Below are 288,358 nucleotides of genomic sequence, written 5' to 3' on the forward strand. Positions count from 1 at the left end.
GATCATTTTGTTTTTTTTTTACAAACTGCTGGACAACGAATGCTTTCCCATCAGAGAAACCCAAATTCGGCCAAGCGCAGCAACTCTTTAGCTCTTTTGAGTATATTTTCTTTCTGTTGCGGTCTAAGTTCTTGCACTTTTTGGAGTTTCAATGGCTTAACGCCGTGCTCAGTTTTCAAAATTTGCCGAATGGAATATTGCAAGTCGCTTCTTTACTTTTTGAACCATTTCTGCTGATGTTGCTGTTTTCTTCCGTCCACTTCCTTGACGTCGGGCAACGCTACCAGTATCACGGTAACGAGCGATGGTAAGAGACACAAAAGATTTATTCACATTTAAACGCTGGAGTGCGCTTGTATTCCATCACGAATAACTTTTTTCTGAAAAATTCTCACCAAAATGCTTTTGTACGCTTGTAAATAATATAGTGAGCTATCACTGGAATATTTGGCTTAGAAATTTGTGGCTTAGAAATGACAGCAGTCTGAAGTTTTTTCATCTCGCCTTGTAAAAACTGTGGTTTAATTGGACAGATTCCGATGTATTTGGTGAAATCCTTTAAACAGGATAATTCCCTTGGCCAATATGCCTTCCAAGACAATTCTTCCGATCGAACATATACACCAATGGAAAGCTTATGAAAAGTGATATCCATTGGTAAAATAAAACCAGCATGGAAAAGTCAAAAGTAAGGGGGGCCGACTATATGATACCCTACACCACTATGCATATTTGGTAAAGCTCCCGTAAAAAAAAAAAAATTATTTGAAGTACATCATACCACTTATTTGGCCTTAGAGCATTTAAAATTTGGTTTCAGAGGAAACTAATCGCCCCTATTATGGTTGTCGTCGGCGTCGCATAATGAAGTCGACGCGACAATAATGATATTAGGGTTGTCGTTTTTTGTCGATAGCGACAAATGATTGATATTATAATTGTCGATACAACAGTCGACGTGAAGTCGATTTTTAAGAAAATCTGTCACCGTAAAAAATTGTATCGACATTGTATTTTTTAGTCGACGTTGATATTGTAACTTTTTATATTTGATATTTGACCATGAAAATAACAACAGCAAAACAATTTGAAATGTTGGTTTCCAAATTGGATAAAAAAAAACCATGTTTGGCCAAAGGGTTTACCAAAGGCAATTTTCCAGCTAATTTTAAAGTAGATTGGAATCCATTGCTACAAAATTAAATGTAAACGGTCACCGATTAGAGACTGGCAAAAAGTATGTTAAAGTTAAAATTATTATTAGTTAGTTTTCTAAAGTTCTTCTAGGTTTGGAAAGATTTGAAATGAAAAACTAAAAAACAATTGTGCACAATAAGGGTGAAGCCAGCAGCACTGGAGGTGGTATTTTTGTCGCTTTGGGAGGAGTCCTTCGCGAATGGAATGCAGTTTCAAAAGTTACTGAATCCACCAGGTCGTGTACTTGGAGTAAAAAATACGGAAAACATAATTGTAACAGACGTTATAGATAATGAAAATGAGCCAGTGGACAATGCTGATGACGAGACTGATGTAACTACTATCCAAGCTTCTCTATCGCCCAGAAAAAAAACAATGATAAAAAGTCATCAAGGAAAGAAGAAACTATTGAATTCTTGAAAGAGCAGTATAAACTTTTGGAACAACACAATCAAGAGTCAGGCAATGCAAATATGTTTGTTTGCTGCCTTAGCACTCGCCGCTGCACTACTAATACATTCTCGACTTCATCCTCACTTGAACTTAAGATATGTAACGCATTTATAATATCCATTGTTTCACTATATTTTTATACCCTCCACCATACTATGGAGGGTATATTAACTTTGTCATTCCGTTTGTAACTCCTCGAAATACTCATGTCAGACACAACAAAGTATATATATTCTTGATCAGCGTAAAATTCTAAGTGGATTTAGCGATGTCCGTCTGTCTGTCTGTTGTAATCACGCTATCTTTCGAACGAATTGAGATACAAGGCTAAAATTTTGCACACAGGTCTATTTTTACAGTAGCAGGTTCGTAAATGGGCCATGTAGGTCCACGTTTTCATATAGCCCCCATATAACGGTACCTCCCGATATTCGGTATTTCGATGATTTTAGCGACATTATTCAACGGAATTGTTTTAAATTTGGTATTTGAAGTTCGAAATGGATACTACAGCCTAAGACAGAAAATTGTCTGTGCAGGTCCACGTCTTCGTATAGCCCCAATAACGGTACCTCCCGATACTCGGTATTTCGATGATTTTAGCGACATTATTCACCGGAATAGTTTCAAATTTAGTATTTGAGGTTCGAAATATTTTTAGCGAAGAGAAATAAAGTTAGGGCGAATATTAATTAATTAATTTTTTTTGTTTCCTCTCAGATTCATTTATGTCTGGCTCAGCATCGCGTCGACGCAGACGTCGTGAAGCGGCAACTTTAACTGTCAACAAGGAACATTATGCTCGGATTGCAAATCCAAAATCGTATGAATTGTTGGGCGAGGATTTGAAAGGAACCCTTCCGGTCAATCGTACGATAGTCTTCAATTGTAACGATCCCGAGACCACAATATGTGTCCAAGCTGTAATCCCCCTGTACGATTTCAAACCCAATAAGCCGCTAACAGTCACCATGAAATACCACGTGGACCTGAAGGCGGTCAATCAGATTCTAATCGAACCCTGGGAGTTCTTTGTGGTCGTTGTTGGTTTAAATGTACAAAAGACTGGTGACCCCTTGGGCACAACTTTGGCTGTTGCCAAAAATATAGAGTACAATATTATTTCGAAGCATCAGCTGTACGGTACACCCATATGGGTTATAATAGTGTCCGTAATAGGTGGTCTGCTGGTCCTGGCCTTAATAACATATGGCATGTATAGGGCCGGTTTCTTTAAGCGCGCCACCAAGGAAGAGATGGACAAACTAATGCACCAAGCCACTCTGTCAACGGATGGCGTTACGGAGGCATCGAACTTAAATACCGCTGGCAACTAATTTGATATAAGCTACAACGTAGGGTGTGACCCATACAGCTGTGATGTCTAACTCTCGCCATTAATAATTTATTGAATATGTGTGACAATATTTATTGAAGATTTTTTTTGTTATGTTTTTTTTTTTTTTTTTAATTAAATGTTAAAATAGTTGTACATCACAATGTAAATGAAGTTGGAGTTAGCCAACTGAAACATACCAAATTTAATTTGTAAAAGCTGCCATAAGTTTACAGGCATACTTATATGTATTCAAATAGTATATACTTTTTTCTATGTTACCAATAATGTTATTTGTATTTTGTAAAAATGTGTTAAGAAATAAAAACGAATTTTTTAATTGAATAATTGATTGGTAAATTGTCATAAGTCATGTGACAAATGGTCGTTTGTGGAAATACCATTTATTAAAAGGCAAATAATACATTTGTGCGAATTATTAATACCCTCATCATATGGAATATAAACAATCTGTACCGAGATTTAAACTTACTTATAAAATTTTAGCAAGAAGAAAAAATTCCAGTTCCAGGAGCATTTTGTCCGTGAAAAATGTGGAAATACATCTTCCTCCCTGCTCCTGAACATGTCTATGATAATTTATACTATTCACTGTACACCTTTCCGCCTGAGATAAATCCGTTCGATTTAGAAGTTACTTATTGGGTGCTTGGTTGACTTTTAAGGTATACTAACTATGAATTCTTGGTATTTTAATTATGATAAGACGCTGTAATTTGTTATTTAGTGTTGTCAATTTATATCAATGGAAATTCACGACAATTACAGCACAAGGCTATTTTAGGAGTATGGGGGGTCGAACTACATTTTTCAATCTCAACCTTCTCGCATATAACACTGTGCAACACGAAAAACAATTATAGGAAAGTTCCATAAAATTATGGAAATACAGGCTGAGATAAAAAAAAAAAATGCAACAAAGTCAAACGCAATATTTTTTTTTTTTTTTAAATTTTATTGAATGGTAGCAAAAAATTTCGGAAATAGCATCAAATTTTAGAATAAGTTTAGATTTGTTCAAATTAGTCACGGTATTTTGACCCATTCCCCACGAGAAGCACTTGCTTGACCGACACTTTGGTATTTTTCAGTGCCAACTTTGCTTTCCAAAATACTCCAGACACAATGGTCCAACGGATTGGTATCCGTAGATTTTGGTGGCAATTGTGCGCTGGAAATGAAGCGAGGAATCTCATTTTGTAACCATTCTTGGGTGGTGCGTGTTGAGTGCGAATAATATTCGGCATTTATTCTGATGCCACGGTCGATTAATACGAGCGGAGAGAAACCATCAGCCGTTATGGCGGCGCACACCATGGCCGGCGCTTGAGTTCTGGTGGTCATCCGAAGGTGCACATTTTCAGCTGGCCTCATTGGCAAGTAAAAACGATCATTTTGTTTTTTTTTTACAAACTGCTGGACAACGAATGCTTTCCCATCAGAGAAACCCAAATTCGGCCAAGCGCAGCAACTCTTTAGCTCTTTTGAGTATATTTTCTTTCTGTTGCGGTCTAAGTTCTTGCACTTTTTGGAGTTTCAATGGCTTAACGCCGTGCTCAGTTTTCAAAATTTGCCGAATGGAATATTGCAAGTCGCTTCTTTACTTTTTGAACCATTTCTGCTGATGTTGCTGTTTTCTTCCGTCCACTTCCTTGACGTCGGGCAACGCTACCAGTATCACGGTAACGAGCGATGGTAAGAGACACAAAAGATTTATTCACATTTAAACGCTGGAGTGCGCTTGTATTCCATCACGAATAACTTTTTTCTGAAAAATTCTCACCAAAATGCTTTTGTACGCTTGTAAATAATATAGTGAGCTATCACTGGAATATTTGGCTTAGAAATTTGTGGCTTAGAAATGACAGCAGTCTGAAGTTTTTTCATCTCGCCTTGTAAAAACTGTGGTTTAATTGGACAGATTCCGATGTATTTGGTGAAATCCTTTAAACAGGATAATTCCCTTGGCCAATATGCCTTCCAAGACAATTCTTCCGATCGAACATATACACCAATGGAAAGCTTATGAAAAGTGATATCCATTGGTAAAATAAAACCAGCATGGAAAAGTCAAAAGTAAGGGGGGCCGACTATATGATACCCTACACCACTATGCATATTTGGTAAAGCTCCCGTAAAAAAAAAAAAATTATTTGAAGTACATCATACCACTTATTTGGCCTTAGAGCATTTAAAATTTGGTTTCAGAGGAAACTAATCGCCCCTATTATGGTTGTCGTCGGCGTCGCATAATGAAGTCGACGCGACAATAATGATATTAGGGTTGTCGTTTTTTGTCGATAGCGACAAATGATTGATATTATAATTGTCGATACAACAGTCGACGTGAAGTCGATTTTTAAGAAAATCTGTCACCGTAAAAAATTGTATCGACATTGTATTTTTTAGTCGACGTTGATATTGTAACTTTTTATATTTGATATTTGACCATGAAAATAACAACAGCAAAACAATTTGAAATGTTGGTTTCCAAATTGGATAAAAAAAAACCATGTTTGGCCAAAGGGTTTACCAAAGGCAATTTTCCAGCTAATTTTAAAGTAGATTGGAATCCATTGCTACAAAATTAAATGTAAACGGTCACCGATTAGAGACTGGCAAAAAGTATGTTAAAGTTAAAATTATTATTAGTTAGTTTTCTAAAGTTCTTCTAGGTTTGGAAAGATTTGAAATGAAAAACTAAAAAACAATTGTGCACAATAAGGGTGAAGCCAGCAGCACTGGAGGTGGTATTTTTGTCGCTTTGGGAGGAGTCCTTCGCGAATGGAATGCAGTTTCAAAAGTTACTGAATCCACCAGGTCGTGTACTTGGAGTAAAAAATACGGAAAACATAATTGTAACAGACGTTATAGATAATGAAAATGAGCCAGTGGACAATGCTGATGACGAGACTGATGTAACTACTATCCAAGCTTCTCTATCGCCCAGAAAAAAAACAATGATAAAAAGTCATCAAGGAAAGAAGAAACTATTGAATTCTTGAAAGAGCAGTATAAACTTTTGGAACAACACAATCAAGAGTCAGGCAATGCAAATATGTTTGTTTGCTGCCTTAGCACTCGCCGCTGCACTACTAATACATTCTCGACTTCATCCTCACTTGAACTTAAGATATGTAACGCATTTATAATATCCATTGTTTCACTATATTTTTATACCCTCCACCATACTATGGAGGGTATATTAACTTTGTCATTCCGTTTGTAACTCCTCGAAATACTCATGTCAGACACAACAAAGTATATATATTCTTGATCAGCGTAAAATTCTAAGTGGATTTAGCGATGTCCGTCTGTCTGTCTGTTGTAATCACGCTATCTTTCGAACGAATTGAGATACAAGGCTAAAATTTTGCACACAGGTCTATTTTTACAGTAGCAGGTTCGTAAATGGGCCATGTAGGTCCACGTTTTCATATAGCCCCCATATAACGGTACCTCCCGATATTCGGTATTTCGATGATTTTAGCGACATTATTCAACGGAATTGTTTTAAATTTGGTATTTGAAGTTCGAAATGGATACTACAGCCTAAGACAGAAAATTGTCTGTGCAGGTCCACGTCTTCGTATAGCCCCAATAACGGTACCTCCCGATACTCGGTATTTCGATGATTTTAGCGACATTATTCACCGGAATAGTTTCAAATTTAGTATTTGAGGTTCGAAATAGATACTACAGCCTAAGACAGAAAATGGGCCCTGTAGGTCCACGTCTTCGTATAGCCCCATATAACTGTACCTCCCGATATTTAGTATTTTGATGATTTTAGCGACATTATTAATCGGAATTGTTTAAAATTTGGTATTTGAAGTTCGCAATGGATACTACAGCCTAAGACAGAAAATTGTTTGTTCAGGTCCACGTCTTCGTATAGCCCCCATATAACGGTACCTCCATATATTCGGTATTTTGGTGATTTAAGTGTCTTTATTCACCAAATTGTTTCAAATTACGCATTTAGAGTTCGTAAAGGAAACTCCAGTCTGTGAAAGAAAATTGTCTATGCAGGTCCAGGTCTTCGTATAGGCCCCATGCACCAGTACCTCCCTATATTCGGTATTTTGACGAGTTTAGGTACACTACTCACCGAAGTTGTTTGAAATGTCGTATTTGAAGTTCGTAATGGATGCTACAGAATATGACAAAAAAATGTCTACGCAGGTTCAGGTCATCGCACAGCTCCGATATAACGGTACCTCCCTATATTCTATACTTTGATGATTTTAGCTACATTATTCGCGTTTATTTCAAGTTCCAAATTTGAATTTGGTAATGACTCATTACAAATAATGCCTGTGTGGATCCACGTCGTATACGGACCAATATAACGTCAATATTCGGTATTTTTAAAATTTTACCAAAATTTTTTCAGGATTTTATTGCCAAATTCGTTCCAAATGGTGGAGGGTATTCAAAGTTCGGCCCGGACGAACTTCTGCTTTTTAACTTGTTTATTTTTCCGAAAGAGACGAAATTAGATTTCAAAATACAAACAAATTTTTATCTTATTTTGTCAATAACAAGGGAGTATTACCAAAGCTTTTTTAGTTGTTGCCAACTTTTATTTTAAACTGTCGATGTCGCTTCCATGCCTTGCCGTAATACCATTTTTGAATCGAAGCGACAGTGAGGGCGACTTGCACATAAAGTCGACGACGACTATAGAAACGAAAACCGTAATTGGGCTGAATATTTGATGAGGCATATCCAATTCTAAATCGATTTTCAATAAATTTGATGGACACATTTTTATCTTTTATACCAAATGACATTGCTATAGAGTGCTTGATATCACTTCGAGAAGGATTATATTAAAAACATATTACGAATGTGAGGAAATTAAACACCAAATCGGATGCAACATATATATAGGAGCTATTATGAACCGATTTTCACCATATATGATGTATTTGCTTCTAGACTGAATTCGGTCAGATATACCAAAATTCAAGCCATTTGGACTGATATTGGCCATTTGGTGCACAATTAACTCGAAATCGGCTGAAGATATATATTAGAGCTATATTCCAATACAATTGGCAGAGATATTTCGGGCTGTATCTGATGTCTGGCACGAAATGTCATTCTTATGGGGTGCATCTTACCTATGCGAGGGACTCAAACACCAAATCGGGTGAAACATATATATGGGAGCTATATCTGAACTGAATTCGGTCGGATGTACCAAAATTCAAGCCATTTGGACAGATATTGGCCATTTGCTGCGCAATTAACCCGAAATCGGTTGAGGATATATATGGGAGCTATATCTAAATTTGAACCGATTCTCACCAACTTTAGTAGGGTTCGTCCTTGGGCCAAACAAGTATTGTTTAGAAAATTTCATGTCAATCGTATGATAAATGCGACCTGCAGACGTCCGTCCTGCATACATGGACGGACGAACAGACGGACTGACATGCATAAATCGAGCCAGAAAGTGATTCTATGAAGATCCTAGATAACTATGGGTCTATCTCGCTTTTTCACCATGTTACAAACAAATGCACAAATACATAATACCCTTACCACTATATGGTGTAGGGTATAAACAGTAGGTCAATCGGACAAATTCCGAGGCATAGTGTCTTGAAGAAAAAAAAATAATAATTTGAAATTATTTCAAGTTTAGAGACAACAGAAATGAATATTTTCATGTAAAAAAGCATAAACAAAATGTATAATTTTGAGATAAAACAATATTGTCCCTTTATATTGGATTAAATTTTGTGGATAAAACCCAATGTTCCATTCATGTTTTGCAGGTTTTCTCCAATATAGTAATTTCGTGTAAAAAAAAATAAACAAAACCAATGGTTGGTTGCACGTTTTAACAGGCTACTACTAGTTTCCTTGGAGTTGAACAATCTTTCTTATTGAACCATTTATACAATGTCCCAGCTAAAACCCACTACGAACTACAAATACAAAATTGTAGACACATCCGTTAGAAAATGTGGCTTAAATCGTTAAAAAATCGGGAGGTGCCTTTATATGGAGGCTATACCAATTAGTAGACTTCTAGCGAATATTTTTTTTTTTTAAACTTACTTATAAAATTTTAGCAAGAAGAAAAAATTCCAGTTCCAGGAGCATTTTGTCCGTGAAAAATGTGGAAATACATCTTCCTCCCTGCTCCTGAACATGTCTATGATAATTTATACTATTCACTGTACACCTTTCCGCCTGAGATAAATCCGTTCGATTTAGAAGTTACTTATTGGGTGCTTGGTTGACTTTTAAGGTATACTAACTATGAATTCTTGATATTTTAATTATGATAAGACGCTGTAATTTGTTATTTAGTGTTGTCAATTTATATCAATGGAAATTCACGACAATTACAGCACAAGGCTATTTTAGGAGTATGGGGGGTCGAACTACATTTTTCAATCTCAACCTTCTCGCATATAACACTGTGCAACACGAAAAACAATTATAGGAAAGTTCCATAAAATTATGGAAATACAGGCTGAGATAAAAAAAAAATGCAACAAAGTCAAACGCAATATTTTTTTTTTTTAAATTTTATTGAATGGTAGCAAAAAATTTCGGAAATAGCATCAAATTTTAGAATAAGTTTAGATTTGTTCAAATTAGTCACGGTATTTTGACCCATTCCCCACGAGAAGCACTTGCTTGACCGACACTTTGGTATTTTTCAGTGCCAACTTTGCTTTCCAAAATACTCCAGACACAATGGTCCAACGGATTGGTATCCGTAGATTTTGGTGGCAATTGTGCGCTGGAAATGAAGCGAGGAATCTCATTTTGTAACCATTCTTGGGTGGTGCGTGTTGAGTGCGAATAATATTCGGCATTTATTCTGATGCCACGGTCGATTAATACGAGCGGAGAGAAACCATCAGCCGTTATGGCGGCGCACACCATGGCCGGCGCTTGAGTTCTGGTGGTCATCCGAAGGTGCACATTTTCAGCTGGCCTCATTGGCAAGTAAAAACGATCATTTTGTTTTTTTTTTACAAACTGCTGGACAACGAATGCTTTCCCATCAGAGAAACCCAAATTCGGCCAAGCGCAGCAACTCTTTAGCTCTTTTGAGTATATTTTCTTTCTGTTGCGGTCTAAGTTCTTGCACTTTTTGGAGTTTCAATGGCTTAACGCCGTGCTCAGTTTTCAAAATTTGCCGAATGGAATATTGCAAGTCGCTTCTTTACTTTTTGAACCATTTCTGCTGATGTTGCTGTTTTCTTCCGTCCACTTCCTTGACGTCGGGCAACGCTACCAGTATCACGGTAACGAGCGATGGTAAGAGACACAAAAGATTTATTCACATTTAAACGCTGGAGTGCTCTCACGATAGGCACTTTTGGTTTTCCAGCTAAATATAGAGAAATCACAGTATTGCGCTTGTATTCCATCACGAATAACTTTTTTCTGAAAAATTCTCACCAAAATGCTTTTGTACGCTTGTAAATAATATAGTGAGCTATCACTGGAATATTTGGCTTAGAAATTTGTGGCTTAGAAATGACAGCAGTCTGAAGTTTTTTCATCTCGCCTTGTAAAAACTGTGGTTTAATTGGACAGATTCCGATGTATTTGGTGAAATCCTTTAAACAGGATAATTCCCTTGGCCAATATGCCTTCCAAGACAATTCTTCCGATCGAACATATACACCAATGGAAAGCTTATGAAAAGTGATATCCATTGGTAAAATAAAACCAGCATGGAAAAGTCAAAAGTAAGGGGGGCCGACTATATGATACCCTACACCACTATGCATATTTGGTAAAGCTCCCGTAAAAAAAAAAAATTATTTGAAGTACATCATACCACTTATTTGGCCTTAGAGCATTTAAAATTTGGTTTCAGAGGAAACTAATCGCCCCTATTATGGTTGTCGTCGGCGTCGCATAATGAAGTCGACGCGACAATAATGATATTAGGGTTGTCGTTTTTTGTCGATAGCGACAAATGATTGATATTATAATTGTCGATACAACAGTCGACGTGAAGTCGATTTTTAAGAAAATCTGTCACCGTAAAAAATTGTATCGACATTGTATTTTTTAGTCGACGTTGATATTGTAACTTTTTTATATTTGATATTTGACCATGAAAATAACAACAGCAAAACAATTTGAAATGTTGGTTTCCAAATTGGATAAAAAAAAACCATGTTTGGCCAAAGGGTTTACCAAAGGCAATTTTCCAGCTAATTTTAAAGTAGATTGGAATCCATTGCTACAAAATTAAATGTAAACGGTCACCGATTAGAGACTGGCAAAAAGTATGTTAAAGTTAAAATTATTATTAGTTAGTTTTCTAAAGTTCTTCTAGGTTTGGAAAGATTTGAAATGAAAAACTAAAAAACAATTGTGCACAATAAGGGTGAAGCCAGCAGCACTGGAGGTGGTATTTTTGTCGCTTTGGGAGGAGTCCTTCGCGAATGGAATGCAGTTTCAAAAGTTACTGAATCCACCAGGTCGTGTACTTGGAGTAAAAAATACGGAAAACATAATTGTAACAGACGTTATAGATAATGAAAATGAGCCAGTGGACAATGCTGATGACGAGACTGATGTAACTACTATCCAAGCTTCTCTATCGCCCAGAAAAAAAACAATGATAAAAAGTCATCAAGGAAAGAAGAAACTATTGAATTCTTGAAAGAGCAGTATAAACTTTTGGAACAACACAATCAAGAGTCAGGCAATGCAAATATGTTTGTTTGCTGCCTTAGCACTCGCCGCTGCACTACTAATACATTCTCGACTTCATCCTCACTTGAACTTAAGATATGTAACGCATTTATAATATCCATTGTTTCACTATATTTTTATACCCTCCACCATACTATGGAGGGTATATTAACTTTGTCATTCCGTTTGTAACTCCTCGAAATACTCATGTCAGACACAACAAAGTATATATATTCTTGATCAGCGTAAAATTCTAAGTGGATTTAGCGATGTCCGTCTGTCTGTCTGTTGTAATCACGCTATCTTTCGAACGAATTGAGATACAAGGCTAAAATTTTGCACACAGGTCTATTTTTACAGTAGCAGGTTCGTAAATGGGCCATGTAGGTCCACGTTTTCATATAGCCCCCATATAACGGTACCTCCCGATATTCGGTATTTCGATGATTTTAGCGACATTATTCAACGGAATTGTTTTAAATTTGGTATTTGAAGTTCGAAATGGATACTACAGCCTAAGACAGAAAATTGTCTGTGCAGGTCCACGTCTTCGTATAGCCCCAATAACGGTACCTCCCGATACTCGGTATTTCGATGATTTTAGCGACATTATTCACCGGAATAGTTTCAAATTTAGTATTTGAGGTTCGAAATAGATACTACAGCCTAAGACAGAAAATGGGCCCTGTAGGTCCACGTCTTCGTATAGCCCCATATAACTGTACCTCCCGATATTTAGTATTTTGATGATTTTAGCGACATTATTAATCGGAATTGTTTAAAATTTGGTATTTGAAGTTCGCAATGGATACTACAGCCTAAGACAGAAAATTGTTTGTTCAGGTCCACGTCTTCGTATAGCCCCCATATAACGGTACCTCCATATATTCGGTATTTTGGTGATTTAAGTGTCTTTATTCACCAAATTGTTTCAAATTACGCATTTAGAGTTCGTAAAGGAAACTCCAGTCTGTGAAAGAAAATTGTCTATGCAGGTCCAGGTCTTCGTATAGGCCCCATGCACCAGTACCTCCCTATATTCGGTATTTTGACGAGTTTAGGTACACTACTCACCGAAGTTGTTTGAAATGTCGTATTTGAAGTTCGTAATGGATGCTACAGAATATGACAAAAAAATGTCTACGCAGGTTCAGGTCATCGCACAGCTCCGATATAACGGTACCTCCCTATATTCTATACTTTGATGATTTTAGCTACATTATTCGCGTTTATTTCAAGTTCCAAATTTGAATTTGGTAATGACTCATTACAAATAATGCCTGTGTGGATCCACGTCGTATACGGACCAATATAACGTCAATATTCGGTATTTTTAAAATTTTACCAAAATTTTTTCAGGATTTTATTGCCAAATTCGTTCCAAATGGTGGAGGGTATTCAAAGTTCGGCCCGGACGAACTTCTGCTTTTTAACTTGTTTATTTTTCCGAAAGAGACGAAATTAGATTTCAAAATACAAACAAATTTTTATCTTATTTTGTCAATAACAAGGGAGTATTACCAAAGCTTTTTTAGTTGTTGCCAACTTTTATTTTAAACTGTCGATGTCGCTTCCATGCCTTGCCGTAATACCATTTTTGAATCGAAGCGACAGTGAGGGCGACTTGCACATAAAGTCGACGACGACTATAGAAACGAAAACCGTAATTGGGCTGAATATTTGATGAGGCATATCCAATTCTAAATCGATTTTCAATAAATTTGATGGACACATTTTTATCTTTTATACCAAATGACATTGCTATAGAGTGCTTGATATCACTTCGAGAAGGATTATATTAAAAACATATTACGAATGTGAGGAAATTAAACACCAAATCGGATGCAACATATATATAGGAGCTATTATGAACCGATTTTCACCATATATGATGTATTTGATTCTAGACTGAATTCGGTCAGATATACCAAAATTCAAGCCATTTGGACTGATATTGGCCATTTGGTGCACAATTAACTCGAAATCGGCTGAAGATATATATTAGAGCTATATTCCAATACAATTGGCAGAGATATTTCGGGCTGTATCTGATGTCTGGCACGAAATGTCATTCTTATGGGGTGCATCTTACCTATGCGAGGGACTCAAACACCAAATCGGGTGAAACATATATATGGGAGCTATATCTGAACTGAATTCGGTCGGATGTACCAAAATTCAAGCCATTTGGACAGATATTGGCCATTTGCTGCGCAATTGAGGATATATATGGGAGCTATATCTAAATTTGAACCGATTCTCACCAACTTTAGTAGGGTTCGTCCTTGGGCCAAACAAGTATTGTTTAGAAAATTTCATGTCAATCGTATGATAAATGCGACCTGCAGACGTCCGTCCTGCATACATGGACGGACGAACAGACGGACTGACATGCATAAATCGAGCCAGAAAGTGATTCTATGAAGATCCTAGATAACTATGGGTCTATCTCGCTTTTTCACCATGTTACAAACAAATGCACAAATACATAATACCCTTACCACTATATGGTGTAGGGTATAAACAGTAGGTCAATCGGACAAATTCCGAGGCATAGTGTCTTGAAGAAAAAAAAATAATAATTTGAAATTATTTCAAGTTTAGAGACAACAGAAATGAATATTTTCATGTAAAAAAGCATAAACAAAATGTATAATTTTGAGATAAAACAATATTGTCCCTTTATATTGGATTAAATTTTGTGGATTAAACCCAATGTTCCATTCATGTTTTGCAGGTTTTCTCCAATATAGTAATTTCGTGTAAAAAAAAATAAACAAAACCAATGGTTGGTTGCACGTTTTAACAGGCTACTACTAGTTTCCTTGGAGTTGAACAATCTTTCTTATTGAACCATTTATACAATGTCCCAGCTAAAACCCACTACGAACTACAAATACAAAATTGTAGACACATCCGTTAGAAAATGTGGCTTAAATCGTTAAAAAATCGGGAGGTGCCTTTATATGGAGGCTATACCAATTAGTAGACTTCTAGCGAATATTTTTTTCTTTTGGAGAGGACACACCTCCCAAGAACCCCAAATGTAAACTTTCAGCTGATCTTGTTGAAAATTGTCACGGAAATATAAAAAAATACCGAAAATCTAACGTTATATGGAAGCTATATCTAAAAGCGGATATATAATATAGACCATTGTGCCAAATTTTAAGGCTCTAGATTAAAGATTTGGTGGCCATTGTGCGCTGGAAATGAAGCAAGGAACCTCATTTTGTAACCATTCTTGGGTGGCGCGTGTTGAGTGCGATGGGTCTGCGGCCAAAATGTTTGCGTGCCCAAGGCTTTTATACACCCTCGAGAATATTTTTGCGATAATTTCCGGCATTTATTCTGATGCCACGGTCGATTAATACGAGCGGAGAGCGGCTGTTATGGCGGCCCACAACATTCCCTCCCTAGATTTAAAGTATCATCAATGCAATTTAACCGGTTTAAAAGTTTATTCTTTTTATTAAAATCTCAACGAATATAAAGTAACGTACAATAAATGTATTCTTTATGTATAACGACATTTGATTCTTTGTTCTGTTGTTTAACATTAAATATGCAATATTTATACAATTAAATATATATTTTTTATGTATATTATTTTTTTTTAATTTTATATCTATTGTTTTGGTATCCGTTGCTTATGAATGTGACTTGCTTGGTGTTGAAATTATTTAAGAGTTTTGTTTTTCGATTATTTAAAAAATAGATATTCCATTCAAGTTGTTTCGGGTTTATATGAAGTAGTATCCTTTTCGTGTGTGTGTGTGTGTGTGTGTTTGTTTTGTTAAGTTAAAATTACCTAAAAAGTTCTTCAAAAATACATCGATTTTTAATATACATTCATAATACTTTCGCATTAACATTTTAGCTGAGGCGGATATGTTTTTTTTTGTCTAGTAGTAGGGTGTTAAGCAGTTTTTTAGTTGCAATTCTAGGATTACTCTTAATATTAGTTGTAAGGTAGCAAATTCTCAGCTGGAATTCAAAAGATTTTGGTTCACGTTTGGATTATTCTAATTTTAAAGTGAACATGAGACCAACTTTTAAATTTGATTAGCAGGAAATGTGATATTCCTATGTTTTTTTGGAAATACTGAAGGAACTTGATTTATAAAATGTATCTGCCATGACCTTGTTTTGTATTATATACAAGTTTATGTATTTATGAGCAGAAGAAAAGTTTTGAATAACTTTTGAAACTCAGAGTTTTGTAGCATGAGATCCCATTTTGCGTATTAAGTGACTGACTGACAGTTTATCAATGAACCGAAGAGTGTATTTTTGCCTGATGATCTTTTGATTAGCGAAAGGTGAAAGAAATGTGTTCTCGAATAAAGCGTTTTTATTTTTATTGCATTATGGTACATAATATCTAGTTTAGACTTTAGAAAGGGCTAAGAGACACAATTGTTGGTAGGTAGGTTATCGTCAATGTCATGCCCAAGTGTTCCAACGCCATTTACCTGTTTTGATAAAAACACAGTTAGCTTGCCAAAAAGGATTTGAAATATTAAGCATCGATATATCGTTATGATTAAAGAAGCTATATAATTTGTATTAATTCCAAGTGCCAATTCCTCACATTTGATATCGAAGAAAATCCATACGGGATACATTTTATCTTGACTCAGTAGCAAATTTGTTTGGCATCAATTAAAATTTTGGGGCAACCGTTACATGAACGATAGTTAAAATATCGCACACAAGAGAGTATCCGAAACACAAAATTTTAACCAACTCAGTAGGAAAAAAATTTCCAAAACCAGGATCTATATTTTTTTTTATCGAGGATTAAGGTTTAGATCGGTCTCTCCTGATGGAGAATGCGGTTTGGGCCTTCCAACATATACGAATGGCTGAACCCGCTTTTTGAGGCTTATGTCGAAACGTGGTTGTGTATGGAAAAATGTGCGTAATGCGAATTTTATTAGACAAGTATTACGTTTGGGAGTTGTGGCCAAAAGCTTCAATGCACCGAAATTAGAAGGAACCGCTAAGGAACATACTCCTCTGGAACATAAAGGGGCATACTCTTCTGAGAAACTGTTATGAAAAATTGAAGCTGGGTCCTTTGGACTGCCAATTGGACTTTAAAAAAATGATGCTTTATTAAATTCACTCCATTGTAATTTTTTCCAATTGCAAACATTCATCATTCAATCAAAACTTTCATCATTTAATCAATTAATAAATATAAAAAATCGGATGAACAATATATATGGGAGCTCCCTTGCGGTGTAGGATATATAAACGAAACTGTTCAATAGTCAATGTTGAACCAGTTCAACTTTGCAATGCTGTACGCCTAACGTGTTTGGCTAATTCTCATATAAATACATGTGTTTTACTTGTGTAAAGAAGCGAATATTAGGTAACGCTGTAAAATTCCAGACAATCCCATTGACAAATATGGCTTAAGTAAAGTAAAGTACTGAATATCGATTGTACCACTATATGTAGGTTACACACAAGCCGGGATCTATCAATGTAGTATTCGGCCTGTGGAATGAGCACCTATTAAGAACTTAAAATAACGAATTCTATTAAAAAATCGCTCAACCGACAGAAAATACAATTTTCAAGCAAAATTTTCTAAAAGTATCTAAAAACTTACCATCTCGTAGGGGGTCCGAGCCTACTACTCTACTCAGTTTATATGTGAAATATATATAATATTGACATAAATATGTAAAATATGTGCATTTTGTAGTTGTGCAGGGGAGAAAATAATGAATCGATATTTTCCCTTTCCATAATTGCTCCATCATAGCCAAATATATTGCGGGGCGCCAGGTGTTATGAAAATCGGACACTTCACAAAATATATACGAATTCAAAATGTTGAGCTTTCTGCGGAGGAATTTTCGTTCCTGACGGACTGTAGTCATATGACTGAAGGTATTAAAATTAAACATACAAATTATGCAACTTATATATTATACCCTACGTCATATGGCTAACGAGGGTATATATTATTTGATAGGGCCAAAATGTGACACATCGATCCTAGGTCTCTTTAGGCCAAATCCCTTCCACAACATTTTGGGTCGATCTAGAGGCGTCCGTCCGTTCGTTTGTCTGGCTGGTGCGCACGATAATTCTCGAAGGGAATATTATTGTCCGACTTAGATTAAATTCGGATATGGGTTGCATCGGTCCACTCATTCTGGTACCTCGCCCACAGAAGGTAAACATTTTCAATGAAAATAATGTACCATATAGAACATGAAAGTATCATTTGATTTTGAGCATCCAATTATCTTCAAATTTCACATATCCCAATATTTCTACTAACAGAAGATCTTCCATGAGGATGGAATAAATCCGCGCATTTCTAGTGGTACCTCCACCACAAAGGGTTAACATTTTTGAATAGCGAGATGCTCAGAAATAACACATCAAAACAGTTTTGCTTGAGAATCTGGTGTGAAGATGATAGGTATCGGCCCACTCTTTTCTGGTACCTCACCCACAAAGGGTCACAATTTTGAATATCTCAATCAATACTTATATCTCTCACAACTTGCGAAACAAGTCAACGATTCTTTACAACTTGGAATATTTAATTATTTCTCTTAAAGAGAAATCTGATATGAATATGGAAATTGTCGGAATTTTTAATTTCGTATAAAGTTGGAAATAAATGGTTCTTTTTAAATTGTGCCCATCCGAATATCAGAATAGGTTGAAGTGTGAAAATAGAATATTTAGGTCCACTATATCTGGTACCTCACGCACATTTCAACCTTTTCCAAAAATTATCACATATTTTATATGAAGTCCAAACCAGGTACAAAGTAGACAATATTGACCCGCTCTTTCGGAACCTCCTCATATGGCGTCAACAGTTTGAATAATCATAACACAAGTCAAAATATATTTTGTGTGTTCCAGAACTGCAAGAATGTAACACTTTCCACTACGACAAACTATTTTCCCTTAATGATATCGAAAAAATTGCAAAACTAGTAGATTCTTCTTAATATCAGATTTTTTTAAAGACAGTAAAAATAAATAGAGCTAGATTTATACAATTGAAATTTTCTTCAAAATGCCTTAAACTCGTGAAAAAGCAAAATTCTTCTAAGTTAATTTTTCAAAGTTTTTTTTTTTATTTTGAAGACATTTTATTAGTGTAAATCAAGTTTACGATATTGCTCGGCTGTGTTCTATGAATATGAATAGGCTTTATGCTTTCCTCTCGATTTCACACTTAGTGCAAACTATTACTCTATTTTGAGCGATTCGATTCCAAGTGACTCTGTGCTGTGGAATAAAGAGATTTGAAATGGCGTTGATATGCAATAAATTAAAAATGTTGTGGTTATGGCGATTTTTAGCCCTTCGCAACATTTGGCAATTGAAATGAATCTAAACCATCGATCTGGAGCTGCGCATTTTAGTAGGGTCACACATTAGGTGGCCATATTTTTGTAAATCAAGGTTAAACCCAACCTCTGACAATGTTACAAAAATTCAATAGAAAACAAGAATATTGTTGCTTACAGAAAAAAAGTTTATATTGCGAATTTATGTGAAGTAAATTATACCGACTATGAACCAAATAATATCGCTTTATAGTGTATTATATGACTTCGATAGGGACTATATTAAAATATTTTATTTTAGTGGAGCAATAGATATACCGAACTGAGTTTTACCAGATGGTAAAATTCAGTTGAAAATGAAAAAAATCTATTCGATTTGGGCTCATATTAAATATATGGTGAGGGTCTTCAAAATCAAATCGGACGAAACATATATATGGGAGCTATAGCTATATCTGAACCGATTTTCACCAAAATTGGATGCACTTGCCTCTAGGCTGAATTCCGTGGGAAGTTCCAAAATTCAGTCAATTTGGGCTGATATTAGCCATTTGGTGCACAAAAAACCTGTAATCGGATAAAGATACATATGGGAGCTATATCCAAATTTGAACCAGGAATTTCGAAGCTGTATCTGATATCTGGAAGCAGATATAATTTTTGTGGAGTGCACATTACGCATGTAGGGGACCAAACATCAAATCGAATAAAACATATATATGAGAACTATGGCTATATCTTAACCGATTTTCACCAAATTTGAGCTACTTGTTTTTCCGATGCATTTAGTCGCAGTTGTCAAAATGTAGTCTATTTGTGCTGATATTAATCATTTGGTGCACACTACGGATGGACAACACAGTACGGATGGACTAACATGCATAAATCGCCTCAGAAAGTGATTCTATGAAGATAAAAGTAACTATGGGACTATCTCGATTATTTCTCTATGTTAAAAAAAAAAATGCACAATGGTTCAGTTCACAAGTTGTGCCACCAAAATTAGTAATTTGCGTCGAAACGTAAAAACGCTTTATAATTTTCCTCTACAAGTTCCTTACATCACATAATTCAATATATTATAATTAACTATATATTATATAATATAATTACTATACATTTTAAAACTTTTTTATGTGTTAAAAATTGCTTGGAACCTAGCCACTGCGACTAGTTTAATGAATTTTGACAGGGTATTTGTGCGTGGAACTGGATATGCAAATATTTACACATAATACTGAACCGAACCAACCCAAATCGACAAATGATTTGCAAACCTGGTCTAAATCTTAACCACAAACAACGTAGGCTGAAGTGAAACGATTTTAGGTATTGGGATAGCTAAATACATTTTCGTGTAAAACGAAATACTCTCACACGCTACCTTTGCTCTACAAATGTAAATCAAATACTACAAAACAAAAGTTTAATACTCTTTATCATAATTTAATTCTCTTACAAATACAATAAATGGCAATAGAAAGCTTTCGACATAATCATTATTACGATATAGATACATAAATACATACATACACATAATAAGTACAGCAGACATACACATATTACGCACTTAAATTACAAAAAAAAAAAAAAAATTACAGGGATACATTCAGACATGATATTTTAAAACTTGTGTATTACAATTTACACTACATTGCATAAGTATACCTACATACATACACGCATATATTGATATTCACTAAATATAATGGTCTTTTTTCTCATTTCTCAACATGTTTGAATCGATGTGAATCATCTGGGATTTCCAAGATGTGTATGCCGTTAAACGGTATTGAGATTGGCATGTATGCTCCCAGGGATATGGCAAGACTGGGCGCATATCTGGTCATACAAATATGTTGGAACCAGCGAAAATATACATACATACATATATAAGTACTATTTCTTATCTTGTTTGTTCGTATTGTTTATGCACATTATTGGGATTTTTGTACAAAAATAAAAAAACACGAATGAATAATTTATTGTTTTCTTGTTGTAAACAAATGACACGCTTTTACCTAACCTAAAACCTATTTACAATTGATAAAAATTGGTTGCTATTTTGTGACGCAGTTCGGTCCATCGGTGCAGTTGCGGCCGATAACGAAGAAGAAGTAGAAGCCGGAGAATTGGAGTCAGACGATTGGGCCGAGATGCCGAAGACGGAGGAAAGTTTCAATAAAAATCAGCACATTGTCTCGTTGTAGGGAGGATCCTTCTCCGACTCGGTACTGCTCTTGATGTTCGATGATAGCTTAGCGATTTCGTCCTGAACTAGGTCGGTGCTTATTTGGGGAATGACCATGCCAGCGGCAGAGGATGGGCCTGCGGTCGAATCGCCATCTTTTGACTCTTCAGTGCTCGAACTACTCTCCTTGAGAATGTTCATGCCAAGTTTACTGGAAAGCGGTGGTTTCAGCGAGGAAAGCAATTTGGCAGGAACCGTTGTCGGCAATGCAGCACCACCACTGTCACTGCCACTTGTGGTAAGTCTCGGCGGTGTCGGAATGGGCGATGCACTGGTGCTTTCAGTCGTTGGTGTTTCGGCGTGTGATATGCGAGTTGTGGGTGGTATAGGTGGAGGTTGTGGCTGTTTGCCCTGGTCCAAGCTAAACTGTTTCTTCAGCTGCATAGCTCGCGGAGGAGGCTGCACTTGCCCAATTATGGCGGTTGTTCCGAAATCTGTGGAAGTGGATACGTCTTCGCTGGGTCGCTTCATGTCTGAGGCACCCATGGAAGAGGTACGCAACGGCTGATAACGGGCCGAAGTGCCTAATCCGCCTCCTCCGCTGAGGCTAACACCGCTTTCGAGCACTGTCGTTGCATGGGCCGGGGTTTGAATGTCCACAGCATCCAAAGAGGGTTCTGCAGTCAATGAGGGTGTATCTATGTTGTAGGAACCAGTCATTGAGGTGGTGGTTTCATTTGAGCTTTGCTTAATAAAGCGATAGGGATGGGCAGAGTAGTCAGTGTCTGTGCTGGAATTCTTCTGCAAACTTTCGCTGGACTTTTTGAAGAGTCGACCGGCACTCTCATACGGTGGATTGAGGAATTCACTGGTGGCTCGTTGGGGTACAACTGGTGACTGATATGTTTGCTGCTGTTCCATTGACGCATTTCGTTGCCAGTGGCGTTCATTTTTCACTTGAAAGCCGGCAGCTGTTGGTGCGCTAGTATCGCTGCTATCGCCACCAATTACTCCTCCGCCAGCTGGCGGCTTAGATGGTGAAAGTTCCACGGCAGTTTCACGTCGCAGCGGATGCCGGTGACTGTAGTCAACGGAAATGCCAGCCTGTAATAAATTGACGGGTGTTTAAAAAAATGGTATACATATCGATTTAGATTTAGTTAACTTACCTCATATGAATCGTCGGTGTCATCAATGGAGGCGCGTGCCTGAAAGAGACCCTCAAGGATTTGATAGTCACTCTCCTCGCACTCTTTCAAATGTTGTTTTTCGAGTAACGCAGCCACCTCGGCCTTTGACATTTCCGTTTTGGGTCTATCCAGCGATGCTATAAATGGAGGGAGAAAAGAGAATGTAATTAACATATGTGTGTATATCTGTACATGTCATGTATGTATGAACTTTATATAATGGATAAATTGTATATATGTATAAATTGAATTTGGTGTTGTATATAAATTATGGATAACGTAGTTATTTTATCATTTCATAATGGACCTTATTCGATTTAAGTTGTTTTAATATTTTACTGGCTGACTTCATGATACGCTTCGCAACCCCTACAGTACCAACTTTTCGTTGAAACAATATTTGACTCCTATCTAAAATTCAATGATGTGGAAAACCACCGAATACGTTTTGTGTTCATAATCCAATTGAATACAGTTTTGAAAAATGCATCTACTTTTTCTATCCAATCTTCTTTTCTGTTAGATTAATACTCTTTCAAAGGCTTCCGTCACAAGTGTAATATTCAAATACTGATTTTTAATGAAGTGTAAGTATTTAGCAATGCAAATATGGTACTGTCCAAATGTTGAACATTAGGCATTCGTGGATATTAAATCAATGTTTTCATCAAACGTTTATTTGAAGTTTCCGCGTGATTAGGGCTAGTCGTGAGTTACAGAATTTGTCCTCGTTTTTCTATAACATAAATCACGGCCCAGGAATCTAATAGTTTAAATGGACATTTTATTCCAATGGATGGAATATTATCATTTCTATTCAGGTTTTTGGTGTATAATTCTGCGTAGTTGATATATGTCGCAGGTTTATGCCAGCTTTAAAAATTTTTTAATGTTTTTTTTTTATTCGAGCCAAGAGTTGTTTATTACGTATTTCCATAAATTACAACAACTAATCTTTTTGCAATAACAAAATTGTACATATTTTAAGAGTATCCTTTAAAAAGTTATTCAGATTGTATCCGAATGGCCTAATATAGCAATATGACTAAAAACGCTTATCTGCGCTAAATATTTCAATATTATGTACATTTTCGACAGACCCAAATTATTTTACAGAAAAAAGTTGACTGATAATCATATATGCCTTATTAAATATACATTAATTTGTTCGAAGAAATACAAAAAAATCAATCAACATTTCAATATGTGCATCTTTTATTTTGAAATTTATGAAAAATTCATTTAACAATAATAATAAAGATTTAGATATATTTTTCTTTCTTTTTTAATCGCCCTTATTAGATTTTTTCATTTTTTAAAGCATTTTGAAAGCTCTCGAATTTGAATATTTTCTTAACAATTTTTTTATTATTGAAAAATAATAATAATTATTATTAAAAAAGTAAAAAGTTGACATATTAAGCCAATTTCTTGCCATTCGGTATTCTAACTGTCAGTATTGCCATTTGTGAGTTTTTTGGTATCATGTAGGTAAATGTGACGGCGACGTAGACTTGTTTAGGGGTGATTTTGTCGTTGTAGTTTTGATTTTTAATGTCCGATGTAATTTACAACATAAAATAAAAGTGGACAACAAAATATAATTGTGGAAGAATTGGAAAAAAGAAATATAAACAAGTAAAAAAGCAGTAAGGTCGGCCGGGCCGAATTTTGAATACCCCCCACCATTTGGAACGAATTAGAAAATTTTCAAAATACTAAAATACATTAAAAATCTTAAAAATACCAAATATCGGAAAGTGCCGATATATTGGGCGGGTTTAAGATGTTGTGGACCTATATAGACAAATCTATGTCTGGGGGTAAAGTACTCACACAGAACTTCTTGTATAGAATTTCAGACAATTCCGTGAAAAATGTGGGTAAAATCATCAAATTACCGAATATCGGGAGGTACAGTTATATGGGGAATATATGATATCGCGGACCTATATTGATAATTCTCTGCCGAGGTATAAAGTTCCCACAAGAAACTCCTTGTGTGGATTTTCAGATAATTCCGTTAAAAATGTGGGTAAAATCATCAAAGTACCGAATATCGGGGGGTACCGTTATATGGGGATATACGATATCGTGGACCTATATGGACAATTCTCTCTCAGGGGATAAAGTACTCACAAGGAATTACTTGTGTGGATTTTAAGACAATTCCCTTGAAAAATGTGGCTAACATCGTCAAAATACCGAATATCGGGAGGTACAGTTATATGGGGGATATACGATATCCTAGACCTATATAGACAATTCCTTTTTAATGGGATTAAATACTCATAAGGGACTCCTTGTGTGGAATTTCAGACAATTCCGTTGAAAAATGTGGCTAAAATCAGCAAAATACCGAATAACCGTTATAGTTATATAGGGGATATACGATATCGTGCACCTATATAGACAATTCTTTTTCAGGGGGTAAAATGCTCACAAGGGACTCCTTTTGAGGAATTACAGACAATTTCATTGAAAAATGTGGATAAAATCATCAAAATACCAAATATCGGGGGTACCGTTATATGGGGGCTATACGATCTCGCGGACCTATATAGATAATTCTCTGCCGAGGTGTAAAGTACCCACAAGGAATTACTTGTGTGGATTTTCAGACAATTGCATTGAAAAATGTGGCTAACATCATCAAAATACCGAATATCGGGGGTGCCGTTATATGGGGGCTATACGATATCGTGGACCAATATAGCCCATCTTCGAACTTGACCTGCCTGCAGACAAAAGAGAGATCTGTGCAAAATTTTAGCTTCCTATCTTAATTCGTTTAGACTGTAGCGTGATTACAACAGACGGACGGACAGGGCTAAATCGTCTTTAGAATTTAATGCTGATCAAGAATATGTATACTTTGTTGGGTCTAAAATGATTATTTCGATGAGTTACAAACGGAATGACGAACTTAATATACCCTCCATGGAGGGTATAAAAAGTCGACGCCGTTACGGAATGCCAGATTAGTATCGACCTCTACAAAAAGTGATGCCGTACCAGAAGTGACGGCGGACAAGTAGTAAAAGGGTGAAAAAAACTTTACTCTACATCTTTTTGAGTTCTATTTTAATTCAAATTATTTCATTTGTAATGCGAATTTTTGAAAACTTCAGCTCCATCGTTCACCCAAACGCACCATTTAGTACAGATCTTAAACTTAGTGCACATTTCAATAACCACCTCCTTCTGTTATCAAACCTACTTCCCCAACTTAAATCCTATACCAAATGTCAAGATTTTACCTCTATCCGTTTACAAATGGTCTTATCCCTTTTATTACTTCTAGTACACTCATTTTGAATTTCCAAAAATCCTAATTAGTGTCATTCATACACAGATACAAAAGCTTCAAGATTCTAGCTTCAGACGTTCCGTCTGGGCGATGATGAATCAGACAGACATAACAATTTTGAGTTCCCGAACTGAAAACAATTTGCATGTAGTCATAAATTCTAATTCCATACAGAGTGATACAAAAAGTGAAAGTGTCCCAAAAAGTATTTTTCAATGTTACTTCAAATATATTATCCTGCCAGCAATTGATATGTTAGTTTTTACAACAATCTAAAATTGAACATTAAATTAAGCAATTCAAAATAGTTTCTCTCATTGATATACATATTTATGGATACATATATAAACACATTTGTACAATATCGAATACTTACTCTTGTGACTTGGCAATGACACCGTGGGCGAGGCAATCATATGGCAAACACTCTCTAATTCATCCGTAATCGAAGTGTATTCGCTATGCAATTTCAGGAGAATATTTCTCGAAGGCTTTGCATGCAGAACCGATTTTCCTAAATTGCATTTTCATAATTTTTTTTTTTTTGTTTCACAAGAAAACGTTTTCCGTTTCCATTGTGATTGGGAAAAATAAAATTTTAATTTCAAATACATATTTTTACACAAAAAAAATACACAGAAATGTAATCGAAAGTGAAGGAGGGGAAGGAATGATTGAATGAATGAACTGAACTGAACATTGAGGACAACAAAGGAGAGAGAAATAGAGTCAGTCACCACACCGTTACTTTACAACATAAAGCGAGATAGAGACACAGAGTGAACTCAAAGGCAATACCTCTACATCAGGATATTGGTTATTCTCTTATAATTCGAAGAACTAACCAATCTGTGTGGATGGTATTGTCTTCGAATGGTGGGGGGAGGAGAAATACAAATGGAACAAGGGTGTTCAGAAATGAAAAGGCTATACACATACCTGCGGCACCCTCTTTATCACTATCCGGCTCTGAGTGTGTCAGACTCATCTGGCGCCTCGACAGATGCAATTGATTCAGACTTATGTGAGAGCGACTGATGTCGCCTATTATTGAGCATGTCTCAGAATTTCTGCGACATAAAGAAACCGTGCGTTGACGCATAGCTCGATGCCTGGCAGCTGCAAGACATTAATAACATTTACATATGAACAAACCTGAATGTATGCTGGAAGTTACCTTCAAAGTTAATGTCTGGTCCCGTCTCATCGGAAGTTTCACCGACAAGAGTTTGGTCGTCATCATGACCCAGGGGTGTTAGGGTGTCCTTGCTCTCAGTACTCGCACCAGTGTCTTGGCGAACAGTCACATAGGGGGTTCGCTTGACAGTTTCACATGTTGATGGTCGTTGTGAGAGTGGTATATAAATGTCTGAATCGGATTCCGACTGCACCGATACCTTACGCACCACTTGCTCATTGAGAGCTTCTCTAGATTTGACAACCTCGTCTGGCTCTTCAGGTACAGGTACCACTTCAAAGTGGGTTCCATCATCAAAAATGTATGCATCAGGTCGTACCTCGGTGAGCGAACGATTGAAACGTTTTCTATTGGTCACCTATAGAATGGGACATTTCAAAAATTAATTTCTAGATTGTAACGCAATAAATCTATTGACTTGATACCTGAAGACTGTTTTGAGCTGATATAAGACCGCCACCGCCAGAACTGCCGCCACCTCCACCGGTGCCGCCACTACCAGCACCACCGCTACCAGCTTCGTTGTCCGACATTGATACTGTGCGAATCCGCTGCAAATCTCCAGGACCAATATTCATATTGGATGCATTCAAATCCTCTTGGCCCATATGCATCGACATAAAGCGATGAATGACGGCCAAATGACTTAGTATTTGCTCAGAAGACTCTTCCATTTTGCGTATGCGGAATTCAATATTCTAAAAATAAATAAGGAAGTAGAAGAAGAAAATTTATATATTTAATTGAAATCAGATGGGTATAAGGTTAAAAGTTTCTGTCTAAGGAGTAGAGTTGTGAGATTTAATTTAATATTTTTAGATTAAACCTAACGGCATATATTGTTGTTGAATGCGAAATCTAATTATTTTTGGGCTTTTGCAGAATTCGCATTTGTTTCAATAATACATTTAACTAGCAAGTGTCCGGTATTTTGTTAGCAAAACGACCATAGTAGGGACATTTAATAACGGCCTTAATGTCGGCCATTCCGCATTTTCAATATCCTCCAGCATTTAAAAAACTTAAATTATGACAATGCCCTTATCACAACTTGAAAACATTTGGAAATATCCCATGTGACTTGGATCTTTCAAAAAACAATAATTGTGGATGAGGTCTTCTACCAATTAGGATTTAAAAACTCAGATTACTTCCTTTTTGATTGATGCAACGGGTATTGGACAATTTTCGGATGTCAATAAAAACCCACATACATTATATCTATTGAATTAAGTTGAAAATTACAGGGTGAGATGAAAAAACTGCAACCAACTTCAGACTGCTGTCATTTCTAATGATCGTGTTTACTTGCCAAAGAGGTCAGCTGAAAATGTGCACCTTCGCTTGTCCACCAGAACTCAAGCGCCGGCCATGGTGATGGTGTGGGACGGCATAACAGCCGACGGTTGCTTTCCGCTCGTATTAATCGACCGTGGCATCAGAATAAATGCCGAATATTATCGAGAAAATATTCTAGAGGGTGTATTAAAGCCTTGGGCACGCAAACATTTTGGTCGCAGACCTTGGACATTCCAATAGGACTCAGCACCATCGCACTCAGCACGCGTCACCCAAGAATGGTTACAAAATCAGGTTCCTCGCTTCATTTTCAACGCACAATGGCCTCCCAAAATCTCCGGTTACCAATCCGTTGGATGTGTCTGGAGTATTTTGGAAAGCAAGGCTGGCACTAAAAACTACCAAAGTGTCGAACGCTTCGCCGGGAATGGGTCAAAATGCCGCAGAGCAATATCCTGTATTTCCCCGAATATCGTTGTTACGGAGTGCATTTTCTGGGAATGGGGGAAAAATTGAAAAAATCGAATAAACAGTTTATATGGGAGCTATATCTATATCTGAACCGATTTCCACCAAATTCGATATACTTCTTTCTAGGCTCAACTTGTTCGTAAGTGCCAAATTCCACACCATTACACGTTTGGTACACAATAAAAGCCAAATCGGACGCATCTGAAACGATCTCGATAAAATTTAGTAAAGATATTTCTGATCTGTATATGATATATTTACCCAAATATCGTTGTTACATTACAAATGGGATGAATTATATATATATATATATATATATATATATATATATATATATATATATATATATATATATATATATATATATATATATATATATATATATATATATATATATATATATATATATATATATATATATATATATATATATATATATGGGAGCTATAGCTATATCTGAATCGATTTGGTTCAGACTTAATTTGGTCGTACGTGCAAAATGCTATTTGGGCTGTACATAAATCGACTCAGAATGGGATTTTATGCAGATCATCAAAAGAAACTATGGGTCTATCTCGTTTCTTTTGCATGTTACAAACAAACGCACCAAGACATAATACCCTGACCTTGTAGGATATAAAAATTTTCAATAACTATAATCCTAGACATAATACAACATTAAAAAAAGACAAATTATAGACCCGTTAGCGAATTAATATATAATTTAAACATCTCTACATATATAATTCTATTTTTCCGTTCACTTCCAAATGTAATTTTTATTTTTCAATAGAAATATATTCTAATTTTACAAATTGAAAAAGATAACTGTGACAACCTATAACAAAAATAAAAAAAGGAAATTGTCTCCATGCAAATAATATTTTAATATTCCCACATTGTTTTTGTTTAAAATTCATTGACATGTGACTTTTTTCAAGACAAGTAATGATGTAACACTTTTAGTCCTTAGGTCTTAGCACATTTGGAGTTGATATGGGGGTGTCCGTCTATTCGATTTTCTTTAAATTTTGCACATGCCAAGTAAAAATATATTTAAATAAATGGTCATCGGTTTTTAACTTGTTTTTCTTCTTCGAAATAAATATTTTGTTGTATGTATTTTAATAGCTTTGCATGACATTTTTATACAATACTTGCAGTAAAAATAGGAAAATGCATTTTAAAGGTTTTTTTTGTACATTTATTGAAGTCATGACAATATAAGTTTGCAATTCTTGGTTATGGGAAAGTGCAGTGGTGATTTCAGAATTTAATTGTCTTTATGCAAGATCTCAGAATTCTAACTGTGTCCATTTGTTAAAATCTTAGCGCTGCCAATAAGTACCTTCTAATACTTTACCGAATTACCAAATATTCCACCTGCAATTTTTAAAATTGTGGCTCTACCAACAGTTTAATAAGAATGAAGTGAAATGAAGTACCTTATGGTAATTTTCGTACTCTTAAGATACAAATGTTAACAAAATGTTTCCTTAATGTGTCTATTTGCATCGTCAGTAGTACATAAAATGATTCGAATTACAAATTGAATTCTCGAAATGCACAATGCAACAATGTTTCGAGTTACATATGAAAAAGGTGCAGTTTCAGCTTTGTTGTAGCAGTTTGTAACTTTTAATAGTTTTTTACCTTTGAAATGCGTTATACCGATTTGTATGATACACCCATGGTACCTTTTAGTACTTTACGAACATGGCCATTTTTAATACATCCCTCCCTCTGACTAGCGCATTTTATGCCAATAAATACTAATTGTGAGACCTTTTGATAGACAAAAGAACACATATGTTTGGAAACTACATCCTTAATTAAACATATTCAACAAACTCTTGTCAGTGTTCCCCATAATCTTCTTCGTTTGTGTCATTTGATCACAGTGTAGTTAAGTTTTCCTCACCGATGTCTTTATTTTTCTATGTTCATAATTTTAAAGTTTAGATGGAAAACTTACATATTTATGTACGGGAACACATGTGGACATAAATGTGTCTAATTTATATTATTTGTAAATTAATCCGTTTCCACTTTCCGCTTGTCTTTAGGATGAAATTTATAAAGCTTAGCTTAGAGGTGTTATGCCCCCAAATAACATTCAATGTTTAAAGCAACATAGTTCAGGTATTTGAAAGTTTAATATTTCGTTGTGAGAAAAATGATAACATCTATTTTCGGTCGGATATTTGCACAGCCTTAATGCTACACCATTTTGACAGCACCTAACATGCCTAATGTAAAGGTCACAAGAATGAAAAGAGAAATTTGGTTTTCATTCATTCCCATGTCAAGTGGATTGACATCAAACAAACTGACATTCGACAGAGTCATTATCACACAGCGGCAGAGAGACCGCATATCCATGTAACTATATGCGTGTGTGTGCGTGTAAATAATCGCTATACATGTTTATCTCACCTGAACAGTGGCTGTTTGCAAATTTTCCTTTTGGTTAATGTCTTCAATTTTCTGGGTCATCGTCTCTACACGTTCGGTTGTATTTTTGACGCGTTCTTCGGTCGACTGGTTTAGGATTATCTCCTGCTCGTGGAAGAATCCCTCTACGCACTCCTCTTCAAAGTCGTACAGACGTTCCAAGTCATCCTTTTCCAAGAAGAGCTTAAGACCGTTGTCTCGCTGTACTTCCAATCCTGTGTGTGTGAGTGGTTTGATGTGAGCACAGACAAGGTGTTATGGCCAGGACATGTGACGATGGGAGAGAGAGAGAGAGAGATGTGACAAAGGGAATGCATGAATGAGCGAACATTGAAATGGCAATGGAGGGAGCATATATATCCCATAAAACATCAAAAAGAGCGAATATTTCGTTTCAAAAAATTAGCCACAAAGACATCCATTAAAGAAAGAAAAAGAATATCAATTACAATTATTTATATTTACAATGTTAGTAGTTGGTTACATATGAATGTGTGTGTTTATCGTTATATAATATTAAATATATGATTTGTTTTTTTTTTTTTTTTTTGTTATGACATTTCCATAGAGGCGAAATTTTGATTTAAACATTCGAGCGAGAATTTGATTGATTTGAATTCGATGCGAATTTTCCAAAAATCATGTCATCAACATCACCACCACCATTGGTTAGTAAATTTATGTTAATATGATGGCCGATGGATTAATTATTGCCAGATATGCAGCAATCATGACCATCACACGTACAGTGACATACATATGTTCGTGTGTGTGTGTGATGAAATGCAATATCGAACGAATCGTCGCGGAAATGGAGTTAACGAGCGCAACATATCATGGCGATAAGATATTACAGACGAAGGCGACAACAACAATACAACAAGTGCAACAAAATGCAGACACATAAAAAGTAAAAGTGAAAAAAGGAAACATTATTGGTTAAATTTGTTTAGGAGCTGGTAATTAAAACTCACAGGGAATAAAACTTAATTTTCTCATCCCTCTCTCACCTTTGGCTTTGCGTATACAATACTTGAGCAGCGAGTAGAAATGGCAGAAGGCAATAAAGGGTGGCGGTAGGACGGGTTTCTGTTGGTATTCCATGACGACGGTGAAGCGCTGAAACATCCAAACCTGAGGAACGGCAGCCGGAATTAAAATAAATTCAGATTTCATTAGTTCTCCAATGTGGACACTATGCGCTGTTATTGACACTTACCTGATGCGAAACTGAATTGACTTCGTTGAAAATATTGTTGAAAACGGCAATCAGGAGATTGATCAATAGAATATTTGCTATCAACAAATACATTGACATTGTGATGGGTGTTACCCAGTGACCTATGAGAGGAAGAAATAAGGGATTTGTTCTTATCAATATTCCGATAGATAAAATACCAATGCATTGACAATGTATGGCAAATGAAAATATAAATACATATATAAATGGCAAATGAAAATATAAATAGGATTTCGATCAGATTTGATCTTCTGTGTTTTAATAAAAGAAAACAGAGTCAAACGATTATACTCATCCGAGACTATCGTCCCAATTCAACGTTAGTTCGTTAACAAATCACTCATGTGAGATGTTTGATTGCGAACACGGTGCTTCGGTCAATTAATTAATTTATGCTTGCTCACAAATTTTTTTCTCTCGTTTGAGCAATCAATCGTACTCGTTGCAGCTTTCTGGTATGGACTATACAATATGGACCGACTTTGCCCATTTTTTAATCTATTGATTCTTAAAGGAATCCAGAGCTCTCTAAAAACTTCCAAAGCTCTATATTCAATGTTTCCGAAAGCAGTTCAAAACTTTGGGTTCCCTTCGTCAATGATTAGGGCTATAAAAAGGCACTAGCTATTGCACAATCGAATTTTTAGAAAATTTGCATCAAATTCGGAAAAGGTGCTAAATTTGTCGAAAATAAAAAATTAACGATATTTTTATGGTACATATTTAATGTACACATTTCTTTTGCTATTTTTGTAGGAGAATTTCAGCTAAACTCGGAGAAGTACGAGTTCAACCCTTGAAGGTGTTTTTAATTTTTTGTAATTTCTTGGTATTTGTGTAAGATTTAGAGTTTTGATGTAGAATCTTTGATAAAAAATTTTTCGGACTGTTGTGATTTGTTACTATCCAGCTTAAAGGCAGCTCAGATGACTCGCTTGAGGCCTAAAACCGAAAGAATTCTCGTATTGTTATGAGTAATAGCCCTGAGGACACTCTGTACCTAATACGTCGTCGATTTTAAGAAATCTTAATAGGAAAAATGTGGAAGATGTTGGAACTCTCCCCTCTACTAAGATTATTTTTTTGGATGTAAATTTTTACAACGCTTATACAACTCTGATTCCATAATTAACTGTGGCTTTCCTGTGTTTATGAAAAAATTGAATTTAGTCGCTCAGTGTAAAATTATGGTATACCAAGTTTAAATAAAATGGGACTTATTTTTTGATCAAAGAGACATGGAGGCATAATGGAATATCAAATAATTTATACCCTAGTATGAACATATGTCGAAAATATTTCCAAGGTTTGCTTTAATTAATTCTTTTCTTTCTACTTTTTTAACTTCAAATATCAAATACAAAAAGAAATACCCTCGATGTTTGGTTTGCACTTCTCGCACTCTTTTAAACTCCTATGCGTTGCAGTTTAATTAGAATAGTGTTAATATAACGAACCTGTGACACAAGCGGTTTGTCCTGGATTTTCTCCGCATGGTGGATCAATGTCATCCGCAAACACTTCACCATACAACATGAAGTATGGCTGATAGGTGACCTAGAAAAACAATGAAAATATTGTCAATTAAATTAATTAATATATGACACATACACTTGTTGTACACACCGACACACACACATATACACACACCGACATTTATAGGCATACAACATTGAGTATAGGAGTTTGTATGACAAGCAATTAAATTATGTTTTTGTTTTTCTTTGGTATTGTTATTAAAGCCATTGTACAATCCTTTTTTTTTGGTATCTTTGACAGATGGTCTTGACAGCAGTATTTGTACGCATTTCTGTAGGAAGAAGAAGAGCTAAAAGCAGACAGTCTACATATGTATGTATGTATTTTTGGTTGAAAAAAGAAAATAAAAACGAACTTCAATATTCGAGAGTCACAAAAAAATTTGCTTTCGGTTTTGAAACGCATCTAGTATACGATTTCTTCGCTATGGCGTGCATTTGATTTTCTTCCTAGCCATGGTTTATTCGTTGTTGTTGTTGATGTTGTTATTATTATTATTATTTTGAAATAATACAAAGTAGAGTACATACACATTCATTTTACATAAATACATCTATTTATATACAAAGAAATATATTCTTACGAATATATATACAGTCGAACGCGTCTATGGCAAGCCAAAATAAGGGGACTATTAGAAATCATTGCCCTAGTACCGTGTTCGATTGTATATTCATATCTTCATACTTAGATTACGAATAGAGGATTAGTCATGCATTAGATTATCTTTTGTTTCTTTGGGGAAAAGTCTAAATTAGACACTTAAACTAAATGGGATTAAACAAGTATTTAGTTGTCCTTTGAATAGGCAGAAGAGAAGAGAAAGATAAAAAGAAAGAGACGAATAAAAATCAAGGAGTAACTAAAGTGGCGGTGGCTGGTTAGGGAGGGCACAGCTACAATGAGATAACGTTCCAGAAGCTTCAAAAGGAAGAAACTCAAGAAAAACAATGTTATTTCTTCAGCTTTTGTTTTTTAGGAATAGATTATAAGGTAAGACAACTAGTTGCCGCTTAGGACCGAAATTAAGAAGAATACAAAATAGAAAAAGAAAGTGGAAACTGAAGAGGGATAGAGGAGTATCACGATGCTAGCACAACACCAAATATTAGACCAATCTATTGGCGTTCATTCCAAGGAATAAAAGAGAGGAAACTGTAAAGAGGAGTCTTCTTTACATTCGATAATTGTTGGCCGGTGAGGTTGTTCAAGAGTTCAGATCTCTGTAAGATCTGACCCGATGTTGTGGCATGGTGAGTTGTTGATGTCGAATTGGCGTGCAAGTTTGTTGTAGTGGTTGATGTTGCGCCATAATGACCGCGGTGGTAGGATGACGAGTGTCCACTTCCAGTTGGATCTCGGGCGTTGTGTGCGCGACTACCATGACCGATGGCGCCCAAAAATCCTGGTGCCACAATGGAGCCTGCTATTACCTACGTTCGTATATGTACAAGCGTCCGTATGTGTGCGTGCGTGTGAATTTTATTCGATAGTCCATCAAATATCACATTTAAATGTACATCCAACGAAAAAGAGAAACACACAAAATATATATTTTTTTAAATACACCACAAAGAAATTGTTTGTTTTTATTTTTTAATGATTTGTTGTGAATGAAATGAAGTCACGTCGATTAGATACCATGAGATAGGAAAAAGAGAGATATAAAAGATTAAAACAAGTGTTATTAATTAGTTTAAATGCAAATGCAATATCATTTCTAATCACGACGTCAATGCATCCAAATAAAAAAATCTAAAAATAAATGTGTATGTACTCTATTAACTGAATATAATTTTATCACAACTGTAGTTGAGAATTATCATGTCGAACGTAATAAATAGAATATTGTCCCATGATTTAAATCATTTCCCTCTTAAAAACAGACCGATATGTTGTCGCATCAAAATCTCAAGGGTTTAACTTCTACGAAAGTATGTATTGGGGGTATTTTTTAGAGCAGGATTTTTCTAAATTCGATATGAATACACCTTTCATTTAATTACTCTATTTTTATATATATATATGTATGCGAGATTTATAAAAAATGTCCAGTGGCTATATTTCAATAGTCGAAATAATTTTTTGGTGAAGCTTCATAATGAGCCATAATGAAACATATTTTGTTCGGATCAAATTATGTATATTATTTGCTTGTATGTGGTTCATTCATAATAATCTGAATACATTGTACTGAAATGCTAAAGCAAATACAGGGTGAGATGAAAAAACTGCAACCAACTTCAGACTGCTGTCATTTCTAAGCCACTCCGACAGCTTTTAAAATTATTCCAGTGACAGCTCATTATATCGTTTACAAGTGTACAAAAGCATTTTGGTGAGAATTTTCCAGAAAAAAAAAAAAGTTATTCGTGATGGAATTCAAGCGTGGTAGTATGATTTTTTTATATTTGGCTGGAAAACCACAAGTGGCTATCGTTGAGCACTCTAGCATTTAAATGTGAATAAATCTTTTGTGTTTTGTACCATCGCTCGTTACTGTGATACTGGTAGCGTAGCCCGACATCAAGGAAGTGGAAGAAAGAAAACAGGGGCCTAATTACGGCATCCGCTATCGAATACAGAATCGTATCGACATGAATTAAGACTCCATTTCATTGTTTCGATGATTGCATTCGATACAAAAATAGACGCGGGCAAAATAAATAGACGCGGCAAAAACTCTCATGGTTGCATTCGACACTTCAATGTAAAGTACTCAATATCGAATGCCATCATCCAAAATTAAAATTACGATATCGTTACTTCTCGATATCGTATGCGGGAATTAGACCCCAGCAACATCAGCAGAAATGGTTCGTAAAGTAAAGAAGCGACTCGATCAAAACCCGCGTCGCAGTTGCCGAAAAATGGCTCGTGGGCGGAACATATATCAATATTACATTCGGAAAATATTGAAAAATGAGTTCGGGGTAAAGCCATTGAAATTCCAAAAAGTGCATGTACTTACATTGCTACAGAAAGAAAATAGACTGAAAAGAGCTAAAAAGTTGCTTCGCTTGGCCGAAAGTGGTAATCAGGCAATTTGGCTTTCTCCGATGAGAAAACATTCGTTGTCCAGCAGTTTGCAAACAAACAAAATTATTATGTTTACTTGCCAAAGTGGTCAGCTGAAAATGTGCATCGGTTGGCCACCAGAACTCAAGAGCCGGCTATGGTGATGGTATGGGCAGCCATAACAGCCGATGGTCGCTCTCCACTCGTATTAATCGACGGTGGCATCGGAATAAATTCCAAAGATTATTCTGGAGGGTGTATTAAAGCCTTGGGCACGCAAACATTTTGGCCGCAGACCTTGGACATTCCAACAGGACTCAGCACCATGGCCACCAAAATCTGTGGATATCAATCCGTTAGAATATTGCGCCTGAAGTATTTTGGAAAGCATGGTTGGCACTAAAAAATACCAAAGTGTCGATCACCTCAAGCAAGCGCTTCGCCGGAATGGGTCAAAATACCGCAGAGCAACATTCGATCACCGTGTGACGGTTTCTTTGGCCGTTTAAAGGCAATAATTCGTGCCAAAGGTGACCAATTCGAAAAAATCTAAACTTTTCTTAAAATTTGATGCTATTTCCGACATAAAAATTATGGCGTTTGACTTTGTTGCAGTTTTTTATCTCACCCTGTACATGAAATATTCCTGTGGTATTAAATTTGGTACTAATGCATAGTGGCCCAATATGTATTGGAGCGTGATATATATTTTTTTTTTATAATCTGGTTCTTAAGTTGTAATAGGAGGTGAAACTGTGTATTTGACTCGTAAGAAGACATGTCCACGCATTTATGTCTGATTAATGAAAATGTTATATAAAATTATAAAAAATAAAATAATTTGTTCAATTTCATTCTTATTTTTTTACACTACATTCTTGCTCACTGCAGAATATACATATGTCCGGTACGTATGTTATTGGCGTGTGTATTTGTGTTATTTACCAAACCTTATCAAATCAGAATGATGATCAGGTAACACATTCATGTCCAAAAAATATATACATACACACACGCACACACACACACACACACACCTCCTAAAGGATTGTTCAGAGGGTCTTAGAAATTTCATTGAAATCTTACCTCTCGGAATAGACGCCATGTTGGTTCCATGTTTGGAAAGAGTATGGCCTGTCTGCTAACGCCGAAACTCATCAAAACCACAGCCAATAAGACAACAAAATAAATCATGTTCTTGACCATCTTGCCCATCATTGTAACGAGAGGACCTACAGCATGGAAAATCAATTAAAATGTGAACAAAAAAAGATTAACCCATTGCGTACCCAAGTATTTGTTAACACCCAAGATGTTTAGTATTCGTAAATACCAGTAGATGCTGTCGACGCAGTAGATTACTCGCCCAATATCCATTGTGTTCGGTCGAAACCGCAGCGAAAGGCCGATAAAGAAAAGTATTATGGCAGCCCCATCACACGGATTCCACATATTCCAAGCCCATACGGAAAATTTATGTCTGCAAGAAAATTTCAAAAGAGATAAATTATGATTCGCCAAAGAAATGTAAAGCAAAGAGACTTACGTAATGGCAACTGGTTCGGAGGAGACAATTTCACGGATTTTTTCAAAACCTAGGGTAGTAATATAAGCAATGGAATATATTTCTTGCCATCGGGGCATTGGTTCCATTTTCACCAGAACCGTAAATGTGAACATTCCCAGGAAAAACATGTAAGCGATCTGTTAAAAAGATATGAAAGATGTTGGAATTCTTATTACATGAGAATTAATAACGGCAGTATCTGGACCAAACAAGAAAACATTTTCATCATTATGTTGAGAGGCCCTATTTTAGCCCTATAGCTTCTAGCACATTAAATTTTTGATCGTAGACTCATCTTTAAGTTTGCCTATTGTCCCGGCCATTAAAAACTTCGTTAAAAATTCCAGGCAGTAATCGAGGTATTTAAGATATGAAATGGACAAAAAACTGATTTTGCAGTCGCTGTACAGGTCACAACTATGAACCAGATGATTTTACAAAAAATAGAGAGTTTTGGGCAAGGCAGACGTCTACAATTTTGACCGGATATTATTATCCGAAATTCCCGTGAAAAATGTCAACACTTTCACTCCACAGCGAAAATTTTTTTTAAGAAAGAAGTAAACAGTTATCAGACACTTGGCAACATCATACTTTAAGCATTACCAGCTAGCCAAATATAATGACTAAAAGTATTTTTATACCCTCCACCTTGGAAAGAAGGGGATATTAACTTTGTCATTCCGTTTGTAACATGTCTAAATATTCGTCGTAGGCCCCATAATGTATATATTCATAAACAGCATAAAATTCTAAGACGATTTAACGATGTCCGTCTGTTTGTCTGTCTGTCTGTTGAAATCACGATACAGGCCACATTATTTAACGAAGAGCGTCAAAATTTAGCAGAATAATTTGTATTGTGTCTAGGATTGTTGGTATTGAAAATGACATATGTAGGTTCACGTTTTGGTATAGTCCCCATATAACGGTACCTCCCGATATTCGGTATTTTGATGATTTTTGTCGCATTTTTTCATGGGCTTGTCTAAAAATTGGTATTTGTTGGTCATAGTGGGTTCTAGCTACGGTGGCGAAGCAATGCATGTATAGGTTCATGTTTTGGTATAGCCCCAATATAACAGTACCTCCCGATATTTGGTATTTTGATGATTTTAGCCACATTTTTCACGAATATGTGTGAGAATTGGTATTTGTAGGTCATAATGGGTGCTAGTTCGTGTGGCGAAACATTGTATGTATAGGTCCACGCTTTTGTATAACCCCCATATAACGGTACCTTCCAATATTCGGTATTTTGATGATTTTTGCCAAATTTTCCCACGAATATGTCTAAAAATTGGTTTTTGTGGGTCATAATTGGTTCTTATGTTTCCATTACCCTAAGGTGGATGGTATTAAAAGTTCGGCCCGGACGAACTTAATGTTTTTTTACGTGTTATAAGTAGAATTCGTTTCTCCACTATGTGAAAATCGAAAAAAAAAAAAAAAAACACTTTTGTCTACTGTTGATGGAAAATTACAGTACGTTTATATATATGAGGGTTAACCCACTTGATTTGGATTTTAATTGTCATATCCATTACTTTAACTTCAAATAAATCCTCTCAAAGTAGGTTAACCCTACAAAAAGTTCTAACGTAAACATGGCATTAAGTTTGTTTAAATTACCTTGCAATGGGATATTTGACTGCAAGGATTTTGCTGTGAATGATGCTTGACGTCTGAGTTGTAAAATTAAATCATCTATTATTAATTCTAACAAACAAAATAACCGATACATACGAACTTTGATACAGAGCGGCACAGAAAAAAACTTGTTTAATATAATTTGTTATTTTTTTTTCAGTATTTCGCAGAAAATACTTGGACAATTTATAATGGACCAACACACAAGTGAACAACGTGCCCAAAACGTTGAAATTTGCTCTTCAAATCAACGGTACATTGTCCGGACTCAGCGTGTATACCGTCGTCAATTTAATGTGCACCTTTTCAGTCGCCAATAAATTGTCTAGTTGCAAATGTTCGACAAGAAGGGGCAATAAGGAATCTTTCAGGTTTCGGCAGACTTCGAACTGTCCACATGTTTGACAATATTCAAATAGTACAGGTGAGTATCCAGAAACATCAATCAGGAGACGTTCAACACAGCTCTCAAGAGCTTCGCTGCAACGAATGTTGCATACCATAAGAATGTTTCCATATAAATTCAGCAGAAATAGACTCCGACACATAACCAGAAGAAAAACTTGACTATGCAATTTATTTTCAGCAAAAAGCAAAAGAGAATCCTAATTTTATTCGAAACTTAGTTAAGAGCGATAAAACCAATTTCCAATTAAATGAATTCGTTAATAAGCAAAACTGTACGACATGAGCTACGGAAAGCCTGAGAGTACTTCATCAACGACAATTACACCCAGTTAAGTGTACCGTTTGGAGCGGTGTCTTTTCAGAAAGGCTCTTATTTATTGAAAATGAACGAGGTGATCGATGTCGGGTCATGTTGGAAATTTTTATAAGGCCTGTCGTGGTAAACTTTTAAAATACCGCACGCTGCCAGACCACAATGACACTTATACGCAACATCTTTGGTGAAGAAATAATTTCGCGTAGAAGCAATTTTAATTGGCTTTCGCGTTCCCGGGTTTAAACGCTCCAGACTTTTTACTTTGGGGTTATTTATAGGGAATGTTTATCTTAATATGCCTAAGATTATTGAGGAATTAAAAACCAATATTCGAGACGAAATTGGCAGATATTCGATCGCAATATTTAGGGGACAACTCCATACCAGAACTTAATCAGATCATGGTTAATTAAAAAAAAAAAAAAAACAGTTAAGAAATGTTGTTAAGGCAACTGAATTCCAAATATAATAGACTGTAAACTGCGCACAACAAACCTAAACTGGCTTAAGTGCATGTCCACCAGGACTCTTTAATCTAACCCTTCGAGACAAAATTAAAAATATAACACCGGAAGTTTTACAAAAGGTCATGGCAAATATGTAGGAAAGAGCACATTTGATGATGGAAAAATAGCCACCACTTGCGGGATATCATTTTTAATAACTAATCTTAAACGATTCCATATAAATGTACTGCATTAAAAAAAGATAGACAAATATGTCTTAAATAAAAGTTTACCACCTCGATCTTTCTGGACTACCCTGTATTTACAAAGTGTTCCAACTGATCTTCACAATATATTCGGGGACTTCTGTTAGTCAAAAGGGTTTTAGGACCTTACTCTCAGTGAAAATCGATGTAAAATTTTATAAACTACTTACCGAGTCAGCCCAGAATTTCGTTATGGGTGCTGTGTAGAACTCGTAGACCTTCTTCTTTAATCGCAGTGGCTGATGCTGCTTAATTTCGTAGTCGGTGTTGTGAATAAAATCACGAAATTGCGATGGATCGGAGTCTGTCAGAGATACCTGTTTGTTTTAATTGTTTCCGAAGAAAATAACAAAAATAAAAAAATTAAAGTGTTAATAAAAATTAGAAATTAAAAAAAAAATCACTGAGCTCAAGCAGTGGCAAATAGATATGTATATTGACAAATATAATACACTGAAGCAAATATTATTTACAAATTTTATTTAACTATTCGGGCGGACCAATGGAAATTAAATGACCCAATAACCACATAGAATGCTTCGATTGAAAAAAAAAGAACACAGTTGACATTCAAATACATTCATAGATGTATGATGAATATTTCGTTCAATATAAACTTTAAATATTAGAGAGATTTCATTGTTGCATTATACGGCATGCTAAATAACTAAAGTTCGATTGAAAATAACATGAACTGTAGAAAATCTACTCTTGCAAATTAATTATTCAAAAAATTATATATTTTGATAATGAAGTTGAAGTTCCAAGATAATACTTGAAGAATTCAATTGAAATTAAATGGTTATAGTAGATGGCTAAAACATAAGTTATTTGGTATTAATAATTTATCGTATGTGGAGTTTGAATTTAATAAAAAGGCTGAATCATTAATCAGTAAAATTTTCCTCGATATATTCAAGAAGTCTAAAAGGTTATACATAATTTAAAAGTTCTATGTACATGTGTGTGAGAGAGAGGTCAGATCTGAAATCACTTAAATGCATGACTGACGAGAGGGATGAAAGCAAGAATAACCAAGACAAGGACATCCGTCCGGAAGGCTGCAATCTAACATTGTACCAAAATTTAGGGGCTCAAATTAACCCAAAATAAAATTTTCCTGATTTTGTAGTCTATCAACATGAGGAGAGAGTTAGGTACAATCTAATCAAGAATATTTTGGTTATTGGCGTTATCCTTCTGAAACGATTGTTTGTTGGAGAATTTTGCAAAAACTCACTCGCAGTAGGGCTTTAACTCTGAAATGTATTTTAATATTTATGAATTCTTAGAGTTTAGTTAAGATTTAGATTTTTGATGTATAGTAGAACTATATGATTAATAATTTAGTAGAATATTTAGACTTTCTTCGATCCTGTTTATAGGTAGTTTTTAGCTATGTTTTGAAAAAAAAAAAAAATACCAAAAATACTAGTTTGAGAGTTAAGATTTCTGACCGAAATAATCCTGGTATTGATAACAATAATATTTCAAGAAATGTGAAAAAATGAAATTACTTTGCTAAGAAAACTTTCAAAACGACCGAACATGTGTCATCTATTTTTAGTTCTTCTTTCACTAACTCCGATTTCACCCGTAATTATTTGTTGGGTTACACAGAGATATTAGGAAATAACAGAAGATCAATATTGTTGGTGGCCTAATATCACTCTCTTGTCGCTCTCTACTTCTTGGAACCCACGTCATGGGCAAATATTCAAAATGTTTTGCACTTATCTCTCAAAATAATATATAACCTTTAAACCGTATTCCCGTTTTTTACAGTAAAAAATCAAAACGAAAAAACTGAAAAAAAAACCATATCGAGTATTATGTCTTTGTGCATATTTTGTTACAGGCAAAAATAATGAGATAGACCCATAGTTCCTTTTGATGATCTGCATAGAATCACATTCATCTGTTTATGTATTTTTGTAAACAAAGTAAAAGTCGAATTTAATACCCTACCCACATGTAATTCGTTTCACACAAGGACAAGCCCTATTGGAATTAGAGATAATCGATCAAAATTTAGATATAACTCCCATATATATCTTCGTCCGATTTGCCTTTTATTGTGCCCCAAACGACTAAATTGAGCCTAGAAAAAAGTATGTAAAAATTGGTGAAGGTGTGTTCAGATATAGCTATAGCTCCAATATATATTGTTCATCCGATTTGTAATACTTGTTCTCCACAGCCGTAATATATATTCGGAGAAATATATTAAATAGAGCTCAGAATTGGATATATCTCCAAAAAAGTTATTTTTTAGGGAGATTTGAGAGAATTTAAAGTATATTTACATATAAAACATATAATATAATTAAGTGACAAATTTTGTCGGGAAAAAATTGTGGCATCATTTCGAACGTCTTAGTTTTTATGGACAACGATGTATTTTTAAAACGTTTACCAGTCTTCCCGACGAGGTAGTTCTCTCACGAGCGAGTTTAACGATGAATGCACAAATATTACTTTGTTCTCCTCAAGCATTATTTTTGTGAAATATGAGTATAAATTCCGTTTCGAAATTTCTGATTTCGTCACGATGTTTTTTACCACCTCGTAATGCATCATTAGTTCTTCATAATTATATCTCTAAGTTATAGCATCGTTTTGCTCTTGGAAATATAATTATACCCAAGCAGAATAAAACTTTTCTGTGAATCGTATATCTACATTTTTCTCTTATTGCTAAAAATAGGCATTTCCTTCGATATTTTAAATGGCGGTCTCGAAAAAAATAATTTATGTATGGTAAGATGAAAACTAGAATTGATAGCATATTTATGAGGTTATGACAGCAACAACAATTAAAGTACGGCATAAGCAGTTCTACACGTGGCGTAATTTCTAAAGTTTTTTTTTTTTTCATTTTTATATAAATTTTATTTTATCAAGCTGTAAGAAATTTCAATAAAATATTAAAGATTTACGAATATTATTTCGCTTACGAATATTTTCAATTAACAAAACAGATGTCAAAATAATTTACAGATAGATACGAATCTAGCGCTAATGAAATGAATTAAACTAATGAAGAAGTGTTTAAATTGTTTTAAGCCGTGCCGAAAGTTTTGTGCAAACAAGAGATCAGTTTCTAAATCTAAAAGCGTTGACAAAATCTAAAGAGAGAAATAGAAAAGAGTTACATAAACTAACTTTGGAGGGGGGTTCTTCCGCTCCGGCAGTGAGATTAACCTGAAATTAATCAGTTGGGTGATATGAATTCAAATCTAAGTAGGCGTACAGAAAATTCGAAGATATTAATAGAAATAATTGTATTTATAAAAAAAGTTAAATAGATATTAATTCATTCATTATTTGAATACTTTTGATTTATGTGGCAAAATATAGGTTTGTTGCTGTAGTAGTTATTATTTTTCTGTATGTATTAGGTAGCTGTGAATGTGTTAGTAGCTAAAAAAATGACTACATTTCTATGGCTAGAATTTCATTGCTTTACATTTTTAGGTTATGCAGCTAACAATATTTTTGTATATATTTTTATTGAATTTAGATATGTCGATTATTGTTTTCGCCCAAGGAGTCTTACTTTTTTGTCCACAAATGGTTTTTGAGAAATTATACAGGGTTGCCCATATTCGACGGACCTTTGGGCCCTTTGGGCTTATTCCAATCGACGAGGCTTGTCCGCAGGTAACATTCTTTGCGTCAACTCAATTTTGTACGGGGATAAATGCAAATCAATGCGAATAATCCGTTGTAAAGTGGACCGAGCCATGCCCAACTGCTGAGAACGGCGTTTTTGGGATGTTCTTGGGGACCTCTCAACACTGGCGCGAACGGCAGCGATATTCTCGGGCGATCACCTTGGTCGACTTTTATATGGCCTCTTCGGATTAGAAAGAGCCTTACCAGTCGAAAATTTTTCGTATAAATGCTTAATGGTGTTCTTAGAAGGCGCACTTCTCACATTTTTTAATGTTTTAAAACCACGTTGAGTTTTCACAATTGACTTCAATTGACTATTTCAGAGCGCTCGCGTGGCGTGTATTGGTTCATGGTAAGAATCTGCTTGGACTGACGCTTCAAACGCGGTATGTCATTAAGCGATGTGACATCTCTGTCAAAAGTTATGGCGTTGCCAGATGGGTCCGTCGAATATGGGCAACCCTGTATTATTTTTTTAAAGAATTTGTTCTACGCTGAAAAAAAAAAACTGAAATTTCTCCATCACTCTTACAACTTCAACGTTGGAAAAATATATAGATTTTATATCCTTAAGGACAATTAGTCGAAAATAGGATTTTCGTTTCACGAATTTCAATGGCAAACGTCGAGAAGCAAGAAACCAATTGTAGATTAAGGACACTGGGTCACATTGAATCTTAAGGGCCAGTTGACATTATATCAGTAATTCTTAAACATTCGGGCCCAATTATAAAATAGAAAATATCTAGATACCGTGATGGAATTCAAACGTGATAATGTAATTTCTTTATAGTGACTTCTTACAAGTGACTATCGTTAGAGCACTCCAGCATTTAAATGTGAATAAATCGTTTGTGTCTCGTACCATCGCTCCTTACTGTGATACTGGTAGCGTAGCCCGACGTCAAGGAAGTGGACGGAAGAAAACAGCAACATCAGCAGAAATGGATCGAAAAGTAAAGAAGCGAATTGATCGAAACCCGCGTCGCTGTGGCCGAAAAATGGCCATTGAAATTCCAAAAAGTGCAAGAACTTACACCGCAACAGAAAGAAAATATACTCAAAAGAGCTAAAGATATGCTTCGCTTGGTCGAAAGTGGTGAACTGCCGAGTTTGGTTTTCTCCGATGAGAAAACATTCGTTGTCCAGCAGTTTGTAAACAAACAAAATGATCGTGTTTACTTGCCAAAGAGGTCAGATGAACTCTAGCGCCGGCCAGAACCAGAACTCAAGCGCCGGCTATGGTGATGGTGTGTGCCGCCATAACAGCCGATGGTCGGTCTCCGCTCGTTTTAATTGACAGTGGCATCAGAATAAATGCTGAATATTATCGCGAAAATGTTCTGGAGGGTGTATTAAAACCTTGGGCACGCAAACATTCCAACAGAACACAGCACCATCGCACTCAGCACGTTCCACCCAAGAATGGTTACAAAATGAGGTTCTTGGCTTCATTCCCAAAAAACTCGGGATACCAATCCGTTGGACTATTGTGTCTGGAGTATTTTGGAAAGCAAGGTTGGCACTAAAAAATACCAAAGTGTCGATCACCTCAAGCAAGTGCTTCGCCGGGAATGAACCAAAATACCGCAGAGCAACATTCGGGTAGCTTGTGACTGTTTCATTGGCCGTTTGAAGGCCATAATTCGTGCCAAAGGTGACCAATTCGAACAAATCAACAAAATTCAATAAAATTTAAAAAAGATATGTAAAAATTATGGTGTTTGACTTTTTTTATATTTTTTTTTTTAGTTTTTTAATCTTACCCTGTAATTCGGTAACTAGTCTTTGTTGATGTAAATTTAGCAAGATTTCAAACTGATGTTTAATTTTGTGTCCATGAACTACCCAACTAAATAATTTAATGCTCCTTAGTAATATTTTCCATAACGAAATATGCTTATTTCAGCTCACAGCACTCGTTGCTATTTTGAATTGATTTCAATATTTCATCCTTTTTCAATCAAATATTGTTGGCTGTATACACTTCCAAATTCTTTTACCAAGGACGACTACTTCAAAACTTATGTAAATATACTCAATTGTGAAAACCTTCCTAACTACGGGTTTCTACGATTGGTGTAGTACTGGGTACATTTTGCAGAATACATTTTACGGTATTAAATAAGAAGCCAAGTTTAATTACTAATACGATAGTGGAAAGATTGAAAGAAGAGTATTTTCAGTGTGTTCAAAAGAAGTGCTTATTTTGGTGTTCAAGAGATAAAAAGAAAAGATTCGGCCAGAGGTCAAAACAATTATTAAAGAAAAGAGATTGAAATCAAATGAAAATAGAATTGCCAATGCCAGGAAAAAATGTTGGTCTTTAGTTATCTTTCTATATATGTAAATAATGTATGTATGTATGTGACTGGAGTTGTTGTTTTTTCGTTTTGTTTTGTTCATATTCCAAAAACTGTGATAAAATGAAAGATGTAGTGAAATAAAAATGCATTTTACTCACTTTTCCGTTTTCATGAACTTTGGTGTCACGCAATGAATATGTGTCCGCCAAAAGTGCCTGCAAAGGTTTCAATGCGGAGTTTCACGGTATCAATCAAGATTTTTTTAAGAGTTCATTTATTAGGCAAACAATTAATGAGTTAATCAATCAATCTTCATTCACATTTCTATTAACTAATGCAACAAATCAATCCAATAAATCTACTTGCACACGAAATATTTGTTATAGACAGACAAAGGGGATTTTTGCAGACCATTTTCAGATTTTTTGTCAGTTACAATTTTTGAGCGTCTTCGAGTGAAAGAAAAATAATTTTGATTTTAAGGAAATGTGAAACAACATTCGACTGACACAACTATAGAGTTCAACGACATAAACTAAGACTGGAACAAAAAATACATTTTTTTGAAATTAAATAAATGTAAAAATAAAAAAAACGGGGGTAAAATACAATGTACACTTCACTTAAATACTCAAAGAGTGCCATAGTTTACAAAACTCTATGATTCTGTCATCATTTATTTCAGTAATGATGAAATTCAAAAAAAGAGTCTTTTTTTCAGTTATGGCACCAGTTGATTAGCTAAGCAATATTTACTTAATTTTGTTTTTACAAAAAATTTGGAACACACTTTATATATTCACAAACAGATCGAAATTGGTTTACAGATGCGCCTTGGCAAATATCAAGTAATTTGGAATGTTAAATAAAAGACAATTCATAAAAAGACCAGTTACGTATTTGTGAAATGACCTAGGTACTATTTCAATATCATTAGACCGGGAAATTTTATGCATTATCTATAGCTGTTTCGTTCGACGTTAAATTTGGATTCTAGGTGTATTGGTTTTGGCTCCTGATAAAAATGTCATAATAATATATTAATATTCATTAATGTTTCCTAAATTGGACCAAAAACAAAAACATATATGCATTTGCATATATCAACTTAACGTGAAATCATATAAAGTAATATTAACATAAAGTTTTTACATTTTTTTTAAAGAGGCGGTACACATTAATCGTAGTTCCTTCATGCCGAGTTTTGATACCCATGGAAATGAAAACACTAAAAATTATGTTCGAATTAATCGTTCCGAATTATATTAACAAGATAGTTTTTCGATTCCTAACAATAATACATGTGTGTGATGGAAACCATTTCGACTACTAATCCTTTTACTGAACCAATGATTCAATTTTCAAAAAAAAAAAATGTTTTAAAAGAAACTAGACAATTTCCCAACCACGCTACACAAAAAGAATAGTAACTCATTGCGGGCTTGATGTAAGGGTAATTTGAGTATTTGAATATTTGCTGTTCCCCCTGTAACTGAATTGTTAGCTGGGAAAGAAAATTCGATCCAGCTTTCATTATTCTAATTACGGTTCTCATTTCCAATAGGATATTCAACACATTTTTCAACAAAAATCTATAGTAGAGACGTTAAGATAATTGTAGACGGTAGACCATAATGCGATCGACTAAAGTTCGTATACCATTCGATCGCCAATCCTTATACACGGCCCTAACACCTGCGAGCTGAAAGCCACTTCAACAATTTTCCGGTTAACTATCCATCGAACGGGAACTGAACACTCGACGTTCATTCGTCGGAATTCCTGATCATCTTCATATCGTCAATATCGTAACTCCCGATTAACCACAACCTGTTGCAACTCGACAAACATCCATAAGGTCTCGATTTCCTTCTAATCGTCTGCAATCCGAACATTATTCCCGATTACATACTTCGTCTACATCCTAATTTTTTAATATCATGATATCCGACTACCAGCACATCGTCAGCAAACCGATGTCCCTACATCATAGTTTCCGATTAACGTCAACAAACTGAATATGGAATCATTAATTACAACATCCATTTATCTCTGATGTCAATTCGCTTTAGTGGATCCTTATGAAGATCTTGGCTGCGATTGAGTTTTCCTCAGCCAGCGAGAAAACCATGATACAATTTACAAAGAAATTAAGGTTGATTTATTAAAAGCTATAGGAAAGTCGTTAAAAAAAAAATAAATAAATAAAAAACAAATTAAAAGGTATCAGTCGGTTTTGCCAACATATGGTATATCATCGCCCTGAAACTGAAATTTATTATAATATATTTTGATATGTGTTGTGATTATTCACAATGATGACTAATTATGAGCCAGGTACGATGGTACGTACCACGTACCCATATTTATATTACATCTATTGATTTTGAGTTACACGAAGTTTGAAGCAAATAGCTGATTTTTTCGCTTGTTGTGATGCTCATAATTATTCAAAATGTTGTCCCCTTGTGCTATCAGATATCAGAAGGAATCACATATTCACATCTTGTGCTGATAAAAATATTGCGATGTGCCAATTAATGTGGGTTATGGGAATTCAAAATTGTTACCAGGTGTAGGTAATTTGTGAGAGCTATAGGTATTCAAAATGTTTATCCTTTGTGGGGAGGTACCAAAAGAACTGGTCCGATATACACATCTAGAGTTGGTAGAATTATTGAAATGTACCTTTTAAAATAACCGTGCTATTATTATTTCACATTTTATAAGGCTATGATTATTCAAATTTATGACCCTCCGTGAGAGAGGTACTAGAAGGAATGGGCCGATATTTGAACAAAATCTGGTGATTTTTTTCATTTTTATGAGATAAATTATTTTCTTTCAAAAATTTGAACTTTTTGGTTGGGAGGTACCAGAAATAGTTGGCCGATATTGCCCATCTCCGAACTCGATCTGAATTTGATAATAATAAAACAGAGTTACGTGATCATCAGCCAGACAGATAGGCGGACGGACATCGCTAGATCGAAAATGTCCTGAAAAGGTTTCAGTCCAAAGAGACCTGGGGTCTCAAACAGTTATTTCGATGAAACACGTTTTGGACGCAGCAAATGATATATACTCCCTGTAGGCATACGGCTGAGAATACTAACATCACATTAATTCAGAAAAATGAAGAAACTTTTTATTTTTCTTTATAGTACTGTCCATATAATTTAATGATGGAAAGATTATTTTATGCAAATGTTGCCTCCGACTGCGCCACAAATGGTCCATCAGTTAAATAAAATTTTGGCTTTTCAAAATATCGACGAATAAATGCTTCAATGCTGTCTTCCAGAGCGTCAATTGAAGCGATCTTGTCTGCGTAGACATGAGCCTTATAAATCACGCGATCTATAAATGCTCAACGAACTCGCATGCTTTGTGGCTACGTGACACTGTATTTTTGAAACCACATGTCATGCAAGTCAAACTCTTGTGTTTTGGACAAAAAAGGTGTCAACATTCACAATTTCGTTGCATCGCTAAAGAAGTACCACATCATAACTCCCGCCAAACTTTGAATTTTACCTGGATGCATTGGTAGCTTTTGCATTGCTTCTAGCTGATCATCACTCCAAAATCGACAATTTTTTTTACGCACCCATTGAGCGAAAAATGAGCTTCGTCACATAATGGAAGAATCGCCCTTTTTACACCCTTTGTCTCTTTCTCATCAGAAATTAGTAAAATATACCAAATTCTGATTCCTTTCTGCTTCAAGTCGTGAATACTTTATAGAGTATTAATGGATTCTTTTGAAAAATAACTACCGACCAGCTTAATGTACCCTCTGTTACAAAAACCCACAAAGAATAGGAAACAGGAAATAAAAAGTTTTGCAAAATCTGATAAAAAATGAAAACGAAAATTGTGAGTTCCTCTCCTGAAATCTTCAACTTTTGCATATTATTGTTAAATTCTTATTTATCCTCTAAACTTAAAAATATATAAATATTTCAGTATAGTTACATTAAATTCGTTTCCATTCCCATATGGAAGGAAAATAGAAGAAATATTGATTTGTATTTGCGTAACTTTGTATAACTTCCAATAAGATTTCAATATTATTATTAAACACAAAATAAGATTTTATTAAAATGCAATTTTATATCATAAAATTATTTCTAAAAACATATGACCATATTCCACAATCAAATGAATAAACTGAGCAATGGATATGTTGACAATGAAAGCCGTCTAATACACACACAAAAAAAAAATAATTAATTCATTTAATTATGTCAAATTTAATTTAAACTGAACTTACATTGTTGGAATTTGCTAAACTATAATTTGGGGATGGTGATGCCAAATCAAGTTGTAGCAATTTGTACTTTAGTTAGAATGGAATGAAAAGGGGAGGAGAGGGGAACAAATATACAAATCATTTCAGCAGCATATACATGGATATATTTTCATTTCAAAATTACGATTTTCAATGTGTAGGAAAAAAGTATTAAATGAGAGCGTCAATCGTGACAGTGTATATCTATAAGATGATGATCTTTTCCTGAATTTATTGCACATATTCTCTTTTAATAAGTCAAACCAAGTCCTCTCTTAAAGATCAAATCAATTTTTTTTATTTAAAAATAACATTTTGGCGTGTCCTTTAAAAATAGATTCTATGCAAGGATTTATTTATGTCATTAAAAACGAAAAATATTTACATTGACACATCACAGAACCTGTGACATGGGTATAAATGTTAACATTGACTCATCTGTTTATTTTCCCTATCTGATGTACCTCAGCCGGATATGGAATTTTACTATCAGCTTAATTGTAAAGCCAAATATCCATATTAGCACTAATATTAGCAACGCTATGCTCCATCAAAAACAAATTTATATATGGAAAGGAAACCCTAAAATTCAATTTGGATACTGTTTAAATTAACTTATCTGATAATAATAGGCACGGACACATAATCAGGACTACAAACGGGATGTGTTAGCTAATTAGTAAAGTTTTACGTACACAAATAGACAAAATTATATAATTTGATTTGGGTTAAAATCACATATTCACTCACACACACACACACGCACATTCAGTTGTTATTCTATTCATAATACAAATGTGATAGACAATAGGCTACAAATTAGCAACAAAATGTGATTGCCTAGCTGACAAATTCGTATCAAAATAGAGCAAGTCAACGATTTTGTCCTGTTGAAAAGGAGATAAGATCCATAACTGGTTATTTGTTTATTTATTATGCTTATGGATCTGTAATAGCCTTTTGTAATATATATTTTAAAATAGTTGAATGTCCAATCATCATCGCTTTAATTTTTCTTAAGGTTGCATCCAGCACCATAAACTAGAATCTAGACGAATAGCCTCTGCATGCCACCTTCGTTTTTATTATGTCAGTCATTTAACGATTGTGGAAACATAAAACTGATCACAACTCTTTAACATGTTTAGAATAAAGCAATGAGAACTAGCAACATTTAATTGCATATCCAAATCTACCGTTGATTTTCGTTAGTCGTCAAATCCAGATAAAAATGATTTTATTACATCATATTCCCTTTTTGCGCTGGTTCAGAGGTTTTGAACCCGGCAGTGGTGCCCTTGTAACGATAGGCATCGTGATAAAGTAGCGCGGAAGTCGAGTGATCCTGAACGACGACTAGATGTCACGACCTCTATCCGCAACATCCATAAGGTTATTGAAACCTCTCAAGTTCGAAAATGATCGCGATAAAGATTTACTCAAGGAAACTATGGTATTAAGTATTAAGACCCAGCGAATCACAGGTCTTCGCGAGTCCATTCAGTCTCCTCGTATACGGACAATTGCGATGATCATATCTGAGATACTGGCGGACCAGTAGTGGTATTCTCTAATCGTTTTTGCCATTGTCAACAAAAATCTGTAACTTTCAAACCCAAAATTTGCATACAAAAAGTCCATTAAAATTTAACAACAATTAGTCTATCGGTAGGTCTTAGCGACTACTTTGTTTTGGTCGCTAAATTGCCGAAAAATTTCGTTAATTTATTTTTTTCAATTTTTGCCGTTAACTCGATGATTCCTTTCAGAGTTAAGTCAACATGGTTTTGGAGTGGATTGTAGAACATACTTCTATCGTGTCGTATAGCAGTTCATTTGCTGCTAATAGCTTCTCTGTGAACAACATCTTACTTGGGTAGGATAGTGGGTTTGGCGATCCCAGGCGATATTAAGAACATCCTCGACATAACTCCGATAAGGGAAGGAAGTCTAGTTTTGTCTTTTTAACAATTCACTTCACTCGTACCATGGTACAACGCCTTGAAAGTAGGCCATGATTGATTCTTTACTAATGAGAGACTATGATCAGGGCCTATTTCCCTCCTATCGCCGTTCGCAAAGTTATTCGATTCCTTTATTTTGGCTAGGTTTATAAGAAGAAAGCAGGATTTTACGGTATTGTTAGTTCTGCTCACTCCACGATTTTATCGCATTTTAGTAGCTTTGTTGAAAAAGGCTTCGACAGGAGATGAGGACCTAAGCCTTCCTTTTTTAATTGTATGTAAAGTGAAGCCTCTAGAATTATCACTAGTTTTCTCACGCATTGCTCCTTCAGAACAAATGTAGGCGAGCGACTCTCTAAACTCAGAGTTCCCTCCTCGGTCCAATTTTTTATAATTATTTTCGTGTGAAAATATTATCCACTTGCTGGGCCTCCGTCCCGTCCGAAGGACAGACTTCTCCTATAGATTTCTTAGATAGAGCCCAATAAGACAGAATGAACGTTTTTATAAAATTTACTTCTGTGGTCTTTTGGGCCAGATTCCAGTTCATAGATAATGCCATCGTTAAGGGTTATGACACCCTTAACGGTTTGTGGATACTGATCAGCCAGTTGCCCTTTCAAGTCTGAACTAGCTGGGCTTACTCTATGGAGTTGATGGTCTCCTGTTTTACAATACACCGAATAGCTAACTTAATTCAATATTAAGTGATTGCATGTAGGGTAAGTGTGCCTAAGTTCAGCATGTCCCAGTAGTCGGCACTTTTTATTTTTAAGCCCAAAAAATGAAACTATTATAACTAAATGTATTTTGTTTACTTCAAATATATTGTCAGCTATCTTTGTGTACAATTTCGCAAAGAAAATATGATTTATTCTAATAAAAATTAAATTTTTGTCTGTGAAGGCCTCAGCAATCCATATTCTTAAGAAAATTACAATAAAGACGTCGAATCAGTTTAACTAAACAAAAATTTTATATTTTATTGAATTAATTTATTATTATTATTATTATTATTATTATTATTATTATTATTATTATTATTATTATTATTATTATTATTATTATTATTATTATTATTATTATTATTATTATTATTATTATTATTATTATTATTATTATTATTATTATTATTATTATTATTAATTATTAATTATTCTTACAAAAAAATTGGTATGCCGACTGTTGGAACATGCCATACCGACAATTAGCAAGTGGTGCCGACTACTGGCAAAAAAGCATTGTTTTAATAAAACTACAAATTTATGAAATTTAATAAAAAGTTATTAAAACTTTATTTATTTTTGCAAAAACTATACAAAATTTCGAATCTGAATAAATTAACATTGTAATAATTGAAAAGATCCACTCAGAGTGGTGAGCGATTAAAAACGCGAAAATCCTAAAAGTGCCGCCTACTGGTACACTTACCCTATTACATTTAAAAAAAAAATCTTTTTCGGGCATAGTTCGTAGTTGCAGCCTTAACTGTAGATAACTGTAGTTTTTTTGCCACAGAACGGTTTTGGAACTTTTAATTAATATAAAGTAGGCCTTTAATAAAATCGTGTTTATTTATAGAATAATAACACTTAAGAGTAGACGGCATTGGGAAATGGAAATTCTTGTAGAAAGGAACCTGTTCCAAGTCTCTGCATTAAAATGCAATGCCACTTTTTCTCAATTTGGTAATTTTTTTTGGGAACTTTTTCTTAGAAATTATCGACATTGTGTTCATAATAAAACTATATGTTGCTCATATTCGTTGAATAAAAAAAAATGAAAGATATAAAATCAAGGATTTTTCTTATAGGAAGAATAGGATATAGGTTAAGGATTTGACTTCGGATTTGGAGTCGTTCAACCTAATAGGAGATGAGATCTTCTTATAACAAATCATGTTATAATTTGAGACAGCATTGACAGCTGTTTTACTGGAGAATATTGAAGAAAACTTAAACTGGATATTCAAACAAATAAATTTAATGATGAAAACATTGATTTCAACATTGCTGTATTGTCACCTGGAAAACGTGGAACAAAATCAAGTCAAACAACATTAAACGAATAAAAAAATAGAATCACAACAAAAAACCATTGAATTGTTAAAAAGTGGTTAGTAAACGGAAACATATACATGGGAAAGAAGGGGTGTATGTTTGTCGACCGATGTCACATATACATTGTGTGTATGTACGATGTATGCATGTGGTGGGAATGGGAGTGGGGATACTCGAACACATATTTATTTATATGGTTATGCACGAATATCGAATATCACGAATATTACAAAGTATTGATTTACTACCTTTTCAGCATTATTGTTATTACTGCCCATCCTATATTTCAAAGAAATTGACCTTTTCGCTTTTGTGAGAGGATTCTAGAAAATAAGTATTAGGACAATAATAATAGAAGTAGTAGTGGTAGTAGTAATAGTAGTAGTAGTAGTGGTAGGTTATAATAGAAATAGTGGAACAAAGGGATTGTCTGGAAATCAAAGAAGTATTACAGTATCTGCAATATCAACAAAATGTACACAAACAAAATTACGATAACTCCCGTTGTTAATTACATATGTACATGTAAAAATACTAACCAAAAATTCAAATATCTATCAAAATAAAATTTGAAAAACAAAACACTCAACCAATATATAAAAAAAAATCAACGCAAAATCCCTCCAATGTCATTTGCAAGTACGAAATTAAGAATTAAAATGAAATCTTCTCCTTCTCACTTCTCATTGGACAAAAGGTCAACTTACCTCAGCATCCGGATGGGAACGATCCGAATCATCATTGTCTAGATTTTGATTTTCCAAATGTTCCTCTTCGGTTTGAGGCATTTGTTGTAGTTCTTCTTTTGATTTGAAATCCAAGTGTTTGATATAAAATGGCAGAACTAAACCTAATATAACCTGCAAATCAATAAAAGGACACTCTGTCATAACCTTGCCTTTAAATTAATGAATATGTTATGGTTGGGTACCTTAAAATTAGTGTTTTTTCGTGTCCGCAATCCACCCATCCACAAATCAGCCAATATAACTTGACTGCAGGGATGGGCCAGGAGTGCTCTGTGATTAGCTGCTACCGCAAGTGATAGACAACTTTGGTTGGACCAAGAATGCAATTCACACGTCAATAAACGTTGAGCCTTTTCGGCATCTGTTCGATAACTAAAATCGAGCAGCTTAATACCTAGAATACAGAGAAAAAGAACAATATTGAGATAATCAAAATAAATTATATCGAAATATATCTATGGTGATTAACACATCTTGAAATTGAAAATAACTTTATATGCCGAATAATAGCAGAAATATTTTAGCGGAGAATGAGACACGTGGAATATATTATCTAAATGCGACCCCTAGGTCCGATATTATTTCTTGAAATGATTACGTGAAATTACTTTCATAATTCAATTGCATCCATATTTACCAATACTCACCTTTACTTTCAAATTCTTTGGCATACGAACGCAATTCCTCATAGATTTCCGTATCCAAATCATCTTCGGCAGCTTCATGTGCCATTGCTTTATACAATTTACAGGCCACCAATGACTTGGCCAACGCCTCCTCGCCATGTGTCCACATTAGCAGTGCCATTTGTTGGCGTTTTGTTAGCACAGCCCATATCTAGAGGTGAACAATTAAAAAAAGTGAAAACATGATTAAACGTGACTAAGGACGTCTTTATGGCGCTGAATTTGTCATGGACCTACCAGCAGCTCATTAAACGGAAATTCGAAGAGAGCCATTTCCGATGTGAAGGGCAATAGACCCGTGACGAGACTTAATGAATTGGCGCCAGCATATCGTTGGTATGTCGATGATTTTCGGTGTGCATTGGCATAGCTGTTCATAACTTTGGCATAAATAGGACGAAATTTTCGGCGTGTATAATATGATCTGAAATTAAGACCACACATTGTTTCAATTTGGTTTGCATAACATTCAAAAAAAGGGCGAAAAACATTGGCATTGTTTTCTCTAACGGTAAACTATTAACTTTCACTAGCCCTGATGGTAAAGTTATCTTCTAAAATATACTGCCACACATTTTCCATCACATGGTTTGATGGATGTGTTTCTCGTCATTGTAAATGAACTCGATAAACTTTGGCGGTTAATAAAACTCTACACCCAAAAAAGGTAGCAGCAATTCAAACAAATAAAACTTTTGTAAATCTGAATCCTCTAGGCACCTCTACCGAATAAAAGTTTTTTTGTTGACATTTGACACCATTTTGTGTAGTTAAACAGAACATCAAAATTTTCTGCACTCCAATTTTAACTTGAGACTTGAGTCTGTACTGGCTAGATTGACTTTGATTCCAAAACTATTCACCTTGACAGTTTTGTGATTTATATAGGTTTCGTTATTTTGATGAAGTTTTGTTGGTTCAAAATGTTTGTCTTAGAAAAGCGCATTAGGAAAACATCAAGTCGGGCGAGATTTTTATGGCGGAAATACAAAAAAAAAAAAAAAGAAAGGAAAGGTCTCATATCGATAGCTCCTATAAAAAAACAACACCATGAACGAAAATAGGTCAGTAGATAGACATGCCCGTGAACCATTTTACTGGAGATAAAGTTTAAATCATGAAACACAATTTGAATCAGGATAAAACACTTTCTTACATTTTTCGTGCAGAAACACATTCAATATTTAAAACAATGTCTTGTGGAAACGGTTGACTAATTTTGACCTTTACTAAAAGTGTCCCAAACTTTGTTATTAAATTCAAAGCCAATTTTCTTTCGCAAGTCATCATTAGAAAAATACAGACAATTTTTAAAAAACATAAAGTTTTCAATTTTTTTTAATTTTGGCACAATATCAAAATTGTGTGTATTGTATAAAACTGATATGCTAAAATTTCGAAATAAAAAAATAAAATTCTAATTACACTCTACAACACCATTGTATTCTAAGTTTGGGCTAAAAAGTATATAACACATTAAAATGTTGGTGTTAGGCCAACCATGTGGTGTATCGATCTTCCTATCTCGCCGATTTGCGTCGATCTAGTTATGATTGTCCATCCAGTCGTTGTCTCGTCGTCTCTTCGTCGTTACAGGTCGCAGTTATGACCCAATCCGAAATTTTGCATGGAGTTATGATTAGGGTCAGAATAGAAGCCTCCCGTAGTTTTAAATATTGGCAAACATAATATATTTGAAATAGTTGAAATGTATCCTCTGCAATCGAGGTAATTTTCCATGGAGTTAGAGCTTATGACATCAGAAGTACACCATTTTGGAGAGTTTTTGGATAATGTTTAACAGATGCAATGGCCTACAGCTTTTATTTATTTTTCTATTGAAAAAATATTAAAATTTCCATTCAATTGGGAATATCTCTGATGCCGAAATTTACTTTCAAACGAAATCAGAAATAATTGATAATCGAACTTCTGACCTTTACAACGACGAAGATTCTGTATTCAGAAATCGTAGACATATAAAGGAATTTTAAACTTCAAGTTTTTTTACACCCTCAGTCCTCTCGTCGAAATAACGGTTTTAGACTCTAGGTCTCTTTGGAAGAAATCCGATTCAGGACACGTGGAGTTAATCTAGTGGTGTCCGTTTGTCTCTCTGTATGTCTGGCTAACTCTTGAAGCGAGTATTAAAACTTTTATAAATTTTGAAATTTGAACGATTTTTTGTGAAGATGGAGGTACCAGAAAGAGACGACTGACATCTATAATCCTCTCTTTCTGGTACCTCCTCAAAAAAACATCTGGATTCTCTTCAAATTTCCCATATCGGTCCACCCCCTCTGGTATTTCCCCACAAAGGGTTACAATTTTCAAGATTTATGCGAAACAAGTCAGTGATTCTTCAAAACCTTGTATAACTAAATTATTTTTCAACTTAAGATTTGATGTGAATATGGAATTGATCGGCCCACTCCTTCTGCTAAATCTCCCAAAAGCTTAAAACTTTGAAAATTTTTAAAATTATTAGCATAAAATTGGAAATAAATGTTGAATTTTTCTATACATTTTGCACAACTCAAAAATTGTTTCCGTATTAGATTAAGTGGAATACTTCAGTCCAATATATCTTGTACACGCTAATTTTTTTAAAACTGATCTAAAGTGTTCAGATCGATATAGTCCAAATATGGCATGTTGCATCATTTATATAAGACTTAGGTCAGACACGAATGACCCTCCACAAAGGGTAAAAAGTTTGGATAATTATATCGCAGTTAAAATATATTTTAAATTTTGAATATTGGCAAAACCGACTGGTACTTTTTAACTTGTTTAGAATTCTCCTTTATACGGAAGAGGAAGGAAAAAATGTGGCAATTATCTCGTTGCTTAGTTCTTCACGATTATATGACATGACATCTCTACAAGAATGAAATGGACCAAAAACACGCATATGCAAGAAATGCATTATCGAGCGAATTTACGTTACATAACAAGTAAAAATGCTGTAAGTTCGGCCGGGCCGAACTTTGAATACCCTCCACCATTTGGAACGAATTTGGCAATTTTCAAAAAAATACAATCTGTTAAAAATTCCGTTAAAATCTTAAAAATAACAATTGTAGTCGTTATATTAGGGTCTATACGACGACGTGGACGAGGACAAAATACCGAAAAATACCGGAGGGGCATATACCAAAACGTGAAACCTGCACAGACACTTTTCTATCATAGGCTGTAGTATCCATTACAAACTTCAAATACTAAATTTGAAACAAATCCGGTGCATAATTTTCCTAAAATCATCAATATACCGAATATCGAGAGGTGGCGTTTTATGTGGGCTATACGAAGACGTGGACCTGTACAAACAATTTTCTCTCATACAAACAATAAAATACCAACAAGTAAAAACATGTTAAGATCAGCTGGGCCGAACACCCAATAGCAATTCCAATAGATGAAGAAAATCTTTGAAAATAAATGTATTCGGATTCAGTATTCAAACGTGCTTCCTTTTAAACAGCAATTCCCAACGAACTCGGAGAATTTGTTAAAAACTTCTGATATTTTAATGGCGGCAGTGCAAAATTATGAAAATCTTCCATATCGGGAAGTACCGTTATATGGGGATATAGAAAATCGTGGACCCATATAGGCAAGGTTCCGTCACTACACGTGGATCCCATTGCAGAATATAAAAAAAGAATTAAAAAAAAATCATTAGAAAGAAAAAGTAAAAATCATAGGAATGCCGATTATCAGGGGGTACCGCTATATTGGGGATATAGGAAAGCGTAATCCCATATACGCAATTGGTTAGTATCTATTGCGAACATCAACAATCGAATTTGAAACACTGCCGTGAAAAATAAGGCTTAAATCTTGAAAATACTGATTATCTTGAGGTACCGTGATATGGGACTATAGGAAAACGTGGATCTATATAGACAATGTTCTGCCGCAGGATGTAGAATCTATAACAATCTCTTAATACCAAATATCTAACAATTTAAATAGAAAAATGAGGCTTAAATCGTCAAAATACCTAAAATCGGAAGATGCCGTTATATGGGGGTTATACGAAAATCTGGACCTACCTTCCGAGTATTTGGTCCTAGACATAATATGCCAACAATAAGTAATTGCACAAAAATTCAGAAACCTTGGCAGAGGTTCTTCAATTTTTGGTCATCTTTTATATGAACTCGCTACATAGTGCGTTGTTGGTACAAATTACGCCTATTATTAAATTCCTTACCGTAACATTGTGCTACTATTTTAATGCAATTCTTGGACAGTTTGTTTCGTCCTTTGGGGACGATATTTTAAACTTGTTTAATTGCTTTAATTTTAACCTCTATTTTTCCGTTTCTCCTCATAAGCTGCTGAAACTACAATTTTCTTCTTTTTATGCTTATCCATTTTCATTTTGCAAAGATATTTAGAAAATCCCTACATTATTCCACCACTTTGACCATTTTCAACTTTAGCTATTGAATTTTGAAAAGTAACCGAACGGACAATGCCTTTGTTCGTAATTATAAAGAAATTTACCTTTTTATTGAATCGAAATTATACACTAGCATTCTTATTTAAATATCAATTAAGTTTCGAACAGAATGCTGAACAGAATTTAAATACATTTTCAAAACAAGATAATCTATATGAATTAAATACAAATTAATTACATACAATCCCAATATACCAAGTACTGTGGCTATGGATATGTGTAGGTGGTATGGGTTTGAACAGAGCATATTTTGAATTTATTTAGCCTGGAATTTGCCATGATATATGAATTAAATACAAATTAATTACATACAATCCCAATATACCAAGTACTGTGGCTATGGATATGTGTAGGTGGTATGGGTTTGAACAGAGCATATTTTGAATTTATTTAGCCTGGAATTTGCCATGATTTAATTGTTTTTATTTGTTTCCTATTATTTTAATGAAAAGAGTCTGGCAGGATCCCTGGGATGAAATCGATTTGTGCCATAAATACCAAATACAACAACAACAGAAAATCGAAAACAAAATATATTATAATGAGAGAGCGAACGAGAGTACATACCTGTAGGCCCCACCCATTAATTTATTAATAACTAGACCAATATCGTGTAAAGTATAAACGTATCCTTTGGGTATATGCGGACGAACATCGCGTAAAATATAGCTGAAAAAAAGAAAAGAATGGAATGGAATGGCAAACAAAAGAATAAATTATTAAATATTTTGTGTTGAACACATGTCTCGACATAAATAGCCTTTGGGGCCAAATAAAATGATCCCATGTTTTCTTTTTTTATCTTTTTCTTTTTTAAATGTAAATGATTTCGAAGAAAGAGGGAGAGAGAGGATGGCACTTACCCTAAAGTATTTGCTGGACCATGTTTGGTATTGTAAAGTTCCTCAAGGCGTGGTATTGTCAGAAATTTCTTCATTGAAACACCATTTTCCAATAGCAACTTAACAAAATCGATTCTGTCGTGTTCCAGTGCCTGCATCATGGCCTCATCGAGAGCTCCTTGGGGATTTAAAGCAAGCAAGCAAGCACCCACACCCAAACCCACACAGACAAACAGGCGAATAAACAAAAACCGAAAAAAGACATGATAGAAAGAAAAAGGAAATGAGAAAATTATTGAAATTTTATGCAAAGTCCATTATGAGAAATAGGATATGATTGGGTCGTGACGACTCATCGCCATTCAATTGATGTTTCTTGAGCTATTTGGGGGGTTTTGTTTCGTTTTCTGCAGATTACAATCCCATTAACTTACCGTTCGGCCATTCTTGGCCGTAGACGAAAATCTCACTGCGTGCTATGTCAACACGATTCCAGGTCAATGCCAAACTCAATTGCTCCGGTGGACTCAAGTGCTGCGATTTGAAGAGGGCCGTTAAAATGGTTTGATCCAATTCCTGTGCCTCACCTTCTGGCTTTTCTTGAATTCGAAATATTGTTATCTGTTGGAGAGTAATTCGTATTGTATTAAATATTGAGATGAAATCAATTAAAGAAGAATGGAAAAAATATTAAATTCAAGAATATTGAGATTAACTAATGCTTTAAAATAATCGTTATTGATAGATAGCGTGTTTATTTGTGTATTTATTATTAAAGAATGGTAACTAAAAATCCGAAATCAGAAATAAGGACCCATTCGTGTGGTTGCGTTTTTTTATCGAAAAATTCGATAATTATTTTGGCCGGTAATATAAGTTTGCACAGAAAGATGTATTTTCCTATTGAGAGCGAGAAATGTCCAAAAATTGGGGTGGTTCACAATATTATGGACCTTTGTTGTTCATTTTTATTCAAAGGTCCTGAAATAGCAAATTGCGGTCAAGTCAACAGTTCGGATATTGGACCTTTGTTAACAATTCTTGTAAGCTTCAGTTGAGAAATAATGAGTTATACCAGTAGACACTTCCTTAAACAAATGTTATGTTTTTACAGAACAATGTAAGTACTCATTCCTTAGTTAGTTATTCCGTTAGTTTTCGTCATTTTTGGACAAACTGGTAATGTAGAGGGTAAGTAGTTGCTAACTGTGCACAGATTGCCAAATGTTCCTTAGCAGTTTTTCTGGAAGACTGACTTAAATACCTAGAGTTGGAAGTAAAAAAACACTGAGCGACAAAATTATTTTTTTTTTTTTAATTATTGGAAATATCCTCAAGACTATGGGATTAGTAGGACATATTTTGATATTTGAAGATTAAGATAAATTGGAATCCGTGTATTGTATACATACAGGGTGAGATGAAAAAACTGACACCAACTTTGTAAGCCACTCGTCCGACAGCTGTTAAAATTATTCCAGTGACAGCTCATTATATTGTTAACAAGCGTACAAAAATTCAAGTGTGATATCTTTATATTTGGCTGGAAAATCACATGTGGCTATCGTTAGATCACTCCAGCATTTAAATGTGAATAAATCTTTTGTGTCTCGTATCATCGATCGTTACCGTGATACTGGTAGCGTAGCCCGACGTCAAGAAAGAAAATAGGCTCAAAAGAGGTAAAGAGTTGCTTCGCTTGGTGGAAAGTGGTGAACTGCTGAATTTGGGTTTCTCCGATAGGAAAACATTCGTTGTCCAGCAGTTTGTGAACAAACAAAATGATCGTGTTTACTTGCCAAAGAGGTCAGCTGAAATGTGCACCTTCGGTTGGGCACCAGAAATCAATCGCCGGCCATGGTGATGGTGTGGGCCGCCACAGTAGCCGATGGTCTGGGCTCTCCGCTCGTATTAATCGACCGTGGCATTAGAATAAATGCCGAATGTTATCGGGAAAATATTCTGTAGGGTGTATTAAAGCCCTTGGCCAACAGGACTCAGCATGCGCCACCCAAGAATGGTTACAAAATGAGATTCCTCGCTTCATTTCCAGCGCACAATGGCCACCCAAATCTCCGGATACCAATCCGTTGGACTATTGTGTCTGTAGTATTTTGGAAAGCAAAGTTGGCATTAAAAAATACAAAGTGTCGATCACCACAAGCAGGTGACCAATTCGAACAAATTTTATGCTATTTCCGACATTTTTTCATTCCATAAAATTAAAAAAAAATGTAAAAATTATGGCGTTTGACTTTGTCAAATTTTTTTCCTACCCTGTATAATGTCTTCTACAATATTACTAATAATAACACGAATATTTTTTGGTCAATTTCTTTGTGGTTATTTTTTATACCCTCAGCCATATGGCTACAGAGGGTTAGTAACGGTTTTGGATTCACGGTCTCTTAGGACCAAATCCGTTTCGGGACTTTTGGAGGCGATGTAGGGGTGTCCGTCTGTCGGTCTGTATCCGATTTGGTCCTATCTTTGTGTATCGTAATATTATTATCAAACGTGGATCGAGTTCGGAGATGGACATCATGGATCCACTTCTTCTGATACCTCCCCCACAAAATGTCGATTTTGTTCAAACTTTGCAAATCTTAATATGTGTATCTGCACTTGGTCAAGTGCGAAAATGGACAATATATACACATTTCTTCTACTACTTTCCTTACAAAGGGGTTTTAAATTATCTCAACGCTTATAAAATTATTTTAAATAACTGTAGGTCTGGTATGAAAACGGACAACTAATTCTGGTACATCCCCCATAAAGTATCAAAATTGTGAATAATCATGAATCTCATAAAATGCGAAATAAGCACACCGTTCCTTTCAAACAAGGCAGGTCCCAATATTCCTATCAACACAAAAATCAACACCTTCTTTTACCTTCCCCATCTCTCTCTCATAAAACGAGTAATAATCATCCGACACTCTTCAAATCTCGCGCATCTTAATATTATAAACACAAGATCTGGTGTGAAAATGGGAAATATCGGCCCACCCCTTCTAGTGCCTCCCCACAAAGGCCAAATTATCAATAATTATTACTATTGAAATGTTTCTCTCAACCAGGGATGTAAATATGGAATTAATTGGGCTCACTACTTTCGTTACCTCTCCCAAAAAATTATTTTTTTTTTTAATTTTGACTAAACGCATATGGTTTAAACCTGGCACGTCGCAATATTTATATCAAACTTAGGTCAGGAAAGAAATGTAAGATAAGACAAATTCCGAAAGAGTTTTTGATCCTTAAGCCAATCTTTTTTAAGCACTATATACAAAGGGACCACAACATTTTTAAAAAATTTTAAAATTTATAGGGAGCTGTTAATTATTTTAAGAGTCATTAGTTTAAAAAAAGGGTCATATCGATCAATTTTTGATAAAGTCCGCAAATAAAAGTTAACCTCAATTTCAAGTTTTAGTCAAATTTCCACTTCGACAATTTTTTGTGTTTATCAATATAGTTCCACCCTTATATAAAAAATATCCCTCATTTTAGGTATTGCGATTGTTTTGGCCATATTTTCAAGCGATTTGATTGAAATTTTGCATTTTTGCTTCTTCGCCTGTAGAAATACTTAGTAAATTTGCAAGGAAACGAGCAAAATTGAATTATGTTCAGTTCGAAGGCAACCAAGAAATTTAGGAATATACTTTTAAACGGTTTGATACCTACATAGAAGCCTAATTTTTTATTAAAACTTCTTCATGCTTCTTACCAAGTTCTTATTGCGAGTGCATTGCAACAGCTCCTGGTAGAGTTTCTCTGCCTGATCGGAGCCCACTTCAAATGTTTTCTGTATGGTGCCAATGAGATAATCTCTCATGGATTCCAAAACCGGTTGTTCATCACCATCCGAGGCATATCTGAAAACAGAAATTCAAATAAATTAATAAATCGAAAAGAAAAGTTGAAGGAAAGAAAATACCATCAGTTTGATACATCTTTCGAAAATTAAAAATAGCGCTTTAAATAAAGTTGCAAACACAGCAACAATGAATTGAATGAAAGGATTACAATGGTGGCCATGGGTTGCCTTACCAACAAATAGGAAAATTTACTGTCATAGCCGCTGCATTGTGGCTGACTTTAATATAAATTGCGGTGTAGAAAAAAACGCCAAGAAAATGCTCCAGAAACTGGTCAAAAAATAATTAATTAAAACATAGTAAATGTTTGGCGAAATGCAAAACCACAACAGTCAGCACTTTCAATGACCACCAACCACCACCAAATTATAATAGCCGACCTTTCAACATTTATGTTTCCATTGGTTTGGGGTTTTGCCAGCCACTCCCCGTATCAAATTGCGGCGAAAGTGGTTTCAGTTACCAAAGACAAAGGGAACGTTTGGCTATGGCCTCCCAAAGGTTGAATGTAATTAAAATTTGTTTATTCTGTATTTGTGCATATTTTATAAAACTTTTCAGAAATTCTTTAAAAAGGGGAAATGAAAATAAAAAGGGGGTTAAATTTATTAGGGATTAAAAGAGGTTAACAACTTGGAATTAAAATGAATTAAATGTTATTGAAAATATAATACATGGCCATATATCTTTGAAGGTACTGAGGGCTATACAAAATATGATGGTATTTAATTCGCACAGCTTCTAAACTATTTGAAAGGCGAAGTTGATAGAGAATTTAAGGGACATTTGTTCTTAATTAAATCAAAATCAAACACGATTCCATTTGGACTACGGTCTCAGCTTTGTAAGTCTTCAATTAAATCGTACCTAAAGCAAAAAGTTTTCACAGTAAATATAAGTTGTTCCATTTTTTTATAGAATACTCTTTACAAGAAACCCGTTCCTGCATCAAGGTAGAAGTTACACAGACAAATTTTTCAATGAAACTTTTAACCTGGGTTAGCATACTTTTATTCAAAGAAGTAGTGTCTGATTAAAACTAATAACATGAAACCTGTAGTTCATTAACAATGGCGTTGACTAACGCTCCACTTAAAAACTTTTTACTAGAAAACCTTCGCCAAGAAAAATTTTAGAAGGATTGCAAATTTCCAGTAAAAAAAAAACTTATATCTAAATAGTGAGTTTTAAAATACGTTTTGGCACCAGTAACTACTTACAAAACAGAATGCTAACCCCTTATTTAAACACAGACACAATAAATACAGCGTGAGATGAAAAAACTGCAACCAACTTCAGACTGCTGTCTATTGTTTACAAGCGTACAAAAGCATTTTGGTGAAATTTTTCCAGAAAAAAAGTTATTCGTGACGGAATTCAAATGTCATATCTTTATATTTGGCTGGAAAACCACAAGTGGCTATCGTTAGAGCGATCATGTTTACTTGCCAAAGAGGTCAGCTGAAAATGTGCACCTTCAGTTGGCACCAGAACTCAATCGCCGGCAATGGTGATGTTGTGGGCCGCAATAACAGCCGACGGTCGCTCTCCGCTCGTATTAATAGATCGTTGCATCAGAATAAATGTCGAATATTATCGCGAAAATATTCTGGAGGTTAAGACACCCTTGGGCACGCAAACATTTTGGCCGCAGACCTTTGACATTCCAACAGGACTCAGCACAATCGCAACTAAGCACGCGCCACCCAAGAATGGTTACAAAATGAGGTTCCTCACTTCATATCCTGCGCACAATGGCCACCAAGTCTCCGGATATCAATCCGTTGGACTATTGTGCCAGGAGTATTTTGAAAAGCAAGGATGGCACTAAAAAATGCTAGTGTCGATCACATCAAGCAAGCTCTTCGCCGGGAATGGACCAAAATACCGTTGATCAACATTCGTGCAGCGTGTGACGGTTTTATTGACCGTTTGAAGGCCATAATTCGTGCCAAAGTTGACCAATTCGAACAAATCTAAACTAACATTTATATGGCTTTGAAGACTATATAGTTTAAAACAGTATCTCACGACATTCGGTGCTATAATAGCTTTCGCACATTCAGATGTAGCCTCCAATTAACCGTACCTCCCGATTTCAGGAATTTTGATTATATTCGGCACATTTCTCAATGGATTTAATTCTTAATTCTGCTATTCATCTTTTGGTAGTGACTTTATTGTTCTTAGTAGTTACAGTTATATTTAGTTTATGATACTTTTTGTTTGTATGATTTAGGATCAGTAGCAAACAAGAATTTGTTGGCAAACATCGATCTGCTGGGTACGAATAGGGTCCCCAATCTCACTCTTTTTCAAGCAGTGATTATTTCATAAATGGTAATGGATTTGAAAGATAATTAGTTTTATCCTTTTATCAAGCCAATGCACCCATCAAAACGAGTAACTGTTTGGTGCGGAGGTATTATTAGGCTGTTTTCTTTGATCATGAGAAATTAACGATATTTTAATATTTCTTCTCAGATTCAACATATATCTTTCGAAAAACAAATAAAAATAAACGCGATTGTCTTCTAATGGCGGAGGGCGTCTAAAGTTTGGCTCAGGAAAAATTTCCTAGTTACTGGTTTCTCTTGTTAAGGATTAATTACATTTTCCAAATGCTTTTAATAAATTTTGGTATTTTAGGTTTCCCAGGTCTTTATGGGTTTGTCTATTCTACGCCAACCCATAACTAGTTGTAAAAGACCTAATTGTAAGTTAGAACGCAAAATGTACTGCAAAAAGGAAGCTAAATAGGAAATTGCCAGGTTTCTTTGATAAGAGATCGATAGTGAATTTGTATCGTCAAAAGCCCTAAATTTCACAAATGGATAAATTTTCTTCTTGCAGGATACCACTTAAAAATGTAAAACTTAAAAAAAAATGTATCCCGAACTAAACTCATCGGTATAAAAGCCCTTTAAAGATTTCGCAATCCACTTTTACTATTTTTATCTCACACATTTGTCAGTTCATTGATGTAATATTTAGATGAGTGTAATGTATTTCACATAACAAAGCTCATTTATTCACACACACTCACATAAAGTCAAGCATAATCATTCGTTTTGTCATATGTCTCCTTGAACGGTTATATGTTTGACACTGCACTGCAAGCATGTACAGGTACAATTGTGGTCATATACCAAATGCTTTCTCACTAACCAACCCACCTGTGTCAATCAGCCAGTGAAGCGATGTGCGATGCTCAAAGAAACGGATAGTTTTTTTTTCGGTGATAGTGTTTGCTTTTGTTACTTACTTGTGTACGAATGCTATCAGGTCGGCAGCACGCCCAGATCCATCACAGACCACCACTGGCACGGGTGGCGTATCAGTCACGTATTCAAGAACTGCACGTATCGTATTTGTACCGCCCTCGATAACAAGACACACGACGGGAGTACTGGAATGTGTAACTGCAACAAATAAAAGAAAACAGAGCGTGAAATAAGGAGCAGCAGCCAACAGAAACTATCACCATTTGAAGCGATAGAAAAACCATTTAACAACATTTCCAACAACAACAAGTAAAAAAGCTGTAAGTTCGGCCGGGCCGAACTTTTAATACCCTCCACCACTTGGTACAAATTTGGCAATTTCCACAAAAATAAATAAATAAATAAATAAAATCCGTTAAAAATTCTGTTAAAATCTTAAAAATACCGAATGCTTATACGACGACGTGGACCTGCATAGGCAACTTTTGTCATAAGTTATTACAATATTTAAATGCGAAACTTGAAGAAAAATTTGTTTATATGCACAGACAATTTTCTGGCATGGGCTGAAGTATCCATTACGAACTTCACATGCGAAATTTGAAACAATCCCGGTAAATAGTGTCGCTAAAATCATCAAAATACCGAATATCGGGGGGAACGGTATATGGGGCTATATGAAGACGTGGACCTACATGGCCCATTTTCTGTTTTATGCTGCAGTATCTATTGCGAACTTCAAATACCAAATTTGGAACAATTCCGGGGAATAATGTCGCTAAAATCATCAAAATACCGAATTTCGGGGGGTACCGTTATATGGGGACTATATGAAGACGTGGACCTACATGGCTCATTTTTGGACTTAGGATGTAGTATCTATTACGAACTTCAAATGCCAAATTTGAAACAATTCCGATGAATAATGTCGCTAAAATCATCAAAATACCGAATATCGGGAGGTACCGTTATATGGGGGCTATATGATAACTTGGACCTACATGGCCCATTTTCGAACTTAACCTGCCTACTGGCAAAATATACATGTGTGCAAAATTTTAGCCTTCTATCTCAATTTGTTCGAAAAATAGCGTGATTACAACAGACAGACAGACAGACGGACATGGCTAAATCGTCTTAGAATTTTACGCTGATCAAGAATATATATACTTTGTTGGGTCTGACATGAGTATTTCGAGGAGTTACAAACGGAATGACAAAATTAATATACCCTCCATAGTATGGTGGAGGGTATACAAACGACTGTCGAAAAAAAGTTTGGTGTGCTTTACAACATGCTTTGAACATGTCGCAGTAATGCCACGGATTCATGGAATGAATTTGTCCGACATTGTTGGAATATGTATTTCATGTTCGTCATCATGGGATGTCGAGTAATTGTCCCGAGGAGAGAGGATGGGGAATAAATTACATGGTAATTTGCAACGATGCTGCTGTTGCGTTTGTTTTCTCTCTCTCTCTCTCTGTCTCTCTCTCTCTCGTTATGCTACTATAGACGCCACGGTGTGGAATGAATGAAATGCATGTTTACAATGCCGGAACATGTCTTTCAATGTTGTTAAACGATTTGCATTTCGAAAAGTGAAAGTTTATTTTACCATTGGGAGGAGGGGATTGGTCATAAAAAAATGTGCGGAATTTTCAATGTCATGAAACAGTTTGGATTGCAATCATTCTGTTTTAAATTGAAATGCAAACTATTTCCACAAAATTTTCCACTATTTACAATAACAGCAAAAAATTAGGAGTATATTATCCTGCATAATGATGCAACTTCAACTTACAAGGATGCAGTTTCAAATTCGATATGAACTTCTCTAGCTTCCTGCGCAGTATCAACTCGGCACCATATTTCGCTTGAGTTCCATTGTCGACCAGCAAAAAGTAAGCATGACGATTATTAAGGACGGCAAGTTTAGATCTGAAATGAAGACAAACAGAATGAAAAAAGTTTAAACAAATGTTGTGAAAGAGTTCGACAGCAATTAAAAGCGAAAACTTTGTAATGATTAGTCGCTGTCCTTCAGTGGGAACCCTTCCTCCCGCTCAAAGCAAATAAACACAGTAAATGAAAATTAGCAATTGTATATATTTTTGAATTGGACATTATTTGCTATTTCTTGTAAATCTCAAGAGCGTGCTTCTATTTTACTTTGAAAGTCCAACGAAACATAAATTCTATTTAATTGCTCTTGTTCTTGTTGTTAAATCCAGCCCTTTCCTAGAAATAAAACGAGATTAGCTGCGACACAGTGGTTTGTTTGAAAATTTATATTCACTTCAATATTACTGGATTTATTTGAAACCTTTGCCATATAGGGGCGAATGTAATTTGTAATAGGATATTTGATAATTTCTTGTAATAATGTTCTAAGAACAATAACAGGCACCCTTAAACCTCTATATTTTGAGGTAAAGTTTCTGTAACGAATCCTTAAAGATATTGGATTATGTAATAACAATGTATCTGATTTTCAAAGGTTATAATAACATATATATTTCCAATATCGATCGCATGGTACACCTTTAATATATCTGGAATCAATACAGTCTTGAAATCTATTTTCGCTAGAAATTTCTAATAGTTGGGATAAAAAACACGAAAATATATACACTGAGGTGACAACAGCTGGCGGACCCTGAAATTCTATTTTAGGTATTCGACGTGCTTTATTCTGTTCAATACAGAATTATCTCGCTTGAGCCAATCTCTAGTAACTCATACATTGAATGTATGGGGCTGTCCGAAAATGCGGAAATGATAGGAACGTTTAGAGAATGCAATAGCCGTCTGGTACTAGGGGATTTCAATGCCCACCACGAGATGTGAACCGGATGGTTGGTACAGGAGCATAGGAGATAAAAGTGGATAGGCCATATAAAGTTGTTCAATATTTGAATCGATATGAGAAAGTTGCGAAACATGGGGAAAATTACAGGAATTTAGTCACATTTAACGATGTAACGGCGAACGATCCGAAGAGTAGCTCTAGCTTATCCAACTGCTAATTTGTTAAGTACTCCGTGAGTGACAGGCAAAGCTAAGACTATTACGTCATGATCTCTTCACGCCGAGGAAGAACTATCACAGTTTCCGATGATTGATTTTGCAAAGGTCATCGCTAAGTCATCCAAACCGATGATACTGTTTAACCTCCACTTCTACAGAATGCTTCGTCCTCCAAACAGTACTGAGATCGTAACTTATGCGGATGATTGCACGATCATTGCATCTGGTCTCACCTTCGTTGACTATATGTAAGACTGAAAATATATCTTGTGGAGCTTGACGAAAAGTTGCACGGGAAGAATATAAAAATAGAGCGCGCAGACGTATAAATTCATATTGGGTGAGCAACTTTCTGCGGAAAAAAGGAGTTTCTTTTTGTTAACTTCGAAAATTGGAGTTTTTGCATTGTCGACCTTCTTTGTCCAGCTTCGAAAATCAGTCCGTTTAAAGAAAATATATTTTTATTTGTCCCCGTTCAAGTTGAATCTCCAGAAATTGTACAGTATTATTAATGTAAACTCTGCATGTTGGAAGACTTTTTTGTGGATGTGTAAAAATAAATAGGACAGGCACGGTTAGATCGACTGCATATGTCACCATAGCGGAAGATAATATATTTGACTGTATTACATGGTAAATACAATCTGCCCATATGAGGTTAAGTAGAATGGATGATTTGTCCCGAATAATGCCTAAAACACCCAAGTTCGTTTGTAAAATACAAAAGTTAATCTTCTAATGTGTAAATGGTTGAATTATATTTTTGTCACTTTCAGGTTCGTTAGTCCAATAAAGTAAATTCTTTTGAAGAAAATGCATTTTTTTGGTCCAATGGCTTATTTTTAGAGCCTCAAGCGTCTCCCTTTCGCTCTACGTATAGAAAGCTCAACCAAAAAATTTTGGAACACAATAAAAAGGCTTTACACGAATTATCTAGATTCTACTGGAGCAGGCTATCAGATTTTGAATGAAAACAAATAATTGGATCAGATTAGTATTCCTGTGATATTTTTTGCTGTCTTGTCTAATCTTAAAATAATATTTAATTTTTTTCAAAATTATTTTTAAAGAATCGGAAAAATTAGTAAATCTTGCATTGCTATAGGTCGAGTTTTCCTTTTGTAAAATTGATTGCTCTTTTGTTGCCGCTGACAAATTAAAAAAAAAAAAAAAAAACACACCTAAGCACAACCCAACATTTTTTTCGCTTCAAATGCTTGTCCAATATTTGTTAACTGGCCAGAGCATTTGTAAACTACAATTCAACCACTCTAATGGAAAATAAATACAATGACTAAAACAATGTCAGCTCTCTGGGGGCTTACCTTGGTGAACTGATGCTGTGGCAGGGTACCTCACGATTGTGACCCAACAGTTCATGATTGCGTTCGACAATGCCCCACGGCGCTATACCAATGCTGACAACACGTCCGGTACGTTGTTGACCTTCCAGGAGCAGAGCATCACCGACTTGTTTGGTTACACCTGTAAAGACAAAGAAAATAATAAAGTTACCTTACAGCGGAAGCAAGGAAGGAAGGAAGGCCGGAAGGAAATGGACCGCAAAAGTACATCAAGTAAATGCAAAACATTAACATATTTAAAAAGGACATCAAATGCATTGACACATTGATTCTTTGGCATGTTTTGACATCAACACCCACACGTATGCAAGGGATGGTGGTGGTTATTTTTCGAACACATATGTACATTAAGGTTGTAACTTTTTTTGATTTTCAAAAAGCAATTCTCATTTTTTGTGTGCAAAAACGGTTTAGCTTAGCCCATCCGTAACAGAAACATTTTGAACATTTCAGTCGCATCAGACTGGAATCAAAAAGTTTCAAAAGTTATCGAAAAGTTTTCAACATAAGTCGCCTTTTTGATATATCACTCGTATAGCGGTATCTTCTTGTATTCGATGGTCTTGGTAACATCGCTCAGATAATGGAAATCCCAAATTTAATTTAATTTTAACTTAAGTCATTAAATGGTGGAAAGATACAGAAAGTTAGACTCTCCCGAACTAAACACAGTTTTTGCTCATTCTTCTCATTATATAGCGATGTTATCGAATGTTTTTAAAAGGGCTTTGGTATTAATATTTATTTTAGATGTTAACCAAAAATATCGACTTTTAAAGAATAAAGCTCTAATACTCAATGCTGAAAAATTGACCCATATACTTAAAAAAGTTATACCCTTATGTACATATGTATCAGCTACCTTGGTAATATTCGTCCAATATTAAAACATCATAAACATGTCAAGTGTATCCGTTTCCGAAGTATCCATTCACACAAAACAAAAATGACGTGGGTGTGTGAGTGCGTGTGTGTGGGTAATGGAATTTTTTTGCTGTGCATATGTTCGTGTCCGTACGTAGACAATTTACATTCGTCCAAATAAAATGTATTCATAGGAGAGCACGTTTTTAGGATGAAATATGTAAATTCATCAAAATCTCTTTTTTTTTGAAAAGGCAAAAAAAAAAACGGTGCGACACGAGCCGGGGTGTTTGCATATTTAATATTGTAAAACAAAAACGAATGCGATTGATTGGCAAATATTTGCATTGCTATTAAATATTACCTGTGTTGGTGCCACCAGTGAAAATCCACGCTCCTGTGGTTTTGGCCGCTTTCAGTAGGCCCTTGCGAATTTCCTAAAATTGAAAATGGAAATAAACATTGCATTTAATTTCACTGAATTAATGGAATATATTTCACAAACAGACTAAAAAGGAAATAAATTACACGGTGAGTAAATGGCATGAAACATCTAATTAGGCAAACCAGAGGGTTTGCACAACCAATTGATTATCATTAAAATACGCAGATTATTTTAGTATTTTAATTTCAGATTAAAATCAATTCAAAATTCAATCAGACAATTCTGAGCGTTAAAAAGGAGCAATACAAACAAGGTTATAAAAGGGAAAATGTCTATGGCTGGTCAGTATATATAAAAATACATAGTATTAGGATTAAAAGTAGGTAAAATAAGTGTATTTGTTTGATTTATTCTTTGCTCATTATTTGTTCCAATAGTTTTATTCCCTCCACCAACTGTGGTGTCACTCCATTTGTGACTCTTCGAAGTATTCATGTTAGACCCAACAAAGTATATATTCTTGATCAGGGGACCATTCTAAGACAATGTCCGCCCCTCTGTCTGTCCGTTATAATCACGCTATCTTTGGAACGAATATTTTTCCAATAGGTAGGATAAGTTCGTAAATGGACCAAGTCGGTCCACGTTTTCTTATAACCTGCATATAACTGTACCTGACTTTATTCAGTATATTGATGATAATGGCATTATTCACCAGACATTATTCACCAGACATTATTCACCAGAATTGGTTCAAATATCGTATTTGAAGTTCGGAATCGGCACTTTATTTTACTTTTCGACGGATTTTTTTTTTAAATTCTCAAGTTCATTTAAAAAAAGGTGGGCGGAATTAAAAGGCCGTACTTTGCTCCTATTTTACTAATTAGACAAACTTCTGAGCGGTAAAGTTCGATGTTGGAGTAACCGGTTTATTGGTCAAAGAATGACACAACTTTGGCCAAAAATTATCCAAGAAGAAATATTAAAAAAAAAAACACTTAGAAAAGTCAGTCTGCATTTCGAAAAAATACCAACTTCTATCTTTTTACGTTCTAAGTTTGGCTTTTGTTCGCAGGAGTTATGGTTGTTTTCAAGAAGAAACAATTTTTTTATTTTTTATGACAGCCACTCCCCCATTTAAAGCGTATACCCCGATTTGAAGTATTTTTAACTATTAGCCATATTTTTATACCCTCCGTACAATGTATGTGGAGTTTGTCATTCAGTTTGTAACTCATTAAAATAGTCATTATAGACAGTGTAAATATTCCTGATCAGAGTAAAATTCTAAGTCGATTTAGCCACGTCCGTCCGTGTGTCTTTCCGTTTGTTGTAATCACGCTGAAGTCCAAACGGCATGTGGTAGAAATCTACTATTTCGCTTAGAGTTGTATTTTGTCTGCAGTTAGGTCAGGTTCAAAGATGATCCATATCGGTCAATGTTTCCGTATATCCCTCATATAATTGTACCTCTCCATATTCGGTATTTTCACGATTTTAACCACACTTTCTAACGGAATAATTTAAAATACGGTATTTAAAGTTTGTAATGGGATCTACATTCTATAGCAAAACTTTGTCTACATTAATCCACTATTTCGTATAGGCCTCATATAATTGTACCAAATGATATTCGGAATTTTGACGATTTTAGCCACATTTTCTAACGAAATAAAATTTGGTATTTTGAGTTTTTATTGGAATCTACCTCCTGAGGCTTAATATTGTCCACACAGGACCATATTACGGTATATCTCGATATCTCGAGAAGGTACGTTCTTCTTTAGCGCCCATATAATCGTACATTCCCTTATTCGGTATTTTGATAAATTTAGGCTTGTGTTCTTTTCACACAAATTTCCTCTAATTTTGGTATTTTGAATTCTTACTAGGAAGAAACCATCCTTGCAAAAAATGATCAATATATTCCCACGTTTTTATGTAACCCCGGATTTTAGCTATTTCCGGGGCTATTTCCACATTTTTCAATTGATTTGGTCCTTACTAGGTTTCTAAGACGGTCGAAAATTGCCTCTCAGAGGATTTTCAATATAGGCCAGTGTCTCAGAGTAGAGCCCATATAAAGGAACCTCCAGATTTAATCTATTTCGAGCGACTTGACCAAATTCTCCAGTTGATTTGGCAAAAATATTATATTTAGGCTACTTTGAGAGTAGACAAAATAAATTTAAAAATGAATAAAAATATCGTTTTCATTCCGAACATTACGGAGAATGGAATAAAATCAAATAGTTAATTAGATAAATCAAAAATAAGTTCGAAAAACATTGTTTAGAAACATATTTTATGAGGTTTTTAGAGATAAAGAAAATATGTAAAGTAGAGTAGGGACGACTTTTTCGATATCAAATGCATATTACTGAGAATCTATATAGACTACATACGACAAATATGAAAATGAAATGAAATTTTAAAATTCCCGATTTGCATCGCGAATAGAACTAAAAGTGAAACAGTACTTAAAATTTTACTTTAAAATGTAGTTTAATGTTTGATGCGGATAAATTTTTGAAAAGTTAAGTTGTATATAATTCTCATTTGGTACGTTTCTTCTACAATGTATGATAAATCAATTATGATAATTTAAGAATTTGACCCTTTGTGGGAAATATAGCAGATGGAGGTATTCTCATCTTCATGCGATTACTAAAACTATCTAATTATTTCATGTGATTTTTAAAGATAATCGGAGTTTTTGTTATTCAAAATTCAGCATTTCTCAATACAAATGGAAAAAAGTAAAAAAGCAACTAAGTCGATCTTTTAATACCCTCCACCATTTGGAAGGAACTTGAAGATTTAAAAAAAAATCCGCAAACTACCACTTAAATGAAAACCGTTATATGAGGACCATACAAAGACGAGGCCCTGGGTTCGTAAGTAATTACGGTGAATAATGTCGCAAAACTTATTGAAAGTACCGAGTATCGGGAGATACCCTCACATGGGGGCTATACGAAAACGTGGACCGACATGGCCCATTTACTGGTAAACTATGCATGTATGCAAAATTGTAGTCTTCTATCTCAATTCGTTCGAAAGATAGCGTGATTACAATAGATAGACAGGCGGACATCGCTAGATTGTTAGATTGTCTTAGAATTTTTCGCTGATCCAAAATATATATATTTTGTAGGGTCTATTGTGAATATATCGAGGAGTTACAAACGGAATGACAAAGCTAATATACCCTCCATAGAATGGTGGAGGGTATAAAAAATGTACATTTGACAACAGCCCTCACGTCTCGTGCGACTCTTTCCAAATAATTTGTATTCATCATTATTTTTGAGGATTCGAATTGTTGTTCATACACATTTTCAGGATAGCAGTGACCTTTCTTTATTATTTAAAATTTCCTCTTTTAAATTGGAGGAATGACGCAATTTCGAAAAATATAATACTAACATAATTTTAATTAATCATTACTTAACCAAAAACCACGTATTAAATTACAGCACAAACAATTTAAAAATATACATACCTTCTTTAACTTTGGCTGTAGCTCAAAGTTTGCCTTTCCACCTTGTACTGTTATCAGGAGTTTTGGTAATTCCAAATTCCATTCTTTGGTAAAGAGCTGCACCAATAATTCTGGACGGGTATCAAATGAAAGGCGAACATACTGCAAAGAAGAACCGCCCAAAAAAGGAAATTTATTTAATTCTTAACAAAGCCATAAGAAAATTGAATTTTAAGGCAGAAACTGGGTTACACAGAAACCAACCCAAAGATGGAGTAAAAAAAAACTTTATCGAAAAGCACACGGAACATTGACTTTGAATTGAGGGAAAATATCCTTTATTTATTTGTGGTACTTGTTCTCCTTCTTCGTCGTCTTCGTCGTAGTCGTCATCGTTCGTCGTCTATAAAAATAGACAGCGATAACGATGCTTATGACATTGACTAAGAAATTCAATGTAATGCCCCAACAGAATGGGCGAACAAAACCAAGAAAAAAATGCAAAAGAAAATATTGACGAGTCCTCTCTTTCGTTGGTATTCTGCCATTCTTATGGTTATGAAAATTTTCAATAGTCCATTGGAGACAAACCTGGGCTTTGGTGGGATGAGCACCACCTTGAAATTCAATGGTGCCATAAGCATCGGTGGGCTGCGCCCTGGTATGCTTATGGGGTAACCACAAGTCACCTGGAGAACCACTTTCGATGCCAGCGATGGTTTGATGGGTTACGCGAGCCTGGCCGCAGCAACATCTGTAAAGAAATGTAAAAGAGATGGAAAAGTGCTTTAAATAAGCTTATAAAATGTGGGATGCTGCTAAAAAAATAAATCCGTAGAGATATCGAAGATATCGATATTTCATCCACACAATATTTTGTTTTAATTAATTCTAAGTATTGTGCAGTTTGGGCGTGTGAATATCAATTTGTTTAGGAAAACGTATTTATTTATTTTCTAACTCATTCGACATTTTCAATTTTTATGTCTGTCCTAAGATTAGTACAAATTTGACAGTGTGGAGTCATTGCTTTTTATATGATATACTAGTTTTAATATATTGTACAATTTGTTCGATGGTGATACTAGGGAGAGATTGGACTGTAATGTCCCCTCTTTACACTAACTCTTTCTTACACTAGCTTTTATTCCAGTTACAGCTCATTTTATTATTTACAAGCATTTTGGTGAGAATTTTCCATAAAAAAAATTATTCGGGATGGAATTCAAGCGTGATAGTGTGATTTCTTTATATTTGGCTGGGTAAAGCCATTGAAATTCCAAAAAGTGGAAGAACTTACACCGCAACAGAAAAGAGCCAAAGAGTTGCTTCGCTCGGCCGAAACTGCCGAGTTTATTTTCTCCGATGAGAAAATATTCGTTGTCCAGTAGTTTGCAATCAAACAAAATGATCATGTTTACTTGCCAAAGAAATGTGCACCTTCGGTTGGCCACCAGAAATAAAGCGCCGGCCATGGTGATGGTTTGGGCCGCCATAACAGTCGATGGTCACTCTCCGCTAGTATTAATCGACCGTGGCATCAGAATAAATTCTGAATATTATCGCGAAAATATTCTGGAGGGTGTATTAAAGCGAACATTTTGGCCGCAGACCATGGACACTCCAACACGACTCAGCAACATCCTCGCTTCATTTTCAGCGCATAATGGCCACCAAAATCTCCGGATACCAATCCGTTGGACTATTGTGTTTGGAGTAATTTGGAAAGCAAGGTTGGCACTAAAAAATACCAAAGTGTCGATCACCTCAACCAAGCGCTTCGCCGGGTATGGGACGAAATACCACAGAGCAACATTCGGGCAGCGTGTGACGGTTTCATTGGCCGTTTGAAGGACATATTTCGTGCCAAAGGTGGCCAATTCGAACAAATCTGAACTTATTCTAAAATTTGATGCTATTTCCGATATTTTAAAATTAAAAAAAAGTTGACCTTTGGACTCAAGTTTTCTTTCTTATTTTATTTTGGCTTGAGGTCAGTAGAATAAAAAACAATTAATTTTGTTTCATCATTTTATTTCCAATATTTCGATCGGCATCGACGATCTTCATCAGGGATTGAAATTTGTTTATATTCTTAAAAACAATTTCTGTCTGAAGTCTGAAAATCTCTGTAATGTGATGTGGAAGTGAAATTGTTTTTAAGAATATAAACAAATTTCAATCCCTGATGAAGATCGTCGATGCCGATCGAAATATTGGAAATAAAATGATGAAACAAAATTAATTGTTTTTTATTCTACTGACCTCAAGCCAAAATAAAATAAGAAAGAAAAATTAAAAAAAAGAATGTTAAAAATTTATCTCACAATACACTATTTATTTTGAGCCTAATATAAATTTAATAAAAACAAGTAAGCAAAAACTATAGACATGCGGGAGCAACCATGTGATACCCTACAACACTGTAATATGTTGGAAGCCGCCTTATGTCCAAATTAATACCTTCAACACATAGAGTTGGGGGATGTAAAAAACTTTTGAAAATTTACAATTCAAAATTGTAAGTCAAATTAACAATAAATATTCACTTTTTTGACTTCGCTATTTTCTTAGATTTTATTCTCTTCTGGCAAGAGACCATTCAGAATTGATTAGAATTGTGGAAACCAGTCCAGTGGTTCTGGACTTATAGCGGTCTAACTAACATCCCCTTTTTTGATATATTTTGCTGTATATGTGATATTTTGGATATGAGCATCAATGTAACGACCAGAAGTGATATTTTCGTGTGTTTGTGATTTCGAAAGTATTAAAAATATTCGCGGTTTAGTGGAAATTTTCGTATATTTAACAAAAAAAAAAAATTATGGTCTATTTTACACGCTAAATATTGTCCGATGACCATCCAAATTGGTATGCTTCTGCCCAGTGCTAAACTCTAACTGCACGCAAAATTCGGATTTGTCAATAATTGTGACCTGCAGAGCAACATAAAAATCATGAATTTTTCCTATTTTTGGTCTATTCAACCCCTAATTATTTTGTTATCGCCTCAAAATCAATAGGGTTCTATTCAACCTCAACCTCACCTCCATATTAAATTTCGCGAAGATCGGGCCATAATTGCGACCTGTAGCTTGATTACAAATTAACATGGACAGACAGACGGAAGGACATACATAGCTAGATCGACTCAACTCGGAGAGATAGGAGGATCCATATATGGTTTCCTATGTCGGAGCCCAATATTTCAATGTGTTACATAATTTTTGACTCAATCAAACTTATAATACCACCAACACATAGTGTTGTAGGGAATAAATATTAGATTGTTGTTTGGTTCAACATTGTTACTTAATTCCCTTTGTGTGGAATTCAGAATTTTTCAATATTATAACGGTTATATTATTTCATCGAATTTCGCTAGACATCACAACTTATTCGGCTTTTACCCGTCCAAAGTTGTGTCATGCTGGATGTAACATAAAGAGTGGGTCGGCATATTACATTTTTATGTCTGACCTTAGTTTAGTACAAATTTGACATTTGAATTTTTATAGTCGGTCTTCCCCAAAGAAGCTTTTTTGGTTGCCTTTACACTCATTTTCCTTGAGGTATACGGTAAATAGATAATGCTCATTAGTCTATTTATCACTTGTTGCAACACAAATTTACAGTCTAAATAAAACTATTCCTAAGTTTATATAATTAAATTATATTTTGAAATTAAAAATAGTTCAAACACCACTGACGCAGTATTCAATGTTTACGATTTGGTTCTATTAAACTACATATATCTGGCAATGGATTCATTTAAAAAAAATCAAATATTAAATTTACATCCTTACTCCTACAACATCCTTACTCAACAACTTGTTATCCAATCGAGGGATATCATAATTCATAGCCATGTGTTGCACATTAAGACGGCATTCGCAAAAAACAGTGCAAACCCATACCTAAAGGTAGACAATACGTGAGCAAAATGTTGAATAGCACACCAGGAAGATTCCTGACAGCAACACATGCTAAGCACAGTAAAACCATGCATTATAAGGCTACAAATTTTAAGAAGGGGAATTTCTTGATCAGTTTATAAAAATGCGTGTGTAATAACAACCTAATTTTCAAAATCGGAATTCGAAATTCGCTTTATCAGACATAATTATGAAAAAAATAACTTTAAAACTCTTCTTAAATAGAAAAACACCAATTATCTCTAAGCGCTAAGCTGGTCCGCATCCTCAAAGTACCTTAATATACGTTCAACAATGATATTATCTCTGAACTAGCATCTGTTTTAAAAATGTCAGTCCAGTTTTCGTCACAAAGATATCTTCCCTATCTATTTGCGCCCTATCGAAGCAATAACGGGCTCTATAGACATTACTTTTGTCAATATGACGAAAATGGACAAACCCTTCCTGATATCTACCCCTAAGTATTTCATCTTATCCAAGACAGGGATCTGCTCCGAGCCTATTTTAAGAACCGGCTGAAAACTTCCAAATAGCAAATTTCCTTACGTTTAACTTTGAGCACCATCTAAAGAAATACCGATGGAGGGCATCGCGATACTCGTTAGCACAATTCGGTTCCGGAAAGTTTTTTTACACATTACAGGGATTGAAACCGAAAATGAAAACATAACAAGTAAAATAGTATCAGTCGGTTTAGCCGAGTAACCTTGTAACCCCAACCTTGAGTAATGATTATTCTAACTGTTGACCCTTTATGGGGGAGGTTCCGAAGCAGTTGGCCAATATTGACAAATTTGTATATGACCTGAGACTGATACAAATATTACAACGTGACAGATTTAGACAATATCGACTACTTCCTATACTTTGGAAAATGTGAAAACTCCAAAAAAACTCCATCTAATACAGATAAAAATATTGGTATGAGCAAATTTTAAGGAAATCGAACATTTATATCCAATTTAATGTGAAATCATAAATTCCTATAAATTATATATTCGTATCAGATTTCTGGTTAAGAGAAATATTTAGAAATAGCAAGTTTTAAAGAGTTGTAAAGTATTGGAAATTGTGACCCTTTGTGGAGGAGGTATCAGAAGGAATGGTCCGATCTCTACCATCTTTATAACAGATCTCGTGTTAATGGAAATATTGAGATGCGCTTAGTCTGGAATCGAATTTTAATTTCGTGTTTTATGAGCTTCATGAATATTCAAAAATTTAGACCTTTGTGGGGAGGTACCAGAAGGAGTGGACCGATATATTCCATCGGATGGACATCGCTAGGCCAAAAATACCTAGGGTCTAATACCGTTATTCCGATGAGGTACGTTTTGGCCGTATCAAATCATATATCTAGCCATATGGCTGAGGGTATAACTAGCCATATGGCTAAGGGTATACAAATATCAAGAACAAGTTTTGATGGCGAAAAGTCTCATCTTATTTAAGAATTTAAGGACGGAAAGACATAATTGAAACTACGAAATATTCCACAAAACAAAATTCCTTATTCGATTTGAACGATAAGTCATAAATAAGCTGAACGAGTTTTAAATTGTTATTTAAACCGATTGAGTGATAAACTGCAATGTCACAAGTAAAACCAATTTTATTTACTTTATCTCGGTAGTTAGACCCACGGTAGTTAGAGAAAGGTGAAAATGGTCCACAGGCTTGACAAGCAATCCTTTACAGTGGCCAATACTAATTATGGACTTGGTCTTACTAAATGTCAGCTTTGGTTTCTCTAATGAATTTTGCCAGGTCATATAGGGTTTCTCCTTGGTGTTTACTCATAAAGACCTCAACTGAGAGGATTTCATTGAAGGTCGAGTAAATTATTTAATTTTTCTGACTTCTAAAATAAATATTTCCAATTTTAAAACGGCGTCATTTTTCCTATTTTATATTTATCTCTGAATGTTTTCCCTAATGTGAGTCGCCGTTCCTTTCGATTGAGGGTTCGCCATGCGACTTTGATCGGTGAATATTTAATTTCATATTCGGGTTCGGTCGATTGGTCACCTAGATCGTGCGATTTAAAACCTTTAGACAAATTTTTGCGGGACTACGTTAAGCTCATGTCTATAATGACGAGCCTGCTTCAAATTGACGCCTTGGGTGCATTTATTCGTGAGATACCGGACGAAATATTTGAAAAAATATTCCAAAATTGGAGTACTTTTAGTACAAATTTTCAAATATGTTGCAACTTATGACTTATTCCAATCAGAATTGATAAAATAAAGAATTTTAGTTTTTCTCTACAGTACATATTGGTACGATCTTAGTACCAAAAATGTAACGTAACGTAAACAAAAAAAGTAGAAATTTAATTGTTTGTACTTTTAAGGACCGTTTTTCGTTGTTCCACTGTTCAGCATTCTTTGACATATTTCGAGCTGAATTCTTTGTATCAGTAGCAAGTATATGTATCATAAATGCCATGTGGGAATATTGAAAATGTTTTGCTATCCTTGAATGCTTTAACATTCAGGAAGGACACACAAATATCACATAAACACCGCGGCAGTTTTTGTCATTAGATATGGTTTTTAAGCGTTTATTGCGGAAATATTGATGCATATATCTTATGGAATCTGGCGTGTTGGGGAGGGGAATTACCTACAAATATTGATATGAAAAAGGTTTATATAACAATAATTCTAACTCGATAAAACAAAGATATCTATTTCCGTCACATATTATCAGCTAGTGAGCATAACGATGAGCTGGAGAATCATTACATATAATTAAGAAACATTTCTGTATATTAAATTTAAATCGGCTCAGATTTAAATGAATACATCATATACAGGGTGAGATAGAAAAACTGCAACCAACTTCAGGCTGGTGGTTCGAAAAGTAAAGAAGCGACTTGATCGAAAACCGCGTCGCAGTGGCCGAAAAATGGCTCGTGAGCTGACCATATCACAATATTACATTCGACAAATATTGAAAAATGAGCTGAAGGTAAAGCCATTGAAATTCCAAAAAGTGCAAGAACTTACAACGCCACAGAAAGAAAATAGACTCAAAAGAGCTAAAGAGTTGATTTGCTTGGCCGAATTTTGCTTTCTCCGATGCGAAAACATTCTTATCCCGCAGTTTGTAAACAAACAAGATGATCGTGTTTACTTGTGAAAGAGATCAGCTGAAAATGTGCTCCTTCGGTTGGCCACCAGAACTCAAGCGCCGACCATGGTAATGGAGTGGGCCACCATAACAGCCGATTGTCGCTCTCGGCTCGTATTAATCGACTGTGGCATCAGAATAAATTCCGAATATTATCGCGAAAATATTCTGGAGGGTGTATTAAAGCCTTGGGCACGCAAACATTTTGACCGCACACCTTGGACATTTAGCACGCGTCACCCAATAATAGTTACAAAATAAGGTTCCTCGTTTCATTTCCAGTGCACAATGGCCACGAAAATCTCCGGATACAAATCCGTTGGACTATTGTGTCTGGAGTATTTTAGAAAGCAAGGTTGGCACTAAAAAATACCAAAGTGTCACCTCAAGCAGCGCTTCGCCGGAAATGGGCCAAAATATCGCAGAGCAACTTTCGGGCAGCGTGTGACGGTTTCATTGGACATTTGAAGGCCATAATCGTGCCAAAGGTGACCAATTCGAACACATCTAAACTTATTATAAAACTTGATACTATTTCCCACATTTTTTGCTTTCATTCAATAAAATTAAAAAAATGTAAAAATGATGGCGTTTGACTTTGTTTCAGTTTTTTATCTTACCCTGCATATGTGTTCCACACGATCTCATAATAATCTCATAATTTTGATATATTACGATGTGCTTGATATAGTTTTGCAATCTTAAACTCACTATAATGCAGTAGCAATCCGCGTTAAATCCTCTACACAAAATGTCGTAAAATCGAGATATTAAGATTTTAATGCCTTTATAGCCATAACACCCCTTCATTTTGTGTCTTCATAAACACTGGGACAATTTGTTGTTTTGGCAATCTTTCGTAAGTCGTTTGATGCAGATTACCACCCTCCCTTAGTGTCAATTATGTTCTTTGTTAATAAATCTTTGACAACTCTTTTTCTATTCCCTACGCCTTTTTGGTACACTGTGAATTACGAAGAAGTTGAAATGGACGCTAAAAATATAGCAAACACGATTTGGTAGAAAACATCTGTGGTTTATGACCTAACTGGGTGCATAAAATCGCAGTAAATCAAAAATTTGCACATTAAATATAATATAACAATTCCCCTTACCTTTCATCTGAATACAATTTTAGACAGCGACCTAATTTCTAAAGAGACGAATATTTTTTAAATTTGTTACGTATAAAATAGGTTTTTTTTTAATTGTATTTTATTATTGTTTTATATCTATTTAGAAAAAAGACAGATCTAGATAAGCAATTCTAAATGATACTAGGTGTGAACATACCATAACAACATTAATTGCCTTAGAAATTACTCTTGCTTTCTCTCTCCCTCTCTTTTTTTATCATAAATCAGCCTCTCTCTTTTCTCAACAAAATATATTGTATTGAGTCAAAACTTTTTGACGCACTTGTTTATTATTATTAGTCACATCCAGAACCATGGATTCCGGAGCGAATTGTATTACGCTTATCGTTGGTGACATGTGTGCCTTTGGTGGCGTTATCAAGAGGTCTGATAAAATTATCAGCATCTGGGTCCCGCCGTTTACCTTACCCAGTGACCTAATTTGTATTTTACCATCATTTTATTTATTTTGGTATTTTTTCTGGATAAATACCAATGAAGACGGAAAAACAACAGCCTGATGTACGTCACAGTGATGTACATCTTGGATGGATAACACCATATCTGAAATTTACCTTCTTATCAAATTATTAACAATGATCTTTGGCTCACATGTTTGACACAGATTGAGTTGTTGGTTTTCTTTATTAGTCTATTCGCCCAAAATTGTAAAAGATGAGTGAGATGATTAACGCCCAGAGGGAGCTGCTAGGGCTGGAATTTCGAAATACGGATTTTTGGGAATTACGTACTAAAAGTGCTAAAATTTGTGTTTTTTGGACTAGGTTTGGCGTAGTTTTTGGAAATTTTTGTTAATAAAGCTAATATAAAGTACTTAATATTGTAATGTTAGAGCTAGTTAATCGAAATTTTATACTAAGCTCTGAGGAAGAGAACTTTTCTGCAAGATTCAAATTCAAAAATCGTCAAGTCTTGAAATACGTCTTATAGGTCACTGTTGATGTGAGTCATTAGATGGAGTTTTTTCGGAATCTGTACCAAACGAGTACTTTTAACTTTAAAGAGATCGTACTTTTTGCAAAAAAATACCAAAAGTACCAAAAAAGTGTCAGTCGTTAAAAAGTTTTGCCGACAGATGTTTACCCTTAGCCTGTCAGTTTACTAAAGTATGTTCTAAAATTGTTCAAAATTAAGACCTTTTATGGGAGAAGATACCGAAGCAGTGGACCAAAATTATCCACTTCTCATCTGAACTAACTCTGATAAATATATTACAACTTGCCCAATTTGGACTATATTGACTAATTTATATGTGAAAAAAGTTATTCGTGATGGAATTCAAGGGTGATAGTGTGATTCTTTATATTTGGCTGGAAAAGCACAAGTGGCTATCGTTAGAGCACGCCAGCATTTAAATGTGAATAAATCTTTTGTGTCTTGTACTATCCCTGGTAGCGTAGTCCGACGGTTGGCCACCAGAAGTCAAGCTCCGGCCATGGTGATGGTGTGGGCCGCCATAACAGCCGATGGTCGCTCTCCGCTCGTATTAATCTACCATGGCATCAGAATAAATGCCGAATATTATCGCGAAAATATTCTGTAGGGTGTATTAAAGCCTTGGGCACGCAAATATTTTGGCCGAAGAACTTGGACATTCCCTCATCGCACTCAGCACCTATGAATGGTTACAAAATGAGTTTCTTCGCTTAATTTCCAGCGCACAATGTCCACCAAAATCTCCGGACACCAATACGTTGGACTATTGTGTCTGAGATATATTGGTCCACATCTTGGTGTAGTCCCCATATAACGGTACCTCCCGATATTAGTTATTTTGATAATGTTTGCCACATTTTTTTCACGAATTTTTCTGAAAATTGGAATTTGAAGGTCATAATGGGTTCTAGTTCCCCCATGTAATGATGGTTTTTGTCACATTTTTTCACGGATTTGTCTAAAAATTGATATTTATGGGTCCTAATGGGTTCTAGCTCCTAGAAACATTGTATGTGTAGGTCCACGTTTTTGTATAGCCCTATATAGCGATATTTCCCGATATTCGGTATTTTAATGATTTTTGGCACATTTTCCCATGAATATGTCTAAAAATTGGTATTTGTGGGTCATAATGGGTTCTAATGTTTCCTTCACCCTAAGGTGGATGTTTTTGTTTGTTTTAAATTTAAATTAACAATTTAAAACTGGACTGGATATTTTCTTAATATTTATTTTTTCCATTGGTAACGATATATTGCATTTAAATTGCAATTCATTTGATAAAAAAAATAAAAAATTTTATCACTTACCTTGTTTCATCTTTGGGACATGGTATGAATTTGATGCATTCACGCTTCTGAAAGTTTGTCTCAATCCAACTTCGAGGTTGATGCTGTTGTTGCCACAAGAGTATGGGACATGACATAAGGGGGAGCAGGATTTTATGGAAAAAATACAAAAAAGAAAATATGACATAAAAATTATATGAGAATTATTACAATTGGCGAAATCTAGGTTAAAAGCCTAAATCAATTAAAAGATAAATATTTCTTTTTATTTTCATTATTATTATTATTATTAATATTTTGTTTACATCATTTTGGCACAAGCACACGCTTCAAGAAACACATCAAACAATGGTCCATAAATAAAAAACAAAATAAAACAAAAATACAAAATACAAACTGAATTATTGCCTTTTTAATTAAATGTTGACAGGAAATCAATAAAACAAAAAATTAAATCAACTGAAAAGAAGCTCAAATATTTGGTTACAGAAAAAATATTAAATTATGGTTCAGTTTTTTTTTTCATAAATACATAACACAATACTATTTACACAACAACAATTCAATTTCGTTATATACGCATAAAATGTTTTTTTTTTATGTGGTGAATACTTTCATATACTTTAGCTGGGCATAAATAGCTTGGTGAAATATTTGTACTTAACGCTACGTTTTCATTGCCAATGGCGGATTTGCATGAACGGAAAATGTGTTAATTTGGAAAATGACCACTAAAATGTCAAAGCCACAATGGGTTGATAATGTACGGAAAAGTGTCCAGTGTTGGGTAAGAACACTGGAAAAAATCAATACATACATATCTACAAATTGTCATTAACTGCACTAGGTACTCGTATTGCAATTTTAATAATTTGTTGGTGTTAAATCGGTGCGTGTCTACAAAATTATTATTAACTACTTACACAATTCCTTTCCTCATTTTTTTTTATTTCCATAAAAAGAATTATTTTGCAATTAATATGTCAATAATTAAATTCTCTCCAAATTAAAGTTTAATGAAGTTATGACAATGATGTTCTCTTTAAGAGATATATAATAATTGTTAATATATATATTGTTTAAAAATAATGTTGAGCGTGTTATTGGTTTTATTTCATTTTCTCATTCACTTTGAAATATTATATTTTACAGTAGATTAGCCTTTTGGTTATCAATAAACATTAGCTGTAACTTGATTTTTTTTCTGGGGTAACTCTGTTCTAAAACCCATTTTTCGGTATTTCTACATATTGTCCGATTTTGCTATAATTTTACATGGGGAAGGGTAAGTGCACATTGAGAATAAGGTAATACTTCAGTAGGGGAAAGTGTTAGGAGGTATGTGTCCTTTTTTTTATAACAAGAGCCATGCAAACTTATAATATTCATTTGGAATTTTTGTCAAACACTTGCCTTAAACGCTGGTACAATTCAAAGTCTCAATTTTTTAAACTGAATAAAAACCTGACAATTTTTCATAGCAACTCCAGGAAACCTGCACACGTAGGTTCTCCTTACATGTAAATAGCCCTCTTATCCACAGTAATAAATGTCCAAAGCTAGCACACATAAAAAGATGAATGGAAAACTATAAAGCCGGACAACAAGCCTATGTCCAGTTAGAAGAAGAAAAAGAAGAGATAATTGAAGTCAGCGACGCACAGTGGAGTGAAATTCATCACTCAAATCTTTGAATGTCAAACTAATTTATGTGTTACATAAAATGTCGAGTTCTCTGGAAAGGATTATATATATGTAGCAAAGGATTATATCTTTTCTACAAATACCAAAAGTGAAAATGGGTCTTGATTTGGGAAAAGGCAATTTTTGGTATTCATCAACAAACTTTTACTTTGCATTTACATTCCCAATGGATTAAAAAATTCACCTTCCAATTAATTGTTCATATCTGAAATAAATCAGTCCTTTTCTACTAAATTAGTATAGAAATGTACTTCGAACTGTTTCAAAAATCTCCATCATCATTATCTTCAATTGTCAGTAGTAAAAGTGAGAAAAAAAACTCTAACACTTATAAAGGAAGTGATGATTTTTAGTGATCTGAAAATTTTGCAGTAAAAAGGAAAGCCAGAGTGACACTATCTAGCACTCACCGCTATGCTCATGCACTAGGCTCATCAGGCATATTTGGCAGTGATGGCTTACAGGAGCCGTTCTTTGGAAAGTGTAATTTGTTGCGATCAAGCATATGCCAATTAAACGCCAGAAACCATCCAAGTTCGACTCAAGTTCTACTAGCAAATCTACTTTTACCTAATTTCGATTTTCCACTTATAATTGGATAAGATCTCTGGAGAGACACGTTTAATGAAAACAACAAAAGTAAATACAATATATTATAGAAAACTGGAAAAAAGCATATCCACCACAAAACCAGTTGCCATATGACCAAAAAGGGTATAGATGCCGATGGACCCTAGGTCTATTTAGACCAAATTCTTTCTGGAAAATGTGGAGTCGATCTAGTGCGTGTCCATCCGTCCGTCTAGCTGACAGGTGTGGACGATATATCTCCGATAATATCGGTTCACTCCTTCCAGTACCTGCCCCACAAAAGGTAAAAATTCTGACAGTAAATATCATCCGAGTTTGTTAATACTTTCCTAATCCTAATATTAGTGTCTGTGCCAGGTCAGGTGTGAAAGTGAAAAATATCGGCCCACCCCATAAAATACCTCGCCACAAAGGGTTAACATTTTGAATAATTATAACTCTTATGAAATGTATATTAAGAGTGCAATTGTATTCAAGATTCAAACATTTCAATATATCAACCACCACAAGATCTGATATGAAGAACGGACTACTCCTTCTGCTACTTCTCCCACAACGGGTGGAATTTATATCCCCCATTAAAATGCGAAATAAGCAACCGATTCTTTTAAAATTTCACACATCAAATTATTTTTATTAACCAAATATCTGGTGTTACGATGGGAAATATTTGGTACACTCCTTCTGGAATCCCCCTCAAAGGGTCACAATGTTCAATAAATATATATCTCATAGATTGAGAAACAAGTCAACTATTCTTTTAAAATGTATATTATATCTCTCAACGAGTGCGAGAGATCTGTCATATGTGAATATGAAATGTATGGGCCCACTTTTACTGGTTTAGACGAATTCATGTGAGTCCTACAAATCATTATTTCTGAAGGATGACGTCAAATATATGAATATTTTTCATCAAATTTCACTATTAAAAAAATATGTAATTAATTTTGCGCGTCAAATCCTACTATTCAATAGCCTCTCAGGGGTATAAAAAATGAGGCTAAAGACCTCGCAATAACTAAAATACAACTTTTCAACCAAGTCGCTTGAAAAAATATGACCAACACCCAAGCTGTACGTAAAATGGGGGTTACTTTAAACAAGGACTGTAGCAAAACGTAGAACTATACTAATAAATTTTGATAGTAGCGTTTTCATATAATTAGAAATAAAAATAACAAAATAAAATTGAAAATCCACTTTTTCATTATTATTATTATATTTTTTTCTTTTTTGAGATCAGGAAGTGACTCGATTGAGAGTTTAAATATTTGATCAAAAACTCCTCGTGTTACAATCAGTAATATTGCCTTTATACCAACCTACCTATCCACCAATATATGGGATGTGTGATAATTTTTGGAAAATGCCAGAATAGTGGATTGAATTAATCCACTTCATCTAATAATGATGTTATTATCAAAAATTAAAAATGTATTTCCAATTTTATGCGAATTATTGTTAATCTAAATTTTAATCTCTTGTGAGGGAGGTACGAGAAGGAGAGAGCCGATATCTACCATCCCCCAATAGATCTTGCGTTAGTAGAAATATTGGTTTGTGCCGAGTTTGAAGAGAAATGGGCTTTTATTTCATTAGAGTATTTTATTAGAGTTATAATTATTTGACCCGTTGTGGGTGAGGTACCAGAAGGAGTGATCCGAAATATTCCCTCATCCCACCAATGTTTGTTTTGGTAGAAATAGTAGGATGCCCGAAATTTGAAGACAATTTCACTGTTATTTTACATGTTATAAAAGTTATAATTATAGAAATGAGGGAGGTACTTGATGGGGTTGACCGATATTGTCCATTTTCGGATTTAAAATTTGAACAGAATTGAATGATTCCTTCTGTTCTATGATTATTATTTTCTATGAAATTTTTCTATGAAAATTTTGACCTTTGCACCAGGAGGAGTGGACCGATATTGCCAATTTCCGATCTCGAATTAAGTTTGACAATAAGTTCAAATCGGATAAACTTTTCAAGAGTGATCGTGCGAACCCGCCAGCCTGACGGATCGACTCCAAACGTCCAGAAACGTGTTTGGTCCAAAGAGACCTGGGGTCTAGAACAGTTATATCGATGAGGAACGTTTTTACGTATCAAATGTACCCCCTGTATGAGTGAAGGTATAAGTATTTAGACGCTTGAAAATTGAAGTGAATCGGTTGCTTTTATGAGAGTTAAATTTATCCTAAATTTGGATCCTTTATGGGGGAGGTACTTAATGGACCGATATTGTCCATATGGCTGAAGGTATAAGCCCCAGGGGCTTAATCGTGTTATGGAGATTTTGTTTTTCATTAAGGCCAAATCAATATGCACAAATATATCATGGCCCCAAATTGATACAATTATATATGAAGCATTCTGCTAGAGGAATGTATGAATCAAAAAATTTAACTCACGCGTGGCAAGCTTCAAAAGAAGCTGAATTTTCCAATATAATTTATTGGAAAATTTGAAATTTATTTAACGAACTCTTACATTGAGAGCTCTTGTGTTTAGGATTTCCTACGTTTATTTGCAATGAAACGTCTACAACTTTTTCTAAATGAGAGGTCATGGCAGAAATTTGGGTCACCACTTTTGATTCCAACGCAATGCCGGTTGAAAAGTGGAATATCTTCAAAATTTTTATATTTTAGCAGAAATCAATACAATACGGACATTCAGATATTTTTGCGTCCGAAGAGAATCGTGAAGAAATAAAATGCAGTTAATATAGCATTTCATTTAAAAATAGTAAGCAATCGTCCACCACTTGTGGAAAAATGAGTGATGACGTTCGTCATTCATTTCGAACAAAAAAAAAAAAACAGTTAAAACCAACAGCATTGATATGAGTAAAGTTCAATAAAACTACTGACTTGTTCACAACTACATTTTGCTGATGCACCAAATGTCTAAAGGAGCAAGGACATTTTTTTTTGCTCAATTAATAGAATTTTGCAGAGTAACAGATGACATGTCGATTCACCAAATTTATATGTTAGTTGATTTGTCTGAGAAGTTTGTTCACATTATTTTTTACACAAATTAAGCAGCTGCAAGACAGGCGATAATTAAATTCAATTCTTTTTAAAGACATGTTCTCCTTTGAAACAGTCAAGTTTCAAACTAAAATTAAACAATTCCTCCCCGAAGCCATCCGTTCTAGGGTGGTTTCCTTTTCACACTCTTATACGATAGAGTAGGGGTGTATCCGCTCATATATCGAGGATAAACAATAACTTTTAAAAGTTTCTCAACAAAATTTAGTTTTAATGAAATTGTATCATTATCTGTGACTTTATTCCAGCTGCAGGGAGAAATCGAAAATCACGATGATTTTCGTTGTTAATTCCCCGATGAACGGGAGGTCTAGCCGGGTGGATGGATGATTCGTGCTGTTAATGCCACAACAGTGAGAAAAACAACAAAAGAAAACTTGCTGTTAACTTCTATCAAACTTTGACTTGCGAAACATGCGAAAATGTTTATTAGAGTTCTGCCAAGTTAAGTTTTTATTTCTCAGCACGAAAGTATTTAGCATCGGTTGGTTGTATAGCCGGTTGCTGCATGTCTGTAGTTAAGCATGTGTACGTGTGGGTGTAAAACGGTGAAAACAGTTTTATCACCTCGAGCTGATAAAAATGACTTGCAGCACACAAAGGCGCAAATTAAAAGAATGAAAATTGTAATGAAGACAAAGCGTAGTTAGTTTTGCGAGAAAAACAATAAAATTAGCGGACATTAGGGTGTCCTAACGAATATCGAATGTCTTTGATTTTAAAGCTCTGATTTACACTAACAAAGTTTGCATGAGTTTGATTGAAAGAAGAAGTTGGATGCCACTTTTTCTTCCAAAAGCGAATTTTTCTTTGCGGCAATGTTAGGTTACAATTGAGGGAAGACCAGATCGATACATCCCACCGATCATTTTAATAATGTGAACTGCATTTAAATGTGAATAAATCTTTTGTGTCTGGTGCCATCGCTCGTTACCGTGATACTGGTAGCGTAGCCCGACGTCAAGGAAGTGGACGGAAGAAAACAGCAACATCAACAGAAATGATTCAAAAAGTAAAGAAGCGACTTGATCGAAACCCTCGTCGCTGTGGCCGAAAAATGGCTCGTGAGCTACACAAATCGAAATATTGCAAAACGAGGGCTAAAACCATTAAAATTCCAAAAAGTGCAAGAACTTCAGTGCAACGGAAAGAAAATAGACTCTAAAGAGCTAAAGAGTTGCTTCGCTTGGCCGAAAGTGGTGAACTGCTGATATTCGTTGTCCAGCAGTTTGTAAACAAACAAAATGTTCGCGTTTACTTGCCAAAGAGGTCAGCTGAAAATTTGCACCCTTGGTTGGCCACCAGGACTCAAGCACCGGCCATGGTAATGGTGTGGGCCGCAATAACAGCCGATGGTCGCTATCCGCTTGTATTAATCGACCGTGCATCAGAATAAATCCCGAATATTATCGCGAAAATATTCAGGAGGGTATATTAAAGCTTTGACACGCAAACATTTTGGCCGCAGACCTTAAACATTTCAACAGGTTACAAAATGAGGTTCCTCGCTTCATTTCCAGCGCACAATGGCCACCAAAATCTCTGGGTACCGATCCGTTGGACTATTGTGTCTGGAGTATATTGGAAAGCAGGGTTGGCACTAAAAATACCAAAGTGTCGATCACCTCAAGAAAGCGCTTCGCCGGGAATAGGCCAAAATACCACAGAGCAACATTCTGGCAGCATGTGACGGTTTCATTGGCCGTTTGAAGGCCATAATTCGTGCTAAAGGCGACCAATTCGAACAAATATACATTTATTCTAAAACTTGATGCTATTTCCGGCATTTTTTGCTATCATTCAATTAAATTACAAAAAAAAAGAAACATTATGGCGTTTGATTTTGTTTCAGTTTTTTTTTATCTCATCCCGTATATTCAGAAAAATTTAGGCCCTATGTATGTTTAATGATAATATAAACGAAGTATGAGCCTGGCTTTGGTTTTACTTCGTACAAAACTAAAGATGTGTTTTTCTAGAACAACAAACTAGATCAGAGATCCCAGAAAACTGCCAGGTTATCTTCCGCTATATCCGATTTCGGAAACAAAATTTAACTTATATACATCTATACACACATTTATATTTTGGTAATTTTGGAAATCTAAAGTGAAATCATGGAATATTTGTAAGGGGCCCAATTTGATCCGATGGACTTTATTTAAAACTGATAAAAATATTAGAATTCGCAAAGTTTGCACAAAATTGGACGGTTCTTTTTTTTCTATAAGGTAATTGAGAAAATTTTGACATTTTGTGGGGAAGGTACCAGAAGAAGTAGAACGATATTGTCCATCTCCGAACTCAATCTAAGTTTGATAATAATATTACGATATACTAAGTTTGAACATAATTCAATACTCCCTTTGACAGTTATCTTGCCCATCACCCTGCTTAACCGACAGACATAGGGTCCACCTTTTGATATAACCACAATTTAAGGTGTCAGATAAATTTACCATCCAAATTAATTCCATTTTGTAGATTAAGTTACTCATAGGTTAGCCCACCCTGCAAAAAGAAATGAATGTGGATCCCAATTTGCTGTAATTTTATAGTTTGGATTCTTAGTGGATATAAAATTCCCTATTTATTTTAAGTTCCCAGTCAAATTTCTAGTCGAAGTGACTGTTATTTGATATTTGGAAATCCTGATTGTTTAGCAAAATTTTAGAAGTAGTTCCACGTTTTTGAATATAACGGCACCAAACACTTATTGGTGTTTTAAGCAATATTAGAAGGAACTTACGAAGGGTGGGATGTGTCGTTTTCGCCAAAATTATTATAAAATTGTCTTTAATGTACAGAAATATTATTTTTTCACCTCCAAATCTACGAAACACCACTTACTAACATTTCAACTAATTGTTCAAACTTTCGGTAGCAACCCAATAAATATTTAAACCACAAATTCATTATCTCGTTTGCCACTAGTTTACCATCCTCATCCTCCTCCTCCTCCAACAACAACACCGTTCAGAGAGAATTGGCGTTTGCCGTTTAACAACATTAAAAACAAGCAAAAATTCTATAAATACTTATATAGTGGAGTGGTAGGTGGGGTTGGGTGGGTGTTTGTCTGTATATATACCTCCTCGTCGTTATCCCTCGTATATGTTGCACGTAATAAATCACGAACATTTAAAACCAGCACTTTGCTAAGTGTCGAAGAGATGGAAGAGCGCTTGCGGGCATGTCGACGCGAACGTATTCCCTTTGGCGAAACTTTGGGTATTGCGGACGCGTCACCGGCATCGGCCGGAGTCGAGCTAAAGCGGCGCACGGTGGAGAAATCTTTCGACACACGTCTCAGATACTTTTGTGCTAATTGAGGTGAATCTACGGGCATTGTGTGGCTGGCGGCGGGAGTAGCAACACCGCAAGAGTCCAGTAACGATGGCAACGGTGTTTAATTGGATGATTTCAGTTTAATTAATTTTTTTTGCATAGTTCTGCGCTTGGTTTGGTTGTTCACGTTCGACGTTAAGCAGAGCAGGACACGGAACCGAGAGATGCCATTAAAACGTGTTGGCTTCACTTTAATCAAATAAATTCAGAAAACAGTTGAATATTTTTGTGTTTTTTTTTCGTTCTTTCGTTCTGAAAACAATCCGAATTGGTTAAACGATTGTCGGTAGGTGGTCGTCGGTAGTCACACGGCGAGTTTCCGGTCCAAAAGTTGCCTTTGGTCATGGAATGAAGAATGAATGAATACTGGTTGTTGGTACGCGTCAATGTTTTGTTTGAGATCCGCTTGCAACGATGCCGCCCGCAACAGTGTCACCTTTACACAGCCGGTGGAGATGACGATAACGACAACGACGACTACAGCCATGGATGCTGCCGAGATTATTTTTATGATGATATCCATGTTGTTTTTAGATTTCCACATGAGCTAACTCACGCACACCATCATAGCAGAGTGTGTGTGTGCGTAGAAAGAGAGTCAAACAAACAGCCAAAGAGAGAGAGAGAGAGAGAGAGAGAGAGAGAGAGAACATGGTCAAAACCAAATCATATGCATTTCGTTGGTTGACTGGTAGGCACAATCACTCCTACAGTGAAAGCCGATACAAAGATTACAAACCCATACAAAGACAAGAATATTTCGTTTTAGCTTAACTTGTGAAAATCGAAAGAAAACTCCTGCGCTTAGATGACAAATAGCCTTTTTCCTCACTTATTTGACATTGATTTGAAATCAAACAAAAATGACAAAGGTGTTGTCATGTTCGAGATAGATTTTGTCGTTAGGGATGGGACTAGGGCAAAATTAAATTATCAACATCTTTTCTTTGGGGTATTGTCGTTTATTATTTCGGAATTCGTGTTCATTACATTATTTCAAAATTTTCAATTATTTTGTTTCTCTGATTATAATTTTGTTGAACTGACAATTGTAAATTTAATTATAAGAAGTTACTTTAAACAACGTATTCGGAAATTTATCTTAAACACAACTTTCGCAGCTGATTATAATTTATGGCGGGATTTTAATTAAAAAAAAAACGGTAAGAAAAATCAAAATGCGGCCAGGTCACTTATCCCTACCCTTGTAAAACTGGGAGAAAATAATGTGTTATTTCTTAATAAATTATAAAGCAAAAATAACTTAATCTTTCTCTCTCTCTCTTGTCATTACCAAGTAATGAGTACCGTCGGCGCAGTGTGTGCGTAGCAACGATTGCCAAAAGTAAGAAAAACATCGACAATTATTTATTGGTTCTTGGTGGCAGTTGGTCAGTACGTATTGCTGTTTTGTAAATTAGTGTCAAGGTGTACTTAATAAACCCTTTATTCGGTAATGACATTTTTTACTGCACGAGGCATTCTCTTAACCGGTGTCTGACGTCAAACTACGAAATTGAAAAATTCAAAATCGCATTAAAGGAAAAGCTGAAGGAAGTTTGCAGAACCTAAGCTGTTTATATCCTCTTCGTTTTTTACACGCTCATCCATATGGCTACAGAGTGTATATATCATTTGATAGACAAAGTCTTGCCTCATAGAAATAACGGTTTTAAACCCTGGAGTATCCGATTTGATTGAAACTTAGTACATCATAACATTATTGTCAAACTAAGATCGAATTCGGAGATGGTATACATCGTCCACTCCTTCTGGTACCTCCCCCACAAATGATCAACACTTTCACCGAAAATAATTTAATTGCTTAAGTCTGGAGTATTCCCCTATTTACCGTATAGAACATGAAAGGATCAACCAATAATGTGCAAACTTTGGAAGCCCTAATGTTTGTCTCAGTGCTATGCGAGGTGCGAAAATGGACAATATCGGTCCACTTTATCATCTCGCACGCAAAGGGTCAAAATTTGGAATAACTATAACTCTTATAAAATCCGAAATAAGCATCTGATTTCTTTCAAAATTTGCCACATCACAATATTTTTGACAACACAACTTCTGGTAACTCCCCCACAAAGTGTCAAAATTTTGAATAAACAAGTTAAAAAGCAGCAAGTTCGGCCGTGCCGAACTTTGAATACCCTCCACCATTTTGAACGAATTTGGAAATTTTCAAAAAATAAAATCCTTAAAAAATTCTGTTTAAATTTTAAAAATACCGAATATAGCCTATTTATTGTGTCCTATGTGGTGAGGATCAGCATAGGCATTGTTTGTCATAAACCATTACCATATTCAAATTCAAAAACTTGAAATAAACGGGGAATAATGTAGCTAAAATCATCAAAATATCGTATATAGGGAGGTACCGCTATATTCGATATTCGGTACTTTGATGATTTTAGCGATATTTCAAATTTGGTATTTGAAGTTCGAAATGGATACTACAGCCTAAGACAGGAGATTGTCTGTGCAGGTCCACGTCTTCGTATAGCCCCCATATATCAGTACCTGCCTATATTCGGTATTTTGATGATTTTAGCGACATTATTCACTGGAATTGTTTCAAATTACGTATTTAGAGCTCGTAATGAGAACTACAGTCTTAGACGGAAAATTCTCTATGCAGGTCCAGGTCTTCGTATAGGCCCCACATACCAGTACCTCCTTTTATATATTCGGCATTTTTAAAATTTTAACAGAATTTTTTAAGGATTTTATTTCAAAATTCGTTCCAAATGTTTGAGGGTATACAAAGTTCGGCCCGGCCGAACTTACTGCTTTCAACTGGTTTTCTTATATTTTTTATTTTATTGTCATATTTTTTATCGCATGAGATTTTTTCAAATTTGACTTACAATATTGAATTTTACGTTTAGTAATATTTTTCACCTTTTCCAATATATTATAGTGTTGTAGGGTGTAGGGTAGGGTGGTCGGCCTGCACGACTATAGTCTTTGCTTACTGTTTTTTTTTAAGTTTTTTGAGGCAAATTATCATACTATCACAGGTTTGATGTACACCAAAAATGTGGGTGTGGCATCAATCTAGAATTACCCGTCATGTTGTTTTTTTACTGTTTTCAATTTTTATACCCTCCACCATTCTATCCGTCATTCCTCGAGACGATCTAGCGATGTCCGCCTATCTGTCTGTTGTAGTCACGCTACCTTTCGGACGAATTGAGATAGAAGGCTAAAACTTTGCATACATGCATAGCTTACCTATAGGCAGTTTGAGCTCGTAAATGGGTCATGTCGGTCCACGTTCACGTATAGCCCGCATATAACGGTACCTCCCTATATTCGGTACTTTCATGAGTTTAGTGACATTATTTACCGGAATTATTTCAAGTTTCATAATTAAAGTTCGTAATAGGTACTGCAGCCTATAACAAAAATTTTTGTATGCTGGTTCACGTCTTCGTATAGCCCCCATATAACGGTTTTCATTTAAGTGGTAGTTTAAGAATTTTGTTTTTTAAATTTCAAGTTCCTTCCATGTGGCGGATTGTATTAAGAATTCGGACAAGCCGAAATCAACAGCTTTTTTACTTGTTTTACATAGACCCAGAAATACCATCTAAGTCATAATTAAAAACAAGCTCTGTTGTTATTTCTTAAAAACCTAAAAAGCCCCTCGACTGTAATATTTTTTAAATATTTTTTGGAATTTTTTTTTCAAAAACAATATTCCGTTGGAAAAATTACAAAATAAAGCCAATTAAATTTGAGATTGTATTAAAACCCCCGATATATGAGTAAACATTGGCTGCCATTGTCTCACCGCATTTTCAAATTCAAGCAACATTTATTTGACGTTACGAAAAATGTTTCGAAATATACCCTCATATAAAATCACTACTAAAACTGTATGGTGCAACAAGCTCACATAATCCCTGCGTTTTCCGCAGTATTTAAAACATTTCATATAATATAAGACCAAAATTGAAATTCATTTCATTAGAGTTTCTCAAAACCACCACTACAGCAGGTAAGTGTATAGCTTAAAGTCAGCTTATTAGGATATTAATAATCACCTGGATTGCATGCCATCGAGTTCTACTAATAGAGTGCTCTTGATATCCTGTTAAAATAATATTATTTTATGGGGCAACTCCATTGAGCGACGACCGAAACACACGCACATAACCGTGCCATGCCACTGCTACATAATCATAAATTTTGCACAACAACGCCACACAGGACTGTTAAGGACACCATGGCAATGTGGGCCATGCGAATTTAATAACGCACACATGAAAAATGAAAATTGTATCTACGAAATCCAATAATAGCATTATTTGAGATAATTTTCTACCGAACATCGACAAAATAACATTGTGTCAATATATAGCGACACAATATACAATGGGCTAGATTGTGATATAGAAGACAAAATCAAAATATTATTTGAATACGGATTTAGAAGAATATGCATATGTGTGTGTGTGTTTGTACATGAGCAACAATGATTAGCTAATTTTATTATTTCTGAAGCAATTATAGCCTACACATATTCAATACAGGGTAATGAGGAGGAATATCTGTCACAGATTAAAAGCTACGTTTCCTGAAGGATCATAAAAAAACGAATGTTTAGCATGGTATATTTCATATATTGATTATGTAGTTTTAATTTCATCTATGAATTCATCATAAATATATAATGATTCTTCTATTCAATATGATACTAAACCAGTAAAATGATTTGGAAAAGGTCCCATAGGAATAATATCACTGCTAATCTTTTTATAGCAGTTGCTTGAGTTCAGATGAAGTTGTGATACGTATATTTTTACTTAATCGAAAAAGAGATTGAATTTCCAGAACAATTAACGATCGGTAAATATGGCACTACTCGGAAAAACGTGTTGAGAAACAAAACGTAAAATGGAAGCCAAATTGATTTGAAAATTTGGCAAAACAAACTCGAAATAAATAGAATTAGGGGATAACTTTATATGAAGGCTATAACAAAAAGTGGACCTATATTTCTACGTACTATGAATTAAAAATACTAGAAAATATGACTAGTACTTTAAAAGTATTTGAAATCGAAGTTCACCTTTGTTGTTCGAATTTGTCACCTTTGGCACGAATTATGACCTTCAAATGGCCAATGAAACCGTCACACGCTGTCCGAATGTTGCTCTGCGGAATTTTGGCCCATTCCCGTCGAAGTGCTTGCTTGAGGTGATCAACACTTTGATATTTTTTAGTACCAACCTTGCTTTCCAAAATACTCCAGACACAATAGTCCAACGGATTGGTATCCGGAGACTTTGTGACCATTGTGCGCTGGAAATGAAGCAGGGAACCTCATTTTGTAACCATTCTTGGGTAGCACGTGCTGAGTGCAATGGTGCTGAGTCCTGTTGGAATGTCCAAGGTCTGCGGCCAAAATGTTTGCATGCCCAACGCTTCAATACACCCTCCATAAAATTTTCGCGCTAATCGGCAATTATTCTGATGCCACGGTCGATTATGGCGGCCTACAGCATCAGCATGGCCGGCGCTTGAGTTCTGGTGGCCAACCGAAGGTACACATTTTCAGTTGACCCCTTTGGCAAGTAAACAACGAATGTTTACTCATCGGAGAAAACCAAATTCGGCAGTTCACCACTTTCGGCCAAGCGTCGCAACTCTTTAGCTCTTTTGAGTCTATTTTCTTTCCATTGTGATGTAAGTTCTTGCACTTTTTGGAATTTCAATGGCTTTACCCCGAGCTCATTTTTCAATATTTGCCGAGTGGAATATTGCGATATGTTCAGCTCACGAGCCATTTTTTGACTACTGCGACGAGGGTTTTGATCAAGTCCCTTCTTTACTTTTCGAACCATAGCAGAATCTGATGTTGCTATTTTCTTCCGCGCACTTCCTTGACGTCGGGCTACGCTACCAGTATCACGGTAACGAGCGATGCTACGAGACACAATAGATTTATTCACATTTAAATGCTGGAGTGCTCTAAAGATAGCTACTTCTGGTTTCCCAGCCAAATATAAAGAAATCACACTATCACGCTTGAATTCCATCGCGAATAACTTTTTTTCTGGAAAATTGTCACCAAAATGCTTTTGTTAGCTTATAAACAATATAATGATCTATCACTGGAATAAGTTTAACATCTGTCGGACGAGTGGCTTAGAAATGACAAAAGTCTTAAGTTGGTTGCAGTTTTTTCATCTCAGCCTGTACATATAACAGTATTATTTCAGAAGGATAACGTCAAAGACAAAAAATAACTTCATAAAGTTTAGTCACCAAGGAAAAAAATCTCTATTTTATTTTTTTATCAAATAAATATTTTCATCGAGGTTCCCAAATTAAAATTGAAAATATGGCCTAATATTTTGATTAATTTTGCCTCGGACTTTTTTCGACGTCTGACGTCTGAAAGTAAGATAAAATTAACATGTTAGGCGAAAGGTGTCAAAAGTAGAGTTTTAACTTTAATATAAGTCTCAGAATGAGTTGGTGGCAAACGTCATGGCGAAGAATTGGTGTCATATGTCGTGACAAATAATTGACAACACATCCAAAATAAGAAATTGATGACATCATGTAACGCTAGTGTAAAAATTATCGACAATTTACATAAAAAAGAATCTCTGAAAAATCCCTGAATGTAAGATTTATCTAATGATTTGTCATATGCAAAAAAGGGAAGCACATACGGACGCACTTACCTCCACTGTTTATTACATTATTCTGAGATTTAAAAAAATCTAGTAATTCACATACTTCAGTAGCAAATTGAAATAATGTACTTAACTTAATTAAGTATCAGCATTAATACACTCACACTATTAATCAGTATTCCTGATTTAGTGTTGTAAAATAAAACAATTCGTTTTTATTATTTACTCAGTGAAATCTCCGGTAATAAGGACACTAGACTAGTAGTCCAGAGTAATTAAAAATCTACGACTCGAAAAACTAATTAATGACAATGTTGACATATGTTCTGTATTTAAATTCCTTTTTGGTGATGCTTTCGTTTTTTTTTTTTTTTTTTTTTGTTTCGGAACGTAATTAAATTAAAGGTAATAAAAGAAAAAATGATAAATGCATTTGAAAGGAAATGAAGAGCGTAAAGCTGATTCATTCTACGAAAACAGTTGTCAATCAATAATTAAATAATAAAAAGTGTTCGAATTTAAGTGATTTGTCAAAGGGTTGGGTAACTTAACTTCCACATAACGGTAAATTATTTTGATTGTCAATTAAATTTAAATTATGTGTTACAAAAACTGCAATCTGATAAACAATTTCAGATTTACGTATTTAGAACTTAAACAAGAACCAGTAAGGATAGGTCAAAAGATTTCCTACACCACTATTCATATTTAGTAGAGCTCCCGTAACAAACAAGTTTATATTGGGAATTTATGTAAAGTAGATCATACTAACTATGAACCAAATAAAATTGTATAATATGACTTCGAGGCAAGTAAGCAAAGGCTATAGTCGTGCGGGGCCGACCATGTGATACCCTACAACACAACAATATGTTAGAAGCCTTCTTATGTCCAAACCTATTTTGGATGATTTCGCTTTTGAAATTATGTCACGGAGCACTGTCCAGATATTACCCATAGCAATTTGGCCAGGGACATTTGTCCAATATTTACGCACCTCGTCGTGCTGTTAGTTGTTGTGGTTCGTCTATATATAATCCAATGGTCAACCAAAATGCTAGTATTCTTCCCTGTCCTTAACTCTCTTCTCAGGCATGTCGATTGGATACTATTGTGCGATCAGGAAATTTTTTCTGTTTTTGGTTCATTTGAACCTCTAAATATTTTGTGATCATCTCCAAAAGGAAGAGGCCCTCTGTATCTCCAAATTAAGACTCATCTATATGATTTGCTTGTCTGCGATATTTGGCAATATTCATCAACGAAATCAGCATACAAAAGTCAGAAGTTCGCCTTTTGTGTATTTCGGATATCGCCTGTAAGTAATGTTGGTATTTTTTTCACACAAAAGTAGTGGTCCATTCTTCCCGCTAACATAACTCTAACTTCATGCGATATTTCGTGTCTTTTGGTTTCTATTTGTGGCCTTTATTACGATTGCAAAATCAGGAACGTTTTTAAATGTTGGTCCATTTCAATTCAAATATATTGCAGACATCTATGAAAACGGTATACCTAGCCCTTCTGAGCCTAACCCTACCTTTGTGAAAATTTTCGTGAGGATCGGACGATAATTGCAATCTGCATATAATAACCCCAACCTGTGTTGTAAAGTGAAAAAATATTACAAAATATACACTTCAATATTTTAAGTCAAATTGGAAAAATCACATGCGATAAAAAAAATATGAAAAAAATAAAAATATGTCACAAAATAATACAAAATCTATATTAATATCATTATTAGCATCTTTTTATCCGATTTTTTTTAGATTTTATAGTTTTATGCCAAGAGGGCATTCTGAATTGACAACATTTGTCACAATTGATCAAGCCATTCATAAGATATAAGCATTCTGGCTAACATCCCCTTCCTTTGTATATATACATTGTATTTATTTCGCTATATATATCCGGGATTAAAAATATTCGCGGTTTAATATAAAATTTGACTTTTATTTAACAGAAATGTTATGGTCTATTTCACCCACTAAATATTACTCGATGACCAAATTGGAAGGCTTCTGCCCAGCCCTAATCTTTAGCCCCATGCTAAATTCCGCGTCGATTGGTCCATAATTGTGACCTGTAGAGCAATTGCAAAATCATTAAATTTTTCAGTTTTTGGTCCATTTCAACCCTAAATGTTATGAGTTCATCTCCAAAAGAAATAGGGTTCTATTCTGGCCCCAGTCCCACCTACATTTTCAATTTCGTGAGAATAGGGCAATAATTGCGAACTGTAGAGTGATTACAAATTAACATGGACAGACGGACGGACATACATAGCTGAATCGACTCAGCTCGGCGAGCTAGGAAGATCCATATATACTTTCCTATGTGGGAAACCAATATTTCGAGGTGTTACATAATTTTTGGCCCAATCAAACTTATAATACCCCCAACACATAGTGTTGTAGAGAAATTGATATACCGGATTGAGTTACACCAAGTGGTAAAATTCCAGTGAATAAGAACAAATTTATTCAATTTGGACTACTATTACATATATATGGTGAGCACTAACCGTGAAATTTGATGCAGATGTATATCGAAGCTCTATAAAAATCTGAACCGATCTCGATAAAATTTAGCGGAGATGTTGAAGAGATGCATATTATGTCCGGTATCAAAATCATTGTTGTGGAGTGCATATTACGTATGTGAGGGACTTTAAAACCAATTCAGATATATATATATATATATATATATATATATATATATATATATATATATAGCGATATATATATATATATAGCGATATATATATATATATATATATATATATATATATATATATATATATATATATATATATATATATATATATATATATATATATTTATATATTATATATATATATGTATATGGGAGCTACAGCTATATCTGAACCGATTCTCACCAAAGTTTGAAGTACTTGTTTCTGGGCTGAATTCCGTCGGAAGTGCCAAAATTCAGTACGTTTGGACTGATATTAACCATTTGGTGCACAATAAACCTGAAATCGGATAAATATATATATATGGGATCTACATCCAAATCTAAACCGATTTTGAAAAAAATTAAACACTTATTTCTGAGCTGTAACTGATATCTGGTACAAAAGATTATTCTTGTAGAGTGCATGTTACGCATGTGAAGGGCTTAAACCCCCAAATCGGATGCAACATATGTATATGGGAGCTATGGCAATATGTAAATCGATTTTCACCAAATTTTATATAGTAGCTTCTATACTGAATTCAGTCGGACGAGCCAAAAGAATTGATTTAGTCTGATATTGGCCATTTGGTTCACAATTAACCTCAAATCAGTTGAAGATATATATGGGAGCTATATCTAAATTTATTCCGATTCTCATCAATTTCAATAGGGTTCGTCCTTGGACCAAACAAAATCGGATCCTGTATTTTGTTCACAAAAATACATATACAGACGGATTGACATCGACTCAGAAAGTGATTCTACGAAGATCCTCAAAAGTAATTATGGGTCTATCTCGCTATCTTCTCCATGTTACAAACAAATGCACAAACACATAATACCCTTAACACCATGTGGTGCAGGGTATAAATATTTATTATAAGAAATCCATAATAAAGCGCAAGTCACTTGTCGCACTTAAATAATATAACTATGGCAAGAAAGTTTATACAATTTATTTGGACTTCCGGATTAGCAAATAAACTAATCTACAACCATTGTCATTATATCGCTCTTTTTAATGATCTAATGGTCGATTTTTGATTGAATAGTAGATCGGTTTAAGATCAGAGCTAAGGCTCCTTATGACTAAAATATTATTAAAACATTTAACTTTTAACTAACGAGGTGGTGGTAAATTTTACCCTCCCTTCACATTTTGTTGAAATATAATATATATTTATATATTATATATATATATATATGTATATGGGAGCTACAGCTATATCTGAACCGATTCTCACCAAAGTTTGAAGTACTTGTTTCTGGGCTGAATTCCGTCGGAAGTGCCAAAATTCAGTACGTTTGGACTGATATTAACCATTTGGTGCACAATAAACCTGAAATCGGATAAATATATATATATGGGATCTACATCCAAATCTAAACCGATTTTGAAAAAAATTAAACACTTATTTCTGAGCTGTAACTGATATCTGGTACAAAAGATTATTCTTGTAGAGTGCATGTTACGCATGTGAAGGGCTTAAACCCCCAAATCGGATGCAACATATGTATATGGGAGCTATGGCAATATGTAAATCGATTTTCACCAAATTTTATATAGTAGCTTCTATACTGAATTCAGTCGGACGAGCCAAAAGAATTGATTTAGTCTGATATTGGCCATTTGGTTCACAATTAACCTCAAATCAGTTGAAGATATATATGGGAGCTATATCTAAATTTATTCCGATTCTCATCAATTTCAATAGGGTTCGTCCTTGGACCAAACAAAATCGGATCCTGTATTTTGTTCACAAAAATACATATACAGACGGATTGACATCGACTCAGAAAGTGATTCTACGAAGATCCTCAAAAGTAATTATGGGTCTATCTCGCTATCTTCTCCATGTTACAAACAAATGCACAAACACATAATACCCTTAACACCATGTGGTGCAGGGTATAAATATTTATTATAAGAAATCCATAATAAAGCGCAAGTCACTTGTCGCACTTAAATAATATAACTATGGCAAGAAAGTTTATACAATTTATTTGGACTTCCGGATTAGCAAATAAACTAATCTACAACCATTGTCATTATATCGCTCTTTTTAATGATCTAATGGTCGATTTTTGATTGAATAGTAGATCGGTTTAAGATCAGAGCTAAGGCTCCTTATGACTAAAATATTATTAAAACATTTAACTTTTAACTAACGAGGTGGTGGTAAATTTTACCCTCCCTTCACATTTTGTTGAAATTCTCTCTTCTATTGCGGCGAATAAAAGTTTTGCTTGAGTGAAAAAATCTGTTTTTTTTTTTCTTGAACAAAGTTTTATAAAGTTGTAAAATATGTCACCTCACCAGTTAAGGCTAAGAAAGATCCCGGTTTTGGATTAATGCACCCAGATCTTCATTTAATGAGACTATCTATTAACTAGCCCTTGATCTATATATCTGCTGAATAATGAACAAATCAGATTGCATTCATCATTTACTTATCTTCTTCTTCCCAAATCACTTAATTTTCTCAATCTATCTATCTCATGCCGCATCACTAACGAAAGTAACTGTTATTTACCAACGGAACTAATCCACTTAAGTGTTCTGTGTGTTCCTCATTTGTTTCATTTCGATATCTACACAAATCAGAGCGACGGCATCACAGCAAAGATGTGTGGGCAGCAACAGGAGAATAGACAAAGTTCAGATAACAATGTCCAACAATGCAAACAATTGGTGTAATTAATGGCCAAAGGATACTACATGGAAGATAAACTATTCTCAGGTCTTTGTAGATAGAAATTCAAAAGGAACGAGGAATGTCTCGAGCAAACAAAATCTATGCAGCAGGTAATTGATGTGGAAAGAGAAACGAGGAAGAAGAAAACACAAGAAATTGATTAAAATAACAATGTTCATTAACTCGAGTGTGTTAAATGGCATTTTTAGGGCAATTGTGATTTGAATGCAGTTGTAATTTGAATTCAATAAATATGCAGGACACAGAATGCATTTTAATTTGTAGGTATAGAAACAGTGTTTTTATTTATTTTCGGTGGTGGGCTGTAATAAATTATAAATATTACCACGGACCAAGTACGAGATATATGCTTAATTTTACTTTAAACAATTTAATTTTTATTTATTTATTTATTTGTTTTTTTTTTTGTACCAGAAAGAGTGGACCGATATATCCCGTTTTGACACTTGCTTTAAAAATAATAGAAATATTTGTGTGGGATATATTTAAAAAAAACCGGCCATTCATTTTCCACTTTTATTTACTCCTGATTCCAAATAGAGGTATTGTACTTTTTGCAAAATTGTAAACTTCTTAGGATGGGTACCAGATGAATTGGACCGATATTGTCCATCCCCGAAAGTACTAGCTTCGAGAGTTATCGCGTGTGACCAAGTAGGCGGACAGTCATAGCTAGTTTGACTTTAAATGTCCTGAAACTAATTTCGTCCAAAGAAATCTGTAGTCTAAAATTTAAATTGCTCAAAGAATTCGAGCTGTTGAGTAGGCGATGTGAACATTAAACACGGGCACGTCGCTCAAGAAGTCCAAAGTGTTGAGAAAATTCAGGTTTGTCCATTCTTCATCGGTCTTTTGTATTGGGCTTTTCGCAAATATAATTACGGCGTATTTTAGGATGAATAAATATACCAGCCCGAGTTTTACAAAATGGTAAAATTCTGTTGAATATGAATAAATCTACTCAATTTACATATATTGTGAGCAATAATCGTACAATCGGGATGAAATTTGGCAGATGTATGTTCGAGCTGCATCTGATGTCCGGTATCAAATATCATTGTTGTGGGGTGCATATTACGCATGTGAGTGTCTTTGTCCTTTTTCATTTGGGCTGATATTAGCCACTTGGTGAACAATAAACCTGATATCGGATAAATATAAATAGGAGCTATATCCAAATCTGAACCGATATCGATAAAAATTTGACAGAAGTGTTTCCGAGCTGTATCTGATATCTGGTACCAAATATCATTCTTGTAGAATGCATATTACGAATGTAAGGGACCTAACAGAAAATGGGATGAAACATATATATGGGATCTACAGCTATATCTAAACCGATTTTCACTAAATTTGATGTACTTGCTGAATTCGGTCGATTGTGCCAAAATTCATTTTGTCATTTAGGCTGATATTAACCATTTGGTGCACAATGAATCCGGAATCGGTTGAAGATATATATGGGAGCTACAACGGAATTTGAACCGATTCTCACCAATTTCAATATGGTTCCTCCTTGGGCCAATCAAATGAATTGTGGAAAATATCATCTCAATCGGTTAATAAATGCGACCTGCACTTTGTTCACAAAAATACACGGACAGACGAACGGGAAATAATCATTAATTTTTGAGTTTTGCCTTGTGAAGGGGAAGATCATATGTATATGATTTATTTGTTTATTTCTCTTTCAAGAAAAAGCGTCTGAAATATGACAACATTAGACCATTTGAGACGCTGTTGCGGATCAACATTTGCATGAATCAATTCAAATTTTTCTAAATTGTATTTCGTGTTGTTTTCGTTTCGTTTGAAAATGTTTCTATAGTTCTTTTAAAATTACTCTATATATACATGAAATGTAAATCCAATTCCGAAATTTTCAGAAAAAAATATGTAGAAGGAAAGGGAACTAGGAACTTATTACTTTGTTTATGTTGAATATATTTAATGTCAAAATAGCTGTGTGGTCATGAATTTATCTTCTGCTTTCTTCAAATTCAAGAATATATGGAAAATAATATTTAATCGCAGTCTTTAGCAATCACAATTTTAAAAAATAAATAATTCCTCTGACGATAGTAACACATTATTTGTACATTTTCCATGTCCAGAATGTTATCTCCACAAATTTGTTACTCATGAACCCGGTTTTCTTATTTACGTCCTTCTTAACAAAAGAACCCGGTTTTCTTATTTACGTCCTTCTTAATAAAAGCTACTCGACTCTACATAAAAAGTGTGTTCGACCACAAACAAAGACTGCATGCCTTGAGGGGAACTAAGATTGTTTCGAAACATTATCAATCAAAATGTGATATCATATTCAAAGAGGGAAGGGAGGGGACAACATCTAATAGCTAACACAACACCAAAAATGTACATAAAATGTTAGATTCGGCATCAATGACAACAAGTTTCTATTGCCATTTTCTTTGAATAATTTTTCATAATATATATCTTAAACTTTATCTACAGGGAGACAAATTGGATGGGTGGTTTAAGCGGGTACATTGAAAGTTGAGCAGGGTAATATGTAGATAGAGAGGGGCAATGGAAGTTATATAAACAATTATGAAACAAATTTAAACAAGCAAAATCTTGAACAAATAATCGAAACTAATGTAAACGATCAATGTCAATAATTAAAAAATATATTTTTACGATATTAATAAAAAAAAAAATAATAATAATTACATGATGGTATGGAGTTTTGTGTCCAGTCTGACTTTTCTCTAACACAAAAAACGTCCTTATATGAGATCCCTAAACAGCTTATGTCGAATATTTATGGTAAAAACCTTAAAAAATAACACCACTACTATGGGGGAGGGGGCGGGTGGTAAGTAAAATCATATGTTTGACTTCTTATATGTGGAATAATATACAACTATTCCATGGAAGAGGATATTAAAACTGCAAAATATAACTTACCATTTTGGAAAATTAGTTAACAAACTTTAGCTATAAAAATTATTTAAACTGTTATGATATAAAAATGTCATTAATATTTGAAGGAGGTGGGAAATGCTTAACTTGCTACTTCGTGATATATTACAAGGAGGATTCGGACGAAGAAAATCATGTTGCAATTTATCGTTTGAATGCATTCCTCTTTACGACGCACTTACGTTGCTTGGCGAGAAGGGGTATTCAGTATTCCCCTTGTGCCAAGAACACCTAGAATGACAATATATCCTGTACCATAGAGCGATGTACTCGTGCAGTACAAAAACTATTTAATAGAAGCAAAACCAAAAATTAATCGAAATAAAAACATATGACAATGGTTAAGGACGTTTAAATAACTTGTAAGTTTAATATATTACCTATTGCGTTTTTATGTTAATAGTTATGTACACTGGTGGCCAAAACTAAAGCAACTAAAATCGCAAAGACAATAAATTGTCCTGTAACTTTTACAAAAATAAACAAATCGTAATTATTTTTCCAATTTTAAATGAGGTCTTTAATTCACTTTTAAGAAACTAAAAATAAAAATACAAAAATAATTTTGAACGAAAAATATTATGTGGAAAACTAAAATGACCCAATTTTTGCTAGGTCAAAACTAAAGCAACTTTTTGATTTTTTATTATAAAATAATTATGAGGCATTGAATCTACAACTGATTCTTGGGTATGATTTCCCAGACGCCCCGAATTCTTTGGAAAATATTGTGCTTATTTGTTTCCGAATCTTCCTGTCTACGATACTCCAAACGTTTTCTATGGAGTTTAGGTCAGGTGATTGTGCCGTCCATGACAAAACATCGATTTTTGACTCCCGCAACCAATATTTGACAAGTTCTAATGCAAGTTTGGGATCATTGTCATGCTGAAACACCCAAATTAACCGTGATGTCCAACACATCTTTGTAAACAAACCCATCCATAACTTCCTTTATTTCATGGATAGGTCCAAGTCCATAGAAAGAAAAACAGCGCCACGCCATTTTTGACCCTCCCTCATGCTGCACTGTACCTTTGCAACACTGCTGCTTGAGTCCCTCATTTTTTGGTCTTCTCACCGTAAAATTTTTCATGTCTGAGCCTTTAATATTAAACGTAGACTCATCCCAAAATAAAATGTTTTTCCATTGAGCTGGATTCCACTTAATATTATCGTTTCCGAAAGTCTTTCCAATTTTTTCAGATATAAATGGCTTTTCTGATGGCTTACGGGCCTGCAGACTACTAGTCTACGCACTGATCTCGAGCTTATGATAGTTCTCTCACCAATCCAGTTGAACTCTTAAATGGTTGTTTTTTTTATTTCTCTCACAATTTGTTGATCAGTACGGGCTGAAGTTTTTCTCGGCCTTCATCCGTTATAGACTTTTACTACTGATCCAGTTTCATACAACCGACTTAGTATACAGAAATATTTTTGAAATCACAGAAATATTTAAGAAATATTTCTCGGAAATCATTTTCTGTGATATATTATTTTCATAGTCACTGATGATTTGCTGTTTTATTCATGTACTGTATTTGCTTCTAGCCATTTTTAAACTTTTTTGGGCAGTACTTAAAAACGAAAAGAAAAACACATGCTATTGTAAAAAACTTCTCAAAAATGATTTATGACAAGCGAAATTGTCGAAGGAAGCAAAAAGCGATAAATACAACAGTGAAAATAACTGAAATTGCAGCGGTCATATGAATGTACAATAGAGTTGCTTTTGTTTTGTCCAAGCCAAAATCGGGTTAATTGACTTTACCATACATTATTTTTTTATATAAAAATGAATTTTGGTTTTTTGTTTTAGTTTTTTAAAAAGTGAATAAAGTGCCTAATTTAAAACAAGAAAAACTTTCTCATTTTCTTAAATTTTAAAAAAGTTACAGGGCATTCATTCTACTTGTAATTTCAGTTGCTTTAGTTTTGGCCACCAGTGTATATTCATCTGATTTTTAATGAAGACTATTAAAGCTTTTTTAATACTTCCTTACAATGTGATTATATGTCTTAATATCTGGTTTGTATCTCCTCCAAAAATTGTCGAAATGTTGATTTGTGCATAATATCACTTAGGACGAAGAGAGTTTCCATTTTAATAGAAATCTTTCGGATCTCATTATTTCCTTCAAATTTGGAACAATACAGAGTATTTCGGTTTAATCCATCAAATTGGAAGAATGATTTTGTCAACATTCTTCCTAAGACATAAAGTCACTATAGCCCTCTGAAAATATTTAAAACTCAGTTGCTATGTAGATACACCGTCCATTTATTGAAACAGTAAATTAAATTATTTTCGAGAAAAATACTTTCTTGTTTATCGATTGAAATTTGTCTTCCCCAATTAAAAAAATATAAAAACTTAGACTTAGATGGGATTGGAAACGGGACAAAGGAGTTTAGCGCATTTACAAATTCATGTCTCCGACTTTATTTATTTTTAATGCCAAAGACACATTTTTCAACCAAACTATCTGTCATTTGACAAAAGTCTACAACCTTTAAAGTGCATTATTAGAAATTTGGCCTTCAATTGTAAATTTTAGGTCCATAAATTGCATATATTTTTGATCGGCCTACGATGAATTAGTCATGTCCCACAAATATGTTTCATTTAATCGAACTAAGGTCAAGTTCGAAGATGGGACATACCGATCTACAATTTGGTTGCAGGGCCCATATAACGGCCCCTTTCAAACCACATTTTTTGTACTAAATTTACTACTCTTTGAACTTTACGATACCACCATTTTGTTAAAATCTTTAAAATACTAAATATAGCATTTATATTGGGGTCTATACGAAGACGTGGAGGCAACTTTTGTCGTAAGCGATTACAATATTGAAATACGAAATTTAAAACAATTCAGGTAAATAATGTCGCTAAAATCATCAAAATACTCAGCAAGAGCTCCATGTGTGGGTAAAATCACCTAAATACCGAATATCGGGGGTATACGATAGCTTCCTATCTTAATTCGTTTTGACTGTAGCGTGATTACAACAGACGGACTGACAGGTCTAAATCGTCTAAGAATTTTATGCTGATCAAGAATATAAATACTATGTTATATCTAAAATGATTATTTCGATGATTCGATGACTCCTCCCCCCTCCATTTTATGTATTGTGGAGATTATAAAAACTATGCTATTTGGTAGGTTTTGATAAAATTTTCTAATCAAATTGGCTGGAAGGGTTCGACGCCAATGGATTTAACTTTAAGTATTCGAGAATATGTGTAAATACAAAAAATATGTCGATCCATATTTACCCATAGAATTGATCAACACACAACACGTTTTGCGTTTTGTTTCACTGTCAAACATCTTCAGTTTGATCTATAGTTTACCATGAATCGTCCTAGCGAACCAAATATCGGCTATATTTAATTAATTTTTGTTGTCTCATAATTGAAAAAAGCACAACCCTAACTTTAAATAAAAATAGGCACTTTCTCTTCCATCTTATGACTTATAGGGGCTTTTATGTTCCCCATGTATAAGGATAGATTTGGATGTCTGTATTTGTACATAATAATAAAAGTACAAAAGTTACGTATTTACAACATTCGAAGAATTCATTTGAATTAATCCTTCAAGATGCTTAGATTATTGTTAGTAGCACAAACAGCTAAACGAGTTAATCAGAAAACTGTCAAATGACTTCGAGTTAAGGGTGAGTGATAAATTGTTACAAACATAAAATAACAACAAAATACTGAATTATAAAACAAAGGATACGCACAAAAAAGTTAAATAACGAAAACGAAAACAAAAAAAACGAACATTGGAAAATATTAAGACAAACAGATGATGGAATTCATTTAAATAGCTTACCCTGGGCACAGTTATATTTATCAGTCCCCAACAGATTTTTTTCAGTCCCCATGGAATCTAATCATGTCATGTTGTAGACAGGAGGACAGTGTTGGAAATTTTGGGTGTTGCAATGGCGGTGGTGGTGGTGGTGGTGGTTGTGTGTTGATGGTGGTGGTGGTGGAGGTCGTGTAAAAATGTCGGTGCCAAGTACATTACAATGGATGTTGATATGTACGTTGTATTTGTTGTATGTAACGACAAGTTGTGTGTGTGTGTTTGTTGTGTGCATGCGAGTGTTTGTGGAAACGAAAAAAGACGAATATTAGATATATCCGTTTATTGGTGGTGGGCGGTTAACATTCAAACGGATTTTCAACGGAGAGAAAAAAATTACGATTTGGGTCAGGAAAGGTAATGGAATATTATTTTGAACATTTGACATGAGTGACGGTGGGTGGTGGCACGATGAAGGGAGCAGTGCAAGATTGTTTTTTTTTTTTTTTTGTTTTCATCATTGGGTTGTATGCAACCGACCGATCGATCACAAACACAGGCACATTCGCACCCACACATCCAGCACCAAATTCATTCGAGCGCCATGTTATTGTTATTATTATTGTTGTTGTTATTGTTGTTATGTTGACAAATAAATTATTCGATTTAATGAATCAACATTGGTTTGTCGTTTTGTTTGGTTTTCATTTCAATTTGAAATATAATTAAATATTGTTTGGCGAATTTTATTTGTTGTTTGTGTTTGTTCATTTCATTGATTGTTGTTTATTGGTTTTTGAAAAATTGTTCATATTTTGTTGTGAAATGGAAAACGTAACAAACACATAATCAAACACACAAAAAAATTAGGACAAATTTGTAATGAGAAGGAAACTCAATTTGCGATTGGATTATTGGAATCGGGAGTAAATTGAATGAAATGAAAACAAATTATTAATTATTATTGATAGGTGTAATGGGTGCAAGAGAAAAAACCAATAGTATTTGAAGTATTTTAAGAGAACAGTTAGAAATAGAGAATAGAAGAAGAAGAAGAAGAAAAAAGGAAGAGAAGAAAGTTTATTTAAAACAAATCAAAACAAATTGTAAAAATCATTTTATAGAATATTTTCACTGCCAAAGACGGCCTAGAATGGAAACACAAGATGTGAGGGAGTGACATTGGAGAGTTATAAAGGACTAGAGATAATGAATTTATTGAGACCGCGAAAAAAAAAAACGCCAGCATTTCAATCGAATTTTTAAAATGACCAAAATTTTAAATTGTAATTGACTTCATACCTTGCAGATTACAGCCAGTTCACTTTTATTTTTACATCATTGTATTGAAATATGTATGTCAACTTAAATGTCTATTTATTCAAATATACAAATATATACATATATATAATAATTTACATAATTTTACATATCTATAAAGAACCCAGCATGGATGTTACCCAAAATGAAGGGCTATGATTTTTCCTTTTTAAGCTTAATTTACAAATCTGTCTCGATGGATTTTTAGAAAACATATGCTAATGTTTATAAGCTCATAAGCTAGGTATGTATGTACAATTGCTTGATGTAATTACACAGATTTACAAGTAATGGACCTATAAAATTTGTTTGAAAATTATGCATTTTTTAATATTTATTTTTAGACTTTTTTGATAATGATACATTAAACTAGAAAAATAAATGATGTAGCGTATCTTTGGTGTCAACTAATGAAAAATCTTAACATTATTGGAATGAAAATATCTTGAAGGAGAGGTAAGAATCTTATTTAATAATTTAATAAACAAAAGTATATTTTTTTGTATATAAAATTGGAAATTCGGATTAATTGTAAATGATTATTTCATTGCAACATTTACTAGATCGTATCTTTAAAAAGGAACGTTTGTTTTATACGGACGACTCGACAAAGTCTAATGGAATCCATCACACACAAGAAAAATCAATAGAAGATCTATGGATTTGTATCTTCGTTTCCCACGACGAACTATATCGCTAGTTCATATAAATGGTGACCAAAAATAGAAGGAGTTGACAGAAGTGGATGAATTTTGGTAAAAGTACTTATTGTTGGCTTACTATATCGAAGACCAAATACTAGATAGGTAGGTAGGTCCATGGTTTCGTATAGCCCCCATATAACGGAAGCTCCCAATATTCAGTATTTTGGCGATTTAAGCTACTAGATTAGAATTGTTTCATATTTGGTATCTAGAAATGGTAATAGATTCTGCACCTTGTGGCAGAACATTATCTATATAGATCAACGTTTTCCTATAGCATCTAGAAGACCGTATCTCAAGGTATTCAATATTTTAAAGATTTAAGCCACATTTTCAACGGCAGTGTTTCCAATTTGACTGTTGATGTTCGCAATAGATAACAACCACTGTAGCAAACAATTGACTACATAGGTTCACGCTTTTCTATAGACCTACATAACGGTACCTCCCGATATTCGGTATTCCTATGATTTTAACCACTTTTTCTAATTTATTTTTTTTAAATTCTATACTTATATTCTGTAATGGGATCCATATGTGGTGACAGAACACGCTCAAGATTTGGTATATCTTCATTTAACATTCTCGCCCCATTAAAATTTCTGAAGTTTTTAAAGAATTCTTCAATCGTGTTTGCTGGGATTTCCAGTTTAAAATGAAGGCCATTTGAATACCGAATCCGAATACTTTTATTTTCAATGGTTTTCTTCATCTATTGGGATGGGTGCTGGTGCTCGGCCCGGCCGAACTTAACTTTTACTTTTTACGATCAAACAAGCTCACCTATCCAACGGTGTTTGGTTCTGGCTGAACTTTTCGTATAATCAATATACATTAGCGACCTCTTAACCTAGAGTTACCAAGTTCCTAGATCATAAAAATGTTCTATGTAATTGTAATTTTAACAGCTGTTGAATGAGTGGCTTAGAAATGACAGCAGTCTGAAGTTGGTTGCTGTTTTATCATCTCACCCTGCATATAGGCCCACACTTTCCCCGATTTTTTAAATATTTTGTAGAATAAGTATAACCTTCAAAGATACAAATTCTAAATGAAATACATCGTACCGAGCCAATCATTTAAATTTGTTTCTTCTCTTTATCGTTTAGGACAATATTTTTTACAATTTGAAGACATTTCCATTATGTCCTCAACAAATTTTGTAAGTGTAGATATAATATATGACCTATTCCAATCTGTTTGTAAGTTTTATGAAGTGGTCACTGAAAATGATAGATAACATGTCCGTCAGCAAACCTCAACAGCCTGCACCTTTATACATTTAAAGTACAATAAATAAAAACGATATACACTTTATACAAAAATTTACCCACTCTACAAATTAGAAAATTTGGTTTACAAAAGTAATAAAATAAGTACAACCACCATATGGTCAGCATTTACACGCAATTAAAAAGCCTATTACATCCGAAGAAAGCTTACTATTTACATTTGTAGCGACCGATGCTTTAAATTTTTATATAGCTCATCATAATATGCTTGATTAATTTTAAACAAAAAATAGCGATCAACTACAATAGTCGAATTTAAATCCTCATATAGTAAAAAATACTTGACGTGTGAATACCAAAATTCAGATTTCTTCTTAGTGGTATCTATCAATTCCCGTCAATAATTTTTTATTGCAAGGCACTTGGTTTTGATCATTCTTGGCCACGGTCGTGACACTGTGCGACGCGCAGATTCTCAAAAAAGAGATTTATACAGGGAAGGATTCTGTTATTTACAAATTTTGCTCCGACATTCATATTTGACATTTCGGGTTCGGAGTAGACATAATCACTCCCTGCAAAAATTAGTTCATTATTAATTTCAGAAGGTACCTGATTACATTCTATTTTAGGGAGGGTTATATTTGCCCAGAAATTTTTATGTTAAATTACAGAAGGTTATCTGATTTTCAGAATTTCGCAAGTCTTGTCATAATTTCCAACTAAATCATATGTAATCTAATATTTAAAAAATGTAAAGTAGATCCACAATTTGGTATAGATCCCATATAACGTTACCTCCTAGTTTTCGGTGTTTTGAAGGTTTCAGACACAGTTCTCCAACAAACAAATTTATTTGGCATTTAGTTTTCACAGTGAATAGAAACTCCAGAAATTGGTAATATACGATCATAATTTTAACATAGACCCGCAGTAGTACAGAGGATGAGATCTTAAACAACAGGTATACAAATGATTGGAAAATGTATCTGTCAGCCATATCACCCTTCTGGTGCCTCCTAAAATTTCGAAATTATCAGTTGGTTTTGCCGAAATATGTATACCTTAGCTTTCGCTATGATTGTTCAAACTGTTGGTGAAGGTTCCAAAAGAGTGGCCAAATATTGTCCATTTCGTATCTGACCTAAGTCTGTTGGTAATAATACAACTTGAGATTTTCGTAAGGTACGATATATAGCGGACCGAAGTATTCCAATTCTTTTAATGCTGATAAAAAATTGGTATGTGCTAAATTTAAAGAAAATTAAACATTTATTTGTACTAGAAGGAGTGTGCCGATAAATTCCATATTCATATCAGATCTCTGGTTGAGAAAAATATTTAGACATACCAAGTTTGAAAAGATGCGTTGACTTTTTTCGCAAGATATGAGAGATATAAATACTGAAAATTGTGACCCTTTGTGGTCAAGTTACCAAAAGGGGTGGGCCGATATCTCTCGTCTTCACACCAGGTCTTGTTTTAGTATAAATATTGGAATGTGTGTAATTTATAAGGAATCAGGTACTTATTTCGCATTTTATGAGAGATATAATTATTCAAACATTTGACCCCATTATAGATAAAGTACCAGAAGGAGTGGACCGATGTATCCCATCTTCACTCCAGCTTTTTGTGAGTAGAAATATTTGGATGTGTGAAATTTGCGTTTTATGAGGTTTATTACAACCAAAAATGTTCATCCTTGGATTAAAGGATTGAACCTATATATCCTATTTTCTCACTAGATCATGTGTTTTTATAAATATTGAGTTGTGTAACATTTGAAGAGAGTGGGTTGCTTATTGCGCTTTTATGAGCGTTTTAGTTATTAATAATTTTGATCCACATTTCGACTTTGTGCGAGAGGTACCAGAAGGGTGGGCTGATATTTACCATCTTCACAGCAGACCTTGTGTTAGTAGAAGTATCGGAATATGTGAAGTTTAGAATTAATCCGATGCTTACATTTCGAATTTTATGGGAGATATAAATATTCACAATTTTGACCGGTTGTGTGGGAGGTAAAGGATCATGTGTTGGTAAAAATATTAAAATGCGCAATCAAAGGCAATCTGTCACTTTTATAAGAGTTATAATTATTCAAAATGTTTACCATTTATGGGGATGATCCATGATGGAGTGGGCCGGTATTGTCCATTTTCGCACATGACATAGTCCGATCGAATACTTTTTCGAGAGCTATCGTGCGATCCTGGCAGACAACCCTAAATCGACTCCAAATGTCCTTTTTTAATTTAGATAATCGAGTGGTTTGACGCAAATAACTCCTAACAAAGAAGTTTAACCCAACCCTTGAATCATAAATCAAAAGTTCAAAAAACGAGAAAAGATATGAAATAAATGAAAAAAACTTGTTGCGTATAATTTTAAATAATTCTGACAGAAAGCTGTATTTTTGTAATTTTACAACTGTACCATTTGTATATGCTTGTGTAAAATATACCAAGATCTATGTTCATGAAAACTAAAGGTCACTTTAATCCTGCCAATGCATGTAGATTTACGGAGCACTTAGATTTAAGCCCCTTCGAATGAGTTTTCTTCAACTCTTGTTTTTCCACCGCTAGTTGTTCATTTCATCCCAACCACAAATGAAACAAAAGAGAAAAAAAATAAATGAATTTATGCCATGTATGGCAATGAAATAAAGCACGTTCGTACAAGCTTTTCCATCCTTTTAGGATACTTGCGCTGTAGTTGTGATATGCTTACATACTCACTCACCCACTTGTACTATATCTTAGCCTTCCTTACCACATCGAGACTTTATCATAACACCGAAGAATTCTTCTTCATCTCATCCAACATGACGTGGGTCCTGCCACTGTTCGCCGCAATAAATTCCATTTGATGGAAATGCATTCTCGGTGGCAAGGATGAAACTGTTCTGTTCCGGCTCAGTCAACTGCCATCAGTTGCCAGCATGTGGCAAATGTGAAGCCTGCACTTTTCACACATTCTCAAGATGGCTTAAGACATCTATTTCATACATGAGACGTACGCACACATGCATCCTATGAAGAGGCAGTGTGTTGATGTTCCTGTGTGCGTGCACTTGCAACACACTCTCCCGCTTGCTACTGTGTACAGAAGGGATAAGTGTTAATATACACAATTGTACCGCAATTTCCTTTGTGTTTATTTTCATTACGTATGAAGTGGCAGTTGTTGTTACATTCAAGCGATTGTTGCAATTTGTTAAATGTTCAACATGTTCCTTTGCACTCTCATACGCTCACACCGAGCTTAATTTTGTATTCGATTGTAACGAAGGTGTGGGAAACTATTCCCACATATTTAATCTTATTAGAATCTCATATCTGAGGGAAATAATAGGCGAAATCGTGGAGAATGGCAAATTTTCGATGCTGGAAAAAGCGGAAATGGTTTCAAAACTTGTGCAAAGAATGTGAGAATTTCCGGGAAATGTTGGACATAAGTTGCTGGCAGAACAAACTGTCTTGAATTACGAGAACATCGTTTAATTCAGGACGTAAGTAGATGAAAGTTGTTGAGGCGGTATATGCTTTGACATATACTACATACAAGCGCTTGAACCGATATTCAGTCTTTTATTATACCCTCAACCATATGGCTAGAGAGGGTACATATCATTTGATTATACCATCAGTCATATGGCTAGAGAGGGTATATTTATTATTTGATAGGGTCAAAACGTGACTAGTCGAAATAACGGTTTCAGATCCTAGGTCCCTTTCCACCAAATCCGTTTTAGAATATTTGGAGTCGATCTAGCGATGTCCGTCTGTCTGGGTAGTGTGCACGATAACTCTTGAAAGGAGTATCCGATTTGGTTCAAAGTTCATCGTAATATTATTATAAAACTAGTCCAGAGATCGGTCCACTCTTTCCAGTACCTCCCCCACAAATTATTTTCCTTAAAGAACAAGAAAGGGTGATCCCATTTTGTGCAAACTTTGTAAATCCCAATATTTTTATCAGTTCTAGGTCTGGTGCAAAAAAATTGGTCCCCTCCAACATGTACGTCCCACACAAAGGGTCAAAATTTTTAATAAATATAACCCCTATAAAATGCGAAGTGAGAATCCGATTCTCTTCAAATTTTCGCATATCAAAATATTCTTATTAACCCAAGATCTGGTGTGACAACAGAACCGGTCAAAATTTTGAATAACTATGAAGCTCAGAAAACGCGAAATGATCATTTTCACATTCCAATATTTATGCTAGCACAAGAGCTGGGAGGAAGACGGAGTTTTGAGGGAATTGATTTATGTTTCCCCTTAGTGCATGGTATAAATTGTTCAACTGTTCAAATTTCAGGATATACAAATAAAAAGCTGACTCGGAAGTTTTCACTTGTTTTTAAACCAGAGGAATGGCCTTAACCAAATAGATACATCCTATGGAAAAAAATTAATCTATCATTGGAAGGCTATTTTCAAACGTTGAAATGCATCTTAATTTCCATTATAACCGTAAAGGGTCTCATTGCACATTCCTTCGGCACAAACTTATATTTATATATATGCAAGTTTTATACACATAATGTGAGGATGAGAGATTTATTTTTTTCAAGGAAATGAATAAGCAGATGCAGAACATTTGCAATCAAGAAAAACTACACCACAAATGAATCATTCAAGGATAAATTGGAATTATGGATGCATTTATCATTTCTTGAAGACGTTCAGTTGAACAAATTCTCGGGAATTGAACTAATTGGCTGTCAATGGAGCAGAAACGAAAAATCCAGCGAAAAACACATCTCATTGCAGCATTCGTAGTAAATATCAAAAAATACGCTTCAGTTAATATTAATTCATTCGAATACTTACAAGAATATATTGTAATCTTTGAATAATTGCCAATGGACGCAGTTAGCAGAAACGAGCCGACTTTTTGCCAGAATTGGTCACATATTCTTCACTGCTGTTTGAATATTTTAGTAACAATTTCTCAATTAATTTTCATGCAAAAATTCCACATGAACTTCTCTTATATAAATGGATACCAACTAAGCGAAATTATGAAAGAACCACAACAATTCAGCACCTCATCTTTCGTAGACAACAAGGTCCATTGTTTTCATGCTTTGTCTTGCAAGGATAATAACGAGATAGCAATAGTATATTGAAGAAAAAGATACGTCATAGGACTGCCAGCCCTTCTATAAAGGATCAATGTTCAAAACAAGTTTAGAGTATATATACTGTTGTTCAAGGATAAGTGAACATGTTTGTATAATAAAAAGAATAGCGGGGCTACCTAGTGTAGATGAGAGGGATTTGTTAAACAGGGATCTTCTTAATACAGTCCACATTAAATAAGATAAGAAAATGTGGTGAGCAGACCTTCGAGTTAGAAATAAATAACACAGAATTTTCAATTGCTGCATGTGTTTTGGTGGAGTTGGATTATGGGATGTAATCTTTACTCAGACTGATAAGCAAGTGCAGCATGTTTGCTTGCCACATGTGAGATAGCTATTGGTGTGTATGACCTCCCCCTAAGGTTTATGGTGGCATGGTGCATATGCATGTGTACAGTTGGTATCTATCTATCTCTCTCTCTCTCTCTCATTTACACTTAATGATAATTTAGATTAAGTCATATTATCATAACTAGTTCTTAAGAAATGTTTTTAATAAATAAATTCAGTGTCTTACAAACGCTCAAATGGAAAAGACTTTGCGCCTTTTAATTATTTATCCCGGTTTACAACTGTAAATTACTGTAACTATACGGCTGAGACTATAACATGAAAAAAATCAGCTTATTTAGACCGGGTCGAACTTAAAATACCCCCCACCACTTGGAAGGAACTTAAAAAAAAAAAAAAAAAACAAAATCTGTCGAAAAATACCACTCAAATGAAAACTGATATATGGGAGCTATACGAAAATGTGAACCTGTATAAGTAATTTTCTACCGTAGGTTGTAGAACTGACTCCGAACTTCAAATACGCAATTTGCAACAATCCCGGGAATTATGTCGCTAAAATCATCACAATACTGAATATCGGGAGGAAAAAATGAATTTCGGGAATATCGAAATTAACATACAAAATACACACATGCGCAAAATTTTAGTCTACTTCTGAACACGTTCGGAAGCTAGCCTAATTATAACAGACGGACATCGCTAAACCCTCATATAATTTCATGCTGATCAAGAATATACATAATTTGTTGGGTCTAACATGAGTATTTCGAGGAGTTACAAACGGAATGACAAAGTTAATATACCCTCCATAATATGGTGGAGGTTATAAATTAAAATGTATACCCCCAACTATACGGCTACTCAGTGAAATAACCGTTTTAGACCCTAGGACATTTGGAGTCCGTCTAGCGATGTCCGTCCATCCGTCTGTCTGTCTGCATGGCTGGTACGTACGAAAGCTCTGAACGGGTGCACCCAATTAGCCCAAACTTGGGACATCGTTTAGACTTTGCAAATCCTAATATTTGTATGTGTGTTAGATCAGGTACGAAAGTGAACAATATTGGTCCATTCAAGTACCTTCCCACAAAGGGTTAAAACTTATAATAAAAAATCGGATTGTCCTCAAATTTCTAATAGTTTTATCTACACAAGATCTTGTGTGAAGATGGAATATAGCAGACGACTCATTTAAGTACATCCCCTGCAAAGGGTAAACAATTTGAGTACTTATAACCCATTTAACGTACGAAACAAGATAGTACTTAAAATAAATATATATCTAAATTTTCGATTAACCCGAGATCCGCTGCGAATATAAGATTTTTTGACCCACTTCTTCTGATACCTGCCTCACATGGGATCAAAATTTTAAATAGTTACAAGTCTCCTTAAATACAAATAATTATTCCATGATTCTTTTAACTTCACACAGGGCAATATTTTTACCTACATTAGATCTAGTGTCAAGTTGTCGAGTACCCCGATAGTTATAGGACTAAGCGAGATCAAACCGCTAATTCATCCAAAGCGTAAGGAAGACGGGATATCAATGGTAATATTGAAGTATCTGGATACATCGGAAATTGAGTATCTCACTAAAGTCCTCAATGGCATCCTTCCAGATGCCAGAAATGGCGAATCAAACAGGTCAATCTTGCTTTTGTCACCAATACGGGATATTAATGGTAATATTGAAGTATCTGGATACACCGGAAGTTGAGTATGGCGAATCAAACAGGTCAATGTTGCTTTTGTCGCCAGTAGAAAAGACTCACAAAGTTTTACGCTTCCCCAGTATCAGATTATGTTATTCGGTGGCTAACCATCAACACGGTTTCCGTCCACCGCACAGTACAACAACAGCAATAATATGTGTGGACGCCATTCCTACTTAGAATTCCAAAACAGGAATTCCATGCCCCGTAGAGTAAAACAGGGAGTTCCCCAAGGTGATGTGATATCTCCGGAACTGCTTAAACTTTACCTGTCCGGAGTTCCGCACACTCCAGTAATCACTGTGGATGACTTTACGATCAAGGCGTCGGGACCTTTCGTTGGTGACAAATGTGTCAGGGTGAACAGCTGTCTCGCAGAGCTTGCTGCCTTCTTCCATGCGAGGAATATTAAAAAATATCCGCCACCAAATCAACGGTCACACTATTTACAACATTGACAGCTGATTGTGCAGATTGAGGTGCACATAATTTTGACCAATAACTAACGCGAAAGCCACAGCTATCTGTAATAAATTAAAAAGTAGGAACTAGGTCCTCAAGGCGCTAGCCGGCAGCATGTTGGGCACGGATGAGGAAACCTAGTTGGCTTCTTATGAAGCAATAAGTCGGTCTGTGATATGATATGTAACACCAGTGCGGTCTGTGAATACGAGTGCAATGCAATGGAAAAGTATTCAGACCTGCCAGAATGCCGCGCTGAAAACTGCAACAGTGTGCCTCCTAACGACTCCATTTACTCGAGGAGACGAAGGTTCTTCCCTTACGTCAGCATAATCGTCTGCAACCTCGGCAGTTTTTGGCCAATTCGTATTGGCCACGAAATGAGGAAAATTTTATAAAGGAAATATTTTTCATTTCATATTTTCATAGAACAAGAATCCAGCCCCTGGACATTGATTAGAAGTCTATAAACAACTAAAATGTACATCACTGCTACAACAACAACATGTATCCATTCTCATTGAATTTCGACCTCCATACTATCGGTCTATGTAATTACGGTCTGCAGTTTGATTACAAATTATAATGGCCAGACGGCCGGAAATACACATATAGCTAGATCGACCACAAGGCATTAAAATGCTAGAGATTAGCCCTATTGGTGACGAAGTCGAGTTTTTTTTTTTCTCGGCTCAGTCTCCAACAAAATTACTCGCCACTGATTCATAGACTCCGAGTTCTCAGCTTTGGTTTTAAAACACAATTTGATGTCCGATGTGGCTTCAGCTATCGAATTATGATTTAGAGTTTTTCAAACTTGCCCTATGTCGTTCATATAAAGAGTTTTCAATGAATGACATAGATCACCTTCGCGTCATTTTAAGTCAATACAAGTCCGCCAGTCTTTCCGTCTTCCGTTCCTCTGTCTATAAAATGAATTTCGGTATTTTAAACTCATCTTTATTTTGAATAGCTCTTGATTAAATTATCTTCTCTTGTCATTATAGGACCACTATTTAGTATAGGCCCCAATTTTAAGTATTTTGACTGTTTTAGACGCATTTTTTGGCCACACATTTGCAAATTTTAAAGCGAGTGCTTAAGGAGGAAAAATCAAAAGACATATGAATAAAAAAATAGTCCCATTATATTTTTGATTTCTGCATTTTGCTGAACTCTTTTTTTAATTTTTTACTGAAATATTCATGGTAAATTTGGTTCCTGGCCTAGAGCACAAGATTAGAAAATTCTCAATCCTGCTATTTTTATAACATCATCAAATCTAAATACGACTCATAAAAAATTTTAAAAATATTGACATTAATTTATCTTCTACTTTTGATATGTTTTAGCTTATCCCAACCACAAAGAAATGTCCATGCACATGTTACAAAAACATCTGAGACACGTGCCATTAAGATTGATGCACATAAAGGAATGCATTCTCTGGTAGATGATTTCATAATTGACACGGAATGACCACAACACAGCATTCCTCGGTTGCTTACAAACACATCCAATTGGGTATGTAGGAATACAATTACCAAGCATATATTACCAATTAAGATAGGATTTTTCCGGTTAATGTTATCTTGCCACATATAATAGTCATGATTATCAATTTGGATAAATTCAAATGGAAAATTACAAAAACATATTCATCATTTTTCCGTAGAATAATTTCCAACATACTCTTTGGTATTTACACCACAAAGATTTTTCATAAATCAAAAATGTTCGTTTATCAAATTTGGCTGGTATTTCAATTTTTGAAATTCTTTCAAAATTAGCATTGCACTTCTGTTTCCAATCCCATATTCATTTTTACATTTCGTGAACAAAATTTGTTTTTCAAGTCGAAACAATGCCCTAATTGGATTTCCGTTGATTTTGCCGATATGACCAACTTATATCGAGTGAAAATAATGCTGAACTACTTTAACGACTTTTGTTTTGCAGCTGGGCAAACTGTTGAGAGAATCACATTCGAATGTCGGAAGGACATGTGGAGGAAAACGCAATAAATGCGGTTTCAAGTGTATGGGTGTGTGTGTGTGTGCATGTGTGTTTGTTTTAAAGAAAACTTTCGCAAATAATTATGATAATATTGTGTGTGTGTGTGTGTGTGATTGTCTGCATGTATGGTAACCATTGCACATGGCGATAAAGAATAACAAACCAACAGGGTCAAACAATAACAACAGCAATGCTGAAACTTTTTGCAAATTGCAAAAGTTAGCCAACAATAGCTTTGTGGCGAACACTCAATGCTTCCAAGCAATTTTGTGTTATTCTTCTTTCGTTATTCCTTCCGTTTGTTTGTCGGTGTGTTTATCTCAGTGTTCAATAGTCACACCAAGCCGGAGGCAGCTAAAAGGCATTGAGGACGAAAGTCAACATTGTTTTTATTTCCTTTTTAATATTTATAGAATGGCCAACATTTGTTTTGGTCTCAAAATGTGGCCTGTTGCATCAGGAAATGTCGTTGGAACGAAGTTTTCCCTCCAAAAAGTCACTTTTGCAAATCCTTTTCTGAGTGAAAATTGGAAAGATATAAAATATTCAGTCTGGTACCAAATAGAATGGTTAAAAATAATACAGAACACACAATTTAATACTAATAAGCGTATAATTTGGTTGAGAGTTTTTATACCCTCCACCATAGTATGGAGGGTATATTAAGTTTGTCATTCCGTTTGTAACAGCTCGAAATATACATTTTAGACCCCACAAAGTATATATATTCTTGATCAGCATATATATTTCTATGTCGATTTAGCGATGTCCGTCTGTGGAAATCACTCTAGCAGAGTGATTGATAAAATTTTACTCAAATGTATGTTATGTCTGCAGGACTTTTGGTATTGCAAATGGACCATATAGGGGTACGTTTTGGTATAGCCTCCCCGATATTCAGCATTTTGATGATTTTAGCTACATTATTTACCGGAATTGTTTCAAATTTGGTATTTGAAGTTCGTAATGGTTACTAGAGTCAAAAACAGAATATTGTCTGTGCATTTCCACGTCTTCGTACAGCATAACGATACTTCGAAATATTCTGGGAATTGTTTCAAATTTGGTATTTGATGTTCGTAATGGATACAAGAGTCTAAAACAGAAAATTGTCTGTGCAGGTCCACGTCTTCGTATAGCCCCATATAACGGTACCTCCCGATATTCGGTATTTTGATGATTTCATATACACTATTACCGATTTTTTTTAAGTTTCGCATTTGAATATTGAAATTGGTATTTTTAAGATTTTAATGGATTTTATTGTTTTTCAGAATTGCCAAATTCTTTCCAAATGGTGGAGGGTATTCAAAGTTCGACCCGGCCGAACTTACAGTTTTTTTACTTGTTAATCTCCCGCATTGTATCCTTTTAGATACAGCCCTTCTTTAAGTGGACTGTAGTCGTGTGGTTATGTTCCGCCAGAAGTCGGAACTTGTTTCAGGCTTCACATCCTGATGCTATGCGTCGACATATTTAGTATTAGCTATTTCTTTTATTCGAATTTAAATACATGGATTTTTTTAAAACATACATTGTTTTCCATAATATTTATTCGTCCCTAAGGTTTTATAGTTGTTGGTGAGAATCATAAACGAAATTGTGAACAACTTGTTTACATCTATTATCCAAATGTCTCGCTGGTAGCAACAACATGCGTGGATAAGGCATTCTACAGTGGTGTGAAGGAGTAAAGAAAATGTTTTATGCAGTGATCGCGAGTAAAGAAGAAGATGAAGTAATCCCTTTAAAAGGAGATGCCCGATACGAGTGGGGATGAATCAAGTGAAGGCCCGTAACACAATCAAGTGCGTGACCTAATAAGAGAGTGATACGAAGACCCCATTTTTACAACAGGTTAGACTCTCGACTACTAAGCAAAAAATTGAGTTCCCGTAAGCCACTCAGCCACAGAGTTCCAATCCTTAGAAGTCTCCCCGCAGAAGAGTGAGTATTATATAAAGCCGCTCTGTAAAGGCAGAGGAATACGAGTAGTCTACCCCCTTGAGTTCAACAGCCACTGTAAACAGCGTACCCCTCGGCTCCAGAGCCCGACCTAGGACCCCCATTTTTGAACCAGCGAGTTTCGCACCCTCCCCATCGCTACCCAGGACTGTCCGCAGGACGAACGTCAAATTTGCCAAGAAATTAATAGTTGAATAATAGACCGGAGTATCTCTCCTACAGTATCAAGGTATTCTTCTTACTTAATTCGATGACATAAACAAATTTCTGTGGCGCACCTTGGCCACCGCGAGCATACCCCAGAAACGGCGAAAATCGTGTCGTTAAAATCCTTACAAAGAATACAATGCATACACCTGTTTTTTCAGAGTCGTTAACCCGTATAGGATAGGTTCCATACAATGATAGCATATTCTAAAATACATCGAATAAAAGATATAATTAAGTATTTAGCAATTACGAGGGCAGTTCGAAAACTTCTTAGCCTACCACAATAAGCACGGTATAAACAGAAAAAAGTTAAGTGTTTTGGAAACTACCATCTCTGTTATGACATGTACAATTTTTGTTTCGATCAGGCAACTCCTTTATATAGAAACAGGTGTTCAAAAAAGACGCCTCCGCAATTTTCTTACAATGAAAAAATTAGAAATGCCTGCTGTCAATAAATATTTACATAAAAAAGGTTTATCAGGACAAGAAATTCATAATGATGAATGTGTTAGGTGAAAGTGCTCCTTTACAACAGTAATTGCATTGGGTTGCTTAATTTAATCGTGGTCGTACAAGCAATGTAGATGAACCACGTCGACGAATAAAAGTGCGTGAAATTGCTAATATCATGGCATCTCAAATAATCGACATGGGTGCCGCATTTGTGAACAGTCGATCAAAAACACATGGGAATGAACATTTCTCAAGCTTGTTCGGATCGTTTTAAGCGAAATAAAATGGATTTTAAGCGTCGATTCATAACTGCTGATAAGACATGGATCCACCACTATAATCCAAAGATAGAAGAACAATCCAAAGAATGGACTGAAGCTGGAGGAAGTGGAAAAAACAATTCAATAGACTGGTAAGTTTATGGCAACGGTTTTTGGAATTAAATAACGAGTTACTTGACCACCCACCTTATTCCCCTTATTAAGCTCCCAGTGACTTTTACTTGTTCCCAAATCTAAAAAAATATGCTTGCTGGCAAGCGTTTTACCTCAAATAAAGATGCAATTACAGTTGTAAATCACTATTTTGAAGAGCTTGAAGAAAACCATTTAAAAAGGGATAGAATTGCTAGAAAAGCGTTGGAATAAGTGTATTGAAGTTTCAAGAGATATATCGAAAAATAAAAATATTTTTTGAAAAACTCACTATTCTCTTTAATTCATCGGCTAAGAAATTTCCAAACCGCCCTCGTATTAACACCCTACAATCCGGAATATGGGATGTACGCGCTCCCTATGTTATGGGGGTGGCTCTCTCGATTGCCTGGGGGGGGAAAGTGAGGCGTTGGAAACATTGAAACAAAAATAAAATTAACTTCAAATCTTTTAATTTAGATTGGTTCATATTTTCTCTTGTGCTGCTTTGATTATCCAATTAATTTTTTGTATGAAAACTCTGCAGTTTTATACACAAACAAGAATATTTCAAAACAACGTTTTTATCTGCTATTTTTTTTTTTTTTTTTTCAAATCGGAAAAAATTATGCTGTGTTTTTGAAAATCTCGGAAGTTCGGATCAGCAGCACATTATGCTTTTTCACTTTAAATTGGTATGGTTAGTAACTAGGTCTGACGGACATCTTATTTAAACATCTGTACTTCGGATTGATGTACTGTCGATTCTACACACCGTTTAAAAAAACACCTTATAACTTCTGTACCGCCAGCCACTGTGTCACAATAATTTTCGATAACAAAGTATTATTAAGAGAATATCAACAACTCTCTTTGGGTTTACAATAAAATTCCTATTCCTCTAAGAGAATCAGAGCAAAGAACCAAATAAAGAACACCGATCACAAAATGAAAACAAAAACACAGAGAAGCAAGTATCTGTGTACATAACATACATGTGCGACAATCTCACAAATACACAATGGGCTCCAACGATTGGAGTTCCCTTCCCACCTCTTGCTCTCTCTCACTCACATGTTAACAAGATTCTTTATAATCGAAACTCTTTTCTTTTTCATATAGTTTTTGTTGTCTTTTGCGTAAAGATAACATAAAGAAGAAGAAAAAACCAAACACAAAACATTTTTTCTGTCGTTGATATTCTTTGGGTCAGCCGCCTATGAATGGGGACAGTCAGTGCGGCACCGAACAGAGCCAAGTGTTTTTTGGTTTATTTCAATAGAACAATTATTTTGGTTAATAAGACATTTTTTTTATATTTCATATTGTTGATTAAACAAAGTTCCAGTTGTTACGTTAACGTTTCTTGAAGCGCACTTACTCAGCCATTGAGATCATCGTTCTGTTACTAAAATTCAGTAAAAAATAACTTACAAATACCCAATTGGTATGGAAAAACATGGTATAGCATGTGGCCGGTGGTGGCGGCGGGGGTGGTAAACCGATTTTACGCCAACTTCTCGTGAATTGTTATTTCGTTTATAACAAAGGAATCCGCATTTGATTTTAATGTTTTTTGTTCAATTAGTTTTCGCGATGTAACACAAGAGGAATTTATTTACGCCGATCAATGTTTCGTCAAAATCCGCAAACAAACAAAAAAACATAAAACGATTGTAAATACCGTCGTGACTTGAGAAATACTCAATTAATACTATCTGCTGTGGCCCACGAATCAGTTGGTCAACACACAACGTCAATCTCTTTAAATCGAATTTATTTACGACCTGTTGGTTGGAACTACTCTCCCAGCAAAACGTCAAAACAAACATTTCGGTTAGTCGATGGCAGCCTATCCATGACAGCTGATTGTATACGCCGGAGATAACACCACACAACTGATTAATTACCGCGAAATACTCGCGCTCACTTGTTCAATAAGAGTATCGCTTATTGGCAGAGTTGCCAAAGGTGCAGTATTAGCAGATATCAACTATAGAGTTGGATCCAATTTCTCATTTTTCATTGAATTGAAAACAATGTAGTGGTTGATTCTTGTTTAATTATGATAGCGTAGATTGCGAAAAAGGAATACAAATTGAAAGGAAAGGAAGGACAAAAGTCACACGGGTCGGAGTATATGCTACCTTGCATCGATATGCATATTCAGCGAAGCTTAACGTAACAAATTTATGTTTGTGTAGTGAATTTTTTCGAGGACGTAGACAAAATAAAAATTTATTTCTGGAAGAAAATCTTAAAATTCCCAAATTTTACACCAACATACATACTAAGATTAGAAACAGACATGGAACATAGCCACACCCTCTCCTTGAAAACCCCTTTTGGACTATATCATTTAAGCCATATTTGATTACAATAGTATCCGATTACCTCACTAAATGGCGAAAATAATTCTGCCAAAACATATTTACTGTGCAAAAAATATTCGTGCACTCTTAATACATAACAATATTGAACCATTTGATTTTGAACAGTACAAAAAGCGAATTTGTCGAACAAAAAGTTGACCTCTTAAAAACATTAGATTACAAATATTGGTGTGATGCCACAAATAGAGCCAATCAAACGTCCCGAATTTACTCGAAGCTAGACGAGTAGCTAGAAGTCAAACTTACGTCAACTCGCTCTTAACATTAGAGGAGCAAATGTGAAGTAACCCCTACCTATGATTCTACTTAAATGTTTATTGTGGCTTTAGAGTGGTTAAAGTTTGAAGTCGGATTAAATAATATATGCCATATATGCTAAATGTGACTTCCAATTGCTATAAAGTTTATGTGAAACATCTATAGGAACTATAACGAATCAATACAAATTTGGAAGACTTTATTACAGGTCGAACTTGAGCGAACGAAGCTGTAAACCTGAACCGATCTGGACAAAATAGGACAAAAGTATTTCTAGGTTGTATCTGATATTTTGTAAATAGTATAATTGTTAAGTAGCGTATATATGTAAAAATCAACTCAGAATGTGATTCTATAAAGGCTAGTCAAAGAAACGCGGAATGAATTGGGAAAAATGTTTAAGTAGCGATATAAGTTCTAAAGGTTCTACCACAACATTCCGAGCCCAGTCAATCAAGGATGCTGGTTGGCGCACTAGCATGTCCTCTACAACTCCCTTAGCGGAGACCATAGTGAGCGGATAGTCTCTGGGTATTGGTTGTTGTAGGTTATCTCTCACTGAAAATAGTTGTTATAAAAAACACAATGGATCCTCCTCCTGCAAGCATTTGGAAGTGAGTTACTCACTCCCTCTCTAATATTCCACTTCTGCGTTGCTTCTAATCCTAATAAATGCTATACTATATAAAAATGCAATAAAAAACTGCTTTTAGTGTGTGGCGCTAATTAAAGTAGAAGAAGGAGTCGCGTGTGCAGGCAATATTTCGTGACATCCATCGGATAAAACATCGATAGTTTACAATTATTTTCAACATGAACAAAAATAAGTCTTTATTTTATCCAGGATTAGTGAACACTCGGGTACAATTCCCAAACCGGACATCACAATTTTAAAACGAAAAAAATAATGTGTGAGTTTTTTTGGGTAATAAGTATTAGTTTTATGTTAATTTATAAAGCAAATGTATAAATAATATTTGTATAAATAATGACTTAACACTGTTTTGTTCTTGATTTAAATAAGCAAAGAGAACATTGACTGAAAAGATGTGCGTGAAGATAAAAACGTTTTTAATTTTCGAACACTTTCAGTTGTATAACAGTGTATAACAGTTCAAAAACGTTTTTGTATATGAGCGGAAAATAAAAACGATTTTCTAGGTTATAATAAAAACGTTTTTCAACATGTTAGACTTTTAATCTAAGTCATTTGTTTGATATACGAAAAACGATTTTTATTATCCCCTAGTAAATAAAATACTAATACTGAAATAAACACATAAAATGAAAATACATCATTTAAATTGTCAATGTGTAAGAATTATGATTATAAACACTTTTGCATTACATTTATTGCAAAAAAGAATTTGTTGAGAAAATCGTTCCGAATATGTGCTGATCTAAGCATTTCATTGTAGAAATTTTAAGAAAAAAATTTATCATCGAAAAATACGATTTTAAAGGACAAAATATGTTTTGGCCTATATCTCAGGATCAAAAAAGGATACGCGTATATGGAAGGTATCGTTAGAAAGGTGATTCCTTCTACTTTCCGAATATGTATTGATCTAAGCATTTCACTGTAGAAATTTTGAGAAAAAAAATTATCATCGAAAAATACGATTTTAAAGGACAAAATATGTTTTGGCCTATATCTCAGGATCAAAAAAGGATACGCGTATATGGAAGGTATCGTTAGAAAGGTGATTCCTTCTACTTTCCGAATATGTGCTGATCTAAGCATTTCATTGTAGAAAATTTGAGAAAAAAATTTATCATCGAAAATTACAATTTTAAAGGACAAAATATGTTTTGGCCTATATCTCAGGATCAAAAAAGGATACGCGTATATGGAAGGTATCGTTAGAAAGGTGATTCCTTCTACTTTCCGAATATGTGCTGATCTAAGCATTTCATTGTAGAAATTTTAAGAAAAAAATTTATCATCAAAAAATACGATTTTAAAGGACAAAATATGTTTTGGCCTATATCTCAGGATCAAAAAAGGATACGCGTATATGGAAGGTATCGTTAGAAAGGTGATTCCTTCTACTTTCCGAATATGTGCTGATCTAAGCATTTCATTGTAGAAATTTTAAGAAAAAAATTTATCATCAAAAAATACGATTTTAAAGGACAAAATATGTTTTGGCCTATATCTCAGGATCAAAAAAGGATACGCGTATATGGAAGGTATCGTTAGAAAGGTGATTCCTTCTACTTTCCGAATATGTGCTGATCTAAGCATTTCATTGTAGAAATTTTAAGAAAAAAATTTATCATCAAAAAATACGATTTTAAAGGACAAAATATGTTTTGGCCTATATCTCAGGATCAAAAAAGGATACGCGTATACGGAAGGTATCGTTAGAAAGGTGATTCCTTCTACTTTCCGAATATGTATTGATCTAAGCATTTCATTGCAGAAATTTTGTGAAAAAAATTTATCATCGAAAAATACGATTTTAAAGGACAAAATATGTTTTGGCCTATATCTCAGGATCAAAAAAGGATACGCGTATATGGAAGGTATCGTTAGAAAGGTGATTCCTTCTACTTTCCGAATATGTGCTGATCTAAGCATTTCATTGTAGAAATTTTGAGAAAAAAATTTATCATCGAAAATTACAATTTTAAAGGACAAAATATGTTTTGGCCTATATCTCAGGATCAAAAAAGGATACGCGTATATGGAAGGTATCGTTAGAAAGGTGATTCCTTCTACTTTCCGAATATGTGCTGATCTAAGCATTTCATTGTAGAAATTTTGAGAAAAAAATTTATCATCGAAAAATACGATTTTAAAGGACAAAATATGTTTTGGCCTATATCTCAGGATCAAAAAAGGATACGCGTATATGGAAGGTATCGTTAGAAAGGTGATTCCTTCTACTTTCCGAATATGTGCTGATCTAAGCATTTCATTGTAGAAATTTTAAGAAAAAAATTTATCATCGAAAAATACGATTTTAAAGGACAAAATATGTTTTGGCCTATATCTCAGGATCAAAAAAGGATACGCGTATATGGAAGGTATCGTTAGAAAGGTGATTCCTTCTACTTTCCGAATATGTATTGATCTAAGCATTTCATTGCAGAAATTTTGAGAAAAAAATTTATCATCGAAAAATACGATTTTAAAGGACAAAATATGTTTTGGCCTATATCTCAGGATCAAAAAAGGATACGCGTATATGGAAGGTATCGTTAGAAAGGTGATTCCTTCTACTTTCCGAATATGTGCTGATCTAAGCATTTCATTGTAGAAAATTTGAGAAAAAAATTTATCATCGAAAATTACAATTTTAAAGGACAAAATATGTTTTGGCCTATATCTCAGGATCAAAAAAGGATACGCGTATATGGAAGGTATCGTTAGAAAGGTGATTCCTTCTACTTTCCGAATATGTATTGATCTAAGCATTTCATTGTAGAAATTTTGAGAAAAAATTTATCATAGAAAAATACGATTTTAAAGGACAAAATATGTTTTGGCCTATATCTCAGGATCAAAAAAGGATACGCGTATATGGAAGGTATCGTTAGAAAGGTGATTCCTTCTACTTTCCGAATATGTATTGATCTAAGCATTTAATTGTAGAAATTTTGAGAAAAAAATTTATCATCGAAAAATACGATTTTAAAGGACAAAATATGTTTTGGCCTATATCTCAGGATCAAAAAAGGATACGCGTATATGGATACGCGAAAATTACAATTTTAAAGGACAAAATATGTTTTGGCCTATATCTCAGGATCAAAAAAGGATACGCGTATATGGAAGGTATCGTTAGAAAGGTGATTCCTTCTACTTTCCGAATATGTATTGATCTAAGCATTTCATTGTAGAAATTTTGAGAAAAAAATTTATCATAGAAAAATACGATTTTAAAGGACAAAATATGTTTTGGCCTATATCTCAGGATCAAAAAAGGATACGCGTATATGGAAGGTATCGTTAGAAAGGTGATTCCTTCTACTTTCCGAATGTGTATTGATCTAAGCATTTCATTGTAGAAATTTAAAGAAAAAAATTTATCATCGAAAAATACGATTTTAAAGGACAAAATATGTTTTGGCCTATATCTCAGGATCAAAAAAGGATACGCGTATATGGAAGGTATCGTTAGAAAGGTGATTCCTTCTACTTTCCGAATATGTATTGATCTAAGCATTTCATTGTAGAAATTTTGAGAAAAAAATTTATCATCGAAAAATACGATTTTAAAGGACAAAATATGTTTTGGCCTATATCTCAGGATCAAAAAAGGATACGCGTATATGGAAGGTATCGTTAGAAAGGTGATTCCTTCTACTTTCCGAATATGTGCTGATCTAAGCATTTCATTGTAGAAAATTTGAGAAAAAAATTTATCATCGAAAATTACAATTTTAAAGGACAAAATATGTTTTGGCCTATATCTCAGGATCAAAAAAGGATACGCGTATATGGAAGGTATCGTTAGAAAGGTGATTCCTTCTACTTTCCGAATATGTATTGATCTAAGCATTTCATTGTAGAAATTTTGAGAAAAAAATTTATCATCGAAAAATACGATTTTAAAGGACAAAATATGTTTTGGCCTATATCTCAGGATCAAAAAAGGATACGCGTATATGGAAGGTATCGTTAGAAAGGTGATTCCTTCTACTTTCCGAATATGTATTGATCTAAGCATTTCATTGTAGAAATTTTGAGAAAAAAATTTATCATCGAAAAATACGATTTTAAAGGACAAAATATGTTTTGGCCTATATCTCAGGATCAAAAAAGGATACGCGTATATGGAAGGTATCGTTAGAAAGGTGATTCCCTCTACTTTCCGAATGTGTATTGATCTAAGCATTTCATTGTAGAAATTTTGAGAAAAAAATTTATCATCGAAAAATACGATTTTAAAGGACAAAATATGTTTTGGCCTATATCTCAGGATCAAAAAAGGATACGCGTATATGGAAGGTATCGTTAGAAAGGTGATTCCTTCTACTTTCCGAGTATGTATTGATCTAAGCATTTCATTGTAGAAATTTTGAGAAAAAAATTTATCATCGAAAAATACGATTTTAAAGGACAAAATATGTTTTGGCCTATATCTTAGGATCAAAAAAGGATACGCGTATATGGAAGGTATCGTTAGAAAGGTGATTGCTTCTACTTTCCGAATATGTATTGATCTAAGCATTTCATTGTAGAAATTTTGAGAAAAAAAATTATCATCGAAAAATACGATTTTAAAGGACAAAATATGTTTTGGCCTATATCTCAGGTTCAAAAAAGGATACGCGTATATGGAAGGTATCGTTAGAAAGGTGATTCCTTCTACTTTCCGAATATGTATTGATCTAAGCACTTCATTGTAGAAATTTTGAGAAAAAAATTTATCATCGAAAAATACGATTTTAAAGGACAAAATATGTTTTGGCCTATATCTCAGGATCAAAAAAGGATACGCGTATATGGAAGGTATCGTTAGAAAGGTGATTCCTTCTACTTTCCGAATATGTATTGATCTAAGCATTTCATTGTAGAAATTTTGAGAAAAAAATTTATCATCGAAAAATACGATTTTAAAGGACAAAATATGTTTTGGCCTATATCTCAGGATCAAAAAAGGATACGCGTATATGGAAGGTATCGTTAGAAAGGTGATTCCCTCTACTTTCCGAATATGTATTGATCTAAGCATTTCATTGTAGAAATTTTGAGAAAAAAATTTATCATCGAAAAATACGATTTTAAAGGACAAAATATGTTTTGGCCTATATCTCAGGATCAAAAAAGGATACGCGTATATGGAAGGTATCGTTAGAAAGATGATTCCTTCTACTTTCCGAATATGTATTGATCTAAGCATTTCATTGTAGAAATTTTGAGAAAAAAATTTATCATCGAAAAATACGATTTTAAAGGACAAAATATGTTTTGGCCTAAATCTCAGGATCAAAAAAGGATACGCGTATATGGAAGGTATCGTTAGAAAGGTGATTCCTTCTTCTTTCCGAATATGTATTGATCTAAGCATTTCACTGTAGAAATTTTGAGAAAAAAAATTATCACCGAAAAATACGATTTTAAAGGACAAAATATGTTTTGGCCTATATCTCAGGATCAAAAAAGGATACGCGTATATGGAAGGTATCGTTAGAAAGGTGATTCCCTCTACTTTCCGAATGTGTATTGATCTAAGCATTTCATTGTAGAAATTTTGAGAAAAAAATTTATCATCGAAGAATACGATTTTAAAGGACAAAATATGTTTTGGCCTATATCTCAGGATCAAAAAAGGATACGCGTATATGGAAGGTATCGTTAGAAAGGTGATTCCTTCTACTTTCCGAATATGTATTGATCTAAGCATTTCATTGTAGAAATTTTGAGAAAAAAATTTATCATCGAAAAATACGATTTTAAAGGACAAAATATGTTTTGGCCTATATCTCAGCATCAAAAAAGGATACGCGTATATGGAAGGTATCGTTAGAAAGGTGATTCCTTCTACTTTCCGAATATGTATTGATCTAAGCACTTCATTGTAGAAATTTTGAGAAAAAAATTTATCATCGAAAAATACGATTTTAAAGGACAAAATATGTTTTGGCCTATATCTCAGGATCAAAAAAGGAAACGCGTATATGGAAGGTATCGTTAGAAAGGTGATTCCTTCTACTTTCCGAATATGTATTGATCTAAGCATTTCATTGTAGAAATTTTGAGAAAAAAATTTATCATCGAAGAATACGATTTTAAAGGACAAAATATGTTTTGGCCTATATCTCAGGATCAAAAATGATACGCGTATATGGAAGGTATCGTTAGAAAGGTGATTCCCTCTACTTTCCGAATATGTATTGATCTAAGCATTTCATTGTAGAAATTTTGAGAAAAAAATTTATCATCGAAAAATACGATTTTAAAGGACAAAATATATTTTGGCCTATATCTCAGGATCAAAAAAGGAAACGCGTATATGGAAGGTATCGTTAGAAAGGTGATTCCTTCTACTTTCCGAATATGTATTGATCTAAGCATTTCATTGTAGAAATTTTGAGAAAAAAATTTATCATCGAAAAATACGATTTTAAAGGACAAAATATGTTTTGGCCTATATCTCAGGATTAAAAAAGGATACGCGTATATGGAAGGTATCGTTAGAAAGGTGATTCCCTCTACTTTCCGAATGTGTATTGATCTAAGCATTTCATTGTAGAAATTTTGAGAAAAAAATTTATCATCGAAGAATACGATTTTAAAGGACAAAATATGTTTTGGCCTATATCTCAGGATCAAAAAAGGATACGCGTATATGGAAGGTATCGTTAGAAAGGTGATTCCTTCTACTTTCCGAATATGTATTGATCTAAGCATTTCATTGTAGAAATTTTGAGAAAAAAATTTATCATCGAAAAATACGATTTTAAAGGACAAAATATGTTTTGGCCTATATCTCAGCATCAAAAAAGGATACGCGTATATGGAAGGTATCGTTAGAAAGGTGATTCCTTCTACTTTCCGAATATGTATTGATCTAAGCATTTCATTGTAGAAATTTTGAGAAAAAAATTTATCATAGAAAAATACGATTTTAAAGGACAAAATATGTTTTGGCCTATATCTCAGGATCAAAAATGATACGCGTATATGGAAGGTATCGTTAGAAAGGTGATTCCCTCTACTTTCCGAATATGTGCTGATCTAAGCATTTCATTGTAGAAATTTTAAGAAAAAAATTTATCATCGAAAAATACGATTTTAAAGGACAAAATATGTTTTGGCCTATATCTCAGGATCAAAAAAGGATACGCGTATATGGAAGGTATCGTTAGAAAGGTGATTCCTTCTACTTTCCGAATATGTATTGATCTAAGCATTTCATTGTAGAAATTTTGAGAAAAAAATTTATCATCGAAAAATACGATTTTAAAGGACAAAATATGTTTTGGCCTATATCTCAGCATCAAAAAAGGATACGCGTATATGGAAGGTATCGTTAGAAAGGTGATTCCTTCTACTTTCCGAATATGTATTGATCTAAGCACTTCATTGTAGAAATTTTGAGAAAAAAATTTATCATCGAAAAATACGATTTTAAAGGACAAAATATGTTTTGGCCTATATCTCAGGATCAAAAAAGGATACGCGTATATGGAAGGTATCGTTAGAAAGGTGATTCCTTCTACTTTCCGAATATGTATTGATCTAAGCATTTCATTGTAGAAATTTTGAGAAAAAAATTTATCATCGAAAAATACGATTTTAAAGGACAAAATATGTTTTGGCCTATATCTCAGGATCAAAAAAGGATACGCGTATATGGAAGGTATCGTTAGAAAGATGATTCCTTCTACTTTCCGAATATGTATTGATCTAAGCATTTCATTGTAGAAATTTTGAGAAAAAAATTTATCATCGAAAAATACGATTTTAAAGGACAAAATATGTTTTGGCCTATATCTCAGGATCAAAAAAGGATACGCGTATATGGAAGGTATCGTTAGAAAGGTGATTCCTTCTACTTTCCGAATATGTATTGATCTAAGCATTTCACTGTAGAAATTTTGAGAAAAAAAATTATCATCGAAAAATACGATTTTAAAGGACAAAATATGTTTTGGCCTATATCTCAGGATCAAAAAAGGATACGCGTATATGGAAGGTATCGTTAGAAAGGTGATTCCCTCTACTTTCCGAATGTGTATTGATCTAAGCATTTCATTGTAGAAATTTTGAGAAAAAAATTTATCATCGAAGAATACGATTTTAAAGGACAAAATATGTTTTGGCCTATATCTCAGGATCAAAAAAGGATACGCGTATATGGAAGGTATCGTTAGAAAGGTGATTCCTTCTACTTTCCGAATATGTATTGATCTAAGCATTTAATTGTAGAAATTTTGAGAAAAAAATTTATCATCGAAAAATACGATTTTAAAGGACAAAATATGTTTTGGCCTATATCTCAGGATCAAAAAAGGATACGCGTATATGGAAGGTATCGTTAGAAAGGTGATTCCCTCTACTTTCCGAATGTGTATTGATCTAAGCATTTCATTGTAGAAATTTTGAGAAAAAAATTTATCATAGAAAAATACGATTTTAAAGGACAAAATATGTTTTGGCCTATATCTCAGGATCAAAAAAGGATACGCGTATATGGAAGGTATCGTTAGAAAGGTGATTCCCTCTACTTTCCGAATATGTATTGATCTAAGCATTTCATTGTAGAAATTTTGAGAAAAAAATGTTAAAAAAAACCGTCACTTTTTTACGAAGAATCGTAAATTTTTGGACTTTTTTGCCTTCGGATAATTTTCAAAACAGTTCCCAAATAATGGCACCATATTGTGTTAGTTTCATTTTCGAAATGAAACAAGAATATATGAAAGTTTTTGGTAATATAAAAAAAAGCTTACTACAATTTTATAACAACGTCCATGTCGGGATTTGAACCCACGACACAGTAAATGTCAACAGAACTACTTAGCCGACTCGACCACAGCTTCGATGTGGACGGGTGTTGTTGTTAATACTACTGAACGTAGATCTCTTTTTGCTGTTGTCAACTTTGAAAATCAACACAAAATCGGTTACGTTAATTTCATTGATTTAACCCCTTAGACAGTGTGTTACAGATCAACGTAGGTAGGCATGTTTAAGAAACTACATATTCGCAACTATTTTGGTATTTATACTAATAATGGTACTTTTATTTTTAATTTGTATATATTTAAATTCTATAAATTATCCTATAAATTTATTGATTTATGTTAATATTTGTATAATTCCGTATTTATTTATTTTTATTCCGTATTTAGGAATTAAATTTTTTGTACTGATAATTATGTTTCTATTTCATTTAATTATTATATACATTTTTACTGGTAATTTTATTTTATTTTAATATTTATATTTATTTTTATCATTACAGTTTTACGCTTGCATATCTATATTTTACGTTAATTTATATTCGTGCTTTTATATTTTTATTTACGGTTTTATGTGCAGTTATAATATTTTTTATATTTTTGTACTTATATTTATATGTTCATTTTATTTATTTTTATACTTAAACTAATACCTTTTTACATTTTTATTTATTTTGTTGTTAAATTTAATCATTTTATTGTAATACCAACACCACGTTATTTTACACATGCTGGTATCACTTCATATTTTTTATCCATTTGCATCTATGCGGCATGCCCTGTCTAAAAAGCAAATTTGCAAAGAATGTGTGAACCGTTACTTTTCGCACATACCATTGTTGTTGTGTGTGTTTCAAGTTGATCGTTTGACAAACAACCCTTTTTTATGTTCCCACGAAAAAAATGTTTATGTTACTTTTACAATTCTGGTTCACCGTCGCTGCGAGCAAGTGATAGTTCAAGTGGTAGAGCGGTATTGTTTTCGTGACCTGTGTAGCTGGTTCAAGCCCCGGTCATGGTGTGTTTATTCATTTTTTTTAAATAGGATTTTTTTTTATTTTTTTTTTTTATTAACGAAATTTTTTGCAGAATAAGTTATACAACATCGGGTTACTGTAACAGTTACAAATAACTTGCATACCGTTAAAACGTCACACATATAAGTACATACAACCAACATATAAACTTCAATAATAGAACTTACATAAATACATATAAGAGTACTACAGCAGTTGTATTCTGTACTTGCTTTAAAAAATATTTTTCTTAATAAAAAATATATTCAAAAAAATTATATTTAAAAAAAACTAAAATTTGACTGGGACTCGAACTCGCGACACAAGTCACGAAAACAATACCGCTCTACCTCTTGAGCTATCACTTGCTCGCAGCGACGGTGAACCAGAATTGTAAAAGTAACATAAACATTTTTTTCGTGGGAACATAAAAAAGGGTTGTTTGTCAAACGATCAACTTGAAACACACACAACAACAATGGTATGTGCGAAAAGTAACGGTTCACACATTCTTTGCATTTTTGCTTTTTAGACAGGGCATGCCGCATAGATGCAAATGGATAAAAAATATGAAGTGATACCAGCATGTGTAAAATAACGTGGTGTTGGTATTACAATAAAATGATTAAATTTAACAACAAAATAAATAAAAATGTAAAAAGGTATTAGTTTAAGTATAAAAATAAATAAAATGAACATATAAATATAAGTACAAAAATATAAAAAATATTATAACTGCACATAAAACCGTAAATAAAAATATAAAAGCACGAATATAAATTAACGTAAAATATAGATATGCAAGCGTAAAACTGTAATGATAAAAATAAATATAAATATTAAAATAAAATAAAATTACCAGTAAAAATGTATATAATAATTAAATGAAATAGAAACATAATTATCAGTACAAAAAATTTAATTCCTAAATACGGAATAAAAATAAATAAATACGGAATTATACAAATATTAACATAAATCAATAAATTTATAGGATAATTTATAGAATTTAAATATATACAAATTAAAAATAAAAGTACCATTATTAGTATAAATACCAAAATAGTTGCGAATATGTAGTTTCTTAAACATGCCTACCTACGTTGATCTGTAACACACTGTCTAAGGGGTTAAATCAATGAAATTAACGTAACCGATTTTGTGTTGATTTTCAAAGTTGACAACAGCAAAAAGAGATCTACGTTCAGTAGTATTAACAACAACACCCGTCCACATCGAAGCTGTGGTCGAGTCGGCTAAGTAGTTCTGTTGACATTTACTGTGTCGTGGGTTCAAATCCCGACATGGACGTTGTTATAAAATTGTAGTAAGCTTTTTTTTATATTACCAAAAACTTTCATATATTCTTGTTTCATTTCGAAAATGAAACTAACACAATATGGTGCCATTATTTGGGAACTGTTTTGAAAATTATCCGAAGGCAAAAAAGTCCAAAAATTTACGATTCTTCGTAAAAAAGTGACGGTTTTTTTTTACATTTTTTCTCAAAATTTCTACAATAAAATGCTTAGATCAGCACATATTCGGAAAGTAGAGGGAATCACCTTTCTAACGATACCTTCCATATACGCGTATCCTTTTTTGATCCTGAGATATAGGCCAAAACATATTTTGTCCTTTAAAATCGTATTTTCTTTGATAAATTTTTTTCTCAAAATTTCTACAATGAAATGCTTAGATCAATACATATTCGGAAAGTAGAAGGAATCACCTTTCTAACGATACCTTCCATATACGCGTATCCTTTTTTGATCCTGAGATATAGGCCAAAACATATTTTGTCCTTTAAAATCGTATTTTTCGATGATAATTTTTTTTCTCAAAATTTCTACAATGAAATGCTTAGATCAATACATATTCGGAAAGTAGAAGGAATCACCTTTCTAACGATACCTTCCATATACGCGTATCCTTTTTTGATCCTGAGATATAGGCCAAAACATATTTTGTCCTTTAAAATCGTATTTTTCGATGATAAATTTTTTTCTTAAAATTTCTACAATGAAATGCTTAGATCAATACATATTCGGAAAGTAGAAGGAATCACCTTTCTAACGATACCTTCCATATACGCGTATCCTTTTTTGATCCTGAGATATAGGCCAAAACATATTTTGTCCTTTAAAATCGTATTTTTCGATGATAATTTTTTTTCTCAAAATTTCTACAATGAAATGCTTAGATCAATACATATTCGGAAAGTAGAAGGAATCACCTTTCTAACGATACCTTCCATATACGCGTATCCTTTTTTGATCCTAAGATATAGGCCAAAACATATTTTGTCCTTTAAAATCGTATTTTTCGATGATAAATTTTTTTCTCAAAATTTCTACAATGAAATGCTTAGATCAATACATATTCGGAAAGTAGAAGGAATCACCTTTCTAACGATACCTTCCATATACGCGTATCCTTTTTTGATCCTGAGATATAGGCCAAAACATATTTTGTCCTTTAAAATCGTATTTTTCGATGATAAATTTTTTTCTCAAAATTTCTACAATTAAATGCTTAGATCAATACATATTCGGAAAGTAGAAGGAATCACCTTTCTAACGATACCTTCCATATACGCGTATCCTTTTTTGATCTTGAGATATAGGCCAAAACATATTTTGTCCTTTAAAATCGTATTTTTCGATGATAATTTTTTTTCTCAAAATTTCTACAATGAAATGCTTAGGTCAATACATATTCGGAAAGTAGAAGGAATCACCTTTCTAACGATACCTTCCATATACGCGTATCCTCTTTTGATCCTGAGATATAGGCCAAAACATATTTTGTCCTTTAAAATCGTATTTTTCGATGATAAATTTTTTTCTCAAAATTTCTACAATGAAATGCTTAGATCAATACATATTCGGAAAGTAGAAGGAATCACCTTTCTAACGATACCTTCCATATACGCGTATCCTTTTTTGATCCTGAGATATAGGCCAAAACATATTTTGTCCTTTAAAATCGTATTTTTCGATGATAAATTTTTTTCTCAAAATTTCTACAATTAAATGCTTAGATCAATACATATTCGGAAAGTAGAAGGAATCACCTTTCTAACGATACCTTCCATATACGCGTATCCTTTTTTGATCCTGAGATATAGGCCAAAACATATTTTGTCCTTTAAAATCGTATTTTTCGATGATAATTTTTTTTCTCAAAATTTCTACAATGAAATGCTTAGATCAATACATATTCGGAAAGTAGAAGGAATCACCTTTCTAACGATACCTTCCATATACGCGTATCCTTTTTTGATCCTGAGATATAGGCCAAAACATATTTTGTCCTTTAAAATCGTATTTTTCGATGATAAATTTTTTTCTCAAAATTTCTACAACGAAATGCTTAGATCAATACATATTCGGAAAGTAGAAGGAATCACCTTTCTAACGATACCTTCCATATACGCGTATCCTTTTTTGATCCTGAGATATAGGCCAAAACATAGTTTGTCCTTTATAATCGTATTTTTCGATGATAAATTTTTTTCTCAAAATTTCTACAATGAAATGCTTAGATCAATACATATTCGGAAAGTAGAAGGAATCACCTTTCTAACGATACCTTCCATATACGCGTATCCTTTTTTGATCCTGAGATATAGGCCAAAACATATTTTGTCCTTTAAAATCGTATTTTTCGATGATAAATTTTTTTCTCAAAATTTCTACAATGAAATGCTTAGATCAATACATATTCGGAAAGTAGAAGGAATCACCTTTCTAACGACACCTTCCATATACGCGTATCCTTTTTTGATCCTGAGATATAGGCCAAAACATATTTTGTCCTTTAAAATCGTATTTTTCGATGATAAATTTTTTTCTCAAAATTTCTACAATGAAATGCTTAGATCAATACATATTCGGAAAGTAGAGGGAATCACCTTTCTAACGATACCTTCCATATACGCGTATCCTTTTTTGATCCTGAGATATAGGCCAAAACATATTTTGTCCTTTAAAATCGTATTTTTCTATGATAAATTTTTTTCTCAAAATTTCTACAATGAAATGCTTAGATCAATACATATTCGGAAAGTAGAAGGAATCACCTTTCTAACGATACCTTCCATATACGCGTATCCTTTTTTGATCCTGAGATATAGGCCAAAACATATTTTGTCCTTTAAAATCGTATTTTTCGATGATAAATTTTTTTCTCAAAATTTCTACAATGAAATGCTTAGATCAATACATATTCGGAAAGTAGAGGGAATCACCTTTCTAACGATACCTTCCATATACGCGTATCCTCTTTTGATCCTGAGATATAGGCCAAAACATATTTTGTCCTTTAAAATCGTATTTTTCGATGATAAATTTTTTTCTCAAAATTTCTACAATGAAATGCTTAGATCAATACATATTCGGAAAGTAGAAGGAATCACCTTTCTAACGATACCTTCCATATACGCGTATCCTTTTTTGATCCTGAGATATAGGCCAAAACATATTTTGTCCTTTAAAATCGTATTTTTCGATGATAAATTTTTTTCTCAAAATTTCTACAATTAAATGCTTAGATCAATACATATTCGGAAAGTAGAAGGAATCACCTTTCTAACGATACCTTCCATATACGCGTATCCTTTTTTGATCCTGAGATATAGGCCAAAACATATTTTGTCCTTTAAAATCGTATTTTTCGATGATAATTTTTTTTCTCAAAATTTCTACAATGAAATGCTTAGATCAATACATATTAGGAAAGTAGAAGGAATCACCTTTCTAACGATACCTTCCATATACGCGTATCCTTTTTTGATCCTGAGATATAGGCCAAAACATATTTTGTCCTTTAAAATCGTATTTTTCGATGATAAATTTTTTTCTCAAAATTTCTACAATGAAATGCTTAGATCAATACATATTCGGAAAGTAGAGGGAATCACCTTTCTAACGATACCTTCCATATACGCGTATCCTTTTTTGATCCTGAGATATAGGCCAAAACATATTTTGTCCTTTAAAATCGTATTTTTCGATGATAATTTTTTTTCTCAAAATTTCTACAATGAAATGCTTAGATCAATACATATTCGGAAAGTAGAAGCAATCACCTTTCTAACGATACCTTCCATATACGCGTATCCTTTTTTGATCCTGAGATATAGGCCAAAACATATTTTGTCCTTTAAAATCGTATTTTTCGATGATAAATTTTTTTCTTAAAATTTCTACAATGAAATGCTTAGATCAATACATATTCGGAAAGTAGAAGGAATCACCTTTCTAACGATACCTTCCATATACGCGTATCCTTTTTTGATCCTGAGATATAGGCCAAAACATATTTTGTCCTTTAAAATCGTATTTTTCGATGATAAATTTTTTTCTCAAAATTTCTACAATGAAATGCTTAGATCAATACATATTCGGAAAGTAGAGGGAATCACCTTTCTAACGATACCTTCCATATACGCGTATCCTTTTTTGATCCTGAGATATAGGCCAAAACATATTTTGTCCTTTAAAATCGTATTTTTCGATGATAAATTTTTTTCTCAAAATTTCTACAATGAAATGCTTAGATCAATACATATTCGGAAAGTAGAAGGAATCACCTTTCTAACGATACCTTCCATATACGCGTATCCTTTTTTGATCCTGAGATATAGGCCAAAACATATTTTGTCCTTTAAAATCGTATTTTTCGATGATAAATTTTTTTCTCAAAATTTCTACAATGAAGTGCTTAGATCAATACATATTCGGAAAGTAGAAGGAATCACCTTTCTAACGATACCTTCCATATACGCGTATCCTTTTTTGAACCTGAGATATAGGCCAAAACATATTTTGTCCTTTAAAATCGTATTTTTCGATGATAATTTTTTTTCTCAAAATTTCTACAATGAAATGCTTAGATCAATACATATTCGGAAAGTAGAAGGAATCACCTTTCTAACGATACCTTCCATATACGCGTATCCTTTTTTGATCCTAAGATATAGGCCAAAACATATTTTGTCCTTTAAAATCGTATTTTTCGATGATAAATTTTTTTCTCAAAATTTCTACAATGAAATGCTTAGATCAATACATATTCGGAAAGTAGAAGGAATCACCTTTCTAACGATACCTTCCATATACGCGTATCCTTTTTTGATCCTGAGATATAGGCCAAAACATATTTTGTCCTTTAAAATCGTATTTTTCGATGATAAATTTTTTTCTCAAAATTTCTACAATTAAATGCTTAGATCAATACATATTCGGAAAGTAGAAGGAATCACCTTTCTAACGATACCTTCCATATACGCGTATCCTTTTTTGATCCTGAGATATAGGCCAAAACATATTTTGTCCTTTAAAATCGTATTTTTCGATGATAATTTTTTTTCTCAAAATTTCTACAATGAAATGCTTAGATCAATACATATTCGGAAAGTAGAAGGAATCACCTTTCTAACGATACCTTCCATATACGCGTATCCTTTTTTGATCCTAAGATATAGGCCAAAACATATTTTGTCCTTTAAAATCGTATTTTTCGATGATAAATTTTTTTCTCAAAATTTCTACAATGAAATGCTTAGATCAATACATATTCGGAAAGTAGAAGGAATCACCTTTCTAACGATACCTTCCATATACGCCTATCCTTTTTTGATCCTGAGATATAGGCCAAAACATATTTTGTCCTTTAAAATCGTATTTTTCGATGATAAATTTTTTTCTCAAAATTTCTACAATTAAATGCTTAGATCAATACATATTCGGAAAGTAGAAGGTATCACCTTTCTAACGATACCTTCCATATACGCGTATCCTTTTTTGATCCTGAGATATAGGCCAAAACATATTTTGTCCTTTAAAATCGTATTTTTCGATGATAATTTTTTTTCTCAAAATTTCTACAATGAAATGCTTAGATCAATACATATTCGGAAAGTAGAAGGAATCACCTTTCTAACGATACCTTCCATATACGCGTATCCTTTTTTGATCCTGAGATATAGGCCAAAACATATTTTGTCCTTTAAAATCGTATTTTTCGATGATAAATTTTTTTCTCAAAATTTCTACAATGAAATGCTTAGATCAATACATATTCGGAAAGTAGAAGGAATCACCTTTCTAACGATACCTTCCATATACGCGTATCCTTTTTTGATCCTGAGATATAGGCCAAAACATATTTTGTCCTTTAAAATCGTATTTTTCGATGATAAATTTTTTTCTCAAAATTTCTACAATGAAATGCTTAGATCAATACATATTCGGAAAGTAGAGGGAATCACCTTTCTAACGATACCTTCCATATACGCGTATCCTTTTTTGATCCTGAGATATAGGCCAAAACATATTTTGTCCTTTAAAATCGTATTTTTCGATGATAAATTTTTTTCTCAAAATTTCTACAATTAAATGCTTAGATCAATACATATTCGGAAAGTAGAAGGAATCACCTTTCTAACGATACCTTCCATATACGCGTATCCTTTTTTGATCCTGAGATATAGGCCAAAACATAGTTTGTCCTTTAAAATCGTATTTTTCGATGATAAATTTTTTTCTCAAAATTTCTACAATGAAATGCTTAGATCAATACATATTCGGAAAGTAGAAGGAATCACCTTTCTAACGATACCTTCCATATACGCGTATCCTTTTTTGATCCTGAGATATAGGCCAAAACATATTTTGTCCTTTAAAATCGTATTTTTCGATGATAAATTTTTTTCTCAAAATTTCTACAATGAAATGCTTAGATCAATACATATTCGGAAAGTAGAAGGAATCACCTTTCTAACGACACCTTTCATATACGCGTATCCTTTTTTGATCCTGAGATATAGGCCAAAACATATTTTGTCCTTTAAAATCGTATTTTTCGATGATAAATTTTTTTCTCAAAATTTCTACAATGAAATGCTTAGATCAATACATATTCGGAAAGTAGAGGGAATCACCTTTCTAACGATACCTTCCATATACGCGTATCCTTTTTTGATCCTGAGATATAGGCCAAAACATATTTTGTCCTTTAAAATCGTATTTTTCTATGATAAATTTTTTTCTCAAAATTTCTACAATGAAATGCTTAGATCAATACATATTCGGAAAGTAGAAGGAATCACCTTTCTAACGATACCTTCCATATACGCGTATCCTTTTTTGATCCTGAGATATAGGCCAAAACATATTTTGTTCTTTAAAATCGTATTTTTCGATGATAAATTTTTTTCTCAAAATTTCTACAATGAAATGCTTAGATCAATACATATTCGGAAAGTAGAAGGAATCACCTTTCTAACGATACCTTCCATATACGCGTATCCTTTTTTGATCCTGAGATATAGGCCAAAACATATTTTGTCCTTTAAAATCGTATTTTTCGATGATAAATTTTTTTCTCAAAATTTCTACAATGAAATGCTTAGATCAATACATATTCGGAAAGTAGAAGGAATCACCTTTCTAACGACACCTTCCATATACGCGTATCCTTTTTTGATCCTGAGATATAGGCCAAAACTTATTTTGTCCTTTAAAATCGTATTTTTCGATGATAAATTTTTTTCTCAAAATTTCTACAATGAAATGCTTAGATCAATACATATTCGGAAAGTAGAGGGAATCACCTTTCTAACGATACCTTCCATATACGCGTATCCTTTTTTGATCCTGAGATATAGGCCAAAACATATTTTGTCCTTTAAAATCGTATTTTTCTATGATAAATTTTTTTCTCAAAATTTCTACAATGAAATGCTTAGATCAATACATATTCGGAAAGTAGAAGGAATCACCTTTCTAACGATACCTTCCATATACGCGTATCCTTTTTTGATCCTGAGATATAGGCCAAAACATATTTTGTCCTTTAAAATCGTATTTTTCGATGATAAATTTTTTTCTCAAAATTTCTACAATGAAATGCTTAGATCAATACATATTCGGAAAGTAGAGGGAATCACCTTTCTAACGATACCTTCCATATACGCGTATCCTCTTTTGATCCTGAGATATAGGCCAAAACATATTTTGTCCTTTAAAATCGTATTTTTCGATGATAAATTTTTTTCTCAAAATTTCTACAATGAAATGCTTAGATCAATACATATTCGGAAAGTAGAAGGAATCACCTTTCTAACGATACCTTCCATATACGCGTATCCTTTTTTGATCCTGAGATATAGGCCAAAACATATTTTGTCCTTTAAAATCGTATTTTTCGATGATAAATTTTTTTCTCAAAATTTCTACAATTAAATGCTTAGATCAATACATATTCGGAAAGTAGAAGGAATCACCTTTCTAACGATACCTTCCATATACGCGTATCCTTTTTTGATCCTGAGATATAGGCCAAAACATATTTTGTCCTTTAAAATCGTATTTTTCGATGATAATTTTTTTTCTCAAAATTTCTACAATGAAATGCTTAGATCAATACATATTCGGAAAGTAGAAGGAATCACCTTTCTAACGATACCTTCCATATACGCGTATCCTTTTTTGATCCTGAGATATAGGCCAAAACATATTTTGTCCTTTAAAATCGTATTTTTCGATGATAAATTTTTTTTTCAAAATTTCTACAATGAAATGCTTAGATCAATACATATTCGGAAAGTAGAGGGAATCACCTTTCTAACGATACCTTCCATATACGCGTATCCTTTTTTGATCCTGAGATATAGGCCAAAACATATTTTGTCCTTTAAAATCGTATTTTTCGATGATAATTTTTTTTCTCAAAATTTCTACAATAAAATGCTTAGATCAATACATATTCGGAAAGTAGAAGGAATCACCTTTCTAACGATACCTTCCATATACGCGTATCCTTTTTTGATCCTGAGATATAGGCCAAAACATATTTTGTCCTTTAAAATCGTATTTTTCTATGATAAATTTTTTTCTCAAAATTTCTACAATGAAATGCTTAGATCAATACATATTCGGAAAGTAGAAGGAATCACCTTTCTAACGATACCTTCCATATACGCGTATCCTTTTTTGATCCTGAGATATAGGCCAAAACATATTTTGTCCTTTAAAATCGTATTTTTCGATGATAAATTTTTTTCTCAAAATTTCTACAATGAAATGCTTAGATCAATACATATTCGGAAAGTAGAAGGAATCACCTTTCTAACGATACCTTCCATATACGCGTATCCTTTTTTGATCCTGAGATATAGGCCAAAACATATTTTGTCCTTTAAAATCGTATTTTTCGATGATAAATTTTTTTCTCAAAATTTCTACAATTAAATGCTTAGATCAATACATATTCGGAAAGTAGAAGGAATCACCTTTCTAACGATACCTTCCATATACGCGTATCCTTTTTTGATCCTGAGATATAGGCCAAAACATATTTTGTCCTTTAAAATCGTATTTTTCGATGATAATTTTTTTTCTCAAAATTTCTACAATGAAATGCTTAGATCAATACATATTCGGAAAGTAGAAGGAATCACCTTTCTAACGATACCTTCCATATACGCGTATCCTTTTTTGATCCTAAGATATAGGCCAAAACATATTTTGTCCTTTAAAATCGTATTTTTCGATGATAAATTTTTTTCTCAAAATTTCTACAATGAAATGCTTAGATCAATACATATTCGGAAAGTAGAAGGAATCACCTTTCTAACGACACCTTTCATATACGCGTATCCTTTTTTGATCCTGAGATATAGGCCAAAACATATTTTGTCCTTTAAAATCGTATTTTTCGATGATAAATTTTTTTCTCAAAATTTCTACAATTAAATGCTTAGATCAATACATATTCGGAAAGTAGAAGGTATCACCTTTCTAACGATACCTTCCATATACGCGTATCCTTTTTTGATCCTGAGATATAGGCCAAAACATATTTTGTCCTTTAAAATCGTATTTTTCTATGATAAATTTTTTTCTCAAAATTTCTACAATGAAATGCTTAGATCAATACATATTCGGAAAGTAGAAGGAATCACCTTTCTAACGATACCTTCCATATACGCGTATCCTTTTTTGATCCTGAGATATAGGCCAAAACATATTTTGTCCTTTAAAATCGTATTTTTCGATGATAAATTTTTTTCTCAAAATTTCTACAATGAAATGCTTAGATCAATACATATTCGGAAAGTAGAAGGAATCACCTTTCTAACGATACCTTCCATATACGCGTATCCTTTTTTGATCCTGAGATATAGGCCAAAACATATTTTGTCCTTTAAAATCGTATTTTTCGATGATAAATTTTTTTCTCAAAATTTCTACAATGAAATGCTTAGATCAATACATATTCGGAAAGTAGAAGGAATCACCTTTCTAACGACACCTTCCATATACGCGTATCCTTTTTTGATCCTGAGATATAGGCCAAAACTTATTTTGTCCTTTAAAATCGTATTTTTCGATGATAAATTTTTTTCTCAAAATTTCTACAATGAAATGCTTAGATCAATACATATTCGGAAAGTAGAGGGAATCACCTTTCTAACGATACCTTCCATATACGCGTATCCTTTTTTGATCCTGAGATATAGGCCAAAACATATTTTGTCCTTTAAAATCGTATTTTTCTATGATAAATTTTTTTCTCAAAATTTCTACAATGAAATGCTTAGATCAATACATATTCGGAAAGTAGAAGGAATCACCTTTCTAACGATACCTTCCATATACGCGTATCCTTTTTTGATCCTGAGATATAGGCCAAAACATATTTTGTCCTTTAAAATCGTATTTTTCGATGATAAATTTTTTTCTCAAAATTTCTACAATGAAATGCTTAGATCAATACATATTCGGAAAGTAGAGGGAATCACCTTTCTAACGATACCTTCCATATACGCGTATCCTCTTTTGATCCTGAGATATAGGCCAAAACATATTTTGTCCTTTAAAATCGTATTTTTCGATGATAAATTTTTTTCTCAAAATTTCTACAATGAAATGCTTAGATCAATACATATTCGGAAAGTAGAAGGAATCACCTTTCTAACGATACCTTCCATATACGCGTATCCTTTTTTGATCCTGAGATATAGGCCAAAACATATTTTGTCCTTTAAAATCGTATTTTTCGATGATAAATTTTTTTCTCAAAATTTCTACAATTAAATGCTTAGATCAATACATATTCGGAAAGTAGAAGGAATCACCTTTCTAACGATACCTTCCATATACGCGTATCCTTTTTTGATCCTGAGATATAGGCCAAAACATATTTTGTCCTTTAAAATCGTATTTTTCGATGATAATTTTTTTTCTCAAAATTTCTACAATGAAATGCTTAGATCAATACATATTCGGAAAGTAGAAGGAATCACCTTTCTAACGATACCTTCCATATACGCGTATCCTTTTTTGATCCTGAGATATAGGCCAAAACATATTTTGTCCTTTAAAATCGTATTTTTCGATGATAAATTTTTTTTTCAAAATTTCTACAATGAAATGCTTAGATCAATACATATTCGGAAAGTAGAGGGAATCACCTTTCTAACGATACCTTCCATATACGCGTATCCTTTTTTGATCCTGAGATATAGGCCAAAACATATTTTGTCCTTTAAAATCGTATTTTTCGATGATAATTTTTTTTCTCAAAATTTCTACAATAAAATGCTTAGATCAATACATATTCGGAAAGTAGAAGGAATCACCTTTCTAACGATACCTTCCATATACGCGTATCCTTTTTTGATCCTGAGATATAGGCCAAAACATATTTTGTCCTTTAAAATCGTATTTTTCTATGATAAATTTTTTTCTCAAAATTTCTACAATGAAATGCTTAGATCAATACATATTCGGAAAGTAGAAGGAATCACCTTTCTAACGATACCTTCCATATACGCGTATCCTTTTTTGATCCTGAGATATAGGCCAAAACATATTTTGTCCTTTAAAATCGTATTTTTCGATGATAAATTTTTTTCTCAAAATTTCTACAATGAAATGCTTAGATCAATACATATTGTATTGTATTAGTATTTCATTCACTAGGAGATAATAAAAATCGTTTTTCGTAAATCAAACAAATGACTAAGATTAAAAGTCTAACACGTTGAAAAACGTTTTTATTATAACCTAGAAAATCGTTTTTATTTTCCGTTCATATACAAAAACGTTTTTGAACTGTTATACACTGTTATACAACTGAAAGTGTTCGAAAATTAAAAACGTTTTTATCTTCACGCACATACTGAAAAGAGATATTTTTTCTTGAGCACCGCTGCTCTATATTCAGCTAGAGAGAGAGAGAGGAAGAAGTTTCTAACAACTTAGAGAGTACCCAGAGTAAGTTATAGAGAATTATTTCAAGCCTGATCTGTACGAACTTAAGTCCCAAGGAGAATTAAAGGGCAAACCTTTAGGTTTGGAACGATTTCTCCCTACGACCCAAGCCACGCCAACGTAGGCTCTAAGGGGGAGTTATAAGTAACTATTTAGCCTACGAACACAACTGTCTACGGTTGATACTAATTTAACCTGGGTTCTCTGGATCCTTTGGCGATATGCAATTCTAACTTAAACAGAAACTATACGTCTTTCTCGTGTTGCAAACAAATGCACAAAGACATAATACACTTTCGACTAAGTTTAAGCATGGGAGTCGTAAACCATATTTATTTTGAAAAAAATATGTTCTCCATCAATTTAGTGAACACAAACTACTATTTATGATCGCTTTCGTTTTGGAGTTAAAGACATTTATTTACGCAAAGGAATAATTTGTCTATCGGAGTTGCTAAAATAACAGAATAAAAAGTTTAATGTAAAATAAATTAGTTATTACCCAAAACAGAAATATACCATAACATGAACATATTATTACAATTTGGCAACCCTATATAATAAATGCTCTTAATTCCTACAGTCACAAATCAAACTCTTATAGGGCCATAATTAATTTCCTATAAATTGGACACAGAACAGAAATCGATTTTCTTGCTAGGAAAGAGACCCAGGAAGGTAACAGGTGTCAAGAAATAAACAAACAGTCAGTATGTACTTCAAGTCCAAATTTGTTTGCTTAAAAATTATAACATTGTAATATGTTTGGACAGGTTGTAAATACAGGTACTCGGTGGTTTAAGATGATTGTATAAAAGTTATTAGAAAATAACATGAAATCGATGACGGTACATAACTTTCAGCAAATTAACTTTTGATTATTATTTTGTTCCGGCCTGCACGGTGTTTTGTTATCAGTCTGCAAACCTGATACTATTGTTGTACCTGAATATGTTTCAACTGTCAACTGATATCAAAAAGTGATAGATTTGTTTTGTTTGTCTAATACTTTTTGAAAATTACATATACAATATTTAGGAATCAAGATACAAAAAATATGTACGGGTGTGTGAAGATTTTTTTTATTTACTTCAAATACAGGGTGAGATGAAAAAATTGCAACCAACTTCAGACTGCTGTAATTTCTAAGCCACTCGTCCGACAGCTGTTAAAATTATTTCAGTGAAATATTGTTTACAAGCGTGCAAAAGTATTTTATTATAGGTATTTTAGTATACATAGGTATTTTGAAATGTTTTTCTTTCATTCTACAAAATTAAAAAAATTTAAAAATTATGGTGTTTGACTTGGTTGCAATTTTTAATCTCACCCTGTATAATCAAACAATACAATACAACTAGGAAAATGTTGGTTCAATAGTATATGCGACCGATATTTACCTCTTTGTGGTATTCGAATCATGCATAATGGTGGTATATTGTGTTTAATAATATGACACACAGAGATTCAAAACAGAGACGTACACATAGAGGCCCCCTCAAAATGGTTATTTTTACATTTTTAGTCATTTTTGTATGGAAAAATTGGTTTTTGGCTATCTTTTTGACTACCGAGAGTATGTATCAATATTTGGTAAAAATCCAGCGATGCCGTCCATCACTATTCATGAAATATTTAGTAGCATTTGGGAAGAAACGAGACACAGTGGTCCAATGGTGGTTCGTGTGACAATATTTTCCTAAGTCTGGTATAAATGTTACCGATTCACTCGTTTTGTTTTATATGAAATAATGCAAGATTGTCCAAAATTTATGGAGGAAGTACAAAAACGAGAGGAACGACCCATTCCTTGTTCACATGTACTCGACAAGAGACACACATTTTAGGATTTGCAAAATTTGAAGAAAATTGGACATTGATTTCCAAATTATTACCTTTTGTGGGGAACGTACATGAATGAGTTTTCCAATATTGGACATTCTCACATGAGACCTAAGTCTTATCTAAATAGAACGATGTATCGAGTTTGAACTATATCGAATACTCCTTTCGAGAGTTATGGCCCACACAAATTAACTAAAAGTTCATAAAATTCTATAATGAATTACTTTCTTCTTTATGCCTATTTAGGAGGGCAAAAATACTCATTACAGGTGTACCGTTATTACAACAACAGAGACGCGCCCACATGTAATGTTGTGGTGATAACTAACATTTTGGGTAAACAAGTTTTCGATAATCCACTCGTAGTGTAGTCAGGTATAAAAGGGCGGAAGATGGCAGAATCGAGGCAGCCAATACAATACCAGTGAAGCAGCAACATCGACTGCGGTAAGTAATGCAACACTCAAATCATTGAGGCATCCTAGAACATCCTTGCGTATCCTGTAGACATCCTTGCATATCCTGTAAACTTTCTTGTAGAATCTTATTGAGAAGGAAGAAGGAAGTCATTCGACATCTTTTGTAAGTTCTATCCTTAAATATCCTTGTAGCCTATTTGAGTACTTATGCCTGCAATCTGCTTAAGTACTAATTAAGGTCTCTTGCAACAGTAGCTTTGAATACCCTTGTGGCTTGCTTAAGTATTTATAAAGGTAATTCGCATAAAATTCATCTGATAGACTCGAATAACCATGCCGATTCCTGAGGACTAAATCCTGCCTTCCTACCCCGTGTTTCGAATACTTTTTACGGTCTCGAGTCGAAGAACCACTTCCAATACCGGACCGATGGCGAGTAGAATATGTTATACTTACCGTAGAATTCGTACAATATAAGTTCATTCAACCAACGTAATATTAAACGTAAACAACAATTATTCTCTTTCTGCCTCAAAATAAATAAAATTCTGTGCGAACCATTGGACTGTGGCAAGCTAATTTCGCCAAAGGGGAAACCTATCGTTACAGACCACAAATAGACATACAGGCATGATCTAGATCGACCGAAACGTATTACGTTGAGAGGCCCATGATCTCAAATCGCGATTTCAATAAAGTACATTCTGGCCGTAGTAAATTACTTATGTCTTTGTATGTATATTGTTGAGGGTATAATCTGAATATATTGTAGTGGAATGCTAAAGCAATTATGTTGCCTAAAATTAATTGGCCATAATTGTATGTCTGCATTTGAAACAATCTCAAATAAAATTGCCAAGATATGTACGGTGTCTTGTGCCAAATATTATACAGTCGTCAGCTAGGCTGAACGTACTTTCACATTTAGTGTACAAAAATATATATTCATATATGAGAGTTGTATAAAAATCTAAACTGAATATACATACGTATATCTGCATTTGCAATACATACAACTCACTCAAACAAAAACTGACAAAGATGTATACATAACCGATGTTTCTGACCCAGATTGAACTGAAATTTACTAAATGAATCCGATCCGATTTGGAGTAAAATGGTAACGCATATATATAATAAATATAAGAGCTAGTTCTACACTCATTCGATTTAGTTCAATAGCTTTTAGAAATGTCACTATAATATATATAATTAAATTAGAACATAGATAAAAAACGCAATATCATGTTGTTGGAGTGCACTTGATATGTTTCCCAAATGGATGGCGAAATTTACAGATGAAATATTTTTTCTGATTCATCAAATGCTGCAATACATGTTTGATATGTAGCAACACACAATAACAACAACTATAATACGTTCAAAAGTATGAACGTTTTAAAGAAATCTGAATAACAATATGAAAATAATACAAGACTTAAAGCACGCCAATTACATACAAATACATATTTATTTTACATAAAGATTGAGTACTTTTTACACACCAAATCCAAACTAAAAGAATCGATTTTCTCTGTAATACCCAAATAAAAAATATGGGAATAGTGGTTAAATCCGAAATTATCCCTTGATAAAAATTTGACTTTAAATTGATTTTTTTTTTTTTGATTTATTATTCATTGGATTATTTATTTGACGTTGAAACAAATAATACATAAACGGGCGAAGCATACTTCTTGGCTCCAATAATTAAATGCATTGTCTTTGTTGAGGAAAAAAAATAAATTTCATGAAAAAAAAAATAACATGAAACCTTGTCTATGATTCTTATATTTAGAATTGGTCTAATACTAGTAATTTGTAAATATTTCAATTATATCGATGAGAAGTTTTGTTGGAAAAAAATATTAGGTACAACCCGAATAACCTTCAATAAAATATCATCGTTATGTAGTGTACATTACGACTCCGTGAGACTTAAGTGACAAATCGTATATAACTGCTATTGCTATAACTGAAACGATTTTTACACAAATTTAACATATTTGGTCGAATGTTAGGTTAATATTATAATCGTAAAATCGGTTGGATACATATGGTTACATGCGAGGATACAAGAACCTAAAAATACTGTAAATTTGAGTTTAGAAAAGATCACTCGATATCACACGCTTTGAGAGCTTGTGCTTCATATATTGTAGAGAGTTATGACCAAAGAAGGCTCTTGCAACAGGGTATTTTATTTGAACTAAAGCAATGATAGGAATAGACAAGGTGGAATACCAACTTTCTAATCGGAGAGATGAGATGACAGGAATTTACAAAATTTTGGTGAGGGATAAACCCGGCCCTCTCCAGATGGTTTGCTACTATCCTATGCACATGATGTCATACTGGTAATGTCTGGCCTACCAGCGAAAAGCTTGGGACATCTAAAAACTATGAGTGAATTATTAATGTTGTGTATAAAACAGAGGTATGTTGGGATTAAATTTTGCGGACAGTTTAAATTTATACAACATTTTGCTTTTATCATTAGTCGAACCAAGAAAATGTATTTTGATTACCCGAGTGTGCTTCCACAATGCTGGTCTGTAGAATAGAATAAAACGTTTTCTATATTAGGAATATGACCGAGAATCACTATAAAAAGGACCCTCACAGAATGATTGAAAATATTTTTTCAAGGAGAGAGACTCTTCGCTCTGTTAAAGGTGCAGCCAACTTGGCAGTCTGGTTGAGAGATCTTTGGAACGATCCTATGCTACGGATAAACTTTGCATAACACTCTGCCACCATAAGCCTGGCAATATTTAAAAGAAAAAGGTTTAATTTTCAGCAACGCTAAGAAGATTTAATGTAATTAATTTTTTGTAATACTTTTTGTATAACATACAACAGCGTAGTAAATTATATATAAATTTTATAAATATGTGTACTCAACTCTTAAATATTTATTATATTTAAATTTTAAATATTTAATTATTGTTATTAGTTATTAGTGCATTTCATAATACAGGATGTCCATTATTTAAAAATTGATTTGGTGGGAATTATATCAATCGATTTATTTTTTCTTTTAAATTTTGAAGGTGGACCAAACTTCATGTGTATTTCATATTTTTTTTTTTCTTTTTAGCTTTAAATTTCAATTCAATAAATATGACCACAATCAGAAATCAGTAAACAAATCTTCATCAAGATTCATTCAACGTTCTTCTTTAAAAGACGAAAAAGTATTTAATATTTGCAAATTAATAATATATCTCAAAACTAATTTTACTGGAGTCGTCGGTAAATATTTTCAAAAATCCAAAGCCTACTTCTAGGCGCTATCAAAAACACCTTTATCTTAATTTTATTTCGAGGAGAAAGTATCATGTTTACTAAGACCAAGCATGAGGTCTTTTGTTCAGACTGATATAAATAGAAGAATACTCATTTTAGACCCCATTTCCCCCAAAAACCTCGTATGTAAGATTGAATTGTTCTTAATTAATACTAAAATGTTACTTTATATTGATTACTGATTTGTCCAACCATAAAACTATTTGATATAACTTCTGGCGATGTTTGAAGGATACCATTACGTATCCTGTAATTTCACGCAATTTAAATGCTATTTTTGCACTATACTATCACATTCAATTACCATATATTTAAGCAATCTTCAAAGCACATTTTTTTCTAAGCCAACACATTCGATTTACTACTTAGACACAAAAGCACAATAACTCTTTATGTATCTAATTGCATTTTGTATTTTTATTAAAGTATATTACATACATATTATCTACTATGATACATAAATATATACAGAAATACTAATACGCACATAAATGAGTAAAATATAATACAATTACTAAGGACGTATATTTTTATGATCGAAAACAATGAATGGGAACAATAGACAATTATTCCTCTCATGCTTGCTACAATTCAATTTTTTTAAATGGCTCTATGTGCGATTTTATGGTATATATTTGTAATTTTTTGGTGTAATTGAGTAGATAATTTCTTTGTTTTTCTTACAGGGTGAAACATGACAAAAACTTCCATAATCTATTTCCGACCATAGAAATTTTATTTTACAAAATAAAAAATGTATATATTCAAGTATAAATTGTTAATATCTTCAGCTGTGTTGCCCTTGCATTTATTGCCATGGGTATTTTTTCAAGCACCCAGCTAACAGGCATATTAAAAGAGAAGAAGGCTAGGAATCTCAGGAGAAGTTTAATCTTTAGCCTAGCCTGTGCCGAGAAATATTAAAATGTGATCATTCGAGGGATAACTACACTTATAATGTTCTAAGTATTAAATTATTTCTGGAACATCAATATAAACTGACATTTATGTAAATAAAATAATATTTTGAAGTTGATGATGATTTCTAAAAACTAAGAAAAAACTTCAAAACCTTAAAGTTGGTAGATGTCCATTTCTGGTCCAGACCGACACAAGTAAATAAATCTTTATTCACAGTATGAATGAGGTCACTACGACGGTGATTAAAGTGAGGCCCGGAATACAATAAGGTTGCAAAGCAGAGTGGCATATTAAAATCCCTGAACCTTTTTCCATCACTAATTACAAACTATTTTTCTATTTTTGACACTTTCCGCCTAAATTTTTCGGTTTGTTTTGATTCAAATATTTTTTTGATATTTTTTTCTTTGGTGATTTATATTAAAATTGGTGAAAAATATTTTTGTCTTTGACGTCATCCTTCTAAAATAATGCTTTGTTGGAGATTTTTACAAAAAATATTATTTTAATATTTAGACTCTTGACGGCTACTAGAACCTGTGATAGAATTTTATGACAACAAATTGTGTAGAATATTATGACTTGCTACGATCCTGTTTAAATGGAGTTTTTAACCATATTTTAAAAAATACCCCTTTATCGAAAAAAATTCCATGGAGTTTTTTCTGTAATTTTAGCTCTTCTATAATCTGCTGGATTTTCCCCGTAATTAATTTTGTGTTTCACAGTGATATTATTTAAAGCAGCACAATCGAAAGCCAAACCAAGTAAAGTAACAAGAATCCTTTGGCAGTGGGCAAGTAATTGAGATCAAACATGGAACTGATGACCCGGCTGCAGAATCTTGTGCAGAGTAAAACTGTTTTTAGTCAAAGGCGACAATGAACAATACAAGGTTCAAAGTTCAGTATTCAGTGATGAATATCCCTAAACATAAAAAACTGCGGAAGATGACCTCACATGATATGGGGGTGAAAGGGTATATAAATTGGAGCTAAATAAAGTGGTTATACCAAATTCTGGGCCTACACTAAAGGTTTTTTCAAAATGTAAAATTAGAAACACATAGGTTGCAATGTGTTAGATATTCAAAAAAAAAAAAAAAAAAAAAAAAAAAAAAAAAAAACATTAAGTCATTGTGTTCGGCTCCATGTAAAATATTGATGTTTTAAGTGGGAATCAAAGTTGAAAAGTATACTTGATATAAGGAGGTGGTTTTGGGTACCAAGCAATGGTACTAAATTCCGTTCAATATGGTTTTGTGCAAATGAATAAAAGTGGAGTATTGAAATTAAGTAGGGGTCGTTCTGGTAATGGGTAAAATAAGTGTACGAAAAGTACTAAATTGCACTATATTTGGTATAGAATGATTTTTTCCTATTCGGAAAAGTTTGAAAGTGAAGCGTTTAGATTAGGAGATGAGTTTGGAAATACGCAGTATATAGTGCATACTGTAGTATGCAGTTCCAAAGAAAATTTTATTAATACACTTTAAAGATAAGATAAAGATAAAGCGGTGTTTTAGGAAATGCGTACTGAATAGTGTACGAAAAGTACTAAGTTTGATATATAGTGTAGAAATGATATATAGTGTAGAAATATAGAAATAGTTAGGGAACTATGAATATTGATTTGAGGACCCAATAAGAATATGGAGAATGAAGATAAGAAGATGATTTTTTTTTATAGTTTACGAAAAGTACTAAAGGTGAAGAAATTGGTTAAAGTGTATTAATAAGACTGTAATTATAGATTTTGGTATATGGGTCACTTTGGTTGTGTAGAATTTAGACAATGTATATTTAATGGAGTAAAGTTGGAGAATTGGAATTTTGAAATTCTGTGGGTCTAGATAAGGGGTTGGAACGGGATGTAGCTTAAATTGTGAGGGAATATATCCCACATGGTATTACATGTAATGTCATTCATATTGGAAGCATAAGAAGAGCTGGAATTTTAAGATTTTCTATGCTAAGCAACGTTGGGCGCTGCTTCATAGACGATGGTGTTTGCAAAGTGTACTGAATGCTGTCAATTGGGTTGCAGTAAAAGTAAGGGAGGTTTCTAAATACTTTCCTAAGTTACTCGAATCATATACTCGAAATAGCATTCTCTCTTTTGAACTATTTTGAACTATAAAACCGTGAACATATGGGACAATGATAAATTTAATGAATTTCCACCTATATAAGTTTATTGTTTTATGTGGTAGATAAAAGTCTGAGTTGGAAAATTAATTTTTGAGGATGAAAAGACTTTGTATATTAAGAACTCCAAAGGACAGAATCACCGTAGGTTAAACCTTCGAAATTCGAAGTGTATCATTAAATCGGCTTACATATCATATTGCAGCTTCTGCAGCCTATCTTTGAGATCATATTTCTTGTTGTGGCTAATATTATATGGTGTCCAATGAGGTACCGGCATATTTTTAGCGAGCCTTCCAAGCGAAGGCAACAAATTTGGAAACATGAAGACCTCTTAATTGTTTCCTGATTTTTTTACAAAGTACCTAAATGGAATAGTCTCTATCATTTCCTCCTTTGTTACCAAGACTGGTTAAACTACCAAGGAGCATTGCAAGTCAGTTAACGAAATAAATTGCTAACAAAATTAACCCAATTATGTAGAGAATAAAAAATGAAGTCGGGGACAATTCATTTTTCTTTTTCAACACAGACTCCGGCTCTGACCCTGTCAGACACTTATTGTAAAAAAGAACTTAAAAAATACAAGACATACTTCCTCAATAAAGTAAAAGAAAAGAACTCTGTCAAATCATTTGGCAGTCCTAAATTCGCATTATCCTCGACATTTAATATTCAAAACAGGTCCTATATTATATAGTAAAAGTTCTCTTAAAACACATATAAATAAGCAACAATTAATTAATTCGCAAATCAACATTTTCTTGTGTTTTTCTTTTTTTTTTTCGTTCGTCATCGCTTGAATGACTCAGACACTACATACATACATCCATACAAAAATACATAGATAATAGATAAACTAAGAATACGACTGACATAGAAATCGATACAAATTGAAATTAACTAAAAGTACGCAGTTGATGCGTTAGATACGACGATACGCTAAGAATATACTTCAATACAATAATAATGACGCTAATAAAACTACATCAGTAAAATAAAAGCGAATTGGCAGTTAGTCAAGTTGCACATCGAAAAAAAAAATAGGAAAACGAAAAAAAGAATAACTTTTTGAGATGCTTTCCATTTTGGTCTATCTGTCTGTCTGTCTCCCTGTCTGTGTCACCCACTCACTCACAGGCGACGCAGACAGGCGACACGCACACACAAATACATCTCTCAAGTTTACTATTAAAGACATTTACGAATATATATGTAGTAGGTATGTAATAGGTATGCAAGTTTCTTTTGAAGGCATTAAATCTACTATGTACGGTTGGAGTATAGAAGAAGAGATAGGAACTAAAGAACGGAAGTAAAAGGGGGGAAAAGAGAAATGGATAAGAAAGATTAAATACAAATAGAATAGAGGGCGGATAAAGGTAAGAAAAAAAACCGAAATAAAACAAAGTAAGCTTTTCAACAGGAAGGATATTAAGGATATACTTGTAGCATTTAAAGGAAATGAAATTGTATTATAATCTCTTGTCGAAAATGTCAAGGACCGTGGGAATGGTGTGGGAATTGCAAAACTAAAATGTGAACAACTCAAAACGGAGAACACGGACAGGATAAAATTGGATAGTTGGGAAGGGATGGGTACTGGGCGCTGTTGGGTTCACAAGCTTACCGGTTTTGCTTTAGGTTTCTGTTTGGCTTGTCGTTTAGGCTTCAACATATTCCGAAATTGCGGAATTTTTGTAATTTTCTTCCTGCAAAACGCCACCACACCCACTTGTTTACGTTGCGACACGTTCTCCGCCAAATGACTGATATGATCTGAAAAGGATGCCTCTGCTTCTCCTCCTCCTCCTCCGACGATGGTGGATTGGGTGGTGGTTGTGGTATAAAACAAAAACTACTGTTGGTCCAAGAGCCGTTTACGGGCAAAAATAGGGATAGACTGTTGTCATTCGCCACAAAAGGCAAATTGGATTTCCTTGATGTTCATATAACCAGAGCAGCTGCTGCAACAACGACGTTGCGTCGTTGTTCGTTTTTTTTTTTTTTTTCAACTTGAGTTTAAAACTTGTACCAGAACTTAGCGTGGCGTTGTCGATTTTGAGTGTTGTTGGTCCGTGCGATGGTTGTCGGCAAGTTGCGTGTAATTTTGGTTAGCTGTGTTGTTTTTTTTATTATTTATGTTGCACTCGACAACAGTTGTTCTTTATTTGTCTAGCGATGTGAAGGTGGAGCAATTCCAAGGCAAGAAGAAAAAAGATGGAAAAGAGAAGAAAAAACAAATTCAAAATTGTAGTCGTGGATAAACGGTTGGTTAACTTGCAAATTATTACAATTTGCATAATTTTAGAATCGCATGCACTACTCAAACTTGGCTAAGGCCATTGAAATCCATTTCTGTTCCGCTGTTGTCGTTTATACATCATCTCGGCTTACCAAAATCAAAATAAATAATAGAAGAAAAAAAAACATGCAAGAGGAAAATATCGTTAAACGAGGAAATCTAATTCAACAGAAAAAATGTTCCATTTTCACGATTCAATAAAAAATGTTGAATAACAAAAAATACCATATTTCGAATTGTTTTGTCAGGTGTCGCACAAAAAAGGATAGGTATGTTATCTTGGAGGCAAGTGTGGGAGTTATAAGTTCCCCTTACTTTCGCCTAAATCGTGTGTCATTCATTTAAATTTATTTTGAGAAAATAACTATTTTTATATGAAAAATGCTAATTTAGTAACGTAGATACGATGATTTTTAAAATATTATAAATAGTTGGATCTAAGGAAATAAATTTAAAGTCGAAAAGAAATTATTATTGATTTCCTACATTTGTTTCAGATGTAAGTTGTGTTTCTGAAACTTCCAATGTAATTCCTTAAATTCCATATGAGTTTCGAATTATTCCATTTGTTATTCGAATTGCGAGCCACCAACATTTTTTCATATTCATATGTATGGTCTTAAGTGCAAATTTAGATAAGATATTATGCCAGAGTTTGGATATTTTTTACATAGTTTACTAAAGCTCCTATAAGCAAATGTCAGAAAATAGTGCATTATTTTATCGGTTATCGGCTCTATGTTCTTACAAAGTTTCAATGCTCTTTTCCTGTGTTGATCAATATAATAAATAAAGACGCAAAGGAAATAAACCAGACTATAGCGAAAATTGGACCTTCTAGTTTTTGAAAATTCGAACTCAAACTAGAGCCGGGGTTCCTTTAAAAATTAGAGGAGAACAAAAAAAAAACAGAAAAATTCATTAAAGTATACAGACTGTGGTGAATTTAAGACGCTGTATGTTTCATATATCATTCACCCGCTACAATCACGCTATCTGACAACGAAATTTGTGGTAGTGCATATGTCAGACTTAGGTCAGTAGAAAAATGGAAAATATCGGTCCACCTCCCCATGAAGGCCAACACTGAATCATGTTATCATTCATCGATCAATTTTGCCGATGACGTCTGTTTGTTTACATATATATTGACTAGCTTAATGATTGTTGAAGCTTTTAACCCTTTAAGAAGTGGTTCCGAAACAGTTGGCCAATATTGTTCATTTGGTATCTGACTTAAGTCTGATATGCATATTACAAAGTGACAGATTTGGTCTGTATCGACTACTTTTATCTGATATATGTGATACTTTTTGGGAAATATTGGGATGCGCAAAATCAAAAAAAAAAAAAAAAAAAAACAAAGTCGAACACTTATTTACAATTTCATAGGAATAATTGTAATTCAAAAGTTTAACCAGAATGAGTGAACCGAAATATCTGTTAGAACTTTGGCAAACAGAAGTATTGGCATATACGAAGTTTTATAAGAATCTCTGACTTGTTTCACGTGCTATAAGGGTTTTAATTATTCGAAATTTTGACTCCTTTGTTGGGGCTGCGAGGATATATAGCAGATCTTGTGTCAGTAGACGTATTGGGATGTGCCGGGTTTAAACAGGATTGGGTGCTCATTTCGCGTTTTATGAACACTTGGTCATTCAAAAATTTGACCTGTTGTGGGCTAGATACCAGAAGGAGTGGAGCGATATATCCCATTTTCGCATTATAAATGTTAATAAATATATGCGCAATTTAGAGACACTCGGACTTAAATTTAACATTTTAATATATAATCGAAACCTTCCGGAGTTATTGTGCGCATCAGCCAGTCAGAGAGACATGCGGATGGGCTGACGTGTAACCCTGGATCGACTGCAAATGTCCTGAAATTGCACGTTTTGGTCATATTAAATTATATGTACCGTCTGAAGCCATATGGTCGAGGGTATGAAGCTATTATTCGATATTCTAGACAGCATAAGGTCTCACATGAATTTAACAAATAAAAAGAGGCATGCCAGTTATCTCCAAGATCTGTATACTGAAATATGTGTACTAACACTTGATATAATGTTGAGTTGGGATATGTAAGTCACATATTTTTTGTACGTGCCCCGAAATAGAGAACCCACCATCTTCAAAACAGATTTTGTGTTGGCAAATATGTTTGCATTTGTGAAATTTGAAGAGAGTTTATACTTATTTCGCTTTCTTTGAGCGTTTTTCTTTTCAAATCTTGAACCCTATGTGGGAGAGGTACCAGAATAAACGGTCCTATCTCCACCACCCACAACAGATCTTGTGTTGATGGAAATATTGAGATTTGTCAAGTCTAAATGTAATCGGATGTTAAATTCGCGTTTTATGAGCTTGATGGACATTTAAAATGTTGCTCCTTTTCTGGCGGAGGTACCAGAAGAAGTAGACCGATACTTCTCCAAGAGTTATCATGCGCACCAGCCAGCAGACAGACGGAAGGACATCGTTTGGTCGACTCCTGAAACGGATTTGGTCCAAATAGACATAGGGTCAAAGACCGTTAATTCGATGATGCACGTCTTGGCCATATCAAATGATATATAACTAGCCATATGGCTGATGGTATAAGAAACAGTTTGAGATGCAGTCGCGGTCAAGATTTGCCTGAAATAATATTCAAACATTACAATACGTGGACCGTATCAATTCGAATAAATATTTCATGATTTTTTTTCTGAAAAAATATGAGTGTTTTTAAATTTTCTTGCTGCCTTTAATATCACTTTTTCGCATACACAAGCGGTCAAATGCAAGTGGTCAGGTGGTAAATAATGTATAAATTACAAAATTTAGCTAATGTTACAAGAAGTAAGATAATTTTGGATCAACTTTCTCGAAAATTGGGAAATAAACATCTATTTTATTTTTCACTGTCTATGTCCTTATGTGGGTATATAATACTAATGTAATTCTATATCAACACTTCACCCGTTTCTATGAAAAATACACATTGGTTCACACTTTGTACAATTACTATAATCGACACTTCCTTTGAAATGCCTTCATCAGGGCTGTCTTTAACTCATTCATTTCTTCACTCCCAGAGAAATGCAATTATTTTTCACTTAAACACACCGCACACTCGCATTAAGCGTTTTTATAAATGTTTGGTTGGTTAGTTGTTCGGTTGTTCTGCTACTAATTTTAATAAATTATCGAAGTAAATTGAATAGTTCATCGATGGCAGGTAGGTAGGTAGTTAGGTATCACGTCCAGCACAGCCATCAATGATGGTGGGGCTATTTTCTTGCATTTGAATGTGATTAATGGACAAGTATATTATAATTCCCACCCCCCGAACCAGTACCACAAAATCATGACAAGACAGAACTGTGGAAAATGTGATGGAAGTGGGGAAATATTTCCTCTTTCCCTTTTGTTTTTGTGTCCCCCATAAGTGGGCAACTAAAGACAAAACTCCAATGGCTGACAAAACAATACGACAAATAAATGGTTTCATTGTTAATCCTTGCTGAAGGCAAATGTTTTCTTTTTGGAATGGAACACATAATGGAACACGTAATGATCAACAGAAATAATTTGTTTATGACACAACAAAAACAATTTATGAGTAAATAAAGATTGGACAATAGTTAGCTAGTTATTATTTGGGGTACAAGGGGTCGATCAACGACCGACCAAAACGAAAAACATAAATCATAATGACAACAGACGGTTTAATGGAAATCAATTTCCCTTGTCAGACATTAACACCATTGTTCTGCTTATGTCCAAGCAGAGGATAACAGTAAGGGGGAGAATGGACAAGCGGTGTACTTACCTTCTTCGGTTTCTTCAATGAGACAGTACGTGAATACTGATGATAAACCTGGACATGGTTCGATGTGAATTTGCCCAACATGGAGAAGGCCGATTATTCGTATTTGTATCCGCAATTAATTGTTATGAATTGTAGTTTTCTGAAAAGAATAAAATAAATAATTTTACCTAATTTTTTAACAATAATTCAAATAACATTTGGCGCTATTTTAGTATTTATGCTATACAAAAATAACGCCAAATGTTAAGCAACGAAAGCGAACGAGATGCCTACTACAAATAAAGGTTTATAATAGATAGAGTATTAGTTCTGAGTTAAAATTAAACTTCCTTAATATGTAATGTGGATTCAATAACATATTGTGGTTCAATGACGAACGATTTACTTCTCACAGGGAGCTATATCCTAATTTTACAAAGGTCGTACCAAATATCATTGTTATAGATGGCATGTTTTGGTTTTGATATTGCTTCAATTAAAAATCGGATGAAACATATATAGGTGAATTATAGTTATATCTGCAAAATCTACATCCCCATTGAAGAAGATATATGGAAGCTATATTTAAATCTCACGAATATTATTGTTATGGAATGGCTTTAATGTAAAATTAGATGAATCACATACAGGCTGAGATGAAAAAACTGCAACCAACTTCAGACTGCTGCCATTTCTAAGTCACTCGTCCGACAGCTATTAAAATTATTCCAGTGACAGTTCATGATATTGTTTACAAGCGTACAAAAGCATTTTTGTGAGAATTTTCCAGAAAAAAACTTATTCGTGATGGAATTCAAGCGTGATAGTGTGATTTCTTTATATTTGGCTGGAAAACCACAAGTGGCTATCGCTAGAACACTCCAGCATTTAAATGTGAATTAATCGTTTGTGTCTCGTACCATCGCTCATTACCGTGATACTGATAGCGTAGCCCAACGTCAAGGAAATGGACGGAAACAAAGGGAAACATGAGCAGAAATGGTTCGAAGAGTAATGAAGCGAAACCCTCGTCGCAGTTGCCGAAAAATGGCTCGTGAGCTGAACATATCGCAATATTCCATTCGCAAATATTGAAAAATGAGCTCGGGGTAGAGCCATCCAAAAATAGCTACAAAATGTGGTTCCTCGCTTCATTTCCAGCGCACAATGGCCACCAAAATCTCCGGATACCAATCCGTTGGATTATTGTATCTGGAGTATTTGGGAAAGCGAAGTTGGCACTAAAAAATACCAAAGTGTCGATCACCTTCAGCAAGCGCTTCGCGGGTAAATATTACAACGTAGATAAATATTACAACGTAGTTTGGACTACATTGTCCACTTCCTATACATAATATGAGATATGTGCCAATTTTTGGAAAATTTGGAAATATGATATAACAGACGGAAATATTCCACTTTATCTAATACAGATAAAAAAAAATTATTTATATTTAGATATAGCAAGTTGTATAGAATCGCCGACTTGTTTCGCAAGTTATGCTAGATATCATTTTTGGCAATTGTGATCCTTTGTGGCTGAGGTACCAGAAGGGGTTAGCAGATATATATCGTTTCACAGATTTTGCGTTTTTTTGTGGTTATTCAAAATTTTGACACTTTGTGGGGGAGGTACCAGAAGAAATGGTCCGCTCTCTACCATCTTTGTAAGAGATCTTATGGTGATGGAAATATTGAGATGTGCCAAGTCTTAATGGAATCGATTGTTAATGTCGCGTTTTATGAGCTTCATGGATATTCAGAATTTTGACCCTTTGTGAGGGAGGTACCAGGAGAAGTGTACAGATATATTCCATCTTCACACCAGACCTTGGTTTATTAAAAATATTGTGATCTATGTAATTTGGAGACAATCTCATTTTATATAAAAGTTATAATTATTTAAAATTTTGACCCTTTGTGGGAGAGGTACTTGATGGAGTGGACCAATACCTGACCTAGCACTGATGCGGATATAAGGATTTGCAAAGTTTGAGCAAAATTGGATTATCCTGACATCGTTAGATCGACTCCAAATGTCTTGAAACCGATTTGGTCCAAAGAGACCTAGGGTTAAAACCGTTATTTCGATGAGGACGTTTTGGCCGTATTAAGTGATATATACCCTCTCTAGCAATATCGCTGAGGGTATAAAAATGTCAATTGTCGTATCTGATATCTTGAAAAGAATATTATTGTTATGGAGTACATACCATGGCTTTAATGTAAAATCGGTAAAGGCACTATGGCTATTTCCTTAGATTTCAACAAATTCCAAATTCTTGATTCTAGGCTTAAATCGGCCCCACACAGGATGGGGGCTAATATTACATGTTTCGTGCAAGATAAACGTGAAATCGTATTTAAATATATAAAAGAATTATGTCTAAATATGGATTGATTATCACAAAATTGTAAAGTGTTCATGGGCTATACATAGAAACTGTATAAAATTTAAAGTTTCAGCAAAAGGAACCACGGGTCTATCTCGTTTCTCCCTGCATATTATGGAGTGTAGCAAAGTGTTTTAGACAATTCCAACTTTAAGTGAACGAAAAGTGCAGAAAGGAACCAATTTTGTACCATGATGTTTTTTCAACAGCTTAAATCTTGACATTTTTTGAAGCATGCCTGATATAAGACTATGATTTTGGATATGCGTACTTAAGTGTACCAAGTTTGGTACAAGAATGGGTTGAATTTTGTACAATGGTACACAATTTTATATAGTGTGGGAATGGATGAGTTTATGAACTTTGCTCTGCGGGATACACATTTGTGCTATTTTAGAAACGCGTGCTATATAGTGTACGAAAGTACTAAATTGAGTATGGAGTGTAGGAATACAGCTGGAATTATGAGTCTTTCTATTGGAGTGTGTAACATTTTGATATAGAGATGGATTCGGAAATGATACGAATTACGAAAAGTTTAAGAAAAGTACAACCTGTACCAAATTGATATAGCGTGTATGATAGAACTGGAATTATGAGTTTTGGAATAAGAGTCACTGTGGGTGTTTAGAATTAAACAATAAAGTGCTTTTGGAAATGCGTGTACAGAAAGTGCTATACATATTATAAAACGTAGGATTTTGAATATAAGAGTCCACAAGAGTATGAAGAATTTAGACATCTGGCGGTTCTAGGAAATGCGTATGTTATAGTGTACGAAAAATACTAAATGACTCAAAATTTGGTAATAAATGTGGCAATAGGACTGGAAATGAATTTTGAAAATACCTTTTTTTAATGCGTACCTAATAGAAATTAGTGATACAATTTGAATTCTGAAATTTGGTACAATGACCACTATGGTAGGATTGTATGTAGCTTGAAATTGGTGCTACATTTTATACCGTTGGTATTGGGTGTATAGATAAAGAATGCTTAGCATTGTTGGATGCATCTTCATATGGAGATAACGAAGATTTTAGTTAAAGGAAGGACGTGACTAATACTCTACTTAAGTACTCAAATCAAAACGTGGACATATGACGACAATTTTCTGCAATAAAGTATCTACTCTATAAGAGCATAAATTCCGAAATGATAAATTTTCAAATTCCAGCTGGATAAGTTCATAACATTGCAACGCATAGAACTATCAGTACTACCCACTACTTTTGAGAACATTTAGTACTACTTAAAACCTCCCCTTTATCTTATACCTATAGTTCATTCCTGATTAATCTACCCTTAGTTATATGGCCAAATATCAATAATCAATATCATGGTCTGGTGGTGGTAAATTCAAAGATCAAAATTACAAGAAGGAGTTTAAGTTCCCAGCCAAACATTTTTTATTAGCCTCAAATATTTTGCTCTATACTTTGTCAAATTTGGAGACAGAGCTTTTAGATTTGATACAGGTCTATGAGTTACATGTATAATCATCTGCGGACAATATGGGTGATGTCGGTCCACGTTTTGGAAAATTAAAAAAATCAAATACCCTTAAGAAATTTATTTATGTTAATACGATTTCCTCCAATCAGAAATTCTCAACGCCCAGAAAATATTTGTTGGGAACGTAAAGCTGAGAGTCACTGTTTTACGGGGACTATGCCAAATTACATATTTATATTGAAAATTTTCTGAAAGATATTTTTCTAAGTACAAAGTAGAAAATGTGGTCTAGACGCTCGGAAAAAGTAAAATCAAGAGGTACCTTTATGTGGGCGCTACCTCATTCTACCACCATAGAAACTAAAATGCCAAATAAGGATCAAATCAATTGAAAAATGTGACAAGACCACGGAAATAGCTGAAATTAAGGGATACCTTCATATAAGGGTTACACTAAAACGTGGACATAAAATAATCATTTTTGTAATGATAGTTTCCTCTTATTAAGTTTCTTCTTATTACCAAAATTTGCGGAAGTAAGTATGAACAACTAAAAAAGGACATAAGTACGGCAGGGCTGAACTTTTAATACCCTCCATCATTTAGAAGGAACTCGTTTTATGGCGGCTATCCGAACACTGTATACGCAACTGTTTGTCAAAGGCTGTAGTGCCCATTAGGACCTTCAAAAACGAAATTTAAAACAATTCCGTTGAATAATGAAGCTTATATCATCAAAATACCGAAAAAAGGAGGTAGTGTTCTGTTTGGGGTGTACGAAGACGTGGACCTGCATAGAAAATTTTCTGTCATAGGTTGAAGTATTCATTACGAACTTTAAATAGTAAATGTGAAACAATTCCGGTAAGTAACGTCGCTAAAATCGTCAAAATACCGAATATGGGGAGATATTGTTGTATGGTGGCTACATGAAGACGTGGTCCGACATGACCCAACTTAACCTGACTACTGGCAAAATTCAAATGTGTATGAAGTTTTAGATTCTATCTCCATTCGTTCGAATGATAGAATATTAAACAGATTAAGAACATATATACTTTGTTGGGTCTGACATGAGTAGAGTTAATATGCCCTCCAAATATGGTGGAGGGTATAAATATAAGGCTAAAATGTAAAAAAAATACTTGAAATCGGGATATATCCTTATATGGCGGCTAGACCAAAACGACAGTCAGGATCCACATTTCGTACAAAGGATTCTGTATAAAATTGTAAAGCTCTATCTTAAATTTTACGAAGTATAGAACAAAATATTTGGGGCCCTTTGTGTATGGTTAAGAGTGCATATATAATGGACCCTATAATGGGCCTGGAAAAACCCCACTTGGGTTGATCTACTAACCGAATACTATCACCTCCAGGCATTTGGATGGATACGGCTAAATCGACTCTGGAATACGTTCAATACATAATGATAGTAGTTAAGAATGTTACAATCTGTTGCACTGTATAAGCCGTAATCATGAATGAATCTATTTTGAAGAGGCAACAAAAATAACATAATAATACATGGATTATTATTTCAGTCAAATCAAAAAATCCACAAAATCACAAACTTTCCATTTGTTGCAACTGCCAAAATACTCTGCTCGAACAAACAAAAAAATGAGGAAAATGTGTTCCTTAACAACAGAGAATATCGTCATGTTATGACATTGCCTTCTCTCGCCATTTGTTGGTATTTTTATTTGCTTCCAAAAGCCCAAACTTTATTGCAAGCAAAGCACAACATTCTTTTTCTGAAAATTCCTGCTCGTAAAAATTAAAACAAAATAATCCACAAAATATTCATGAATGGCAGGAGAAATAAAATCACATTCCTGCCCCAGAGACATGGATACTTTTTGCAGTTGTTTATTCTTCACTCGGGGCGGAGATGGAGCTAGAGGAAGGAATAGAAAAATGTGAGAATTGTCGGTGGGGTGGATGGTAAGGATGTTTGCGCAAGACGACACTTGATCTCCAACTTTTGCTTCGTCGTCGTGCCAGCGTTTTGCGGATGTTATTTACAATAACCATTTTTTAGATTGCAAATATTGGATACAAATGTCAGCGCCGTTACTTTTTGCAACCAATTGCCGAGAACAGATTCGCAATCGAATCTGAGGAGATGGCATGAGGGGAGATGTAAGGACATTTATCCTCGCTTATCTCTGTCGCAGTGATAAATGACAATATAAAACACCCTGCCACCATTGAGATTGAGCGGTGAGTCTGTGTGACTCCCGTCTAGCGAAACGCTGTAAAGTGCAAATAAATCTCTCGGATGTTTAATCGGCATGAAGAGTTTTTATTATTTATTTGATGACATAATAAAACGGTTATGTTTTTCTTTTGCCCCGTTATTTCTCTTTTCCTGCTCCATCGATATTTCTTGACAATCAATAACAATCAATCTATGCAACGAAGCGTGGCGAGAAAGGAATTCAAATGTGCATCTGTGTGTGTGTGATTTCAATTTTGAAGTATTTGGTTATATTGCAATTATTATTTTTAGCTCAGTTACAATTTATGTTATTCAATGTAAATATAAAATATGATTTTGCAACATTTTTTTCTTTATTTTTTTATTAGATACGATAACACATCATTCAACGAATGATTCATAGATTGAAGATGAAATGCATTCTTTATTTGCCATAATTGAAATACAGAATATAATTGAAAATATTGCAGAGGGAATACAAATTGAAGTGCTTAACAAATATTTTCTAATTATTGGAATCTAACAATTATAATTTAATGAATGGAGAAAGTTTTCCAAGGTTTTTAGTAGTGGTAGATAGAAATTGCGGCTTCGAAAGAATATTTATATCTATCATCAAATGTCCTGGGAACAGTGTGGGCTAAGGGAACATGTGAAAATGTACACAATATTTTTTTGAGAAAAATAAGGTTATATTTTGAAATGCATACTTCAATTAAATTTTTGTCCAATAACGTTTAAATAAAACCAAAACAAGTTAAATAATATCCGTGATTATTCCAACTGTTGACCTTTCATGAGGGAGGTTCGTAAAGAGTTGGCCAATATTGACCAATTAGTATCTGACCTAAGACTGATATAAATATTACCACGTGTTAGATTTAGACTATTGTCGACTATTCCTATACTTTATATGTGATATGTGCAAATTTTGGGAAAATGTTAAGATATGTGTGAGGTAACTGATCTAGCGGACTGAAGTATTCTATTTTCATATTTCAACTAATACAGACAAAAATATTTGTACGTGCAAAGTTTGAAGGAAATCGAACATTTATATCAAATTTTATGTGAAATCATAAATCTCGATAAATTATAAATGCTTATTCAAAATGTTGAACCTTTGTGGGGGAGATACCATCTACACAGCAGATTTTGTGTTAGCAGAAATACTGGGATGTGTGGAATATGAGGAGAAACGGATGCTTATTTCGGATTTAATAATAATTTTGGTTATTCGAAACTTTGACCCTTTGTGGGGGAGGTACCGGAAGGAATGGTCCGATCTCTACCATCTTTATAACAGATCTTGTGTCGATAGAAATATTGAGATGTGCCAAATCTGAATAGAATCGGATGTTTGAACAAAATCGGAGACTTCCATCTAGAGTTATCATGTGCACCAGACAGACAGACGGTCGGACGGGCATCGGTAAATCGACTCTAAAGTCCTGAAACGGAGACCTAGGGTCTAAAACCTTTATTTCGATGAGGCCCGTTTTGGGCGTATCAACTGACATATACCATCTCCAGCCATATGACTGGAGGTATAACAAGTAAAAACGGCCGAACTTTGCATATTTCTTCACAATGTGAAAGTATAAATTATGGTCGATTTGGTTGTTCTCAAAATTATGGAAGCAGAGTCGGAGTCAAACAATTTTATTGGAGTAAAAGCACAAGTAAAAATAAAACAAATAAGCGAAGGCTTTAGTCGTGCGGATACCCTACAACACTACCATATGGATCCACATTTCGTACAAAGGATTCTGTATAAAATTGTAAAGCTCTATCTTAAATTTTACGAAGTATAGAACAAAATATTTGGGGGCCTTTGTGTATAGTATTCGGTTAGTAGATCAACCCAAACACTACCATATGTTGGAATCCCCCTTATGTCCCAGTTCATTTTGGAAGATCTGAATTTTAAAATAATGTCATTGAGCCCTGTCCAGTTGTTACCCTTATTATTACCCTTGACTTATAAGCGGTCTAACTAACATACCCTTCTTTGATATATGAGATATATGCGATATCTTGGATATGAGCAGAATTATAAATATTAGCGGTTTAGTGGAAAAAGTTATGGTCTATTTTACCCGCTAAATATGGTCCGATGACCATCCAAATTGATATGCTTTTGTTGATTTTTGTCAAACTCTCAGTAAAAAACAAGTTAATAAGATAAAATAAGATTCGTAGGATTCCCACTAATAAATTCTATCGATTTTAAATATGTCTAAGGATTCATAACCAAATTATTTGAAACTTGAGTTGTTTGTTTTCAGGGGACACAATTTCACGTTGCCAAAAATATCACATAACGATAAACTATTTGGCATCGATCCCATAAAATTGTAAATTCTTATTCTCGACATTTGCATCAGTTAACAATTGAATTGGCAATTTGAGATCTCATTGGATCAAAAACATTGCAATCTAACATTCTATTTTTGGTGCGTTCTTCAGTATTTTTAAAGGCTTATAGGCCAATATACCATCAAATTGATGGGATAGATATAAAACTAACATTTTTCGTAGAATAAGTAGGATATGTGTTTAGGCTAGAACCGAGTCTCGGTAGTCGGAGTCGGAATCTGATAAAAAAAAATTGTTCCGCACTCCTCAAAATCCCTAAAATTTTTGGGGTAAGGTTTACGGCTACGTGGTTGATGTGCCAGTGACTGGAAATACTAAATATATTTTCAGATTGTTTTCTAACGGCTAATACGAAATTTTAAAAAATGCGAGCCCTCAAAATACTAATAGTTGGGAGATACCCTTTTAGGGTGTCCATCTCAAAAAGGAAATCTACAATGAGCATGTTTGCGAGGATGTGTTCTTTTTTAAATATTTCAAAATATTAAATTGCTACCACAACCAAAAATCGATATGACTGCAAATAATGGAGAATTCTGAAAGCGAATGATCGAACCGCGAAAATGAACTAGTAGAGGAAGCGTACGAGCCCCGAAAGCGGACGAATCGCACATCTAGAGGTAGAGCAATTGTGACTGCTGACGTGAAGTGACTACTCTCTACTTTGGTCTTACTCCAATACTATACGACCATTGGTTATAAAGGCTGAACTTCTTATCCATCTGACAATGCAATTGGATTTAAAATTATTTCTTTATAACATAGATCTACGGATCTTCTACGTATCCATATAAATTGGTAACCCAATTTTTTTTAAACAAATAACACGCTGCTACCGTGGTAGTAGGTTATTAGGTCGGTTCATTTTTATTTGATAATTAAATAAACAAAAAGCTTTGAGGCTATGTTACACATTTTTTACGTTCTCAGAACAACTGTTTGCCACAAGTTTTTTAAGAAGGCGATATTTATATTTTTTTAGTTCCTAATTTTAGTTCTTGTCCTAAATTATTATCATCTACCAAATTTTCTTAGATACCAAATTTGAAACAACTAGGATTATCAAAATACCGAGAATCGGTGGGTATCGTTATATGTGAGATATACGAAAACGTGGACCTAATTTTTCAATGTTCTGCCACCGCAGTTAGAACCCATTATGGACTACAAATACCAATTTTTATACAAATTCGTTGGAAAATGTGGCAAAAATCATCAAAACACCGACTATAGGAAGGTTCCGTAATATGGGGGCAATTCAAAAACGTGGACCTATACATGCAATGTGTTGCCACTGGAGCTAGAATCCATTATGACCTAGAAATACAAATTTTTAAACCTATCCGTGAAAAAAATGTGGCGAAAAACATCAAAATACGAATATCGGGAGGTACCGTTATATGGCGGCTATACCGAAATGTGGACCGATATTTCTTCATTTTCAAGACCAACAATCCTAGACACAATAAAAATTGTTCTGCCAAATGTTTAAGCTCAATGTCAAATAATGTAGGCTGTATAGTGATTTAAACACAAAATATATATATACGTTATGGGGTCTACCACGAATATTTAGGGATATTATAAACGGAATGAGAAAGTAAATATACCCTGCTTTTTAAGGTGGAGGCGATAAAAATGTGAACCTATAACCTATATATATTTGGGCAATATCGACCAATTCATTCACCTTTACCTGAGAAATGTAGTAATTTTTGGAAAATTAAGAAATTTGGGTTAGGTACCAAATATAGTAGACCGAAGTATTCTACTTCATCTAATACTGAAGAAAATATTGGGGTGAGCTTAAACCCCTTTGTGGGGGAGGTGCCAGAAGGAGTGGACCGATATTACCCATCTTCGAACTCGATCTGAGTTTGGATCAAATAGGACACTCCCTTCGAGAGTTATCGTGCGCACCAATTAGCCAGACAGACTTGTGGACGGACGGACACCGCTAGATCTAATCCAAATGTTCTGAAACGGATTTGGCCTAAAGAGACCTAAGGTCTAAAACCGTTATTTTGACTAGGCACGTTTTTACCGTATCAAATGATACATACCCTCTCTAGCCATACGGCTGAAGGTATAATTATCAAAATATTGAATAGCGCGAGGTACCATTATATATGGAATATACGAAAACGTGGACATATATAAATAGCTCCCTTCCAGTGGAATAATGGATTATTACAAACTTCACGTTTTATCAAATAATCTCATTCAATATCAAATAATCTCATTATACCTTGAATCACAAATATGTTTAGAGGTGCCATTATATGGGGCCTATAGAAACACACATATTTGAATTTGAACTGCTGGTACAGCTTTAAGTGAAATTTAAGCTTATTATTACAAGTCGTTTGGTGGCTAGGTATGCGAACAGTCAGACAGATCGATAGGAACAAAGAATTCTCCACAGATCCAGAATATAATTCAAAATTGCTGCCTCTACCGATTGAAAATGCAACCGAAAGTTCTAAATGAATAAATTTCAACGATGGCAACACCTTTTTGTAATAGATTGTTACCGGGATCAAAAAGGCGAATTTCTTTACCATCTTCATTATGCCGCTTGATTCCAAATATAGTACATCTTAAATTAAATTCTCTCAAACAACATAGACCTTTATTGAAATAGCTATTACAAGTTAATTTTGTCAAATGCGATTAAATTTTGAGGAAACACAAACAAAATGAATGACAATTTTAATATAACCTTATCTCGGAACAACATCTTCAAATGAATTAATTTTCCACTATGTGTCTGCAATTTAGTACGAATCATCCTAAATATAAAATGTTTTTAATTTTGCCAGTAATGAGTTTCGGAGCAAATGATTCAAACAAAACATAATAAATTGCGCGCTCGCTCGCTCAACAGCTGACAGCGACAGAACACCATCGACATAGACATTATTGCGAAATATGGTTCAAAACATGGCTAAAATTTACGGCATAGAAGATATACTCTATCTTTACATCTGCCCGTAACTGGTATTCATTCCTGAGTATGTGGAATGTTTGGAATTGTGGCGCAACTCGTTCGTTTCATGAAAGACACACATGAACACATACACGCACACACACGCACATGTGTATATAGTTAGTATGTTTGTGTAGTCTTGCTCTTGCCAGAATCATAAATTTAATTGCACTGACTTGTTATCATTGGAAATAAAAATATTTTTCCAAGAAAATGAAGGCTTGCTTTCCAGCAGAGGATAAGACGAAGAAGAAGAAAAATTCCGCACACATGAAATGGAATACAGACACTGGGCGGGTAATTGCAACCAAATGGTATATTTATATGTTTGTATGTCTAACTGCAGTCGGTATTTGCTTTTTATTGCTATACATTGTATTGAGCAGTGGCAGTAATGTTTTCGTTACACGGTGCGTATACGTCATAAACTTTGTGCATTGCTCACACGCTGTTACAATTCCTAATGCAAAAATGTCTTACCCCCAGAACAGGAGTACGAACTCGAGAATAATACATCTGTTGTCCTATGCAATTTGTACGTTTCGTTGCATCCTTCGCCTGTTTAAACGACATAACAATAGTTTTAATTTACTTAAAAACATATTCTTAAATAAGTACCAATACAGATATAATGGAAGCAAAGAAACTGTAATAATTGCAAAATATTTAAGTGCACACAATTGAGTTGAGTATAGGAGTGATTAAAAAATATGTTTTGAAAAAAATGTAGTTTTATCTATATATATATAAATAATAGAACAACTAAAATGAAATAAATTTTATGTTTTACTCAACGATATAATAACTATAAGAAATGAACATTGATATTTTCAAGGATTGTGTACATAGAAAAACTGATTAATTTATATCACAGAGGGTTCATATCAAATGTTCAAAACAAAAAAAAATTACTTATCTCCCGAGAAATAGAGCATTCAATTTGGCTGAAACTTTGAATATTGTAATATTTTTAGGTCTGGTACGAAAAATATTTAGCACTCTCTGGTACATCCCTCATTATACCTCGCATGAAGTGTGATATTCTTCTTCGATTTCCCCCGAATACACATTCCCAATTCTTCTACTGACATTAGCTTATGTGCAATAATTCTTCTTTGCGTATCTCTACTACTAGAACGGTACGAGAAGTATAAAAAGGTACTAAATATGGTACTCTTTAAGCACTAGAGCTAGAACTCTCAATTTTGGAATGACGGTCACTAATGAAGTGTGATATAGATATATCGAAGGTTTTTTGAAAATTCGCACTATAAATGTACGAAAAGTACTAAAATGTACTATATTTGGTATTATTTCGTATCATGTAGACCGTTAGTTGAGGAGTAAAGTAAATGTACGGAGGTAGTTTTGGAAGTGTGTACATATGTATACGAAAAGTACTAAACGGTACTACATTTAGTACAATTTGAATTTGGAGGAACGGATGAAGCTGGAGACCTGAAATTTGAAATTAAAATTAGTGGCGGAGTGTAGCATTTGGATATTGAGGTAGTTCTAGAAATATTTACTTATGTGCACGAAAAGTACCTCATGAAAATTGTACTTATATGTACTAAAATATTCTAAATATAGTACAATTTGGATTTACGTGAATCGAAATTTGGAATTAGGATTTCAGTTGGAGTGTAGGATTTGGTTATGTTTGGAGTTTTGGAACTTCGTATTTGTCTTTACTATATGGTACTATATTCGGTAAAATTTATATTTACACGGACCGATAGGGCTGGAATCCTGGAATTGGATAATGAGATTTCTATGGGATTGTATGATGAAGGTTTATTTTGTACTAAATTTGGTATAAGTCGGAATTGTGTAGTGCTGAAATTATGAAATTTGGAATAAGATTTCTATGGGATTGTATGATTGAGGTATGGAGGTAGTTTTTGATATTTAGAGCGTATGATTTGGGTGTGTAAGAAGTTTTGGAAATTCGTACTTTTATGTACTAAATTTGGATTTGTGTGAACCGATAGGATTGGAATTCCAAATTTGGGAACTAAGATTACTATTTTATAGGTTTGGGTTATGTAGAAACTTTTGGAAATTCGTACTTTTGTGTACTAAATTAGGGTGAACCTATGGAGCTGGATTTGGATGGAAATAAGTAATACAAGAGTACAAGAAGTAATAAGAAGTACACAATTTAGTATTGATTGTATGGATAGAGTTAGATTTCTGAGTTTTCGTGTTGGGATCAGAAGTGGTGTGTAGTGTTTAGATATGAAGATGGTTTTGGAAATAAGTACTAAAAAGTACTAAATCGTTCTAAATTTGGTATTTAGGTAAAGAATGGAGTTAGTAGTCTAAAATTTGAAATTAGGATCACCTTTTGAGCGACAGGGAATTTGGAAATACCCACTAAAAAGTATGGAAATTACAAAATACTATTAACTTTGGTATTTGGAGAAGAATTAGAGCTGGAAATCTGAAATTTGGAGTGAGAGTCCTTGATGTTGTGTAGGATAAACAAACTAAAGTGTTTTTCGAAATTTTTAGAATATGTGCACCAGAAGTACTAATATGCACTGTAATTGGTATTATCTGGAATTATATAAACGGATAGGTAAAAAACCTTGAAATTTGACGTAAGAATCAAGTCTGATATAGGGAGTTGGTTTTGGTATATGTGAGATAGATTTCAAATTTGGCATTAGAGTTGATTTAGGGTTTTTGGTATTTTGGAAGGGACTGAGATGGAAATCTTAAATTAATGTGTATTGAAATTAGTCATCCAATTGAAAGCTTGATATTAATAAATTGTGGTTATTTATTTAATACATTCTATTTGGGGTAAACATTCCTCTTAACATAAATTCACTTAATATAAATTCTTTATTCAGCATACGAAGTAGCGGGCACTTGCTAGTATATATAAAAGAGTAGAATAACGAATGGCTGACTGACTGAATCAGCAATACTCAAGCAAATGGCTGAAGTGGAAATCTTCAAATTTAGCATGAAGGTTAATGTTGTTAATGTAATAGTGAGATAAGACTGGGTTTTTGGAAATTCGAACTATAAATGTACTAAAAGGTACTAACAATTTAATCCATTGTATGGGTCAAACGGATAGAATTCTGCAATTTGGAATGAGGGTCGCCAATCGGATGTGAAAAGGCTTTCTTTGGAAATTCGAACTATTAGTGTACTAAAAACCACTGAATTTAATACCATTTGCAGTTTTGTAAACGGATTAGGTTAAATTTTGAAATTTGACCAGGTTTGCGAAGTAGGGATTATAAAAGGAGGAAATGCGTGCTAAGTATAAGAACTATTCTAAATGGTACTTAATTTGGCACAATTTTGGTTTGGATGAACGGATGAAGCTGGAATTTTAAATGTTGTTATTGGAGTCACTTTTGGTTGATGGAGTTAGAAGTGGTTTTGGAAATGTGTACAACAATTATATATAAAGTACTAAATGGTACCGCATTACTTGATATGTGATATTTGTCTTTAGGGCCACTGTTGGTAAGTAGGATTGATATTTGAAAGTGGTTTTGGAAATACGTACTAAAAAAGGAGTAAAAGTACAAAGTGATCCTTAATTTGGCATATCATTGAACTGGAATTATGAATTTTGATATTAGGATTACTGCAAATGCAAAGCGTTTAGATAAGGGTGTGAATTTTGAAGTGCGTGGTAGAAGTGTGCAAAAAGTACTAAATAATACTTAATTGTTTTGCTTAACGTGTACGAAAAGGTACAAAATGGTAAAAAATTTGATGCAAGTATGGGAATAGAGCTGAGACTACGATTTTTACCTATAAGATTAACTATAGATTAGACAATGGGCAGTTTTTGGAAATACGTACTATATAGTGTACCCTTTTTAATATTCCCATAATCAATCTCTTATAACTTGCACATCGGTATACGATGGATTGGAACATTTCAGTCCAATACAGCAACATTTTCCAAAAATTATCACATATCTCATATAAAGTAAAGGATGTTGACGATATAGTCCAAACCGGGAACGTTATAATATTTTTATTAGGCTTATGCCACATACGAAATGGAAAACATTGGTACACTTCTTCGGAACTCCCTCGTAATGGGACAATATTCCACTCCTTCTCGTATCTCTCCCACGAAAGTTAAACATTTTGAATACTTAAAATAGTTTATAATGAACAGCTAATAAAAGATTTTATACAATTTGGGAACTTCCCGCATCTCAATATCTGCTGAGCTATTTGGGAATTAAAATTAAATCCTGCTCTTTTTGAATTTGCTCAATTAAATAATCTCAGAATCCCTCCCACAGAAGCACACATACACCAACAATAAAATCTAGTCATAAAAACCTACATTTGTTAACAGGTGTATTCATTTCAATGTGCGTCGTAATTTATGATGCCTAAATGAAGCCCTAGCGTTCATTTTTCTATTTCTTTATTTCCTCTCGAACGTCATGTGGAGGTAGGACCCCCGAACCTTCGATGTACTGTTAATGGACTACTCTGGGCTAATAATAACCTGGCCATTGTTTTGCTTGAATGGAATTTGAATTGTAAACAAGAAGCAAATGTACCTGCATTTGTATTGATTGCGCCACGAACCAAGCAAGGAACCAACCAACCAACAAACATCAGCCAACTGTTACAAGTGATTTAAAGGCTGAGGTCAGGACCAACACTTTTTGTTGGTTTGTCTGTTCTTTGTTGGATGAAAGTAAATATTGCCGATATACATATGTATGTGTATACGTAGGTATATATTGTCAGTCTCCTGTGTTACAGTTACCATGACTTCCCAAACGGATATACACTAACAAGTCTAGCACATTTAAACGTAGCAAAATCTGAACATTGAAATCAAGCGGAAGTCGTTGCAGAAATATTTATGTAAAGCAATTACACCCACATGGCCCGAACTTAACCATCTTTAATGACAACACCGGACAAGCAATATGCCAGCCAACTAACTCAGTACTGTCGCCAAACAGCAGCTATTGTTGAAACGTGCACATTCAGGTAAAGTGTAAAATAAACTAAAACCCCATACACTATAATTACTTTCAAAATGCAATGATTGTGAATGGAATCTTATTTCAGTATTCAGGAAGTATTTGTGGTCTTTAAAAAAGCCATCTCCAAATAAATGTACCACAATCTCTTCCTGTACCACATCGTTGAGTTTCCTTGCATAACATATAATGTACTTATGGATAAAGTTCATTTAGCTATAAAAAATCTAAATTGTTATAAAAGAAATTGTAGTTATTTTATTAGAAGACAATTTAGTCAATTAAGCAAAGGCATTATAACAAATGCTTTTAAATGAAACTAGCTATTAAATATGTAAATTATGGTTTTATCCATATGCACCTAAAAAGTTAGTGCTATAGAAAAAGAAAAATGCGAATATTTATAAGAAAACTAAAAAAGAATTTCGATTCGAAACGTTCCAATGTTTAAGCGCTAGAAAGAATTCAGCTCGACTGGAACAAATATTTGTCTTCAAACCGTGACCATAAATAAGATAGAAAGGATTAATAAAACCAAAGATGACTTAAATTTCATTATAAAGATAGGTGATCGTTTATTTAATATTGTGAGTGGTGACAACCCGAGCTGTCAGATTTTCTTTTTTATGCGGTGAGCTCTGTGCGAATATGCAAACAAAGCCGTTAGCAGCTGGAAACACCGTTGCTTCCAAGGAATCTATAACAGCCACACGGGCTGTAGGCTCTTTGGAAGCTTTGCAAATAAAGGGTATACAAAGGGCCGCAATATATATACAGAGTGAGACAAAAAAACTGCAACAAAGTCAAACGCCATAATTTTTACATTTCTTTTAAATTTTATTGAATGAAAGCAAAAAATGTCGGAAATAGAATCAAATTTAAGAATAAGTTTATATTTGTCACGAATTAGTCTCCTTTGGCACGAATTATAGCCTTTAAACGGCCAATAAAACCGTCCCATCCTGCCCGAATGTTGCTCTGTAGTATTTTGACCCATTCCCGGCAAAGCGCTTGCTTGAGGTGATCGACACTTTGGTATTTTTTAGTGCCAACCTTGCTTTCCGAAACACTCCAGACACAATAGTACAACGGATTGCTATCCGGAGATTTTATTGGCCATTGTGCGCTGGAAATGAAGCGAGGAACCTCATTTTGTAACCATTCTTGGGTGACGCATGCTGAGTGCGTTGATCTTCGGCCAAAATGTTTGCGTGCCCAGGACTTTAATAAGCCTTTCAAAATATTTTCGCGATAATATTCGGAATTTATTCTGATTCCACGATTTCCACCATCGGCTGTTATGGCGGCCCACACCATCACCATGGCCGGCGCTTGAGTTTTGGTGGGCAACCGCCAACCGAAGGTGCACATTTTCAGCTGAACTCTTTGACAAGTAAACACGATCATTTTGTTTATTTACAAACTGCTGGACAACGAATGTTTTTTCATCGGAGAAAACCAAATTCGTCAGTTCACCACTTTCGGCCAAGCGAAGCAACTCTTTAGCTCTTTTAAGTCTATTTTCTTTCTGTTGCCGTGTAAGTTCTTACACTTTTTGGAATTTCAATGGCTTTACCCCAAGCACATTTTTAAATATTTGCCGAATGGAATATTGTGATATGTTTCGATCAAGTCGCTTCTTTACTTTTCGAACCATTTCTGCTGATGTTGCTTTTTTTCTTCTGTCCACTTCCTTGACGTGGGGGTACGAGACACAAAAAAATTTATTCACATTTAAATGTTGCAGTGCTCTAACGATAGCCACTTATGGATTTCCAGCCAAAGGGACCTGGAGTCTAAATGCGTTATTTCGATGGGACACGTTTTGCCCGCATCAAATGGCTGGGGGTATAATGAAAAACAAATTATCAATTTAATACATTTTAAACTTCATATTTGGTCTATTCGATATCCTCTAGACAGTCGCTATTGTCCCCAATAATTCATGGCTATTACCGTTCCATAGTAAATTTACTTTTATTTTTGAGCAAATATGTATAATAAATGCTTTGAGGAATCCAGACTGTTAGGAATCGTCCTTAAATGCATGATGAATATCCCCTTAGGTTACATAATAATTTGAATCGAGATTAATTTGTGCATTAACTTTAACAGGAACTACGAAACATGTAGGGTTGTAAGTTAATAATATAATGCCTAAAAATATGCTCTAAAATGCGATAACTTAATTGTCACATTTTTCAGAGATAAACAAATTTCGTCTTTTAAAAACGAGTGTTAAGAAGTTTTAAACGTAAAATACCCGTATGAAACGTGGAAAGATAATAAAACTCACAGTCTTTTAAATTATTGGGATGTATTCTATCATCCCATGTTGGTTGATTAAATTAAAAAGAAAGTAATGGTATATGAAATTGTTTAAAACAAGTAATGTTACGTTTGAGAGTTAAAAGACGTGATACCAAGCTATTGCGACTCTCTGTCATTTCGGCAGCAGAAGGTTGCTGCCTCTATCAAATAATCGTCATGCGAAGTTTGAAAATTATAGGAAAATTGTAAAGATGAGATCCATGAGCCTAATAAACATATTTCATGAGACCCGCTAATACTCGTTATGACTTACACATGGAAGTACTCACTCTCATAGGACTATTTTAGTTGAATACATCAATTCTCACTCACTTCATGACACCCCTCAAATAAATAATTCAATTGTTGGCTCAGGAATCCGTGAAGTGCTAACATAGCCAAACATTCCAAGCAATAAGACTGCAAACGAATTGGCTAGGCTGGGGTCCGAATCAGTTGTCATTGAAGTTGAGAATTCGGTTAAACCACCTTTGTGCCACTTCTTCCAGGTAATTTATAGTCACTACTCTGAGAGAAATCAACAAAAATATCTCCAAGAGAATCTGGTACATACTCTCTGAGAAAAGAAAAATGATTTCGAAATGTGAACAGCTATGATATTGATTACTGCAGAAGCTGTCAAAATGAGAAAGAAATTGAGACGATCGAACATTTGCTCTACCACTGTCCAGCACTCATAAAAATGAGACACTGATACAAATGTTCTAAAAGGAATTTCTTCAAAAAAACCTATGGTTATTTCGATGAGGCACTTTGTTACCGTATCGAATGATATATAATCTCTATAGCCATATGACTGAGGATAAAAAGGCATACATTTGTGGATTTATGTAGCGATGGATTTATGTAGCGATACAAATAATTTTGATTTCACCAGAATATCAAATCGTTCGTTCGATATAAGAATTACGAAAAGCTCAATAACACCATTATAAGTTGTTAAACGTCTTTCATGGCCATAAGGTTCAAGTTCAATGCCAATCAGATGGTCGCAAGTCAACCCACTCTTTGACTCTTCGATTTCTATGCAACAGATTGTTTTTAATGTAATCTTCCGAATGAAATTGCAAGCAGGCCTTAATAGACTTTTCTGTGGCGTAAAAGCAACAAAGTCTCTCAGCTTATATTCATATGCCTCCTTGTGCCTTTGAATGATATCCAATGCACAAATGACTTGTTGCATGACTCCTTGTAATAATGAACATTTCCTTTGAGTTGAACATCAATCTTAATAAATTAACACTTTGAATCGCTCATATTCAAATATGGGATTGGGAATTACAGAAAGTAACCAGACGTTATTAGGGTTACGAAAACTTGTAAAATGGTGTCATTTGGTATTATGTATTGGTTTGAGAATGAAGGTTGGAAAGTGAGCTTGATGTATGAAGGTGGTTTGGGAAATGTATACTAAGTGTGTGTATAAAACAGTTGGAACAGTTTGCTTTAGGGTAAACGGATACATCTGAATTTTTTGAAAATTTCTATTGGGTTCCATGTTGGCGGTAGGTTTGTGATAAAGAGTTGGTTTTACTACAAGTACTACAAGTCCACAAAAACTACTAATAGTACTATATTTGGTATTATTTGGTATTGGGTGAACAGATAGTGCTTGAAATCAGGAATTTGGTACTAGAATAAATGTTTATGTGTAACCTGGACATACAGGGTAGGATGAAAAAACTGCAACCAACTTCAGACTGCTGTTATTTCTAAGCTACCTGTCCGACAGCTGTTAAAATTATTCCAGTGACAGCTCATTATATTCTTTACATACGTACAAAAGCATTTTGGTGAGAATTTCCCAGAGAAAAAGTTATTCGTGATGGAATTAGTGTGATTCCTTTATATTTGGCTGGAAAACCACGTCAAGGAAGTGGACGGAAGACAACAGCAACATCAGCAAAAATGGTTCGACTTGATCGAAACCCGCGTCGCAGTGGCCGAAAAATGGCTCATGAGCTGAACATATCGCAATATTCCATTCGGCAAATATTTAAAAATAAGCTCGGGGTAAAGCCAATGAAATTCCAAAAAGTGCAAGAACTTACACCGCAACAGAAAGAAAATAAACTAAAACGAGCTAAAGAGTTGCTTCGCTTGGCTGAAAGTGGTGAACTGCCGTATTTGTTTCGGAATTATCGTGTTTACTTGCCAAAGAGGTCAGCTGAAAATGTGCACCGGTTGTTCGGTCGGCCACCAGAACTCAAGCGCCGACCATGGCGATGATGTGGGCGGTCACAACACCGATTTCGCTCTCCCCTCTTAATTATCCACCGTGGCATCAGAATAAATGCCGAATATTATCGCGAAAATATTCTGGAGGGTGTATTAAAGCCTTGAGCACGCAAACATTTTGGACGCAGACCTTGACATTCCAACAGGACTCAGCACCATCGCACTCAGCACGAGCCACCCAAGAATGGTTACAAAGTGAGGTTCCTCGTTTCATTTCCAGAGCACAATGACCACCAACATCTCCGGATACCAATCCGTTGGACCTTTGTGTCTGAAGTATCTTGGAAAGCAAGATTGGCACTAAAAATATCAAAGTGTCGATCTCCGCAAGCAAGCACTTCGCCGGCAAGGTTTTATTAAAATTGACTCTTATGCAGTTCTGTCATTTAGTTTAGTACATTTTCTTAAATGTTCGCATTTCCAATGTCTTTAAATTGTGATGGTGTTTATTCAACCACAAACATAGCGCCAACTATCCACCCAACTCGACCCCCACTAACACAATTTAAAAAGTTTAGACATTTTGGTTTTTATGACACTATAAAAATCTGTTAGTAACTAAAGTTTGGGGTTGCTCCATACATATGTACACACATAGATACATTTGAAATTTAGGAAATTTCTTATGAATATATACATATATATACGTACGTACATACATTTGTGGATTAAGGCAACAAATCGCTTTCAACTCCGCATGCTGTCTTCGTACATACGTACGAATTTGGCGGCACTGTTTCATGGTTATACAATTGTACAATTTAAATCGATAGGAAAATATATGTATGTCTGTATATTTCGTAATGTTCCACATGTTGGCCATAAACTTGACCCAATGATTTCAAGGTCAATGAAAGAGAAGTTTATTATCCAAGCGGTGAAGGAAACTAACCACACTGATGCGAAATAACTTTTATATTAAAACCATTTTGACGGTAAATAGTTGGGTGTGTATTACGGGAAGCGGATAACCGGATTTTCATCAATAGACGAAGGTAATATTCCCAAAATACTCCATTTTAAATTACCGAAAGCAAATATAATAACAATTGTGCTGAAAAGTTATTAAAGAAGAGCATGAAAAACTTTGCGGAGAGAATTACATGGTGAATTTAACTGAACATATTGTTGAAAAATGATATCGTTCGGTGAGTACTATATCCCTGAGAAAACTTGATTTGTGGTAACCTACAGGTTTGGCGGAGTCGGAAAATTTGGCTGGAGTCGATGCTGTAAAATTTTTGTTATATTATTGTTGAAAATTTGTTATTTGTAATCGACAAGAATTAGTAGATGCTTAAAAAGGTTGATTAAAATTTACCAACTGCTTTGATGCTGAATTACGTCTCTCCCGTTTATTTGTGAAATTGGAGATCTAAATTGTAGATTGATTAAAATCTACTTCGGAAATATGAGTTATGGCCTTCAAACGGCCAATGAAACCCCTGCCCGAATGTTACTCTACGGTATTTTGGCCCATTCCCGGCGAACCGCTTGCTTGAGGTGATCGCCACTTTGGTATTTTTTAGTGCCAACCTTGCTTTCCAAAATACTCCAGGCACAATAGCCCAACGGATTGGTATCCGGAGATTTTGGTGGCCATTGTGCGCTGGAAATGAGGGGAGGAACCTCATTTTGTAACCATTCTTGGGTGGCGCGTGCTGAGTGCGTTGGTGCTAAGTCCTGTTGGAATGTCCAAGATCTGCTTTAATACACCCTTCAGAATATTCTCGCCATAATATTCGGCATTTATTCTAATGCCACGGTCGATTAATACGAGCGGAGACCGACCATCGGCTGTTTTTACCATGGCCGGCGCTTGAGTTCTGGTGGCCAACCGAAGGTGCACATTTTCAACAGACCTCTTTGGCAAGTAAACACGGAGAAAACCAAATTCGGCAGTTCACCACTTTCGGCCAAGCGAAGCAACTCATTAGCTCTTTTGAGTCTATTTTCTTTCTGTTGCGGTATAAGTTCTTGTATTTTTTGCAATTTCAATGGCTTTACCACGAGCTCATTTTTCAATATTTGACGAATGGAATATTGCGATATGTTCAGGTCACGAGCCCTTTTTGGACACTGCGACGCGGGTTTCAATAAAGTCGCTTCTTTACTTTTCGAACCATTTCTGTTAATTTTGCTGTTTTCTTCTGTCACCCTTGACCAAGATTTATTCAAATTTTAATGCTGGAGTGCTCTAACGATAGCCACTTTTGGTTTTCCAGCTAAGTGTAAGGAAATCACACTATCACACTTCAACTCCATCACGAATAATTTTTTTTCTGGAAAATTCTGACCAAAATGCTTTTGTACGCTTGTAAACAATAAAATGAGCTGTCACAGGAATAATTTTAACACCTGTCTGACGAATGGCTTGGACATGACAGCAGTCTGACTTGGGTTGCAGTTTTTTCATCTCACTCTGTAAATACGAATTTCTAAAACTAACGTTTCTCAGATACATTGATGACCATAATTAGCATGTCAGTACGTCTGTTCATGTATTTGTGTGAAAAAAATGCAGGACGCATTTATTATCCGATTGAGATGAAATTTTCCAAAAAATATTTGTTTGACTCAAGGACGAACCCTATTGAAATTGGTAAGGATCGCTTCAAACATTATCTATATATTTTTGAAGCGATCCTTGAGCCAAACAAATATTTTTTTTTTTTTTTTTTTTTGGAAAATTTCATCTTAATCAGCTTCCATAAATATCTTCAACCGATTTCAAGTTAATTAAATGTTAATTAAATGTTAATTAAATGTCCTGAATCCGAATTCAGTCTAGCAGCAAGTACATAAAATTTGATAAAAATCGGTTCAGATATAGCTATAGCTCCCATATATAGGTTTCATCTGATTTGGTGTTTATGTCCCCTACATTCGTAATATGCACCCCACAAGAATGATATTTGGTATCAGATAACTCATAGAGCTCAAAAATACCTCTGTCAATTTTTGTCAAGATCGGTTCAGATTTGGATATAGCTCACAATGTATATCTTAATGAACTTAATTTTGACACTTCCGACCGAATTCAGCCCAGAAGCAAGTTCATCGCAGCTATAGCTACCATATATATGTGTAAAGTAGAATAGAGTCCCATCTCCCTCTTCGATTGTCAACTCTATTCTTTATTCGGATCCTGCAATCCAATCTCCCTCTTCGATGGTCAATTCTATTCTCTATTCGGTGGTGAGAAAAGAAAGAACAACCTTATTCCTTGGATGTAGTTTCAATTCTCGATCCGGCTTGAAGGATCAATGTTATTGAGAATAGAATCCAATCTCCCTCTTCGATTGTCAACTCTATTGCGTTTTCGGCTCGAATGGAGCAATATTTAGTGAGAAAGGAAACGCAACCGCTTCGCTTGGGTGTAGTTTCAATTCTGATTTTATTTCAAAAATATCTTTCTCAAGTGCTACAAAAACTAATCTAATTTAACCTAACCGCAGCCACACAATTATTCTTTTCTATTCTAATATTGAATGGAGAACATTGTAGGGCTTCTTGTTATTTCATTCAAGTGGTCTTGTGCGCATCGATATCTGTGCGTGTGGGTCATAACCTTTATTATGTCACGATAATGTTGGGAAATATGTAATTTTTTAGTATTTATATTTTATTGCTAGATTTTCCCAGAACCTCAACCGCACTCAAAAGTATGTTCAAAGTTTTTTTGTACAATATGTTTCATCCGATTTTGTGTTAATGTCCCAAACATACGTAATATGCACTCCACAACAATGAAATTTAATACCGTGAATCAGATACCTCTGGCAAATTGTATCGAGGTCGGTTCAGATTTTTATATAGCTTCGATATACATCTTCATTCGACCTTCGGTTATTGCTCACCATACATGTAATATCAGCCCAAATGAAATAGATTTTTCCATATTGAACCGAATTTTACCATTTGGGGAAACTCGGTCCGGAAGATCTATTGTTCCAAGAAATATTTTTTGTAATATAATCCAAATCGAAGTCATATCAGCAATGTTTTTGGTTCATTTTCGATATGATCTAATTCACATGAATTCCCAATATACACTTTTTGGTTACGGGAGCTCTACTAAATGCGCATAGTGGTATAGAGTATCATTTTAACTTTCCTTACTGATTTTTTTAACCGACAATTTTTAATTCTCCCTGTCAAGGTTTCAAAGTGGTATCGGTTAACAATTATAAAATTATTTGTTTATGAAAATTGATGAGCATACTTTTAGGCGACATAACAAAAATTTGAGGCGATTGGAAATCCGCACATTATTTTGTATTTCTATGAAAAATAATAAAATATTTTTAATCAATTATCTTAAATCCTTGATATTTCAAATATTTCACCCTTAAAGAAATGCCAGGACACGTTTTCCCCTCAAAATAAACTCTTTCAAATTTAATCGCACAAAAGAAAATATTATGAAAATTGTTATCATATTTTTGATTGTAAATATATTTGGCAGATGAAAGGAAATATAGTCTAGAATTCAATTGAACCAAAACATGAAATTCTTAACCAAACAATCTGACAATATGAAGAGATTGTTTTTCGCCCAAACTTAATGCAAAATTCATGCGAAGTGGTTGTTTTTGGCCGAAAGCAGTTTTACGAGCAAAACTGATGTTTTAAACTATGAATTTTTATGACATTGGCTAGCAATAAATTCTTTAATATTTTTCGGTATTAAAACTTTAAAAAATATTTCAACAATTTTCAAGTATTTCCAACCAATGCTTGGCACGATGGCGGTAAACAACATCGGATATTTAATGCCATTAGGCATCAATGTTGAACAATTTGTGGTCAAGTCCGTCCGTCCGTCCATCGGTTCGTGGTACACAAGATTCCACTTCCGACAACAATCCCATTACTGATGTTTCCATAGGAAATGTGGCATCATAATGTTGTAAAATAAAAACAGCATTTTTTCTATAGACCCAACGACACAAGGACGATGAAAGGCTACTGCGATGAAAGAGACACCAACACAACACAACAGCGTCCTTTATGTCCAAAGTCTGCATTGCACGGGCTTGTTCTTTGAAATTGAAATCCGTTGACAGTTTGATGGTCATGAATAGCAGCCAATGTGGGAATGTCTAAATAAGTGGCTAAATCTTATCTGTATTGAAAAAAATGAGAAAAACTACAATATTGAAATAAGAATAGAGAACACAGAATAAGGTCAATTAAGAGGAGAGTAAAAAATAATGAAAATAAAAACACAATGGAGTTGCAAATAATTATAGAGATTTTATTAAATATAGAATAATTTGAAGTTGCAGGAAATTTTACATAAATTTCAATTAGGTTGAATTTAGCTTCCACCACATTTTAAACCAGCGACCTGATTCAGGGAATTAAGACTTAATGAAAAGTCCTACATCATCACATACTTAATCTTGACTAACTAAAAGTTGGTATTCTTATTAAATTGACTAAATTTTTAAAATAATTTCACTGGAAATCCACTGTAATGCATTTATATTCTGCATGAAATTTGTCACGTTTTGAGCGACTTAATTAACATTCATTAATTTCCGGAAATTCATAAACAATCTTCATGGTTTCAAAATAAACTTTATATCAACCTTATACAAGCCATGCAAAGATATAATCCACGAATATAGGCACAAGCAAATGTGTCCTTATTCTCGATTATCAGTAGGCACGCACCAACCACTTTTAATGGCATGGAATTTTTATCGCCTACTTTGCCTGCGGCGGCTTTAGGCTTTGAAATCATTACCTTTCGTTAAAGAAAATTCTCACGCAAACCAAAGGAAATCTAGCCCCAATTAAAACAAAGTTAAAGCAATCAAAGAATATTTCTTGACGTTTTTTTATTAACTATGGAGGTCGGTGGCAAAAGAAGCCAATGTGAAAAAATAATAAAGTATTGCCAATGTGGTTATGTATTTCACATATCACTCATTTATCCAAATATTGTCATATTCGAGAAAACTGATTTTAAGTTTTGGATATAAAAAGATCATTACACGAAATGTAAATGTAATGATTTGTGTTGAGAAGAAACTGAAGGGCTTTGAACTATACCAAAACGCGAATCTGCATAACAGTAGAGGATATAAGAAAACGTGGAAATATGTAGAAAATTGTCGCTAGAGTGGTTAGTTTCTATTGTGAACACAAAAAAAGAAATTTGAAACTCATGTAGCCAAAATCATTAAAATTCTACTGGAGCTAGAGGAAACCGTGGAATATACAGAGTGAGGTAAAAAAAACTGCAACCCACTTCAGACTGCTGTCCTTTCGAACTCAGCACACGCCACCCAAGAATGGTTACAAAATGAGGTTCCTCACTTCATTTCCAGCGCACAATGGCCACCAAATCTCCGGATATCAATCCGTTAGGTTGGCACAAAAAATTCCAAAGGGTTGATCACCTCAAGCAAGCGTTTCGCCGGGAATGGGCCGAAATGCCGCAGAGCAACATTCGGGCACGTGTGACGGTTTCATTGGAAATTTGAAGGTGATCAATTCGAACAAATCTAAACTTATTCTACAATTCTATGCTATTTTCGACATTTTTGCTTACATTCTATATAATGTAAAAATTATGGCGTTGACTTTGTTGTAGTGTTTTTATCTCACCCTGTAGTGAGTTACCGATATGTAGAGGGTATAAGAAAACGTGAACCTAAGTGGTTGGTTCAGTGGATGGTTTAAGAAATTTGAAACACATGTGGCTAAAATTATTAAAATACTAAACACCTAGAGGCATCTCTAAATTGGAGCTATAGGAAAAAGTGGAGTATATAGGCAATGTAATGCCACCGGTGACCTACAAGTACGCTGTAGAGTAACGCAAAATCGGGCATAGCTACGGATATGTGGCACGTAGCGTCATCCTGTTAAAATCAAATGTTGCCAATAAATTCCTCTTCAATTTTTGTGATCAAAAATCAGTTTAACTTGGCAGAATAACATAAAGGCCACTCTGCGCTCATTCTCGAAGAAAAATGGTCCGGTTATGCCTTTGTACAAAAATTCGCACTAAACAGTGACCCGTTTTGGGTGCATTGGCTTTTCAATTTATGCTTTTTTACATACCTGTCAATTTTAATCCGAGCTTAATTGGAAAGATGATTTTTGGGAAAATCGACATCTTCTGTAGGTCGATCGCCGGTCCAAAAACGTGAAGTAAAAACGTATTTAATGGTCGTATGGCATTATACCAAGGTCTTTATGTAAAATTCGTCTTAATAAGGTCTCCGAAATATTCAATTGTTGAGTACGACGAACAAACAACCGCACCTACTGTACAATAGTAACAACAACCACGGCCACAGCCCGGAAACAAGACGATAACAGCAGTAGCCAACAACCACTGCATTCGTTGGTCGCGTTTGTCGTATTAAGTTTTCGGTGGCATGCCGTTCACAATATGAGGCTAAGAATTCTCATTGACTTGGCAAGACCGGTCACATTGTTTGCGGTACGATAGGAGAGGTTTGCTACTGCAGGAGGCTTGCAAAAGGGTAGCTAGAGATTTTTTTGCCGTCCTCCGTCTACCAAAAGCGTTAGGTGGGAATATTTTTTCAAGACTGTCTCTCATTACATTGAGTGACCGACAATTCGGCTCGCTGTTCCGCAGGATTTTCGGCTCGCTGTTCTGCAAAAGTTGCAGGGCTCTGTTCCGCAGGAGTCTCGGCTCAAGTCATAGTCAAACATTGGTAGTGGGGTAGATGTAGCTATAAAGCGTAGCTAGACTAGTTACCTCGCCCTTGTAGACGACCTGAATAGCTAAACCAGAGCTGCCGAACACGAACGAGTTCCGATCCATCTACAAAGGCCTAGACATTGGTTGCCAAATCTACCCTCACATTAGGTGCTTTACGATGGTATCCCTCCCCCCATATGGACCCCATCTTAAATTAATTGATCTTCCCACTCTGGGGAGAAGACATTTTATGTAAAGGTCGCCACTTATTATAAAAATACCACCAAGCTTTATAGATTTATTCACCCTATCCTTGGTTAAATTATTAGAATGTTCCACTTCGCACGCCCCGTTACCTCATTTTTAATATTCAATTGCGCTTGGATCCTTTATGTGAAATGTACAATAACATATTTAAGAGTATATTTTTGCGTTGATTGCAATAAAAAGTTCAGTTTCTCACATGCAGAGTTAAGTAGTTAATAAGTTGTAATTAGATAGTAGTTGGCAGATACATAATTTTGGAGTGGTGGTCTATTAATAAGTTTATAATTAAAATGTATAATGTTTTTTTTATTATATATTGGCGACTGATATTTATGCAGCTGGTATTCCCATTGCCTACTAAGCGCCCATGGACCGGTCTTTGGTGTATACGCCAACCCAAACGGAAAGTAGGTGGTGGCGCCCAACGGTTGGTTGGAGCGAATGAGATTTAATGAAAAAAGGAATTAAGCTACTATCATATGCGGAATCATTTAAAAACGGAGCATTTCACTTGCGACATAATTTAATGTTTTTAAGAATTACAGGACAAAGAAGGGAGCAATATTAGCATATATTTTCCCATTTTTGGCAACATTTGTAAGAAATATTTTCGTGATATGTAATGAAAATTAAGATCTCTTTTCGTTGGCGACTTAAGGTAAAATTTGATGAAGAATATGTTTCCGTTTGTCGTCATCATTCTAAAGTGGCACTTCGTAGAAGTATTTTGCATAAAGTAAGTAAAATGTTTTCTTAATATAAGAAGACTTCTGACGTTTAAGTAAGATTTAGGGTTTCGATGCATTCTGGAACCTAAATTAGAAATTTATGGTAAATAATTTTGTGGAATATTTTGACTTGCTATGACTTAAAGGGAGATTTAACATAACTTTTTAACTTAATTAATGTAATAGAGCAATGTTGGAATTTTTGTTCGTAGTTATTAAAATAAATCACAGTTTATAGTTTATTAGTGGAGAAAGATGGTAATGTTTACTAGATTTAGAGGAAATGCCAAAAGAATTTTACTTCTATTCTTTTTGTCATAAGAGTTATTTAAATAACTCCTGGGGAGAAAATCCTCAGACAAAAACCAAGGAAAATGATGAGAATTGGTGGTTCTTTCCGAAACCATGCTGTTCCCTGCTAAAACCTTGTTTTTATATAAACAAGAATTAAGGGATTAAGCCACTATTTTGCATTTTTGCATTTTCCTTCTTAAATAAGGCCACATGCAGACCAAAAATACCTTCTTTATTAAACTGAGATACAGCTTCCATATAGTTTTCTTCGAATTGATGTTTATGAGGCACATATTAACCTTAGTTTTTCTATGAGTTTGAGTTCATGCTTCAAACTCCACCTAGAATAAATTATAGTTGGTACGAGAGATCACATACAATCTAAAATTTAAAATTTGGTGAAAATCTATAAAAATTAAGAATGACCGACGGCTGTTATTTCAATATCGGTATTTCACAAATTATCAAACAACTTGAGATTGACTTGGTTGAACGAAACCACCATAAGTATGTAAATTAAATTTAAATAACCTTATTAAGAAATAAGTTAACAATCTGTAAATAAAAAAATATAGAATTAGTTATTAAAAAAAAATCTTTTTTAGATGTTAGAGCAACTCAAAAAGTATCAGTCGGTTTGCCGACAGATATGTATCCTTAGCATTTGACCATTATGTTTATTATCATTATATTATTATTATTATTATTAGTATATTATTATTATATTATTATATTATTATTATTATGATTATTATTATTATTATTTATTATTATTATTATTATTATTATTATTATTATTATTATTATGATTATTATTATTATTATTATTATTATTATTATTATTATTATTATTATTATTATTATTATTATTATTATTATATTATATTATTATTATTATTATTATTATTATTATTCTTATTATTATTATTATTATTATTATATTATTATTATTATTATTAGTTATTATTATTATTATTATTATTATTAGTATTATTATTATTATATTATTATTATATTATTATTATTATTATTATTATTATTATTATTATTATTATATATTATTATTATTATTATTATTATTATTATTATTATTATTATATTATTATTATTATTATTATATTATTATTATTATTATTATTATTATTATATTATTTATTATTATTATATTTATTATTATATTATTATTATTATATGATTATTATTATTATTATTATTATTATTATTATTATTTATATTATTATTATTATTATTATTATTATTCTTATTATTATTATTATTATTATTATTATTAGTTATTATTATTATTATTATTATTATTATTATATATTATTCTTATATTATTATATTATTATTATTATTATTATATATTATTATTATTATTATTATTATTATTATTATTATTATTATTATTATATTATTATTATTATGTATTATTATTATTATTATTATTATTATTAATTATTATTATTATTATTATTATTATATTATTATTATTATTATATTATATTATTATTATTATTAGTATATTATTATTATTATTATTATTATATATTATTATTATTATTATTATGTATTATTATTATTATTATTATTATTTCTATTATTAGTATTATTATTATTATTATATTATTATTATTATATATTATTATTATTATTATTATTATTCTTATTATTATTATTATTTCTTTTTTTTGTGGCGTGCCATAAAGATTTGTTCTACACTTTGACCCTTTCACTCCAGAAGATGTCCCCAATTAGTTCCATATTCACACTAGACTTAATGTTTCTAGAAATATGTATAACATTGTTCGAAGTTGAAAGAAATGTCGGTGAATTACTCTGTGACCAAAACGTAAAAAGATACTAGAAAATACATGTAGACTTTTCGAAAAGTGGACCAATATGGCCCATTTCTGTTACAATGATTCTGGATTAATTTTATAGATCTCTATCAAATTTTAAATCTCTATTGAGAAATGTATCTCAAACTATGGGGATCTCTTTGTATATGGTCAAAACAACCACAAAATGGTAGAGATGAAAAAACTGCAAAAAACTTCAGACTGCCGTCATTTCTAAGCCACTCGTTCGACAGCTATTACAATTATTTCAATGAAAGCTCATTATATTGTTTACAAGCGTACAAAAACATTTTGGCGAGAATTTTCCAGAAAACCCATTGAAATTCCAAAAAGTTCAAGAACTTACCCCGCAAAAGAAAGACAATAGACTCAAAAGAGCTACAAAGTTGCTTCGCTTGGCCAAAAGTGGTGAATTGCCGAATTTGGTTTTCTCCGATAAGAAAACATTTGTTGTCCAACAGTTTGTAAACAAACAAAATGATCGTGTTTACTTGCCAAAGAGAAGAGAGAAAATGTGCTCCTTCGGTTGGCCACCAGAACTCAAGCGCCGGCCATGGTAATGGTGTGGGCTGCCTAATAGCCGATGGTCGCTCTCCGCTCATATTAATCGACTGTGGCATCAGAATAAATGCCGAATATTATCGCGAAAATATTCTGGAGAGTGTATTGAAGCCTTGGGCACTCAATCACTTTGGCCGCAGACTTTGGACATTCCAACAAGACTCAGCACCATCGCACTCCGCACGCGCCACCCAAGAGTGCTTACAAAATAAGGTTCCTTGCTTCATTTCCAACACACAGTGGCTACCAAAATTTCCGGATACCAACCCATTGGACTATTGTGTCTGGAATTTTTTTTTTTTTGAAAGCAAGTTTTTTTACCTCACCCTGTATTTCACCCTATGGAGAATTGTATTTTGTTTTTTTCTGTAATCTCTATAAACTTTTAGAAAGTAATATGTTACCATATTTTGACAAGAATCCACTTTATGCGAACTTCATAAATAGAAAATCCTTGAAAGTCTGCTTTATAAACTGTTTAGATAATTTACCAAAAAATACTGTTCGCAAATATGAGAATAATCTAAGAATAATATTGAGATAAATTAATATGACAACAGTGATTTAATAAACAACAACAACAACAACGAACAACAACGAACAACACAAAATTAATAAATTGCTTATTTGTTGCTTCTTCTACTTAACCTGAGCAGTTCACTTTAACAATTTGCGACTTAAGCAAGTCTCATTTAATTACAAATTGTATTGCAAAATATGAGCGAACGAAGTACCCACGGTTATGCTGAGAGATGTTATTTTCTTCATTTTTCTGTTTTTGCATTATGAGCTTTGCCTTCTGACATTTTTTGTATATAGCCGTTAGTTATTGTTAGAAAGTCTTTGCAACAACCAGGAGGCAGCTCTGTATGCCGACCGACGACAATGACAGAATTTGTGTGCTCCTCTGCTGCTGGTTCTAGCTTGTGAGCTCGTTAAGCCAGCTATTATGAATGTTGCCATTGAGACGAAAGCAACAGGGCGGCGGCGGCTTTCACAACGGTCATGAAAAATAAACAATAGATACGGGGCAGGGTCACAAACTTGGAAAACGCAACGGGAATTGTAAGAAAATATTTTTCATTTACATTTGCCTTAAGGAAAACTCGGCTATTTTACTTTGCTCTTACATTGGTCAAATTTAAGATATGACAATAAATCATTGGATCAATTCATGCTGTGCTAATTTGCATTTTATCATTGGGGAATAAATGAAAACGCCTCCTCCTGTGAGCATGAATGGGATGGGTGTTAATTATCGACATTTCTTTTATTAAAAATGGAGGAACATCTCTTCAATTAAAATTGAAGTACAAGAGGTCCACCTATAAGTTTTCCAGAAAGCACAGGAGTGCAGTTACCGAAGAGGTAAACGTTTTATATCAATATGCTTAGTAGTTGCTTGCTATTAGATTTGTGCTAAATTCAGTGCATTTATGAAAAAAAAGTAATTGAAGATATGACTATGTTATGGCTGATGTTAGGTATTTCATATACTTAAATTTCAATTTCAAACAGAATTCCAAACTTTTCAATATTTGTCCCTATTTCTACGAAAGACCCATATTATGACATACATCAGGTTTCAGGAGTTTTGAAAGCTGGCAGTATCTTTGTGCAGAAATGGGTGCATATTTTACATTTAAAAAGGGTGTATATCATTTGATACGGCCAAAATGTGGACCATATTCGTTCAGGACATTTGGAGTCGGTCCAGGGTTGTCCGCCTGTTTGGCTGGTGCGCAAGATAACTCTCAAATGGAGAATCGATTTGATCCAAACTTGGTACATCGTAATATAGTTGTCAAAGTTTGATCGAGTTCGGAGATGAACAATATCGGTCAACCAAAAATAATTTAGAGTATAGAACACGAAAGGAATATCCAACTTTGTGCAAATTCCAAAATTGTTAAAAATGATATATCAGGTGGGAAAAATGGACAACATCGGTCCATTCCATCATGGCCCTTCCCACAAAGAGCCAACATAAGCATCCGATTCTCTTCAAATTTACACACCCCAATATTTTTTAACACAAGATCTGGTGCAAAGATGGAATATATCGCTTTACTCCTATTATCGCGAAAATATTCTGGAAGGTGTATTAAAGCCTTGGGCACGCAAATATTATGGTCGCAGACCTTGGACATTCCAACAGGACTCAGCACCATCGCACTCAGCATGCGCCACCCAAGAATGGTTACAAAATGAGGTGCCTCGCTTCATTTCCAGCGCACAATGGCCACCAAAATCTCCAGATACCAATCCGTTGGACTATTTTGTCTGGAGTATTTAGGAAAGAAAGGTTGGCACTAAAAAATACAGAGTTGTAGATCACCCCAAGCAAGCGCTTCGCCGGGAATGGGCCAACCTACCGCGGAGCAACATTGGGCGTTTGGAGGCCATAACTCGCAAAAGGTGACCAATTCGAAGAAAACTAAACATATTCTTAAAATTGATGCTATTTCCGACATTTTTTGCTTTCAATTAGGAATCAAAATGGAACATTTTCAAAATACTGTTCAATTTTGAATACTTCTATGTTTCTTATATCCTACACCATAATACGGAGGATATTAAGAGTGAGATGAAAAAGACTGCTGTCATTTCTAAGCCACTCGTCCGAAAGCTGTTAAAATTATTCTAGTGGTAGCTCATTATAGAATTTTCCGCAACAAAAGTTATTCGTCATGGAATTCAAGCGTGATAGTGTGATTTCTTTACATTTGGTTGGAAACCCAGAAGTGGCTATCCTTAGAGCACTCCAGCTTTTAAATGTGAATAAATCTTTTGTGTCTGGTACCATCGCTCGTTGCCGAGATACTGGTAGAGTAGCCCGACGTCAAGGAAGTGGACGGAAGAAAACAGCAACATCAGCAGAAATGATTCGAAACGCTAGAAAAGCGACTTGATCGAAGTCCACGTCGCAGTGGCCGAAAAATGGCTCGTGAGCTGAACATATCGCAATATTCCATTCGGCAAATATCGCTCGTATTAACCGACCGTGGCATCAAAATAAATGCCGAATATTAACGCGAAAATATTCTGGAAGGTGTATTAAGGCCTTGGGCAGGCAAACATTTTGGCCGCAAACCTTGGACATTCCAACAGGACCACCTACGGATACCAATCCGTTGGACTATTGTGTCTGGAGTATATTGGAAAGCAATGTTGGCACTAAAAAATACTAAAGTGTCGATTACCTCAAGCAAGCGCTTCGTCGGGAATGGGCCAAAATACCGCAGAACAACATTCGGGCAGCGTGTGACGGTTTCATTTCATTTGAAGGCCATAATTCGTGCCAAAGGTGACCAATTCAAACAAATGTAATCTTATTCTAAAATTTGATGCCATTTTCGACATTTTTTGCTTTCATTCAAAAAATTAAAAAAAAGGTAAAAATTATGGCATTTGAATTTGTTGCAGTTTTTTATCTCACTCTTTATAAATTGACAATATTTCCCATATACTCTCTGTAAGCAAAAAGCTGACGATACAAACTTTTGAAAATAATAAAAAATCCATTGAAATAGTAGTATTATCTTAAAGATATATTTGTCTGCAAAATTCTACAAAAACTTAAATTCTAAGTCGGCGAACTGCAATAAGCCCACTGGCAGACAATGCCAAATATCCCCCATTAAGACGCGACCATAAACGCCTTTAGGTTTACACTTCAAAATTTGAATTGTAAAACATTTTAAGTGAGAAAATTATATTTCTTTTGAACGTTTGGCACGCTGCGACCAGTAACAGGTTATTCAACGGGAAAAGAATAACAAATTTTCTCCAAGTTCTCTGCCACCTTCGCTGCCGCTGCTACTCCTGATGATGATAAAGAAAAGACTTGACAAAAGGTGGGAATCAAAATTAAAATGTCTTTGTCAATGACACAAAGTACTTGGAAAACATTTTCTTGTTTTTTTTTTTTTTTTTTTTTTTTTTTTCATGACACACACAATTCTTTCCAAAGAAAGTGGGAGAGAGAGATAAAGAGAGAAAAACATATTTAAGATTTATATTATTCACTTCATTTGTTATTCATATATTCATCAAATTGACAATATCCCTTCTGCTTAGTAGAGCATCATCCCAGTGAGACGAATCTGACCAGAAAACCTTTCAGAAATAAAATTTAGATGCTATTTATTAGATGCAACCACAAGTGGGGACTTGTGGCAAAGTGAGAGTCCACTTTGTGTCGGCTACCAACTTTTTGAGTTTTTTTTTTTTTTTACAGACGAAAAATATCAACATCCCACAAAAACATTGCCTCTTAAATATGAAAATTGAAATTTTAAACTTTTTTTTACTCGAATACAATATTTTATGTAGTAGCACTTACCAGATGATGATGAACTATTTCTACCCCCACCCCATCTGATTGATTGAGATGGCAAATAAATTTGCTTTGATTAAGTTTCCTTTCGAAAAATACATTAACATTGAAATAACTTGTAATAAATTTCAAAAAAAAGAAAAAATTCTAAATTTGATTAAGTCTGGCAATTTTTCAAGGGCATCAGAGATGATGTTGAAAAGAAAGTTGAACATAAAAACAACACCAAAAGGGCTTTTTAATCAACTGTCAAATTGAAGTGTTGAAATGAATTTATGGTCATCATTATTCCCAATTACGGACAAGTAATAAAAAGTGTTCAAAATGAAAAAATAAATAAATTTTTCGAGTGGTCAACAGCACTATTAACAAAGTTATAAAAAGAGTGGTGATTAATAACTCTGATATACTGCGAAGTTTCAGCATCAAAATTGAGAAGTGATAAATTGCTTACAAATTATTGATTTGGTGAAAAATAGGCGGCGGTTTTGATCACACAAACGTAAAAACATTATTACATACAGCAACCACCGGAAAAAGAGGATGTCCAATACCTACAACAGACAGTTAGATATTTTCCAATTTTAAATTCGAAATAATTGAATACTTCTTGATAAAAATTCTTATATAAAAAGCTAACAAGTGGCCTCTACTTCGACAGCGCTTTCCATTTCTCTTCATTCTTGTAGTGTTGTGAATGATGTGATTCCTGGTTCTAGCTGGATGTTGTTTTTAGGAATTAAGTGGCACAATTCACGAAAGTTCTCACAGGCAAAACTCTTGAGTACTGCTGGTTAGTTTGAAAATTTTGTAAAAAAAATTGTAATTCAATCTGTCATTACTATATTTAGGACAGATAACAATTTTATGGTTTCATAGGTTGGAGTCATCAGCATTGATGGGAGACAAGTAAGTATTTTCATATATATGACCTGTAAAAGTTTGCACAATGGACCCACAGCCAATTTTTCTGTCCAAAACTATTTTAGAGTCTTCATATGTAAGTCCTAAAATCCAACAGTGACCTCAATATCAAATTTCAGAATTTCAGCTCTATCCCTTCACCCAATACCAAATTTAGTAACACTTGGTACGCATATACAAAACAACTACATCTCTCCATCCAAAACACCAACAGTGATCCAAAATTAGTACCATTTAGTACTTTTTTTTAACAAATAACAGAGATCTCAATATCATATTTGAGAATTTCAGCCCCAATCCAAAACCACCACCAAATCTCAATCATAGACACTAAAAGGAACCCTAATATCAAATTCAGATTTTAAGCAATAAGTACATTTCGTATACTTGCTGAACGAATTTTCAACCCCAACTCTCTCTCTCTTAAATCTACCCACAAGTAGTGACCACAATATCAACATTTCAATTTACCAACTTCTTACGTTACCCAAAACGGAATTGTACCAAATTTAGTACTATTTAGACAGTTCTTAAACTTAGAACACATTTCCAATTGAACATCAGAATTGATTCTCTCACCGATTTTCAAGATTTTTTCCACTATCCGTTCAAATAATTCCAAATGGTACCAAATCTAGCACATTTTAGTACTTTTTGTACACATATTGTTCGAATTTCGAAAACTCGTTAGTTTTACTAACTTAAACAACATTAAATAGTCTTACTATAAATTTCAGATTCCCAACTCTATTGCCTCCACAAATACCAAAATTTATACCATTTAATACTTTTCGTACCTTTTAGAACGTATTTCCAAATTCCCTGCCAAGTATGAACTAAACCGCACAAGAGGAAATCCTTAGCCAAATTTTAGGCTTCCAACTCAATCCCTTACCCAAACAAAAGAATTTCGTACCATTTAGTACTTTTTAGTACGTATTTCCCAAACCGCCTCCAAATCTGAACCCTCATGCCAAACTTCTGATTTCAAGCAGTATCTGTGCAAGCAATACCAAATTTAGTACCATTTCGTACGCTTGCTGAATGCATTTCCAAAACCAATTCTCTATCTTAACCCTACCCCCTCTCTATCTTAACCATCCATCTGAAATTGTTTCCAGGTTCCAGGTTGTTTAGTAACAGAGACTTAATTGCTGCGAATGGTCATTATTAACACTGGCCGAAACAGCTACGATTTTTTTTCAGTTTGCACTCTACGTAAGCGTTTGGTAAATGTGAATTTGGTGCGAAATTTAGTCACAGTAGCCCAAATAGTCGCATTAGTGGGTCGATTAATAGAAGCGCTGGCATTTTGATACTCAATTCAATGATTTGCAAGCGTTATTAGTTTGGTCAATTATGGACCAAACTGTCGATTTCTGACAGTTAAAAAATACAAAACATGAGTGAGCGGTTTATGCCAGTGATGCCGAATAGAAAATAGCTACAAATTAAATCTTTATATGTATTCTACATCGGCACAAGAATTTTGTGTAAAAATGTAGTTTGTATTCCCAGCATGTATTTCTGTGAACAAAATAGAGGACGAATTTATTGTCCGATTGTGATGAAATATTTTACAGAACATTAGTTTGGCCCAAGTACGAACGCTTTTGAATTGAATTTGATGTTAACCGGTCCTGATATATATGTATAGGTCCCATATATATGTTTTATCTAATTTGGTGTATAAATCCACCACATTTGTAATATACACTCCATTACAGGGTGAGATAAAAAAAACTTCAAAAAAGCCAAACACCATAATTTTTACATTTTCTTTTTAAATTTTATTGAATGAAAGCAAAAAATGTCGGAAATAGCATCAAATTTTAGAATAAGTTTAGATTTGTTCGAATTGGTTACCTTTGGCACGAATTATGGCCTTCAAACGGCCAATGAAAACGTCACACGCTGCCCGAATGTTGCTCTGTGGTATTTTGGCCTATTCCCGGCGAAGCGCTTGCTTGAGGTGATCGACGCTCTGGTATTTTTTAGTGCCAACCTTGCTTTCCAAAATACTCCAGACACAATAGTCCAACGGATTGGTATCCGGAGATTTTGAGGGCCATTGTGCGATGAAAATGAAGCGAGGCACCTCATTTTGTAACCACTCCTGGGTGGCGCGTGCTGAGTCCTGTTGGAATGTCCAAGGTCTGCGATCAAAATGTTTGCGTGCCCAAGGTTTTAATACAACTTCCAGAATATGCTGCATTTATTCTGATGCAACGATCGATTACTACGAGCGGAGAGCGGCCATCGCAATTTTTCGGCCATTTTTCGCTTCTATGCTTTTCGAACCATTTCTGCTGATGTTGCTGTTTTCTTCCGTCCACTGCCTTGACGTCGGGCTACGCTACCAGTAATGAGTTACTGGAATAATTTTAACAGCTGTTGGACAAGTGACTTAAAATTGATAGCAGTCTGAAGTTGTTTGAATTTTTTCAACTCATCCTGTATAGTAATATGTGGTACCAAATTTTATCGATATCGGTTCAGATTTGGAATCTTTGTGCGATTTCAAAGATATTGTTCGCCAAATGTGTAGCATAAATGGATGAAATTTGGCAGAGACTACCACATTTTGCTTAGAATAAAATGTGTCCAATTTGAATCCGATTTTATACACGCCATAACAAGCATTTTCGGTACAAAATATTGGCTACATTAGATAAAATTGCCTTTGCCAAGTTTTGTGAGATCGGTTCAATTTGAGATCGGTTCAAATTTGGATATATTTCCCATACATATTTTCCTCTAATTTGATTTTATGTTTAAGTGTTCTGGAACAATATTTGGTTTGAAATCACGCACACAACATAAATTTGCCTCAGCCATGTTTAGTTAACGTCGAAGATACAGCTTTTATGGGTTAGTTTTAATCTACTTAACATTTAAGCCGCTCTATAGCCTAAATACGCAATTAATACCTTAATTGCCAATATGATTGGCCCCACTAAGTATATAAAAAATCATAGAGGTGTTTGGTATCATAAAATTAGCAGCGCCCGAATTTGGTCTTTCCTTACTAGTTTTTTTCCACTAAAAAAGTAGAACTCAAGAAAATGGACATTAGTCAAGTTTTTTGTATAACTTCATTTTGTACCGTTCGAAGCTAACAAGTTGCAGTTGAAATATTTAATTAGCTCTTGTTCACAAGTTTCCATCATTCAAACGTTGGCAGACAACACAAAAAATCCCCAACTGAGTGATTTTGTTGCACGCAAAGAGTGTAGAACAACATTATGGTTTTTTACAGTCAAAGAAAAATAACTTCCTTTTTTAATAAACCAGCACATTCATACATTTGTTTGTATGTATATGTCAGTGAAATCCATTGGGTATACATATGGTGAGCGTATTAGTGTTATGGCTTCATTTGAATGTTCCACATACGACACTGTGGTAAGTTAAAGGTTTTTTTCGTTTGTAACTTTCTGTATTAGTTTCAAACTTGTTTCATTTATAGTTTTTACCTTTACAACAAATTGTAGGTTTTTGTAATGTCCCACAATTTCAAATCAAGGTTAGTTGTATGAATTTCAGTCACGCCATTTGTGCGTATCACCTCCACCTCCCTACCGTACCCCTAAACAAAGAAAATTCTGGATTTTGTTGTAAAACATGGAATTGAAATAAAAATGACCAGAGCAACATGTAGTTCAGAGTGTATATGGTTTGACCTTTTTCATACAAAAACAAAAAAATAAAGAAAAGTTGTTGTTGTCGTTACAAAACTAAAATTTGTAAACAAAAATAAAAGCGAAATGCAATGCCCTCTCGTCGCCCCACAGGTCGCATTTGGGTTGATGGTTATGCCACCAAATTAACGAAATATGTTGACAGCTTATGGATTTATGGCACTCGAAGAACCACCAAAAGTTTTGCAGCTTTTTTTACTATATACTATAAACATTTTTTATTAGCTTTCATTTTACTAAACCTATTTTACAACAAAAAAAAAATGATAGGAAAATTAATGTTTTATTATTTATTTTATTACAAAAAAGCGTGTAGAGGAATTTTTAAATGTAACAAAGCCGATTATGGGTGCAAATATTTTGCAAAAATATATTTTCGAACATTTTTGTAATTTTGAAATAAGAACATTTGACTAAAAACTGACAGTGAATCTCAAGTTATTCAGACGAAATAAAAAAATATTTCCGCGAACCAGATAAATTTGGTTACTTTTAGAGGTTGCAGATAAGATTGACGTCATCTTACGTGTTTATAAGACAATCATGCTCGTTTGAGGAGAAAATTTTCAGCAGTGATAAGTTTCCTTGAAATGGCAATGACCGATAAGAGTGACTTAGTCTTAATTTTAGGAAGATTTTTGGAATTATACTTTATTTAAATTTTTGCAATATAATTTATGTACAGGAGATAGTTCCCATTGGAAAGCCGATTTAGATCTGGATCTGGATTAAATGAATAATTTTGTACAGAAAATGTTTTTTGTTTTTTTTTTTTTTTTCTTAGAAAAAGATCCCAACCCTTTGTCTTAATATAACGTTGAGACAGGACTGCAGCTATGAAATTTCGAACTGAAAGAATGCCAAAAGAAAATAATTTCTGTGTCAGGACAATTAACATTAGCATATTGCTAGATTTTTAAATTTGGAATGTGTGTCACTGATAATGTTTAAGCATAAGATATATGCGCCTTACGTTCAATGCTCTGATTTTTAGCGTCCCATAAAGTTAAAATGTGGTTTATGTGTAAAGACATGAATTGGATTTTTTGGAAATCTTTCAATAAGGGTAGAACAAGAGGTAATTAATATTCTGCGCTCTGAAAGTGTGTATGTGCCCACAATTCGCATCATTCGTATTAAATTTTCATGTTTGGTATGAAATGAAATTAGTAGGAATATTCGGTTTGTGGGTTTCGGTAAATTTTGGAAATTCTCACCACAATACCACGAACAAAATAATGAGCTAAAATTTTGAAATTGATTGTGGGGGTCACTATTGGTATTTCTTGTTGTAATACGAATGTGGGTTTTGTTATTTAGTATGACTGCGAAAAGTTTCAAATATTTTGCAAAACAAGTTTACAAGACGGAGTCATTAGAATTTAATAAATAAAAACTTTTTGTTGTGATTGCTCAGCAGGTATTAAGTTTAATATTCAAGACCTTCTTAATATTTTATCGACACATAAAAGGTACAAATGGTTCAAAGTTCTTAGTTATCAAAAAAAAAAAAAAAAAAAAAAAATATTTGCTTTTTTACAGATGAAAATTTTTAAATTAAATAGTACTGCAATACTAAAAATATTAAATGTTTCGAATTTTCGTGTCTTGGTACCACTCGTGGACAAATATAGACCAAAAAACATAACAACAACGCGGTCAAGAGACTCAAACTTAAAATCTCCGAATTATTCAACGACAATATTCGGGAAAACATTCAATACTAGTCATAAGTCCTTTTTAATAATTTAAAACACGTTAAAAAGTATCAATCGGCTTTGCCGACGATTATTTAAATATATTTGGCTTCTGTTATAATTATTCAATATATTGACCCTTTATGGGTTCCGAAGGAATGGACCAATATTGTCCATTTCGTGTCGGAGTTAAATAAACATAATATAAATATTGCGACGTGACAGGTTTGGACTATATTTATATGAGAAATATGATAATTGTAAGAAAATGTGAAAATGTGCGTTAGGTACTACATGTCCCTTTTCGCACCTGACCTAGTACTGATGCAAATATTTGGATTTTCAAAGTTGGAGCAAAATCGGATTATCCTTTCTCTTTCTGTGCAGTAAAATATTCTTTTAACATTTCCACATTTTGGGGGAGGTACCAGAAGGATTGGGCCGATATTGCCCTTTGTCGAATTCGATCTAATTTTGATAATAATAATATTAAGTTTGATAATAATAAATTGGATACTCCCTTCTCCAGCCAGACAGACGGTCGGTCGGACGGACATCCCCAGACCGACTCCAAATGTCTTGAAACGGATTTGATCCAAAGAGTCTTAGGGTCTAAAACCGTTATTTCGATGAGGCACGTTTTGGCCGTATCCTCTCTAGCCATATGGCTGAGGGTATACAAATTGTATATATTGGCATTCGAAAATGAGTCCTCAAACTAACAACTCGTGCAAAATTATCAAATTGCGTGCTCTGTTAAGAAGGTTCATCACGCGCTTGGATTGAATCATCAAAGCATCAAAAAAATGTCAGAATTTGGTACGGTATATTGAACGTTGACATTATTGGACCGTATTTCTCCAAAGCTGCTGCGAATCGTAACGTAAATGTGAAAGGTGAGCAATACCGTGAGATAATATCCAAATTTTTTGCCCCATACAAGAGCTTGACTTATTCGACATGTGGTTTCAACGGGACGGTACCACTTGCCATACTGCACACCTAACAATGGACTTATTGAGAGGCGAGTTCGGTGAACATTTATTTCACGTTCGGAACCCACCTCCTAGATCGTGCGATTTAACTCTGTTAGACTAATTTTTGTGAGGCTATGTTAAAGCCCATATGACGAGCCCGCTTTAATTGGTGCTTCGAAAGACAACATTGAAGCTTTTTTTCGTGAGATACCGGCCGAAAATGGACCACATTTACACATTTACATAAAATAATTTTTAACATTCAATTATATGAATCGTACAATTCGACCAATTCTAATGAAGATTCCATGCATTTTTCTGAATTGAATGTATATTTTCTTTTGAAAAAAAGTTTCTATAGTTCTAAAAATATCACCGTTTTCTAAGATGTGTAAAGTATAAAATATTTAAAATATTTAGTATTCAGCAGGAATGGGCTGATGTTGGCCATTGCCGAATTTAATCTAAGTTTGATAGAAACACTACGATGTACCTAATTTGGACGAATTCAGATACTCCATCGAAAGTTATGGTTCGGACTATCAGACACACGGACTGACCGACGGACATGATTATGTATACTTCAAATGTTTAAAAATAATTTCGTACAAAGAGTCTTAGGGTCTTACACAGCTATTTCAATGAGACACATTATCGCCGTATCAAAGATTTATACCCTCTGTAGTCATATGGCCTCCCATCCAAATTCTTAAGAATTTCGATTTACGCTTAAAGACAAAGTTATAGATTTGCCCCGAGGAAAAATTGTGCACACATAAAATCCATAAAACACCAATTGCAAATTCAAAATTATAAAGTCTTGCAGGGTGAAGGGCACTAAACTCTCCTAATTTTTTGTAGCGTTAGACGGATTATGTTGGTGAATACCTCTGATACTGTACCAGCAGAAATCGCCCACCAAGAGACCGAATTCCCAATGTCTGTTTGAGAGAAATCTTCTCAAGGACGTTTTGAGTAGATCCAGGCATGATGGGACGCACTGTAACTCTTAAAGAACATTTCCAACTTGTATCAGAATTTGCACACTGTGATGATTAATCCAACCATATATTAGCTGATAAAAGCGCTTAATTTTTGACCATCCTGATATAAGGAAAAAATGTTGTCACTTTGGCACAGATTATTTTAATCGTAAAAAATACAAAGCGATAGCTGTACCCAAATCAATTGAACAGGGATGTCGCAAAGTCTTTAACTACTTGGTATATTTATAACGCTTACTAAAATGTGTTATATTCTCCACCATAGAAAGGAGGGTAACACCTTGAAGTATGAGTCGGAGACCCCATGATCAGTATATAATTGTATAAGCTTGTCTGTTGAAATCAAGAAACAGTCTATGTTAGTTGACATAGTTATTATATTGTATTTAGGATGATTGATGTCGAAAATACGCGCCAAGGTTTCTAATAGGCGCCTTGTAACGTTACCTATTTATATTCGGTATCTTGATGATTTTATCCAAAATTTCCACGGAATTATTTCAAAATCGAACAGATAACAAACCCAAAAATAAAATGATTGCCCGTGAAGTTTTAAGTTTTGATGTAGCTCCCGTATAACGCCGGTATTGCCCATTTTATGCTACTTTGAAGAATTTAACTGCAATTTCTCACCGACTCACTAACGGTTGTGGTTTGAAATTGAGTTCGTAATCGAAATTAATATTTTTTAACTAGTTGTTCTTCTGATTTAAATAGAGAACTTTTTTTAATATTAATTTCATTTAACGTTCGCCACAAAAACTGAGTTCTTGACAATATTGCTGATTGATTCAAATAAGCGTGCTGTTTTTATGGAGGAAGCAAACTTCAACTGTTTTCCCAGCATATGTAACCAGATAATATATTTACAACAGGGGATTTAAGTCTTGGTACCTTATATAAAGTTCCTAACCAATTTGTACGATTTGAAGTTTTCTGCCACATTTTCAAACAAATCCCCTCTTTTCTACTAATTTTCGACGTAACACAAACTGTATATAACAGGTAAGTGTACCAGTAGTCGGCACTTTTAGGATTTTCGCGTTAACCGCTATACTCATCTGTATGCTCTAATTTAAATCCTGCAACAGCTTCGAGTCCTAGTGTAAAGACTCCGGTTGAAGTCCGATCTTCAGAAGTTACCCCTAATAATCCACAGATTCCGCCTCCAATAGTCATATGTGCTCCAGAAAATGCTCCTTCTACTAGTAATAACGATTTAATCGTAGTTGCTCCCAGAAGAAGTATATTTGTTTCTAGACTACATCCAAGTACTTCTGTAGATAACATTAGTAATTATATCAAGTCCAAAATTCAAAACGTTCTTGATAATGATTATAACATTTTGAAATTTAACTCATCTATACCACGTGATTTATCATCATTTAAAATAACGGTTCATTCAAAATTGTATGATCTAATGTTAAAAGATTCTTTTTGGCCAGACGGTACATTGGTAAAAGAATTTGAATTTAGAAAAAGGCGAAATTTTGTAAAACCAATAACGCTACCTTCTGATTCGAATGTCCCAAAAAACTAAATAAATCTATATCTTTGCTTTATCAAAATGTTAGAGGCCTAAACACTAAACTTAAAAATACACATTTAAAGTCTTTTGAATCAGATCTTAAAATTCTCGTTTTTACAGAAACTTGGCTTAAACCGGATATCCGTGATACTGAAATCTTATCCGATCAATACCAACTTTTTAGAAATGATAGATTAAATAAAGTTGGTGGAGGGGTACTCATAGCAGTTCACAATTCCATTTCCTCTGAGCGTGTTATGCTTACTGATAGTCAAGATGTTGAATTTGTATGTGTGAAATTATCTTACATTAACCAAACTATTTACATAACATGTTCGTATATTCCTCCAAATTCTGATTCAAACATTTATTTAAAACATTCTGAATTAATTAAAAACGTTTCACATATTCACTCGCCAAATTCTGAATTAATTTGTCTTGGAGATTTTAACTTACCAAATACATCGTGGATCCTTGATGATGACACGGCACATTATGTACCTGTTTCGTCAACAGTACGGTCTAACGATATGGAAATTTTTTGGCAAAATATTTTTGACCAAGGTCTATATCAACTCAATAATATTTATAATTTTAAAGGTAAAATATTAGACTTAGTGTTTTCTTCATCCGTTAATACTTCATTAAGTAAATGTTCACCTTTTGTAGAACCGGAAGATAAATATCACCCAACACTTGCCATAGACCTTGAACTTAATATTCAAACAAATTATGCTAAACCACAAACTAAGCCTCACAAATTAAATTTTTCTAAGACTAATATTAATCTCCTTCGTTCTATATTGTCCAATTCAAGTTGGTCTCATGAAGGTGACATTGAATTGCAAATTTCAAATTTTTATATCGTACTTAAAAATGCGTTAACTATATCAGTTCCATTATTGAAGTTCTATCCTGACTCAGGACCAGTTTGGTTTACCCCACATCTTAGGCGCTTGCGCAACATAAGAAGTAGGTTATTTAAAAAAATTAAAGAATGTAGTACCACTTTAAATTATACAAAATATTCACAAGCTCGAAGTAAATATAACATTGAAAATTTAAAGTCTTATTCGATTTATTTAAGAAAAATGAAAAATAACTTTCAGAAGAGACCTAAAAGCTTTTATAAATTTGTAAATTCAAAACGTAAAGTCCGCGAATTTCCTAGTAGCATGAAACTTGGTTGCAGGGAATCAGGGGACCACCTTGAAATAGCAAATTTGTTTGCTGACTTTTTTCAAAATACTTACTCTAAGCCTTCATCCAATCATAATGACAATTATGCTTATAATATTAGTAGATTAAATTATTTCCCCCAAATTATTCTGTCTGAGAAGGAGGTTTTAAATGGTCTTCTATCGTTAAAAAGTAGTAATTCCCCTGGTCCTGATGGAGTACCTGCTTACATTTTAAAGTCATGCGCATATGAGCTTTATTTACCTCTAACCACTATATTTAATTATTCTTTGACATCTGGTTATTTTCCTCAAGTATGGCGATCTAGTTTTATTATTCCTTTGCATAAAGCTGATAATAGAAGTGTCGTCGAAAATTATAGGGGTATTGCAAAATTAAGTGCAATACCGAAATTGTTTGAGTTTTTAGTCTCGCGTAGACTAACTCACTTTGTTTCGTCTATAATATCGCCTTACCAACATGGATTTGCAAAGGGTAGGTCAACTGTAACTAATTTATTAGAACTTATATGTTATGTACACAGGGGGTTTTCAATAAAATGCCAAACTGATATTATATATACTGATTTCAGTAAGGCTTTTGACAAAGTGGATCACTTATTATTATTACATAAACTTGACAAAATGGGTTTCGCAACATTATTTTTATCATGGATATCTTCTTATTTGCAAGGGCGTACACAGAGAGTTTCTTTCAATAATGTTCTTTCTAAACAGATAACTGTGTACTCTGGTGTCCCCCAGGGTAGCCATTTAGGTCCTCTACTTTTTGTATTGTATCTAAATGACCTTCCAACGGTTATACGTTACTCTAAGATCCTAATGTTTGCTGATGATGTCAAACTTTTTTGTAATATGGACTCTCACATTAGTTCCCTTAACTTGCAACATGACATCTACTGCCTTGTTAATTGGTGCAGTGCTAATGATATAACGCTAAATCTCAAGAAATGTAAAAAACTGTCTTTGTTTAGAACACAACCTTTTAAAAGTGATTACCTCATTGGTTCTTACAAATTGGACAATGTAGACTCATTCGTTGATCTTGGTGTAATTTTAGACAATAAATTGCGTTTTAATTTGCATATTGATTCATGTGTAAATAAAGCCAAGTCATTGCTGGGTTTTATAAAAAGATGGTCAAAAGAATTTGACGATCCTTATGTGACTAAGCGTTTATTTATTAGTTTGGTTCGGCCCACTTTAGAATACGGTTGCGTAATGTGGAGTCCTTTTTACAAAACATATTCTGCTAAATTGGAATCAGTACAAACCCAATTTCTTTTATTTGCTCTCAGAGGATTAGGATGGGATATAAATGATACACTTCCACCATATGAGAATCGCCTAAAACTAATTGATCTTCCGACACTGGAAAAGAGACGTTTAATGTTAAGAGCTTTATTTATTATAAAACTTTTGCGTGGCGAAATCGATTCACAGTTTTTAACCGGTGAATTAAATTTTAATATTCCTGCTCGTAATACTCGAAATTACATACCACTTAAACTTTGCTTGGCTAAATCCAATTATGAATCTTATAATCCTATGAGGTCTTTATGTGATATCTACAACAAATTATATAACGAGATATCATTGACAGACCCTTTGCATGTCATTAAACACACTATTTTACATCTTTAGTATTAAAGCAAGTAGTTGCCAGATTCTCTACTCTTATCTGTTATATGTTGTTTTATTTCCTGTATGTTGTCTTTATTTGTGAATTTAAACAACCGGCTGATGTATAACTGTAGCTGGTTTCCCTAACGCACTAACCCTCCATAGTTCGGACTATGGGGTGTACGCGCTCCCTACGTAATTGGGAGGTGGCCCCCTCGGTCGGCAGGGGCGGGTGAGTGTGGCGTTGGGACCGATCGAAAAAAAAAAAAAAAAAAACATTCTGAGTGGAACTTTTCAATTATTACAAAGTTAATTTATTCAGATTCCAAATTTTGTATAGTTTTTGCAATAATAAATAAAGTTTTAATAACTTTTTATTAAATTTCATAAATTTGTAGTTTTATTAAAACAATGCTTTTTTGCCAGTAGTCGGCACCACTTGCCAATTGTCGGTGTGGCATTTTCCAACAGTCGGCACACCAATTTTTTGTAAGAATAATTAATAATAATAATAAATTAATTCATTAAAATATAATATTTTGTTTAGTTAAACTGATTCGACGTCTTTATTGTATTTTTTTAAGAATATTGATTGTTGAGGACCTTCACAGACAAAAATTTAATTTTTATTAGAATAAATCTTTTTTTTTGCGAAATTGTACACAAAGTTAGCTGACAATGTATTTGAAGTAAACAAAACACATTTAGTTAAAAGTGCCGACTACTGGGACATGCCGAACTTAGGCACACTTACCCTACAGGGTGAAATAAAAAATGCAACACCATAATTTTAATATTTTTTAGATTTTATTGAATGGAAGTAAAAAATGTCGGAATTACATCAAATTTTTGAATAAGTCTAGATTTGGTCACCTTTAACATGAATTCATCGTTCTGAGTGCGATGATGCTGAGTCCTATTGGAATGTCCAAGGTCTGCGGCCAAAGTGTTTGCGTGCCCAAGGCTTTAATACACACTCCAGAATATTTTCGCGATAATATTCGGCATTTAATACGAGCGGAGAGCGACTATTATGGCGGCCCACACCATGACCATGGCCGGCGCTCGAGTTCTGTTTGCCAACCGAAGGTGCACATTTTCAGCTGACCTCTTTGGCAAAAAACACAATCATTTTGTTTGTTTACAAACTGCTGAACAACGAATGTTTTCTCATCGGAGAAAACCAAATTCGACAGTTCACCACTTTCGGAAAAGCGAAGCCACTCTTTAGCTCTTTTGAGTCTATTTTCTTTCTGTTGCGGTATAAGTTCTTGCACTTTTTGGAATTTCAATGGCTTTACCCCGAGCTTATTTTTCAATATTTGCCGAATGCAATATTGCGATATGTTCAGCTCACGAGCCATGTTGCGGCCACTGCGACGCGGGTTTCCATAAAGTCGCTTCTTTAATTTTCGAACAGTTTCTGCTGATTTTGCTGTTTTCTTCCGTCCACTTCCTTAACGTCGGGCTACGCTACCAGTATCACAGTAACGAGCGATGGTACGAGACACAAAAGATTTATTCACATTTAAATGCTGCAGTGCTCTAACAATAGCCACTTGTGGGTTTCCAGCCAAATATGAAGAAATAACACTATCATGCTTGAATTCCATCACGAATAATTTTTTTTCTGGAAATTTTTCACCAAAATGCTATTTTTGTATCCTTGTAAACAATATAATGAGCTGTCACTGGAATAATTTTAACAGCTGTCGGACGAGTGGCTTAGAAATGACAGCAGTCTGAAGTTGGTTGCAGTTCTTTCATCCCGCCCTGTATTTGCATGTCTATTCTTTATCGTTAACATTTTCTATACCCCAAGAACATCTATTTATCCCATGAATCTGTGTCTTGTTTTGCTCCTTGCAATTTTTCCCTGCAAAAGGGCACATGTCCAAAACTTAGTTCCCATTAAAGCTTCTCCAATAGTTAATGACTGCGGGTGGTAAATACCTGGCTATTAAGTATTCAAAACTCTGGGAATATAAAATGTTTGCAAGTCATTTAATAACATTTTCACAGTGCATTTGGGGACAACATGTTGCGTTGCCAAAATTACTTTATTATCTAGAGGGAATACTAAATTTACATATATATATATGTGTGTGTGTGATTTTGAGTGTGTATTGGGGGCAAGATTTTGTTTTAAAGTTATGTACGTATTTTATGTATGTATTTTGTACACTCACTGCATTACAGTAAAGTTGGAATTGGCATACATTATTCAGTTATGTACGGAATGACAATTGGTAATGTTCAATATCTTGTTTTATTATCATTTATTATATATTTGTGTGTGTGTTTAAAAAAGGAGGAAAGTGCAATTTATGACCGTCATAAATATGAAAAAAAAAATCTTGTCCTCGTTAAGAAGTAATGTTAGAAGAATACGAGCATAATTTAAAAGATATTAACTTCGGTTAGAAAAGAGAAATATATTCAGAAAACATGATCTTCATCTCAAAACTTAAAATTGTAAATATTTGGCGTATTTTATTGATGTAAACAATATAGCTGTAGAAACGTATCAAATTAGGTTCTGGTAATAATATATAAAATATGAAAAATATAAAATATAAAAACATTAAAATTTAATGGAAACTAGAATTTTGTCGTTTAAGAGAAAATTTCCTATTTTTTTCTATTGATTGCTTTGTAATTTTTTATTTGCCAACGCAGGAAATAGAATAACTATATTTGGGTTTCCGTCGCAGCTCACTGATTCAGAGTTCGATTCTATGTTGTTCAAGCGTTTTTGTATCATATACACCGAAACATGGACTTATCCACAGTAGCTAATGTTGCCAATTTGGTGAGAAATTTCTCAAAATTGATTTGTCTGTTTACTTTTTCTGCAGAAATTACCTAATAGTTCTTTCGAGCGAATTATGTAGTTTTATTCTCTTTTGCAAGAAAACTGTTAAAAGTAATCCGATATAATCCCTGAAAAAGCTCAGCTGATTTCTCAAAACAAAACAATTTGTCCGCTATAAAAAGAAACAGCTAAAAAACATAAAATTCGGCCGGCCGATCTTTAAATACCCTCCACCATTTTTCAAAAGCCCATAAAGTGGCTGAGACCGTTATATGGGAACATACCAAAACGGAAATATATAAAGACAATTTCATACTTCAAATTTGAAAAAATTTCGTGGGTAAATGTGAGAAGGATTATCAAAATACCAAATATCTGTGGGTACCGTTATATGTGCGCTACAGGAACACGAGGACGAGAACCCATTACAGACTACAAATACCGATTTTTAGACAAATTAAAACTGTGTCAAGTTATAAAGTTATATGGGGGATATACGAAAGCGAGGACCGACATATCTTATTTGCAATACCAACCATCCTAGTCACAAAACAAATTGTCGAGCCAAATTTTGAAGTTCTACGCCAAATAATGTAGGCTGCATCGTAATTTCAACAGACAGACATGCGGTTATATCGACTCAGAATTTTATGCTGATTATGAAAGTTAGCATCGATCTTATTATTATCTTATTATATCGATGAGTTTTAGTTTTAACCCTTTAGACAAACTAGGTTGTCATTTCGCAAATAAGACAATCCAAAAAATTGTATCGTTTAGCACAATTTGTATAAATAGTTAGGGCTCATTTTGGTCCGTAAAGGTAATTCGACTTGGACCGCATACAGAAATATTGCGATAGAGACGTCACGGCTTCTTGCTGCGCCAATGTGGTTCGTAGTACGAAATTTCGCCCGCAAACTCTACAACAGCAATATATCCTCCAGCACTTGACAAATCCAAATTAAATGAAGACTCGCCCACAAGGTGTAGATATCAATCACATCTCCAGGTCTGACAAATGACATAACATGACAATGCATAATTTCTCTAAGCTCATAATTTCTCACCTCCCCATTATCGCCGCCATTAATAGACCACCCAACTTCAGAAATTCTGAACGCAGTACTTTTCTTAACTATGATAAAGCCAATACAAACCTTAATATTCCTTAAGTCAGGGAACAGGATTTGGAGGTAAATCGGCGACTTGATAAACCTTCTCGAAAAAACCTAGATAATCTGAGGTGCAAAAGTAGGACATTTGTTTCCATTAAAGGCTTAGAAGTTAAAGGTCGGAAGAAATGAGAAATGAGTGAAGAACGAAAGGAAGAAAACAATTTATCCCAGCAGAGGGGGTACGACCACGATTTACGATGGAAGATTTGGTTTCAGGCATTTAAGTAAACACGTTAACTAGCCGTTAGCAACGTATTCAGGGTGACATAAAAAAACTGCAACAAAGTCAAACGCCATAATTTTTTACATTTTTTTTTAATTTTATCGAAGGAAAGCAAACAATGTCGAAAAATGTCGGCTCTTGAGTTCTGGTGGCCAACCGAAGGTGCACATTTTCAGCTGACCTCTTTTGCTAGTAAACACGATCTTTTTGTTTGTTTACAAACTTCTGGACATCAAATATTTTCTCACCGGAGAAAACCAAATTCGGTAGTTCAACACTTTCGGCCAAGCGAAGCAATTCTTTAGCTCTTTTGAGTCGAACCATTTCTGCTGTTTTTACTGTTTTCTTCCGTCCACTTCCTTGACGTCAGGCTGCTATCAGTATCACATTTAAATGCTGGAGTGCTCTAACGATAGACACTTGTGGTTTTCCAGCCAAATACAAAGAAATCACACTATAAGAAATATAATGAGCTGTCACTGGAATAATTTTAACAGCTGTCGGACGAGTGGCTTAGAAATGCCACCAGTCTGAAGTTGCTTGCAGTATTTTCATCTCATCCTGTATAGATCCTGGTGTTTGTAAAATGGGCAAGGTTGCCCCATTACTGCAGGAATGCTAGAAAAGTGATTTCGAAATGGATAAAAACGTGGACCGAGTTTTCGTATAGCCCTCATATAACGGTACCTCCAGATGTTCGGTAGTTTGTAGTTCGGAATCGATACTACAGCATATGACCAAAAATAATTTATGCAAGTCCACGGTATTTTTCAATGGGATTTTTTTAATTTTTCAAGATCCTTCAAAATGATGGCGGGTGGTTTAGTTTTTATTTCGAGGAATATGAAAAAAAAACCTTAAATCCGATTACAAATCAATCCTTATTTATGTTATCAGAACACACCAAGTAGGAACAATGTTTTCAAGTATATTGCCAAAAGGAGTTATTAAGGTAACCGCGTTATAGGAAGCCATAACGTGAAAAACTATGAGACTTCGGTCAGCCAAAATCCGTGCTTATTATTTCAATGCTCCATAAGCTTAATGTGAAGGCAAACGGAGTTACAAACACAGCCATCAACAAGGCACAGAGATATTAAAGAGAGAGATATGTGGCACAGGCCAACATGGCATGCTGCACAACTGTAATTGACCAGCAAAACCTACTTAAATAACTTCTCTCAGCCCATACAGATCGCCTCCGTAATTAGAAGCAGAGTCAGAATCGAGTTATGTCAAAACGAATATAGCAGTACGAGCTGTTACAAAAACAACAGAATAACATTTTAAAATACCAGAAAATGCGGATTTTCAAGAACCACTTTGCAGTTTCATCTTAGATTGTATCAATTCAGATTTCAGACCCTCTAATGTAAATCTCAAACTCCAAAATGTATACATTTTTCAAAATTTCACAAACCCACCTCGACTAAGCTGCTGTTCGAAAAGATATCTGATTTAAACTAAGCACATTTAAAATGACACTATGACATATGCTACCGTTTACTATGCATATTCTGGGTGAATAACGGAAATAAGACAACACCGCAAGGGAGCGGTGGGAGTTTGTATGTATGAGTATGGGAGTGGAATCCTGAATTTGATTGCTAACAGTATATTTAATATTGTATACTATATGCTGACCGAAACTAATTTAATGGATGTGATCCTAACCCACCTAACCCTTCAAAATCCATGAAAAAGTTACTTCTTTCAAAATTTTTATGCATTCTTCTGCAGCACAGTGTAATTTTGTAAATTTCTTCATATATTACTCTCATTGTTATATTTCAAAATTGCTCTTTCAAAATCGTTGTTATTTTATTGAAATATATCCGAAACATGATGCAGTCTCCTTATCTCAGCTTTACGCAGAACAAATGTTGTTATTTATTTTATTTCCCCATCTTTAATTTCACGAATTGCCCAATGCCGGGTAATCACCAGATCGCATCACCGTCGTTTATCTTATCGCCAGGCCGGAGAGTGGTGACATTGAAAATTCACTAATTCACATGATGCTCGTATAAATCACTTCTCGCTATCGTTTGGTATTTAGTGAGTGTTTGGGCTATGGATGTTTGCCGTGATAAAATTTTCTAAATTTGGTAACGAAGCTTAGGAACGGCTACACCCGGTCTAATCTGCAAATGGTGGTCGGTCGGTTATCTGAAATTCAATTTGGTTAAATATTTATCGCAATAGAAAATGTTGTCTAGGCACGTTTGTTATCAGCCACCGTTTAGGTGCGAGGCAGAGGGTATGTTTTTTATGTATCGCCCCTGCTCATTTAGGATGCCAATTAACCTGGGCTAATAAAACCCACATTTCGTCACAGTCACCCTTTTACGTACACGTTTATTGTTGGTTGTTGTTGTACTCGTGTTTTTCATTAATTGTTGTGTTTTTGTTCCTGCAATCGCGTAAACAAGATATACATTTGTTTGATTATGATTTCGGTATTTAAAGCGTTCGAAATCTTATATTAACAGGTGCTGTGAAGTTCGAGATCCGATAGAAGAGACATAGATAGAAACAAAATAGGGAATTATTAACTTTTGTCTAAAGGGGAAAATCGTGTGTACATGATTTCATTTCTTTCTTCACGTATTTCGGAAAAATGTTTAATAAAATTAAAGTAGAATAAAAATAATCATGAACTCTCATTAGAATGATAAAATACTTGGAACAATATTTAAGTTACTGAATTTATTCAATTCTATAATATAACGTCTTGGCACCAGATGGTCTACATGTGAATATGTAGCGCAAGAAATATCTCACTGAAAGGGCGCGAATGCAACGCAACGCAATGGGCTAGAGCAATTGGAGTTGAACAGTCCAATTCACTAATCGGGTCGATCATTCTCATTCCATTTCTCAAGAGGAACTCGGCCAATCACATCGTTCTCTAGTTTCATTTATAGGGTCCACCATATAGGGTCCATTTTTCAATAAGTACTTATTTCATTAAGGGTAACACTTAGCTCCAGTCTGATTTGAAAGAATGCGATGGCTCTACGTGCAACACAGCCTAAGCTACACTAGATGTTTTGCGCCTTGTTTGTGAAGATCGCATTATCAGCCGCAGAGCTGATGTCGGTTGGTCACCTCGGACCGGCGATTTGATACCGTTGGACTATTATCTTGATAAGTGTTACGCCGAAAAGCCAGAAAAAAATCATCAAGCTTTCGATGAAATGCAGCTGCACACAATCGATAATATGCTTAAAAATTGGACCGTTTATGTATGGCCATGGTCAAAAAAAGATGGTCAAATAAAAAAAAAATGAAATATGGTATATAAGACTCGTAATATATAACAATCCTTGTAGTATAATATTGTCTACATAGGTCCCCATATTGGTATGGCCCCCATTTAATGGCCACACCCGCTTTATAGATGTTCGGAAAGTTTAACTGCATTATCCACTTATACACGATATAACATGTAATTGTAGTTTAAAGTGGAACACGTTTGAATTCTGTTACTTTAAATGAAAATGTTTTCTTTACCCAATGGTGGAGGGTACTAAAAGCTCGGCCCGGCTGAATTTAATGTTTTTTATTTGTTTCAGCTCAATAGTTCCTTCTAGCTCGAAAAAGTTTGCGCTTGAGATTCTCGATTTATGAACCTAATGGTTATTCATAGTCTTTACCCGTTATAGAGGAGGTACCAAAAGATGTGGTCTGATATATTCCATCTTCACACCAGATCTTTTGTTAATAGAAATATTGGGATGTGTCGAATTTAAAGGAAATCTAATGTTTTTTTGTGGATCGATATTGACAATCTCAGGACTCGATTTACGTTCGATAATAATATTATGGTGTACCAAATTTGGACCAAATCGGATACTTCCTTGGAGAGTAATCGTACCAGCCAGACAGTCAGGCGGACAGATGGACAGACACCCCTAGATCGACTCCAAATATTCTGAAACGGATTTGGTCCAAAAAGACTTATTGTCTAAATCGTTATTCGATGTCGATGTGGCACATTTTGGCTTTTTAAAGTGATATATACCCTCTGTAGCCATATGGCTGAGGGTGTAAAAATTTATATTCGTAGAATTTTGATATTGGGGAATACCCATGGTACAATGAAGAGAAGGTAGGTCAACTTTGAAAAAATTGCAAGTATAGAGGTCTACCTGTTTGGCTTGTAATGTCAGAAATAGTATCAAAACCATAAAAAAATCAAACAACTTGTTGCATTTATTTTGAATAAATAATTGAAAACCGTGAAAACTGAATGAAAGGTCAACACTTCTTTTCAAAACCAGGTTCTATATATCTCTAAAGGATTATTTCGCTAAAAAACTCTAGATTTTGTCGATGCATACGATGAAATAAACATTTTGAAAACATCCGAATTTGAATGTTTTCTGAACAATGCTTTTGTTATTGAAAAGAAAACACATACATAAACGAATAAAGATGACATATTAAGCCAAGAAAATAAAAAAATTGAAATCATATGGTATCATAGCCCTACCTTGATATCATTGTACCATGGGAATACCTATATTTTTATATTCATATTATTCAAATGGATTCTAATAGAAAGTTTTGAATCACAAAGACGAGTAATGTTAAAAGTAAAATACAGGTAAAGAAAATGAAGCTATGAAACGAAAGAACGAGATAAACTACGTGAAATAAAGTAGCTAAATTAACAAAACAGCTGAATATAGTTCCGCTATAGTTCCATTGTATTTATTCGTTCCCAATCGACGTTACTCTTACCTTACCCGTCTATAACTATAATAAAAAGTCATACTAAAATTAACTGTTTGAAGTTAAAAAGAATTGTCTTTTTGCGTACTTTTGAAAATGTAAGTCGTCAACATTTCATAAATTACCCTAAATAACATATAGAGAGGTCCAATTACAAATGCTATTTTAGCATTCAAAGAAAAATATATATATTTTTTTAAATTAATAAACGACCACAACCACAAGCACGCATATATGTCCATAGCTATTTCAAGAAATTCTGCGTCATTAAATGGGAAGGTAACGGCCCCATTACCTCGATAGCCCGACGAGTTCCATTTTTGAGGTATTGAATCGACACCAGACTATTTGCGTAGACCTTATCTTTCAAGTGGCTCTCAAGAAAAAAATCACAAGGTGTTCAGTCATAACCTCTTCAAGAAATAACGCAATCCTTTCCACTTTAAAGAGAAGTTTGTCCCATTCATACGACCATTAATAAATACTAAATGTCACTTTCGCGATACACCATCATTGTCAACATAACTGTTATTCCAACTTAATTTTCGAAAAAGTGTGGTTCAATGACCCACCCCACCATTAACTGCACCAACTGGTAAACCCGTTTATAACAACCATCACTCTTGGGGTTTTTTGTAACTCCTAACCACTTTCATTTCAACATTTAGAATTGTTATTTAAAATTTGGAGATCGCTATTAAGGGTTTTTTTAAGATCTACAGGAAATCACTATTCACATTTACGTTGCAATTCGCAGAGTGCGTAAACCTCACCATTTTAATAATAACATTCAATGATTTGCAAGCATTGTTCGTTTACAAAACGAATAATGGTTGCATTATAGACCAAACTGAGGATGTTTGGCAGTGAATCAAAACAAGAAACGATCGTGAGCTGTTTAGACCAGTGTTGGAAAAAAGATAATAGCCCTACTTCACCCTTTAGTGTACTTCGAAGAGTCAGTTTAGTAGTCTGGCATACTGACAAATGAACCACCGTCCCAGCGAACCAAATGCCGGACGTTTGACACGTCAGCTCAAAGTTTTTTTCGCACATGTCTGACCGACTTAATAATTCTTACGCACCTTCGGTCCGACAATACGTCAACCACTCCATATAAATTTCGGTTAGAAATCGGACCAAAAATTCCGACATCTAGTCCAAAGTCGGGCCGAACTCGGACAGTTTGGTTCGCTGGGGTGTTTCTTTGAAATACATGCCTCTCTTTCTCCCGCACACCAAAATTTACCACATACAAATGCGCATCTTTTTACTGGTAACGAAAAAGCATCGCGCCACAAACTCTTTTACTAAGTATCGACTCATAATCGTGAAAAAGATATGATGTAAAAATATTTAGTTATCCAATTTCGAGAAGATTTTCTGTACGACAAAGGCTGATATCCATGCTTTAAATACTATTATAATTTTGCGGCTTGTAATGGGCCCTTGAGAAAATACATACCCCATTTAGTCGTACCACTGAAATTCGGTTTATTAAAAGTTTCAAGTGACCCCATTGGCAGATATTTGATATTTCGAATTCACATTCCCTTTTATATTCAGTTTCCTATAGTCATTCATTACCAGTAACGGAAAATGTTATATTATTTGTCTACGATACACCCCATGATAGGGGTAATACAAATATGGGGCCGCTTCTTTTTTTCTCGAATTTATGGGATCCAATTAACATAATTCTTCAACCGATACTTTAAAGTAGTTCTGGTAGTGAAATATCACTACTCGGATGGAGTTGTTTATGACAATGCCTCTAATATGGATACGAATTTTAAATTGTATCTTATATCCTTACAACTATGTGTTTTCATCCACTTATTGTAAAAGCTGCTCGTATTTCTTAACAATTGCAGGTTGTTCTCATCCTCATTAAAAAGAAATACCTAAATTGCATTAATATAAATTTACGAAGAATCGAGTTACTTATATGGTATACCTTATATATTTATATACACAGAGACGTGTGTGGGTATGACATTCGAAAAAAATTCGAGGGAGTCTATGTGGTGAAACAGAACTTATTGTTCTCATAAAAAAAGTAAAATAAAATGTAAAGGAGGAGCCCGTGGCCCAGTGTCCACCCCCTTGCATACGTTCATGTATATGAATACAGGTTATTACATCTGTTGCTCAAAGCTTTAAAAACCCCCTACATTCATTTCTAAAGGATACGTGAGATATTACAGGTGTTAAGATGACGTATGGAAGAATAATGTCACTACGCATGCATTGGATTACAACGTATGGCAATGCATTTTGCCATCTGACTTTTGAGACGACTTCATACAATTTTTTTCTAGCTTCGCTCTCGTGGAGAAAAAATTTCCAACTACAATGGATATAACTGAGGGAGAGAAAGATAGAAAAATAGCTCTTGAGTAAAATAAAAAGCAATAATTTTCCGTAACTTATTTAGTGTCTTCCAATTTCACTCGTCACTTGAAGGGCATGAGAATTGTTAATTTATTTATACAGAGCAGAATATGAATTCGATTAACGTGAAATAAAGATGTGGCCACTTACTCGTGTAGTTGTATGAGTTAAACAATGACGTAACGAGAATTAGCTTGTTTTTGTAATGATGTCAAGGAAAGCGTAAAGCTAACGGCTTAACTTAGAACAATGTAAGAGTGTAAATAAAGGAAATTTAAATTGATCAATTTATTACCTTAATAAGTGTTTTTATGAGTACTTACATCTTATTTGATGGGGATCCAATTAGACTTTATCTGAAAAGAATAACAAAATAATATTAATTAAGCCAAGATCTCTCAGCAAAAATCTTCTGTTCATATTTGTAAAAAAATTTCTCGAGTTTGTCCTACTATGGTGAATAACAGCCTATAATTTAAAAGTTGCGACCTTTTTTAATCTTTTTTTCTTTTTTTCTTACGAAATAATAATCAATAATTGAATTTGTTTTTATTAAATTGGCAAAATTTGCCATTTTACTAAAATAGTAGTTTTTTGCCAGTAGTCGGCACCATTTTCCAATGCTCGGCATGTCTATTTGCCAGTAGTCGGCATATGCTATTTCAGTAAAAAAATAATATTTTGTATATTTTTTTATTTCAAATAGTATAAAACAATGCTATATTACTAATTCAAAGTTAAATTAACTAATTTCGTTTTTAAATAGTGATTTATTTAATTATCATTCTAAACCAAATATAGGTAGAAAATCAAGAATAGTATGGTTACCTTCAATAACGTAATAATTTTCAATTAAAATAAAAATGAGATTAAATAAAAAAGTACATTTCTTATATTTGGAATTTGTGAATTAATCTTTTTCCATTCAAAGTTAAAAAGCCATATATGAGCTTTGCCGCTGAACAAAATTATTCGTTTTCTAAATTTTTTAACAGAGCATGAATTTTGATGAAAAAATTCAATGATTGGTAAGTTCATTCATTCATCGCAATATTGAGATGTACCAAGTCTCAAAGTAATCGGATGTTAACTGCGATTTTTCTGAGCTTTCTGAGCTCCCCTTTGTGGGGAAGGTACCAGAAGAAGTGGACCGATATATCCCATCTTCACACCAGACTTTGGGTTAATGAAAAATATTGTGCAATTTGAAGACAATGGGACTTTTACATCACACTTTATAAGAGTTACAATTACTTAAAATTTTGACCCTTTGTGAGGGAGGTAAATGATGGAGTGGACCGATATTGTCCATTATCGCACCTGACCTAGCATTGATCGAAATGTTAGAATTTGCAAAGTTGGGGCAAAATAGGATTATCCTTTCTTTTTCTATTCAGTAAAATAGTTTAATGAAATGTCGACATTTTGTCGGGGGAGATACAAGAAGGAGTGGATCGACATTGCCCGTCTCCGAACTCGATCTAAGTTTGACAATTATGGATCGACTCCAAATATCTTGAAACGGATTTGGTCCTTATTTCCATGAGACACGTTTTGGTCGTATCAAATGAAATACCCTATCTAGCCGACGACCCTCAATTGCGAACCAATAAAATTGATTTTCAGTTCCCATTAATTCGGAATATGTGGCCACTATCTTGATTTGAACAGACTGATGAAGATTGATTGATGGACACCATCTCCATATATACTATATGGTGTCCCCGGCGTTTATCTCGAGGTGTTTTTGTGTTGAACTTCAAAACAAAACTCTGTAGCTGGTACTATCTATTATTAATATTTTTTAAACAAATCGAAACTTATTAGTATCCTAATATGCTTTATCACACCTATGAGCAACCGCAATCTGCCAGAAGTATTTTTAATCGAGGAACCAGTGAGACTGTAGCAAGCAAAGTTTCCGTCTAACTGAGTCGAATAAAAGCATAAACTAGCACTTAACATTTCCTAACAAAAATTATCTTCCAATTAAGCCCCCCAAACATCTCAACCTTTAGGGTGCACAATATATACGATAAGTATGTTCACATTCGCATCATAAAATAACATAATCCCATTATTAACACAAGCCAACTAAATTCCAACAATTTGTTGGGAGGAAATTAATAATTTATTTAAACGTTCGTTCAACACACATTTTCGTTTTGTCATAAAGAGAGCCTATTCAACAAATTGCTGTGATTTCTTTTTTCTTTTCTACCCCCAGACGATTTTCGGTGGCAATATTGGTGCGAAACACGGGCTATTGGGATATTCTGTTATCCGGCAAATATCTTTGACATTTACCCCAACTAAGTTTGCCGAAATACAGCAACAAATGCAAGGACCCAAGTGGTTGACGAATCAACAGAAGCAAGCTAAACGATAAAGTGGATTTCCACAAAGTGTCAATTTCCATAAGCATAAATATTAATGACAATGGTCGGTGGGTCGGTCGGTTGGATGGTGAAGGAGAGCAACAAAAAAAAAAAAAAAAAAAAAGAAATGCTAGATATCACTACAATGATGATGACATTAGAGATTGTGATAGCACCAGAATTACTGCTGCCAATGGAAGCAGCGAGTTTTATAGCAGCACGTCAAGCGTTTATACAAATTTTGCCAACTTATCCAGATAATGGTGCAAAACCCCATTTCTGCATAGTACTTTTGTTATTCCTAAGTAAATATATGTATGTGTGTAATATGTACATGTGTATCCGCTATGCAAACAACAATGAGAAGGAGGGCGGGGTCACCACAACCAAAGCAATATTATGTGGGGGATAAGAATGAAAAATAGCCGGGAAAACGAGCATAAACGAATGACACCACATCCTCTTCCCCCCCTTTTTGGACGAATTGCCATAGTTATTCACTGCCAATGCTGCCATCAAGGCAAACAAACAACATCCTGCAGCTGTCAATTACTTGCAAGTTATGTCATTTTGATGTTCTTTATGATGAAGTTTACACAGTGTCAGAAGTAGAGAACTGACATGCAGGCAGAATGCTTTCAGCTTGAATCGCAGCCATAAAAGTGTAAATATATTTACTGTGTTGTGCAAAACCTGCATCAGCTTTATTTATTTGCACATTCGATATTGATGTGGTTTGGATTTTTATCAGAATCATTATTTTGAAATGTTTCACCAAAAAAAAAAGCTTTCAAAGTCTTTTAGTAGGATTATATTAAGTACATTTTTGTCCTCATGTTTAATAAAAAATTTAACCAAAATGGTAATATATGAGAGCTTTATCTGGTTCTGAATCGATTTTCAAATTTTTATAAAACATTTCCGTTTCCACTATTTCTACATAAGGTTTTTCACGCGGTTAAGGTGAAGTAGTTTATAAAAGGTGTCTTTTTAAGCTAGATAGAACTTTAAATTGCAAAAAGTAACACAAAAAAATTGAATTTTGATTAAACTTTTTTTTTATTTGTTTCAGTATACTCTGACAAATCGTCATGAATAGACTCACGCTTGAACAACGCTACGAAATTATCCAAATTTACTTTGAAAATCAGGCTCTAGAGCAGTTGGCAAATGACCCGTTGTTTTATCGCAAAATTGTGCGATGAGGCGCATTTTTGGTTTAACGGACTTGTTAATAAGCAAAATTGGCCTCCAAGGTCGTGTGATTTGACACCTCTCGATTATTTCCTGTGGGGCTACGTGAAGTCACTGGTTTATGCTGATAAACCAGCAACAATTGACGCCTTGGAGGCCAGCATTGTTCGTGTTATTCGTGACATACGGCCAGCAGTGCTCGAAAAAGTGGATAAAAATTGGACGTCCAGAATGCATTTCGTCAAGAATAGTAATTTTTAAATGTAAATGTCACGTATTGATAAATAAAAAAAATTGATTAATAAAAAAATTGATTAAAATTAATTTTTTTTGTGTTATTTTTTACAATTTCAAGTTATATCAGGCTTAAAAAAACACCCTTTAGAAGAATGATTCTTTTGCAATCAAAGTGTCAACTTGATCAAATGTAATACAATAGTTTATAATTTTTTATTTACATGATAAATCGCCCAAATATACACAACAACCTTACGAGTTACAGATCTAGTACGAGTGAAGTTGTATTGTCGGCAGTTGTAATACTTTCGATTTAATCACTTGATTGCTGCTACGAATAGCTCGCTTCCAAAACCTATTGCGCGACTGATTCGATTTTTTCTACCTGCTTTCCTCATACGAGATTAAAGCGAAAAATCTCTTTAGGGCTGAAGTGCCACCTAGTTGGTTGATACAATTCGAGAATAACCTTCAAACTCATAAAACGCGAAATGAGCATTCGATTCCTGTTAAACTTGGCATATCGCAATATTTCTATCAACACAAGATCTGGTTTGAAGATAGAATATGTTGGACAACTCTTTTTGGTACCTCCCCCACAACGGATGAACATTTTGAATTATTATAATTCTCATAAAATTTTAAATTTAACATGCAATTCTGTGCAAATTCCACACAGCCCAATATTTTTATTAATACAAAATCGGGTGCGAAGTTTGTAGATATAGGCCCATTCCTTCTGCTACCTCCCAATAAATGGTCATCATTTTGAATAATCAAACTGATCGTAAAATACGAAATAAACATCCGATTCTCTTTAAATTTTACGCATTCCAAGATCACAAGATTTGGTTTTAAGATGGGAAATATCGGCTCACTCCTTCCGGTACCTACCTCAAAAAATGTTAAAAATTTTGAATAACAAACAGGTCACGAAACGCGAAATAAGCATTCGATTCTCTTCAAATTTTACACATCTCAAGATCTGGTTTGAAGATGGGATATATCGGCTCATAATTGAGTCATTGGGCTTACAAAAAACAGCTTTAAGTAAAGTAACGCCCAGCCAGCCCAGCTTTCAGGTATTTTGAAGATATTATCCATTTTTTTTTTAATTTGACCGGACTTGACCATGTTCAAAGGAGAAAGGGCATATATTAATTGAACCCATTCACATTTAATTGTACCTCCATTTCGTCCCCGGAACTCTATAAAAATTGGCATTGTTTACACACATTTTTGCATGGCTTGTCATTTCTTTGCCTCAATATTCGTCGGATTTTTTATTTATTTTACCGCAATCAATTGTGCACAATACGAAACACATAAATAACAACACTCATTATAAACCACAACAAAATATGGCCATAGGCATCCCAACATTTTGGTAGTATTCCAAATTGCGGAAGCGGTTTTAGCCAATTTCATATTCTGCAACTGCCAAAACAACAGACGATTGTACGAAATTTGATTTGTAATTTGGCTTGACACGCCAATTGCATGGCCGAAAGTTATTAGAACTGTAATTGCTCCTAACCGAAAATGTCACGAATAAAAAATGTTTGAAATTATGTGGTTGTGTGGGGTTTTTGCTTTTATTTCGGCAGTCCGCAATTGTTATTTGTTGAAGAAATAGTATTACTTATGTGCCAAGTGGCGTGGAGGGAATTAATGTTATTTGGCTGATAACATTCTCGACATGCTGAAATCATTTCTCTCTTTCTTACAATTAAATCGAACTGACATTCTGGTATTATTCCAGTTCTATGAACTCGAATCAAAATTCAAAATGGTAATCAAATTGTAATGAATCCATAAAGAGATTCCACATTCATATGATACGCCTAACATATTAACTTTCGTCTGGCCACAGGCACACTCACACACATAGGCACGCACACACACATCATCGTAAAAAACAACTACCGAGTTTACACATGAAACTCTCTCTATCTCTGGGTTCTGGTGGTGCTCTTACTGTTCTCCTATATCATAAGACGACTTTGCTTAATTGACACATTGATAAAGCATCCGGCTCTGTTGTGGGAAAACCTATCTTTCGTTCCAAACAGTATTTGCAAAACCAAGTGGACCACCACAACCAATGCCATCCATGGAGTTCGGTTGGCTGGGAATATTGATTTTGGATATTTGCCAAATGTTAGAGAATAGAAATAAATGTTGGTGACAGCACCACTGGCCAAAGTAGCAAAAAGATAACAAACCCTTCAACACACACACTCCCTGTTGCCAGCATGGGAAAGTGAATGAGAGAAAAGCGTAAAGGGAGAACAAGTAAAATGATTCCCGCTAACCTCAAACATCCTTGAGTGCACTCGGAAACCATGAATACAGAGTGCTGAGTTGAAAACACTCAACAAAAAGCCAAGCCAGTGAATGGTTTTAGGAAATTGGTTTTTCGTCAATATTAAAAGGCCCATACTGTTTCATAATTGTTCAAATAATGTTTAAGCACATATTCATATCCTCAACCACCGTCTGTCCGATTCGGCGCAATCCTCCTACATCTTAATATTTTTTTTCAAACTTAGATTAAGTTCGAAGAGGGGTTATATTGGTACACCTCCTCTCTTCTAACGCCCCTACACTTTTTCTCCTTACACCTACGTTCACTTTCTCTCCTCCGTCACCCCAGCGAATTATAAAAATGTATCTTACAGGATATCTTACAGAAATCAAAGGGATTATCTGATTGCGTCAAAACTAGGCAATATTTTTATCAGGCCCACATTAGGTGGAAAACTGGTTAACATCGGAATGTTCCTACTGGTACCTCCCACATAAACGGTCAAGATTTCGCATGATCATAAATCATAATAAATGCCAACTGAATCACCTAATTTCTGTAAACTTGCCATATTTCATCGTAAGTCGTAGGGAGTATCAGATTTAGATTAGACTTCATGCATCAAGTTTAGATCAAGTCCGAAAATGGATAACATCCTGGCACTTCCTTGTATTGTATCATTGCTAAGCCATTTCGACCCCTTTGGATAGTTACAAGAAGAAGTCGACAATATTGCCGCGCCTGAAGTAAATCTGATACAAATATTTTAACGTTTGGGAGATGTGAAAGATGGAGGATACCCGTATATTACAACTCCATACAAGATGTAATGCTCGTAAAAATGTTGGAGTGTGCGAAGTTTTACGAAAAGCAGAGTATCCTTCTGCTCCTGGCCTACTCCTGGTAAAAATAAACCTGGTACGATTTGTTTTTTGTTGTGCAATATTAGTCCAAATAGGATGGAATTTGGCACATGCGACCAAATTGAGCATTGCTATAGCTATTGTTGATGGTGCCCCCTTTAGTCATAAGGTTGAGGGCGCAAAAATATCTGATACGCAAGTTTAAGTTCCTGAATTTATGACATAATATAATTTTCGGAGTAATTTCCTATTAAAGTCCAGCTAAAATTCTGGCCATTTGTCCGTTGGTCGTACGAACAGACGTGCGGCTCGTCCGCCGTCTCGTTACTAGTTAGCAACGATTCAATACAGCTCCTAGCAAGCTCCAACCGATTATCACGCTTCAAGCTCATAGCAAGCTCCCATCGCACAGCACGCTCCCAGCTCCTAAACAAGCTCCCAGCTTCTAACAAGCTCCCAGCTCTTAACAAACTCTCAACATTTAACGAGCTCTCAGCGCTTAGCACGCTCCGAGATTTCAGCCAGCTCAAGCTCACAGCCAGCTCAATGCTCTTAGCCAGCTCCCAGCAGCAAAGTCGACTTCTGTCCAAACAACAGCCACCCGACCAGACGGCTGCCCGATTACACCGAGCCGACCATAATCCGAGTAGCGCAGAGCCAAGCCACATACACGAAAACATCCGAGCCGACAACTTCTCGATTACCTATTCGACCTCAATTCGAGTAGTGAAGAACCGAGCCGATCACCACCCGATTGCCACAGGGCCAATCACATATCCGACTACTGCCGAATCGACAGCCATCGAACGGTACAGAGCCGAACCTTACGTTGAACCTACTTTGTACCTTTTAGTACTGTTTGTAACCTTAAAGTACGAATCTCTGAAAATCCCGCGTTATCCCCTCCAAAGTGACCCTCATGCAATACTCTTCACCTTCTCACAAATAATGACTCCCATGGGAAATTTTAAATTTCTAGCCATTCCAAATGTTCAATAATAATATTGTAACTTTTAGTACTTATGTACCCTCTTACCATTTAATTTCAAACCTCTCTATATTAAATACAGCACCATATTCCTTCATTCCACAAAGAGACTCATATTGAAGCCTGAAAAATTGAGGTAGGTAATTCAAACTTTCCCACCTTCTATCTCCTTAGAGTCAATATAAAGTACAGCTTTTAATCAAATCACAAATTTAATTTCAACAATGAAAAACTCTGTTCATACTGCGCTTGAGAATTTATTTGCCAATGATTCTAAAAATGATGTCGTCTTCTGCAGTACATTATAAACCACAATTTCTATTATTTCAATAACCTTTTAAATCTTGTAATTCTTTGCAAGAAACACATGTTTCTTTACTCTCGGGCCCCTTCTCCCTCCCTTCCCTCCTTATCAGATTGTCCTTACACAAAAATCAAAAATATCATATCCACTAAAAGACATGTAAAAAATTGTATTTACGAAACAGGTGATAAAGTGTGCAAAATTAAATATGTCATATAAAAATATATGTATGTTTGTGTGGATGTGTGGCTGAAGGACACGTCCATTTTCACACGACATGTTGGTGGTGTTGACCCACATTTGTATGTTTATGGATTTTTTTTTACAACACAGACAGACGTCCTATAAACGTGTCCTACAGTCCTTTTTACTGACTTTATTTTGTTGTCCTTTCCATGTCATTAGTTTATCGCTCATTTGTTTAGGGGCGGGTGGACATTGGCTGCTACTCAATACGGCCGAAACAGTGGGGATATAAATTTAAGGCTATCACCGAAGAGGACTGTAAAATTTAATCTCCGTTTATGGTCGTTGTTAATAAGGTCCGTTTGATGATGGCATCAACACTCCGTACAAAAAAATAAATTAAATAAATAAAATGAAACCATACCAATTTCAACCATAATTATATATATTATGTATATGTTGCATTTAAGAACTGGACATTAATTTGCCCATGAGATAATAATAATGAATAATTACATAAAAGATATAGCTTAGTAAAAAAAGCATTTTTGTTGCTCTTAATATTGGTAAAAAGAAATACAATTCACTTAGTAGAGGTCAGTATGCCAAAAAAGCTAAAACCATCAACAATTATACCCTCAGACATATGGCTAGAGTGGGTATATATCATTTAATACGGCCAAAACGTGCCTAGCCGAAATAACGGTTTTAGACACAAGATATCTTTGGACGGAATCCGTTTCAGGACATTTGGTGTCGATTTAGCGATGTTCGTCCATCCGTCTGTCTGTGCGTACGATAACTCTCGAAGGTGCGCACGATAACTATCGACGGGAGTATCCCATTTGGTCCACACTTGGTACATCGTAATATTATTATCAAACTTAGTTTGAGTTCGGAGATGGACAACATCGGTCCACTCCTTCTGGTGCCTCACCACAAAGGGTCAAAATTTTCATAAAAAATAATTTACAACATAGGAAGAGAACGGACAGTTTGATTTTGTTCAATTCGTAATATTTGCATTAGCGCAAGATCGGGTGCAAGAATAGCAAAGGTCAAAATTTGGAATATCTAAACCCCTCACAAAATTTAGCCATTACAAGATAGGGTGAGAAAATGGGACACTCCTTCTAACACCTCCCCCACAACGGGTCAACATTTTGAATAATAACAAGAGTCCTATTGTCTTAAAATTTCGCACATCCCAATATTTCTACCAACACAAGATCAGGTATGAGGAATGGATAAAGCGAACTTTTCCTTCTGATACGTCCCCCACAACGGATCAATATTTTGAATAAAATAAACATTAGGCAACTTGAAATAACCTAATACTCAAAAGATCTACTTTGATATAATAGATAATTATAGATATAATATGACAAACTCCCCCTGGTACCTTTTGCACTTAAGTAAATCAGCGATTTTCTTCAAAAATCGTGTATACAGGGTGAGATGAAAAAACTGCAACCAACTTCAGACTGCTGTCATGTCTAAGCCACTCGTCCGACAGCTGTTAAAATTATTCCAGTGACAGCTCATTATATTGTTTACAAGCGTACAAAAGCATTTTGGTGTGAATTTTCCAGAAAAAAAGTTACTCGTGATGGAATTCAAGCGTGATAGTGTGATTTTTTTATATCCATTTAAATGTGAAAAAATCTTTTGTGTCTCGTATCATCGCTCGTTACCGTGATACTGGTAGCGTAGCCCGACGTCAAGCAAGTGGACGGAAGAAAACAGTAACATCAGCAGAAATGATCGAAACAATGGCAATGGCCGAAAAATGGCTCGTGAGCTTAACATATCACAATATTCCATCCGGCAAATATTGAAAAATGAGCTCGGAGTAAAGCCATTGAAATTTCAAAAAGTGCAAGAACTTACACCGCAGCAAAAAGAAAACAGACTCAAAATAGCTAAAGAGCTGCTTCGCTTTTCCGAAAGTGGTGAACTGTCGAATTTGTTTTTCTCCAATGAAAAAACATTTGTTGTCCAGTAGTTTGTAAACAGACAAAATGATCGTGTTTACTTGCAAGAGGTCAGCTGAAAATGTGCATTTTCGGTTGGCGGTTGGCCACCAGAACTCAAGCGCCGGCCATGGTAATGGTGTGGGCCACCATAACAGCCGATGGTCGCTCTCGGCTCGTATTAATCGACCGTGGCATCAGAATAAATGCCGAATATTATCGCGAAAATATTCTGGAGGGTGTATTAAAGCCTTGGGCACGCAAACATTTTGGCCGCAGACCTTGGACACTCTAACAGGACTCAGCACCATCGCACTCAGCACGCGCTACCCATAAATGGTTACAAAATTAGGTTGATCGCTTCGTTTTCAGCGCATAATGGCCACCAAAATCTCCGGATACCAATCCGTTGGACTATTGTGTCTGGAGTATTTTGGAAAGCAAGATTGGCACTAAAAATACCAGAGTGTCGATCACCTCAAGCACGCGCTTCGCCGAGAATGAGCCAAAATACCGCACAACAACATTCGGACAGCGTACGACGGTTTCAGTGGCCGTTTGGAGGCCTTAATTCGTTGCAAAGGTGACCAATTCGAACAAATCTAACCTTATTCTAAAATTTGATGCTATTTCCGACATTTTTTGCTTTCATTCAATTAAATTTAAAAAAGAATGTTAAAAGTTATGGCCGTTGACTTTGTTGCAGTTTTTTTATCTCACCCTGTACGGGGTATATTGACCCACTGTTTCTGGTAACTTCTCAAAAAAGTTGAGCATTTTCAAAAAGTTTACACACATTATCCAAACCTGCCACCTCCAATGACTATATCAGACTAAGTTCATAAGGGAATGGACAATATTGTTCTAATCCATCGATACCTCTCCTATAGGGGGTCAAAATTTTGAACCATAATAAAACATGTCAAAATATATTCTAATAAACGGATAGAGGCTGAGGGTATCCGTTTGTCGGCAAAACCTGACTGATACTCTTTAACTTGTTTTTTTTTTTATCAAATACGAGCGCTCGTGTTGTACTATTTCTAACAATCCCTCTGTTGAAATAAATTTTATATAGTTCACGAGCTAAGATGGGGAATTTAAAAATTCTACATCAGATAAAGCGCGTGTGTTCTTGTGCAGTGAAAATATCATCATAATGTTCATATACTTAGCTGGTCACAAATGGTAATCAGTTGGTTGTGCGATAGGTACAGCTAGCAACTGCAGAGGACTTGCCTACAGGATACTTAACAGAGCACAGAGTTGTTCGTTTTCACTAGGGAGTTTGAAAAATTATAGTGAAAGCCGAATCGCCCAAAATAGAGTGAGAGTTGGCTCTATGAGTGAAATTAAATGGAAAACAAGTAAAATTTTCATTCTGATCGGGAATATATACACTTTTTGGGGTTTCCCACAAATATTTTGAGGTGTTGCAAACAGAATGAAAAACTTAATATACCCCTCATTGTATGGTTGAGGGTATAAAAATATTTTGTTTGCAGATTTGAGCGTCTGTGTGTACGTAACAGCGAACCGTTTTCGATGTTGCTGTGAACTGTTCTCATAGAAGCAAGTGTCCGGGGGATTTTATGTGCAAAAGCAACAACAACAATAACGACATCGTATGCTTTGTTGACACAGCTTAGCGACAATGTTAGGTTTTGTTTCCTTAGCTCCTCTGGTTTGAGAAAATATATAGAGAAATACATGAACATACAACAACGGTATGGCAAAAACTAAAATTGTGCTCGACAAGAGTGAATTTTCTCGTTTACGAACAAATTTTGCTGCCACTCTATTTTCTGCTTCCAGGAATGCTTCGAGCGAGTTCCACTATTAACTCGAATTCGAGCAAGTTTTTCGGAAATCTTGTAGTTAGTGATACTAAATCATTTTCATTGTTCTTCAGTTTACATAATTGTTAGCTTGGAGCATCTTTTGTTGAATTAATTGTTGAAATTAGTTGAGTGGCCGGTAACCCATTTACACAGGAGCTTCTACTCATTGATGCTCATGAACACTGTTCCTTTGTTATACAGAAGCTTCGGTTCGTGTTTGAAACTATTCTCCAAATATTGGTAACGATTTGGCATAATCTTTAACTAAGTTTCCGACCCGAAACGAGCGTATATGACATGCACGTTTAGCAACCGAAACCCCCCACATTGAATAGACGATCCAAACCAGAAAGGTCTTCCAACCAATTCCCGAGCAGCGGCATAAATCAGTACGTATTCCATTCTCTGGGAACAACTGACTGAGGACCTTATACCATTAGCTTTAAGATTCCAACAACACGAGAATGAGAACAATCAGCTTAGAAAGGGAGTTTAAACAACTAATTACGCATGTGTACCAAGACAATATTGTCCAGTCTGCGCACCAGACTCTCGAAGACGAAATATCGACCAACTTCCTCGAAGTGAAGTAGGTATCCAATTTGATTGAAATTTCTATCTGGATTTTTTTATCCGTCCGGATTGTACACATGGTAATTTTCGAAGAGAATTCCTGATTTGATGCAATATTTACACATAGCGTAAAATATAATCTTCAATACCTAATTGAAAAGACGGATTAGTTAGTCCACTTGTTTGCCTCCCTGACAATGATCGGTGTATCGGCGTCTTGAAAGTTTAAGTCGAAAAATAAGCTAAATAGAAGAGAGAAGTTCCCCACACTTTTAGAAATTTTCCGATTGAGATTTCTCTGAATCCGTGCATATATAAGTGTCTTCGGCAATATTGCAGATAAAAATAAGGGACATTTTTTGATCAAAACCCTTTAGCAAGTCGACGAAGGAGTCTTTTTTTGGAATTTTTTAATGTAGTTAAAAACTTCCTTTAAATTTAAAATATTCTACAAAATCATTTATCATAAAACCCTACTATAGGTAATAAAAGACGTGAAAGCGCTAGAATTCATATATATTAAAACACATTTTGAAACCGTATTCGTGTGAATTTGTGTAACAATCTGCAAAAAGGCATCGTTTTAGAAAGATGATACCAAAGAAAAATAAAATAAAAACTGCAAGAAAAGCCATAATTTTTACATTTGTCTTTAAATTTTATTGAATCAAAGCAAAAAATGTCGGATATAGCATAATATTTTCGTAAGTTTAGATTTGTTCGAAGTGGTCAACTTTGGCACGGCCAATGAAACTGTCACACGCTGCCCAAATGTTGCTCTGTGGTATTTTGGTATCCGGAGATTTTGGTGGCCATTGTGCGCTGGAAATGAAGCGAGGAACCTTATTTTGTAACCATTCTTGGGTGGCGCGTGCTGAGTGCGATGGTGCTGAGTGCGATGGTGCTGAGTGCGATGGTCCTGAGTCCTGTTGAAGTACCCAAGGTCGGCGGCCAAAATGTTTATTTATAAAATGAATAATTTCGCGGTAATATTCGGTCGATTAATATGAGCGGAGAGCGACCATCGGCTGTTATGACGGCCCACAGCATCGCCATGGCCGGCGCTTGAGTTCTGGTGGCCAACCGAAGATGCACATTTTCAGCTGTCCTCTTTGGCATGTAAACACGATCATTTTGTTTGTTTACAAACAGCTGGACAACGTATGTTTTCTCATCGTAGAAAACCAAATTCGGCAGTTCACCACTTTCGGCCAAGAAGCAACTCCTTAGCTCTTTTGAGTCCATTTTTTAAGTTCTTGCACTTTTTGGAATTTCAATGGTTTTACCCTGAGCTCATTTTATGTTCAGCTCACGATAGCCACTTGTGGTTTTCCAGCCAAATATAAAGAAAACACACTATCACGCTTGAATTCCATCACAAATAACTTGTTTTCTGGACATTTCTCACCAAAATGCTTTTGTACGCTTGTAAACAAAATAAACAATAACAGCTGTCGGACGAGTGGTTTAGAAATGACAGCAGTTTGAAGTTGGTTGCAGTTTTTTCATCTCACCCTGTATAATTCGGATAGATCTTTCTTTCGATTACATCCAAAATCAATGTACCGAAAATGGGTCATCGGTGCACTTTTTGGATTAGTCTCCTTGTAAGGAGAAATTAAAAAATTATATATAAGTTTCACCTTTTGGTAAAGTTCTGATTTAAAATATTTCTAGTGTCTCGGACATATTTACCAATCGATTTTATAAGCGAAATTTGTTAAGTCTGTTCAGAGATATCTGCCTTTTTATAATCCATCACCTATACATGTATGTGCCGCAAACTAAAACTAACTTTCTATTAATGTGAGAAAAACTTGTAACGTCCCACATTATTTTGTTCAACTTAGACCCCCCCCCCCATCATATACATATACAATCACATATAAACACATACACACTTTTTTATCCACATCCTACCGACAAACAGTTACAACGAAAATTACTGAAAGGTATTCCATCCAATGCAATGGAAAAAATGTCAATCTAAAAATAGAAGAGCTATCAAAGTAAAGGTATAACATTTCATTTGAAACCTGCAACTGAAATTGAAAACACTCACAGCCGTAGAGGAAGCCACAGCCAACCACGGGTCTCAGAGTCCTAATAAGGACATGAGTTCGCTTTGCATTTCTCGCAAAACACGTTCGCGTTAACAAAGTTAAGTTCAAATAAAGGAAAAAAATGTAAACAGCTAAGTGGATTCGAACATTTTTGCAAACTACATCCCAAAAATTCGTTCAAACCTCCCACATTATTTGGTAGAGTATGGGTATGGCAACGAAACTTGTTGTCTGTGACTAATGACATCAAATACACCAAAAAAACAAACATACCCGATACTAAAGTGTCGCAAATGTAACTTTTCTGTTCTATGGAGATGCCCATCCTTATACTCTATCTACATTACATTAGCGTTTGAATTGAAGATAGACAGCAAAAGGCATTCGGAAGAAGCGCAAGAATTTAAATCCCTTTTTAATTTACATCCTAAAATTGTGATTGTGTTGAAAGGGTCATTTGACGATTTGAACTAATGCAAATTCTAATATGACAATAGACTGACTTTGGGGTTCATTTTCAGCCGCCGGTTGCGATAAGCAATAGAAAAAAGGTCAATTGAGACAATAATGAATCTTGGAAATGGCCTAAGGAAGCCACTGACTTGCCATTAAACAAAATGGCAATTTTCTTTATAAATTCTCTTCCAATTATGGTCTGTGAGAACTTTTACAAGGAAGGGAGGTAACAGTATGCTTTTCATTGTTATTCCTAGATTGGATGGTTATATTTATTGGCTGTGTATATTTCGGCTTTGAGAAAACTCACTACCGACATTGTACCGGGTTCTGACAAAATTTCTAATACCGAATTCTCAAATACGTTATGCGTTATGATTATTTAAATGGTAATTCTTCAAGTGGATATTTCTAAAGAAAGTCGAATCACTAAATCCAATTTTAAGCGAATAATTGCAAACCAAAATTGTGACCTGGTTTGGGGAAGTCACATCATATTTCTGGCTGAAAAAAAATATTTAGATACAAGTTTTAAAACAATCGCCAAATTGTTTCGCAAGTTATAAGAGATATAAATATTGGAAAAGGTACCAGAAGGTATTGTTTATTCAAAATTTTGAACCGTTGTGGGGGAGGTACCAGAAGGAGTGGTGCATTCTATCGGTTCTTTATACCAAATATTGTATTTGTGGAAATATTGAGATTGTCAAATTTTGAAAACCAGTTATAATTGTTCCAAATTTCCGATGCATCGCACCTTCACACAAGATCTTGTGTTAATAAAATATTTAATAGCCTGTTCACCGAACTTTTGTTTAAGGCAGACAAAAAAATGCTGTCCAGACAATAAAGTTTTAATTTCAGTTCATTTACTTTTTTTCGCCTGGGAGTAAAAGCTGATTTCACATATTGTCCTACTGTCAAAAATTTGTTTATGTTTTCAAAAAGAAAATTTGTTTATTTTTTAAAAAATTATTGTGTCCGTTGGTTCTGGAGTTGCCGTGTCGATGCCTGGTTTGTTTTTGGTCATAACCCCCATAATAACGTTTGCTGTTTAGACTGCTTACAAAAATAATTAATTTTAGAATTCTTTGATTCGCTGTAGCCGGTATATGTCCCGCATACTCAAGGGAGAAAATCTTAAGCCCCGCTCAAAAAAGGTCATAAACCCCAGAATGTAGCGAACATAACCCCAATAATAATGGGTATGTCCAAAGACATTCTGCTTTGGGTATGTGTGGCACCGGCTAACGCGAAGCCAACTTTACTATATTTAATAATTTTTATAGCAAACGGTTATGGGGATTATGACCGCGGGAATTATGTCCAGGCGCCGGTTTTGGATTTTCCATTTTAAATAAAAGCGTAAATGGGGCTGGCGGAAATGTCAACATAATCCGCCAAAGGTTAGGTGATGCCACAAACCTCGAAATATTGGTTCTAGACCCACAATTTTACATATGTATCTACCTATCTTGTCGAGCTGGGTCAATTTAGCCATATGTGTCGGTCTGTCCATTTCTATACCTACCACCATAGTATGGAGCGTATATTAAGTTTGTCATTCCGTTTGTAACACCTCGAAATATACATTTCAGACCTCACAAAATATATACAGGGTGAGATAAAAAAAACTGCAACAAAGTCAAATGCCATAATTTTGAATAATTTATTGAATCAAAGCAAAAAATGTCGGAAATAGCATCACATTTTAGAATAAGTTTAGATTTGTTCGAATATCTTCGCGATAATATTCGGCATTTATTCTGATGCCACGGTCGATTAATACAAGCAGAGAGCTAGCATCGGCTGTTATAGCGGCCAACACCATCACCATGGCCGGCGCTTGAGTTCTGGTGGCCAACCGAATGTGCACATTTTTAGCTGACCTCTTTGGCAAGTAAACACGATCATTCTGTTTGTCTACAAACTGCTGGGCAACGAATGTTTTCTCGTCGGAGGAAACCAAATTCGGCAGTTCACCACTTTCGGCCAAGCGAAGTAACTCTTTAGCTCTTTTGAGGCTATTTACTTTCTGTTGCGGTGTAAGTTCTTGTATTTTCGAGTTAATTTTTTAACATTTGTCGAATGGAATATTGCGATATGTTCAGCTCACGAGCCATTTTTCGGTCACTGTGTAATTTTTTTAAAAGCAGTCAGTTCTTCTGACCCTTATGTTCTGTTTATTATATTTATTTCTAACACCATTGCAAATTGTAATTAATTCTATAACTACATATTTGACACAATTAAAGACTCATCACTTAATTCTCAACGTGTCTCCTTCCCCTTTAGAAGAATTACACGGCCTCAAAGAAGTGGCCGATGAATTACCTTTCGATAAAATCTAATTACTTAAAATATTTATTGGAACTACCACGTGTGATTAGTCTGACCATTTCAAGACCACTGCCTGTCGGAATGACACCCATAGACGACATCAACTGTAAAACTATTTATTATCAATTTTCCTGATCACGATAAATAGGCCTCAAGATATGATGCACATGCAAAATTTCTATACCCTCCCCTCCCCTTCCCTGCTTTACTAACATCATTATGGCCAACTACTACAAATGCAATGCAACTAAAAACTACTACAAATGCAATGCACATGAATGGGATGCTGAGAATGCCAGTGGCATTATGACCAAATGCTAAGTAAATATCATAACGGTTGGTAGTCTGAATGGCAAATGTCAGTCGCATGCATTGGCCATGTGACTTTCAGTCGTCCAATGTGTTTGTGTAGCAAAATGAGATGTCTGTATGTAAATGAATGAAAGAATGAATGAATGAATATGCATGTGTAGTTGAAGGTGATTATGGGGTATCTTTAAGATGAATAGCATAATCCTACAGTCCAACGACAAAGAAAGGTGCTTTAAAAGCAAAGCAAGGACAGCGTGTAGGTGGCTGATGTGTGGCGTGTGATAAAACTATTTCAATTACTTAGTAATTTCTTAGAAGCGTTAGGAGTGTGAAGGCTTTAAATAAAATCCCTAAATGTCATTCAACTTAAATAGTTAATTACTAGAATTTAAGGGTCAAATTAAGATCCTAAAGAGAATTTTGATAGTTCAAAGGTTGAACTATTGTTTACTTGCAATTCTCACCTTAGACACCTTTGAATGCAGCCATAATCATATTGTAAAAATTGACAAAATTTTTGTGAAATAAAAAGTTTAAATATTGAGCGAAAAATTGCAAAATAATAGTATTGTTATCATTGAACATTGTTTTAAATATATATTGTTCTTATTACAACTATATTGCATGAATCGTATTCACTCCATTGATTTGATATTGTACTCTTACCGATTATCATTGTGTTTTTGTAGTGCATGCAGTCAAAGAACTGTTTTTTGGTAATATTTCAATTCCAAATCACAACGAGCAATGTTTTGAAACAAATACTTATACGAGTGCCTTGAATATTTTTTCTAGTTTGCTTGTGTATGAATCAAAGTCGCTTCCGAATATATGCGGGCAATTAAATCTTCCTAAAAGTATCTGTGTAACAAAGTATGTTTTGTTGGAATTGACGATTCAAACAAATTCAAAGAACAAAAACGTTCAGGAGCACAGACTAAGTGCGCTTGACTTCTTTATGCGAAATTGCAATACATTGTGCAACAGACACTCAAATTAGACAGTGCATTCGTAAATGCAGTTCCAATTAGGTAGGGTACGAAATTAGTATAGTGAGAATGTGTTTTATATAAATATACTGAAGAATGAATTTAACCATTCAAGTTCATCCCACAAAATATTCAAATTTAAATAAAACAAAAATCGGCTACTCGCCATTCACTTTATATGAGATATGTGATAATTCTTGTAATGTATTGAAATGTGCTTGAGGTACCAAATACAAGTAAACCGAGGTGTTCCACTTCATCTAATAATAATAAAAAAAAACATTGGAATGTTAAAATATCAAACATTTATTTCCAATGTTATGCGAATAATTGTTAATCGAAATGTTAGACTTTTTTGGGGGAGGAACCAAAAGGAGTTGACCGGTAAATTCCATATTTATTTAGGAGAAATATTTAGATATACAATTTTGTAAAGAACCGCTAACACGTTTCTCAAGTTATGAGAGATGCATGTATTACCAAGTAAAAAAGCCGGGCCGAACTTTGAATACCGACCACCATTTGGAACGAATCAGACAATTCTCAAAAACAATAAAATCCGTTAAAAATTCTGTTAAGATCTTAAAAATACCGAATGTAGCTGTTACATTAAGGTCTATACGACGACCTGCATAGGTAACTTTTGTCATAAGCCATTACAATATTCAAATGCGAAATTTAAAAAAAAAATCGGTGAATAATGTAGCTAAAATCATCGAAATACCGAATTTTGGGAGGTACCAATATATATGGTTGCTATACGAAGACGTAGACCTACACAGACAATTTTCTGTCTTAGGCTGTAGTGTCCATTACGAACTTCAAATACCAAATTTTAAACAATTCCGGTAAATAAAGTCGCTAAAATCAACAAAGTAGGAAGAGGTACCGTTATATGGGGGCTATATGAAGACGTGAACCTGAACAGACTATTTTCTGTCATAGGCTGTAGTATTCATTTCCAACTTCAAATACCAAATTTGAAAGAGTTCCGTTGAATAATGTCGCTAAAATCAACAAAGAACCGAATATCCGGAGGTACCGTTATATGGGGGCTATACGAAGACATGGACCTACACAGACAATTTTCTGTCCTAGGCTGTAGCATCCATTTCAAACTTCAAATACCAAATTTGAAACAATTCCGAATATTGTCGCAAAAATCTTCAAAATAACGAATATCGGGAGGTGCCGTTATATGGGGGCTATACCAAAACGTGGACCTACATGACCTATTTTCAATACCAAAAATTCCTGTAGTCATAATATACATTTGAGTAAAATTTTATCTAGAGTGATTTCCACGGACGGACAATCGACATAGAATTTTATTCTGATCAAGAATATATATACTTTGTGGGGTCTAAAATGTATATTTCGAGGTGTTACCCTCCATTATATGATGGAGGGTATAAAAAAGGTGACCCTTTGTGCGGGAGGTACCAGTAGGCGTGGGCCGATGGATATCAATCACATCAGTTTACAGACCACACCAGATCTTGCGTTAGTACAAATGTTGGGATGTGTAAAATTTGAAGACACTCGGATGCTTATTTCGTGTTTTATGAGAGAGAAAATTATTCAAATTGTTCACCCTTTGTGGGGGAGATAGCAGAAGTATTGTTCCGTTCCATCCATTTTTCATAACATACATTGTGTTAGTAGAAATATTGAAGTGTGGAAAGTTTGAAGACAATCTTATTTCACATTTTATATGAGTAATATTTATTCCTGACTTAGCACTGATATAAATATAAGGATTTGCAAAGTTGGAGCAAAATCGGACGACAATTTCCCTTTCTATGAAGTAAAATATTTTCTTTGAAAATTTTGATCTTTTGTGGGGGAGGTACCAGAAGGATTGGAGCGGTATTTCCCACCTCATCTCATCTTCGAACTCGATCTAAGTTTGGCAATAATATTACGATGTTTCAAGTTCAGACCGAGTCGGATACTCCTTGTGCTATCGTGCGCACCAACCAGCCATACAGACAGAGGGACACCTTTGCACAGAAAATAATTTACCGTATAAAAAACGAAAGAAATATCCAATTTTGTGCAAACTTTGCAAATCTCAATATTTGTATGTCAGGTGTGAAAGTGGAAAATATCGATCCACCCCATCATGTAACACCCCCAAGGAGAGTCAAATTTTTGAAATATTTTAACTCTTATGAAATTTCGCAAATCTCAATATTTTTATCAACACAAGATGTAGTGTGGAAATGGTATATATCGGTTCACTATCTCCTCCACAAAGGGTCAACATTTTGAATAATCGTCTCTCTTATAAAATGTGAAATAAGTATCCCATTTCACACATCCCAATTCTTTTATCAACACAAAATCTGGTATGAAGATTAAATATATCCGACTACTCCTTCTGGTACCTCACCCAAAAAATGTGAAATAGAGTCCGATTGTCCTGAAAATTCACACTTCTCAATTATTCTACCAACACAAGATATAGCATGGAGATGGGATACATCCGACCACTCCCACAAGGATTAAAAATTCGAATAATATATCTGATGTGAATAAGGAATCTATGGGCCCACTCCTTGTGGTACCTTCCAGACTAAAGATGAACACTTTCATTTTCATTCAACCGTATAAAATTGGAAATAAATGTACGATTTTCTTCAAATTTTACAAATATTCTTATCAGGATTAGATGAAGTGGAATACTTCGCTATATTTTGCAACTCATGCATATTTCAAACTTTGCGAAAATATATTATATATCTCATAATATGTGTAAAAAATAGTCGATATTGTAACATTTATATCAGACTTAGTTCAGATACGAAATGGACAATATTGGCTTCTTCGGAACTTCCACCATAAAGGTCAACAGTTTGAATGATCATATCGCAAGGCTGGGGTATAAATCTGTCGGCAAAACAGACTTATACTATTTAACTTGCTTTAAACTACAATTTCTAGTAACATTTTCCGTTCAAAATTTCCTTGGACCTTGGACTTCACAATTATTCTGCCACTATATTGCTATATATTGTGAGTTTCAAGTAACAAATTTGAAACAATTATATTGAAAATGTGACAAAAATCATGAAAATTCCCGATATCGGAAAATACCGTTGTATGGGGGATATAGAAAAACGTTGACCCCATAACAGAATATAAACGTAGAATTTTAAACAAATCCGTTACAAAAATAGTTAAAATCATAAGAATATCAAATATATGGAGATACCGTTATACGGGGGCTATTGGAAAACGTGAACTTATATAGTCAATGGTTTGCTACAATAGTTGGTATCTATTGCGAACATCAACATTCAAATTTGGAACACTTCCGTTAAAAAGAATTGGAATATATCCTCAAAATGCTGAATACCTTAAGGTAGAGTCAGTAGAGTAAGTAGAATAGTAGATAGGACCAATTACGATTTCAACGAATATGAGACAATTCTATTGCAAACTGTGGCTTAAACGTCAAAATACCTAACATCTACATTCTCAGTATTCGGTTCTCGAAATAATAAAACAAAAATAAGTACTCTTACCAAAATGCATCCTCTTTGGCTATTCTGATTTGTGGAAAATTGCATTTCAGTTGCATCATTTGTCTTGCTCAGGGACGAACCATGTTGAAATTGGTGATAACTGATTCAAATTTAGATATAGCTCCCATATATATTTTAGTCCAATTTTTATAAGAATTTGCCAGATGTGAACGAATTGAATATAGAAGTTACATTAGGAAATTTGGTTAAATAGCTCTTATATATGCGTTTCATCCGATGTGATACTTAAGTATTATATATGAAAAATTTTAAGTATAGAGGGTATACAGGGTGAGACAAAAATACTGCAATAAAGTCAAACGCCATAATTTTTATTTATTTTTTTTTTTTTTAATTTTATTGAATGAAAGCAAAAAATGTCGGAAATAGCATCAAATTTTTGAATAAGTTTATATTTGTCCGGCGCTTGAGTTTGAGCTGACCTCTTTGGCAAGTAAAAACTATCATTTTGTTTGTTTACAAACTGTCAGACAACGAATGTTTTTTCTTCGGAGAAAACCAAATTTGGCAATTCACCACTTTCGGTCAAGCGAAGCAACTCTTTAGCTCTCTTGAGTCTATTTTCTTTCTGTTGCGGTGTAAGTTCCTGCACTTTTTGGAATTTCTATGGCTTTACCCCGAGCTCATTTTTCAATATTTGTCGAATGGAATATTACGATATGTTAAGCTCACGAGCCATTTTTCGGCCACTACGACGCGGGTTTTGATCAAGTCGCTTCTTTTATTTTCGAACCATTTCTGCTGATGTTACTGTTTTCTTCCGTCCACTTGCTTGACGTCGGGCTACGCTACCAGTATCACGGTAACGAGAAATGGTACGAGACACAAAAGATTTATTCACATTTAAATGCTGGAGTGCTCTAACGATAGCCACTTGTGGTTTACCACCAAAATATAAAGAAATCACACTATCACGCGTGAATGTCATCACGAATAACTTTTTTTCTGAAAAATTCTTACCAAAATGCTTTTGTACGCTTGTAAATAATATAATAAGCTGTCACTGGAATAATTTTAATAGCTGTCGGACGAGTGGCTTAGAAATGACAGCAGTCTGAAGTTGGTTTCAGTTTTTATCTCACCCTGTATGTTTAAACATAATTCCATTTGAAATTGAAAGTAGCATATTGTTTTCTTGTAGCAATATGCTACTTTTGATTTCCCCAAAAAATATACATATTTCCATTTCACAATCCATAAATGTACACCAACCATGACGGACAGCAAAATTCAATCATATCAAAAATTCATTAACTCAAAATCAATGAAGCCTCCCGAACAAATCAAAATGGTGACAGATTACAAGAAAAAAGGAAAATGAAAATGTTTGTGTTATAAAAATACATTTGTGCTGTTTTGTTGTAGTTGTATTGCTATTTTTAGATTCTCTCGCTGACATATTGCCTGCCACCTTGAACCCAGTCATGGCCAATGCCGAAAGGAGAATGTAATCAAAAAAATAGAGAGAAAAATCTTCGTAATTTTGAGGAAGCAAAATGGCTTAGAGCGTGTATGAGGATTGGTTTGACTTTTTAAAAAACAACAAAAACCATATTATTTGCCTTAAATACCCCAAAAAAAAAAACAATCACGCCCAACAACACAGAGCGTAAATGTGTCTGTGAATACAATTTAGAAAACAATTTTGGCTAACAAAAGTGAACGACAATTGTTCGAATGGCCAAACGGAAAGAGCAAAAAGGACGAAAAGGATTTAGGCCATAATTTTCGGTTGGCTTAGTTAATGTTTTTCTTTTGCAACAAAAATTGTTGTGTGTCTATGTTTTGTGCGGATTGCTGCAGTGGGGTCTATTATACGTTTTCGTTTTTTTCTCACATTCGTAACTTTGCTGGAGTGAGATTTAAATTTAAAAATATTATTTAGATAGGCTGTGTTCTTTTGACTTAATTTTTTATTGCTTCAATGTAGGAATTTAAGCTTTTGAGTCACTGTTTGTGTGTAAAAAGACATGTTTGTTTGTGTTCTAAAATGAAATAAATTTTTTATCATGAAAATTAGCAAAAGAGTATATATTGTATATTATAGTATATTGTCTGGATTTTTGAAAATTCAAACTTAATACCAGTATCCCGAAAATAATGACAATTACATGCCGCTTCATTTCCATTAAGCTAAAAAAATACACATTTGGTAGACAAATAACTGAAATCGACCAAAGATATGCGTGAAAGATAATCTAAAATTGTACCAATTATCACCAGTTCCAATAGCATTCGTCTCTGAGCCGCAACAAACTATCTGTGAAGCTTTTAGGCTAATTTAATACTCAGAATTCTCAGAGTTTCAAGGTTTAATACATCATTCATTGTTATGTTTGCCTTTTACACCAAAAAGTTTTCAAAATCTTTCATTTTCAAGCTTATCGAGGAGGATATTAGTAAAACCATTGCACAATGGATCCACATCCAATTTTCTGTAAAACTATTTCAACTTCTCCATATGTAAGTCCAGAAACCAAGAACATCAAATTGTGAAAAGTAATCCACAATTAGTACCACTAAGTATTTTGCGAACAATCATACTACACATTTCCGAAACCACCTCCATATCTTAATTTCATATAGCAAAAGATACCTCAATATCAAATCCCTATGGTACTTTTCGTAAAAATATCCAGACATTTCCAAGCCACCTTCAAAACACAAATACAGATACCATCAGTAATCTATCTCTATCCCTCTACAAAATATAGTACCACTCGGCACTTTTCATACAATCATAGTACATTTTGTCCGAAACCACTCCCATATGTCCATATTACACAAGAAAAGCGACACTAATACCAATTTTCTGATTTCAAGAACTAAGAACCCTATACCAAATTGCACCAAATATAGCACTACTTTGTACTATTCGTGCACTTCCCAAAAACAAGTTTTATACTTAGCCCTATATACTAACAGTGACCCCAATGCCAAATTTCACATTTCAAGCAATGCTGAACGAATTTCCAACCACAATGCTTTATCTTTTAAGACTACCCACTAGCAGTGCCCCCAAAAGCAACATTTCTAATTACCAGATCAATTCGTACAATCAAAACCAAATTGTACCAAATTTAGTACCATTTAGTACAGTTTCTATACTTAGTGCACATTTGAAAAACCACCTACTTACATAAAGCCCATTTCGAAGAATTGATTCTCATACCAAATCTCAAGATTTTACCACTATCTGTTTACATTATTCCAAATGTTACCAAATTTAGTTTATACACAACATCAAATACTCTCATGTCAAATTTCAGGTTTCCAGCTCTATTCCTTCCCCTAAATTTAGTACCATTTAATACTTTTCGAAGACTTGCTGAACGCATTTCCAAAATTATACAAAATTTGGTGCAATTTCGACTTTGGTAATTGGCAATTGTCAAAATCCAATTCCAAATTTCAGTCTTATCGGTTCACCCAAAATCGAAATTGTACCAATGTAGTAGCATTTTTTTTATTTTCGTGTACATAAGTACAAATTTAAAAACTACCTGCATACCCCAATCCTATACTTCTACTCCATACGTTCCATCAAATTCAAATTGTACCGAAATTTAGAACTTTTCGTGTGCATAAGTACACACTTCCAAACTACATCATATCATCGATCCTACTCCTCAACCTTGGTTGCCATTCCAAATTTCAAGTTTTAGATATAACCGTTCACATGATACGAAATGGTGCCAAATGTAATACATTTTAGTACTTTTTGTACACTTACGGTGCGAATTTCAGGAAACCCTTTGGTACACTATCACTACTATCATACACTCCATCACAAACAGAACCATATTTAGAACCTTTTTGTACTTTTCGTACCCTGTAAGTACGAATTTCCAAAAACCCAGCTTTGAATGACACTTTCGGACCAAGAGTGATCCTCACTTAAATTTCAAGATTCTTTTTTTTTTTAATTTAGACATAGATGTATGAATTCATTAAGTTTTTTAACCTTTGTGGGGCAGGTACAAGAATGAGTGGACCAAAATTGTCCATTTTCGAAACTGAACTAAGTTTTATCTAAGGTTAACCCAAATAGGATATCATTTCACCATTTTCGAATGTTATTATTATTCAGAACGTTATTATATTCGTGGAAATTAGTGGGCCTATTTGTCTAAATCACACTAGATCTATGAATGGTAGAAACCTTGGGACAAGATTATATCAAAATGTTGATTTCTTTTGGAGGATGTACTTGTTCCTTCACTCCGATTTCGTCGGTTTTCCATCTGACTATTAGAAAAGAGTTCAGATAACCCATTTGTTTTAGATAAGGTAAATAATTTTTTTACCTATTGCGTTGGACATTCCAGAGAGAGAAGATCGGCTTTGCCCACCCCCGAAATCATAGCGACAGCATAGCATATTTTTGAGATAACAAATCGAAAGAAGAATTTTTGGTGGAATATTTCTTCCTTTTAATTAGACTTTTTGTATGCCCTTTTCATTATAATTTACTTTTTTTCTATGCCCAGAAAATAGAAAAATTTTGGGGAAAATACGAACAAAAATGTAAGTATATAATCTTGAACTTCCTATTAAACGGATATAGGCTTGGTATGCTCAGATGATGCTTCATGATTTTCGTATTTGCATACCTTTATTTGGTTATATTTTCGTTGTAGCAAATTTCTTTGACTTTCACGGATATATTTTACCAGAAAATCCTAAAATAAAACTTTACTGAAATGAAAAATCCAAATATAGAGTAAATTAGGTCAATTTCATTAGAATTGAGTCAGGCTAAAGTAGAGTATATAATGATTTAACACTCATTCCAAAGTTTATGGTATTAACTTGTCCCCAAACGCCTCCATACCCATTTCTCGTTTAAAGTTGGCCGCCTGAATGCTCACATCCGATAAGAATAAGAACACTATTAGTTGAAAGCCAAAAATAGTAACTATGGTTCGGGGTAGGTGATTATTTGGACCGTGTTTTTTTCTATTCAGCTTTGTCTCAGTGGGGTTTAAGAGCATAATCCCTGTTGACCCAAACATAAACACGTAAAAGAGTGAACAAAAAGACTAAAATAATATAAAATTCCTAGCCATAGTAAAAAAAAACAAAATAACAAAAAAGTCCACACAAAACTTTAATGTGGGTGTATGAAAAAATATATATGTGTGTATATATGTATGTATGCATGTCTGTGAATGCCTTCATAATTCCAAGTCAAGAACGCCGCACACATCATGATAAGCAACAGCAGAAAAAGGATAATCACATGAAGGCACGATAACTTAGCGCGCACACCCACACACACCAACACACAAAAGGAAATAAACTTGAGTGTGTGTGGAACATAATAATAGTGCTTTTATTATTTTCTCTCATTTTTTCGTTTCATTTGACACCTAGAGGCCAAGGGCAACATAATTTTCGCTTTAAGAAATAAAGAAATTGAATTGGTGGAAAAAATGGAAGTTAATAGTTTCATAATACTACCAACTAAGTGATTTATGTTGCGGCGTATAAGCAACAACAATAGAAACACAATGGAATAATGCGAAAGCAATTATATTGAGGAAAAAATAAAAAAACAAATAAATAAGGGAAGAAAGATCAAAGTTATGTAATGTATGTAATGTTTTTCCCCACTTTTTTCGGAAGAATCATTCATCGAAAAAGGAGCTACCCATAAATAAATATAGATAAACCTTAGCCGTTGGATCCTGAAAATTAATCGTAGGTACAACTGAAGATCGATATTAAAAAAAGAGAGTGTTTTTATTATTTTTAACTAAGGCCGTCTCATTGGTCGTCGGACATAGACTTAGGAGCATAACATTCTAACTCTTAAAACCCTTAATATGTTTAAATCGGAAAGCCAAGAATCGGTAAATTGCAGAACTCGTATGTCTTACAGACGACCTACATCTCATCAAAATCTCTCATTACAAAATAATGAGTGTGATAACCATTTCGGCCGAAATATGTAACTATAATATGACCACTAAAAGTAGACAAATTTGTAAGAGAAAGTATTTTGGGAATCAACTTTTGTCGGTTTAATGTTTTGAACAGAGTGCAACTTTTTCTCCGTTTCTTTGTCGGATGCGAACTTTGTGCCGACGTTACTTATTACCTGATAATGAGAAAAATAAGTTCATATTCTTTGTTTTTATACCCTCAACTATATGGCTAAAGAGAATATACAGGGTGAGATAAAAAAAAACTGCAAACAAATTCAGACTTCTGTTATTTCTAAGCCACCCGTCCGACAGCTGTTAAAATTATTGCAGTAACAGCTCATTATATTGTGTATAAGCGCACAAAAGCATTTTGCTGCGAATTTTCCAGAAAAAAGTTATTCGTGATGGAATTCAAGCGTGATAGTGTGATTTCTTTATATTTGGCTGTAAAACCACAAGTGGCTATCGTTGGAGCACTCCAGCATTTAAATGTGAATAAATCTTTTGTGTCTCCTACCATCGCTCATTACCGTGATATTGGTAGCGTAGTCCGACGTCAAGGAAGAGGATGGAAGAAAACAGCAACATCACCAGAAATGGTTCGAAAAGTAAAGAAGCGACTTGATCAAAACCCGCGTCGCAGTGGCCGAAAAATGGCTCGTGAGATGAACATATCGCAATATTCCATTCGGCAAATATTGATATATTTTGAAATTCCAAAAAGTGTAAGAACTTACACCGCAAGAGAAAGAAAATAGACTCAAAAGAAGAAAAAGCTAAAGAGTTGCTTCGCTTGAGCGAAAGTGGTGAACTTCCGAATTTGGTTTTCTCCGATGAGAAAACATTCGTTGTCCAGCAGTTTGTAAACAAACAAAATGATCGTGTTTACTTGACAAAGAGGTCAGCTGAAAATGTGTACTTTCGGTGGGCCACCAGAACTCAAGCGCCGGCCATGGTGATTATGTGGGCTGGGTGTAGCAAAGCCTTGAGCACGCAAACATTTTTGGCCGCAGACCTTGGACTCAGCACCATCGCACTCATCACGCGCCACCCAAGAATGGTTACAAACTGATGTTCCCTGCTTCATTTCCAGCGCACAATGCCCACCAAAATCTCCGGATACCACTTTGTTGGACTATTGTGTCCGGAGTATTATGGAAAGCAAGGTTGGTTTAAAAAATAAAAAAGTGTGGATCACCTCAACCAAGCCCTTCACCGGGAATGGGCCAAAATACCGCAGAGCAATATTCGGCAACGTGTAACGGTTTCATTGGCCCTTTGAAGGCATTAATTCGTGCCAAAGGTGACCAATTCGAATAAATCTAAACTTATTCTAAAATTAGATGCTATTTCCGACATTTTTTGCTTTCATTCAAAAAAATTTAAGAAAAATGTAAAAATTATGGCGTTTGACTTTGTTGCAGTTTTTATACCCCCCACCACACATAGTATTGAGGGTATATTAAGTTCGTCATTCCGTTTGTAACTCATTGAAATAATCATTTTAGACCCAACAAAGTATATATATTGTTGATCAGCGTAAAATTCTAAGACGATTTAGCCATGTCCGTCCGTCTGTTGTAATCACGATACAGTCAAAACGAATTAAGATAGGGAGCTAACAGATCTGTCTTTTGTCTGCAGACAGGTCCAGTTCGAAGATGGTCTCTATCGGTCCACGATATCGTATATCCCCCATATAACGGTACCCCCCGATATTCGGTATTTTGATGATTTTAGCCACAATTTTCAACGGAATTGTCTGAAAATCCACACAAGGAGTTCCTTAAGAGTACTTAATTGTCTATAGAGAGAATTGTCTATATAGGTCCACGATATCGTATAGCCCCCATATAACGGTACCCCCCGATATTCGGTATTTTGATGATTTTAGTCACATTTTTCAACGGAATTGTCTGAATTCCACACAAGGATTTGTTTTGGGTACTTTCCCCCTGACAGAGAATTCTCTTTATAGGTTAACGATATCGTATATCCCCCATATAGCGGTACCACCCGATATTCGGTATTTTGACGATTTTAGCCACATTTTCCACACAAAGAGTTCCTTGTGAGTACTTTATCCCCTGTAAGATAATTGTCTATATAAGTCCACGATATCGTATAGCCCCAATATAACGGTAACTCTTCGATATTATGTATTTTGACGATTTTAGCCACATTTTTCAACGGAATTGTCTGAAAATCTACAAAAGGAGTTCTTTGTGAATACTTTGCCCCCAGACATAGATTTGTCTATATAGGTCCACAATATCGTATATCCCCCATATATGGGCACCTTCCGATATTAGGTATTTTAAAGATTTTAACTGAATTTTTAATGGATTTTAATTTTTTTGAAAATTTTCTAATTCGTTTCAAATGGTGGAGGAGTAAGTTCGGCCCGGTCGAACTTACTGCTTTTTTACTTGTTTTGTCTTACCCTCTTTATCTCACATGTCTGTGCACTGCTTCTGGAACCTCCCCCACAAAAAGATCAAAATTAAAAAAAAAATCACATAACTTTCATAAAATGCGAAGTTATACCCCTCTTCTCATTAAAGTTCGCATATTGCGAAATTTGTATCGCACAATTTTTATTTATCTTAAAGGGGTTGTGCACAATTAAATGATTAGTTTCATATAAATATAAAATATAACACATATAACTCATGGTTGGTTATATGTAAATCAATGGTCGAGCACTCAAATGCTAAATTCCTACAAATTCATGAATATTAAAATAAAAATGTAATTATTACAACATTTAATACTTACTTACCAAAATACTGTTGTAGATTCCTGCTGTTTGTTTTGTATTATATCTGAAATTAAGAAAAAAATGAAATAATTTGTTAATCCAATTTATGTGGAAAGTTATAGAACTCAGTTATGTTTGTAAACTTTTTTTAATGGAATGTTATATCAACTGTACATATCCCATAAAGGGGTCTATATTAAAATTCCATATTTACGCATATTTAAGTTCTTTGCCCGGGGTCCTCAACAGATTCGTAATTTGAACTGCACACCATTTAAAACGTCATCGAAGACAAAACATTTAGAAATGTAGATGTTGGTGAAATTCCTTAAATCCAAATTAATTTACTATCAAATTCCACATAGAAAAACCAGTAAGGAAAGCTCAAAAGTCGGGCGGGGCCGACTATATGATACCCTACACCACTATGCATATTTAGTAGAGCTCTCGTAAAAAGGTTTATACAGGGCATTTCAGAGCTCTATGAGATATTTGGTACAAAATCAAAATCTATCTAATTCTATCGTGCATTTTACGAACTATAGCTATCTCTGAACCAGGTTTCTCCAAATTTTACGTATTATCTTCTAGACTGATATTGACCATTTAGTGCACATTTAACCCGAAATCGGATGAAGATATATATGAGAGCTATATCCAAATCTGAACCGATTTCGATAAAATTTAAAACAGCTATTCCTGTGCTCCATCTAATACGTTGTACCAAATATCACGGTTGTGGAGTGAATATTACGAATGTATGGGACTAAAACTCTAAATCGGATGAAACATATATGGTTGCTATATCTATATCTGAACCGATTTTCACTAAATTTGATATACTTGCTTCAAGGCTGAATTTGGTCCGATGTACTAAAATTCAGTCCATTTGGACTTATATCGGCCATTTGCTGCACAATTAACCCGAAATCGGATGAAGATATATATGGGAGCTATATCCAAATCTGAACCGATTTCGATAAAATTACAAACAGCTATTTCTGGGCTGTATCTTATATCTGGTACCAAATATCATTCTTGTGGAGTGCATATTACGAATGTGAGAGGCTTAAACACCAAATCGGATGAAAGATATATATGGGAGCTATAGCTATATCTGAACCGATTTTCTCCAAATTTGATATACTTGCTTCTAGGCCGAACTCGGTTGGGTGTGCCAAAATTCAGGTAATTTGGACTGATAGTGGACATTTGGTGCACATTTAACCCGAAATCGGATGAATATATATATGGAAGCTATAGCTGTTTCTGAACCGATTTTCTCCAAATTTGTTGTATTTGCTTTAAGGCTAATCTCGGTCACATGTGCCAAAATTCGGGCCATTTGGGCTGATATTGGCCATTTGGTGGTCAATTATCCCGAAATCGGATGAAGATATATATGGGAGCTATATCCAAATCTGAACCGATTTCGATAAAATTTAAAACAGCTATTTCTGTGCTCCATCTAATACCTGGTACCAAATATCACGGTTGTGGAGTGCATAGTAGGAATGTTAGGGACTTAAAGATCAAATCGGATGAAAGATATATATGGGAGCTATAGCTATATCTGAACCGATTTTCTCCAAATTTGATATACTTGCTTCTAGGCCGAACTCGGTTGGGTGTGCCAAAATTCAGGTAATTTGGACTGATAGTGGACATTTGGTGCACATTTAACCCGAAATCGGATGAATATATATATGGGAGCTATAGCTGTTTCTGAACCGATTTTCTCCAAATTTATTGTATTTGCTTTAAGGCTAATCTCGGTCACATGTGCCAAAATTCGGGCCATTTGGGCTGATATTGGCCATTTGGTGCACATTTAACCCGAAATCGGATGAAGATATATATGGGAGCTATATCTAAATTTGATCCGATTCTCACCAATTTCAATAGGGTTCGTCCTTGGGCCAAAAAAATATTGTTTGGAAAATTTCATCTCAATCGGATAATAAATGCGACCTGCATTTTGTTCACAAGAATACATGGACAGACGGACGGACGGACGGACGGACAGACGGACTGACATGCATAAATCGACTCAGAAAGTGAACTTCCGAATTTGGTTTTCTCCGATGAGAAAACATTCGTTGTCCAGCAGTTTGTAAACAAACAAAATGATCGTGTTTACTTGACAAAGAGGTCAGCTGAAAATGTGTACTTTCGGTGGGCCACCAGAACTCAAGCGCCGGCCATGGTGATTATGTGGGCTGGGTGTAGCAAAGCCTTGAGCACGCAAACATTTTTGGCCGCAGACCTTGGACTCAGCACCATCGCACTCATCACGCGCCACCCAAGAATGGTTACAAACTGATGTTCCCTGCTTCATTTCCAGCGCACAATGCCCACCAAAATCTCCGGATACCACTTTGTTGGACTATTGTGTCCGGAGTATTATGGAAAGCAAGGTTGGTTTAAAAAATAAAAAAGTGTGGATCACCTCAACCAAGCCCTTCACCGGGAATGGGCCAAAATACCGCAGAGCAATATTCGGCAACGTGTAACGGTTTCATTGGCCCTTTGAAGGCATTAATTCGTGCCAAAGGTGACCAATTCGAATAAATCTAAACTTATTCTAAAATTAGATGCTATTTCCGACATTTTTTGCTTTCATTCAAAAAAATTTAAGAAAAATGTAAAAATTATGGCGTTTGACTTTGTTGCAGTTTTTATACCCCCCACCACACATAGTATTGAGGGTATATTAAGTTCGTCATTCCGTTTGTAACTCATTGAAATAATCATTTTAGACCCAACAAAGTATATATATATTGTTGATCAGCGTAAAATTCTAAGACGATTTAGCCATGTCCGTCCGTCTGTTGTAATCACGATACAGTCAAAACGAATTAAGATAGGGAGCTAACAGATCTGTCTTTTGTCTGCAGACAGGTCCAGTTCGAAGATGGTCTCTATCGGTCCACGATATCGTATATCCCCCATATAACGGTACCCCCCGATATTCGGTATTTTGATGATTTTAGCCACAATTTTCAACGGAATTGTCTGAAAATCCACACAAGGAGTTCCTTAAGAGTACTTAATTGTCTATAGAGAGAATTGTCTATATAGGTCCACGATATCGTATAGCCCCCATATAACGGTACCCCCCGATATTCGGTATTTTGATGATTTTAGTCACATTTTTCAACGGAATTGTCTGAATTCCACACAAGGATTTGTTTTGGGTACTTTCCCCCTGACAGAGAATTCTCTTTATAGGTTAACGATATCGTATATCCCCCATATAGCGGTACCACCCGATATTCGGTATTTTGACGATTTTAGCCACATTTTCCACACAAAGAGTTCCTTGTGAGTACTTTATCCCCTGTAAGATAATTGTCTATATAAGTCCACGATATCGTATAGCCCCAATATAACGGTAACTCTTCGATATTATGTATTTTGACGATTTTAGCCACATTTTTCAACGGAATTGTCTGAAAATCTACAAAAGGAGTTCTTTGTGAATACTTTGCCCCCAGACATAGATTTGTCTATATAGGTCCACAATATCGTATATCCCCCATATATGGGCACCTTCCGATATTAGGTATTTTAAAGATTTTAACTGAATTTTTAATGGATTTTAATTTTTTTGAAAATTTTCTAATTCGTTTCAAATGGTGGAGGAGTAAGTTCGGCCCGGTCGAACTTACTGCTTTTTTACTTGTTTTGTCTTACCCTCTTTATCTCACATGTCTGTGCACTGCTTCTGGAACCTCCCCCACAAAAAGATCAAAATTAAAAAAAAAATCACATAACTTTCATAAAATGCGAAGTTATACCCCTCTTCTCATTAAAGTTCGCATATTGCGAAATTTGTATCGCACAATTTTTATTTATCTTAAAGGGGTTGTGCACAATTAAATGATTAGTTTCATATAAATATAAAATATAACACATATAACTCATGGTTGGTTATATGTAAATCAATGGTCGAGCACTCAAATGCTAAATTCCTACAAATTCATGAATATTAAAATAAAAATGTAATTATTACAACATTTAATACTTACTTACCAAAATACTGTTGTAGATTCCTGCTGTTTGTTTTGTATTATATCTGAAATTAAGAAAAAAATGAAATAATTTGTTAATCCAATTTATGTGGAAAGTTATAGAACTCAGTTATGTTTGTAAACTTTTTTTAATGGAATGTTATATCAACTGTACATATCCCATAAAGGGGTCTATATTAAAATTCCATATTTACGCATATTTAAGTTCTTTGCCCGGGGTCCTCAACAGATTCGTAATTTGAACTGCACACCATTTAAAACGTCATCGAAGACAAAACATTTAGAAATGTAGATGTTGGTGAAATTCCTTAAATCCAAATTAATTTACTATCAAATTCCACATAGAAAAACCAGTAAGGAAAGCTCAAAAGTCGGGCGGGGCCGACTATATGATACCCTACACCACTATGCATATTTAGTAGAGCTCTCGTAAAAAGGTTTATACAGGGCATTTCAGAGCTCTATGAGATATTTGGTACAAAATCAAAATCTATCTAATTCTATCGTGCATTTTACGAACTATAGCTATCTCTGAACCAGGTTTCTCCAAATTTTACGTATTATCTTCTAGACTGGTGATTTGGGCTGATATTGACCATTTAGTGCACATTTAACCCGAAATCGGATGAAGATATATATGAGAGCTATATCCAAATCTGAACCGATTTCGATAAAATTTAAAACAGCTATTCCTGTGCTCCATCTAATACGTTGTACCAAATATCACGGTTGTGGAGTGAATATTACGAATGTATGGGACTAAAACTCTAAATCGGATGAAACATATATATGGTTGCTATATCTATATCTGAACCGATTTTCACTAAATTTGATATACTTGCTTCAAGGCTGAATTTGGTCCGATGTACTAAAATTCAGTCCATTTGGACTTATATCGGCCATTTGCTGCACAATTAACCCGAAATCGGATGAAGATATATATGGGAGCTATATCCAAATCTGAACCGATTTCGATAAAATTACAAACAGCTATTTCTGGGCTGTATCTTATATCTGGTACCAAATATCATTCTTGTGGAGTGCATATTACGAATGTGAGAGGCTTAAACACCAAATCGGATGAAAGATATATATGGGAGCTATAGCTATATCTGAACCGATTTTCTCCAAATTTGATATACTTGCTTCTAGGCCGAACTCGGTTGGGTGTGCCAAAATTCAGGTAATTTGGACTGATAGTGGACATTTGGTGCACATTTAACCCGAAATCGGATGAATATATATATGGAAGCTATAGCTGTTTCTGAACCGATTTTCTCCAAATTTGTTGTATTTGCTTTAAGGCTAATCTCGGTCACATGTGCCAAAATTCGGGCCATTTGGGCTGATATTGGCCATTTGGTGGTCAATTATCCCGAAATCGGATGAAGATATATATGGGAGCTATATCCAAATCTGAACCGATTTCGATAAAATTTAAAACAGCTATTTCTGTGCTCCATCTAATACCTGGTACCAAATATCACGGTTGTGGAGTGCATAGTAGGAATGTTAGGGACTTAAAGATCAAATCGGATGAAAGATATATGGGAGCTATAGCTATATCTGAACCGATTTTCTCCAAATTTGATATACTTGCTTCTAGGCCGAACTCGGTTGGGTGTGCCAAAATTCAGGTAATTTGGACTGATAGTGGACATTTGGTGCACATTTAACCCGAAATCGGATGAATATATGTATATATGGGAGCTATAGCTGTTTCTGAACCGATTTTCTCCAAATTTATTGTATTTGCTTTAAGGCTAATCTCGGTCACATGTGCCAAAATTCGGGCCATTTGGGCTGATATTGGCCATTTGGTGCACATTTAACCCGAAATCGGATGAAGATATATATGGGAGCTATATCTAAATTTGATCCGATTCTCACCAATTTCAATAGGGTTCGTCCTTGGGCCAAAAAAATATTGTTTGGAAAATTTCATCTCAATCGGATAATAAATGCGACCTGCATTTTGTTCACAAGAATACATGGACAGACGGACGGACGGACGGACGGACAGACGGACTGACATGCATAAATCGACTCAGAAAGTGATTCTATGAAGGTTCTCAAAAGTAACTATGGGTCTATCTCGTTTCCTTCTCCATGTTACAAACAAATGCACAAAGACATAATACCCTTACCACTATGTGGTGTAGGGTATAATAAAAAGTACGAGACGGTTTTGCCGACAGACCAATGTTCATTTATTTTAAATATTACAATATGCCATGTTAATATCGACTACTTTCTTTGCTTTATATGAGATATGTAATAATTTGGTACCCCTCAAGCGGTATATTGGACCGAAGTACTCCACTTCATGTAATACTGATAAAGATAGATATTATTTCCAATTTGATGCGAATAATTGTTAATCTAAATTGTAAACCTTTTTGTTGGAGGTATTTGAAGGGAATAGGATGTGTACAAAATACTTTGTACATACTTTTGAGTGCGATTGAGGCGCTGGGAAAATGTAGCAATAAAAGATAAATGTTCTAAAATTAAATATTTCCATAAAATATCACATGTGAAGAATTCGGTGATCTTGTGCGCTGACGCATACGATAATGTGAGAGATAATAAAGGTTATGACCCACACGCACATATATCGATGCGCTCAGTAGATGCACAAGACCATTTGAATGAGATGTTAAGCAGCCCTGCAATGTTCTCAATTCAGTATTAGAATAGATAAGAATAATTGTGTGGCTGCGACTAGGTTAAGTTAGATTAGTTTCAGTAGTACGTAAGAAACATATTCTTTAAATACAATTAGAATTGAATCAACAGCCTAACCGTTCGGTTGGTTTTCTCTTCTCATTCAGAATGCTTTTTTCAATTATTCGAAATTTTGACCCGTTAAAGAGGGGGGATGTACCAAAAGGAGTGGGCCGATATATTCAATCTTGTCTTGTTGATAAAAGTATTGGAAAGTGTAAAATTTGAAGAGAATCGAATGCTTATTTCGCATTTTATGCGCTTCATAGTTATTCAAAATTTTGAAATTCTTGAATTAGAAGACAATTATTTCACTTTTTTTAAAATTTATAATTATTGAACAGTTTAACGCTTTGTAGGTGCGGTACAGATCATTTGATAATAAAAATATTTAGATGTGTGAAATTTGAAAATATTCGGATGTTTATATCGAATTTTATCATCGTTTTAGTTATTTAAAATTTGACCCGTTGTAGGTGAGGTACCAGAAGAAGTAGGCCGACATATCCAATCTTCACACGTTATTTTGTCTTGATAGCTTCATCTTTATTCAAAATCTTCATTCATGGTCATGAGCTTCATGGTTATTCAAAATTTTCATCCGTTGTGGAGGAGGTATCTAAAGTAGTGGTCCGTTCTAACTGTTCTTCTTACCAGATATAGTGTTGGAAGAAATTTAAAGACAATCGGACTCTTACTTCAAATTATAGAAGTTTTATATAAAGATTTATTCCCCCTTTGTGTACTTCATGGACTGGGCCGGCATTGTCCATTTCTTAACCTTACTTATGATTGATAAAAAATATTAGGATTTGCAATGTTTGAGCTAAGTCGGATGATCCTATCACTTTCAATGAAATGAAGAGAAATGTTTTCTTTGATAATTTTGGAAGGACGGACACCCCTAGATCGATTCCAAATGTCCTGAAACAGATTTGGTCCAAAGAGACCTAGGGTCTAAAACCGTTATTTCGATGAGTCACGTTTTGGTCGTATCAAATGATATATACCCTCCGTAGTCATCCACTGTTCATGTTGTTTATTATTCCATCCGCCATTTCGTTAAGGGTATATTGGCACTGTCATTCCGTGTTTAACTTCTTGAAATACTCATGATAGACCTTACAAAGTAAGGTAAAAAAAAAAATAAATCGATTTAGCGATGTCCGTCTGTCTGTCTGTTAGAATCACGCTATCTTTCGATCGAATTAAAATAGAAGGCTAAAACTTTGCACACATGTGTATTTTGCCGGTAGGCAAGTTAGTTTCGTAAATGGACCATGTCGGTCCACGTTTTCCTATAGCCCCCGCATAACGGTACCTCCTGATATATCGGTATTTTGAGGGTCTTAGCAACATTATCCACCGGAATTTTTACAAATTTCATATTTAAAGTTCGGAATAGGCACCACAGTCTATGGAAAAAAAAACTTATGCACATCCACGTCTTCGCATATCTCCCATATAACTTTTTTTGACGGATAATTATTTTTATTATTTATTTATTTATTTATTTTTTTTTTTTTTTGAACTACTTTAAATTCCTTCCAAATGGTGGAGGGTAGTTCGGCCCGTCTAACTTATCTCCTTTTTTATTTGTTTTAAGTTGAATTGTGCATATTAATACCAAAATATTTTGAATCTCCTCAGTTTTCTTCATTTTTAAATATATCAATTTATCTATACACATGCCCTTATTTCGGTCATTGTGCTATATCTGGTATTTAGCAGCTGAAATCGTTTCCCAATTTCTTTTTCCTTGCATTTGATTAACTGTTCATAAAGAAATAACTCGCAAACTATTCACAGACAATCGCTCCCTATCTTGTGTTTGTTAAATAAATATCTGACATTTTAGTAGCTGCTTTAGTGGTATCAAGTTTGAAGTTATCGATTATATTATTTACTTTGTATATAACTAACCCTCCGATTTATGCTGCTTACCAAAGTGTTCGCAAACTTTCTGAAATCAATCCTGTCAGACGATTGCCATGAAAATCCCGTTTTGATTTTTTTATTGGCGCATTTCCACAAAGAAATCCTATTTTCTTATCATTGCATCATTGTTTCAGTCAATTTACAAAAAGTTCGATATTTTTGCTTTTCTTGAGCAGCTTTTATCCAGGCGGAGGGCACACTCATACACAAAGGAAGCAGCAGATTACAATAGCATAGATCCCAAAAGCAGATAATCTACTGCAATACAAAGTAGGCAATAGATCCAGAGATTAAACAAACAAAAAGGACTTTTGAAACATCTTTAAGTTGGATAAAATGCATTTGAGGGGAATGATACAATGGGTTTATGTGAACAGAGATTGAAATTCGATAGGAGAAGCAATGGATTTTTATGAAGGTTGGACAAAAAAAAAAGAAAATACCAATTAAAATAAAATGGAATGGGTGTCATGAGTAAGCATTGTACTGAATGTTGGAAACACTTTGATACAATGGTGGAAAAGGCGCTTTGTTTTATATTTGTGTTTTTTAATATTTAACGATTTGTGCGGTTTTATAAAAATATAACGTTCTGAAAAAGTGCTCTCTGGACAAAAACAGGACTCTCTTAGGTTGGTATAAGATTCCCTTTTTCGTATTCAATTCAGTCATTCTTTATTCTGATGACGGAGAAATCAAATAACTCCCAAACTTTTTGGAAATTGTACTAAAAAAACTAAAATCCTATTCCCTTTGAGATGGAATCACAAACTTTTTCATGTAGGTCACTACTGATGCGGAATAATAAATAAGTTGGGGTTTTTGCGAAATTCGTGCTTCAAAGGTATACAAAATAGTTAATTTCGCTCATTTAGCGTCAGAATTTTGAAATTTGATATAAGGATTTGTCGGGAAATGCAAAAAAAAAATCTTCTAAACTCATAATTTTATTAAAGAGTGTCAAAACTTACAAAAGAGATAACATTAATGCTGTTGGCCTATTAGTTTCTGTTGTATTTGTATACTGCGTAACTTTTGTTAGCCTTAAATTAAAACTAAATTAAATCTTAAGGGGCAGAGCTGGCATTCTAAAAAATTATTGTAAGGTTACATCGGTAGTATGTGTGGGAATGTATGTATGGGAAATAATAAAAATCGTACTAAATATGTATGTGTATTAAAATGTGGGGTCTGGAGCAAAAATGCTCTACTTTTAGCGTTAGAACTCAGCGCTTTCGCACTATTGGCGCAAAAAATGTTTTCATTTTCGAAATTTAGTACGAAAAGTTGCTAAATATTGTTCTGATAGATTTAAAATTTTCAAATATGAAATATAGTTGTGTAACAAGTTGATTTCATCACATGCATTAGTCCGAACAAAGAACCCCACCCGTTGTATCAATAGTACCAACAACGGCAACAGCAATACCACAGAAACATGAGACAACAGCAAAGAGAACATCGTCAACCTACCAGCCCAGTATTCCTTGGCCGCGTAAGGTACAACTAAGCTTTCTACAATATGCCGTTTACGGTATAAGGCAAATAATTCTCATTCACTTGGTCATGCAGGTCACATATGGTGTTTGGTTTGTGTTTCTATGACACAGGGTTGTTAGTGGTTTTCTGAATCGTTTTCTGTCCTCCGACTAACAAAAAATCGATAGCTGGGAATAACTTTTGAATTGGCTCTTATTAAGTGAGTGACCGATAATTCAATCGAGCCGGATCTTCAAAAAACTTCCTCGTACAAAGTGTGAAACTCACTCGAATTCGAGCAAGTGCGCTCCTGGGAGCAGAAAAAAATCGAACAAACTCCATTTTTCGATGTCGCTGGAATATAAGTGAGCCTAATTTTCTCGTTTTAAGTGGGAGCAAAATTCGTTAAAATCGTGCAGATTCTACACTTTTTTCATTATGCCGTTGTTGTATTTCTATGTATCTGTATTATCTGTACAATATCATCCCCTCTTCCCTCCACAGGAGCTTCGGCTCGTTTTTCCACAGCAACTTCGGCTTGTTGTACCATATCATAGCTCAAATATTGTTATTTAATTAGAGGTAGTCATAACCCGTATTGCTAGCTATAATAGTTTCCTAGCCATAGTAGTCGACCAAATAGCTAAAACCGAGCATACCCACCGTGAACAGCCGAAACCGAACGAATGGCGATCCTTCTTAGAAGGCCTTGACAGCTGCTCACAAATATGGACATCTTCACCCTAGTATCTCGGCAGTGAACTACCGTCCCCGACCTATTATACCGACAAATTCCGTGCATTTTTAAGCCCATAATATGTATTTTGAGATTTCAATGGGCATTTTCTATAACTTCTATATACAGGGTGAAATGAAAAAATTGTAACCAACTTCAGACTGCTGTCATTTCTAAGCCACTCGTCCGACAGCTGTTAAAATTATTCCAGTGGCAGCTCACAAGCGTACAAACGCATTTTGGTGAAAATTTTCCAAAAAAATGTTATTCGTGATGGAATTCAAGCGTGATAGTCTTTATATTTGGCTTGAAAACAACAAGTGGTTATAGTTAAAGCCCTCCAGCATTTAACTGTGAATATATATTTTGTGTCTCGTAACATCGCTCGTTACCGTGATACTGGTAGCGTAGCCCGTCGTCAAGGAAGTGGACGGAGGAAAACTGCATCATCAGCAGAAACGGTTCGAAGAAGTGAATTGATCGAAACACGCGTCTTGAGTTGAACATATCGCAATATTCCATTCGGCAAATATTGAAAAATGAGCTCGGGGTAAAGCCATTGATATTCCAAAAAGTTCAAGAACTTACACCGCAACAGAAAGAGCCAAAACAAAGCTTTGCTGTGAAAAAGATCTGCCAATAGAACTTGAGTCGAACCTGGAGAGTTTCTAGTGTATAATTCGCATATGCTAATTTGCAATAAGTTCGAAATATATACTACTTTCCAGAGAACGACCCTTGTAAGCCATCATCCACACCAAATATGCCTGATGAGCCGCTTAACCAACGGCGAAACGCGTCGCATAGTGGTGAGTGTGTGATAGTGTCTATCTGGCTTTCCTTTTCACTGCAAATTTCAGATCATTAAGCTCGTCTCGAAAGAGAAAACAAACACATAAATCATAAAACATATGATCTTCGCCTTAACAAGGCAAAACTCAGAAAGAAAATAGACTCAAAAGAGCTAAAGAGTTGCTTCGCTTTGCCGAAAGTGGTGAACTGCCGAATTTGGTTTTCTCCGATAAGAAATCATTCGTTGTCCAGCAGTTTGTAAACAAACAAAATGATCGTGTTTACTTGCCAAAGACGTCAGCTGAAAATGTGCACCTTCGATTGGCCACCAGAACTCAAGCGCCGGCCATGGAGATGGTGTGGGCCGCCGTAACAGGCGATGCCCGCTCTATGCTCATATTAATCGACCGTGGCGTCAGAAAAAATGCCGAATATTATCGCGAAAATATTCTGGAGGGTGTATTAAAGCCTTGGGCACGAAAACATTTTGGCCGCAGACCTTGGACATTCCACCATCGCAATCAGCACGCGCCACCCAAGAATGGTTACAAAAAGAAGTTCCTCGCTTCATTTCCAGCGCACATTGGCCACCATTGGCCACATCTCCGGATCCCATCCGTTAAACTATTGTTTATGGAGTATGTATTTTATTGTCAGACATGTTAAAATATACCCAAACTATCCTCCAGTAAAATACGACACCTCAACTTATTATGGCAAATGTCTGTACGACTAAAAGATGGCGCATCATTACCCATGTGTCGAATATTTAGCACAAATTTGGGGTTTATGAAATGAAAATTTTACGCTCGAAGGAAAATGGAAACAACGAAAGTATTGTTAAATATAGCATTTTTTTCAAAATATTGCAAGAATTTAAGAAACTCTCACGAATACTCACTGGATTTAATCTAAGATCGTAGATTATTGCTACTATTCCATCTGTATCAAATGATTATTGACATCGCCAATAACTTTTCAACTTAAATATATCGAGCCCAAAATCGATGCCTTTTGAACGCAACTTCTTGACAAGTCACCCTTAACTTTTCCATCCACTCCAGTTGCAAAAAACAAACGATTTCCCCAAATTCTATATCCACATATTTTTAATTGAAACACCACCAAACATAAATACAAAATTTTAAAGCAACAAAAGAAAAACAAATCGCTTATAATTAAGACAGCAAATCTTAATAATTATTTCCATTTCGTTCTGCTGCCAGCAAAAAAGAGCTCACACACACACACACCGTCAAACAAAGCAACACCGAAAAAAAAAAACTAATTAAGAAAATTCACAAAACCATAATCCCAGTTATGATCAATGAGATTTACTGAGGCAGACCACAAATTAACCATTTCGCAGCCAAGTTCTCATAATTTGGCCAACAACCCTTGGCGTTTTACGATATGAATTAGAAGATGAAAACAATAGATAAGCTTAGATTGTTGACTTTTCGACACAAACACCACACCATACCACCCGCACACACATAAATGTTTGAGTGTAAATTGCGACAACGAATTGCAAGCAGACGTGGAGCAAGTAATTCCCGGCTGTAAAACTTCTGCGAACTTTGGAATTTTATGCGAAGAAGAGAAATTCATATTTAACATTAATTAGTTAAATTAGTAAACACACAAACAAACATTTTACGCTTATTATAACAAAGTAAGCAATGAAATCCTGTAAACATGAGTAATTTTTGATGAATATTGAAATTATATTGACATTGTGCGTGACATGGAACTGAACTTCATGGAAATGTGTAAAAGTGTGGCAAAGAGTTGCGGATTTAAACAAGGAATTACGTGGTTTCACATTTCCAATAAATGCCAAGTTATGTTTTAATAGCCGAAATTGAAAGAAGTCGTCGAACATAAGACAACCCACATGTAGAAAAATTTATGAATTGTTTCCAGCTGAAATTTTGGTAGACATATGTGCCACTCTCCCAATTACTACTTATTGCAACCATATACCCTCTGCATTACCAGTAACTTAAATCCAATGTGAAATTCTTTTCTAAAGTAAGATATATTCTTTGAGAGTCTTCTACATCGATCAACTTCCAGAAAGACAAATTTTCTACGCAATTTGACTGTAGAGAGAGATGATAATTATAATACTAAGTTTAAACTGAGATCATTTTCGAAGTTATCCATACTCCTTTCCCATCTCATACTCTACAAATGCATAAAAAGTAACAAAAGTATAATTTTTATATATGTTATGTGGACGGGAGCATCCGTGACATCATAATATTTTTACCCATCCTTTGTTATGTAAGAAAATGGGCAATATCGGCGAATTCCCAATATTAATATTATTATAAAACGAATATATCGTAGATATCGAAGTGAGTATTCGACTTGCTCGTACGTGATATGTATATCCCATATCACATATCCCAGCCCTTGTAGTACCTATTCAACAATTTGAATATTGATTAGAGTTATGATGAACTGTGAAATTATTGCCTAATTGTCTTCATTTCAATTTTTTTATCATTTTTTCTATCTAAAACAGAGAAGGGATTAGCGGCTCACTCCTGGTACTTTGTCACAAACAGACCATTTTTTATATCAAACTAGCTGGCCCGGTCCGCGTTGCCGACCCGTACTTTAAGTCTTTAAAGCATAATAAGTCACAGTTATGACTTATGTAGGCAGCACAATTTTGATTATAAGTAATGACTCCATTATAATTACTCCAATTTTGATTATGAGTAATGACTCCATGACTAAATATAAATTAATATTCATGGCATAAATTATATTTACCGTCGGTTTTAGATATTTTGAATAGCGTGATCTTATTTTTCAGCTATAGGCTTTAATTTGAGTGTTAAATACCTATATGATAAAGAACATCTATAATAGCCCCATGTGAAAATTCAGCTCAATTTTTGATATTGTAAAAAGCATTCAAATGTGCTATAATTTGAAATTTGTATTTCCAACGTTAAAAATCCCGTACTGCGTGGTATTCAGTTTTGTCCACCTCATTCTTGAATGCAGAATGTTGTCAGAATAGCCAAAAAATACTCTTTTGCTCCGATTACCGTAAGATGGGCATTAATTGTTTGTCATTTAAATTGTGTGGTAGAGATCCAATAAAGTTACTTTATAATTTCGTATTTTTTTCATGTTTCTGCCACAATTTCCGACTAAATGAGTCCCAGATTAACATTTCGGAGTTTATTTCATATAGACGTATATACCAAATATACGTTCCCAACCAATATTCTCTTGGGGGTTACAAATTCAATAGAATACCAAATTTTCTTTTCTGACCACACATTGGTTGGGAAAGTGACTTGGGGGATAATTATCTGTAAGATGATTTTCTACCCCAGGGTTTTTTACTCCAGGTAGCCTCAAGACTAAGATGCGCACTTTTCCGAAAAATAAAAATTTTATAAGAAGAGGTTTTCTTCCCCCTTAGAAACAAATATGTCAAATAAGAGCCAAAACATGAAAAAAGTGGCCAATGGTGATATCAAAACGTGATAATTTTTTGCAAAGATGGTTTCTTCTTAAATTATCAACATAAGCTAAAATTAGTACGAAAAAATATGGTTAAAATGTAGAATATACTTGAAATCGGGTTGTTCGTTATCAGGGGTTATGACCCATATCATGACCTACCAAAGCTATTAAAGGTATCTTGAATGTTTAGGTAGAATTTCTATTTTGCGTTCTTTATAGTTGGTATTTGACTGATTGCAGTCCCAATGTATTTTGCATTTTGTGTTCTCATTTGACAATTTATTGTCATATGAAAGAAGCAGGTCCACTTTTTGAAATTAACCCTATAACACTTCTTCGGTCATTTTTGTTTGTTTAAATGTGTTCGCATCTTCCAGCTGAAGCACGGTGTAGGTCCTGGAGTAGAAAGCATTTAACATCGTATTGCGCCCTCATTTCATTTTTAATATTATTCATTCAGAATTCAAAACAATAAAAATATAGAAAAAAGGAAAAGAATCTTCAACTGGTTCGCTGATTTTTTTGCGGCAAATTTCTAAAGGTCCTTACGAAGTTTGTCGGTAGAATGTACTATTATTTTGAAATTCGATTCCATTGAAAAATTGTCGATTTTTCCCGATTTTAGAATTTTCATATAAAGTGACAACGGATAAAATTGTTATTTATAGATTTTATGTATTTATTGGGTATTACGAATAAATACATAAAATCTATAAATAACAGTTTCATCCGTTGTGGCTTTATACTACCCAAAAAACCTACACATCATATTAAAATTCAAAAAAAAAAAAAAACACTACAAATGTACATTCGAAAATAGTAAGCCAAAATGGAAAAAATATGCAATATAAAACATTACTATTGTAAATTTTAAAAGTCAAAATGAAAATGTTCAAATTTCACATTTTTACGCGATTTTTTTGAATTTTATTCTTTTCTGCCAAGAGGCAATACCGAATTTGTCTATATCGTTAAAATCAGACCGGCGGTCTTTATGTTATAAGAGTAGTAACTAACACAACTTTCTTTTACATATACAGAGAGATAGATTTAAAAGTAGGCGCGTTCCTCAGCCCCTAAATAAGTACTTAGGGTTGGATGGAAAGCCAACAGTATCTCGTGTAATAATTCTCAATCCGATATCTTCACTATTTTGGCAAATATAAAGATTTTAGATAAATCGTAATAGTGGGCGTAAAAGGAGGCGTGGTCAATATTTTTTTCTTTAAAAACCTGCAAATCGGTCCAGCCGTTTTCAACTGATTCCGTTACCAACGAACAACAATTGATTTTTATATATATAGATAAGAGAGACTATTATTGAAAATGTCGACCCTTTTGATGGAGTGGGCCGATATTGTCCATTTTCGCGCTGATTACGATTTTCTATGACAGATTAGGATTTGTAAAGTTGGAGTAAAATCGGATGATGTTTTCTCTCTCTATGGAACAAGATATTTTGTTTGAAAATTTTGTCCTTTTTTTGTTGGTGGGTGGGGGGTGGGGGTGGTGTATACCCAGAGTATTTATACGGTAGCGTTGCCGGCCCGTAGTTTTTGTCTATTATGCATATTTGTCAAAGCATAATTTTTCAAAGATATGAATGTTATAAATGTTTACGTACTGGTCGATTAGTTTTTAATTTTTAGTCAAATGAGCAGTAATTTGGAATTTACTGTTCTTTGTACACCTCATAATTGAGGGCTAATTGATTTAAGAATAGCCAAAGTTAATTACTTTTTTAAAACCATTAGCACCTCAGATTGTGCGTTAGAGTCCTCATAAGTCCCCCTAACCATGTCGGTCTGTTTGTCCTACAAAAGGTGGACTTGAGGGGGTACTATTACATGGAGAAAATTCTAAAATTTGTAGATATGTTGAAATTTTTGTGTAAGATTTTCACCCCCAAATACACATTTTTAGCCAAATCCTTTGAAATATGGTAAAATGCGAAACATCGACCTACATTGAAAACTTTCTTCACCCCTTATAATCCAAGATGACAAATAGAGGCCAAATCGAAAATATAGCAGAACAACATAGCATGTCAAACTGAAAAAAAAAATCACGTGATTTAAATAACTAAAAATAGTTTTATCCACCTCATAATTGAGGTCAGACTGATCTCAGAATAGTCAATTATAATTACTATTTTACACCCATTATCGTAATATGGGAACTATTTGTCATTTAAATTGTAAATTGGAGACCCCATAAAGTCCATATTTTTCATCATAGTATAATTCAATGACGATTCAACAAATATTCGGTCCCGTGCTCCTTTCTTATATTTGTAATTGTTCATGTTTTCACAATTTATTTCATATAGATGTATATCCCAAATCTACGTTCCCAACCAATATTCTCTTGGGGGTTACAAATTCAATAGAATACAAATTTTTCTTTTCTGACCACACATTAGATGTGAAAGTGGACTTGGGGATACTCCAATGTGGGGACTTTACATGAATAAATTTCTATGTGGCAATTATCTGTACGATGGTTCCTTATTCCAGGGTAGCATAAATACAATTTTTTAGTGGTCAAGACCAATATGGGTCCTACTCCGAAAACTTTTTGCGAAGAGGTTCTCTACCCCTCTTAGAAACAAAGATGCCAAATAAGGGCCAAAAATAGAAGAAAGTGTCGAAGACTCCAAAAATGGCTTAAATCATACGATGGTTATTTATGATCGATATCATGACCTGCAAAAGCGATTTAAGGTATCTTAAATGTTCAGGAAGAATTTTTGGAAGGATAGAAATCCTTTTCTTACTAAAAGTCCCATTCGCTCTACTATTTTGCACTCTTTATATTTGCATTTTGAGCTCTCATTGGACGGATTATTGTCACATGAAAGAAGTAGGGCCACGCTTTGAAATAAGCCCCATTAGTCTTTTTCGGTCATTTTTGTTTGTTTAAATGTATGTGCATCTTCCAGCTGAAGCACGATGTAGGCCCTAGTGTTGAAAGGTAGATGTCAGTTACCATCGTATTTCGCACTTATTTCATTTTTTGGTAAAAAATATTCTTTATTTTGTTCACAAAAAATCCACTGAATTCAATATGATAGTACAAATTGAAAAAATCTTCAACTTGTTCGCTGATTTTTTACAGGAACTCTTTAAAGATCCTTACAAAGTTTGCCAATAGAATGTACTTTTATTTTAAAATTCAATTCCATTGGAATTTTTTTCGATATTTTCACGTTTTGAGAATTGTTGCAATGAGATCTCTTTTTATTCGTGATTTTTTTTTAAAGATTTTGAAAAAGTAATTATCTTTTAACTTTGGTGTGACCGCATTAAATTATTTCGGTATCATCTATTCCGTTTCGCCACCACATAATTCGGTACTACACTTCCATGTAACCCGCCATCAATTTCAGTTCTCACGAAATCAAGTCAATTAAAAAAATTGGTATTAATATTCGAATTCAAAAATAAAATATAAAAAACACTACAAATGTACATTAGAAAAAAGTAAATCAAAATGGAAAAAATCATGCAAAATAAAACATTTCTATTGTACATTTCAAAAGTCAAAATGAAAATGTTAACATATCACATTTTTACGCGATTTTTTTGGATATTATCCTTTTCGGATAAGAGACAATTCCGAATTTGTATGAATCATTAAAATCAGTTTAGCGGTTCTTAAGTTTTAAGCGTAGTAACTAACACAACTTTCATTTATATATATAGATGTATAGATAGATTAAAAAGTATGCGTGGTCAGTTCCTCAGCCCCCCAAACAAATACTTAGGGTTGGAGGGAAGGTCAACAGTATCTCGTGTAATAATTTTCAAACCAATATCTTCATTATTTGGGAAATATAAGGATTTTAGATAAAACGAAATAGTGGGCGTAAAAGGAGGTGTGGTCAATATTTTTTTCTTTAAAAACTTAACTCGGGGTATGACAAACATTTGTACAAAAAATTATGCAAATCGGTCCAGCCGTTTTCAACTGATTCCGTTACCAACAAACAACAATTGATTTTTATATATATAGATTGGACTGAAACATAGCACATTGTAATATTTATATCTAGAATTGAGAAATGATCCGGCGAGTTAAACTCTCCACCTGAATTCGGACTGGAGTACTTCTGCGAGTTAGAAAAACAAATCGAGCATATTCAATTTTGAAAAAGAGCGAGTATGCTTGGCTCGTTTTTGAGTTGGTGTAGAATTCACGATTCGATCGAAATCGAGCAGATTCTATTCTTGCCGAGTACTCTTTCAGTTTTTGTCATATCGTTGTTTTATTTGTAAGTGTGTGCATTTGCTCAACCTGCAGCTGAAAACAAATAGATCGAACGTAAGGGTAACGCCTATGTTAGGGTTGTTACATTAGTTGTTTTTGTATATAAAATCCGAAAGCAACCTGTTTTACAGGAGTAACTCGCGAGCGCTCCCACATAAAACAACTAACATAATATGGATACGCACTTAGTCAAACTTATAGATATTTAGATTTCACATGTTTGACTACTCAAAAATCAATTCGACTAGAACCGATCCTATAACAACCTTTTGGTTATTCAGTTGAGTAGCCGGTAATTCATTTGTACAGGGGACTCGGCTCGTTCTACCGCAGAAGACTTATAATGAGTGTTTTTTTTTTTTTTTCTCAGGATGAGATAAAATCAGTCGCTGCCGGGGTTGACCTTAAGTAAAATAAATTGACCTAAAGAAAAATAAAGATGTTATAATCCCTGTATCTATTGTTGAACCGGCTTGGCTGGTTTCAGCTAGGAGGAAACCACGTTGTTGGATTCGGTTGTTAGGATTGCTGTGACCGAATGCGTGTGACTGTCGACGCGGAGGATCGATGGTACAATGTGGATTTGGTATTTGGATGATTTATTGCTGGTTTGGATCTCAAATCTTTGGATGGGGTTCGGAGCGAGGTTCGACCCTGAAGTATTCAGATTTCAGAGGGCTCGGAGGTGGTCGGGTACTCGGGTGATGCGTGAGAATAGATTGGTTAGAGCGTGCTGACTATGGGCATTGAGCTGACTATGAGCTCGGAGCTTACTAAGAGCTTGAAGCTGGCTATGAGTCTGGTGCTTTCTAAGAGCTTGGAGCTGACTAAGAGCTGATCGAATTGTCGCAAACTAGTACCATCGGTTAGAAAACCCGACATATTCATTTGAGCCGCATTACAATTTAAATGAGAATTATATCTGCCATTTAACTGTAGAAAAATACATCCACGAAGTAAAAAGGAAAGTTAGTTAGATATTAGTTTGGGTAGAAAGAGGTGTAACCTGTATAAAACGGTTTCGTTACAGACTCAATATTCGTAGTGAAAGTAAAAGTCGTCATAAACTGAAATGACTACACAACCATTAGTGACGAAACTACCACTTTCTCTGGCTATCGATCCGAACCTGAACGGCGGTGATACAAGTTTCAAATCATCTTACACGACTTGGAACTGCACCAACGTCAAGTTGCCCATCCGAACTGTGATACAACAAGTTGCCAACTCATTTTTTACAGATCATCCAAGCATCAACATTGCGAGCTGTCAATCCTCTGTGTACCCACTCGCCCGCGATCAGAATAGTTACTTGGTAGCCATCATCATCTAGAACACAGTAACATCCGACGACTATCCAATTAAGTTCCGGATTAAAATCGTCTACAACCCAATATTTTGAATTATCAACAACAAAATCTATTATTTACTTAATTTACCTCTAGATCATAAATACAATGAGCACCCTGCCTTTTAGACCTTTTAAGGCCTAAATGGTTGTTATATCAAATATTCAGCCAGTCCCATTAACAAAAGTTGTGGTAGCAAATATTTCTGTAATCTTGCCGGAATTATTATTTTTAAATTGTTCCTGCATTTAATATAGTTTTAAAAAATTCCCCATAAAGCAGTAAAACCAACAGAACCAACACGTCTCTCAAATTCATTTTTCACCCTCAGATTTTTTAAACCTTTTCCAAAACCCCCCATAATAATTTCTCCACTTAAGACAACCAGACAATTATGTGGCTTTTTGGCGATTCAAGTCAAAAACCAATGGAAATTTATTAAAACGTCTGTCAAGATATTTATCGCCCAGTCATTATACGTCATGTTAACATTATTACGGCCTTTGCAAATAAAATAAAATAAATGAGCGAAAATCCCCCCCACCTCTCCCTGTGTCAAACCACAAAAATTCTTGAATATCTCGCAGATGGATGAATGTCATTACCAACGAGTGGTGAATTCTTTGCCCGTTCTGGTGTCACGGAAGGCAACGCGAACAGTTCTTCAAATTCACAATTACCAACGCTCCCCCTTCCCGCTTTCGGGCGTCATTAATGTATTTCACAACACAACACTTGTTGATGTCTGTACGACCATTGCCATTACCACTGACATTTCCCGAAATAAATCCAAATACCACAATTCATCCGAGCGAGAGATTCATTTCATCAAACAAAACGCTTTAATTCATGACAAACTTCGTGTGCTCAGACGGATGTCAAGTGAACATCGCGTTCTGTCATTTTTCATCAATTTGCATTAATAAATTTTTAATGAATGCAAATTTCGGTCTGACTCAGGGAGCATATTCGGTTGTCTGCCATCAATCCATGCGATGAATAAGCTTTTAACAGCCCCCCAATGCCATCGCCATCACCACAACCACCTTCACTGTGGTAGTAGGTCTTTGGGACAAAGGTACACACACACACATATACATGTGAATATTCTAGCGTGTATTCCCATTAGCCATCCCTGTTCACACATCTGAAATGACATGGTTTTTGTGACAATATTCCAAACTTAATTAAAGTACGACACATTTGCAATTCTCACATTCGTAGCAAAAACATAAAAGTTGAATGAAAAACATAAAACACATTTATTTCAATTTCAATTGAAATCCTCAAAGAAATATTTGTATTTGCAGAGAATAAATATTGCTGCCAAATGGCAGTAAGACACCTGGTCTCAATTTAAAAGTGGTCTGAAAATTAGTTCAGACATTTGGCAAAAAGAGAAAGTGCATGGAGGAGACATGAAGTAATCAAATGGAAACTCGACGCAAAATTGGATAGTGAACCTGTTGCCACACGGTATAATTATAGGAGTCTAATTTCAAATTTAGTGAAAATAAATTTGTCAGAAAAATCGCTTAAATATGACA

The 288,358-nt window shown here is 34.4% G+C and overlaps 2 protein-coding genes across 10 annotated transcripts; one reads left to right on the forward strand and one right to left on the reverse strand.

The window, feature by feature from the left end:
* Positions 1-673: 673 nt before the first annotated feature.
* On the forward strand, positions 674-3,334 carry LOC131801734 (integrin alpha-PS3-like). The gene is made up of 3 exons (XM_059120677.1): positions 674-688; positions 1,563-1,749; positions 2,371-3,334. The coding sequence occupies exons 1-3, from the start codon at positions 674-676 to the stop codon at positions 2,985-2,987; spliced, it is 819 nt and encodes a 272-aa protein (XP_058976660.1). The 3' UTR covers positions 2,988-3,334.
* A 17,650-nt stretch (positions 3,335-20,984) lies between these two features.
* LOC131801561 (transient receptor potential cation channel trpm-like) lies at positions 20,985-174,155 on the reverse strand. 9 transcript variants are annotated; one of them, XM_059120348.1, is made up of 35 exons: positions 174,017-174,155; positions 169,519-170,063; positions 116,948-117,004; positions 89,379-89,461; positions 79,488-79,650; positions 78,918-79,058; positions 75,389-75,461; positions 74,122-74,281; positions 71,571-71,707; positions 69,807-69,963; positions 66,391-66,538; positions 63,089-63,275; positions 62,676-62,832; positions 62,380-62,481; positions 57,576-57,762; positions 57,300-57,489; positions 56,835-57,046; positions 56,611-56,763; positions 56,152-56,226; positions 47,744-47,800; positions 44,767-44,805; positions 41,772-41,918; positions 38,495-38,652; positions 38,238-38,428; positions 38,035-38,180; positions 33,849-33,948; positions 32,371-32,492; positions 32,162-32,285; positions 31,134-31,366; positions 27,353-27,625; positions 26,907-27,285; positions 26,669-26,848; positions 26,106-26,243; positions 22,399-22,556; positions 20,985-22,333 (listed from the first exon to the last, which is right to left on the reverse strand). In XM_059120348.1, the coding sequence occupies exons 2-35, from the start codon at positions 169,564-169,566 to the stop codon at positions 21,227-21,229; spliced, it is 5,982 nt and encodes a 1,993-aa protein (XP_058976331.1). In that variant the 5' UTR covers positions 169,567-170,063; positions 174,017-174,155; the 3' UTR covers positions 20,985-21,226. The 9 variants fall into 9 exon arrangements, with proteins under 9 accessions (XP_058976331.1, XP_058976333.1, XP_058976335.1 ...); XM_059120350.1 differs by lacking the exon at positions 116,948-117,004; XM_059120352.1 differs by lacking the exon at positions 44,767-44,805.
* Between the last annotated feature and the right edge of the window lie 114,203 nt (positions 174,156-288,358).

Source organism: Musca domestica, unplaced genomic scaffold (genome assembly GCF_030504385.1).
Source record: "Musca domestica strain aabys unplaced genomic scaffold, Musca_domestica.polishedcontigs.V.1.1 17, whole genome shotgun sequence".
Taxonomy (NCBI): domain Eukaryota; kingdom Metazoa; phylum Arthropoda; class Insecta; order Diptera; family Muscidae; genus Musca; species Musca domestica.

Coding starts and splice junctions, on each gene's coding strand:
- LOC131801734 (XM_059120677.1), top strand. Junction 1,750..2,370: donor CTCACTTGAACTTAAGATAT/GTAACGCATTTA, acceptor GTTTCCTCTCAG/ATTCATTTATGTCTGGCTCA.
- LOC131801561 (XM_059120344.1), bottom strand. CDS start 98,063: ATGCCCGTAGATTCACCTCAATTAGCACAAAAGTATCTGAGACGTGTG. Junction 69,964..71,570: donor GAATTTGAAACTGCATCCTT/GTAAGTTGAAGT, acceptor TATTTGTTGCAG/TTACACATTCCAGTACTCCC. Junction 66,539..69,806: donor CTGATAGCATTCGTACACAA/GTAAGTAACAAA, acceptor TTCTGTTTTCAG/ATATGCCTCGGATGGTGATG.